Here is a 225,742-nt window from a genome sequence, read left to right on the forward strand (position 1 = left end):
TTCTTCTCACCAGTATTCAAATCAACAACAGGAATCAAATTAAACAACGATCCAATAAGTCAACCAATCTATATCCTTGACCATCAGATTTCTCCAAGGCTGAGCCTAAACTCCACCAACAAGACACCAAGGAACCAGAGAGCTGGAAGAAAAAGCAAAGAAGTTCAGGAACACATCAAGATTATCGGGAACACAGATCCACGACCACGAGACAAGGGGGAACATTTAGGAAAGATATATCACCACTCATCCTCCCGCCATCTTCGGAAATCTTAAACATCAACAACTTGAAGAATCATCCCTTCGATCACCATCAACAAACAAACAACACATCTTATCCCTGTGAACCAACCGCGGCGCTGGAGTTACACACACATCATCAACATATAATACAACCATCCACCTCTCATCATCTTCGCTATCCACCACCATTCACAATGCAACACGATTCAACCATGCACTCCAACGACGGCTTCAAGGTCTTCCTCAACAAGGTGATCCGCCGCAACAGGAAGGAGGTCAAGCAGCGCGGCTCCGAGATCTCTGCTCCCTTCAACTTCCAAAAATGCAACCTCGACCTCGCCGGCATCAGCGCAGATGAGTAAGTCTACAGTCCTAAACTACACTTTAACAGCAAACAATATACTAACATGTCTTCCTCAGAATTGCCATGCTCAAGGAACAAGCAGTCGCGAGCCGCATCGGCATCGCCGACTTCGACTCCGACTTCCCTGCCCGCCCTCTCTTCTCCATTCAGCCCGTCCTGTCCAGCGCCTCCATCTCCACCGTCGGCAGCTCCTACCGATAGATGGTTACAGTCCTCACACGAGTACATCTCAACTTTCAACCTCTCATTTGTCGAACAACATCACTATCAATTACTACTACAACATCACTACACCACACTACTACCACCACTACACCCTAATGAGAGCTGGACCTAATGGAGCTGCAACCGGAACCACCCAGGCTGGTGCGGAGGAAGATCTTTTGAGCGACTTTTTTTTTCTTGTCTTTTGAAAACTAGCGACTGCATGGTACTACGATACCTGGGATGAACATTCTTAGCAAGCGATGGCGTTTTATGGATGGGAATACTCATGGCGATGACATGACTGTCATACGCACATTGGAGAGAGTGAGAGCTGCTTTTATTTTGAAAAGAACGATACCACTAGGTACGCGAGGGAGGCCATATGCCGAGGGATGAGAAACTAGGAGAGAGGAAGAAGATGTCGAGACTGAAGTCCGACCCTGAGAACAAATAAAAACCAATCATATCAATCAAACAAACATGCTTCCTTGTCATACTCTGTGATGCTATGGCGATCAAGTACTCTCCTTCATCCTTACTTCAGTCTCTTGACGCTACTTTTTGCCAAATGCTGGAATACTGTGAGGTTGACTCCGCTCGGTTTGATTTATTCTTGAGCAATAGGTTTGTAACATTGCTCACCCTTTACACATATCTGTATGCGTGATTTTCTTCAAATAGAGTACGAGATTAATATCGATTACCACCGCCTTCTTGCCCTTCCATTGTCCTCCCCAGGACTCTTTCGTTTCATATAGCCATGATTTCCCCAAACTTTTGCCGCATGGAAAATGATATCAATATGCCTACGCAGTGTCGTTGCAAGGGAGGCATTCAGCCTGGAAGGAGACTTATGGTAAGTTGCTATGAAGATTGCCAGCAGGGTCACGAGAGGGTGTACGGGTACAGAGGCCCGACATCATATGGCATCTTTTGAGCGCAGTAGTTGTGGAGTATGATAGATGTTCGAGCTTTGCCATTGTCTTCCAAAAAGCCGAAATCATCCTCTTCACTTAGTTGGAACCCCTGAGGCTGCCATTTTCCCCGAGTTGGATCAAGATAGGCTGGATGTCATTCATCCTTCATCCTCATCACCACGGCCATCCACCCAGTACGGACTTTTTAAAACAACTTATGGTACATTGGCATTCTTCACCGTACCCTCGTCGTGTGGGAAGAAGTCATGTCGCCACCAAACTATCCGAATACTGGGTTCATCAATGTTTCAGCATGCAGATCCCACTTCTTGAAAATTTCCCCTACGCTTCATCTTTCCTTCCCAACTTGTGAGGGCTGTGTGTCCTTCGTCTTCGTGATGCCACTACCATCCTCATGAACGTCTACGTCAGCCTATTTGGTCCGAAAACGCCTATGGACTACAAGAGTGAACGATGAGGACCTCGGTAATTCCCTGGCTGAAAGCCACCTTTCTTCTCCTTTCTACCTTACACAGAATTGCAAACTTGAACAAGAAGATCAAGACTTTACGCTATAACTTCACCTTTTGTTTCGGAAACTCTTGTGGGCTGAACTCTTGTGGGCTGAACTCTTGTGGGCTGAATTCTCGCGGGCTATGAGGGTGGATCATGGGGATCTCGATAACCCTGTGAATCAAAGCGGATTAGTCGTTCTTCTGCCTTACCTCTTACGCTGAACAACATTCTTGACCAAAGATAGTAACTCTGCTGGCGCAAGAAAGTGGTAGGATAGTATGAGAATGTTACCTTTCTCTATCCGCTGCAGTCAAGTGGCTTCGGTGGTCCGAATATAGAGGGTGATCCGGGGAAACAACACCTACGATATGTAGTGGTTGTTCCTTTCCGGCTTCGCAGGCGCGAGAGATCGAGTTTGACGAGGTTTGGCTTTCAAGGGAGATTCTCGGACACGGTATAGAATTCGACTGCACAATACGATATATACATACTACAACACAATTACATGAGTATCTGCACTATTGCACTGAGGTTATGTTAGACAGAGCCTCAAAGTTGGTATCAGTCTTGCGATTGTCGATAATCTCAAGTCCCCCTATGGACCCGTGACATTGATCTGGAGATAAACATCGTAGGGGAAGGAGCTCGTTTCCTTGCCAGTATCTCGAGTGTTCACAAACAGCTGGCGGCAGGCACGAGAGCCCCACTGGCAAACGTGATACCAACAGGATTTCGGATGTCACCGATCATGGTACAACAGCATAGTTATACGGCGTCATTTACGAAATGCTGGGGACCTATTACTCGCATAACCTGAACAGATCATCGGTTCAATATATCCCATGTTTGGGAGAACATAATCATGATATGTCTACGTTTAACTCACCCTACCAAGGTAGCAATCACCGAGATAATGTACTTGTACGCGTCATGCAGGCTAACATCCCAAGATTTATACCAAATGCTTTATGCTGGCGAATGACAGGAGCTTCGAGATTGTGGCATGGAGTCATGTACTTGAACGAATTGGCCGTATCAAAGGGGTGGAAATAGATTTATAGGACAGACTTGCAACTTCGTTTTCCAAACCAGCGAGGGCAATCACTACTCTGCAGATACGCCATGAGATATGCATTTTCAGGTTCCGTTGGTCACCTGTCAGTAACCTAGGGGTGCTGCGTATGTTGTTCAATGCAGCAGGCTCAGCCTTGCATCATCCCTGATGCCTCGTGCAACAGCCACGCGTAGTCCGAGATGATCGGATTTCCATCTCGGAGCCACCTTTCGTAAATCCACAGTGGACCTGTGACGAGCAGACATGTGCAAGCAAACTGCAAACGAATCGCGATTCCAAGTCGGCATGTTGCGTATGTAATGATGCGCCATGCGTCTTCCCTGATGCTAGCTTCTGCACGGCACCCGCTCGCACGTTGTGAACTTGCACGGCTGCGCCCCACGTGGGAAAAAGTGTGAAGCCAGACATGTCACCTTGTCAAGACTGGGCTGGAGTCCGCTGGACTGGGTACGGGCGTCGATCCTCCACAGCCCACACCGAAGTCCCGAGCCGACACATCTCGGTGACAGGCGGAGGCGAAATCCCCGGACGGGCGCAGGTTGCAGCGCATTAGGGGCGGGTGATGAATAAGCCGCAATTCCCCGGTCGAACCGTGGTGACGGCATCAGACGCGACCAGGGCAATGACGGGAACAGGATCATCGGCCGGATAGGTAGTGGCACTACTGTATTTCTAACCCGTCGGCGGCGGTCGGCAAACAGAGAGCATATGCTTGCTGCATTATGATGGAGGCACGGGGATAAGTTTCATTCAGTCCGTGGCGGCGGAGGTAAGCCGGCTCAACCAGAAGCCCGTTCCTCCGAGTCTGACGTCCCTATGTTCGCGAGCCTTCGGAGCCTAAAGGGTTCAAACGGCGGCGAGTAGGTAGGTACCTGCGCCTTGCAGCGCACATCATCCATGGTCATCCATGTCTGGCGGGGGAGCTTGTGCCTGACCGAGATCCTGTTTTAGGATCTGTGAGACTGTGGCTCTGCGCCGTGCCGCAGAATCGATGGCGGCTCTTTTTCGTGGAGGAATGGCCTCGTGATGTGAAAGATTGTGAGGCGCCCCTACGAGTCGCGGAAAATTCAGGTGCTTGGCCACGTTTAACAGGGTGTCTGCCATTGGCCTGTGAAATGCTGCCGGTTGTACGGAGTACAAGCGTGCCTCTCTAATTGCGGAGGAGGGGTTCCAGGGACATGTCGATTCTTCAATATTGTCTCGACGCGTCGCGTTTGTTAGGGTACGACTTTGACAACAGTCTGCGGCCTGCCATAGTAACGACAGGGAATCTGAGAAGCTTCACACCGCCAGGCCAGTTTGACTTTTGGCCCAATATGGCTCCCGCTGCCAGTTGACGAGACAATTGGCAATGAAGATCTCATCGCCATCTCCGGGCCGTGTTCGAGATTCAGAGAAATGCGGTAAGTGACCCTTGAAGCAAAGGGTCCACGGGGACTTGGAGGGGCAGATTACATTGTCAGTTTGGGCGCGCCGCCATTCGTCCGCGGAGGCAAGGGATGGACGAAGGACAGGCCCCAAGGGCATGGGATAGAAAACTATGTATCCGTAGCAGGCCGGGTCTCAGACAGCCCAGGAAAAGGAGTCAAACCAAGGGTTATGAGAGGAGAATTTGGGAATGCGAAAAAAGGATCGGAATATGATGCTGGCGTTTTGTTGTTTCTTCTTTTGCCCGTGTTGCTGGCGGAGGCGATCCATAGCTTGGTATTAACCCTCACTTCACCTGAAGTCAACGGTTGTGGCTTGGGAAGCATTGTTGGCAATGTCTGATCGTAGGTAGGTAGCAGGTCGAAGATGCGTGAAATCCAGAAGTTGAAGCTGGTTCAGCTCTGCCAATCTTTCCAGTGACAGATACCTTGAGCCACGATCATCGAAATAGGAGACGGTGGGAGCTGAGCAAAGGGTCCGCCTCAGCTATCATGGCCCCTGGATTTGGTGTTGAAAAATTTGCGTACGAGGATGGACGTTTTGGTGGTGAATCACCAATGGGGACGACTAGCAGACGCTACCGGCGGGGAAGTACCGGAGCAGGGGAGCGAACTGGAGGCAAGTGTGGACGGCGCAGAGTTGTGCAGCCACTTGCCAGCCAGTATGGAGGCACTTCGTACCTCTGTGGGCGAAACACAGCAATGGGTGGGAACGGAATGGAATGGGCGGGGCTGGAGGCAGCTTCCCGACAGGACGGAACTGAGCACTTGGTCCTTCCTTGACCTTGGGTGAGTGGCTCCCGAGTGGAGACAGAAAGGACTCCCCGACCATCCCGCGCCTTCCGGCTTCTCCCAGCATTGCACCGGCTCTGATTGGTCACGGCCCGGGTACCGTCTATTCGCGTCCACGACCTTCCAAATTGGCTCTGCCAGGGGAGGAGCAGGTATCCCGTACCTTCTATCCGTTCAACCTCACGTCGATTGGACAGCCCCGGGGAAACATTGGAGATAGACCACATGCATTTCTGTCAAAAAGTTCGAAAATGTCTCCAGCCTTGAAGCGGCCCCACGCAATCCAGTACACTGGTGCCGGTTTCTTCTCGCAGAAGGGGGGCTATTTGGGTGGAAGACATCAAAGAGTCATCGGCCTGATTTGGCAATCGCCTGGACTCGTGAGCCCTGGGAGGCCCCCTGTGCTACGTACCTACGCAATTCCTAAGGTACCCCTGGGACGCAGCCCCAAATTTCCCCGTGTTTTTGGTGGTCGTGTGCGTTCAGGCGTTCCAAGGCGTTGTCAAGTTGACGTTCCAGCGCAGCTTTTAGTCCGCTTCTTAGCACCAATATAGCTGGGCCTCTTTGATGCGCAGCGATGATCAGTCAATCTTGCGTCCTCAGGCGGCAGGTCAGAGTCGTCATCTCGCTGCGGGAACCATTTTGGAAAGCCGAGGGAGGTGAGGGGCTCAAAGTGAACTTGTGACCGAACGGGCTTTTCAAACTTGCGACAAGTATCTTTTTACGCCTTCAACACCTCCAGGAGTCCAGTATCCGTACCTATGACACGCATAGTCGGCCCCGGGGGCATATACTTGACGTATCCGTCCCGTCTCCGACTTCATCTCATCCCGTATTCCAAAGCTACACGCCGTCGTCACCTGTCAGCTTCCAAGGCACAGTTCAATGGGAGGAAGAGGGCAGATCTCGGGAGGAGTTGGACATTGAGGCCACCTAGTGTCTGCCTTTCTGACCATCCCCCTTTCTCAGTCTTTTTCACGGTATCGTAGCTAGATCTTCTGGATGGATGTACTGTCAGTGTCAGGGCCCATTCCAATATGAACCAGCATTGCTTTTTCAATGCTTGGTCTGTAAACCCAACAAGCGTGAACAAGGGAGTGAGCCACAGCAAAACGAGGCTAGAGACAGTGGCCAGCCACTCAGAGGTCGCAAACAGTTCGGGGTTTGCTGCCTGAGTCAGTAATATCAAGAAGTAGCCACAATGTATCCACCCATGGAAAATGGCAGCAACAAGTCATCGAAAGAACATTGGAGCCTTGGGAGCTGGAACTTGGAAGGAGCTGCTCGCCCGGACGGCCACAACGGCCTTAGTAATTAAAGTTCCCGAATCCACCCTTGGCCGTCGCGTACCCGCACCTCTCCCGTCAGCGCGCAACATGACTGGACGAGGTCGGCACAGTCCATGCGCCAGCTCCGAATCCACGCGAACAAGTTCCCCAGTCTTTTGCGCATATTCTTGTGGTGGTATTTTTTTCCAACTTCTCTCGAGTATGTCTCTCCCCCAGGCTTCTCAGTGCGCGCAAGTGCGAGTGAGACTCTACACTACTCCGTATGCGAAGTCCCTCGCCTTCGCCTTGCTTCCTTTCCCCTGGCCAGCGGCCTGCCACTCGCCCTTGTCTAGCGTGCCCGTAGCTGGCCCCCCTTCTGTTCCATTCTCCATTCCTTCCAGAGTCTGAAAGAGACAGCCGTGACGGGCCAAGGAGGGATTCGAGAGCCGTGGCCGGTGGACGATCCGTAGTAGCTTCAGCTGAGGTAGCAGAGGCATCAAAGTACCTACCAGAATCACAGCTGCGGCATTCACACTGTAAACCGTAGAAAAGTGACTTCCTTTCCATCGGCTGTAGTACGCCTCATCGACTCCGTCCGATCTCAAACGCGCTCCCGTTCTCTCCCATTTTCCATTCCCACTCCCACCTCCCTACAGATCGGTATACCCTGCACTTCTTTTTTTTTTTTCCCTTGCGGCCACCATAGACATTTGGTACGGAGCACGCAGTAGTGGATGGCAGTATCCGTACGGGTAGTCACCAAATCTATCGGCGCCTCAGACTAATACTTCTACCTCAGGCCCCCTCCCCGTCATCGTCTTGTTTCCCTCCTACTTCTTGCTTTTCAATACCCAATACAATAACCCTTCTTTAATCAGATCGCGCGTTTATTTGGCGGCTACAGTGCTGTCAAATGAACCTGCAACGGACTCTTCATATTTCCCTATGTAAGTTGTCACCACTCAATAACCCCCGGCGACTGTCTAAGCCGCCTGTGCCGTTATCCCCGTTCGCCCGGCGTTTTTTTTTTATCAGGCTGTGGCGAAACAACCAACAACCCCAAATGCGTAGCTTCCTCCAAGAAACGGAGGAGGGAAAAAAACATGTGTCATCTGAACACGCGGAAAGCACAGCGCAAATCTTGTCGATCACCGTTTATGCAGCAACAACTCCAAAGGAAACCACAAATTGACTGACGATCCTGCCATACAGAATTCCCCCCTCCGCCGCGTCTTCTAAATGCCCACCATCTACTCCTCCCTCTACCAGAACTTCATCCGTCAAGGATTCGCAAAGTCATTCACCCACGGTTACGCCCAGTCCGTCGTAGCTGCCACACATCCCATCCTCAACACACAAAACCGACCTTCATTTGCGCGCCGAAACACCAACCGCTTTGGTCGTCTTCAGTCTCTCCAGCTTCAGTCCGCTTTCCACACCGCTGAGCGGACAAGTGCTGGCCTCCCCCAGCATCACCACGAGAAGCTCGACGAGAAGCTTAAGCATGGAAGCTTAGACGCCTACTTCGAGGCGCTGCAGGAGCAGCAGGCCTCCGAAGAAGATATCGACAAGGAATGGACCCAGTTCCAGTTTCAGCGCCAGATTGAGTGGAAGCCTTCACCAGCTTCCATTCTCGTTGGCGAGTCAAAGGCCCACGATGCCGAGGAGCTCGCCGCCACTCAAGATGGAGAAGCCTCGCCAATTCCGTTAGAAGCACAGGCCGCCCTGGCGCAGATTGACGCAGCACTCGAGAAAGAAATCGAATTCAGGAGTCGCATGGAAGCTTTGGAAGAGGCCTCTGAGCACTCTATCCGATCTGCGTCCCACAATGGCTCCGCCGCTCGCTCATACCAGTCCCCAGCAATCGACAGATCGCGGACTCCCGTCAGCGTAGCCCGAACTGCCACTCCTCCTTTCGACCCTCAATCTCAGGTGTACGCCGACCACCTTCACAAGCTCTCTGAGGATGGCCGCTACGCTGAGATTCCGGCCGTATTCGAGGCCATGCTCGTCGCCGGCGTGCAGCCTATCGCGAGCGCCTACAACGCTCTGTTGGTTGCCGCCATTCACTTGCCCACTGCCAAGAACGAGATGGTTACTAAGGCTCTGGATGTCTACGCCGACATGCTCCGCCGCAAGATCGTGCCGGACAGCGATACCTACAACATTCTTGTTGGTCTCCTTGCCGCCCGATCCCTCGAGGTTGCCTCTTTGAAGAAGACTCTTCACGACAAATTGGTGCGTTTCGGTGGCATGGATGAGCCCGGCAAGTTTATGTTCGCTTCCCACGAGCTTGAGCATGCCATTCTTTCCGAGGATGACAGGCTCGATCTTGCCATGGACATGTTTGAGAAGTCTGTCCTCACCCAGAGGGCGTCCTACTCTGCTGAGTCATACCACCAGCTCATCTCTGCTTGTGCTCAAGCTGGGCGTGTTACTGACATGCTCCGCCTCTACGAGCACATGGAGTTGAACCGTGTCACCCCCTTCGCCGCCATGTTCCCCAGCATGATCACCGCCTTCGCGACGTCCGGCGACCTTGTCAGCGCTGTGGAGTGCTACAACGAGTACAAAGACCTTGCAGTTGCTAACGACAACGGCGAGCCTACCCTTAACGACAGGTTGGACGCCGAAGTGTACGCTTCTGTCATCCACGCCTACATCATCTCCGACAAGGTTGACGGTGCGATGAAGTTCTACGAGAAGATCATCACGGAGTATGGCGTCCGCGCCGGCGATATCAAGGATGCGATTGTCAGCTCTGGCATGGTCAAGGCTTTCACTGACCGCGGCATTTTCAACGAGGCCCTCCGCTGGGCCCAGGTTGTCGAGGCTGAGGTCAGAGCTGACCCCATGAGCAGCCTTGCCACTCGCGCTGCGGACCACGGTGACAAGCACACCGCCGTCGCTGCTTTCGCCAACCTGCCTATCAACTTCCACCAGATTGCTACCCCTGCCATGGCACTTCTTGCTTTGAGCGTTCGTCAGGGCGATGTTGCTTCCGCAGCTCGCTACTGGCATGTTCTCTGTGCTCCTGAGACCCCGGTTACCCCGGCGCTCATCGAGCCCACTGCAATGTACGCCATTGCGATGATTGGATCTGGCCAAGTTGCTGAGGGTCTGGCCGAGTCCGAGCTCATGTTCCAGCGCATTCGTGCTGCCAACCCTGAGTCTGCTGACGAAATTGAGGAGGGAGTTGACTTCGTTCACCAGTTCATGAGCAGCCGTGGCATCACCGATCCTCGCGAGCTGTCTTCTCAGAACCTCTCCGCCTCTCCCTTCACCACATCGGCCACCGTCTCGAGCTTTGAGGATTCTTTTGACCCCTACGCGCACAACACCGACTTCAAGGGCTCTTCGTTGATATCTGATGAACTCGAGGGTTCTCACGGCCGCAAGGGCCCCAGACTCCACGACGCTCTTGGTCGCTTCCGCAACATGCGTCGTGCTGGCCGTCACCCTCGCTACATCACCTACGCCAAGTTGATCTCTGCTGCTTCTCGCGAGGGCAAGATGGAGCTTTGCAACGACATTCTCGCGATGGCCCGCACTGATGTTCCCCTGCTGCCCCAGTATGCTGTTGTTCGTTACGGCTGGTCTAGCATCCTGGATGCTATGGTTGGCGCCTGCCTCACCATTGGTCACCGCCAGATCGCCGAGCAGTACCACCAGGAGCTGCTTGCTATGGGTGCCGCCCCCTCCGCTAACACCTTCGGCCTGTACATCACCACCCTCAAGGAATCCGCCAAGACCTTCGACGAGGCTTCCGAGGCTGTCAAAATCTTCCACCGTGCCAAGGCCGAGGGTGTCGAGCCCAGCTCTTTTCTCTACAATGCTTTGATTGGCAAGTTGGGCAAGGCTCGCCGCATCGACGACTGCCTGTTCTACTTCGCCGAGATGCGCGCTCTGGGAATCAAGCCTACCTCGGTCACCTACGGTACCATTGTTAACGCTCTCTGCCGCGTCAGCGACGAGAAGTTTGCGGAGGAGTTGTTCGATGAGATGGAGGCAATGCCCAACTACAAGGCTCGCCCTGCTCCCTACAACAGCATGATGCAGTTCTTCCTGACTACCAAGCGCGACAAGGCGAAGGTTCTTGCCTACTACGATCGCATGATGGCCAAGGGAATCGCCCCCACTGCTCACACCTATAAGCTTCTTGTCGACACCCACGCCACCCTCGAGCCTGTTGACATGGCTGCTGCCGAGAAGGTCCTCGAGGCCATCCGCACGTCCGGTCAGAAGCCCGAGGCCGTCCACTTCGCTGCGCTCATCCATGCCCGTGGCTGCAACCTCCACGACATGGAGGGCGCCCGCAAGGTCTTCGACTCTGTCATGGCCGACCGGGCTGTCACCGCCAACGCTAGCCTCTTCCAAGCATTGTTTGAGGCCATGGTTGCAAACCACAAGGTTGTCGACACTGAGGCCATCCTTGGTCAGATGCGCCGACGAGGTGTTGAGATGACTCCTTACATCGCCAACACGCTGATCCACGGCTGGGCCGCTGAGAAGCAGATCGAGAAAGCTCAAGCCATCTACGACTCTGTCGGCCATGAGAAGCGTGAGCCCAGCACATACGAGGCTATGACTCGTGCTTACCTCGCCGTCGAGGAGCGCGAGAAGGCCAAGGGCGTAGTTGGAGAGATGCTCTGCCGTGGCTACCCCAGTGCTGTTGTCAACAAGGTGCTGGAGCTTCTTGGCGGTGGCGGTGGTGAGGAAGCTGTTGCACACAACTAAGCTCACTCCAACACCTGTCTTGTCTACGTTGATCGTCAAATCATCGAATCACGCATTGAGCAGCTGCTCTGCGTTTTCCCTCGATGAACACATTTCCTTTGTAACTGCCCTCATCTACCGCGTTGCTTGATACCCCGTTGTGTTTTGAAAGTAGGTGGACTGAGGGTGCCTGGCCAGGATCGGCGGCCAGTCTGGTTTGCGGCAGTGCGCCGAAAGCATTTCATATCGTCACATGGCTTTGGAATTTGGAGTTTGAACCGGAAGTCGAATTCATACCCCCACAATCGGGATACTGGGTCGGTACGGCGTTTGTCGGAAGCAAAAGGGTCACGGCGACTGAGCACCCGTTCAGGGGCTTTTTATCGGAAAGCGAGCGATGACGGCCAACGGCCCAAATTATAGACACAACCCCACTCAAGCATAGTATAAAAAAGAGGGCGCCGGATAGAAGCGCAACGCAGCATAGAGGATCATGAATGGACGGAAAGGGTACTGGGGGTCGGTTTACGACGACATGTCATGAGGGCATGTGATCCTGCTGTATGTATATTACCGGCAGCATCCAACAAAATAAGATTTGTCGACTGTTCAAACAATTGGCCCGCAGTGTGAAGATGATGGCGATGCTTTGCTGTCGGTGTGTAATGTTCAATAGGTTTGGATAATGAAGATGTGCTGAAGCACATTTAACTTGTCCTCTATAATCTGATCAGTATGCAGACTTGAGTTCAATCCAAGTGTCTGACCGCTGGAACCGGGATTCTGGTTGTCGTTCAGAGTGTACCAGCTTTGGCGATGGTTTAAGGCTCCTGATTGAATTGGACCAGAGATTTACACAGTGCATTATCGATGAATCAGCTCCCTCGCACGTGCCCCTAGCACTGTGCGCTCGTTCCTCCCACGATGCGATTTCGCATCGTAAACTTTCAACTACTTAGCTGCCCTCACCTCCATCACGCCTGCGTCATCACACAACCCACCCCTCACTGGGCCTCATCCTACAGCTGTACCGCATATTCAAGCGCGCTGAAATTCCAGCCATCGCAAGCTGCGTAACGGCTGTATTTCAATTGGCGATTTTCAAAGGCCGTAGATATCTGCTATCGACCTGCAATCTGAGGTACAGATCTCACATACCCCTCACACAAACCGGACCCAACCCCGAAAAGACATACACACCACTAGATACCTAACCCAAGACCACGTTTCCCGAAGAAAAGAAAAATGACGGCTTCCACGACGACGGCCGTCTCGGCGCCCGGCAAGGTCCTCCTGGCGGGCGGCTACCTGGTGCTGGACCGGGCCTACACGGGCCTCGTCTTTGGGCTCAGCGCGCGTATCAATGTCGTGGCCGCCGAGATCCACACCATTCCGGGCGTGCACCTGACCGAGATCGTCGTCGAGAGCCCGCAGTTTGTCGACGCCGTCTGGCGGTACGGGTTCCATCTCGCGCCTGAGGATGGCGGGATTACGGTTACGCAGCTGCAGGTGTAAGTTGCTTTTGCTTCCCCTCGGTTCCCTCGGATCTTTCGGTGTTTTTTTTTTTTTTTTTGGTGGTTTTTGTGTAGTTTGTTCGTCATGAGCTTGGGGCGGGGTGTGTTGAGGGGAACTCTATGTCTCAAAAGTTCTTCAAGAGTTTCGGTGCGGGGCTTTGGTGGGATGTGGTTGATAAGGGGCGGGCTTTTGAGATATTCACGCGGCGGATGAGTGTTGGGTCGTGTTGAGATTTCGCTGTGCTCTTGCTATGCTTTTGCTATGCCATGCCCTCTCATATGTGCCTGACAATGTTTCCGCTGATGATCAACATCATCATCACATTTCGCAAGCATACCCACCCCAGATCTCATATTGCCTCACTCACTCTCACTCTCACTCTCACTCACCTCACCTCATCACTAACCTCCTCCCAGCGGCTCCAAAATCAGCCCAAACACATTCGTCGAGACGACCCTAAGCTACGCCCTCACCTACATTGCCCGCATCAACAAGCAGCGCCCAAGCCACGCCCTCACCTCAACCCGCCTCATCATCCTCGCCGACAACGACTACTACTCCCTGCCCTCCTCATCCAACGACCCGGATTCCGCCGTCTCCGGCACCGCCATCCCGGCAGCGAAGAAGGGAACCCGCTTCGCGCGGTACCCCCACACCATCGGCGAAGCGCACAAGACAGGCCTCGGCTCCTCCGCCGCGCTCGTCACCTCCCTGACGGCCGCGCTCCTGACGCATCACCTCCCCACGTCGCTCTTTGATATCAACTCCGAGGCGGGGAAGCACACGCTCCACAACCTCGCGCAGGCGGCGCACTGCGCCGCCCAAGGAAAGGTCGGGTCCGGCTTCGATGTCGCGGCCGCGGTGTTTGGAAGCTGTCGGTACCGCCGCTTCTCGCCCTCTCTGCTCTCTGATCTCGGGGCGGCGGGCAGCCCCGGGTTTTCGGAGGCGCTGGTGAGGAAGGTGGATGAGTTGCTCGCGTGGGATGTCGAGGTCGACAAGGCTGGGACGGGGTTGCCTGCGGGCGTGTGTCTTCGCATGTGTGATGTCGATTGCGGTAGTCAGACGGTGAGTATGGTGAAGAAGGTGCTCGAGTGGAGGAAGGCCGACGCGGAGGGGAGCAAGGCGCTGTGGGGTGAGTTGCAGGGCAAGAACGAGGCTCTTGCTTCGGCGCTGAAGAACGGGGAGACCGAGAAAGTCGGCGGCGCGGTTGCGGATGTGAGGAGTCTGATTCGGGCTATGGGGGAGGGGAGCGGTGTTCCCATTGAGCCCGAGTCGCAGACGGAGCTGCTTGACGCGCTCAGTGGTGTCGAGGGCGTGTTGGGCGGCGTCGTGCCTGGCGCGGGCGGGTTTGATGCGGTGGCTTTGATCATGAGGGATGACGAGGCTACGCAGAAGAGGGTTGAGGCGTTCTTAGAGGGGTGGGGGAGGGAGAAGGGGGCGAGGGTGCGGTTGTTGGGTGTTAAGGGGGAGATGGAGGGTGCGAGGCGGGAGGAGTTGAGTACGTATGCTGGGTGGTTGGCTTGAGAGGTGCGGTTGATGCTTATCGACTGACAAATGAGAAAACAAAAAAGCGAGCAATTTGGCGCATGAAAATATAGGAAAGAGTATGATATCAGCTAGCGTATACGAATGTTCGAGAGGAGGTGTTCAGTACATTCAAACCTTCAGTCACGATTCGGTGACGCCAGTCAACACTTACTTGCAAGCAACGATGGGCTTCAGAGGTTACGCCACAGAAAGGCTACGTGCATTGGAACCTCTCTGCCGCAAAGTGACACGACAGACTTAGGCTTCTTGAGGATCAGACTTGGAAGCTCACCTCTCACGATGCCTGGATGTGTGAGGTCGGCGCGGAAGACAAGGGCTCTCTCTCCGGAACTGTCGCCGAGGGCCTGGGCTCACGCGAAGCGCTACTCAAGACAAAACACTTCTCGAAATCACCAATCAAATGCGGCGGACATAGCTCAGTTGGGAGAGCGTCAGACTGAAGTTAACTTCAATCACTTAATCTGAAGGTCGTGTGTTCAATCCACACTGGCCGCAATATCTTTTGCATCTGGCATCAATTATTTCCGTACGAGTTTGGAATGAGTTTTCTTTTGCAAGATTGTCCATTTGCCATCGTGTTTGATGGGTTTCATCGTTGTTCTTGTTCGAAATGGGCCAAATGTAAAGATTTTCATGACTTGTTGGCTCATGAGCAGCTCCGAAAATATTTGTCACACTGTACACGCACAGTCATCTGGATTCTTCTTCTTCTCACACAACTCCTACTCTCTAAAGTCGATTGTGTCTACATCTGCGGCATGCATGGATGCGACACTGAGCGCACTCATAGATGAATTCTCCCAGGAAGTCGTGACACTCCTCGCACCGGAACCCTCCGCGGCGGCTCCTCCAGGTGGGATGAACACACTGATGATTCTCCACGAGATTATGCGCCTCCCTTTCGACCCGTTGCGCTCTCGCCGCAGCATCCAGATGCAGGGCGTCAGCCCGCCGGTCCACGATTTCGTTGGCGCGGGCGACGAGCCGCTCCTCGTTCCATTGCGCACAGGTACACGTCTTCCACCTTTCTCCACAGAGGTAGCAGAATTGTGCTCCGCAAGGACAAGCTTTTTGAGGGCAATGATTATCAGCTCGTGTTCAACGTCCACGTCCCTGAGATAGGGAGATAGGGGGCGGGGGAGAGGGAGGGGGGAAACAGGAGAAAAGATTCACTCACTCATGTGATTACATCCGTGATCGAGCTCCACGACCCGTCGACACCCAAAGCAGCGTTGCCACCCGTTGGCGGCAGCGACCTCGAGAAGCGCCTGCGTCTGCGTGTCCTGCGTGCAATCCTGCTCGCCGTGCCCGGCGCCCTTGCACATCAGGCAGGTCTCATGCTGGCACGCCGGACACGTGCCGATATCCCCCCGCGTAAACTCCTTTGGTATGAAGCGGGAGCAGGTCGGCCGGTGGCAGTACGTCCGATCGGGCGTCAAGAGCTCGAGCTCCTTTGCGCGGAAGCTGCCGATCAGTTGGGAGGGGAGGAAGGCCCTGATGTTGTTGTCGTCGATGGGGATGGGTTGTCTGCAGCACCGCGGCGGGAAGAGAGACTCGTCTGTGAGGGAGAGTTGGAAGAGGGTTCGGAGGCAGTCGCGGCAGTAGTTGTGGTTGCATGGGAGGTGGGCGACTGTGGTGGAGGGGTAGGTGTTTGTGCAGCTATCGCATGTTAACTTGGTGGGATTGGCTGCTGGTAGGTTGGTTTGGAGTCTGGAGGCTGCCCATGATGATGATTCTGGGGGGCTTAAGGTGTCCTCATCATCATCGTGGACCTCCTCTTCGCCGTTGGCAGAGACGAAGAGTGCCTTGAGTTTTCGCAACATCTCATCTTCCTTGCTTTTGGCATTGTTCGACCGGACATGAGCTGCAGGCACATCTTCATCGAGTCCCCCCCCGTTGCTGAGCCGAATGGCCGCTGCCCTATCTCGAGCAGCTTGGTCTTCCTGCCTGGCGAGGTTGGTGATGAGGCGGGCGTCGGTTTGGTTTGCTTTGGCAATACTCTTGCACATGCGCCTGTCCGCCGCGAGTAGGGCATGAGCCTCGATCTCCGACTTGTAGGTTTCGATGGCTATATCATGATCGGTGGCCTCGTCCGCGTGGCATTTGCCCTTGTTGCTCTGCCTGATGCTCTCGAGGTCCTCCAAGTGCATTTGGAGGACCAGCCGGAGCGTCTCGTCATCGACATCATATAATAACATTGCGAAACGTATGGAGAGAACGAGGAAGGCAAGAATCAGGTTCGTTGTCGTCGACGATACACCATCCGCCAAGATGAGGCTCAGAGTAAGCGGTGTGCAGATTCCGGCAAGAGCCTTTCTCCACGAGACCAGCAGCAGATGGACGCCCAGCCAAGATCCGCCAATTGGTCAGAGAAGTGCACTTTTGCCTGAGGAACATTAGCGGAATTACAACATCTGGGGGAGGGGGTGTTACTGGGTGGTAACCGCTGAGAACGCGAAATGCTGTCCTCGAATCTGTTGGGCTGCACATTTGTTTTTTTTTGGTTTCAATTGTGCATGCTGGCGTAGACGGCCTCCGGCATGAGAGTCGAGATCCAGATGTGCTATTGGACACTCACCTCCTATGCAAAGCCAGGTCTCACAATTGACTTCCTTTGGGTATGCCAGGGCTCCTAGGAAGTTTGCTGATCATTGCAGAAGCGTTGCATCAGATGACGATACCTCGCGTGCCTTGTTGAAGTTGTGCCGCTACGTCTCCCATGTTTTGAGAGGTTTACCTCTGTACTTGAGGGTGCGCTTCATTTTGGAAGATGATCCATAGAATGAGGCTGAGAGACGTAAGAATCCCCTTGATGTCAGGTGGGCATCTTACCCTCGGACTTTCGGGACTGCGGCAAATCGAGATGCATCATCTCCTGAATCAGCCGCGAAGTCAGCCGAAGGGCATGAGTCCATTGACTTCCAGAAACCGAGAAGGTGAAGAATGGCCTGTGTTGCGTGCCTGGAATCCTGGAAGAAGGAGTTGCTTAGCTCTTGCCCCGGCTATAGACAATACCTAGTAGACTTCATGGAGGGAGGTGGCAATTGTTTCCATTCACTCTTAGGTCCGCGACGGCTAAATCTGAAGTGCTGTTGTGCCATAGACACTCAATACAATGCATGTATATTGGCCACCAGCGCGATACAACTCCGTCAAATTTCCCACACGAGTAGCAATGACTTCGGTGGTCCATCCTCTCGATGGCCAGTTGGTGTCTCGCTGTATCAAGCGTATGCCTCCGTTTCCTGGCGTTAGGTGCAAGCCGAAGCTTCGCATCTTTCATTTCAGAATAGCATTTCCGTTTATAGCTGGTCAACCTCAACGGCAAGAAAAACAGGTAGGAATATACACGGGCAGAAGACGGGTGAGGCTTGGAGGACCTCCAAATTGAGATTCTGTGGTGGAACAGTGGCTTGGTTCGGCGAAGAGGTCTTGTATGAGCATCGCTTCGTTCGCCAAAACCATTGGTGGCAGTATAGAAAATTTTGGGTGAGCAGAAGTTTGAGGGACCCGAGATAGTAGCTGGCGAATGCTGATAAAGGTATGCCGAGGGCGTCAACTTCCATGTCCCTCCTCAAAACTCCAAGTTCACCACGCAAGCTGGCGAGGTACTCTGGCGAAGTACCTGCTGCGCAGCATATTACATAGCGTAAGGTAGTCGGAGCCTCCTCAGCGGTGGACTGTGCACCCTTGCAGGATGGAGTGTGGGGCTTATCTAAACACCGAAAGCGATAAGACTTTGCTTGCCTGAAAATTTCCACCAAGTCTCGGCAACCCAGCGCCTCAGTTTTGCGACCAACGGCAAAATCTCATCGACAAAATGGCGGACGATGGCATGATTCTCAATTTTGACATGGGCAGCGGCCCTGTCAAGCCCCATGTCAAGATTCAGGGTGGTCGCTGGCGCGACAGGAATAAGGCCAACCGGATTGCGAATAAAGGCACTGAAAAAGAGGCTTCATCAACAGCAAAAGACGATGCCCCGCTACCGCAAAGATACACGCCTGGATCCAAGAAACCCCAGAGGTCAGACCGCCCTGGCGACGACGACGACTCTTTTGAGCGCCCGGCAAAGCGAGCGCGGCCAGAGCATCCTCATGCGACGGCTTACCGGACTGGAAAAATGCCGCCCGGCAGCATCGCGAACAAGCTGAGAGACGGCCAAATCTCATCGAAGCTTTTCTCTTACAACCCCACGCCAAAGACTGTCTTCGATGAACCCGGTGCTGAGAAGGTTGAGGAGAAGGTCGCTGAGCCTTCAAACGCGCCGCTTTCCGATGAAGCTGCCAGCTTCCACGCCCTCGGTATCTCAAGACGACTGGCGTTGACGCTCTCCGGCAAGATCCAGCTCAAGGCACCGACAGCTATTCAAGCCAAGGTCCTTCCTCAACTCATCAAGGAAGACAGCGATGCCTTTGTGCAGGCGCAAACAGGTTCCGGAAAGACCTTGGCGTATCTGCTGCCCATCATCCAGCGGATTCTGTCGGTTGAGGGCCAGATCAAGAGAGACTCGGGCTTGTTCGCCATTGTCATGGCGCCTACCCGTGAACTTTGTAGGCAGATCGAGCTCGTGCTCGCAAAGGTGCTCCCGCCGTACCTGGTCAGCACAACGGTCATTGGTGGTGAGAGCAAACACTCTGAGAAGAGCCGCCTGCGGAAAGGTGTCAACATCCTCATCGCAACCCCCGGTCGTTTGAGCGATCACCTCGAGCACACCAAGACTCTCGACGTCGGCACCGTGAGGTGGCTGGTTCTCGATGAAGGCGATCGTTTGATGGAGATGGGTTTCGAGGCGGAACTGCGCACCATTGTCGGCAGGATCCGCGAAAATCCCTTGGCAGACAAGACAGCTAACGGCGTGTCGCTCGCCAACCTTCCACAGCGTCGCGTGACCGTTCTTTGCTCGGCCACTATGAAGATGAACGTTCAGAAGCTTGGCGAGATCAGTCTGGAGGATGCGGTTCACATTACCACATCAGGAGAAGAGCATGTCGAAGGAGAAGAGATCAAGTTCGAGGCTCCGGCGCAACTGAAGCAGAACTACTTGATTGTGCCAGCCAAGCTGCGGCTCGTGACGCTCATAGCACTTCTGAAGTCCACATTTTCAAGGAAGGGGTCGGTGATGAAAGCCATCGTCTTCTTTTCCTGCGCCGACTCAGTCGATTATCACTTCGATCTCCTCCGTCAACCGCCGAAGAAGGAAGAGAGCTCAACTGATAACGCAACGTCTGCAACCGCAAATACCGTTGGGTCTTCGGCGTACATCACATCGGCGGCGAACACAAATATTGTCCTCCACAAACTGCACGGCTCCCTCCCTCAACCAGTCCGTACGGCTACGCTGGCGTCTTACAGTAAATGCACAGACCCGACAGTCCTACTCACTACCGATATTGCCTCCCGTGGTCTCGATGTGCCCTCCGTCGAGCTCGTAGTCGAATACGACCCCGCCTTCAGCGCAGACGACCACGTCCATCGTATCGGTCGTACAGCGCGTGCCGGTAAGCCCGGTAAGGCGGTCCTCTTCCTCATGCCTGGCTGTGAAGAAGGCTACATCGACCTCCTCAAATCCAAGAACGCTTCACCTCCCAAGCCTGAACTCTACGACACTATCTTGCACAAGGGCTTCACGACAGGCATGGAGTTCCCCGTTGAGACGGATACCAAGCCCCAGCCCGCGACCGACAGGGGCTTCAGCAACCGCGCCGAGAACTTGCAGCTTCACCTTGAGCAGCGGCTTCTCCTCGAATCGGCAACGAAACTCCTGGACGAGGCTCGTAAGGCCTTCCGGTCGCACGTCAGGGCGTACGCGACCCACATCAAGGACGAGCGCGTCTACTTTGACATCAACGAGCTGCACCTGGGTCACTTGGCAAAGGCGTACGGCCTGCGTGAGGCGCCTTCAGGCATCGGACGTGGCGGCCACGACAGCAAGAAGGCGGTTATGAAGCAGAAGAACGCCGGCAAGAGAAGAGGAGACAGCAGGCCCTCGGGTGGCAACGCGATGGAGGATATCGATACTGGTGCCGAGCCAAGTGAGATGGAGAGGAAGATGAAGATGAAGATGAGGGCTGTGATGAATGCGGCCAGTGAATTCAACCTGGGTTGAAGGATATAAGTTGGTGATGCGTGTATTTTGTTTGGGCTGGGTTACGGATGATAGATAAAATGGGGCATGCTCATAGCGTTTAAAATACTCATATCCCGGATCGGGTACTTTTCTTTTCTATCAAGATATCTTTTTTGCGATGTATTTCGTTCGGTTGATGATGAGTTTCTCTTGATGCTTTGACAGTTATGCAGAATGCGGGGCGTGCATTAGGAGATAGTTATGCAGTCTTTGCATAATTTGCGGTGCAGCGCACATGCACATCCGCCCAGTCTCACCTGGAAGGCGCGACGAGCTTCATCAACCACAGCGAGCTGATTGGACTGCTCATTACAGGCAGTCGTGAACGAACATCTCATTCAATCTCAACTAACTTTAATAACATCGGCTTGAAACCTCACGATAATGAGAGTTTCTCGTCTACAGCCTCATCGCCTCGGACCTTTCACACACTATCTAAGCCATGACGCGACGACTCCCCTGGGACCGTAATGCACTGGAACGGACGGCAACCCAGAAGAAACAGACTGCAACGACACCTCGCAGAACCGCGACACCGAATCGGGCTGTGTCTCGAGCAACAACTGCTGCTGCGTCGCCGCTGGATCACTCGAATCATAAACCAGCCCGCTCAAATGGTTTCCTTGAAGGTATGAGTCGCGCCTGGTCACATTATTTCCTTCGTTGACTTGGGACTCTCATAGGCAGAAGCCCTTCGACTTCACCACCGCCAGAACCTCTCACAGAAACGTACTTATCCCAATTCCCACACTGAGACGTACGCAGCGCTCAAAAAATGCACAGGTTCATGATAGACGGTCTCGAAAACGACGACAAGTATCGCATGGTCGAGGACGAGCTCGTCACAATCGCAGGCCACTTCACAGCACACCTCCACGCGGCAGAATACCAGCGCCTCAAAGCCCAAACACGCACCCAAAATGCAGAAACCATCAAGACCATTTCCCGCCCCGTCGTCGGCTCCCTCACCGAGCTCGCGCGCAAACGCCAGGAGGAGCTGCTCCGTAAGAAGAAGCAGCGCGAGGCGCTGCGCCGCGCAAAGAGGGACGCCGGCCGGGCCGACGAGGACACTGGGGACGAGACTAGCGTGCCGTGGAGGGGCACGTCGCTGCAGGGGCTCATGCACAGTCCCAAAAAGAAGGAGGTGCCGCTGATGGCGCTGACGAGGCCGGATTCAGGGGTTAGGACATCGGCTTCGGGGCTGTTTGGGGGCGTGGTGAGGTCTTCTCAGAGTAAAAGGCCGGCGGCGCCGGCGAAGAGGAGTACGCCGGTGGATGAGGCGACGACGGAAGATGAGAGTGATGACCTTGGAGGACCTGTCAAAGCTCCGGTCAGGAGGGACGTCGAACACAAAAGACTGGCTTATCCATCAGAAACTATTGCAAAGGCCCAAAGCCGACCAAGCATTCAGCAACGAACGACGCATTCAAGCAGCGCGCGATTACCCGAGGCGAGAGCGTCCTCAAATGGCCGAGGGCCCTTGGGAACAGTGGCTCCGAAACCGGTGTCATCCGTAAGAGTGGCTACAAACACACCACCTACGAACGATGCAGACGAAGACGAAGACGATGACGACGATGATCTATTTACTAGATTCAAGAACCGGAGAGCCAACTCGAGGCCTCAACGGCGAGCTCCCGTCAAGAAGGAAAAGTCAGACTCAAAGGAAACCGGAGACATCATTCCCTCGTTCATATGAACATCTTGTGCAAGGGAACTCAGTCAGCTACTCTGAACAATGAGTCCTTGTATAATCTTTGAGAACCGTCTCTCCAAAATCATGGGCTTGGCACCGCAGTGAGCACATGCTTTTGAGCCTTCTTCTCGACCTTCCACGGTGATCTACCATGCTCGACCGGAGTCCTAGTCTCGGCACAGTTGGAATAACCAAGTGGAAGAGTATGTATACAAGTCCCGTGAGTTCTTTATTCACTTTTCCTGAGAAGATGTCGGAATTTGCTTTGTATCTGAGCCTGTAGGATCGAGAGGTTACCGTGGGATCATTATGGTGCTCTCCATCAAGGTGGCTCTCTCTCTTAAACTTGCGACTGACGTTGGATCTAGTGTCTCCCGCCTACCCTACCAACCCTATCAACCGTGTAGCACCTTTCTCCGACGCACCTATTGACAGATACATCCCTGTTGAAAGACGATGCGACCCTGGGACCCTTTCATTCTCCTAGACCATCCACATCCACTTCATCAACAAACTTCTGGCCCTCCAAAACCAGACTTCGCACCCCCAGCATCCTTCTGAGATACGACAGGAAACGTCCCAACCCCCGAGTATGGCTTCGACGATGGAAGAGGAGATTTACCTCGCCATGCAACATGTCTTCTCCAAAAAGCACGCCGAGATCCGTCACCCAAAACCCATCCAACGCAGAATTCACGCTTGCTTGGGCCCAGCGATCAAAGCCCTTGACTTGAAATATACTCGGCCAGTCGTCGTCAGTACGTGCCAGAAACTCCTGGAGGAGAAGATCTTCGAAACCAAATGGAAGGCCGAGCAGCGGTTTCCTCAGTTATTCCAACAACTCCCGGCTTCAGCACAAGTAGTAGCTACACCAGCGAATGCGCCAGAGACGCCGGAAGCTACGAGACAGGAGATAGATTGGAAGGAGGAGATCGTGGCGCTCATTTCTGAGAGAAAGGCGGAAAGGACGTCTCGGCCGCAAGCCGCTATTGTAGTTCCAGGACGAGATGCTGAAGAAAGTATGGCAGTTCCGGGATCTTACACTAGTCAGGCTACAGCGGACGTGGGCGACGCGGCAAGCAACACGACCAGCAGCGACACCGCCATCGCCGAGTCAACGCCAACAGAAACAGCGCGACAGCCACCTATAGAGACCACAGCTTTCCCCGTGCTTTCCACCGCCTTCCTATCATACGAAGCCCAGCACGCTCTCTTCGCAAAGATCCAAAGCCTTCTAGAGAAAGCCTGCTTCGACTACGCGAAGCAGGCGCACCCCAAGATCCTGGAAGCAGGACAATGGGAGTCGCCCGAGCGCGTCGAACTTCAGAAATGGATGTGGATCTTCAAAAACGAGGTATTTGATACATTCCAAGCTGAAACGGTGCCCCCGCCGCATACAGACTGGCACGCCTTCTTCAAATCGATCAAGCAGATTCGGCACAAGGCCGTGCATCGCGAGGTTCTTTGCGCCGCGGATGTGAAGGCGTACCTCGCTGACGCGGAGAGCCTTGCGAAGGTGCTGCGGCAGGACGAGTGCCTGGCTAAGCTGGGCCTGCTGAGGGAGGAAATGGAGATGGTGCTTGCGATCTCGGAGCGGAAGAAAGACGGGCTGACGGTCAAGTATCAGGCCAAGTTTGATGAGATTGGGGTGCGGAGAAAGGAGCTGGACGAGAGTGAGAGACGGACGAGGGAGGAGATGGTCAGAGAGCACCGGATGATGCAGAGTGACCTCGGCTTTGGATTCAAGCTTGCGGTCTCGGAGATGAAGGAGACGGTGGTTCCAGGGAAGGGAGGTGAAGTGGGAGGGGATAAAGAAAAAGGCGCGGGCCCCTGGAGACTTATAGACGGCTTCTGGAAACTGGTTTCTGGCTGGTGATTTAGACACCTTGCGTCTGACACGGCGAAGTGCATTCAAACACTTGGCTAACTAGGCCCTTCAGATGATATATAATCATAGCCGCCGTGGGTAGTTGACGGGTAGTTTCTAAGTCGCAACGCTATGATGTGGTCCAGTCCCAATGTCTAACGGAAACACCATACCCAGAGGTATCAATTATCAAGATCAAGAGAGAGCATGGATTTGTTTCAAGTCGACTCCCGCCATCTGTGGCTTATTCGCTGCTGTATACCATCCCAACGACGAGCAATGATGTCGCTCTTTACCGAATCCGGAGATAGTCGTGAAGCTACGAGTCCGCAGTCCAAAATTGATCGAGCCGGAAGCCGTGCTGGAATCGATTCTGCCCATGGGAGCGGCCATCGCCATGCCGACCGGCATGAAGGTCCTCGTCATCCCTTTGAAGTCTCTTCAGCATCAGACCTTGTCAAAACTGCGCGAGCTCGGAGTGACAGCATCGATCTAGGACTCGATCTTGTTCCCGAAGCAATCGGTGACGCCCAGCGTCATGATCGTGTCGCCGGAGCACCTGACCGGATCCGAATGGACGTCGTCTCTCTGCGAGCCCTGCCACACTGGACGACGCTGTTTTACTGGCCATCCCAGTAAACCTATGTGTCACGGCCCCTTTCATATGGCCGATACCCCCGCTTGAGAGGTGCTCGAGTGAATTCACCAAATTCCGAAATCTTCACCTTTAGTGGCCTCTAGAAGACATACTACGCATATCACCGTGGGCTCGCTGGCCAAAAATGGACTCATCACGGAAGAGACGGAACGGGAGATAACGTCGTCCGTAAGGAGACATCGAAGAGCAGGCATCAAAGTGGAAGATCACCGAAATCCTTCATTAAAAGCGTTGCGTTTGCTACAGCTTACTATCTCTACCGTACCAGATCAGCAATGGTGATGTTCGTCCTCGGACTCCTCCACAGTCGCGATGGCTCTTTCAGCCACAGCGGTACGGGCGGGAAGCACGCGAGCGGTCAGCTTCTTGATCAGGTTGGTTCCGTCGAGGGCCAAGGCGGACAGCACATGAGCAGTGGTCTGTCCATGAGAGTTAGCAACGAAGTTGTATAACAAATCTCGTGAAGAAACTTGAATCACTTGCCTTTGCATTGACCGTCAGTTGGTCCAGATCCGGATTGTTGATATCGTCGCACGGCTGATGATAGCAGGGATCCTGCGCAGAGCCCGTTCCCGTGTGAAGACCACCTATGGGCTTGCCCAAGACCTGCCAGAAGGAGGCATAGTCACTGCCGTTGGTGAACCTCGCGGCAGTCACATTGATACCCTTGGCGACAAAGTCGGCGGTGAAGAGCTCCTGGATGACGTCGGAGCCAGGCGGGGCCGGGACGCCGTAAGACGCGCCGTCGCCGTCGAAGACGCCGTAGTATCCCTTGGCGACCATGTCGAAGTTGAGGTAGGCCAGGATGTTATCGCGCTCTTGCGTGGCGAGGTTGTTGACGTAGTAACGGGAACCAATGAGGCCCTTTTCTTCGGCGCCCCACCACGCGAAGCGGATTTTGTTGTTGGTGGTGTATTTCGTGAGGGCTAGGAAGAGCTCGAGGAGGAGTGAGGTTCCGGAACCTGATATTTGTAAGTATTTGAAAGTTTGTGAGCGTCAGTGAGTTTCGTGAGAAACAAGGTCTCTTACCGTTGTCGTTGATACCTGGACCCCATGCAACGCTGTCCAGATGGGCGCCGAGCTAGAAACTCGTCAGAAGTCTGAACGACACCATCCAGTGCGGGCTTGACTTACGACAATGACGTTGTTCTCATCACCGCCCTCCGTTTCAGCAAATACGTTTTGCGTCACGCGGCTATCGACAACCTCAGCCTCCCAAAAGAAAGCGTTCAGCACCTCCCCAGCCGCCAACCGAGCCTGGAGCGGATTGCCAATGTGCTGGTTGACGAAGCCCGTAGGGATATACGTCCCATCATCAGCCGGACCAAGGTTCCCAGCCGTCAGATTCAGCGCGATATCATTGACAACAATCACGGCACTCGCACCCGCCGCAGCAGCGGGCTTCATCACACCAGCGTGGAACCCATCCCGGTACCCAGGACACACCGACTCCGTCACAATCACAATCTTGCCGCTGACGTCGAGGTTCGCGTACGAAGCGGCCTCGCAGGCGGCGGTGCCCTCCGGGCCCGCGACGAGCTGCGCGGTGATGCCCTCGGCGGGGGTGTCGGGGGACCCGTAGAGGCCGTAGATGGTCGACTTCTCGCCGTTGATGGTGAGGTTGGCGCGGAGCTCGGTGTTGTAGGTGGCGGAGAAGTCCTGTTTCCAGACCTTGGCGCCGGCGGCGCTGGAGATGCGGTTGAAGATGTAGTCGACGGACGCGGCGTAGCCTGGGAGGCCGAAGGCGCGGTTACCGCCGTTTGCTGTTGCGATGTCGCTCAGTTGGACCAGGTTGGCTTGGAGGCTGTGATCATGTTAGGAACGAGTTTTGTGTGAAAGAGGGGAATATTGAGCATAGAGGCATACTTCTCCTTAGTGATCTGCTCTTGGAAGCTGGCCGAGTCGACGAGAGGCTTCGTAGTCTGCCTGTCCTGGACTGCGGCGTTGACGCCAAGAGTCGCCCAGGATGTGAGTACGGTTGTCGTAGCCAAGAACTTCATCGTGGCGGCTGGCGGGTTGTTCCTCCTGTCTTATCAAGATGACGACAAAGACCGAGAAGCAAGACACCACAACTCAGACTAAAGTCGCGGGACGAACCGCACCTTAAGTCATCGTCGTGGCGCCGCCACCGTCTCGCTCTCGTGTTGTGCGATGCTGCTTGAATGGCATGATGGCGCACCTCTGCGGGTACCCCTGAAGCGGTCGAGATGGAGGATGAGGAAGGTCGTAATGGGGAACCGGGCACTCTAAACCCAATCTTTATCGCATCCCGAGGAATTCATCCACAACTCTTCAATGCCAAGATGTTGTTTGCGACCATGTAATCAGCGAATCTCGTAAATGCAGTGTGGGCATTGGGATTCATTCAAAGCACACGTTGGACGATATATGAATTGATGCAGTCGTATTATCGTTCTCAATGATGCGATTTCAGCTTACCTTTGCCAAGCTATCGGTCTGTGCCATTCTGCCTTGCAACGGGATCGACAGTGTAACGTCCCGGCAATGCAAGGCAATGCAACGCTTGATTTCACGTCTGGATAATGGGCAGTTGGGCACAGCAATTGGGCTGGCGCGAATATGACTTGAAGATCTCAGAGCGACTCGAAGAGTGCATCGTGAAGTGAATAGAGGTATAAATTATCATAGCAGCACTTAGAACCTCAAAGTCAAAGTCTGTTGCAAGGATCAAAGTCGACTGTCTCCGAAAAGAGGCGTCTTTCGTAACTGGAGAACCTCGTGTGCAGCATTGTCATCCCACTCGGCATCCCTTTGCTGCGAGACAATGCTCCGAGGCTTGACGATTGTGGCAGTCGCAGCTGAATTTCAAATCAACTCAGTTGCCCAGGGCCTTGGATTGCAACCCATCTGAGCTCAAAATGTCAACGTGGCATTGATTGAGATGAACATGAGCGACTCAACATTGACCCAAAGTTGAACAAAAAGGAAACTTCTGCTCACCGAATAGCGGCGGTTCCACGAGCTTAAGTGCCGCGCCGGGATTCCCGTTGCCCTGAATGCGGGCTCCGAGCTTCGTTGATCCATGTTCACCGCGAGACAAACCAGCCACACTCAATCCGACACTTCCGCCAGTCTATTTTGGTCACCGTCAACTCAAGAGCCTCCAACACACAGCGCATTGCGCCAATGTCAATGGTCATCCAGTGCCAGCTCTTGGTCGTGGTTGTTCCTTGTAAGCCATCACCTAAAAACAACCACTTCAGCGAGTCATTCCATGAACCACTCTCTGTGATTCTGAAAGGGTCAACGGTTCGATCTCATGATTGTTTTCGTCTTTGTCGCTTCGTCGCGGCCGGAGCCCGACAATACCCACTTGCCGGGCGATCAGGAGGACTTCTCAGCTGCTCGTCTCGTCTTTCAGAACCTGCAAGGCCTTGTTTGACAGCGCTAAGTTCCAACACAGAGGAGAACATGACGTTGCTATGGCAGATAGACCGGGGCTGCGACAGTTGGGATCCCTGGACCTTGGTGGATCAGGGCTTATCGTTGACTCGTATTTGCCCGTAACGGACGGCCTCCGGAATGCCACCCACCGGCTCGCCGGCTCTGGGGCATCTCATCAATCTCCAGCCTTAACCGCAAGGGGTGGGAGTCCATTGCGACAGACGGACTTGTTAAAAACAGCTTGGTAGCCGATGTCGCGTGCGTTCAATTCGCCTATTGACATTTGCTTCTCCTCGCTATTCTCTCACCAAAAACGAAACGGCCCGCCGCAGGCCCATAGATCAAGCTCACGATGGTCTCATCCCTCTCGGCGGCTCTCGCCCTCCTCTCCGCTACGCTGCCATTGACCTCGGGTACCGCGATCGTCACCCCGCGCCAGGCCACAGGCGACGCAAATTGCCAGAGCGTGCACATCTTCCTCGCGCGCGGGAACAACGAGCCCTACCCCGGACGCCAGGGCAAGCTCGTCACCGCCATCTGCGACGGGCTCGACAGCTGCGACTACGAGGACATTCAGTTCTACAACCCACTCGAGGCGCCTTACTGCCAGTCCATCGAAGAAGGCGCCGCCAATGGCACCGCGCAGATCACGGCGTACAACAAGCGCTGCCCGGACGCGAAGCTCGTTGTGAGCGGATATTCCCAGGGCGGCCATGTTGTTGGTGACGTTTTGGGTGGTGGAGGTGGCACGTTCTTCCAGGGTTGTCAGCAGAAGGCGAATGCTGGGCTAGATGCCACCAAGGCCCCCGGCAACAAACGTAAGTTTGCATGTGTCGCAACTTGTGAGGACGGGGAGTTGCTAATACCGGGCCCTTTCACAGTCGCTGCTGTGCTCATCTTTGGCGATACAAGACATACGGCCAGCCAACCGTACAACTATCTCTCGGGAGCTCCGGACAACGGACTCTTCCCACGGCCGGAGAACCAGCTTGCGGGCATGCGGGCCTTTTCCAGCGTGATGCGCTCGTACTGTGTTGAATCCGATCCGATCTGCGCCGGCGGAGACACCGCGGCCAACCACCTCAATTACTTTGATGTCTACTCCAGCGACGCGGGTAAATGGGTGCAGGAGATGGTTGGCAAGACAGACACGACGACGTCCTCATCGTCCTCAAAGACCAGTACGACGTCGATCTCGTCAGGACCAGCGAGCTCGAGCTCACCGGCGAGCGCGACGCCTACTGCAGCATCATCGGCTGTAGGAGGATCAACCACGGCAGCCCCGACATCTGCTGATGCTGCATCTGCGTCCTCTCCTACTCCGACATCCCAGAACGCGGCTGGAGCTCTGACATGGAATGTGGCATCACTCGGCGTCACTGTCCTTGCCTTGCTGGTGGTTGCCGGCCCTATTTAATCACCACGACGATTGGTGCATTGTCTTTTCAAGCGAGCCATTTTCAGGAAGAGGAAGCATTTACGCGATTACATGAATACATGATCCAGGCATACGCAAATTAGATTCAACATACCTCCAGTACATAATACCTCAAGCAGTTGGGTTGAGACATAATGTAAATATATAGAAGGCATACATGCTAATGTTGCTATTGAAAGCTGAGAGTCTCGATTGCTTAGTGACAATATTCTTTTCTTTGGTGATACAACTTTGAATACGAGTTTGACGCGTCTATCTATGCTTTGATTGAAGCAGTGAACTCAACAATGCCACCTATGAACAACCGTCAGCCAGATTCTGATCTGTATGCTCAACCACAAGCGAGACCAGTAGCTGCAATAGCATCACATCGACTGATCGATAAAGTCACACCAACCTATCGCATTTCAGGCGTTGCATCCACTTCAAATCCCGCAAATTACAAGCAAGCGAGCAATTTATTTCCCGGAACTGAACATGAGGTTATTCTTGGATGGAATGGTTTGAGTTTCGTAAAAATAAAATAAACAGCAGGCCGGTATCCCTCATTATGCAGTTGCCTGTGTTTGGCGTCCATCTGCGGGGGTTTCTTGCAACTTCAGGCAGAAGCACTGCGCCCTTGCTATTGGGCTGACAGATGGGCGCCCTTCCCGTTACACGAATTGCCCGCCCAATATCTTCGACTTGTCACGACAAACGCCCTTCAAACCACATCACAAATGCGGTATTTTTTGTAGGAGGCCCTTTCTCCTGCTTTTCGATAAAAACTCCAATTGTTCCATCCGGCAATACTCACTCGTCTTCATCATCAACATTCCGACATCGAACCACTTCTAGCTTTGCATTCACAACCCCGCATACATTCAGACATGGCCGAGATCAACGACCTCATCTCCGTAACTTTCCGCGTTGCAACCAAGGACGACGCTCCTCAAGTCGCACAGCTCGTAGAGGCCGCATTCCGCGCCGAAGACAGCCGAGCAGATTGGACGGCCGACATGGAACTCGGCAGATCGTTCCGCTACTCAGCCGATGAGGCTCTCGCCACCATCAACAACCCGGATGCAGTAGTCCTCATGGGCTTTGACTTCCACGGCGTCCTCGCGACCTCGGTCCAAGTTGTTTTCAAGCGCGAAGCCCAAATGGCCCGAATTGCCATGCTTTCCGTGAATCCCCAGCTGCAGCGCAGCGGTGTCGGGCGTCAAACTCTTGACTCTGCCCAGGCCTACGCTTGGAAGCATTACGACATAAAGAAGTTTGGGTTGAATGCCCTTTCATCTCGCGAAAAGTTGCTCGCTTGGTATGAGCGCTGTGGATATCGAAGGACAGGAGAAACTTCGCCGTTCCCTATTGATCGGTTCCCTCGCCTAGATCTTCCGAAAGATTTGTGCTTCATTGAGCTAGAGAAGGATGCCACGCCTGTTGTGGTTTGATCAAGGCTCCCCAAGGAAGTTACAGAAATGAACTCAAAGTAGTATTGTTTTGGGATACCTGCAGTCGAAGGGCCTCTATCGTAGAGACTCCTCAGGATCTAGACGTACCAGCAACGACGGACTTGAGAATGTTAGGTCAGCACAGCTTTGAGGTATTTCTAAGATCTCGCTAACGTCTTAAAGATCTTTCTTTATCAATCCTCGAGATGCATTTCAAGTACAAAAAACGCCATTACATCCTCAACTTTTATTCTTATGACTATCGCATCCAGCCCTACCACTCTTACCGGATGCTTCTTTTGTTACTTTCTCCAATGGAAACATCTTTGGAAGCCTACATAGGAAAATCTCAATAAGGCTGCTTATGATGGTAAGGGCTTGCTTATATGTTGATCGGCACGAGCAGTCAGGTGGTCAAAGAGCTTCTTTTGATGCAAAACGGGCGCGGGGTTTCTCTTCCATGTCAGTCATTTCTGGGGACCAAAACATTTCCATTGATTACATTTAGATTCAATTCGCTCAGAGAGTAGTATCTTCAGACGTAGCCACTTACGCTCGCAATCTGAAATACTTACCTAGACAACGAAGTCCAACGTGCTGCATGCTTGAATTGGTGAGGTGAAAACCTCAATTTGAAGGGAGAACATGTTATTCTTTTATTGAGTAGAGCTTTTAAAAAGCACAGAGTGGCGAGTCTCTCTCCCAACACTACCTACACTCGTTTAAGAGCACTTAAAGTTCTTGACTCGCAGCTGGCTAACACCAGGGCCGACGCTCTCAATGTTGCACAACGCATCTTTGTGACCCTCCAAGACAAAGTCCAATGTCCTCCGTAAGAGCTCAATCTCAATCTTGGCCAACACATCGTCGTCTATGGTGCCCAAAACCTGCTTGATGAGATCGGAATACTCTATGGGCAAAGCCTTGACGGCCGGAAGTTGCGGAGCGTCAAAGAAAGACATGTGGGTTGTCCCGTCGACGATCAACATCAAGGACGGGCCGCGCAGATTAGCCCAAGTCTCATTCCAGCCGGAAATGTAGTCAAACGTCGTCGGTGTGCCGACCAGCACCAGGGGCTTATGGATTCCCTCGGCCAGGACTGGTCCGAGCATCTGACCGTCGAAGTTGAGGCCGCCGAGGATGCGGTCATCGACATAGAGGGATGAGGCTACCGTAGCGCCTCCGAAGGAATGACCGGCGATGAAGATCTTCTCTGGGTTGATGGAAGCCTGAGTCCCAGCGAGGAGCGGTGTAGCTACCGAAGGGTCCAGAAGCTGGTCGATTATGAAAGAGACATCTTTCTGACGACTCTGTGGGATAGCGATGTTTAGTATCTTCGATTCGACATGGCTAGGTTCTGCAAAAGTAGACTCACTTCAAGCAGGCTCTTAACGTAAGCCGTGTCGCTATTCGTCGCGTTCTCCGCAAATCTGATAACTCCATCAGGGAACTCAACGATCGCGGCATCGTACGTATGGTCCAGAGTGACGACGATGTACCCATAAGTAGCAAGAGACCGCGCCAGCACACCATGCGCAAGTCTTGAGCTAGCTCGTCCGTGTGAGAAGAGAACGAGAGGGTACTCTTCATTTTTCTCGGCCCCGGCGCAAGAAGTATCGATGTTGCAGAACTCAAGCTCCATCCCGGAAAAGATGGTGTCCGGTAGTCCAAACAGGGTCGCGGCCCCTTGGCTGAGGGCGACTGCTGTGGTAGGCGGCACATAGGGAACGGTTTCGATGGAACATTTCGCTTCCTTCTTCAGGGGAACGTGGACGGAGACCATAACTCTGCGCTTCTCAGGTTGGTCTTGAGGGGCGTGAGGGTCCCATCGTGTTGCGTCTTCGAACGCTTTCACCCGCAAGGCAACGAGATATGGGCCGGGAGGGCCTGGGATGACGACTGCTGAGGCCATTAAAGTGAATGAAGAAATGATGAAGAACAACATGCCTGTGTTCCCGGTGGAGATTTTACAAGTACATGATGCTCAAATATACTTACGACCGTCTAGATATACGCTGAATCCTGTCTATGCAGTGACTCCCAGGTCATCTGAACCGCAGATGGAATGATGACATCGGCGTTTGGGATAGTGCACATGACCAGTGAAGTCTTTCTTCTATGCTGACTGTATGATGATCTTCATGAGGGGTTGAACCAAAGTCCATCCCACATATGCAGCTGCCCGGCATGGAGACTTTCTCCGGACAGGCTGTGTCGTGTCCGAAAACCAATCGACCCCGTTCCGTCTATCGCCCACTGTCGCCGGAATCTTCCGCAGGGTGAGTGAGATCAAGGCACAGTCGTTCCTTATTGAGCCTTGGCTTTGTCGCGGACGGATTACGCCCGAGGCTTACATGTACTCTTGTTTCGACGGCACAGCAGCATCGTCTATGAGTCAAGCCGGTAAGTTGAACGAGTAATTAAGGAATCGGAATTAAGCTGATTGGCTAACATCATGTGTCCTTATGTTAACGAAACCTTGCAGTGTACATGAACTTATGTCATCGACTACCTCAAGAAGGCTTCCACTTTTGCTCGAGTATCTATGCTATTTCAATTAATCTCACCTACCTTATCTTGAGTAGACACACCTATACAGAACATTGGCGCACTGGTCTTCCAATACCTAAGTACCAGCAATATAAATGGATGTGGAAAAAGCGCATTGAGGGCAGTTCTATGCTTCCGATTGGCATTGGAAGTAAGCTAGGACGAACTAATGGGACGAACGATGCATGTTCTAGCTGAATCAGCCAATACCAGATGAACTTGACGACGAGATCGTTGGCTCTGCAAGCGGTATGCTCCCTTTTCGAGACCAGAAACTACGTTAATCATTAGTGAACATATGTCATTAGGCTGGTTTTTGATGATAGCGCATCAAAATGTCATTTAGGCGAGATGCCGATATACGATATGCATTCGAACCAGTCAGATGCATTCGCACTAAGAACCGTGTACCCATATTAAGAACCGTATGTTTTATCGCCATTCTCGCAATTATAAAAACTAAGGAAGACCAAGACGTTCACTTAGTGCTAACGAATGGCTAAAGCAAGACTTAGCAGTAGAGGCTGACATTCACTCACGTATTCCACTCACCGCCTCATCCACGTATTCCACCTGTCATCTTGTATTATTCCTGCCGTCTTGTATTCTGTCTTCCGTCTTGTATTCTGTCTTCCGTTTTGTCCTCTGTCTGTCGGTGTATATTCTACCTACCGCCTTTCTGCGTATTGTTGCTAGTTCCGGGTTTCAAACGTAGCCTCGACCAAGAGGGCGGAGAATTCCGTGGAACTGGGTGAGCAGGACCGGAAAACGCCAACTACTAGATAGCGAACGCTTAATGGAATGGGAAAGGAATAGAAGGAACCGGGCTGTTGGTTAAATCAACCGCAGGCTAGCAAATCCAACCTACATCACATCCACTTATGTTCTTTCTCGTTTGAGCTTTGGCATTGCGCCGATTCTAGTGAAAGTCCATATGACACCGCAACTGACAAAACTTGAATTTACTCTCTACCTATCAGGGCCATAAACGTAGTGCGTCTCGTCTCATGAATTTGTTCTCCACTGTGGACCTTTACACCACTCATCTCGAGACTCTCGAGACTCTTGGGAATACCCTGGTACCCCTATCTTGGAAACCTGGAAGCACTAGAGTAAACACCCTACCCCTCCCCGAATACTTGGAACTCGTCAGAGTACTTTGGTGTATTCAGCCCAGTCTTTACCGTTTCTACAGTTTGCGTCTTTGCACCAGAAGAGATGCTTGGTTGTGTCATCCGAGTCCGGCCTGTAAGACTCAGGATCCAGCAACTTGGCTAACGGACTAGTAACAGACGAAGGCTTCTCATCAGTCACCATGATGAGATCTGAAGAAAAGCGGGATAGAAATATCCAGCGACCAACTCTTCCCCATAGGTACGAACTCGGGCATATCCTACAGCGAACTTCGTGTTCGCTATGTGGCAGGAGCTCCGCACTACTCTCTCGACCTCCCGCTCTTCTCCAGTCTCGAGTCCCCCATCGGGCCTCGTTGCAGGCAACGAGACGCCCAATCCGGCTGTTTCCGCCTAGATAGCCGCAGTGACGGGGGTCGAGAGCCCTGAGTAGTTGAGAGGTGATTCCGTGTCGGCACAAGTGAGAGCAAAGGACATTGCCGTACTTGGTTTGAAATTCCTTCAGCTTCTGCGTAATGAAGCCCACGGTGATGGCTTCGTTTTCGACTATCCTAAATAACGGCAACTCCCACGTGATCATCACTCTGCATAGCCAATCAAAGATCCTTGGTAATGCGTAGAGTGCTATTGTCGGAGGCAGAGAGATCCACCGAGAAGCAGCCCCTTTGTGATGCAGGGTGGTGGTGTCTTGGAAGTCTATGCCTTCACACTCGCGGCAACCTTTGGCCGCAAGGAATACATTGTAGTTATATCTGATTTGATAGGCTTCATCTGAATCGGCTTGCTTCGAACGTGTCTTATCCCAGACCCAAGAGAAACGGCACCGTAAGATGAGAACAAAGCCATTTGAACCCGTCGTGCGCGATACACTGACGAACATCTCGGCTCTTCTTGCGCTATTCGGCAGAGAACACCAAGTGCCTGTAGGGCACTTCACAGCGAGAACAATGCATTTCATCCTGCTTAGTGTATTGGTAATATTTATGACGATAGGTGGCACGCGAAAGTCTCCTTGTCAGACCCTGGGAGCAAAAAGCGTGCTGTCTGGCTCGCAAGACGGTGGCTGCTTTCACGAAATTACCTGTCCTGCGTGCCCGGGAAGTGGCTTCTGAACGCCAGAACTTCTCGACTTCTTTTCCCTGATAAATATGCCAAAAGGTAAATGATGCTTGGCGTACCATGTAAAGATCGACTGGCTCAAGACCATCCATTATGGGTAGCAGCAGCTCATCAGGCAGCCGGATGATTGGGCTTTGACGACAGTTTCTGTCAAAGTTGACCTCCCAATAAGGACGTTCGTGTGATAGTATGAGGTTCTTCCGCTTGTGGCGTCGATGTCGCTTCAGAACCTATCAATTCTGAGCTTCGGGCTCAGAGCATGTCGAATCGGGTTTGCCACCGCCCTTCTATTCACCTACTTCTACTTCGGAGGGCTCAGAAGCCTCCCCAATTCTTCCTCCCAACTAGCTAGTTGTGCTACTGACTTTAGAGGTAGCCAGCTCTTCTTAATTTTGTTCTTAAATAAGCCCGCGAAGTTAATCACTCAACTAACTGCGTCGAAAATAAGAGTTAAGACGGGAACGGACCCCATATCCATAGCTTCCTTCGGCTTCTTAAGGTGTATTTTCCGCTGAATAAACAAAGACCAAAGAAGAGGGATGATAACAACGATAATAAGAAAGGCAAAATTTTGACATAATGATCAGAGTAGCAATGGGAATCTGGAACTTTTGAGCTGCGTTTTATTTCTACGTCGTTACGTACCTGCCTATGTCCCTCTTTGCGTAAGCACCAAGCTCCTATGAGGACCGTGGTATTGAATCCAATGCCCGCAGGCGCTGCACTCGTAATCAACTCAACTTTGAGTCTCAAGTTGAACTAGTTGAGAGAAACGATTTGATAGTTGTTTGTCTGAGTTGTCCAGTTAATTAGTTGATCGGGTTGAGTTGCCCAAGGTGGAACGGAACGCTCATGTCCCCAGTCATTCTGTGTCTGCGCCAGAAGGCCAGAGCTTACTGCGACTCCCTCTCCATCAGCATCGAGATTCGAGACGATACAAGCAACAACAAGCTAGGTTTGACTGAAGTCCAGGTAGGTTTCGGCTCCAAATCTTACTTTCCGATATTAGCTTCACCCGAGCTGCGAGCCATCGGCTCCGAATGATCTGGTTTGCGTCAAGGCTCCAGCTCTGCAGTCGGCGTCGACACATGCAAGCCCTCGACGATGAAGAAATTGCCTCTTTGACTCACATGCATGCTGAAGAATTATTAATACAACGGCGCCGACATCGCTCACATTCGCAGGGGTCCATTGCACCAAATTTCGTCGTCAATCTGGAAACCCATCGTGAATTCCAATTGAGAACCTTGGCGACTCTCACTATCAGCCTGGGAAGTTAGTCACATGCTGTGGAGCTGGAGAATTCGAGAATCGCTCTTTTATTTCAAATCAAGTCGATGAGATCAACCATTGACGAAAACCGGGGCCGACACGTGTGAGATGGGGCCCGCCCACCGGCGGTGGGAATGAAGACACTGGAAACAGAAACGGGTCTGGCAGACGGGCCGGGGGTGGGAACTTGGGAAGAGAGTGGATGGGCGACGAGAAACTGGGTCGGTGATGTTTCGCTCGAATCCCGGAATTGCCAAGAGTGTGGGGGAAAGGTTGTAGCTCGGGGGCAGTATTGGCTGACGATGGTCTCAATGGCAATGAGAGTTTGAGGTCGCATGTCACCCGAGTCCAATGTCCTACGTAGCGAATGCTAGAATGGGCGTTTTCTTCTGATCGGCGAACATAGACCTGACCCTGGACCATGGAAGGCGTCGTAAGAAAAGATATCTTCATATTGATATCGGGGAACGGCGACCAATGGAGGGTTGTGGGTGTGTTACTGGGATATCGTTACCCTGGACACAAAGCCTTGGCCTTGTGCTCTGTGTGCACTACACACCATCAAAGTGATTATCAAGAAGGTCCGAAAACCGGCGATTTTAGCCATGATCGTCACCCCAACAACCCGACGCGGTTTCCTTTGAGGTGCTGTCCGGCGGCTTGGTCTACTTCCTCTTCCACTTAGCGTTGATATTCACAGTGCGTGCGAGTGCCCAGCCAATGGTCTCGACTTTTCCGCGACTTTTCGCGGTGGGAGGCAGCGGTCGCAAAGTGGGGTGGGTGTGACGTCGTGGACTTTATAAGAAGCTCCTCCCCTGGCCGTTTTGCCTGCAGTTGGGTAAATATAGCTGTGGTAGTTACGTACCGAGGTCCGTATTCTGTATAAGGTACCTTATGTAAGGTAAGGTAAAGTGAGGTGATTTAATAGGGTAGGCGCGTACATGCACGTACCGCGTAGCATCAGTGGAGGGGAACGGGAAGGAAGGAGCTTCGGAAGAGCAGCAAAAACAGCTGAGGAAAAGGCGATTTGCGGGGTTGTCTCAGCCAACCAGGAGACGTCCAATTCAATTCTCCTCACGGAAGCCGTGAAGGACAACTGCAGTCTATGGGAAAGAACAGACAACAGACGCAATGGGAGTTCCTTCCTGAACCACACAGCCCCGCTTGGTCGCATAAATGGGGGATAAATGGAGCAAAACGGGGTAAAGCGATGGAGCACAGCCGGGTCGGAGCGAACGGAACACAACAGCGAACATTCAATTCCGCTGGGTTCCGATGTCACTGTCTAACGCACCTTACCCCAATGTTCCATGTAGTTGTGGTAAGGTATTGTATGGAGCAGTACCCCGTACCACACATTTCGCATGGCGGCATGGCTATCCGCTGCTTATCACCTCTGTTTCAATTGGACGCAAGGGTCCTCACCTCACATTCCCGCGCTCCATACTGCGTACACCTTGACCTGCAGCTACAGACAGTCCAAACTCTGCCACATCCCATCTCTGTTCTCTTACATGCTCTTTGGCAGTACTGAACACCTACTGCCTCTTCCCCGGCTCGGAGAGCAAGCGGCAGCTGTCGAATGGGTCGATGGATCCTCCCCGCACGGCATATTGAATCGGCCCAAGCTACTGTTCCATGCTGGTCACGCAAGCTCACGGTATTGTTGCATCTTTTACAGACTGTGAGGCTAACGCACCAATGTGGCAATCTCTCCGACCTTTGCTAGGGGCCGCCGACAAACATTTGGATGTCCGCGTCATAGCTACATGAGCCTGCTTTACCCGTTCCCTAACACCGCGATAACTTCCCTCGGCCCCTCACAGCGTCCAACTGGCCCGCGCCCCCTCGAGCACATCTCGAATCTCCGAGCCGGTATCGCGCTGCAAAGCCTAGATTTCTACGTGACCAAACTGGCGGGGGCAATGAGACAACGAGACAACGACTAGCCGTTCGTCGGGCGTTCTCGAACAACCAAAGACCAAAAGACCCTTGAGAAAACATGGCCGTCGCCTCCCATCATTTGTCATTCCGCCCCGAGCTACCCTGAACGCCTTCCGCCCAAATCTCAAGAACCCCCACCCACACCAACATGACTACGGCATAGTTCCTGCTGTCACACGTTAGTGCAGCATTAATAGGAAAGAGATGAAAGTGCACAGTGGTTCTTACTATGTACTCGGCCCTTGACCACCCACCCCTCAACCGCCAACAAGATTCGGCCCATTGGTCATGCAATGAGTGAGGGGGAGGGGGGCCATGGCATAAAACGCGGGGTCGCCTCCTTCCACTTGCCGAGGATTCCTGGGAGCGAACTCTTTTCTTTTTTGCCTTCTCTCCTTCTACACAATCCGACGATTGACGGTTCAAAAGAAACATCAATCCACCTTCTACCAGGCAACACATCGAAACACATACCAAAGAAACAATACACATAATCAGACACCATGGCCGAGGAAAAGTGTCCCTTCATTCGGACCATGAACACGGGAGGTGGCGGCACCAAGAACCGCGACTGGTGGCCCGATTCCCTCAAGCTCAACATCCTTCGTCAGCACACTCCTGTCACCAACCCGTTAGGTGGTGACTTTGACTACGTCTCTGCCTTCAAGACCCTTGACTACGATGGCGTCAAGAAGGACCTGACAGCTCTGATGACCGATTCTCAGGATTGGTGGCCCGCCGACTTTGGCCACTACGGAGGTCTCTTCATCCGTATGGCATGGCACAGCGCCGGCACCTACCGTGTCCACGACGGTCGCGGCGGTGGTGGTGAGGTAAGTTGCTCCGGCAAACCCAACGGATCTCTCTTAGCAGACGAGATGCTAATGGTCGCTCCTCACAGGGTCAGCAACGTTTCGCCCCTCTCAACAGTTGGCCCGACAATGTCAGTCTTGACAAGGCCCGCCGCCTGTTGTGGCCCATCAAGCAAAAGTACGGTAACAAGATCTCTTGGGCTGATCTCATGATATTGGCCGGAAACGTTGCTCTCGAGTCAATGGGCTTCCAGACCGCTGGATTCTCTGGCGGACGTCCCGACACCTGGGAGGCTGATGAGTCCGTTTACTGGGGTGGCGAAACCACATGGCTCGGCAACGACGTCCGTTACTCCCACGGTCACGAAGGCAAGTCCGAGCAGGGCGTCCTCGATGGCTCCCAGGACACCAAGAGCAAGTCAGACATTCACACCCGCGATTTGGAGTCACCACTTGGTGCTGCCCACATGGGTCTCATTTACGTGAACCCTGAGGGCCCCGATGGTAACCCCGACCCGGTTGCTGCTGCCAGAGACATTCGCGTCACCTTTGGACGCATGGCTATGAACGACGAGGAGACGGTTGCTCTCATCGCTGGTGGTCATACTTTCGGCAAGACCCACGGCGCTGCTCCCGACAGCAACGTTGGTGCCGAGCCCGAGGCCTCCGGTCTCGAGGCCCAGGGTTTTGGCTGGGCCAACAAGCACGGTACTGGCAAGGGTGCCGACACCATCACCAGTGGTCTAGAGGTCACCTGGACTGCAACTCCCACCAAGTGGAGCAACAAGTACTTCGAGTACCTGTTCAAGTTCGACTGGGAGCTTACCAAGAGTCCCGCTGGTGCCAATCAGTGGGTGGCCAAGAATGCCGAGCCCATTATTCCCCATGCCTTCGATTCCAGCAAGAAGCAGCTTCCCACTATGTTGACGACCGACTTGTCGCTCCGCTTTGACCCCGAGTACGAGAAGATTTCGAGACGCTTCCTCGAGAACCCGGATCAATTCGCCGATGCATTCGCCAAGGCTTGGTTCAAGCTCACTCACCGTGACATGGGCCCGCGCTCCCGCTACGTCGGACCTGAGGTTCCCTCTGAGGACTTCATCTGGCAAGACCCTATTCCCGCTCCTAGCTCGCCCCTCGTCAGCGAGCAGGACGTTGCAGCTCTCAAGAAGGAGGTCCTCGCCACTGGCATCGATGCATCTAAGCTCATCTCCACTGCCTGGGCTTCAGCCTCTACCTTCCGTGGAAGTGACAAGCGCGGTGGTGCCAACGGTGCCCGTATTCGCTTGGCACCTCAGAAGGACTGGGAGGTCAACAACCCCAAGCAGCTCGCCGAGGTCCTCAAGGTTCTTGAGGGTGTGCAGCAAAAGTTCAACGGTTCGGGCAAGAAGATCTCGCTAGCTGACCTTATCGTCCTCGCCGGTGCTGCTGGTGTCGAGAAGGCAGCCAAGAATGCGGGCGTCGATATCAACGTGCCCTTCACACCTGGTCGTGGCGATGCCACCCAGGAGCAGACCGATGTTGAGTCTGTCGACTACCTTCAGCCCTATGCTGATGGCTTCCGCAACTACGGCAAGTCAGGCAACCGTGCGAAGACCGAGCACTATCTTGTTGACAAGGCACACCTCCTTACGCTCACCGCACCTGAGCTCACCGTTCTCGTTGGTGGCCTGCGTGTGTTGAACACGAACTTTGATGGCTCATCAACTGGTGTCTTCACCAATCGCCCTGGTGCCTTGACCAACGACTTCTTCGTCAACTTACTCGACATGGGCAACGAGTGGAAGGCCACCAACAACCAGGATGTCTACGAGGGCTTCGACCGCAAGTCAGGCTCCAAGAAGTACACCGCCAGCCGTGTCGACCTTGTCTTTGGCTCCCACGCTGAGCTCCGCGCTGTTGCGGAGATTTACGCCCAGGCTGATGCCGGACAGAAGTTCGTCAAGGACTTCGTGACTGTTTGGGACAAGGTCATGAACCTGGACCGCTTTGATCTCAAGAAGCAGTCCGGTAGCGTGCCGAGCCGTCTTTAGATGACTAGAATGAAATCACTAAAAAAGCAATGTCAATTACGAGGAAATGAGACCGTCTCTAGCCTTCGTGCTTTGAGATAGCCTAGTGTAGTCTAGTACCTGCAGATAGGAACATGTATTTACGTTTGACGATCACCAACTTCCTTTTCCACGCCCATATTTACAGTGATGATCGAGCCGTATTGTGCATCGCATACAATGTGGTTGACCGCTAAGAAAATCGATAACTCCTTGATGGACAAATTAGTATAGTGTGCTCTCGTACCACACGAGGCGTTCCAAGTCCAGTACGTATTCCATGCCTCTTCCTCTACCAGAGATTAAATTCGGAAGTTTGGAAGGCCATTTTTCACACTTTTACCACCTCGATGGCTCTTTTGAGCTCTCAAATTGCGCCTGTTACACCATACTTTCACGTGACGCCCCAGCTGACCATCTTGAGCGCTTTCCCACTTATTCAGGTAACGGAATAAGTATGGATAGTTGGTACGAAACTGCGAACTCTTCTGGATCATCGCACCGCCCATCTATTCCTTTGGAGAATCCCTTCCTTTTTGGATCAACAAAACACTCTACAAGAAAAAGTTGAAGGTTAAAAGCCGCGTCCATGGAGTCCGCTCTCCATTGTACAGCAAAATGTAAATCAGCCGCGTCATCTTGTAAGTCGGTGTGCTCCGAGCCGACATACTCAGAGCCAGAGTCGACATCCTCGAAGGCCATTTCAATGGCTCTTTTGTACTCTCATGTACCACCAGGGCAACCTGATAGAATGACTACCTTTCAATGCAGAATCTACGACGTCGAATGAGGTATGTCGAACCTATAGCATGAACCTACTATCGTCAACCTGTTTGGGTGACGGAAAAAGTGAATGGAAGTTCTTCTAACGACCAGCACCTCAAGCCAAGCGAATCTTCAAAGCCAAGACTGTCAAGATATACCACATGAGCGATCACAGCAGACAATTCATCAATTCAAGTGGATCTGGCGTCTGTCGATATGTGAGATCGATTCCAAACCCGTGCGCACGGTTGGTCTTTACGAGCTCTTTGCTCTTCCTCAATTAAGGTTTGGAGAGACAAGTTCACAAAGTCCTCCTGACGAATTACAGCTGGTATAGGTAAGTCTACGCAAATTTTCGTCTGTAATACAAGATTGAGGCTCCCAGTGTAAGATACCACCACAGGTGTGTTCCACTCATGCAGTTCTAATCTTTGCTGTGGTAGATTGGAAGACCCAAGAAAATGTCTACAGTGTTTCAGCCATAGAGCCGTTTTGCTCTTCGCAGCTACATTTGTTTCCGAATATCAGGCTATGAAACTTTGCACTTGTCTGTTGCCAAAGCGCATAGTCTCACTCAACTTCTCCTAACACCATCTTGTACAAGAGGCTTCATCGTCGAAAAGGCATATCTCGCAATCTTCCACTCCCCATCTTCCTTCTTCATGATGAAAAGCTCCTGGTTCGCGTGCTCCTCCGAAGCCTGCGTCGCCAACATCGTCTTAGTTCCCTCGGCCGTTGTCCTCGCGAACGCCCAGTCCGGAGACATGACGACAATCTCTTCTATTGAAAACGTGATGACGAGCTGAACCGATGAGAAGATGCGCGTGTAGGATTCGCGAAGTGACGCCGTGCCTACGGCAGCTGTGAAGTGAGGCGGCATGATGACGCCGTTGGACGTGTAGAGATTGACGACATCCTCGACGTTGCGGCTCTTGAGAGCTGCCCCGTACGCGTGGAGAACTGAAGTGATGGCTTCGGCTTCAGGGGAAGACACTTCGTGGGGTGTTAGAATAGGCTTGAAGTAGTAAAGACAGCTTATTTGATCACCTACTAATTCCGAGTAAATTGTGAGTGATTAACAGAATGTCCTCAATAATCAATATGTTTTACTGGTTTCTTTTGTATTGAGCCTTTGTAATGATATTCATGCCACTTATATATCGTTTCTGAAGTGTAAGTGGAGGAGCTTATCTCGGTCGTAAGTGGGAGTCTGATGGCAAGAGTGGGGGTGGACCACGATATGCCATTTCGCGACGTGAAGATATCATCCTTCATTCCGGCTACACTAAACAACGTTTGTGTTACCAAAATATTTGACTCATCGATCATCCAACCTCTGAGATGTGGGTATCGGCAGACTTTGCAACCTGCTCGGGCCTGCAAGTTTTAGCCGTTTATGGGTTTGAACGGCGAGATACATCACATTCTCAACTTACCAATTTAAACGTTGCGTAGAACGATAGGCCTTTGAGGATCATGAAGTGAGTCCGTAGTAGTAGCAAAACGAGAAATGGAACCCCTGATCGTAGTCTGAATATACCTAGGACAAGAAGCAGCCAAGATATTCTTCTAGTCTAACGGTGACATGATGGTGGTAGGAGTCTGTTTAATATCTAATTCAGCCCCTGATTCCTCAGGCGTCGTAGACTACTTCAAGCTAACAATACTGAATTGAATCAAGGTCAAAATGACGAGATAGCACGAGATGACTGATATCCCTGACAGCATCCTGGAAGATCTCTCTATCGTCTCTGACTTTCCCTTATGTTACCCTTTTAAAAATTTCGACAGTAGAGCTTGAATATCTTTGAACGAGCGTCTTATTTCTTTGGTCTTTGTCATAAAAGTGAATAAAAAAACTTTGTCCTGACGCTATTAATCCGCGCTCAATGGGATACCCCAGATCTAATCTGCAAGCTCATTGCTTCTTCGGCTGCCCATTATTGTAGTAAACACACGAAGACCTCAACCGCCTTCAAATTGAATTGATGTACCCCAACTCAATGAAGCCTCCCTTCATTCGAGTCTGATGGCTGATTGACTTCCTGCGCTTTGGTGCAAGTGTCTCTGCTTGCCCCCTATCAAACCTTGCCCTAAGTGCTCGATGGTATTCATGTAGCTGCCGACAATACGGTATTGTTGTGATTCCCTTAAAATCTGACATTTCACTCTCCAAATCATCCCTGTCGGAAAACTCCAGTCTTCGCTCAGAGACTGGGAAAGTAGCTACCGGCCACGTCTGAGCACCTGTAAGCTGGGTGTTGTCACCAGTGGCTTGTAAGCTCTCTAGTCTTGAGAATAGGTAGGATTGAAGATCTTCCAAGAAACCCGCGATTCTCAAAATGAATCACATTCCTGAAAACGACTTCTCATGACGTGAGCCCCGGCACGGCAGACCCGAAGTCCTCCTTGTCCTGGCGGCTGGCCTGAAGTGAAGTGACTGATGCTCGATTCATTGACGCCCGCTTGCAGCTTGTGTTACAGAGAAAACCAGTCTCTTAGATAAAATAGACCAGAGAACGAAGGCTATATGAGCAGGTCTAGACCATCGCTTAGCGCAATCACCGACAGGATGGGAGGGAATAATCAATTCCGAGGCTCTGGTCGCCGGGTAGATTCAACGGCTTTGATATTGAATTCTGGGGCTGAGTGGGTGGCACAAGCTCCCCCCGACAAGAGACCGGGGTGTGAAAAGGGCGGGGCGCTCGGGCTTCGCTGAAAAGCGAGACCCTTGACTCCCATGACTCCTCCTCCTCCTTACAGTGCCAAGTTTGCTTTTGAAGACTTGAATAAATCCTTGACTGTGTAATGTTTTGTTGTATTAGTTCGTAGATCTGCTGAACTCAAATCTCCCATGGCGAACCGACTTAACAACCATTCTTTGATTATGGTACCGGCGTCAGCGGGTGGCTTTTATCTATTCGCTTTGTAGGATGTACTACTAGTAGGGCTGGGCGAGCTAGCAGTGCCGCATCTGTAAGGGAGCAAGCCACTCGATACTGGCGATCGGGGAATAATGCTGCGATCGCTCTATGGCGTCTTTCCCACTCAGACGCTTGAAGACTTGGCCTGCCACACTCCGAGCCCTAGCCTACCGTGCCTACGTCGGCCCCCAGAGCCCCGGAATGGATTTGTGCGACTTCACGCAAGACAATACGGGAGGGCGAGCCAGCGATTGGGCAACACTGCCAGAAGCTGGTATGATGGGCTGCTGGGAACTAAAGTCCACTACTACGGAAGAAACCCTGTCTTTGCCCTGCCAGTCTAGCGAAATGTCCCGCGATCCTTCAAGCCAACATTGATATGATCCAATTGTGCGGTCTTGAATGCGAAGTACGAGCCGAACCAATGCCTACTTGTATGTCACTCGTGCCTCCTCCCACCGGCAAATATAGTTAACCCAGCATCAGGGTCTGGGCCCACACTCTTCAGCCCGATCTGATCTTCTTTTCACGCTTCATACCTATACTAGGAACGGGTAACCAACGAATCCAGAGCGTTTGCACCTGGCTGTTCTATCGTCTATAGCAGCACTCAGCAAGTGCGATGAAACAAGATGGCGGCTGAGCTTTACTTTGAGCAATGCTGGGCTATTCTGAGCACTATCGGCATCTCGAACGTTTTCCTGGGCTTCATCGTCATCAGCATCACGAAATTCTCAAGCATCGCGCTGGTCCCGATCATCACGAGCATGGCCTGTGCCATCGCGAATGGGCTATGTTTCCGAATATTCTACACGGATAGTTCACCATTGGACAGGGCGCTCGCGTCCGCGTTCGCCGATACTTTCTGGCTGGTACAACATCCGCCTGACCCCTGACCGCGAGTTCCATGATTAACACCCAGTCCAGGTCCAAGAAGCCGGCATATCATTCTACTCGTACGCCATGTTGACTCACATGTTGACGGGCCGCAGTCGGACAATTTACCTGACGGCCTTCTGGATTCTGTTTGCCGGCATCACCGGCCTTCGCGGCACGATCTTGATAGCTCGAGTCGTGGGCATTTACGACGAAACCAACAACACTGCCTCGAAGGTTGTCGACTTTGCTCACGTCGGATATTTTGTGCTCCTGGCGCTTCTGGAATGTCTGAGCGCCTTCTACTTACTCCGGAAATTCGCGTCGACGAAGAAGAGGTCGTTGAGGGCTGCGCTGAACATTAGCTTGTGGGGTCACTTGATGCGCAGCACGGAGATACGAGTGTCTTCTCTGGCATTGATCGGGGTGTCGAGGTCCATCACCTACACTTTCCACCCGTCGCTACTGAACACGCCTACCACGACTCCCAGACAGATCGACCGATTTGTGTACACCTTGGAATGCATCTTTCCTGTCATTCTTTAGTGAGTCTTGCTATCGTTTCGCAAATGGGGTCTATTTCATTGGCTTACCTTTACATGGCAGTTTCGATCTGTTAGCTTGCAAAATCCAGTCCGAGAGTCATGGAGCAATAAACAGCTCTAACATACGGCACGTGGAAACACCAAACATCTTGAGAGATTCTGTTACTGGCGAGCTCAGCAGTACAATCTCGCCGTCGTCAGAAAAGCCTCTTGAGAGTTGCAGAGAAAGTAGAAGATAGGGTTAACGTTCGAAGCTATGTGGCTTGAGAAGTTTGACTGAAAATTTGTTACTGGACTGCTGCAGGTGATAACCGCACCTTGCATGAGTTGCATTCGTGGTCTTACTTATTCTGGCAGGCTCCTAGCCGTATCTCAAATCACACCTTGCTGGACTGCATGTTCCCCGGGCACAGCTCCCGAAGCCACCTCGGGTTGACGTAGTCTAGCTAAGACAGCGTAACTTGAGTGGGCCTATTGCCGAACCCCTCTTGCAAAACCTCTGCATAGGTGCGGTGAGTTAATGAACTATCATACTCTGCATCATAGTTACGATATGTCCCCACTCGAAGTTCCATTACAATCGGCATCTATACCAGGTATTTGACGCAAGGAGGCCCCCCATTTCTCGATCGGTGACCGAGCCTCACGGGTATACTTCCCGAACTCCGAGAAGCAGAACATCATCCTGGCTCTGCCCTGTAGAGCTCCTGATTAGAAGGTAGCGTTGACTATCAATGCTATGTGGCATTGAGCCCCACAAGAGTCTAGTGCAACGAGTTTATTGAAGTTGAACCCGATAGGTCCGCCGCTCTGCTGACAACTCAGACTGGACTTTTAGTGTAGGTGTCAGAGATTCTTCACATAACACAGCCGCAAGACGCGACGTTGAAAATGTGGATCACTAATACGGGTAGATGAAACAAGGTTTTGTTTGATCGTTTCACTGATAGGGTGCCTCTAAGTCTAATAAAGCGGAACTGCAGATCGGCTAGAATAGGGGTACCACAAAACCAAAGTGAACATGTTCGAATTGTGCCCCCACGTGCCTCTGACTCTTCGACTACTCTAGAATACGAAAGCTCAGGAGACAAGCTTCATTCAGTCTCCACAACCAATGTAGATGCAACTCTTGCTGCAATGCTGCCGCATCCCTTGACGACATGGATCTATGCGCGGAAAACAGATACTACGCAGTAAACAGCACCAAACCGCTGACACGTGTTATCGTGGCGCCTCGAGCAATCGTAGTTGGTATTCCCTGTCTAAAGCCTACAGCCTATGAGAGACTTGATGCCTTGTTGAGGATACTACTACGTAAGAAGCTGTTGCACTTCCGGTGGGCCGCGATGTTGTATACTTGACAAAGAAATTGGGCACTGCTGCATGTAAAGATCCGCTCATAACCGCTCATCTGTGAGCGTTGCGTAAAGATTTACCCTCTCACCCTTGACCAAATTCTCCTCATGTTTTGTGTTCGAGTTTGCGGGAATCTCAAGGCGGCCGAAGCCTGACAAGGGTCTACTGATTGTGGTGGGGACAATCACTCAGTTGCCGGCTGAGAGCGGTTTGAGAATAGACGATGTACTGTAATTATCAATGAACTTTTCAAATTGTGATTACCCTGTAACACTAGAAAATTTACTGCCAAAATCTAACCCCTCGTTCCTGAACGATAGTCTTTGGGGAGGCAGAGCTGTAGTTTGATAGAGGCCGCCTTGTCTATGATTCCAAATTTCCCAAAGTGACACAAGAAAAGAAATTGAGGCCAGCCCGGCCGTGTGACAACACTTCATTTTATGTCCCACTGGTTTGCCTGTCGTGATCCGTCTTCTCTATTGCGACTTTCCGGTCAATATCTATCACGAGATTAGGTTAGCAGGAAAGATACTAGTCGATGAGGGAAAGCGTTCATACCCCTCCCGAGCCCATGCTGTTCCGGTTCTTCCGCTTGCGCCAGAATATCAACCCAGCCATTGCTAGAATAGATGCAGCCGCTGTTTTGAAACGGGTCAGTTTATGACAACATTACAAGGTTCCACATTGTTGTCTCTCTTACCGATGCCCCCGAGTACCCCAAGGACGGCAACACCAGATCCACTGGTGAAGGAAACGCCTTGCGTTGAGCCGATGGCTGATGGTTGAGGTTGAGGTTGGGGCTTGCTTCCACTGTCGCCGTTCAGGTCATTTGACGGTAGAGGGACAGATGGTGCAGTCACTGTGATCGTCTGGGGCGCAGCGGTGACAAATACTGTGTTTGTAGGGCTTGGGATGACTGAGATTTGAGGTTTCGTTGTTGTGATGAACACTGTAGTTTTTGATATCGACACGCTTGGGCGAAGAGTTGGTGACTTTGGGGGTGCGCTAGAGATTGGCGTTGAAGGAGGAGTAACAGCCCTTGGTGGTGCGCTCGATGAGGGTAATACCGCAGGCTGAGTGGTCGTTGGGATCTGGGGAAGCGTATCCGCTGGACCATTGGATGGAAGAGGAACATGAGTAGATGTTGTGGTGGTTCGCTCAGGAGCTGGGAGCATAGGAATTTCAGAGCCTATGAGAGGTCTGTTCGGAGTCAGAGGTCCTGGCGACTTCACGGCTCGCTCTTGATGTTGTTCTGGATCTTGGACTTGATGTTGGTCTTGAGGAATGTCGAGCCGAAGTTTGGGAGGAGGACCTCTCCTACGGTTCATCGAAAGGCCAACCATGTTGTTCCAATTAGCTGTAAGTCTGTGTGGTTGATCACTGTGAAGAGAATGTTAGTTTTTGGGTGTTCAGTCATTTTAGACCAGAGCGGGAGAGGCGTTTGACTTACACGGATGAACTGTCAATCCCAGAGCGATGGGTTCGGTGGACCCCGTGGGATACCTATCCAAGATTCTGAGGCTGGCGTGCCATGTTTCTGAGACGAGACGACTGGACTTCTCTTGAAAGGACTTGGCAGCGGTAAAGTAGCCGGTCTATCAGTTGCTTAGTTGAATCCACGTGGTGGACCGATCAAAGGAGGGCTTGAGCGTCGTGAGGGGACTGTGGCAGATCTTGGAGGCATATGTGGGAGAGTGGGATCCGGAGGGGGTCGCCTGTCGTAGATATCGGCCTGTTGTCGTTGTCATTGACATATCGTGCCCAAGCTGTCGCAGGGATTGTCTATTCTTGGCATGGATTGTCTTTGCTTTCTCTCCATTTTCTCTACCTCTTTCCATCTTCGTCTGAGACTTCCCTGCGCGGGTGCGGACGTGTATACTTCAAAATCTGCCGCCGCAAAACCTATCAGCCCGGCAGGCGTTTTAGGCTCGGCGCTACATCCTGGAACAAGTTTCACGCTTACTGGACAACGGACCAGTAACATCCCGTAGCGAGCGCGGGTTTGCGTATAACACAACTGGTTCAGAGGGCATTGGGTCCAGAGTCAGCTCTAATCTTTTGCGGCCCCTTCGCCCCGGGACGTGGCCTAGCCGCAAATCACCCTTGGTCGATCAATAACTCTCGAGGCTCGATAAACCTTGTGCCAGTTCACTGAACTTATTTTTGGCAGTATCTGCGGGCTGTGTGGGATGATGTGTCTTGACGTGACGTCGGCAACTGGTTGCCGTTGAACCCCAGGGCGGTCACGGCCCCATCTTCCTGAAGTCGAGGAATTCTGCTGCAAGAGCCGGTGTTAGTCTGAAAATGAACTCCGCAAATTGTCTTGGCCTCAGATAGTGTTACTCTGAGAGTGAACTGTGCTTGGTTTGTGGATAATCGGGTCTCCCGAGGAGAGAGAGGATCAGTCAAATATCATCAACAGTGGTTCCTCTTGAAAATCGTCGTATCTTTCTTCAGACCAAAAAGAGAACGACAAGACCTTCATTTCGACATCTCAGTCGAAGGCGCTCAAGCAACATCGCCAAACTCCTCACAGCCATGGAACGCCCTAGCAGTGAGACCTTGGAGTCTCGAGCCGCGAGACCCAGCATAGCCAGAAGGATCTCTGCCACAGCCATGGGCGGCTTGCACCTTCTCACTAGCGACACTGAACTCTCTCAAGACCGAGACCACGACGAGTACATTTCGCCAACGAGGACGTCCGTCAGAGACCGCTCGAGATCTCTCAGCAGGAGTCTCAGCGTTGCCAGCTCGCGCAGCAGCAACTCGTCCATCTTCTTCGGCCGGCCGAACTCACTGCCTTCCATCACGGAGAGCGAGAATGATCCCCACGGCACTGAGTTCCGTGACCCGTTTGCGGATCAAAACTCAATAGAAGGGAATTCTGCTCCGCGTGAAGCTCAGAACCCGTTCGACGACAACAGCAGTGGCGATGAAGGAACTGCCGTACAGGAGCTGGAGCCAGAACCGCCTTACCACGTCTTCACGAAGAAGCAGAAATGGGTTGTTATCGTCATCATCGGAGCCGCCGGATTGTTCTCTGGTCTTTCTTCCAACATCTATTTCCCAGCTCTCGATACGATCGCACGGGTAAGTCCTGTTCATTCAGCCGGAATCCTCGGAAATTCTCTAATTCACGAAATCTCATAGGATCTCAATGTCAGCTCGCAGATGGTTTCTCTGACCATCACGTCGTACTTGATCATTCAAGGCATCTCCCCGCTAATTTGGGGCTCGATCTCGGATGCTCTGGGCAGAAGGCCAATCTACATCGCCTCGTTCGCCGTGTACATCATTGCCAACATCGGACTGAGCTTCTCTCCCAATTTCACAGTTCTTCTGCTCTTCAGGGGCTTGCAAGCCGCCGGAAGTGCCTCAACCGTGAGCATTGGTAAGTTACATACGGGAAAATACAACCCTTTGTTTTCTCCCTTGAACCTCTAAATTTAGCCAAGAAAAAGTCGTCGTAATTCCTTTTGCTGACCTGTGCAACAGGAAACGGCGTGATCCAGGATATTTCTCCCCCGGCTGAACGGGGAGCATTTATTAGTTTCTACCAGGCGAGTAAGTCACTATGGGCCCTATCGCTGTTTCACACGCATTACGGTGTTTTGCTCGGTGACTCGGTTTTATCTCCTGGTGAGCTCGGAGCTAACACCTCGTAGTCCGAAACTTCAGCATAGCAGTCGGGCCTGTGCTCGGCGGCCTGCTCGCCAACTTCCTCGGGTTCCGGTCCATCTTTGTCTTTCTCCTTATTCTTTCTTCTATAGTCACCTTGGTGATTGTGTTTTGGCTGCCTGAAACCATGCGGAGCATTGCCGGGAACGGCTCGCTTCGTTTGGGTGGCATTTACAAGCCGATCATATGGTACCTTGGCAAGGAGCCAGAGTACCTCGAAGACCCGGATGAACCCATTCCGCGGAAGAAGGTGACATTGATGACCTTTGTGGAACCGTTGCGGCTGTTGATTCAGAAGGACATTTTGATCAACTTGGTGTTTGGTGGCGTGGTCTATACCATATGGACTATGGTCACGTCGAGCACCACCATCCTGTTCAAGGAGCTGTTCGGACTTAGTGACTTACAAACGGGCCTCGCATTTCTACCTAATGGTAAGTAACCTTCCCACCTTCACCTTCTTTCTCCCTTATCAAGAAGGAGACTCGCTTACATGTAGGACAGGACTTGGAACCATTGTTGGATCCGCAATCGTGGGCAAGCTAATGACAAAAGACTATCTCGAGATGGAAGAAGAGTACAAGACATCTCATAACATAGCAGGAACAGAAAAGCTCTCAGGGAAGAACATGCCCGCTAAGTTCCCCATAGAGCGCGCCCGCCTTCGTCGTCTCCCCTGGATCGTCCTCATCTTCGTCGCTTCCACAGGCGGCTACGGCCTCTCCCTCAACTTCCCCTCCATCACTTCGCGATCAGGCTGGATCGCAGTCCCACTCGTCCTCCAGTTCTTCATCGCTGCGACCAGCAACGCCGTCTTTGCCCTCAATCAGACCCTCGTCACCGACCTGTGTCCTGGAAAGGGTGCTAGTGCCACCGCGATTAATAACTTGGTCAGGTGCGGTCTGGGAGCTATTGGCGTCGCGTTGGTAGACAACTTTGTTGCCACCACGGGGCCTGGCGCCGCGTTCTTGGGCTTGGCCCTCGTCACGGTTGCTGTTGGGCCGTTGGCGGTGATACACTGGTACTGGGGACAGACTTGGAGGGCGGCGAGGATGAGGGAGAAGACGTCGAACAACGAGAAGGCATGAGGCCACAAAGTCTCTGCGTTGCATTAGTCGTCACACCTTGTGGCTTGGTGAGGCCGCGTCTGTGACGCCTACCGGTCGATGCATTATCATAAGTCTGTAGCGTTGAGCGTGCATGATTTGGTGATTCTGCGAAAGGAAGTTGAACATCATATTTTGGGCAAAACAAAAAGCAGGATAGAACTCCATAGATTTACATTCAATAGCAGTGCTAGAGGCGGCATCAAGAGTCCACCTAGTTTCACACTTGCACAACTAGAAAATTTCTCGCTTCGTCCCCTTTCTCTTCTCTTCAACACAAGGATAAATTCGACCCTCTTTGGTGTACAACAGGGAACGTGAGTGCCGAGTCTTGGCGGAAACGAGGTGTTTGACACATGGGTCCGGGGAGAAATCGTGTAAAACCATTGGTTCATGGGCCTCCTCTCCCACACACGATGAGCAGCACACAACCTGACACCCAATTCATGCTGCCAAGCAGTCTGTCGGCTTTCGAGCCATTTCGCTTTCGGGAAAGAAACCTGACAGTTCATACATCTGGGTCGATCGTATGCTGAGGTTTGAGAACGAATTCAAGCTATACTTGGAAGAAGTCTCCCCATTCTCGGGTATGAGCCCTTGGCTAGTGCATCTATCCCGAGATTTTGGCTGGCACAAATTTCCCGAACATGATTCGGCATCCCGATGTCGCATACCCGAGCGGGGTTCATCTTATCTATAGTCCACGAAGAACACACAACATTGACAGAAGCGGTCAGATCGGACCTGGTCCCGCGGCAAAGTTCGCCAGTATTTAATCCATCAATTGATTAGAAAGGTATGCGCATGTTCCTATCTCCTCTTGTTCATCGATGAAAGACTCACCAGCAAGACGTGAAGCATCTTTAGACTGTGTACTCCGCAATCGAGCAATCATGGTGGAACTCCAACAAAACGGGGAGGCAGCTCAGCCTGCGGCGAACATCGAGCAGCAATTGAACACATACGTCGAACAGTATGTCGCAGAGAACCAGGGCTCGCTGCAAGTCAACAAGACAGCCTCAGGGTCGCTACCTGGGGGTACAACTAGATCCGTGCTGCATTACCTGCCTTTCCCATTGGCTTTCTCCGGAGGCCACGACTGTCACCTGATATCCGTGGACGGCGCCGAGTACCTCGACTTCGTGTCCGAATATTGCGCCGGTATGTTCGGCCACTCTCACCCAGACATCATCGCTGCGATCAACAGCGTTACCAAGTCGGGATTCACTCTGGGCGGGCCGAGTCCCAAGGAGGGCGAATTGGCTGCCCTATTGGTTGAGAGATTCCAGAGCGTCGATGCCATCAGGTTTTGCAATTCGGGAACTGAAGCGAACACCATGGCGATTGGTACGGCGTTGCATTTCATTGGAAGAAAGAAGGTAGGCTGTAACAGTTCCTCGAGCCCGAGATCTTTCGCTAAATCATGCCCCACGCTCAGGTCTTGGTGTTTGAAGATGGTTATCACGGTGGCACATTAGCTTTCACGCCCAACAACCCGCTGATTCTTCCCCACGATTTCGCGTACGGCCGGTACAACGACATTGAGTACACCCGATCGCAAATCACCGACGATATCGGCATCATCATTGTGGAACCAATGCAAGGCGCAGCAGGAATGCTTGAGGGGTCAAAAGAGTTCCTCCAGTTCCTCCGCGACGAAGCCACGCGCATCGGCGCCATCCTCATCTTTGACGAGGTCATCACCTCGCGACTCAACTACGGCGGCTTGCAAGACATCTACGGCATCACGCCGGACATGACCACCATCGGCAAGCACTTCGGCGGCGGCTTCTCGTTTGGCGCGTTTGGTGGGCGCAAGGACATCATGGACCTGTACGACCCACAGGGACCGCGGAGTCTCTTCCATTCGGGAACATGGAACAACAACGTCTTCTCCATGACGGCGGGTGTCGCTGCCACCAAGCTTTTGTCGAGAACGGCGCTTGAGAGGAACAATGAGCTGGGGAACAAGCTTCGCGACGAGCTGCGTGAAGTGTTCGGCTCCAAGGATGCGTCCATTGTCACGCTGACTGGCTATGGGAGTGCGATTGGCTTGCACTTCCAGGGTCCTTCGGCAGGCAAGTTGCAGGATCTCTTCTTCTTTTACCTTCTCAGCAAGAGGATATACGTCGGACGTCGTGGATTCCTTGCGCTGAACCTTACTCATGGGGAAGAGCATATCAACAAGGTTCTGGATGCGGTCAAGGACTTCTGCGCAGAAATGTTGTGAGAGATCTTTGTAAGCTTCAGCCTTTGATCTCGGCCTAGATCAAAGGCAAATTAGCGTCGACATGCTGCTAGCTCATAGACAATGTCAAAATAAATGCTGTCGATCTCACCCTCTCCCTCACTCGGCTGCCGCAATTTCCACATATCGTCGTCCGCTTGGGTCATTCTTTTCAAGCCAGAGGTTATGGCCTAGGCTTTAACTAACCGCCGATATCCTCTCCAATATCCTTTCTTGGCATCACCAACCTCCTCGTCATGATACTTAGAAAGGAAGGTTGATAGCGCAGCATTGGCTTTTGCTTGGCAACCCAAGGGTAACGTGGTATCAACTGCAATTCCAACCTTTATCCGCTTCGGACCCAGCATCCAAATGCCCCCTTGACCCCTGTTTATCGGCGCAGATCAGCCTATCGCGCGGGGTAAACAACACCAACACCGGCACGGTGGTTTGAGCGACCGTGCTCTTTATTAAAGCCTCCCTACGCAAACCGGTCGGCCAGTCTCACCTCATCCTACTTGCGCCATCGTCACTCATTCTGGCAAATAGCCGCCAAGCTCATGCTATCGAGCCATTGAGCCCCTCTCATCTTCCCCTTGGACCTTCATTCACTAATCCGGCATCGTCTCCGGAAGCCGCCCACAATGCCGGACCTCCGCCCCCGCACCCTCGCCCCACTCCTCCTCTCCCTTCTCACCGGGCACCGCGTCCTCGGTCAAGCATCGCCGGGGTTTCCCATGGTCATCAACACCTGGGGCGGCCCCTTCACAGCAGCCACAGACGCCGCCTACCAGGCACTCGTCAAGCCGGGCACCTCGGCCCTCGACGCCGTCGAGATCGGCTGCGCGACCTGTGAGGCGAACCAATGCGACGGCAGCGTCGGCTTCGGCGGCTCCCCCGGCGAGAACTGCGAGACCACCCTCGACGCCATGATCATGGACGGCGTTACCATGAAGTCCGGCTCCGTTGCCGCCCTGCGCCGCGTCAAGAACGCCATTGGCGTCGCTCGCCACGTGCTCGAGTATACCTCGCACACCATGCTGGCCGGAGACCTCGCGACGGAATTCGCCATCGAGAACGGCTTCGTCGCCGAGAGCTTGACTACCGAGGCCTCGGCGGAGCGGTGCGCCGCCTGGCGGGCCGGGAACTGCCAGTCGAATTACAGGCAGAACGTCACGCCGGATCCCAAGGCCGCGTGCGGGCCGTACGCGCCCGTGGAGCTCGACTCCAGCTCTTCTGGCTACTTTGACCTCATTGCGCCGAATTCAGCGCAGGCGTCACACGACACCATATCCATGATGGCTCTGGATGCGAATGGGATCATGGCGGCTGGTACCTCTACCAATGGAGCTTCCTTCAAGGTACCCGGACGCGTTGGCGACGGCCCGATCACAGGTTCCGGTTCTTACGTTGACGGTGATGTCGGAGCATGCGGCGCGACTGGCGACGGTGACATCATGATGCGTTTCTTGCCCTGTTATCAGGCTGTGGAGAGCATGCGAAGAGGAATGAGCCCCCAGGAGGCGGCGAGAGATGCCGTAGTTCGCATGGTCAAGAAGTATCCGGCTGTGTCGAGCGGTATTGTTGTTGTCAACAATAAGGGTGAACACGGCGGTGCTGGGTCTGGGTGGACTTTTACGTACGCCTTCAGAGGTGGTAAGATGAACGCTACTGAAGTTGTGACTGTGCCGCCCGTTGTTGTCACCCGATCTTTGCGCGTCGAGTCAGAATTGAGGTAGAAAACGCTTGGGTCTACTCCATATGAGAGTTGTTGATGAATAGATCTTATTTCATCGTACCCCCGGACAGACTGAGACTCGACTTCACAACGAATGACTAAGTTTCCTTCAACACAAGATCTAGGCTCTCTGCGCTACATGGGTCAGATGCGGCTATGCACCACGCGAGACTGGTCGAATGAGGTTCAACTCCAAAAGACGTCAAAGCAAGGTTGTCTATCACCATTGTGGGGTTGCAGCACACCATTGACATGCCTGGCTTTCGCCAGCTAACTTGCAGGATGACCAGCCAATCCAAACATTTGAGTACCTGGTCGATAAAACTCTCTACCGATATCGCAAAATCCTATCCTCTTGGCAGTTCAATTGTTCTCTCTTCCCACATCTCGACGATACCACGAGTCCACTTTTGGCCGCATCGGCGGGATTCACTGCGACCATCCATTGAAGTGCTGAGCTTGACGCTGCTCCTCAGGAGCTCGGTAAGAATTGCGCAATGGCGGGCAACTTCCGAGTGGGATTCAGCTTGAACGAGGGCTCACGAATCGTTATTTATCAACTCGCTATCCGTCGCCGAGCGAGTATGTCTCGAACTATTTCCAACTCTCAATCGTTCTCATCTTAGAGGTCTCTGGTCGATTGCCTCAAAGACTCTGCGACGATGGCATCTGCTCTGAAAGAGTCGGTCCCAAGAGATAAGTGGTGGGAGTGGAGATGGTTCTCGCCAGATGATACGAAGGAGGAGAGGCGTCTCATCACGAAGATTGACCTCCTCTTGGTACCTTACTCGGTCCTCGGTACGCTCTATCCTTCTCGCGTAGTCTCCCGGCTATCGGGCTAACGTTCAGCTCGAAAGGCTACTGGGTCAAATATGTCGATCAATCCAATTTGAACAATGCCTACGTCGCCGGTATGAAGGAGGATCTCGGGTTCTACGGAAACGAGCTTGTTCAGCTCCAAACGCTGTTCACTCTTGGATCAGTCTTGGGCCAGATCCCTTTCCTGTATGGATAATGCTCCCCGGATCTGCTGTTATACACTAACAGGAAACCAGTTTCATCATGACCTATGTCCCAATCCAATATCTCATCCCAATGTGCGACGTTCTGTGGGGGGTATTCACGCTTCTACAGTATCGCGTCCACTCTTACGCTGAACTGGCCGCTTACAGATTTATGGTCGGATGGTTCGAGGCCGCATTCTTCCCAGCAATGCATTACGTGTTTGGTACGCACTGAAGACTTGAATGATGTTCGGGCTCATCGCTGACTCTGAGAAAGGCTCATGGTATCGAGGCCACGAAATTGCTCGTCGCGGCGGTATCTTCTATACCGGTCTTGCTGCCGGCACATTGACAGCCGGTCTTATCCAGGCCGGCGCATCAAGCTCGCTTGAAGGAGTTCACGGTACGAACAATCACCGCCAAAACTCACTCTCATGATCCCCTCAATCGCTAACGGGAGAAAAATACCACAGGCATGGAAGGCTGGCGATGGATGTACATCATCTGTGCGCTTATCACCATCCCCGTCGGTATTTTCGGCTTCTTCGTAATCCCCGGTACCATAGACCAGCCCAACAGGTGGTGCGTCAACGACAAGGACATCGAGACCGCCCGCGAACGCCTCGAGAAACACGGCCACGTCTTGCACGGCAAGATGAAGTTTGGCCACATCAAGCGCACCCTGCTCGGCTTCCGCTTCTGGCTCGTCATCACGACTGACGTCCTCTTTTGGAACGCAGGCATCCACAAGAACACGGGCTCCTACCTGCTCTGGATCAAGAGTCTTGGGCGGTATAGCGCCGCACGCATCAATGAGCTGGGCACGATCTCTCCCGCGCTGGGAATCGCCTACACCCTCATCGCCTGCTTCGCTTCGGACATGTTCCTTGGTCCGGCCTGGTCGATCACGATTTGTTCGGTCCTCAACGCCATCGGTCTCATCTTCCTGACGATATGGACTGTTCCCGAGGGCGGTCTCTGGTTCGGATTCGCGACCATGTATTGGTCCAACGCTCTTTCTTCTGTGTTCCATGGATGGGTCAACAACCTGCTGCGAGACAGCCCCGAGGAACGGAGCTTCACTTTGGTTCTTATTAACTTGCTGTCGCAAAGCTCGACGGCATGGACGCCCTTGCTCACATTCCCGACAGTGGAGTCGCCGAGGTACAGGAAAGGCTTCTCGTTCTGTCTGGGATGCGCGATCGCGTTGATTGTGTTCACCTGGATCATGCACTACTATTTGAAAAGGGACAAGAAGCACGACACTGGGTCCACTGACGAGGAGACAAGCACCCGGTCCGAAGTTGGCGTGGCATCTTCAGTAGAATTGAAAGGAAAGAGCGACATGGACGCTAGGGAAGACGATCCGGCTGCTGTAAGGGTTAACGAGGAGACGGGCGATGACAAGATCACATCGATTTGACAACTATCTCATCATATTTGTCATACGGTATACGAACTTGGCCATCAATGTTATAGTTCTTTGGAAAACATGTATGTACTGAAATGAAAGCTAAGCTATGTACAGTCGCATCTTGGGCCTACTACATGCTACATGCCCCAGAGCGATAATGAATAAAAAAGAAACTTTGATCCTGCACCTTTCCTGGATCCTATCTCATCTTGACCTTGGATGACAGAAAGACAGCCAATCTCGATCGCCATCCCATGAGCACTTAGTAAACAGGGACCTTGAAGGCAGGGAAGGTGTAAGTCCAGCTGTCAATCGACTTAGCATCGTTGACGCAGTCAAAGTCGGAGCTGTTGCCGCGCCAGACGGGACGGGTAGGCCACTGGCAAAGCATCTGGGTCTCGCCAGCGTTGACGTTGGTGGACGAGGTGACGGTGGCGTTGAGGCGGCTGGGCTTGTTGCCGTTCTCCACCCAGTCGATCATGATGTTCATGTTGTTCTGGGGGTAAGGGCCGGGCTGGAGGCTGTTGGTGCCGCAGTGGCCGGCGCCGGGGACCAGGTAGAACTGGTACCAGTCCTCGAGGGACTTGATGGCCTCCTCATCCTTGGCATCGGGGTACATGACGGAGCGGACGGACTGCCAGTAGTGAACGGAGGAGGCAGCGGGGATGCTGGAGTCGGACTCGCCGTGGTAGTGGAGGAGCTTGCCGCCCGAGGACTGGAAGGGGGTCAGGTCGGGGAGGGTGGTCTGGAGGCTGTCGAGGTAGCGGATCATGCCGGTGTTCATCCACTCGACGAGAGTGTCGTAGGTGATGTTGTTCATGTCGGAGAGGTTGTCGAGGTCGAGGAGCTGGACGAACTTGGTGACGTATTCGCCGCCGGTGGAGGGGATGCTGAGCTCCCAGGTGTCGGTCTCGTTGTTGTAAACTGTAGCGGCGTCGCCAGGCTCGGAGCCGATTTGCCAGGACAGGTAGGCGCGCTGGCCCTGAGAGTTGAAGACACCATCGTAGATGGCCTGAGCGACGGCGACGGCCTGCTCGGTGACAGTGCCGTTCTGCTCGGGCTGGTAGCTGGTGGTGCTGCCCTGGGCCTGTCTCTTGTTGAAGCCAAAGCCGAGAGAGCTGCTGGTCTTTGCGGCGCAGTAGTAAGACTCGCCGATGGTGGACTTCAGGTCGAACTGGAGCTTGCAGAGGTCAGTACGGGAGATGACTCCGTCGACACGGCCGTCGAGGCCGTCGCAGGCGGCAATGGTAGAGTTAACAATCTTGGCCAGCTCGCAAGGGGGCGGGTAGTAGTCCTGGGTATGCTCGACGGCAGACGAGTAGACGTGGAGAACCTGCTGCTGGGCGAAGCGGAAGGCCGGGGCACCGGCGATGACACCGTCGTACTCCTCACCCCAGCGCTGGACCTGGCTCATACCCTCGCGGCCACCGTCAGAGCAGCCCTCGTAGTAGGTGTAGACCTTGTCGTCGGTGCCCATGCTGTAGAATCCCTTGGTGATGGCCTTGCCGACCTGGGTCATCTCGCCCAGGGCCTGGTACCCGAACATGTGGGTAGCATCCCAGTTGATGGAGCCGTTTCCGTAAAGGACGACCTCATCGTAGCTGTTGTTGAAGGCGTCGTAGCCGGCATCGGTGGCACCTCCGGCAGCGCCGTAAGAGATACCGCCAGTGGAGTCGGAGGAGAGGGAGAAACCGCCACCGCCAGCAACGTAGAAGCGGTTCTTGAAGACGTCGGGGCTCGGGAAGGCGTACTTGAGGTTGACGGTGTCGCCCTTGCCCGTGTGGGTATAGGCCACGGTGACGTTGCAGTATGTGAGAGGGGTGCTGCTGCCGCCCATCATACCACCGCCGCTGGTGGCATTGTAGACCGGGCTGGCAGTGACCGAAGAGGGGACCAGGTCGATGCCGAGAAGAGTGCCGTTGGAAGGCAGAGCGTTCTGCACATTCTCGACAGTACACACATCTGCCAGGGAAGATGTGCTGGCTCTGACCGCCAAAGCGCGGAGAGCCGCCTTGGAGTACTTAGACATATTAGAAGAATGTGAAGTTCAAGTCGGTGTGGAGGAAAGACAAGTGAGTGAATGGGAGAAGAGAGAGCGAATGATGGCGGTGATGCCTTCTAAAATCATCAACAACATCGTGCCCGGGCAGACATCTTTATAACAAGCTTGAAAACTGATCCCGATGCTGCGGTTCCCGAGTCCTCGGCGACGGCGTTGCCATAGTAGACGCGGCTCCACACGTGGTCCGTCTGTACGCCTCATAGCGCCGGGGCGCAGTGTACAGACGTGCGAGCCGTATTCTCGCATCGACCCCAGTTCGACCGTGGAGACCTACTTCTACAGGTTCAGTTTACGTCAGTTACTGCTAGCGTGAATGGAAGAGATGATGGTAGGGCTGATGGTCCGGACGAAACCTTGTTCGGGTGGGGATCCAACTCCCGACGCTTGGAGGGTTGTTTGCTGGTTCGTCCAATGATCCTTGGTACCCTGACCACCGGTATGCCGCGTCACACTGGTCCTGGACAATCTTTGAATGCAGTGTAGTCTGATTTGTGACGCGTCTTTCTACAAGACGTGGATGGAAACGTGTTGCGGCGTTGAGTCTAATTCGAATGCGGCTTGACGATTCACGAAAGACATTGAGCTCCCGGCCTGGCATCCGACTTCGAGAACGTGTCAATCAGAACAGTGTCTCAGTACCACGCCACTTTCTCGTTGGAGTTCTCGCTTTCAGTATGATTGAATCAAAATAGGGGAAGAATCTGCCACCCAGAACTCATTAGTGAAATCTATGGGCATTTCATAAGGGGTGCATTGGGAGCAGTGCAAGACACCCTCAGTGGCATGAGTGAACCCCAGGCTAAGATTCAGCACCGCCTGAACGTTTCTAGTCAATGTCATCCCAGCAAAGAGCATAAACATGTCTATGAAGGTCCCACAGCTCTATGCCCCCTGAACAAAGTTGATAAAAAAAGATCTAAAGTCCGCCGGGGAAAAAGTGACCACAAGCCACAGTAGTACACTTTCTTCGGTACAACCCCACAAAGCTTTTGGGTTTCTTGGAAAGGGGGCTAGGCAAAACCCACGAATGCTAGCTAAAATCTGCTCAGTGTGCTGAGCACACAGCCAACTCCCGTCACGGGACCGATTCGGCCAACGGGTTGTGGGTAGTGATGATGAATTTGTCTCTCCATCCAACGGCCGAGTGTAATTTCTTTCTCCAGCTTTCTTCACATTCTAGCCACTTCTTTCTTTTGGTGGCGGATGTTGCCGTGGGAGTAAAGAACGGGAGCACCGTTCTAGCGCTGTCTCTCGGAGGCCGTTGTGGGGGCGCCTCCAATCTACGGCCGGGATTTGAGCCGATGGTTCTAGTGGGGCTAACCCGAGCTAGGTTCGGCCAATCACGAATTTCAGCGGACCAGCTTCTTTGCTTGATCTGGCTGAGGAATACTAATCTGGCCGTCATTTACAGCCTACGAAACAGGCGAGTACTGCCCCGAATTAAGGTATAGGGCAAGGGAGATATGAAAAGGGAGGCCACTGGCCTATCAAAAGGCAAGACTGAGAACAACAGGTGGGCATGTGAGCTAGTTTACGCTTGACCTTTGCGCGGAATTTTTATCCTTTAATCTACCAGAAGAAGTAGTTCAAGACTAATCACTATTGTTCTGGAGTCTTTACATCCCACATCCCGATGCCATCGACTGAAGCTATCATTTGCTAAATGAAGAGCAAAGTATCGTGGCTGGAGCCGTTGGGAACCAGGAGATCTCGTCGTAGATCACACAACGCTCCTCCTACTACGACTTCAGCACAAGATGAATATCATACCTAGGTCTATATAGATAGGATAGAACTTAGGGAGGATCTAACGACTTGCCAACGAATGTTGCACTTATCAACAGGTCCATATCAGCAAATCCAGTCGAATTCCTCGAGAAATTTCACAAAGTAGGTCGCGAGTACACTCTGAGATTCTTTGATACTAAGACTGCCGATAAACTCGAATGACATATTGTAGAACCCTCATCCGAAAAGGCTTCTCGAGAACCCAATCATTGACCAACTCGGCCAATCCTTCACCGACAATATACGCGATAAAATCATGGTCGGCCTAGAAATTGTGCCCATCGTACCCGGTACCGTAGGATTCAGGAATGTGGTTGGTAATCTCCGGGTAGGGAGTGACCACGTCAGAATACTTCGGAACCTCCAATGGTCTGCTGGCATTGATGGTTACCTCGTTGGATACAACACAGATGAGGAGATTTTGAGTCTCTTCGGGTGATTTAGGCTCTCCAGTGGGAAGTGTAATCTTCCATCGGATGTTGGCCTTGAGGTAGTCGATCACATGGTCAGGTGTGAGACCGTCAACTTGTCCTGCCAAATAGCGCTCTACCAGAGCAATTGTCAGAGGGATTTGACCGGTGATTCTCTGGTTCTCTTCCTGGCCCTTCTTGCAGTTCGCGCAAGGAGTTTCTTCGTCCTGGCCAAAGGTGGCGAATGATCCAACGTGGGTGTGATCCTTCACGTACAGAAGTGGAGGGATATCTTCCGAGGGGTCGCCGAGGAAGACGTTGACAATGTAATTACCGTGCAGCTCAGCTTTGTCGGCCCTGATGTTAACAAGCCACTCGAGATATTTATCGTTGGCTGCCAAGATACGAAGATCACGACCCTGTGGAAGCTGAGGATTATCATCGGGAGAGGACTTCAGGTGGGTCTTCGCGCGGTCTCGAAGCACATTCAAAGTGTCGACGTCCGCTGGGTTGCTTCGCAAGATGTTGGCGAAGGAGGCCCGCTTCAAGTAGATTCGATCCACCTCATTGATGATAGCCTCCCTGGAGTTAAAGACGCTCCGAGTCTCTGGGTAGATGTAACCAAAATCTTTGGTGTTTTCCGTTCCGTTCGAAGTCCAAAACTCCTGCTTGCCATTTGCACCTATCGAGCGAGCGAATGGAGGTAAGGCGGTATCAGTGTCCTCATCCGATTTTTCTGGCCGGACTATGGTCGGAAAAACTGACTTCTGCGGCGTGACCCATTTTCCAGGGTTGCATACTTGCCAAATGGCGAATAGTCGATCGATGTTGGTGTGGTGAAGCCAGAATATGGGGTCAAAGGCAGCGAAAGCTGGGCTGCCCATGTACCCTCCTCCAATGTATCCGTGAACGGCATTGTGAACATCCTCAATGCTACCCCAATTGTTGAACGGATTATCATCAGAACCGAACTCGCCGTTGTTTGACACGGCTCCAAAGTCCGTGTACGCCTGGAGAAGGAACAGGACTCTCTCAGACACGTTCATACCCTTGATGCCGATGTCCTGTCTGGTGAATATGCGGATAGCTTCCGCTTTGGCTTTGGGATCGTCGATGTTACCAAACATTCGCAGCGTTTTCACATTTTTCTAGGAGAGTAAGCTAAAGCTTGGGGAGGTGATGCGTGGATCTTACTCGAAGGATTCGGACATAGTCGGGGTCATTCTTATCTCTCTGAGCTTTGGAGTATGCCCCAAATTCGTATGAACTTAGGGGATTGATCTCCTCGGGGTATTTATCAGGGTCTCCTTGCTGACTCTTAGGTCTCACCACGGTGTGTCTAGTTGCAGAGAGAGCTTCGTCTGGAAACAGTGGAAGTTCAGGTCGAGCCCAATCCCAGTACGGCATTCGGAATGATTTGGCGGCCTTGGCGTACTTCGTCTCTCCATCCTTTCCAAACTCTTTGGCAATGAAGTCAACGTGTTTGTAAAGCTCGGTCTGGAGTCTGAGTCTTAGCTTCGGCGATAGGTGTCACAATCTTCAGCTGTGCATGTTCTTACCTCAAAGAGAGCGAGATAGACACGATGCCACGTGAGGAACAAGATTGAACTGTGCGTACAGTATCCTCCATACCCTCGCTTGGGATCGAAGTTCTCTCCGACAAGGTTCCAATCTTGGTTTGGCCACTTCAGGGCAGGTCTCCCATGGATGCCTGGCGAGATGTGAACTCGAGCTCGAAAGTTCGGATCAATAGAAAGTGCTCACATACCAGCTATCTGGAAGTAGGAAAGCGGCTGATCCTCGGCGACGTTTTTGAACCGCTCAAGCCCCAAGAGGAACAGGGTGAATTGATCCGGTTGATGTTTGGCCATGTCACGCAACTCCAGTCGAACGGGCGGTTCCTCTTGAGATTGTAAGCATTCTAGATTACCAAGACTGGGTTAGAGGAAGGCGCACTTCCTTCGAAGCCATCTTGGATGCCTTTGATAATTACAGGGCCTTTGGTTCCGTCGGAAGACATGTTGTAAGATGGAGCAGATGCTTCAATAATGTAAGTAGATGAGGTGGATGTTTGTATGAAGGTTGAAAAGACAGGGAAATCGTGATGATCTGAACAGCTTGAGGACTGGATGCTTGGAAGGACTGGGAGAAGTGAACACAACCAGCTTTTATGTCAAAATTTGGATGATACTAACTTCATGATTCCTTTCCAAGTGGCAACTATGAGTACCTCAATAGTGTACGTTGGCAGATGTGGGATGCCGTTGATACTGGCTTCCAGCACGCCTCAGCCGTCTCTGTCTCACATTCGCCATCTCGGGTAGGCCCGTCGCGTGCATGATCAGCCTCCAGCCAGCCACTTTACTCCAGCTCTGGCTTTCATCACATCTCAACTCAAACATTGCCATGTGAAAGATCAAATCAGAGTGTCGAGGCTGAGCGGTGTGCCAAAGATGCATCATACTGCGTTCGAGGACTCGGCATGAGGAGTGGAAAGGCAATCATTCTGGAGACTGAGGGGGCTTGCTGCGCCTTCGAATACTTCAAGTCGCTTCATCTGTGCGAGATTCTTCATACTAGGTTGCGAAAGGTTTTGAAAGACATTCAGGAGTGGCTGGTTCGAATAACAGCGTCTGTTCCTCTAAAAGGAACGAGTTGATGGTGATAGAACATGCGGGGAAAGTATAAAAACAAGCAGTAATATGTGCAAAATAGTGACTGAGATGAATGCCTGAAGTAGACGCTCAGGCTTCGTATCCTCATACCTCATCACAGTCGCTGGTGAGAGCTTCAGCTCCAAGCTAGTCTCTTGGTCTCAGCCTCACTACACATCACACACCAAGACTCGAGACACATTTCCATCTTGGTGGAGCATAGCATTTGCCAAGCAGTACTGCATACTTGGACTTTGGCCCCTGTTCCAGACCATGAGCTGCTACGCGTTCATGGATGCGGCCGCAGGTCCATCGCGATATGTGATGTGTGATCGCCAGCAAGCCACAAGCAGCCACGGTTGATTCCTCCTACTTCAAGCCACATGCAATTCCGTCAAGCCCAAAGATCAGTCTGAGGCGGTGAACAGCAGGGTACTTGCAATGTAAGTCCTTATTGAAAATTCATCTTGTGAAGGCCTTCAGTTCAAAGCTAGTGAGAATCTTCGGAGGTAAGTATAATTGACTCTGCAAGGCTTCGGATGAGGTTCCTTAGTAAAACAGTCACAGTACGTAAAACTACCTTATTACAAACTCATGATGGTACGAGTAGATAAATCTGAGTCTGAGTGGCAAGTTGTCTGCGAGGCACGAGTGGATTCTGCTACTCCACATGCCGAAACTTGGCGGCGATAGGGAGGCGACATGCAGAGATTGCCATCACGTATTTCCCTCTAATGAAACTGATTCTCGACACAGGTACGACTATCAGAAGAAACAGACTGGGGTCAGGCCATTCAAGTACTCAGCTGCATGGAGGCGATGCCGTAGGCCCCCATCCCGTAAGGTAATCGACGGTGCTATCTCTCGAGTTCAGCCAAGCCTGAACACCACCTACGTCCATCACACTCGGCTATGACGATGGCCCCAACCTCCAGTCGACATCAGAATGCCCCTAAACATGATCTACTGAGGATGGATGGCATAGGTCTTAGATCAAAGAGTTACGACCCTTGACCCAGCCTGAGGAGGTCAAGCCGTATTCTTCGCCTTGGTACTCTCAACCTCTGCACTCTAAGCGGTACACCTCTTCCATCCAGCTTCAGAATCCAACACACCTCAGATGACCCGGCCTAGCCCATCTCAGCCCTCAGACCTCTACCATGGCAATGCCACGACAAGACGACCAGTGGTCCACTCAGCCACTACCTCAACCAACCAAAGCTATCTCTCATCGCCGGCGGGAATATGGTCCTACACAGATTCCAGGGCACAAGAAAACCCCTCATGACAGTCCGTCTTGCGCGAGATGACGGAAGGTTGCCCCTTCTCCTGGAAACTTCCTCACCATAATGCGACAGATCACCGTCCTACACATGATCCTCTACTTACTGGGTGAATCCATCCTACGACTAGACGGCCCTCGAGGAGTGTCTCGCCAGCCCCGAGCGCGTCGGAGAGGCTAAGAGTTGGCGGATGTAAGCGTTCCTAGAGCCCTGCTGCGCGAGAACCGCTTCATCGAGCCCAAATCAATCGTGAACGGTGAAATAATGGTGTTGCTGTAGACCTCAGGTATGAGCGAGCCGGTGAAAACGTCTATCGAAGGTCTATGTTGGTCATGACTGATCGCGCTGCCAAAGCAGCATGAAGTCTAGTACTCTGGATGAGCGGGTCATTCAGTGGTAAAGCTTCATTAAAACGGCATTCACTAATGAACAGGGACCTGACGGAAACAATTTTTTGTCATGAAAAGAAGAAACAACGTCCATCTCAGGCCGACTTCGCCCTCGAGACATCATTCCTATCATTCTTTTTTGTTCGTGCTAATTCTCATCTATCTACACATGACTCTTTCAATCTTTCCTTTCGCATCTCTTCATGCTCATGCCGCTTACGACATATCCTGCATCAGCATCCCCCGCCATTTCTTCATGATTCCCGACCCCCGAACATTGGGATCCAATACGTACACGACATTCCACCTAGCATTCATTACAGCAAAAAGCATTTCCTCAGCTCTCATCTCATTTCGTCTCGTTAGGACGCAAAAAACGCAAAAACCCATGTGATATCTCTGAAGAACAAAAAACATTTAATGAATCCCCAAACTTACCTCCTTGCAACTTTTTTCGCAATAGGAGATGAAGGAGAATGCAAGCAAAACGTCGACCAATAAAACGCCTCAAAAAAGCTGCAAGTCAACTCGTGACAGTCGTCAAGGAATAGCAGAAGGAAGGCCATCGCTGTGTCTATGAAGCAAAAGCAAGAGTGCAAGAAGCAAGCGCCAACAATCGGCACCGATGGTGATTGAGTGAGGATCAACGCTTGAACACACTGCTGAGCTTGCTTCCGCCGACGCTGCTTCCAACACTACTCGACACGCTGCTCATCTTCTCGCTGACCTTTTCGCCGAATCCGCCCATCCACTTGGGCACCTTGAGACTCATGCGCACCTGGCCGTCGACAATCATGCTGATGACGTTGAGAACAGCAAACGTGGTAGAGCCGATGGCGCGGAAGAGAGCCAGAATCGCCACAGACCAGAGAATGAAGGCAAGGTAGTAGTTTTCACCAATGCCGCGTTCGCTATACGCCTCAGACACGGCCATGGCGAGAATGGCGTTGCAGATAAGCCACGAGAGCACCATGTAGGTACGCACGCTCTTATAGTAGTCTTCCTGCAGCTGCGCCTCGGAGATGGGCGAGGGGGGAACCTCGACGCGATCACGGAGGTTGCGAAGCGCCTCGTCGTAGCCAGAATCGATATCAAGCTGCTCGGATGGCATTTCAAGCTCGACACTGTTGCCCTTTCCAATAGCGCCACCCAGATCAGTCTTCATAACGTTGTCTCCCTTGGTACCCCAGGTAACGTCGTGCGTGTTGCAGAAGGCGTATACTTGCAGAGTGCAGATGTACGCAGGCAGAAGCATGAAGTACTGAGCCGCACTAGTGAACAAGTGCCAGGGATCCAGGTACAAGAAGGACATGACGAAGTACAAGCCGATAGTCGAGAGAATCGAGACAATGAAGTTGGTAAAGACGTTTTCGCCCATGTGAATCTCCGGATTGTCCTTCTCCTTTAGCTGACGGATGACGATGTAGAAGGTGGCAAATGTCGTGTAGATCATGATGATACAATACACGACGATACTGAAGAGGTACAGTTTCTTTGCTCCTTGCGGTCGATTACCGAGCGATAGGATGAATTGCGCACATATGAGCAAGACACAAGTGTATCGTAGGACCGTGAAGATGTATTGACCAATGCTGTGACCGAAGGGATCTACCAGGGGATCGCCTAGACCGCCTGCGACGAAGTAGAAGGTCAGGTAGAAGTTTGCCAGGGAGAAGTAGGTGAAGATGAGCTGCAGGAACTGGTAGATAAATTCAATGTGAAGGAGGATCTTGCGAGTGATGGTGTGATCAGTGTACCAAATCTGCTTGAAGTGAACGAGAGAGTACACAGCAGCGAAGAAGGCACCATTCAGCCAACGACGTCTCTGCGAGATGAACTCAGGAACAGTATCTGTAGACTATGTCAGTAATTGTAAGCTATGATGAGAGCAGATCTCTTACCTGGCACATCGGTTTCACCGTGACATCCCTTCACGTATTTCAAAACCCAGCTTTCACCACGCTTGGCGACAAGCTCCCAGCAGAGGATACGATCCTCGGCGAGGTACATGTTTGCCGTGAACACGTCTGCATGCTGACCGTGCAGCGTCTCTCCCTTGAAGTACTGACTGAGAGGACCATGGCCCGTCTCGTCGTTCTGCAGAGCGTGGTATCGGTAGGCACTGAGTGCACCGGGCAAGACGGTAATGTACCCGAAGATGGATTCAAGAGGCTTGTCGAGAATGTTGGACATCTTGTACTCAAAGTTCTGAGAAGCGACAAGGGGGTTCAGGAGGTTCACTCCAAACTTGCCCTTCATGGCCTTGATCTCTCCGCAAGCACCGGCAACGTTGGAGTCGTTGTCAAAAGCCTTCCAGAGGTGGTACAAAGATGTACCGCCGGGTCTGGTACCAACATCGAGCAAGATGCACACGTTGGGGTTCAGAGCCTTGCCGAAAGCATTGAAGAACCAACGGTGTGAGTTGAGCTTCCTCTGGTTCTTCTCCTTCAGACAGAAGATCAACTGGCAGGGCACGATACCCTTTTCGGCACCCTTGAACTTGAGATCGGAATCGAGCGAGACTTGTGTTGTGTACTCGTAGACGTGGGCCTGCACTGCCTTCTGGTTGACGTAGTTCTTGGCGATGCCGTGCTGGTAGACACCCATTGCCGCCAATGCGTCGAGCGTGCGAGGATGGATCTTTTCTCTGCCGTCGGACACAATGCAGACAACAATCTTTTGCCAACCATTATCACCCCATGTGCGCGATTTAGAACGAGCGCAGAAGTGAGAGATGTTCTTCATGACGGCGTACATGGTTCTCGTGAAGCCAAACTCGTCCTCGTTGTACATGGTGACACAGATGAACAATTCCGTTTCGCGAGCAGTTTTGCCAATTGACTGGCGAAGCTTGTATCCGCGTTCGACAAAGTCATCGGGGTCGCAGGTGACGGCTGTATATCTCATGTGGGTGAACTCGACCTCGTCGCGGCGAGGCAAGAAACTGTAAAGAATCGTAGGAATTTTGCACTCCAAGACCAGCTCTCCGTTGATAAGCTGGACCTCCTTTCTCGACATCTGCGGTGCGCGAACACCTCGGCGCTCTTGCATTCCATCCGGAGCCGGGCCGTAATGCTCTACTTTCTCATTGATGTCGGTCTCTGCATCTTCCTCGCTCAGCGTAACCTGGTCGTGGGACATGTACGATTCTCTCATCGGCTGGCTCTCACTGATGTCGGTCTCGGGTCCGAATACGTCGTCGTTATCGTGGAGAGGGATCGATACTGTGGCGTCATCGGCAAAAGCGGCAGAGTTACGGTTCGCACCAGTCGAGAACAACGGCGCAGGCGGAAGCGGTCGTCGGGGGCTACCACCATATCTTGAAGACGGAGTTCCCGGTCTGGGGCTGCCATTGAGGTCTGATGGCTCATAAATGCCCGAGGCCGGAGGTCTTGTAAAGTCCGACGAGAGGCGGGAAGGGCTATATGTCCTTGTTGGTGAATGACGTCCTGATTGGTACTCGTACGGGTAGTCGTCCTGATACTCCTGCTCGTAGGTGCGCTCGTACTCGCGGGCGTAATCGCGGCCTTGGAAGGGAACGTAGGTTGAGTCGGGCGGCGGCATGCTCGGGGGGTCTCGAATGGACGCGGAGCGGTCGGACAAGATGGACGACGCATAGGATCGTCTGCTGGATCGGGGCCTGTTGGTTTCCTCATGTGAGCTTGTGCTTGCGTTATTGGTAGAATCATCTGACAATGGAGGAACGGGACAAATGGAGGACTGGTGTAGTTGACTCTTCCGCAGCGAAGGGCCCTCTGGTATGGTGGGGAGACTGTCCCGAATTTGCGACTCTCTGATGGAGTTGGGCCTGGTCCTTTTCTGCAACTTTACAGTAGAAGACCGCACCGGTATTCGAGAGGTACGCTGAGCGTCTGCAAAGTCGACAACGCCCACGCCACTTAAGCGCGGTGTGTATACGGGTGCTGGGGACAAGGGTGAAGTTGGATTTCCTTCCTCCTGCTGCCTCAATGCGTCGAGGTGGTCCGGCGTAGAGATCACCGGGCCTGCAGCGTCCGACTTCTTCCTGCGCAGCGATAGAGGGCGTGGGAAGAGGCTGGGCGACGACTCGGGTGTCTTGTGAACCTGTCGAAGACGAGGAATGGAAGAAGCGGAAACAGGAGTAGTAGCAGCAGTAGAAAAAGGAGCACAATGAAAAGGTCGCGATGCGCTCTTGGCGCCGCTGACTGGTGTCGAAGCCGAAGTCGACTGCTGGGGCGCGGTGGGAGTTACGTACGGTGCTCTGTCCATGATGGGCTCCTCGACTGAAGTCAGTAATCGAATGGCGGCGGGATTGTTGGAGCGTCCCGTGGGAGTGTCGTCGTCGCGGTCGTCGTAGGGTGGGAGGCTGTAGTCGGGCGGTCGCGAGGGGGTATTTGGGTCCATGATGAGATGTTGTTTGCGCCGCCGGTTACCGGGACGAAACGGTTAGAGGAATGCTGTACTGGATTGTTGTTCAAGGGCCGGGTCTCGTAAGGGTGTTCTTTGTTTGCAACGGGCCGGCGCCACGATGGGATTGTGTGGGCGAGGGATTGACGTAGCTCAGGTCGGCCTCGTGGCGTCAATTCGGGTCCTTGAGTGTCTCGACGACTGGAATGAGGGTCCAAGACGTAGGTGTGAGGGTGTAAGTGTCGAAACTCGACAAAGGGTAGCGCCGTTGGAAATTCTCAATGGGAATCCCAAACGGCAAGGTTGGTGATGGTGGTAGTGGTTATGCTAAAGACTAGCTTTTTGGTAAAGTGGGATGGATCTCGAGAGATGATATGAGAGGGAGCAATGTGCGAGAGAGCAGTAGCAGCAAGGGAGGTAAAGCATCTGGGCAAAGCTGCGGGAAGGAGGGTCAAGTGTTGGGGAGGCTGGGGGGAGTCAGAAAAAAACGTGGATGGGCAATCACTCTGCGCCTGTAACCTGCGCCATTCTCTTTCTCACCTCTCGGGTACGCAGCACCTTAGCGTCTCTTTCGCTCCCAGCGCATCCGCGAGTGTGTTGAGGGGCAACAGGGCGGATCGGAGACTTGGATCGCGTTGACGGGGCAACGGGACACGACTGCAGGGGATTCGTGTGGTGTCCCGCCTGCGAAAAGCGGGCCGGCGAGGTACAGCGCAGGGGGGCTGAGCCTGTTCGTGGGACCTCGTAGCGGTTAGCACCTTCTTAGCGCCCCCGGGGCCCGCTGGCCGTTCCTGAACCTGTCGCCCAAAATGGATTGATTACCTCACCTTAGGTAAGGTACAAAGTACCGTGGGTCGTCACTCACCTGCACATGGACCTCATCACTCCGCCAAATCTGTCAACTCTTGCACCCATGGCCACAGCACGATCTTTGCGCCAAACGGTAATGGCAATGTAGCAAGGTAGCTTTGACAGGCCCACGGTGGAGGAGGGCTTGGATGATTTGCTTTTGGTATTCAACGTCTATCTTTTCCACATGCGGCTCTTTCTACGGATACACTTTGGTACCCAACGTCTGAGATATCTATCCCACATGGATGATGTGCAGCTCACCTCTGGGGTAAACAATCACCTACCTACTTCTATATCCACCAAAAGTCTATTCGCTTCTCTTGCCCTCGTTCTCTCAGTCCTGTTGTCCTTTGGGACCAACTTGTTCTCCTTCATGTGAACTGCCACGAAAAAACATTGGGTCCAGAGGTATCACACACCCCAAAGAGCCCTCCACCGCTTCTCATCCGTCCTCAAAGGCCCATCAAACCGCCCAAACCGCGCCGGCAACCCTTCGTTGGCCTCGGGCAAACAAATCCACTCTCGCACACAATCCGGCACTTCCTCCTTGATGTGACTGATACAGATCAACGCTTGCCTCTCACTCAACCCCCTGACCCGCACTTGGCCTGCCTTGGCTACCTCACTGTCCACGATGCGCTCCCCGCTATACGTCTTCTCTTCTCCTTTAGCGAGGAAGAGCATACACTTGTCTCTGACAGCATCGTCCATTCCGCTAAATGCCTCGTCGAGCACCACCACGTCGGCATTCTTGATCACAGCGCGCAGGAGCAACGCGATGCGCTGGGCGCTGAAGGAGAGACCGCCAAAGAGGTAGTTATCCGACCAAGAGACGTCACCTCCGTCATCCGTGACAGAAGACGATGGAGCCTTTTGATATCCCGGGTTCAACTCCGGCGTGAACCACCGCAACGTCGCCTCAACCTTTCCCCGTGCCTCATCATCCAATACAGGAATACCCTTGAACGTATCCGCCCAGGCATTCTCCAACACCTGTCGAACAGTCAAGCCGCGGGGCATGTGCTGGTGCACCTCGGGACTCGAGTGCCCTATCCGTGACTGTATATCCCAGAACGTGACAGGCCGCTGCCCAGACCCGGGCTCGGGTAGCCTGCTCCGGCCAAACAGCTTGATGGGGAGGGAGTATGTCTGCGGGTGATCGGAGCACAAGAGAGACACAACGGTCGTCTTGCCAGACCCGTTCGGCCCAAAGACGCCCCATCGCTCCCCTCGCCGGACAGTCCAGATCAGCCCGTCCTTGGGCCCGGACGGCGTCTCCTGAGACCAGTTGCCCAGCGCGATCTTGTTCCCGTACCGCACCTGACACCCGTCCATCTCAATCAGCGGTTCACCCACAGCCGTCTCCCCAGCAGTCGAGGACGACGCCTCAGCAGCAGAAGAAGAAGCAGACTCGACAGCATGCGAATCCTTCTCTCCAGCCGAGAAGAGCCCATCCCCCTCCACCCCCCTCGCAGTCAAAACCTTTCCCATCTCCACAAGCGAATGCACAGGCAACCTCTCATCCTCCTTCAACCCACCCTTCCACACGCCCCTCACATACGTCCTCAACCCCTCCAACACCTCCTCCTTAGGCCCCATCGACCCAACCTGACAGTCCCCACGCAAATACAACAAATGCGTAATCCAGTCGGGCAACGCATCCTGCGGCCGAGCACTCAGCACCAGCCTCGGACTCGCCCGCTCCGCAATCCCCTCCAACACGGGACTCAACCCGGCCACGGTCGGGGGATCAAGCCCCATGAACGGCTCATCCAGCAGCAGCACCTCCGGCGTGGCCAACAGCGCCCTCGCGATGCGCGCGCGCCGTCCTTGGCCGTTACTCAGGAACGCGACGGGGAGATCCAGCAGCGGCTCCAGCCTCAGGTCCTTCACGACCCTCTCCACGAGCTCCGGCGGCATTAGGTTCTCCTCCCCCGGTAAGGTATCGAGCGGATTCAGCTCCGTGTTGCCGAGCAAGTAATCCCGCAGCGAGAAATCCGTATTCTCCCTCCTCGACTCGTACCGCGCGGCGAGGTACGCACTGGTAGTATGCCCGCCGCCCAACCCGCCGTCACCGTCGAAGCCGACATATTGTATCGCCCTATTGGCACTCCGCAGGCGTGGCGAGACGGCCTCGGTGGAAAGGTACGGGTACGTTCGCGCCGTGGGCGGGATCGCGAGGTGCTGGCCGCGGAGGACCTGCAGCAGCGTCGTCTTGCCCGAGAGCGAGGGGCCGACGATGCACCAGTGGTTCTTGTTCTTGTCGGCGGCGGTGGCGGAGGACAGCTCGAGGTTCAGGTCTGTGAAGAGGGGCGGGTTCGGGTGCGTGGTGTGCGTGTTAGGGTGGCGCCGGTAAAAGGAGCCGTTGGCGATCCTTAGGATCGGGGGAGAACGATTCGGTATCCTCATTGTGATTGTACGAGTGTGTATGTGTGCCTGCTTCAATGGGAGAGATTGAGCGAATCACTGTCTGAGCGAGTGGAATCAACGCCAATTGACCACCGTTACCCTTAATATCGCGTCGTTGGGATAGTCGTGGGATGACTTTCACATTGTGACTCTTCCTTCTCCTCGAAAAACGAAAAATCCGGGGCAGCTTTCCCCGGACTTTTGGGTACAAGTACGTAAAACCAGCTGCGATCTCGGTGTCGAAGCTCGGCCGTCATCGCCCCACCCGTAATGTGGATCCGTGTCCGGGGAGCGGAAAGAAAATACCGACAGGGATCAGGTACGCTAAGGATTGAGGTTACCGCGTCTGCATTTCAGCCTGGAAGTCACGTGCAATCCATCTCGCTGAGGTAATGGCGGGACCGACTGGCACGACTGGGTAGCAGCAGCCAGCAGGCACGCCGGAGAGCTCCAGGCACATCAACGCAGCGCAAGCTCCCATAATCGTCACCCAGCCCGTTCAGCTCCATCTCAATCAACACGATCCCCCAAACGAAACCTCTCCTCCCAACAACCACAGTCCACCCCGAAGAACCTTCAAGATGTCGGTATGTCGTCTCCCACCTCCAATCCACCTTCCCTCCGTCACGGAACCCCCTCCCAAACTAACATCGTCCCCCTCCAGATGCGAATCGTCCCCGCCGCAAACCAACCCACAACCTTCGCCGCAGGCGCCAACGCCCCCTCGGCACCGGGCGTCCACGACACCCTCCGCGCCGGCGTAGGCCAGTCCGCCTACGACGCCAAAGAAAACGTCGCCGCCTCCGCCCACCCTCTCGAGTCCCGCCTTAAGAACTGGGAGGCCACCCAGGAAGGCATGCGCATGGAGACGCTCCGCCGCACCTTTGGCCTCGCCGAACCCATCCGCCGCCAGATGGAGCTCAAGATTACGCAAAACGGCGAGTGGCGGCCCCTCGCCCTCGGCGGACAAAAGGCCTCCGTCCACGAGGAGATCCTCCGCGGCAAGGACTCCAGCGTCACGTGGGAGGACGTCTACTCCGGCGAGGAGAGCGTGGGCATCGTTGGTATGCACGACGAGATGGAGAGGAAGCTCAAGATTTGAGAGTGATAGAGAGAAAGCTTGAGAGATATGACGGGGTTGGAATGACCGAGAGCGGACCTGGGCTCCTGGATCAGAGGGATGCGACAGGAGGACCAGGGTTGGAATTGTATTACTACGATATGCGTCATGACCTCAGGACGGCGCGGCAAAGGAAATGTCAAGGCCATAGAAGGAATTCACCGAAGCGTCCAGGTTCAACGGAAAGATGGAATAGAATGCGTTCTACTATCCTATGGACAACACCCATAGACGGGGCGTGGAGAAGAATCAACCAGAACAAATACACAAAGCTATGATACGCCGTTGTACTCCGAATGTCCCCTTATTGTCTTCGCTCTTTGTAATACGCTCGATGGATGTCGGGGTGGCCTCCATGGAGAGAGACACGCGAGACATGAGAAAAGATAAAAGACCCATCGCAACACCGTTACCGAAGGCCTCACCAGGCCGACTAGCCCATCCGTTCTGGGCACTTCTGGAATTGCATGCATTGTCGAAACCATGACCCCGGCTAGGCCCCTGCCTCTTTGTATCGTGTACCGTACTATGCAGAGCACTCAAGCCAGATTGACCCAATGGAGTCTTTTCTCGCCTGCTCTTCTTCCATGCATGTCATTCTCCCCACTAGAAAGGAATGGCTCTTGTTCGGCGGGGGCGAGATGTTAAAGGAAAGGAGTGATGATCGCAGAAGAAAAGGGCCCAGATCTTGGGACCGCTCGATCATAAGATAACACAGCATCCACCGCCACCTTCTCGGTTGCGGCCGCCGCCAGAGGTTGACTTATTGCCTCCCTTAGGTTCTTCTTCCTCAACGATATCGGCTGGCCGGACGGTCATGTGTACAACGTTGGCTGCCTCAGCACTGAAGTGGTATTCTGGAACAAGGTTAGATGAATCAAGGGAAACGTAGATATCAGGGAAAACCTACGTTTCAATTGGTCCTTATCGTCCAGCAGCTTTCCGAAATGAATCAAACGTATACTGCTGGGGCTCGCAGGCTTGGCATCCCATTCTTCACGCCACTCCCTGAGGATGAGTTCCTTCAAGGTATAAACACTGATGGTGAAGGGGTCCTTCTTTCCGGCCTCGGTCAATCCAGGAACATTGACGTTTCTCTTTGTCAAGTACTTTTCGTCCAATTTGTAAGGGTGTCTTGCACCAGTAGTGAGCAACAGGGTGATGTTGCAGACTGGGCCATCTGCTGGAGAGTTGGTGACGGGCTGGACGTCATCGACAGAGGGACCGATGGCCATGGAGTCATCCTGAGTCTTGGTCGCTGGCGACGAAAGCGAGTCCTTCTCCTTTCCTTTGGTTGACGGCTCGATTGAATCGTCGGCATCGCCCACGGCCGACGTGCTGGCTTCAGGCTGTGTTGATGCCGCATCGCCGGGTGTCTTGCTTGATGAAGTAGTCTTCGGCCTCGTTGTGTCTGCTGCGGCGGCGTCGGCTTCCGTCGACGAGGATTGAGGGAGGGTCTTCATTGGAATGGTATCCTTTGGCGCCGCCGAAGAGTCCTTGGGTGATTGGCCGACGGTCGTGTTGGCGTCGGCGGGTTTGGTATCGGCCATTGCGGATCACAGGCAAGAGCAACGGCAGCGTCGAGCCTCGAGGAGCGCGGGCTCGTGGTGATTGAGATTGGAACCGAATCGGATACAGTGGCTCAATGCATGCGGCAGTCTGCGAAAAAGTTGAGGATATTTCGACGAGTGGGATCTCAGTGTTTCGCGGAAGAGAATCGGGGGGATGAATTGCAGTCTTCGGGTGAGACGGTCAGACGCAGAGGCACAGCGACGCAGAGACGCCAGTCGGGATGGTACCAGTTGGCGTGGGTAGCAAGGCCGGTGTTGTGGCAGTTGCCAGGATTTGGGGGGGTCGTTCAGGATGTTGGACGGGAACGCTGAAGGCGGAAGCGGGTGGTAAAGGCGGGTGATCAGTGCATCCAAAGCGTGGGCGTTCGACCAGTCCAAGTTCAAGCCCAACCAGCGAGGTGGGAAAAAGGAAGGATAAAATGGAGACCCGGGGCCGAGAGTTGGAGAAGGAGACGTGGGAGAGAGGACCTGACGGGAATGTCGAATGGGGAGATGGCTTGGCGGAACTTGGAAGGCGTGGCTCGTGGGCCGTGGGCCGTGGGCGTTGTCTCTCTTTTCCACCTGCACTCCAGTCTCCAGTCTCCAGTCTCCAGTTTCCAGTGCTGGGCTCGGCTGGGCAGGCTGGGGACGCTGCTTTGCTGAGGCCGGGCGAGTGGACTGGCTGACTGACTATACTACCACACTACCTAGTAATCCAGACTAGGCAAGGTAGGTAGGTTGAGTGGACGGGCTGGGCTGGATGGCTCGGCAATGATTCCGTTCCAACTTCCAAGTTGTGCTGGAGGCGAAAGAGTCGCGGAATTTGCCAGGTACGTGTGCGAACAGATCTTCTCTGTCGTCGGTAGGGAAGATCATGTGAGTTTGCTGCTGGTAGATGATTGTATCCGTTCCCGAGTATCGGTAAGGTATGGTTACCTAAGGAAGGTCGGTCGGTAGGGGAGAGCGGTGCTTCGCTGCCGAAGCGGCGTTTGGTCGTCTCGTGTCTCGATGGTTACCCTCACGCTCTTCCAGGCAGGAATGTACCTCTAGGAACAGTACGTGAGTACCTACCTTACGGTAAGGTAATCGAGGTGGGCACGTATGTAGACAAGACTAGACAGGGTGGTGCTATGACGATGTACCCGGCAATCACGTCGTCTCCCGTCGAATTTCCGAGCGGTCGGTATTAGTCGAGTTGTGCGGGCTGTTTCGTCTATCAGGCCCTCCTTGACAAAGCTGCTACGGCGGAGGCGGCGGCGATGGCGATAGACACGGCGGCGGCGGATATCGGCAGCAAAGGGCGAAGCCGATCAAGGGTCGAGGATGTTGTGGAGGGTGTCACAAGCTTGCTCTCTTTTATCTTCTTCTTGGTCACCAAGTTCCAGCTGCTGTCCTGGTCGTCATCCTTGATGTTTGATGTTGCTTCTCGGTCGTGGGTTAGCTGCTTAGAAAAACAGAGAGTAGGACCGATCCGAAGTACCTATTTCAAATCGAGACTGGCTGGCGAGCAGAATCAACAATCGGGCATTCGAGATGTTGGCCGGAGTTGCAACCGCCGCGACTGAATAGTTTGTGGGAACGGGGTGGTTGCTGTAGTTTCCCTCGGTGTTCCTCAGTTAAGGTACTCTCGCGGCCCTATGCCTCTTGTTGCAAGTTTGACTGATTCCTTCTTTCTCATTCCCTGACAACGATACTTGTCGCGAAGTACAGTCCGTCTAGTGGAAAGCAATGCGAGTACCTGAGATTGTCGGGAAGGCGCACCTCAGACTTAAAGAGAAGGGGCAACCATGACGTTGGAAGAGGAAAGAACCACTTTCTCCAGGTCTTCCTTCCCGTCTCCTTTCCCAATCTGGAGTCCCTCAAGTTCCTCAATTCCAGTGTTTCCCCAATGCTTCCTCCTCCATTCATCTATTTTGCACTTGCACCATTATTCGCCATCTCATCGCATGCTCCTCGAAATCAAAGTATCCGAGTGCGCACCAATTGATAAAACATCGATTCATACAAATACCATTCCGAGTATCTTCACGCCTGCTGGACTCGGCCAAGGCTAGTGCATTCGCTAACTTGACCGCGGCCTCCACGGGTGCCCTCCCCCGCCGTCACCGCTCCAGAAGACAGGACGCTATTATTTCGCAATGTGACACATTCCCAACCGCACGCACCGTTCGCATTCCTTCCGTCTCCAGATCTGGGCGTCTCGCGGGGGAAACGGGAACGGGAGCGAGGGAATGGAAAGGATCAAATGGCACACGCGCCGTAACAGAGCAGAGGAAACGCACCCAGACGCTGCCTGTCAAATTTCCAACCGTCAGTGCCATTGCCACTAATCTAGACCAACCAACTAATTACCTACAACCATCTTTCAGTTCGCCTGCAGTCAGCCGCATCATCAGTCGGTCGAGGCTGTGTCAGTTCCGATACGTACCCACCGATGGTGCCCTCACCGGTTCAGTTCCCCTTCCTCGCAGGGACAGGCTAGTCTGCGGTCCCCGCCACGGCGCCCCTTCTCTGGGCATCTGAAATCCCCTCATTTTCCTCAACTCAAGCGCGATATAGAAAGATAGACGTGCAATGTTTCAGCAGCACCCCATACGCGTGTGGGAAACAGATTCGTCTAGGGGTACGGCAGGCAACAAAAAACAAAAAGCGGCTGGATTGGTTACGACCTCGCAGCATTACAAGACGTACGGTTGGCTTCGTCACCGCTTTGTGTTTTTCGCACTCTCAGCCTCCCAGGACCATCAGATTAGTGTGTGAGGGTGTTATGTTGATGTTTCTGAAGATGGGATAAGACTGTCAGGAACCCGAAACTCTCCTCAGGCTTATTTCGCCTGTCGCCCCATGGCCTTATTTGACACCAATGCAACACGCAGGCACGAGGGAAACCAATGTAGTGCACGAACATACTCAAAACCCAAAGAGTCTACAGGGGAAGCATTCGAAGGCTAGCGACGCAGAGCACGAGCTTTCCATGCTTTGGCCTGTTGTCTTTCAAGCCGGTGCTCTGCAACGTCCAGACGAAGTGCGAGATCCTCGTTACAGATCTGCTAGGGCGAGGAGAACCACCTATGCCAGGTTCACATGTTCACTGGGCGGGACACAGGCCCTGGGCAGATCTGATGGCCGTAACACGGGTAGAAGAGTAATCGTTTACTCATAGGACTGCCGCATCCAGACTCCCCAAGCTTTTCGGACCAGATCGTGTGTGTTGTCGTCGGGCGCCCAGATCCATCCACGGCTCCAGCGGAAAAGATGCCCGGGGTTCCCAACCAATCCCTTTGAGGATGGGGGACTGTCGACAATGGCCAGCCATGGCCCACCGAGAGTAGTCCGAGTCTCCTGCTCCTTTGGGTTACTGTTGACGTCTTCTTAACACCATTGTCCAGATCCTTCATCGGGGGAACCGGGAACGGTGTAGTGCCCCAGTGCACGAGTTACGATTGAAGCGAATGTTTCTCGTTCTGACTCTCGTACCGACGACTTGGAAAATAGAAAATGCGAAGAAGACGACGTGGAAAAAGCAATATCTGAAATCCATCATTGGTGGGCGACACAATCTTCGAACCGGGATCCACGATCTCTGTCCGGACAGAAATCGCGGGGTGACGGGAGAAACAATGGAGACTCCACTCGCTTGCGCCGGTCCGTCCAAAATCCAGACACCAACATACAGCCCCAATGGACCGGCATTGCGCCCAAGTCTTAGTTGACCTGCCCGACTTGTCGACCATATCGTCGCAAACAACAGCAGAAGCTGATACCAAGTTACCGACCTTGCCGACTTTGCCTTACCTAAGGTACTGACGGGAATCAAGACCACGGCACCAATCCAAAGCCGGAGCCGGACTTGTGTGCTCCGCCACGCTCTGAGGGTCCTGATGACTGCTCTCCTTTCACATTTACGAAAAGAACTACAGCTTGCCTGCATTTCTGTAGGTAGTACGGTCCAGTAGCCTATCCCATCGGCCCCTTAGAACTGTAGATTCCTCCTAAAACTCAAGGTTCCGGCCGGACCCCTTAGACCTCCCGTCGAGGCCCGCCGCTAAACAAACATCTGTCGTGCGCCCGCATTGCACGACTTGGTCTCGTCTTTGTCTGAACTCTCCAATGGCTTTTTAAGACAAATACTCATCACATCTCAAGCCTGTAGGTTCTGGCATCTGCTCGCGCATGCATCGAAGAAGGTATGAAATAGGGGAGATGACGAAAGAAGAATCTATTTTCTCCGCAGCTTCTTCTTTGGATTCCATGTTGTGTCCTTTCCTACTCTATAGGTTGAGGGAACGCCAACCTAGTTATATTAACCTAGAGATACACGAACATGCTAGTATACTCAGTCAGGTATGCTGGAGGTTGCTCTCCATCCTCGGGCACACGGAGATAAGTACGGCCAATGACTTCCTCGAATTTGCTACTTGTCAACTTTTCCCTCACACTGCCATTACTAAAATACCGAGGATATCCTTTCGTTTCGTAGCCTACAGTCCAACAAAAATCCTACTCCTCCTCCAACACACATCCCATTGAGCTCGTCGTCGCATGTGTCTTCTCACAGTACCAGCAAATCACCATTGCTCCCCTGCGCTGGTTGCACCACCTGCTGCGGAGCGTGCTGATTCACCACATACCCCGTCTCGTAACCCCCAGTCTCACCAAACACGTCTCCCTGGTCGATCCTCATGGCCGCCATCTGCTGCGGTCCGATACTGTTAAAGTACGCGTCCGCGTCGTTGACCGCCTGCGCCATTTCGCCGTTGGCCGCCGCCGGGTCGTTGGCGATGTGCTGGCCGTGCATGTTATAATCCTGGGCCTGTCCGCCCATGCCGAGCATGCTCAAGCTCTTCTGGTTTTCGATGGACGTCGGGAGGAGGTGCTTCTGCAGCGCCGGCGAGTCCGTCAGCTTCTTGGGCCGCGCTGAGCGGAAGACGGTCTGCACCGGCTTCAGGTACACCGTAGCGAGCGTGCCGACGTTGAGGCACATCTCTTCGAGTGTGGCCGGGTCGAGGCGCTCGGATTCGGCCGTGATGGGCGGCTTCTCGCCCATGACGATCTGCTTGGCTGCGGCCATGTCTGTCGACAGGAGTCGCCAGTACATGTACGCTCTGTCGCGAAGATCCGGGTTATCCGTCTCTTCCGTCGCCCACTTGAGGACGCGAGGCACCAGCTCTTGACCCTTGGTTGGTCTCTGGATAAAGAGCTTGACGGTCGCCGTGAGCAGTGCCAGTTGCACTTCTACCGGCTCCTCGGCGAACGAGTACAAAAAGTCTTCCAGGAGTGCCTCGCTGTTCTCTATTCTGTCCGCGTACTGTCCAATGACCCAAACCATTGCAGCCTTTGCTTCCGGCTCGTCGAGAGAGTCGAGGTGCTCGCAGAGAGTGCCGATGATGGACTCGTACTGGTTCGGATACTTGCGGAAGATGTTTCTAATAACGACCGTGGCCTCCTGTACAATATACGTGATCTTGGTCGCAACCAGTTCGAGGAGCAGGTTGATACACTGCCGCGCTGCCGGCTCGATCTTGATAGCCAGTTTGCCTATCGCTCGCACTGCCTTGCGAACGAAGTGAACGTCGATTTCCGTCGCGTACTCTCTAAGTTCGGTGAGGACCTCATCGATGTTGTTTTCGTTGGCGAGCATGAAGATGAGCTCGAGCTTCGTGACCTTGACGTAGATGGGGTCGTTGTACTTGCAGAAGAAGACGCGAATGTCGTTGCGCAAGACTTCAGGTCGACGCTGCAAGATCAAGAGAGCGTTTCGTAGAGCGAGGTACTGTACTTCTGGGCCCTTGGCAAGGAGCGTCACCAGGGGAGGAGATAGCTTTTTGCACAGGATTGCGATCTGTCTCTGGTCCGAGATGTAGTTCATGAGATACAGAACGACACGGATGCAGGTGAGCACGACGGCTGAGTTTGAATGTGAAAGACGCGGCGATATGCGCTCGGCAAGAAGCAAAGCTTCCCCTGACTCCTGAGGCACATATGACATGAGTGCCTCGAGGATATATGTTTGACCCCATCTGCCATGATTGTCAGCAACAGCCTTTGCAAAGCGATTGATAGTACCCACTCTGAGCAGTCGGGAAGGATAGCCACCATCTTGGAGGCATTGCTGTAGTCGATGGTAAGTTTGATGGCGTCACTACGCTCCCAAATGTCCATCAACGATGCTAGCGCACTGGCCACTACGGTAGGGTTGTCATCTCTGAGAAGCGTGTTGAGCCTGTCGATTAGATCTGAACCCTCGATCATGCGCCTATCGTGGTCATATAGCTTTGCGACGCAGAAGGCGGCCGTCTTCCTCACGTATGGATCCGCGTCCTTCAACATGTGCTTGACCAAAGGAACAGTCGCCTCGACGAATTCCCGGACATGTATGTAAGACATCGTTCGCAGGGCCAACGCTCTGACCAGCGGATTGTGATCTTCCATATCCTGGGGCGACGTTAATCAACTGACTTCTCAGGAAGTCAAGGGGCCGCGCTCACCTGCTCCAGGACAGGAATAGCCTGGACGGCAATTTCTGGTCGCATCCTTGCGTAATTGACCAGGAACAAGAAGCACCTAAATGGTTCGTCAACACCTGAATATTCCGTGGGGAGCTATCGGGAGGTAGTACATCTTCTTGATCTCGAGACTCTGGATATGCATGCAGCCGATGATGTCGGGGAATAGCGCGACCATATCATTGTTGCTCATGGTCATGTTGGCGACGATCTTCTTCAGCGCAATCTTCTTGCTCGCATAGTTCTTGTCCTTCTTGCCGCCGCTGTTGAGTTCCAGCCGCAATTCTGCGACTTTGCCCTTGGAGGTTATTAGTTTATTGACGTAAGTCGGCGGGGGCACGTAGGCCATAAACATGGCGGGCGACACATAGGACGACAGCATCCAAGGTAGAAAACGTGAGGTGAGGTGAAGACGATTGCGCCAGCAACATATGATGAGAGGGGAAGCTGAAGCTCGAGACCGGAAGGCACAGCAAGGCTGGTGGTATTGGGGACGGCGGGGCAGACAGTAGTAGGAATAACTCCCAGATAACAAGCTCAGCTTGTCTCAGACAAATATCGAAGGATTTTGGTACAGAATTCGCGAAGGACGTTGTCCAACGGCAAGACATGTATGCGCAACGAAATTAGGAGAGACAAGAACGAATTCTTACCCTGGCAAACAACTTGGAGTCTCCTCCACCCTGTGCGCTCGACATGATGGCGGCTTTCTCCTGGTATCAGACACAGCGGTCGGTGTGGTGGCGCGTAGTGCGATTCTCAGGCAGGATCCCTCCGTACGGGTGTCCCGACAAGCTCTCTGCCGGTTCTCGATCGCGTCGTGGTGGGCGATAACACCCTAGGACCCCTCACGCCCAGCTGCGCGATGTATGTCGACTTTGGCTTCCCTGTACTAGGGCCAAGCCACTCGATCGGAACGGGGTCGCAAAAGTTGGCGGGAAGACGCAGTGCTTCCTTGACTTGTCTTGGATAGTGGGAGGGGTGCAGAGGCAGAAGGGATGTCACATGCGTCGTTGGTGCCGGGGGGTTGCGGCCAATCGAAGAGGCCTCTGCTTGATCAACGTGTCGTTGAGCTGAAATGCCGGACAACCTTCTTTTTGTCTCTACACCAGCTGCTGTGGCCGATGTCTATCGTGGGCGATTTGGGAGGATTCGCTTTGCTCGGTGCGACGGTACGGGGTGCGGTCGGCTATCGTTTGTTTCTCGCGGGCAATCCGGGGATGCGATTTCCAGTTGTTTAAGGGGAAGTTCAACGTTGGATTCCCAAAGCTCCCGCCGTTCCGCAGTGGAGTGCGACAGGTCCGAAACTGGGCCTTATCGGTCAGCCGATAAAGAATAAGCGCAGCCGCTGTCAATGGAACTGCGTGGGGTGCGCGTCGGATTGTGTTTCCAGGGTTTAGCCGGCCCTTTTTGTGGAGAACTGCTTCCCAACGACAGCCCGTCATCGCGGGAACTGTTTGGCAGCTTTCGTCTCAACACCTGCATTCGAATCCTTTAAGCTTCCGACCGCGCGCTCGACTAACGAAGCTCGACATACATACTCCGATCATGGCTTTGGTCAATGGCGATATCCCGCGATGGGTGGCAGACCTACAGTCTCCCCCTGCTGCTAAGTCCAAGGTCCCCGGCATCTCCGATCCCCCAGGCTACCCGTCGCAGACCTCGTCCGGCTCCAAGGTAAGCTCACAGCGGCCCGCCTCAAGCAATCATCGGAAGCTAAGTTGTGTCTGTAGAAGCAGAAGGACCAGAAGGCTATCCAGCCGCGCAAGCAACAGACACCCGAGGAGATGGATACTCTGAAAGTCAAGAAGGCGTGGGAGGTGGCGCTCGCCCCCGTCAAGAACCTGCCAATGACGGCAATCATGATGTATATGTCCGGCAACTCGCTCCAGATCTTCAGCATCATGATGGTCTTCATGGCTTTCAAAAATCCTCTGATGGGTCTCACCGCGGTGAACCAGGCATTCGAGAGGTTCGAGTCAGAAACAAACAAGGCCAAGATGCTGCAGGTCAAGCTGGCATACGTCGCTATGCAATTCGTGGCCCTAGCGCTGGCGGTTTGGAAGGTTAACTCGATGGGATTGCTGCCGTATGTATTCATTCACAGGTTTGGTCACAATGGCATTGCTAACGCGGGAGTAGGACAACGAGGTCAGATTGGTTGGCTTGGGAAGCTCGAAGAGAGGCTTTGGAGTCCTCGGTCCCCGCTTTATAGACGACAAAATGATATCCAGTACCACATTACCGCAAACCAATTTTCTGTCCCTATCCTCGTTTATGCATCATTGTACACTGCCATACCAGACCATGCTACTGCTAGTCGCAGGCTCATATACCCAGACGCTGTCGTTTTCTCCACCGGTCGGTATTTCATCAGAGTTTCGAGCAGGCATTTCGACTTCGCCTATTGCATTGTAAGGCTGATCAGCCATATCGTCATAGTACCAACGCTGCGATGGGTCATGTACAGATGAATCGAACGTCATGCTGAAAGAATCCAGCCTAGCCTGCTGGGCTTCCTTTCCCCTAGGCCATGGACGATCTACAGCAACCATATTCGTTCGGTTCTTTCTCTTTTTGAACGAAAGACAATTCGATTGATGTGGATCATTTACGATGCTCGTTTCTGGTCTAGAGACGCCATGCCTCTTGGCCTGGTGATGGGCTGGGTTGGGATATTCTTGGGCCACCTGGGTCTGCTGCTTCATCGATGCCGATCCTCCTTTGGAGGTGGGCTTATTCGACTTGGTCTAGACAAAACTCAGCTTCTGACCGAGGCACTACTGAATGGACTAACTCACTTGCTGGTGCATTGTAGTGACGGGAATCGTTTGTTGATCTTGGTATGAAATAGAGTGTTTGATCTGCGGTCTTGATTCTCTTCTCAGGACCGTCAACGGCGCCTATGGTCCTTATACCACATCGGGCAGCGGCGCATGCTCATACAGGAAGTACGGACTCTGATGCCAAGTCGCTAACCTATTCGCCTCCTAGTGTTGGCCAGCGACACAAACAACTTTGTCAGTCAGCCTGAGCTGGTAGTTCCGCTCGTAGAGTCTACATCTCTCTTGGAGCTTGTCATCGTATCCAAGCGCCCTAGCCGAACAGAGAGATCTCTGTATAATCTACGTGGTACGCAACTCACGGCAATTCTCCCATCCCACGGCAGTACGTGTACTCGGTACTCCATACGATACTCTGTACGATGTTATGGCCAGGAATTACCTCAAAAGAGGGGTTTCCGAGACCACGCCTACAAAGAAGTCGAGGCTATGGAACGAAAGGGATGCTGTAAGCATGAACTCTGAGCTCGGAGTTTGCTCCTATCTCAACCCGAAGCTGGGCCCGATGGTCTTGCTTCCACAACAGCCACGACATACCAGACCGTTAGCGATGCCGGATGCGGTCCGGCAACGCAGCTATTCCAACGTTCAAGACCTAGCAGCCCATCGAAGTCTAGAGTCAAGCGAAACAGCGAGCCACTTAGCGGCTCTTAAAGCTTCTGAGACATGGCTAACAGCCTCCAAGGGATGGATGACATAGTAGCAGCGTATGCGTGTTTCTCTATCTTATTGGGCGAGCGCATGCACAAGACAGTGAGACAAAACAAACTTACGCTTACCTGAGCTAGGTCGACTCTATTTTGCTGTTATGTCTTGACCGCGTTTGCCTGACCCTGGCGAGGGTGGTTCGCAAAGAAAACACAAGTCTGGTCCAAGCTTGTGAGCCTCTATCGATAGCAGATGATCCCCCAGGTTCAACTTTGAGTTATTCCTGGATATCACGTTTTCAAAAACATCTAGAGTGTCGATCATTCTCTGACATGGCTGGATCATGTGGCACCGGCAGTCGGTGATAATTATAGAAAACCACAATTCCAGGAGAGACGAACTTGAACCCGCTCCTGGACCTGAAACTAAAACTGAGATGTTTTCATATCATTACCCAACGCCCAAAAGGCCAGTCTCTTTTACAATGGCCGAAAGGCTGTATCCAACTTCAAACCAAATCATGACGCCTCTTCCCTCATCCGCCTCGCATTCCTCCACACGGGACCCTTCCTCGCTATCAAAAACATCATCGGGCTCAAGACAGCACACAAGGCAGCCAGGAACGTAAACGCCCACCCCCTCCCCATCCCACGAATCATGTACTCAATCACCGCCGTCCCAACAGCGCCCATGGCGCACCGCACCAGGTTATTCGCCGCCGTCGCCGTCGCAGGCGCGTTCGGGAAAAGGTCCACAATGAGCGTATTCATGACGCTAAACGACCCCGTAATCGTGAGCCCGATTACACCCTGCAGCACCAACGGTGCCGCGACGCCGCCGACCTCGTAATGCAGCACCCACCCGTAAGCCGTCAGCGCCGCGAGCCCGACGGCGACGGCCGGGTAAACGGGCTGCAGGCGGGCCCTTTCGATGGGGAATTTCAGGAGGTCGTCGCCCCGGCGGCGGTCGATTGCGAAGCCGATTTGGGAGGCGATTCGGCGGTAGTTCCAGTCGAGGACGTAGCCCTGGCCGAGGCTGGCGACGACGCAGCCCGCGCCGTAGGGGAGGTAGCAGAGGCCGAGCTCGAGGTCGTTGAAGTGGTAGATTTCGCGGAAGAGGGTGCCGAGGGTGGCAGCTACACAGATGAAGGCTACGTAGAGGAGGCTGTTGTAGGCGAGAACGAGGGCCATTTCTTTTTCGAAAATGATTTTGACGGAGCGGATTGGGTTCGGGAAGCGGAGTTTGCGGTGAGGGTGTGCTGGTATGGATTCGGTCTGAGAAAGAGCGCCGGTGTCCTGGTGTCTACGGTTACGGCGGCGGCGGCGGATGAGGTCGAATAGGGGCCGGTTCCACGACTGAGCCGGGACGGAGCCGTTGCCCACGACGCCGCGACAGGTCTCCGGGACGAAGAGGGCGTACGGGACAAGCCAAAGGCTGATGAGCACGACGCAAAACCAAAAGATGGACGCCCAGCCGAAATACTGTGTCAAGACGCCCCCCAAGACGGGACCGATGGTGGGGCCGATATTGATGCCCGCGCCGACAATGCCCATATACTTGCCCCGCTCCGAGCTGACCGAGATATCAGCCACCATGGCGAACCCCAGCGCAATGGCGCCGCTGCTCCCGCCGCTCTGCAGCATGCGGAGGACGAGGAGGGCGGCGTAGTCGCGCTGCAGGGCGAGTCCGACGCAGGCGACGAGGTAGATGCTAAAGGCGACGAGAAAGGCCGGGCGGCGGCCGGCCATGTCGCCGAAATCGCCAAAGAGCGTCGGGGAGATAGCCTGGAGGATCATGTAGGAGGTGACGGTGAGGTTGACGAGGGCGACAGAGACGTGGAGGTCGTCTGCAATGGGGGCCAGGACCGGGTAGTAGATGTTTGCGGACATGGGCGGAACGAAGCAGGCGACGGAGGCCATGAAGGCTACCCAGCGCTTTGTGGAGGGAGAGAAGACGCTGTAGGCTGGGCCGCTGGGCTGGCGGGTGAGATTTTCGGGGTCGTCTTGATCGTGGACCGGGTTGGGGTCTTCGGTCGAGGAGACTTCATTATGTGATTTCTCGTTGGCGAGTTCTGGGTCGCTTGGTGACGAGGCCTGGATGATGGACGGACTCGGAAGTGTTGTGTCTAGGCCTGTTTGATTCCTTTCCAAGTCCATTTGGCCTATGTGGTTCAACTCATCTTGTCCCATACTTATCAAGAAGGCATCTCCGTATCAAGCAAAGATACAGAGAGATGACAAGGCGGGAGAAGAACGGAGATCGAAGCTTGGCTGCCGTTGCCGTCTCCAGACACTTACTTGACAGTGCTTCACGATACTCTTTTGTGATATAGCAAAGACTATATATTGAAGTAATATTAAACCGGAAAAGATTAGCAAGTAAACTTCACAAGAATGGATGATCTTGCTGGCCTATGTAGATTTTGCAGGTAGTCCATATCCATAAGCGGGACCATCTTGCCGCCCTGCCGCATACCTACCCAGCTTTACAACAATGATGTTATTTCCGCTACCAGATCGGCCTCCACCACTCGGCCTCTGACCGACCGCGATTAACATACAGCTTTTATGATTCGCCCGGACCGGGCCATACCTCCACAAAAGCCCGCCCATTTTGGGCAGCTGGTGCCGTCCAGCATTGACCGAGGCGGCTTCTGGGACGTGTCTATCGGTGCGGTATCGGGCGAGATGATCGCAGCCAAAAAAGAATCCGTTGGTGTTCCTTGACAAATGGCACTAAGAGATTCATCATTGCGCCTTTAGTTAGGTGGTGGAGGGCAATAGCTAGAGACGCTTGACTCTAGCATGAATTGGGTTCACTCCGAGATCGGACAGCCTCACTTCAAATGTCCAGCCCTTTTCTAGAATCCCGTTCTCGAATATGGTCCTTTTTTCAACGAGGATGTCGAAAGTGGTTGATGGACGTCACAATTGGCGTCTTTTGCAAGCTTCGGTCTCGTTGTTGTGGAGGGGTTGGCTCGTGCGCCCTGCCGACGCCCTTGCCGACCTGCCGATGCAGCCCCGAACTCTGACTGTTAATCCGCTTAGCTAATCCGTCCAAAAAACAGCCACACCAGCCCCCAGTCCGAGGGGACAAATGTGGCTAGTGAGACCTGAGAACCCAAGCCACGTCATTGGAGAACAGCTTTCCAGATCTCCAGCTGGCAGCGAGGATGTGACCACAGGATTGAACGACGTGATGTTACGGATTCCGGTGCTCCTCAACACCACGTAATTGCTTCCAGATTGAAACGTTCCCTTCTCCCAGCCGCACGGCAAAGTGCGATAGGTCCCCCAAAATGGACATTACACCAGCATTCAACGACCTCCTGCGGAAGCGCAATGCGCCCACCGTCACCGAAAAGAAGCTCAGTCTCGAAGCAATTGACGGCTTCCTCAAGGAGGCTTACAGAATAGTCAGTCTCTACCAAACCACCTCTCTGTTTCTGAGAACTGTATGCCTCTGACACCTTGACATCCAGAACTCCCACATTACAAACCTCCACAACGAACTCAAAGATGTCCGACAAGCCTACCTTTCAACAGCGCAACCGCGCAAAACACACATCCACGCCGCCGCCGCCACCCAACAACGTCACCTAACAGACCGCGACCGCGAAGAAGTGGATGCAAACGCAAAGCAAATGCTCCGCGAGCTCAACGCGAGCATCACAGCCCTCAACGAAGCAGAGCTCCTCCGCCGCGAAACCGAAACGGCCGTCATCCGCAAAAAGTACGCCAGCAGGCTCGGTGCCCTCGGCGCCTGGGCTGCAGCGAGTGACAATGACAGCGGCAGCAGTAAGGGCAAGACGGCAGAGCACGCGGCGGCCGAGGCCCGTGCCAGGACGATTGAGCAGCACCGCGACGAGGTGATTCAGAGTCTGAGGTTGGGACTGCAGCGGTGCGGGAGGACGCAGCAGGATATGATGGAGGTGAGGCTCACGAGGGAGATGGAGAAGAATAGGAGTGTTTTGGCGAAGGCGGGCGGCGGCGGGGCGATGCCTGAGCTGGGCGGGTTTTATGAGTCCATGGCGAAGACTGCTGCGACCAGCAAGGGGGCGACGGGCAAGGCTGGTTTGCCGCCCGGGGATGAGGGTGCGTCGTCGTCGTATGACCCGCGAGAGGGTCTCACGGATGAGCAGGTTCAGATGTTTGAGAAAGGAAACCAGGATATGCTTCAGCATTACAACAGCACGCTGGACAAAGTCAGGTATGTTTTCGATGGCTCGGCATTTTTTCACTACAAGTCGCCCAGAGGTTCCTTCGGAATACATCGCTAACCACTTGGTGCCTATGAATAGGACGGCGGAGAAATCGCTACTCGAGATTGCAGAGCTGCAGACGTTACTGGTGGGCAACTTGGCGACGCAGTCTGCGCATATTGAGCAACTCGTGGCGGACTCGGAAAACATTACGGCGGACGTGGGCGGTGGTAACAAGCAGCTGAAGAAGGCGACGCAGCGACCGAGCGCGGCGAGGTATACTTTTTTCGCGTCGGCAGGGTTGTGTACGTTTTTGATTCTTTGGGACTTGATTATCTAGTTGTGAGGCCGGAAGCATTGGGTTGAATAGAAGCTTGGCTGGGAGTTTGCCCAGTTTGGCGATACAATACCATGAGAACCATTGTCTTGGCTGTACTACGCACCACATATCGTGGTCTGCCAAATTTCACCTCTGATTTTCAGTCTTGTAGAGTTGTGCACTTTTGACTTATTGAGGTAGCATTTCGAGTAGGCATTCCATGGCTTGAATCACAGGCTGATATTGCTATGGTGGGAGGTTGGGCTGACAGACATGTGAAAGTTTATAGATAGCAGCGTCACATGCCGGGTCGTCAAAAAGCCTGGACCAAGTGCAGGTGACCTTTTAGTTGCAAGCCATGTAAATCCAGCGAACGAGAAAATGAGAGGACTGATGCCTTGGTCTTCGGGCGCTAGGAGCATTTGATAATCTGATCTGCCTTGCCTACATTATCTAGCACCTTACGCAAGCAAACTACAGGTTCGCTTTATCACAGTGAAGAAGCGTTGTCGCGGTGTGTTCTCCGGGACGGCTTGTACGGAGCTGGGATGCCGGGGGAGCTTCGGCGAGTGTCTGGGCAAGCTTGCGGCAGGCGAGCTTCTGATTGGCGCTGCTAACGATATTGAACATGCGAAACGGTTCTCGGTACCTGCGGTGTTTTGGAAGGGGGGAAGCGTTGCAATACCGAGGAGTGGTCTCATCTTTGCGGTTATACTGGAAGTTGCCGAGCTCTAAATTTGTGCTGTCCGTAAAACCCTCGTAGTGTAGGTATTGATCCCAAGTCAAGGCGTGAATCTCCAAATAGGTGGTGTAAGATGAAGGAAGATGAATGTGCGTCTGTTAAGCTGCAGTCCGTTATACAGACAAGATGAGATGATCTCGTTACTTTGGTCTGAAGTGGCTCGGCAATGCACTCCATCCGATATCAACGGTTCAGAAGGAATCCAAGAAGATAAACCGGGATGAACTTCAATCTGTACTACGGAGTACACTACGAGACTAAGCAAACGTCGAGTCGCGATGACAATCTGGCAGCAAATGGGAGAGTTTGGAGAGTCATGGGGTTGAGCCCGAGACCTCGGCCCGCCCTCCACGGGTGACCTCACAAGCGCAATTGGGAAAGGTTGGGGCAAATGGGGAAGCAGCGGGGAGCCGACAGCTAGAGGATAAGAAGAAGGCGCGCTCCTTCCCCCGCCGATGCACAAGACACTGAAGGGAAGGTACTGCCACTGCTGCTGCTGCCAAACCTGGAAACAACGAAACGAAATCCCCGACCATTGCCCGACACTTCGCCGATTTCTTCACTTTCGGTATCTTTTCTCTTTGCCTCATCATCCCGGGAACTTGCAAGACATCGCATCCAATTGCCCAGCTGCCCAGAAAAACACAGAATCAATCTATTTCTGCAGACAAATCCGCCTATCCGCACCCGATTCGAGCAAGGCGTTACGAAATACCTTCCTCGACCTGACTATCCTGCCCGCACCTGGTGGATCCCATTTGATACAACTTTGCCCCAAAACCCAACCTTGGACGTGTCACAGTGGTACTTTTTCTCCGTCACCAGGTTCCATTCAAACTCGATTGTTTGCTGTTTCTCGAGTTTCTTCTGCCACCTTTTCAGGCCTCAGACAGCCAGAATTTCCGAACCACAAAAACTACGCCCTCCGATCGTCCGAGCCAAAACATCACTATCTTAGCCCTTTCATCCAGGATTCCACTACTCCTCCGTACCCAACCAACCCCCCGTATCCAAGCCGTTGCTCTGCCGTACAGTGTAGCCTGCGCCCTGCATCTGTACATACCTACCTAGTGTCTGTATTCTGCAGCCCGCCCGTCCGCTGCAACCACATCAACCTTTCTGTACGTTTCTGCAACTCCCGGAGCGCCGCGCTGTGAGGACGAGACACCCGGCCAGACCCAAGCGTTGCTGTACGGAGAACGGTGCCTTAGTTAACACGTCCAGGTCTTTCCGGGATAGCTTAGCTCCCGCGCCAACCAAGCCCCCCGTCTTTCATCCCCCAGGTAAGCAGTTGCAGCCCGTTTGTCCCTCACCTCAGCAACATGTCATCTTGCGGCTTGCCCTGTTCCTTGACGTCCTAGACGTTTCCCGCCCTAGCTGGAAGTCCCCCCCGTCTATGGAGGCGCATGTCCGCTTCCCCCCTTCCCCTTCCCCGTCCAACCTCAGAGCGTCGGGTGACACGGTGACCCCTCCGGGAGCCCGGGCAGAAGGGGCACCTCTCACCCCAAGGTCCCATGGAAGGTCCCAAAACACCCCGACCACACCGGTGACCCAGCTCCCATTCTCACTGCCCACCTGGGTCAGGTACGGAGTACTTGGGTCACCTCAGAGACTCAGACGCCTGGACAAACGGTTGGCGCCTGTAATCGCAAAGCTTCCCATTCGCCCGTCTAAATCGTACCACTATTTGATGCCATAATAATAACCACCCCCAGACAGACCCTTCCTCCCCCCCCGCCTCTGACTCGTTCCCCCTTCTCACGAAAGCTCCGACGCTGAAAATGCCCGGTGATTCCTCCTCTTCTTCATCAGCTTCGGCCTCTTCCTCTTCTTCCTCTTCTCCCCAGAACAACTCTACTCTTTCGAGAATACGCAACATCGCATCACACATCATGGCGCCCGTTTCAACCACAAACTTCCCTGCCAGCACGGTGCCGCAAGCTCCTGAGGATCCCCTCTTTGGCTTGATGGCCGCCTACAGGGCAGACCAGAGCAAGGACAAGGTCGATTTGGTGGGGTGAACCCTTGATTCATCAAGCAGCAGCAGCAGCTAGCTGTCTTGATGCTGTTCTGAGCTCTTTTGCTAACCAGACCAGGGAATTGGAGCTTACCGCGATGACAATGCGAAGCCTTGGGTTCTCCCCGTCGTCAAGAAGGTGCGTCGTCATTCTCTTCTTTTGATTTCCCCCCTTCACCTTGTTGTGTGAATGCCCTCCGGAGACGGACCCTGCTTGCGGCCCCTCCGGCTCCAGCAAGGCAAAGCCCGGCTGCGTCACGCATCGGCGGCACAACAGCTGATGTGCAGCATCATCCTATTTTTGATGAGCTTTCCCCTCATCGCATCCCACTTCCTCCACTTTTGGCCTGCCCCTTACAAGTTACCCACCCCCGCTAACCCCGCCATGATGCAACTTTACAGGCCGACGAGATCCTCCGCAACGATCCCGAACTCAACCACGAATATGCTCCCATCGCCGGTATCCCCCAGTTCACCGGCAAGGCCAACGAGCTGATGCTCGGCGCCGACTCGCCCGCCATCCGTGAGAAGCGCACCTCCTCCGTCCAGACGATTTCCGGCACCGGTGCCGTCCATCTCGGCGCACTCTTCCTTGCAAAGTTCTACAAGGGCAACCGCACAGTCTACATCTCCAACCCAACATGGGCCAACCACAACCAGATCTTTGGCAATGTCGGCTTGCCTATTGCCCAGTACCCCTACTTCTCCAAGGAGACAAAGGGCCTTGACTTTGAGGGCCTTAAGTCTACCCTGTCTTCCGCTCCCGAGCGCTCAATCATCCTTCTTCACGCATGCGCCCACAACCCCACCGGTGTTGACCCGACACAAGAGCAGTGGAAGGAGATTGCTGCCCTGATGCGCCAGAAGAACCACTTCCCCTTCTTCGACTGCGCTTACCAGGGATTCGCCTCCGGCAACCTTGCCCAGGATGCCTGGGCTGTGCGTTACTTCATCGAGCAGGGCTTCGAGCTCCTCATCGCCCAGAGTTTCGCAAAGAACTTTGGCCTCTACGGCGAGCGCGCTGGATGCTTCCACTTCGTCACCGCTCCGGCCTCCGACGCCGCCGAGACCACAAAACGTATCGCCTCCCAGCTCGCCATCCTCCAGCGCTCCGAGATCTCAAACCCTCCCTTATACGGGGCCCGCGTCGCAGCCACCGTGCTCAACGACCCCGCGCTCTTCGCCGAGTGGGAGGACAACCTGCGCACCATGTCCGGCCGCATCATCGAGATGCGCAAGGTCCTGCGCGCCAAGCTCGAGGAGCTCGGCACCCCCGGCACCTGGAACCACATCACCGACCAGATCGGCATGTTCAGCTTCACCGGCCTGTCAGAGACGCAGGTGCTGAAGCTGCGCGAGGACGCCCACGTGTACATGACCAAGAACGGCCGCATCAGCATGGCTGGTCTCAACACGAGGAATGTCGAGTATTTTGCCAAGGCGGTCGACAAGGTTGTTCGTGAGACGAAATGAGATTGCGATTTCTTATGACGTTGTGTATGAATGTAAATGGGTATACACGGGGACCGGATATGTCCCCACGCAATGGTGTGGCCAAACCGCTGGCAGGAAGTGGAAAGAGGGAAAGAAAAAAATCCTTAGAATTCCTAGCACTGGAGTAATGACCATCACCTCTTGTTCATGATGCATATTGCTAGACTCTATGGCTTGCTTGATGAATTGTGTGATCCGTGAGACTACTGTCAATGTCTACATCAACCTATCCGCCACTACAACTGAGAACTGGTCAGTATGTTGAGGGCTACCAACCTGAGGCTGAGTACCGATACCTGTCGATCGGAACTAAGTCATCCGGAACGTCCATGGCTTCCCTGTCTTAGATCTATTCAAGACCAACTTGGGGATGAAGGAAATATCAGAAGGTAAGGTGAGACGAGGTGAAGCAGAGCTCTTTTCCTTTCTCACCCTGCTCCTCCTTCCTCATCTTCTCTGCTTGCCCTTTCATCCTCCTTATCTCTCAGTCTCCAATCTATCTTTCATTATGATCGTCTATCTCTCATGAATCCGTTGTCTCTTGTCTCTCGTTCTAGATCATCTCTATCTCTAATTTTATTTTACCTCTATCTTATATTCTCCATTATCCCCATCATTGAACTTCCTTCATGCCTTGTCATTTCTTTCCGATCACCCCTGTCTTTGAATTTCCATCATTCATGGCACTGGGTTTCCATCATCTCTATCTTCGAGTTTCCATTATCTATATCACTGGGTTATGTTTTCATCATCTCCGTCGTTCAGTCTATCGTTTATGCTACTGAACTTCCATCATCTCTGAGAATGATGACCCTCTCCATCGCTCTAACGCATCCAGGGGACTTTTTAAGATGTTGACAAAGCACGGCGCCACAAACTCCGACTCGAATAGTAGTAGCGATGACCCTAACCTTGACCATGAGCACCCCCGCCAGAAGTCTTGCTATAACAAGGAGGACGACGATAGTAGTGAAAATGGTGGCGAAGATAGTAAGACTGGTGAGTCTGGAGAGTCTGGTGGAGAAGATGGTGAGACTGGTGAGGGTGGAGACGTAATGGATGTCGATGAGGCAGTTGGCGACGGTGACGATGCTGGTAAACAGAACAAGCCTGCCCTGTCATCCATTCTCTATCATCTTTGTCATTCATTTCCAGCCTCTCATTCTCTCCCTTCTAACCCCTCTTTCTCTCTTAACCTTTTCTATCTCTCTTTTATCCTCCCTCCCTCCCCTAGTCGTAACCACTCACGAATACGAAGACGCAAGCCAGTATTAGCTAGACCCTAGTCTTAACCCACGCCGTTACCCAAAGGTTCATTGGACCTGCATCGGGACTCAACATCCAAAGGCCGCTATCGACATCAGTAGGCTGGGTTTGATTTGTTCAATTAGAGAGAGGCGGGCGCCGCGCTGCGGTAGAACCAAACGTCTCGATCGAAGCTCTCGTCGCAGCTATTGTGGATCGTGAAGATGGGGTCTGTGGAGGACCGCTTTATATACGCTAATAGTACTCGAAGTTCCAACACCAGCACTCACTCTTCGAAAGTCACTATCGATATCAATAGCTTGGATTTGACATCTTCAGCAAGTGGCGGGTGGGCGCCGCACTGCTGTAGAGCCAAGTATCTTGATCGAAATTCTCGTCATGGCTACGGTCCGTGGATCATCGCTTTATTGACGATAGTGCTTGAGATGCTATGGACCAGCGCCACACTCGATATTTCGGAGATCACTATCAATCTCCGTGGCCTGAGTTTAACATCTTTAAGAAGAGGTTATCGGGCGCCGGTGCCGCTGAGGAGTGGAACGTCCCAACAAAGCCTCTCGTCGCAGCCATTATGGTTGTAAAGACAGGGTTCGTGGAGTATTGCTTTATAGGTACTTCAAAAGAGGCCGTGAGAGTGGGGTACAGGCTTCACTTTGACATTCTCTTGAGTTTGAGGTATTTCGATTCCGTGTTGTAAAGAACGAGGTTTGTGGGAGGTTGCCTTGCGGTCCTTGACCATGGTCGTCGTCGACATCATCATTATCATCATCATCGTCGTCGTCGTCAGTCGTTGTGGTGTTAACAGACGCCTAGGAGGCAAAACACCCCTCACTACCATAGCATGTTGAAGGTTCCGGCACGAACGTCCGCTCCAAACAGCTTGCTTTCCCTAGCAATTAAGCTTATCCCAAGCCCGCCGGTATCAAGCAGGTCGGGTTCTCAGTCCATGCCTTCCTTCTGCAATTCTCATCGGATATCGAAATCGTTCGGATGGGAGGGCGCTCGAGCCGGGAGTACTCGGGTTGACGTAAAGAATCATGTATCTGACTGGATCTTCTGCCTCCTCTTTTCCCACTTTGAAGCTTTCACATAGCCAAGCCAGATATCCAAGCAACAAGCAGAAAAAACGAAGACCAAGATCCCTTCGGAGTTCAAGAGATCAAAAAAAGCAGAAGCTGGGAGAGGGACGAAATTCAGGGACGACGTCCCGATTATCTAGTCCTAATCCCTCGTGGCAATCGGCCCTTCTTTCTGGGCTTCACGGTTAACAGGCGTACCCCACCACCCTTATCCCCCCGGTCTCCCGCGATGCCGGTAGAGGGATTGGGGGCAGGGGCAGGGTGTGGTCTTTTGTTTTACCGCTTTGCCCTGCTGCTGCTAGGAATTCAAAAACCCATTGTGGAAGTGTTTGTGAGTTGTTTTGTGGGGAGATGGGGTATGTCGAGGACCTTTGTTTGTCCTTTATTCGGTTTGGACGGAGGACTTCTTGTCCGCGTCGTGTCCCGTCTGGCTTCCTACCAGGGGCTCATTGCTGGATGCAAAGGATGGAAAAGACTTAATACAATATAGCCTGCTAAGTCTCCTGTGGTCGGGCGTACACTAAAAACGTGATAACACCAGTCATATCCTGGGATCTCGAGCTCATTCAGGATGGTTGACAGCATCCGGCTTTAATCCAATGAACTGCCGTTGACGGTTCCCCGCAAAGCCTCACCCTTCCTCCGGGTCAAGATCGACGTCGTGGCTCAAGGGTAATTCCTAGGGCACGGGGGAATTGGAGAAGAGGTTGTCACCCCGCCGCATCCTCTCTAGTATTTGATATTTACCCGGCTAGGTCGACCATGGAATCTTGCACCCTCGCGTTCCAATAGCTTCGACACTCCGATTCGCCGCTGACACGCGGGTTCCGTTTCCAAGTCCGAGGAGGCCAGTCGGTACTCGTTATGGATTAGAATGGTACTGTAATATGTAGAGTGGGGGGTATTGCATGACTCCCAAGCTGTCAACCGCAACGTTGGGATGAACATGAACAATGGGGTCGGACCCGTTGCAATGACAAGTGAGGACAGTATGTGGTGGGCAAAATCTTGAATACACAAGGCGTAGGAACTTCGCCAATTGCATTGAAATAAATGAACACACAGACGAACGCTTGCCCGGCCGGCGGGAGAGGTAAGCACGGCTTCCAACCCCAAGAACATGTGGTGACACGACAGGTCGATTCCGCTTATGCAGTAATGTTCTTTTCGTCCGCATCCTACACAGCTCGCCTTGAATAGACGAGCTGTGCCGCGTTACTGCGCTGAAAATCCTCTCGGCATCAGTCATGAGCACCTGCAGTGTGGTTGGAGTTAGCCGACCTTCATCGGGACGGTTGAACTGCGCAGTAAAAGCATTGGATACACCATGTTTCGACGGAACCCTCTCACTCCAAAGACACATACTTCTAGGAAGGCGTTCATGGCTCATAGCATCCGTAGACTTATCGTCGTAGATTCCAAGAGATTGAATTGCCTAGACTCTCCACTCCTCGGACTTCCGTCATGACCTCGGCACAGGATACGAAATCTCGCTTCTGGCCATCCCGAATGACCGAATACGGTAACGACGCCAACCTCCCCTCCACCCCCATCCTCTGATAAAGTCACCGCCAAGCCAAGCACCTCGAGAAAACGAACCTGATGCTGATCCTGTTCGTTCGTTTTCCGTAAGCAACAGGCGAAAAACTAACCAATAAACAGCCTTCTTGGCTCCTGGCCTTTCCCCAAACCATCCAAGTTGTTCTAGCGGAGATGCGGAGTTGGACTCCCACAATCCCTCCAAACACCCCATGCCCATAAATCAAGCAGCGAACCATCTGACCAACAGCCCATGGGGAAAAGCAAAGACCATGTGGGGGAGTGGAAGCTTTCCCCGCATATCGTTGAGTGGTTGTTGCTCCATTGTTTGAGATGAACGTGGTTTCCTCACTGGATGGATAAATGCAAACAGCATTCTCAATTCAACCCCAACCCCGACCTCCTGGGCACTTCTTGGCGAGAAGCATGGCCCCCGGCTCTTTATGAGCGTGTCTCCGACGCAACAGTCATCTCATTCGGACCTTCTGCCACCTGGGATCCTGGCCGGCGCCGCTTCCCTCTCCCGCTGTCCCGCCTTAGCTCTTCCTCTGGTTCTCCCTCTGCCGGAAACTGCCCATGTGTTGATAGGGTCAGACGTATTCAAACATGGGGTAAAACATCCACGGCGGTGTGTAGGTATATAAAATACCCGGGTGGACCTCGTCGGAAGTGAGAGGCGAGAGAGTCTACGGATACACTAGAGAAGCGTTGGAGTTGTGCGCCCTCGAATAAACACACACCCTTGAACGCCCAGCGACAAGGAGTCGGTAACATATACTTCCGTCTACTGGATAGAGAACTACTTATTCCTTATCCCATCCTCATCAACTGTCACCGTTTAGACCTTTTGACGCGTCGCTGAGACTCTCTTGACCGATCTACCGTCTTCTTCCGCAAGCCGCAGTTCATTCCTCACAATGGTCCAGATCAAGCGTGCTCAGGAGACCGGGGCGGCGGACCCAATCCTGACCCGCATTTCAGAGGAGGACAAGGTGCCGTGGTACCAGAAGCCGAACCTGCGATACCTCTACCTGATGCTCTTCCCAACGTGCATGGGTATCGAGTTGACGTCGGGTTTCGATTCGCAAATGATCAATGCGTTGCAGATTGTGCCATCATGGAAAGAGTGTAAGTTGGTCCAGTAAATACGCTGAGGAACTCAAATTGACAAGATTTGATAGACTTTGGAGATCCACAGGGCAGTTTGAAGGGTATCATCGCCGCTGCGTACTCCCTCGGCGCCATTCTGTCTCTTCCCTTTATCCCCATCGTGAACGACAGGTTTGGACGAAGATGGTCCATCTTTGGCGGCAGCTTGGTCATGGTTGTTGGAGCCCTCATCCAGGGTTTCTCTCAACATGGTATGTTTGGCCGTCTCATCGCCCGCCCTGTACTCGAATGAAGACTAACTTTGAGAAGTTGGCATGTACATCGTTGCCCGCATGATTCTCGGCTTTGGTATCCCGACCTGTATCGTCTCCGGCTCTTCTCTCATTGGTGAATTGAGTTATCCCAAGGAACGTCCTGTTCTGACCTCTCTGTAAGTATTCAAGTCTTTGTGGGACGGAGTGAGTAGACTGATGGATTTCCAGCTTCAACGTCGCGTACTTCGTTGGTCAAATTGTGGCCGCTGGTATCTGCTTCGGCACCAACAACATCGCAAGCAACTGGGCGTGGAGAATCCCCTCTCTCCTTCAGATTTGCCCTTCTCTCTTGCAAATCACCTTTGTCTTGTAAGTGGTCTCCCAAAGGAACATATAACCGCGTGCTTCTTCAATAAATCTGACCTATCATGCTTCCAGCTTCCTTCCAGAGAGTCCCCGATGGCTCATCACTAGAGACCGTAGCGAAGAAGCACATGACATCCTCATCAAGTACCATGCCGAGGGCGACCGCGATTCCGAGTTCGTCAAGGCCGAGATGGCGCAGATGAAGACCGTCATCACCCTAGAGATGGAAGCTTCCAAGCAGTCGTGGATGGACCTTCTCAACACGGCGGGTATGCGCCGCCGTGCTCTCATTTCTTCCATGCTTGGTCTATTTACCCAGTGGTCCGGCAACACACTCATCTCGTAAGTATTTCGATGCTGTTCGTGAATCTTCATTTGAGCAATGGCTAACATGGGGTGTGTAGATACTACTTGGGTGACCTGCTCCAGATGATCGGCTTGACCGACTCCACCGTCAAGCAAAAGATCAACCTCGGCATCGCCGGCTGGTCCCTCGTCTGCGGCTTCACCGTAGCCATGCTCGTGCGAACCTTCCGCCGTCGCGTCATGTACCTAGCTTGCACAGTCTCACTGGTATGTCTCTTCCCACACTTCATCTCAATCTCCCACTCGCTCACAATCTCCTCAGCTCCTCTGCTACATCAGCTGGACAATCTCAATGGAACGCGCCGTCCACGCCCTCGATAACGACTACAAGAACCAGTCCGCCTCCGTCGCGACAATCTTCTTCATCTTCATGTACTCGCCCTGCTACAACATCGGCTACAACGCCCTAACGTACACTTACCTCGTCGAGCTGTGGCCCTACGCCCTGCGATCGCGCGGTATCTCGCTTTTCCAGCTCTTTGGCAGGCTGGCCGGCTTCTTCACGACCTTCGTCAACCCCATTGGCATCAAGGAGGCGTCGTGGAGATATCTCATCAGCTACTGCGTCTGGCTTGCCTTCGAGGTCGTGTTTGTGTACTTTATGTTCCCCGAGACTGCGGGACGTACGCTTGAGGAGTTGGCTTTCTGTAAGTTTCTCGATGGCCCCGCTTGGTGCGTAATCTTGTTGCAAAGATGGCTGACAAGTGTGCTTTATCAGTGTTTGAGGACAAAGCTCTTGCCGATCAGGCTGTTGGTGCTGTTGAGAAGGTTATCCATCACGATGACATGGATACTATTGGTGAGGTCAAGAGCGGAGGCGGCAATACTGAAGTGGTTGAGAATGTTGGAGCCAAATCAAAGGTCTGAGCTGGTTTAGGACCAGTGAAATTTTAGTGAAGCCTTCATGTTGGAAGTTACGAAGCGCAATGATAATTACGTGCAGCTTTCCATGCATTTAACACAACTGCACTTTACTTCAATAAACCACCTCACGCTGTGTCTTCCATAGAATTCACATGTGATGACATGAAACCGCGCAGGCAAACACGAATGTGTTCTAGCACGACTCGTCTGGCATGAGCGGAACTGTTAGCCAATTCATTCGACTGAATGCGGCGTGTGTCAGCCTGCGTCAAAGCCTATCACTCATACAGAAGTACTCACCATCTGACTGGCTACAGGCGACCGCTTGTTGGTATGCTGTCACCCTCTCATCAAAAGCTCAGCCTCAATGGTCTGCCTTGTCAGGCTTCGCATTTATCGCTCACTCGACCCTACACATATTCATCGCTTCTTTCCATCAGAGTCGGCTCCTCCATGCGATCTACGAGAATTACAGATCGCGCCCGAATCGAGCTTCGCCTTTCCATTCCAGCGATTAATTATGAATAGACTTCACGCATTGCGGGCCATGTCCCCACGTGGAAAATCCCCAGAAGCCACCGGGCGTAAGAGCAACCGAGATCCAAGTACCGACAACGCCATACACTTTTGGCTTTTGGAAGCAGAGAAGCTACAACCAGAACAGCGAGATATGCTTCTGAGGAGTTCACGAACTGAAAGTTACGATGACTATGTCGTAGAGCTGTCACGCGCCGTAGCCAGCTCTGTGGATTCAAGCAAAGTTTCCAGATTAGCCGAGAAAATGAGACCTATCCACGTTCTGGTCAAGTCTCTGCATCCCCTGATAGAAGGTGCAGGCCAGGTCAGCCCGATGCCTACATCTCTGATACTTGGTGGAATCACTTTCATCGTATCTTTCACCAACAGGGTGGAAGAATACCACAACAAGCTGGTTGAAATGCTCGAGTGGATGGGCGACGAGATTGACATCATCAATAAGTACAGGGAAGAAGATCTGACGGGAAGCGATCCTGACATTAAAGCTTGTGAGATTATGCTTGCTACTGATATCCTCAAAACCTGCATCAAAGTCGTCAGAACCTTTTACGATGAACGTGGCAGAGAGAAAAATGGGTTCATCATGGCGATGAAGGCACAATGTCAGGACTTTGCTTCGAAATTTGGAGACATCAATGATCAATTCAAATTGCATCTGGGTGCTCTGGAGAAGCGCAGAAGAATTGTCAACGCTCGACATATCAAATCTCTTACCGCTGGGGTCGGTAACATCGAAAGAGTACTCGGCGGAAAGTTTCAAGAGTCCCTGGAAGCACTTCCTCTACGCGAAAAAGAAGCCAGGAATAAAGAAAATAGTGAGAAGCCAGGATCAGGAGATTGACAGAGTCATGATAGTTTCTAACTTCCTTTTCTAGACGAAAGTCGCCGAAGATTCCTCGCCTGGCTTCCCCACGTCAACTTCGGGGATATCCACGAGAATCATTTTGAGAGGCGAGTGCCTACATCTGGCGACTGGCTTCTCCGCAATGAGAAGTACCGACTCTGGAAGGACAGCGTCAACTCGGACCTGCTCTGGATACACGGCAAACCAGGTTCTGGGAAATCGCACTTGGCAGCCCGAGTGATCAGCGAGTTGGCTTCGCCAGTGACGACACAAGCGACGTCCTCCATGGCGTACGCTTACTGCACCTCTAACCAGACAAAGACCAGACTGACGTACAACAATCTGCTGGGCACAATCTTGGGACAGCTGTATGAGCAGCTACCTGCCTCAGAAGGCATTCCAACTTTGACGAGACAAGCCGACGCTGGAAGCAAGGAAGAACTCTCTAGAAGCGAACTAAAAGAAGGCATCAAACTTGTTCTCAACCGCCTGCGCTTCACATTTCTCGTTGTAGACGGCTTGGATGAGTGTAGCCGCTTTGAAGATCGCCAATTTGCCGACTTTTGCAACTTTCTTGCCAGCCTAGCCGACTCAAAAGACTCGGGAGTGTGCACTAAGATACTCATCTTTAGCCGCCCAGACTACACTGCCATCAGATCCGCTGTTGCCCACTTTCCCACCATTCGTATCGACATGGGAGCGAATGACGAGGACATCAAGGCCTATATTTCATTCAAAGTTGAGGAGATCAACAGTGATCCATCGCCCGATGAACGAGAAGGCTTTGAAGATATCAAAAAGATCATGTTCAACAAAGCTAGCGGGCTTTTTCTGTGGGTTCATTTCAAGTCAAGGCACTTCAGAGAAATTGGAAGCGTTGAGGATATTTTGGAAACCCTCGGGGACAAAACGGAAGGACTTGATGAGCTCTATGGCGAAGAGCTTAAAAAGATTCTCGACCACCGTTCAAGCCACGTAAGAGATCGTGCTCTCAGGGCTCTACTTTGGGTCAAAAACGCATACCGTCCTTTGTCGAAGCTCGAATTATTGGAGGCACTTTCCGTTAAACCCGGAAGAAAAGATATAAAGCAACGTGGGCGACTATCGAGCGATCTCGCATTAGCAACAGAATGTGCGGATCTCATCACCGAGGTCAACGGATTCTATCAACTCCGACATGCCTCTCTGGAGGATTTCCTCTCATCTCAACTACCAAGTCTTCTGACGTATGGCCCTCTCCAGTCGCAAGCGAACGAGATTCTGGCGGAAGTTTGCCTCACTTACATCAACTTTGAGAACTTTGAAAACGTCCAAGTACTCTCTGCAGAACATGTTTCTCGGCTTTCTCGACAATATCCGTTGCTCGAATATGCCGTCTCATCTTGGGGCGATCACTTTCACGAAGCCAAAGGGCACGGTGTTCCTCATCTAAATCACCTTGTATCAAAATTTCTCGACAGCAGAAATAAGCTAAGGCTAGCGATCCAGATCCTTGAGTTCCAAGACTTTATAGTTGGATCATGGTCCCCAAGGAATCCAACGCCTCTCCACATCATCGCTATTTTCGATCTTCGGGAAGTTGCGGACATGATGTCCGACCTTCACCTACTCTTAAATAGCGTGGATGATTTTGGCCATCTGCCAATTGAGTACTCGGTGCTTCATGGGTGGAAAGATATGACGAAATGGTTGTTGAGAAAACACCGCGAAGCATTGGAGGCCATTGGCAGCTACACTTTCAGTCAGCCATTTCTCGAATCGTGCGGTGCTTGGATGCTACACAGCGCTTCGGAAGAGGATTGGGAAGACGTGATCATCGATCTAGTCGCAATGGGATTCGATAAAGACTCCTCAAACATATCTGGAGAGACCCCCTTACACGCAGCAGCCGTAGCTGGCTCGAGCCGAGCCCTAGACTGTCTTTTGAAACTTGGTGCTCTGCCTGACGTAGCTGACGTTGATGGCAAAACACCTCTCATAATGGCAGCCATGCATATGAACCCCGAACTTGCGGCCTCTTTGCTACAGCACAAAGTGGACGTCAATCACCAAGGAAGAAACAATGAGACCGCGCTCCATTTTGCGGTGCAAAATGATCAAGTCGAACTGGTCAAAGCCCTTCTCGATGCTGGCGCAAATGTGAATGCGCAATGCTCTACAGAGAGAGGGTTTCACGGTCAGACTCCACTACATTATGCCGCAGAAGGAAATCTAGAAGAGATTATGAGTGTTCTGATCAGTCGAGGAGCGAGCATGGACCAAGGAACAGAGTGTGGTGACACTCCACTATTGGTGGCATGTTACTGCAACAACGCTCGAGCTTTTGATACCTTGCTCAAGCATGGCGTTGACATACATGCGCGCAACTTGCAAGACGAGTCGAGCTGCCTTCACGTTGCTTCCATGTTTGGCTCACTAGAGGTTATGGAGTTGATTCTCACTTCTACTGCTGGCCAAACTCTGATTGACTGTATTGACATCGATGGGAACACGCCGCTGTACTGCGCACTACGCAAAAGCCAGTCAGCAGCTGCAAAGCTTTTAATCGACCAAGGCGCCCGTACCGATCTTTGCAATTCAATGCAAGACACGCCGTTGCATATTGCTATCGAAACGGGGTGCTCAGATGTTGCAGAATTACTCCTCACCACACACAATATGGACCTGAACCAACCAGGGCACCAGGGAAGAACAGCATGGTATTATGTCGCTTTTCATGGTCGAACCGAGCTTCTGTCTTCAATTGCAACAGTTTCTGGTGTGCATATGAAAGATGCCAATGGTAGCACACCGTTGCACAGTGCAGCCTTGAACAACCAGGGGTGTTTTATATCCGAGTTGCTCAGGTTGTTTCCTGACACGAATATCAATGCGCAAGACAGCGATGGCTTGACACCGTTGCATATTGCTGCTACACATGGGTCGAAGGATTCCATCGAATTGATTGTCAAAGCTGACCCCTCTTCTTTACATCTCAAGGACAAGAGAGGAAGACTTCCACTACATTTAGCAGCTTTGCATGGCCATTCGCATTGTTTGGAGCGACTCATCACGCCAAAGTCTATAGAGCATCGTGATCTAAATGGATCCTCAGCTCTATGGATCGCCTGTATCTTTGGGCATCAGAATGTGGTCGAATACCTTGTGCGCATGGGTGCCGATGCGAACAAAGTAGACGATCGTTTTGGAGAGCCCCCAATTCTAGTTGCGTTGCTAGAAAAGCACGTGAGCATAGTCGAACATCTCCTGGACCATGGTGCTCACACCAACATTGTAAGCAAGCGAGGGATTACACTTGTTCAAGCAGCAGTTTTGGCAGGCGATCAGACTTTGCTCCAGCGACTACTTGAACTCGAGTATGGAAATCCCAAATGTAAAAAATCGGCCACACCTACAGATCCATTGAGCTCATCAAGAGCTCTCGAATCAGTGTTGACAAGCGATAGCCTGACAACAAGATCTTTGGATATCTCTTCGGACACCTCTTCGATGGTGACGAAGCCCTCAAGTCAACTCGGGATTGCCCTACAGACTCTTGATTGGCAATCTTTCTATGATTTAGATTCCAGCCATTCTGCCAACGGACAACTTTATGACAATGTGTACTGTGCGGCCATCAATGGCTTGGGGAGTCTGCTCGAACCTCTACGCAGGTATAATTTCTTTCTTACAGGAACATCTTTGAGAAATTTTGACCCGTTGACGGAGGCTGCTCGCCGCGGGTTCCCGGGTTTCATTGCAGCAGCGAAGCTTCTGGGCATGGGTTTGCGTCCTCAATCCGGATTCTTGGCCTTGCGGATGCAGCAAGATGCCCTTCTTGTTGCCTCCATACACCGAAACGTACAGACCGCCAAAGAACTTCTCATGAGCGGTGCGGACCCAACGCTAAAAGACTGCTTCGGCCTACGGGCTTTGGATTACGCAACGCAGAACAGAGCACTTTTAGAGGCATTTAGAGAGCATGCTTCCGGTCAAGCACCATTAGACGCAAGCTCCGTGTCAAATGCTATAAGAAAGTCCATCGTAGACTTTGCTGGTGCTGTCAAGTCGCTTCAAATTTCAGGAAAGGAGAATCAATCACAAGTCTGCCTCGAGTTGTCAGCTCTTGCAGCAGGTCTACAACTACTACACTCTTCAAGCAGCATCGAACAAGCACGGATCTGTAGAATGGCTTTAAGACACGAAAGCGGGGATGCTGAGTTTCTCTGCGACATTTGTAGTCATCGCGTTCCCACACTATCCTATCAATGCACAATTTGCGCCGACGTTGACTTGTGCCCAAGTTGTTACTCAGGGTACTGCGCCTCCACTCCACACACAATACCGGAATTTTTCTTCTCGTTGAAGACGTTGGACGCCAAAGTTGAGCCAGTCTTTGGGGTCATGGAAATGTTCCTCACCCGGCATATTGAACTTCTTCCAGAATGCCTCGGACTCCTTGGGCCACTTGCCGAACGGTGGATCGATGTCAGACTGGCAGAGTACGCCGACTGGGAATCGTCCGCCATGAGCAACAAGGGCTCACTACAGAAAACATCGGCTTGGGAACTGCTGTGCTTTCTTGACAAAACAAGGAGATATGACTGGATTCACACTGGAAAAGGTGAAGAACAACCGGTGCAGAACATGGACTACACTGCGTATATGCGACGCAAGATCCGCAGCATCTTTGTGTCGTTCAACCCGCGGATGGAGCCGCACATCTTGGAGTGCGATGGACACCAGTACCTTTGCCTCGTCCCTTTTAAGGATCTGAGTCCGACAGACCGAGCTTGTTTCAGCTCAGAAGGAGTCTTACACACAACGTTTCTTCAAAACTTGATCGAGGAGTACACTACTCCCCCGAGCTGTGAAGAAAAGGCTTCTATATCGGCCAGGTTCTCGGATATGGAGGCTTGGCCTTGTAGGCAAGAACCAGGAGATCCTCACGACGACACTATCGAAACAGCTACGGCCACTGAAGACACATGGTCCATGAAACTGAAAGTCCTTGAGTTTACTCGGAGGACTATAACGAGCGACGTAGTCTCAGGTTTTAAGCCAAAAACTACAGAACAAACGGTTCAAGGATGTAGAGATTATGGCGATATTACCATTTCACATGAGATCTCTTGGCGACTCGCCCATGCGATGCTCGGGATGCCGTTTACTAACACTTTGGCAGAACTTTTGCATACATGTGGTGTTGGTTTCACAGAGCAGGTTGAGGATCGAGAGTTTGTCTCAAGTTTGACAACCTCGGATGCGATAGCTGGAATTCTTCGTATCTCTCAATTGAATTTGTAGGCTTCAAAAAGCCATAACAATACACGTAGAAAGGATGAATGTTCCTCTTTTAGAAAACCGCAAAATACTTGGCCGGCCGCAATGTAACCGCCCGCATCTCATATCTCGAAATCTGGATTTGGCAATCAGTAAGCCCACTATCTCTCAACATTTCGCAATCGAACATAGTTCTTGATCGGTTTGTGCGTGACAACATCCCTCCCTTCGTATCCAGATATGGCCTCTGGACACATGAGTATTTCAAAGTTCCACACAATCAAACTGACGAAGATTCGCAGCTCCACGTACGCAAGCCTTCTACCAAAGCAACTTCGTCTGCCTTGGCCAAAGGCAATTTGAGGTCCAGCTGTGGAGTCAAACTCCAATTGACTACCATTGTCTGTTAATGCGCCGCCGAATTGTTCCTTGTTCGTGTTTTGATCATTGTTTGGCGGGCTTCCGGAAGTGAGCCACCGCTCAGGCTTGAAGTTAGCGATGTCCGCGGGATCCCATTCTGATACCCTCCCTTTGTTCTTCACCGCGATTCGACACGTTTCGTTTCGCCTCATCTCATCGATAGCATACGCTGGCTTACGGAGACTTGCGCCCTGTGTGAGACAAAAGATCTGAGTGCCTTTTGGGATGGGATGACCCAGCAGAACGGTATCGCAAAGAGCTTCTCGCTCAACCAGGGGCGCAGTGCCGGCGCAACGAAGAATCTCCTCCATCGTGGCGTCAAGGTAGGAAACTTTGATTTGCATGATTTCCTCTACTGAAGGTGTCCTTGCTTCTCTTGATGCTTCTTGGTATCGTGACTCCATGCAGGTGCGAAGTTTCGACTGAGCCGTCGGGTGGTCTGCTAGCAACTTGAGGCCCCATAGTATGGTCGTGCTGGTTGTATCGTGGCCTCCAGTAAGGATTCCGAATAACTAGTTATCAAGATTAGCGCTATTTGTAGAGATCCCTAAATGTGTATATCTACCTCGTCTCTCATTGTAGGCGAAAGGAAGTCGGGCACCCTCCCGTCATCTTGAGCTATCTTTCTTTCTCTTTGCACCATCAGGTCCACTGCCGACCGCATCCATGTGTCGTTGTTGCTGTTTGCCAGCTGCCTAGACGTCGCCTTATTGAGTTCTCCAACAATGAACTCGTTCTTGAGCCTCATGGTTCGGCTGACCGGTGGGAGCTTTTCTATGATCTTCCACTTGAGGACGGGCCAGGGTGAGCCATGTAAACGTTCAATGGCGATAGTGACATCAAGGATGGTCGATAGGACCTCGTCGCATTCCACAGTAGGAAACTCAATCGGATCGTCAATGGTTCCGGACGCCCGCAGTTCGTTCAATCTTTTGCCATCGAGACCTTGAATAAGATCTGCTACAGGTTTTGTAGCGTTGTGTGGGAAGTCGCCACCAAACGAAAAGGCTGTAACGGCATCCAAAGCTGCGTAGAAGATATCTTCGGACACGTCAAATGGTCTACCGTCAGCTATGCGCGTCTTGTGTCGCCAAAGATCGATCAGATTCGTCACGTTCGAGTAGATGGCTGGTGCCGCGACGTCTTGTAGAAAGGGGGGCGACATGAGATCCTGCAATAGTCGTCGATGCGCTTTCCACTCGTCCCCGAGTTCCAGAGTAATTTGGTGGTTCGGCGTAGGACCTTTGAAAATGTTCTTGATGATTCGTCCGCGATCGAATTCCTTCCGCCGCATGCAGAGATCCTGCATCTCGCGGAAGTCACTCAGTATCACCACGGGTGGCGACATGGGACGAAGGAAGATCTGGCATACTGGCGAGTCGTGCTGGTCCGCCTGACGTTGCAACCAAGTAGCCAGGTCGCCCGTCTTCAAAACCTCGCTGGCGAGCTCTGGTAGGTCACCGAGGATTCGGCCGAGGGCTTTTGGGTTATACGGGATGCCGGGGATAGGCTTCGGCAGGGCTTTCCGATAGAGTCTGTACAAGAGGTAAACGGAAAGTATGCCCGTGAACAGTAGGAAACCATAGGCTTTGCGTGGAGAGATCGTCTCCCTCTTGAGATGAGCCGTGTCAGATGAAGTTACGAAAGGCATTGTGGCTATGGTTCTTCCAGAAGAATGGCTGCACGAACGCCAAAGTGCCAAACCGGCGTGGGAAGAACCGACAGTTTATACGTGACGTCGCGAAAGTCAATTTATCACAGATGGTGATGCCCAAAGAGGCACGCTGTAGTCATTCGGGTTTGAGGGCTCGAACTCCTTATGCAGACTCCCGAAGGAACGCAATTTGTCGGGTCTGGGAGTTACCGCAAACGGCATTCGCTGTGGTGATGGAAAGTTGGTAACTAGAAGCGGTTCCCCACGTGCCATGGAAGCTTCCCACCATTGTGCTACGACGTGGATTCCTAACAAGGTAACTAGCTCATTGCGAGCAGTCTTAGCCGTCAGCTCTATGGGGTGACACTCAGACCACCACCACCACCACTTAACTACTGGAAGTTGAGGGCAATCGACGAATCTGTAGCAACGATGCTTTATGAGCCTCGAGAGTACGGCCACCATAAGCCACGTTACACATGTGCAGCGACAAGAATACGCAAGACAGAGATCGATAACGACTAAATGGCAGGTCGTCTGCATAAGGTTTAGCTATAGTTGGTCCCGATGACCATATGTACTTTGGCCTGATGAATGAGTGAGGCAATAATTATATTGGCGATTATGAATATTGTATGTAAGATGATGTTTAGAATCGTTGCTTGAAAAGGTTGAGCTGTTCAAATGCTAAAATGCCAAGCATGCGGTGAGTGATTGATCTGCTTGTAAGTGCACGTTCACCCCAGAGTTCCACGTACAATCTGGCACCTGAATGCAGGTCAGTTGACGGATGCACATCAGCGACCGAGGGAGTGGCAAGAGTCAATTCCAGGATGGAATAGGTCATCATGGCTTGTTCACAAATCTCCCAAATGGTGTCAGTCAGTATCGGCAACGCAGAATTCGTGTGATCACTTGAGAGGAGACTTCCGGGGATGCAGAGGGGCGAACTGAAGAACTCGGATGAGCATCATCATCAGGTCGAATGATTGGAAAGCAACGGCACTCCAGTAGTATATGGAGCATATTCGGGTCCGATTGGGCATCGCAGCGCTGTTGTTTCTAGCAAGTTCATCCACCCGCGAAAACGAAGTTCAATTCCTCACTCTCGCAACACTTGCCGGAAAGGAGTCGGACAGAAATAGTGATCTATGTCTTTACCAATAGAGTGAGATGTGCTCGACAAAACTGGTAACTGGCGATTTAAGAACCCGAAGAAACTCTGTTCGGTAGAGTTTCGGTGGCGGCGGTGACCACAGGAGCCGAGGGGTTCACCGAGACCGCCGAAAACATGTTCACAAAGGCCTCTCGTCTCTGATAAGCTTTCGCCTTGGAGGTTGCTCCGATAGGTGACCCCCATGTCACTGTCAGAGTTCATTCATGAATCAGTAGGTCGGCTCCGATAAGTCATCATCCGGCCGGTTGTGTCGCCCAAGATTCAAAGTCTGAAGGTTATCAAGTATCGTAAGACTTACATCCATAATTGCAGGGATGCGTATAGTAGAAAAACAGCAATCTTGAGGAATGCGCCGACTCGATCAGATATTCTGGGAGTCTGGAGTTTCCGTCAAGCAGCTCACGGGGCCGAATCACCGTAGCGGCCTAGTCAACCAGTCACTGGATCCGCTACCAATCCAAACACTCCTAATCTACTCATCTTGTCAACCTTTTTCTATATTAAATACGACTGCTAAGCTCTGGAGGAAGACATTCAATGTAACGGGTTACAATCTCGAACTCTTGAGCATGATTGCCAAACGAGTAAGCAGATATCCTAAACATTGCCCACCTGTCAAAAGCTTCAGAGTCATAGGCATACTCTAGAGGTCTCCTCACTGTTACCTAAATGATAGACAAATAACCAGCGCAATCCAATATTTCGCAACTCTTTAATTGAAACCAATACAATTAAGCCGACCGGTTTAGTGCCCAACATCTCCGTGGCCCCCTCCTATCCACATTTGGGCATGATCCACATAGCACTCTGTCCCACTATGAGCATTACTTAGTCCGATATGGTGTAGTGGTCAAGTTGATGCCCTCTCATTCATGATTAGCAATTTGAGAGGATAGGCATAGCCCCGAATTCGATTGTCGGTTTCGGAAACGTGAACATGCGTATTGCGCGGTTTCGCTTTAGATCAGCATTTTGTTCAGAGCTAGCAATCCAGTCTCGTGCACCTTTTGCAAATAGGGACTCGCAATACCCTATTCATTCTTTATCTCTAATCTATTTTCGAGTACTTTTCAAAGCTAATAGAGAGGAGATATCTGGTATTTTAGAAAACGATATCACGATCCTGCCTTCTATAAGACGTAGTCTATTTGGAGTGAATAACTTTAAATATCACTTTCTCCGCCCTTTAATTAATATAAATTAAGCCATCTCCGGCAAAGATTCTCACAAGTTCCCATCAGTTCATCATATATTTCCTCTATACTCATTCACAAGTCTAAAACTCATAATTCCGGCTTTTCCTAAACCTTTACTGGGTTTTGCGCCACCAAGATTGGAACAGATGGCCAGTGCTTATGGCTGTTCCATGTCCTGTACGGTCCACACCTCTAGGCTGCCGGACCGCTGCCTAGCGCGTCCCTGCTTTGCACCCTTGTCAAGCCAGATGAGGATTAGAGGCAAAACCAGCGTACGGAGTCCTACTTCCATCCAAAGAACCAATTCTCTAGACACTCTTCCGACCTCGACGAATCTTGACTTTCGCGATACCTACGCAACTCAAGGAAATACCCAATGAGATCCTCAATATGATCATCGGGCAACTATTCCGACTGAAAAGTCCCAGGGACCCCGCGAATATTCGTGAAGTTCGCAAGCACCTTCTCCCCGCTCGCCTCGTTTGCCGACGATGGAATTCTATTGCGACTGAACACCTGTATCAACCCCTGGAGCTAGCACACACCGGAACCGTCAACGGCGACGAGACTGGGTTTGAAGGCTGGAACAAGACTCTCGATATCGAAGCCGCCAGGAATGCTGCTGAACGCGTCATCATCCAGAGCTGCTCCGAGAAATCAAGGCAATTTGGGGACTGGGAAAACTGGAAGAATGGAGAGTATGATGCTTTCACATCAGCCATTAAACGGATCAAACAGTTGCCAAACATCAGAGCTATCGAACTGCACTTCAGCGAGAAATGCAAAGGCCGGTGGTCCAATCTTCACAACCCGTGGAACGACGTTGAGCCTAGCGAGACCCGACTAGACACACTCAAGGCAGTTTTCGAGGCCATTCGGGAACGTGCAGTTCAGCCTAATACCGAAGTCAGCACAATTCAGTCCTTGACGATTCGTAACCTCCAAAACATCCCGCATCAAGAATTCGTCAACTCTGGTCTTTTCAAAGACGTCGCCAAGGACATCGATCGTCTTCACCTGTTGATTACAGATGAGTATAATGAACACGGCCCAGACCGCGACATATTCATGGAAGAGCGCCTGGAGTTTGAGAGCCATCTGCAGCGACAGTTTCTTCCTTGCTTCGCGGCCAATCTCACCGCTCTGACCTTGAACTTCCACGAGTGTTGGGGCACCATGCCGGGATACTTCGACGGGGCAGGCCTAGTGTTCCCTCGCCTAAAGACGCTGAATCTGGGAAACTTTGTCATCAGCAACAACCGTCATTTTGACTGGGTTCTCTCACAGAAATCGCTTGAAACTTTGCGTCTGGACAGCTGTCATATTGTTTCTCACATTCAGGTTGACACCGAGGAAACCAAGGAGTGGGATCTTCACAGGGAAGATTGGCAGCGTCTGTCCAAAGGCTCGTACGGCATATTTTATGACAATGCCGAACTCTACAGGTTCGATGGCACGTGGGAGTCTACTTTCGATAAGATCCGGAACAACCTTCCCCACCTCAAGGACTTTCGCTTTGATAGGCAGTCTTACAGACTTCACTTTCTCCATCCTACGAGGATCGGCACCGTGCTGCACCCGAGTCGATACATCAACTTCGACGCAGGAACCGGTCCTAGTCCATGGTTGACTTCAGATAGTGAGACTGGTGAGATGTACTTTGGAGATTACGAGTGTTCTATAAACCGTTCCGAAGAAACAAAGCAGGGCGACGCCAGAGCGTTCAGAGATCTTCTCAGTGCCTGCCATGAGAGGCATGAGTAGTGTAAGGTAGAAGTGACGGTGGGGCGATACCTACCTTACATCGTGCTGAATTTAGAGCAGACAACAGATGCAACAAATTGGAAGGATCACATGAAGACTTAAAACTTTCCACAGCGTACCTAGATTGATCTGGGTTACAAGGCTCTAAGTGCTGTCCTTTTCGATCCAAATACACGCTGTTACATATGCAGAAACAAAATTTGCAACATGAATTGCATGCTTGTCACAAACACCACCATCTAGCTTAGCTGTACCAAACAACATTGGCCGGTCCCGATGCCAATGCCAGGTGCGCGACAGCTGCCGCAGTCGTGGATGAGCCAGTAGCGTCGATCTTCCATACTTCTAGGAAGTTAGAGCCGCTGTCCGTAATGGCAAAGTAGTCCTCGCTGAACTTGGCGGGGGAGACGGCATTGGCGGAGCCACCGCTGTTCGTGGTGGGAGTGAGGAACAGCTGCTCGGTAATGGCACCAGTGGTGCTGTCGAGAGAAAAAGCGGAAACGTAGCCCGGAACTCCAACGGTGCGGGAGCGGGTGGCAGCAATGAGGTACTTGGGTGCAGTAGCGCTGGCGTTGCTGCTGGGAATGGAGAACATGACTTCGTCGGCCCAGTAGGACGACGTGTTGGTGTATCCTGAAGAAATGTTACTTATTGGCTCCAGCAATACTTTTTCGTTAGCACATACCTGAGGGCAGGAGAGAGTAGGTGGTGTTGGTGAAAGTCAGCTTGCCGGTAGTCGTGTCGCGCTTGTAAGACGCGATGGAATTGGCCTCCTCATAGACGACATAGACCCAGTTGCCATTGGGGTGCACAGTCAAGTGTCTGGGGTTGGATCCCTCGGCTGCGGCAAGGTACTGAACTTCTGTAACCTCTCCAGTAGTGTTGTCATAGGAGTGTGCCCAGACGGCGTTGCCCATGTCATCGGCGGAGTAGATGAAATCGTTGTTAGGGCTCATCCATGTTCCGTGGACACCTCCGGCGCTGTCATATGTGACATTCGCAGTGGCCTCCTGAAGCACACCAGCGTCATCGACGGTGATGGCCAGGCTTGAGCAGCCACCTCCATAGGGAGTCCCGAAAACAGTGTAGGGAGAGGCAGAGGAAGACGTGATGTAGTTGGCGTTGCTACCTATTCACTGTAAGCAACATGCTAATCTCAAGACATTCCACTTCGGGGGTGCTCACAGTCTGAAGACAAGCTGACGTTGCTGCTGTATGTCAAGCTGAGGTCGTCTGTGATGGCATAGCTCTGAAAGTAGCCAGTCGTACCGACATACAGGTTCTTCAGGCGGGACTATCGTCAAATCGTCAGCATCCGGCCTGGTTGTCGCATTCTCAGGCATTCTTACATCGATGTGAATCCACTTGGAGCCCGAGCTCGCGTCTGTGCTGATATTGTTCTTCAAAGTGAGCGACTCTGTCTGGTCATCGAATTCGACACCGACAATAGTGCTGCCAGAAAAGAAGCCCGAGAAGAAGTAATGACTGTCGGCTAGAGCCGGAGCAGCGGCTGCCGCGAACGAAAGTAATTGGAACGAGCGCATGTTGTTGGGCTTTGGCAGATCTGCAGATGGGATGAACAGGCATGGAAAGGCAACTACAGACGAGACTGGTACTTGGCATATTTAAACGTCAATTTGTAGAAACGCCTTTACAGCTAAGATGACGACTCCCGAAGGCCTCTATCCCGCCGGCGGGAGACTGTCCACATCACGAAGATGCTAAGCCCCATATCAGGGGGCCGTTGCGCGGCTCGATAAAGTATACCAAGCTTTTTGTCATGGGGGACGTATGCCCAGGGGTTAGCAAATACCGCTATGGAGTATGGAGAACAGCAGCCAGTGGCGGTGGAGAAACAACATGGAGTTATGGACAAAGGGTTGACGTTTGGAGCGGTAAAGAAGGCCTCGCGTTCTCTGCAAATGCCAAGAATAGTTTCAGAGTGTGGCTCAATACCAGAGCTGACGAAATTCAAGGGGCCGGTCCTACCGTCCTATGAGCGACTACGCCTATGTTCTGACAGGCGCACGCGTAATCCCGAAAAGTCGGCCAAGCCGTATTCAGTAAAAGTCGGGTCGGGATCTCCATTTTTGATGGGGGAGAAATTCGTCCCGCGGCTAGGCAATGCTTGTTTCAATCTAAGTGCCGCTGGTGGACGAGTCCGGGCTCAATGTTTTCCCTAATTTGTTAGAGTTCATCCTGTGTACTGCCCACATCCCGTGCCACGGCTCTGGTAATAATTGTCCGGCGGGATCCACGGAGCTGACCCCTACAGAAAGCCAGAAGTGCCGACTTTAGATCATCTCCAGAGAACCTGCTAGCTACTCATTCAGGATGTATTCGAACCGATCTAAAGATTGGAAGGGCATTTATGCCGCCTCGTCTCCTGTGATAGTCAAACTCATCTTGAGTAAAAACCTTTTGTCTATTAAATAAGGTCTAAGTGCGACGTGCGGACATTCAGGATATCAACCAAGCCTTTACTTCAGCGTCCCGGCTCTCCTCTTAGTAAAATTACATGTCAATCCCGTATTGATAACAGGCACTTGGCAGCTCAATTTTATTATTCCGATCCCGTTGGAAAGAACTCAAGATCGGCGCACTTCGTTCAGCTCATCCTCTACAGGCTAAATACTGACTCTTTAGTTTCCAGGCCGCCTGGATGAGGAATCCAGGAAATCTTCAGGTGAACAAACGACTAGAATGCTATCATTTCTTTCGGTTTGACTGCAATTCCCAACCGAAAGATTTGAAAAGTCATAATCGAATGTCGGTTCAATAGCTAGCTCGACCATCCACGCTGATGCCTTCGAAAACCTTGAACGAACCAGGCTCTACCGGCTTCAGTAACCATTGATTCAAGGCCACCTGGAATCAACGCGCAAAAAGTGGAATACCCCCGCGGATTGAACGTGACAATCGATATGATACCTCAAAACTTGACATTTTCCCACGTCTCAGGTTAGCAAAGATCGCTACCAAAAGCCTTGCTTGATATAAGTCCCGTAGGATCGGACAGCCTCATTATGTTGGTCGAGGCACACCAACTCTCAATTGTGCATAGCGATTCGTCGAATCAATAAAATGAGCATGCGCGTTGCAATATTTCGGCTAGCAACATGCTGCATAATCATGGATCAAGCAGCAATATTGCATGCAATAAGGTCCATCCGGAGTGAAAGTGCACTTTTGTCAGCCTGGTTTTGGTTTACCCCTGTTATGCAGTGAGCCCGATCCGCCATGCCGCTCGCCATCATCATTGGATTTCTTCTTCTTAAAGTCCAAGATCTGGGTATCCCCAATCCGTTTGATGGCCATGAGCTTCTTGCTAAGCCTTGAACATTTGATAGAGCAATGGAGGAGTGCATGTTCAAAAAGCACTTGGCGAAATGTCGCCATGTCACTGAAGCAACGACTTATCTCACGCTCTACAACTACACAGCAAGTCATTGTACCCATTGATTCGCTTTCTTGCAACAATATCCTGACCGTTCTGGCTTGACTTAGGATCCATCTTTGAACGCGTTAAAAGAAGGAGATTTGACTCTTGACAACTTCAATGACTTTATATACGAGCAGGTGAGACTTTTAACCCCCTTTAATTCTCTGACTACACTTACCAGCCATCATTTTGCTACAAAAAGATTCCTTAGCACTAAGACTATCGAAGGGCGAGTTCCATCCACCGGTCGTAGAAGAAGAAAGCAAACTTTCGAGCAAGCTTCGTTTAATGTCAGGACAGACTTCGAATGGTGAATGCCACAGTGACTGACATTTCGAGATAGCATTCAGAAAGATGCCAAGGATTTGGAAACATTCACACCGCTGAAGATTCCACTGCCACCAGCACATTATCAGCAAATGCTCAAATGCCTACGGCTCCCACTGCACGCCGTCGAATTGACCACCTTTCTTGGGCCTCTCTTCTGGTACAGATATGTTCTTCTTGAAGACGATGATCCTCACCTTCGTAAGCTTTCACCACCTGATACTCATAGCCTCAAAGCTCTGGACTCACTTCGTATTTAGAGATGGTCTTTGGAAAGCATGATAGCCGTAAGAAGACCGGAACCCGCGGCTGGGAACTGATTCTATCATATTCTTTCAAGCGACGCGAGACCACAGGCTTCGTCAAATGGACACCTACCGCCGATATCGTTGAGTGCTTGTCAAATTTGCGAGATTGTGTTCTTGACATATGCCATCCACTTCTCATCCCCAGCATCATCATGTCTGATCTCGTAGCGACATCTGACGAAGTGAAACAACGAGAAGCCCGAACTAGCATTCGACAACTAGAAAAAGCAATCAGTGTCAATGACGATACAACAGGCTTTTACTACTCAAAGGACGGCACCATCGACTTACGCACAGTCGCAAGTGATCTCACAGAACACCACAGAAGAATTCTTCATAGACCACCCAAACTTTACTCCAAGGTCATCGATGCTTTGGAAGCTGCCACAGATTGCTTCTGGGCACATATTGACCCTACTGATAAGACCAAAGCGTTGGATCGGCTCCATGCGACTTTGAAGGACCGTTTTCATTGCCACAGAGTACGACTCGTCGGGTTGGAGAAATACGTTTCCATATCCGTGGAACGCTTGAATATCCAAAGAAGCATGGTCAGAGATATACCTACTCATTATGTACTTTTAGCTAGTAAGGGTCGCGAAACGTTTACTAACGAGAAGTAACTTAGGTTTCTTTCATTACGGCCGAAATTGCACAGAAGGATGCGAAATTGAACCTCAAGATAGCAGGAGATCAGAGAAAGATAGCTCATGCTAGCAAGAGCGATAGTCAGGCAATGAAGGCCCTTTCTCTTCTCGGTGCTGCTTTTCTGCCTGGCACATTCATCGCCTCCATTTTCAGCATGTCATTTTTCGACTTCCAGACTCGTTAGTATCAGCGCCCTTTTAATTGTTTCCGTATTGTTCAAGACTGAGACTTTCATATGATAGAAGCTCATGTTTCGTCCAAGATTTGGATTTACTTCGCGTTTATGGTCCCGTTGACCACGGCAGTCCTTCTTGGTTGGCTCTTCTGGGATCATAAGCGAAGAAGATTGCAACACTTGACAAGGTCATCTTCCAATAACAGCGGCTCTGACACAGAGAAGGCAATCATGTTTGAAATATCCAAGAGAGCGTGAACAGACTCGGCAGTTGTGTTCACTAGCTTCTAAAGGTCGTTATTTTGTTTGCAGGCTGCGAGAAACCTACCCCAGTCCAAAACCATTTGGGAATTTCCGTATCTTTTCGGTCGCATTTGTCCGATTTCTCCAATACAGTCACTCAGAATTTCAAGCTCACAGGTAGTTCACTCTGCGCCTCTCTTTGCGACTGAACATAAACTTCAAGGTCATCATCAATCGAGACCCGGAGCCGAGAGTGGGGCTGGCGGGTGACTTCGGGCCCATACTGAAGTCGGAGCCGAGAAGGCCGGCTGGACTTTGCAAGTAATGAATGGGGTCTTGCGCTGTACATGCCAGCTCGTGCTGCCTCTTCTGGCTGTAGGCATTGAACATTCGTTCACATCGGGACATGCCATAACAGTGGAGACTCGGCGTAGTAGCATAGGGATGTTGCATGACTGGGACGCGCAGCAGTGGCGACGATAATGAAGCAACAGAAGGAATACCTTATTTCATCAAGGTTCCCCGTTACCTGCGAACAGATACGTCGTATCGAATCGAGCTAGTCGCCGAAGCATAAATAGGAATATGGGGGGTTCAGTTACAGAGAAGGAGCTGAGAGTATTGGGATAATCTGCCCATTGTCGGTGGGCTTGTAGGCTTGTTCGATCTTGGCGATGAAGACAGCAGTCTAGCACAGCCACGATGATTGTTGGTATCTCTATTACAGGGTAATTGGTTCGAACCGTGGGTTGACGAAGAGATCAATTGAACTATATGAATTTCTGCGTAGGTGTAAAAAGGAGGTTCCAACCGTAGGTTGGGCAGGCCGCGATAATCGGAAGTAGGGGCCGTAATTGGCCCCTGCCCGGTCGGCCGTACGCCGAGGTCGAATTGGACTTCCAATCCGACAATGATTTCATAACCGCGTATGCTGTCCGAGAGACGAGAGAGATTCGGGCAACCCGATGTAGGGGTAGCGGAATTTTATCTCAATACCTTCAAGTTTCCACAAGGAGTTGTTCTGGCAAGAATCTTTCCTGTTTACCTACAGCGGTTATGAAAGACGGCTGCAAGGATCTATGCGGTCGTCCAATTGGGAGGCCATTCTATGCTCGATTCACCTTGTATTAGGACAAGTGGGCCGTTGCCAAATGCAATACCGAGCGAACTACCGCGCTGATATGTTGGACTAAGCTTGGGTTGGCATATGCTTAAATTCGGAGGTGGGTACGGCCTCGGTCCGTTCTCAACCTCGATGGCACCATCACTATCAGTGGACAAACGATAGAATCACAACTTTGGGCGTGTATCATTCGTCAACAAGAACAGCTACTGCTGCCGCGTCATGCCCATACAGACGTTGCTATGCTCTGCAGATCATGAGCCTCAAGTTGAGTTCCGAACCTCCGAGGACAAGAGCCGAATAGACCGAGGTTTGTTCGTTATTTAATCCAAATACTGCCTGGCTTGAGGGCTGAAAATGCAGTTCAATCACCATTGTCAGTTCCTTGACCTCGAGAAAACGTCTAAACTTGGACACTATGTCGCTTAGCTTTCTCAACAGCACCATGCGCGCTGCCGTCATGACGGGGCCGTATCAAGTTCATATTGATCAGTTCCCAGTGCCACGCATCATCAATACGACTGGCGCAGTAGTTCGGTTCACAACTTCGGCGCTTTGTGGTTCAGACCTGCAGCGTTATCATGGGTTTATAGGAGGGGAGCCACCGTGTGCGCTGCGCCACGAAGCTAGTATGAACCTACTTCTCGAGCAAGAGTATGTCCTACTCAGCCACATGAAAGCTAACAGTTATACAGTGGGATATATTGAGTTCATTGGTAGTGGTGCATCATATTTAGAGGTGGGGCAATATGTCATCATTCCAGATAATGGCGCTACTGGACACATCGATATGGGAGTTGTGACTGGACCTCGCATGGGCCTAGCCTTCGGAGGTCTAAACGGAGGTCTCCAAGGTTTTAACTCAGATTCTCCTCAAAAGTTTTGATTCTTCGTTACTAATGATGCTTGACCAGCTCCTTACGCCCGAGTACCTTTCGCCGACATGGCTCTTATCCCCGTCCCCTTGACCGCCGAGACCACCAACACCAGCATCGAACAAGACTCCCTGACCGTTTCCGATGTCTTCTCCATCGGATGGATTGCTGTCACTAGATCCGGCTTTGAGCCCGGCGACACTGTTGCTGTATTTGGCGCTGGTCGCGTGGGCCTGCTTGCTGCGTACTCCGCCATACTTCGCGGGGCATCTCGGGTGTACAGTGCAGACCATGTCCCCATGAGACATGAGAAGGCCGCATCCATCGGAGCCGTGCCCATCAACTTCATGGACAGTGATCCTGTACAGCAGATTCTCGCATACGAGCCCGGTGGTGTCATCCGAGCCGCCGACGCCGTCGGTATGGAAGCCATCACTGCCAACGGTACAATGCAGCAAAACATCGTGCTGAATCAGATGGTCGAACTCGTCGCTTCAGGGGGCGAAATTGGCCAGATTGGAATCTACCTGGCCCAACCAAACACTGGTTTGGCTCCGAATGCAGAGAGAATCATGCCGGAAGTCTCGTTTCCCTCGCCCAGTTCTTTTCGAAGGGTATCAGATACGAAGGTGGTATGGCAGATCCCGAGACTGTTGCTGGGGAGCTCGTCAACTTGATTTCCAGAGGTATTTCGTGGCTAGCGCATCTATCGACATTGAGGAAGTACCTACGTACTATGAGCGATTGAGCAATCAACAGGAGCTCAAGGTATTCATCAAGTTCCCTTGAATAATGAACTCGATGACCGACTAGCCTGTTTAAATCGGCTGAGTGCATCTGCAGAATATCCAAGCACCCTTTCTGGTACTTGGAGTCACGGGTTGTATCCATCCTCGCGACATGTAGACTCAAAGAGTTTACTTGCGAGGAGTCGACGGGCTTTGCGGAAGCCCAAATTTCAAGAGCACGGTATATCTGACTAGACTTGGCTCTCACTAAATTTCAACTCCTTGTACATATTACGTAGTTGGAATAACTTGAGGCTGGCTGCCTGTTCTCATCAAGACTTGTCCATGACCAGATCCAAAATCGTAAGATTTGGCCCAGTCCATCTCTTCCCTTTGATGAACCATAGACCTACTGCAACCAGCAGGACGAAGACCATGACTGGTCCGCAATAATTCATGTTCTCTGCAGTTACAGGAATCGTCGAAGGGAAAGGTAGGAATACAATGACATAAAGGGTGTAGATCAAGGCAAACGAGTTGATATAAAGACCGAACCGACCAAGGTTCCACTCTCCTAGTTCAACACCTCCTTTGGATGAGAAGCGAGCGTACAACATGCTGCTGATTGCGATCGCATAGCTGAGGTAGAGAGCCATGGATGAGAGGGAAGTGATAGCGCCGAAAGCAACGTAACTCGAACTTCCAATGTTGAGAAGACAAAGAGCACAAACAATGAACACCGTGACGATAATGGCGCGAATCGGTACGCGGTGCTTTGGGTGGACGTATGCCAGATAAGCAGGCATGCCTCCGTCCCTGGACCAGGCCCAAGTGAGACGGGATACCGATGCGATGTTGGCCAAGTTGACGCTAAACGAGACGACGAAGAGGCCGGTGATCATGGCCGTCGTGGCGCCCTTGGAGCCGGTAATGCTGAGAAGAATGGTGAGAATTGGACTAGCCGAGTTGAGGGCGTCGTCGATTGAGCCCATTGAGACGAGAATGACGCAGACCATGATGAATCCAAGGCATCCGTTCATAAAGATGGACCAGAACATAGCACGAGGTACCGCAGACTTGGCCTTTCGGGTTTCCTCGCTCATGTGAATGGCACTGTCGAAACCTGGACAGATTGTTAGCCAAAACGTTGGATTATCTTTGGATGATTGGCTCATACCGGTGAAACTCCAAACACAAGTCAACATGCCGAGATTCCAAGCAATGAAGTTATCCGTCCATCCAGACGCAATGTTGGTTTCCAAGAAGAAGCTACTCGAGTGTCGAGTCCCCATCACGGCCAAAACCACGACAAAGACGACGAACAAGCAGACATGAAGAACTCCAGCCACAAGCTCAACCCACGGGATCACTCTAAAGCAGTACGTGTTCATCAAACCCTGAATAACGCACATAGCGATGACGAGCACCGAGGTGTGCCAACCTCCCGGCACATAGTTGGGGTGATTCAGCTCAATCATAGACTCCAGGAGAATGATGGTGACGTTCGCAATGCCAGCAAGGAGCGACACATAACCAAACCACGTCGACCATCCCTGGATCCAGGTAGCGAAGCGCTTGACGCGTGCGGGGGCGAGGTGGAACGTCCAGTGGTACTGGGCACCGGCGACAGGTTGGATTGAGGCCATCTCGCCCAACGAAGCGGCTTGTGCGATGGCTCCGCAAAACACTATGACGAAGCTGAAGATGAATGTTTGAGGACCGCCGTTGTAGAGTGCAAAGTACATGTTTCTTGGGATGGAGTCAGACCAAGCACGGCCATGAATCTTTAGAGCGGATCGACAGTATACTTACGTGCACATGCCTTCCCATAAGGCCATGTAGGTCAACGAAAATGCGAAGAGCTGGGAGAAGGAGAACACTCTCCGCGTCCGTGTCTGGTTGTAGACTTCGGATCCATGTTTTGACTCGTTTGCGTCAATCTGACTGGCGTTTTTGGCGGCGGGCTGCAGCTCGATTGCTTCTGCGGGAGCCATGACGAGATGCTCGAGAGACCAATTGAGGCAGTAATAGAAGGGAAGTCAACAACAAGAAAGCGTTCTGAGTTTTCTTGATGTAAAAATGAGGATGAATGATATGCTTTCGATCCGCGGCACATGTAAAAGTCTCTTCAAGGAGTCGAGTTGGGGAAGATTAAAAGAGCCGGGCAGCACCTCCACAGCCTTGGTCAAATGCTGCACCATATGCACATAAATATCAGCAGGTGTAGCCACAGACGAGAGAGATGTGAGACAATGACCCCAGTAGCCGCAGTAAGCTTGCAGATGGATGGGCGACTCTGAACCTAGGGAATGATTGGCGAAGGGAGTATCCGGATCATCTCCTTTGATGCAGCTACGGCTGGCGGTTGGAAATCAGTACCAACGAGGATTTAATCAAAAATTCGGACTAGGTTCCGCTGAATATGCATGTTGAAGCAAACACTGCTTCCTCGATGGGAACTATTACCGACCAACAGGTGGCCTCCGCGGTGGGTTCGAGCCGGGGTTCCTGCATGCCGGGAGGGGTTCGACCACACGGACTCTACCCGTACCGTTCCCGGAGCTACTTGGCATCACCGGACCCTCCAAACTTTGCAGTTGGATCGATCACATATGGTCTCTGCCGGTCAGATTCCGTTGTGGTCATCACTTCGTTAGGCGTGGGCTGAAGAATACCCGGGTACCAGGGTTACGCTGCTTTGCGCCCATGTATTCGTCACTTCTCCGTGCGATCTCCCAGCGCGACTCAGGGTGAGGGAATCGATATCCAAGGTACCTGCAAATATTCTGACTCCGATCCTAGGTGAATCTGGTCCGGATGTCTGAGCTCCTCTGCAGAGAATGTAATCCGACTCATTGATCGATCTCACAACGATGGTCTGGATGCTTGCATGTGGCTGGGGTTTAGGGACTGCTGTCTTCTGAGAGGCATGTGTCCGAGCCAATGAACCAGTGAACACTAATTGGGCATAATCAAGTTGGAGAGCAAACTTTGCCAGGTTACGCGCGGAAGCTTACTACTTTACGTGCCATTTCAAAAAGTACGCACTAGAGTCTGGATACGGACACATGAAGTGTGATGTTTCCAACAGTCCCAACGAAGCCTGCCATGTTGATCTTAAGGACCAGACTCAAGATGAGTTCAATTTAACTGCTCGACATCTTATTTGGTCTTTTGACTCCACATCATATGTACCACGAAACTTCTCGTCACATCAGATGTTGGCCCACAGGCAAACTTCGCTTCCATCCTTGCAACACGTAACAGAACCACAGTGGAATTTTCACCACGCGTACACAGAGAGGGTTTCTTGAGAACCCGACAGAAGGACTCGAACTATGTAATAATCTCAAAGATTTGGTAGGCAGTCTGTCACCCTTCTTACGCACGAAAGAGAAGGCTCCGTCATGTGGGACTCCCAGGCACATGTATTACCTATACTTAGCAAGTGTACATGTATGATTAACTCATTGAAGACACGACGGAGTTCACACACTAGCATGCTTGAGCCGAGCAACCCTACTTTAGATTCTGTGTTGGTTGATTTGCTCGATACATGGCACGGAGCTGCTGTGTAGATCTTCGCAAACTACTCCGGATTCTGACCAGAACGCCGGGCTGTTGGATCGATGATGAATTGCCCACACAATTACCATGGGCCTGTCCTGCCCCCCCTCCCCCCTTCGTAGCTCAAGGTGCTTATTGATTACAAAGTTCAAACACTCTGCAACCCCATCAAGGAAACAGTAAAACCACGAGGAGGAGGCTCAACTAAATCCTTTTAGCGAAGATCATGTCAATGGACCAGCCGAGTATGGCAGTCGACATTCAACCAGATCCCCCATTCTACGCATTGACGGAAGACGATCAAGCTGCGCTAGTCGTTGTTGCCTCGCTCATCTTCCTCGTTTACGCCATCGTCGGAATATCTTTGAAGCTTATCATTCGTCTCAACATCACCTCTTTGAAGAGCCACGATGTAATACTATTAGTCGCGACCGGATTACTTCTCTCACAGACAGTCTGCATCATCATTGCTTGCAACCACGGACTAGGCCATCATCAAGATATAGTAGAGCCTCATGATCTCGAGGCATTTCACAAGGTATGCAGTCATATAGCAAGAGCAGGAGTAGAGACGAAATTGACCAAAAGTCATAGTTCTTCTACGCTTCCTCCATACTCGCGATTGCGATTGTCGCTAGCACGAAGATTTCGCTATGCCTCCTCATTCACTCCATCAATAATCACGGACGACTGAATCTTGCAAACAAAGTACTCTTCGGTGCCATCGTTGCTTGGGGCATCTCTGGAATAACGATGACGGCCTTTCAATGCTCCCTACCGCAGCCGTGGCTTGCCACTGCTAGTAAGAAGTGCCCAGGCCGAGAGGGTATTTTCCTCTACAACGGCGTGATGGACATCTTTACGGATGTTTGTCTATGTCTGCTTCCCGTCGCTATGATGTGGAAAGTGCAGACTGCGTTGAAGAGAAAGGCAATGGTTGTTGCCCTTTTCACCACGCGCATCATGTAAGTTGCTCCGATATTTCAATTCAGCGATGTATCAGTTGACAAATCTTTCGCACAGCATTCCTATAATCACGATTCCGAGACTGATTCACACACATATCATGGTAACAGACTACACTGACACGACATGGAACGCTGTACATCACATCATATGGTTACAAGTCTCACTAGGCATGTCAATCCTCACAGCATGCATCCCAAGTCTGAAGGGAGTCATCGACAGCCTCCTCGGGTCCACCTCCGTGGCCGCCATTCAGGCACCTTACCATTTGTCCTCGTCAGGCAAAGACGGCGGTAGGCTTCAACCAACGACTTGGCCGATCGGCAGCGGGTCCAACACGAGACCGGGGTCTCATCTGGCGAGCGGCGCAGGAGATTCGAGGATCGCGAGGGCTGGTTTGGCTAGAGTACCCGAGTGGTCGATCGGATGCAAGGTTCACGGTTATGCAGAGAACGTAGCTTCCGGTCGCAGCGAGAGTGTGAGGAAATTGACTGAAGATGGAGAATTTGGGGCGTCTTCTGATGAGAGGCGGAGATCGAGCTCACAAGAGGGGTCCATGAAGTCTGCTGAGGCTGACTTGCGATTGTAAATTGAGATCATCTGATTTATTTGCATAAGTTACAAGAACTATGTTAATTGAGCTCTTGGGGGAAATCATCTCGGTTTCGAATCACAGCTCTGTGTATTCGGATAGTCTTCGGAGAGAAAAAGCATTTGTGACTCATCTCACTAGATTTGGAGATAGAATCAGCCATGAGTGGGCTTGGCAAGACAAAATCTCACAACTCTCTGGTCCTGCCTGTACAAATCCAATCAGATGAGTCAAATATGACCTGCAAGACGCTGAAGATCTGCGACAAATCGTTCTGATTCATTCGCGTACACGAGCACGGGAACTTTGATGCGAGCGAGTGGGCGAATGAGATCTCACACCAGTAACCCGAGGTGGCGCGATCCTACATACTATGTAGTGCTGTGGGTTCGGGGATCCGGAGTAGTGGAGATGTATCCACCAGATTGATCCGCTTAGAGTACGTACAGTATCCGGAGTCGACGGGAATCGGAATGCATTGCCGGCGTGAAAACTTTCTCTTCTTGTTGCAGTCGCACGGACAGTTGTGTAAGCTGGCAGGGCTGTGTTCCTGGCCATTTCCATCCCTTATTAACTCTCGCATTCGCGGTGCAGAACGGCCCGATCCCAATACGCGTTTGACACCACCCAATCCAGACGGAGAAAGTAAAGGAAAAAGAAGACAAAGGCAGACAACCATCCTGGAAGAACACACAGACTCCCTCTGATGCACCTCAGCTTTGGGCTAATCAAAGCAAACCTTACGGGAACCTAAAATCCTCAGCTGGGCCCCTGGCTGCTACCTTGAAGACTTAATTGAAAACCCAACACCTGCCACCTCACCTTTTTTCCGCCCTACCCTTCCCGTGTCATCTCACACCCTCGTTCGGCGACCGAAAGTAGAGCCGTCCCCCCCGCCATGGACCCCCGCGACCGAGACGACCGCACCGGCGAGACCACGCCGCTGCTGTCGGATCAGCCGCATCACAAGCCGGACATTGAACCGGCGGGTAGCGGTGGTTGGCTGTCGGAAGCATGGCTCCTCTGTCGATACTCATTACCGCTCATCGCCACCTATCTGCTACAATACTCGTTCACCGTCATCACAACATTCGTGGCTGGCCACCTCAGCGCCGATGACCTCGCCGCCGCTAGCATTGGTCTGACGACCATGAACATCATCGGCCTAGCTATCTACGAGGGCATGGCTACCGCCCTGGATACCCTCTGCGCCCAGGCCCACGGCTCTGGTCGCCTTACCGCCGTTGGCCTACATGTCCAACGCATGCTCATTCTCATGGCCCTCGCTACCGTCCCCATTGGGCTCTTCTGGGTCTTTTCGCCATCGGTTCTCTCCCTTTTCGTCAAGCAGCACCACTTGGCCGTCAAGGCCGGCACGTTCCTCCGTGTCAGTTTGATCGGCATGCCCGGCTACGCCGCCTTCGAAGCCCTCAAGAGGTTCCTCCAGGCCCAGGGCGATTTCAAGAGCGCCATGGTCGTCCTCATTATCTGCGCCCCCATCAACGCCCTTCTCAGTTGGCTGTTCGCTTTCAAGCTGAACATGGGCCTGGAAGGCGCTGCCCTGGGCCAGGCTCTGGCCAATGACCTGCGTCCCATCCTTCTGCTCATCTACATCGTCGTCTGGGGCCAGTGGTCGCACCAGTGCTGGGGTGGATTCTCTCGCAAGGCCTTCACTGAGTGGAGCGTGCCGGTGCGACTCTCCATCGCCGGATCGGCTGTCAACCTGGGCGAGTGGGCTGCCTTTGAAATCTTGACGCTCAGCACATCCTACCTGAGCACCGAGCATCTTGCCGCACAAACTATCTTGACGACCATCTCCGTCGTCATGTGGCACATCCCCTTCTCCATCTCGGTTGCCATCAGCACCCGCATCGGTCACTTGATCGGCGGCGGGCTCGTAGCGACCGCTCGGCGAGCCACAACCGTATACGCCATCGTCTTTACCGTCGTCGGTATCCTGGACGCCATTCTAATCTTCCTATTCCGCCACCAGCTCGCCCTTGTATTCTCTGAGGACGCCGAGGTCCAAAGGCTCACGTCCGACTCCATGCTTGCGGTTGCGGCTTTCCAGCTCATCGACTCCATCATCAGCGGATGCAACGGCGTGCTGCGGGGTCTCGGCCGGCAGGCGGTCGCGGCTTTTGTCGTATTTGCCGTGAACTATCTGGCTGCAGTACCGCTCGCGGTCTGGCTCGAGCTGGGATCACCAGGCCTAGAGCTGGATGGTGCCTGGATAGGCCTTGGTGGCGGCATGGTTGTCATCGCCATTATCGAGTGCATTTACATGAAGGTGATCCGATGGCAAGACTGTGTCGAAAGTGTGAGAGATAGAGAAGGCATGTAATGGATTCATTCCAATTCAACAAAAAGCGGACTAGCATAAAAATACCATAGACAAGTTGATTAGACTTTATTATTCTCACGATACCTCGGCCCCCCAACTGTAAGGAAACTTCATCTTGACCGCACCGCTATCCCTAGTTCCCTCTTGAGTGCGCCGCTAAAGAACACTATTTCGGTGACGTATGCAGCATGACAGCATTTGACATATGGTGGTGTTGAGACGGAGTCGCGTAAAAGAGAGACCACCTGGCAGGGGCCACCTCAGCCCCTTTTCAGTGGGTCTTTGCCTTATGTCAGCGAGACTCCATTAGAACAGTGCGATGCACAGTCTTCGCATCCAACCGTCGGCATGTTGAATGGACGACTTGCACCTTCACGTCTGCAACTATCTACACCCTGAAAGCACAACCTCAAACAGCAACCTGCCGGCTTGCCCTATTCCGACAACAAAGTTATCCAGGACTTCTAATCAATATCGAAGTCTTTTGACCACTGCCGCCGTTCAAGGCTGCCCAGCCAATCTCGCATCGCCACTAAATGGCGGTCCGTCGACGTTGAGAATAAGTACACGATGCCCGGCACCGGGGTCCAAGCCCATCCCGATGCTGCCCAGGAGCGGCCGCCTTGTACGGTCTGCTGCGATCTCGACAAGGCGCATATGCCTGGATCTGTCGACTCCAGGGATTTTTCCCGCGATCTTGGGAGCATTATTAAGGCCGGTAAGAAGGGATGCCAAATATGTTACGCCATCAAAGTTGCTATCTTTTGGGCCAATAATGTCAACGTTCCCAAGAAGAGGCTGATGCTTGATGATTCATACGCCGTCATTCACCTGTACGAGGCTATCTCTATCCAATCATTTGTCAAATATCGGAACTCCGCGAACAATGTCATTCTCGTGAAGGGCATAGTCGACTTGTTCACGAAACCAGGTGAGAAAGTGATGAACCTTGAGGGGGCTTTCAGGATGGATATTGACACATTCACAGGCAAGCCGCTGCCGTGGAAGTCTATCGGAGTCTCTAATGAGGTTCCTCTCAAACTACACTCTAAGCATCGGCAGAAGACGATCCGTGGATGGGTCGATGAATGCAATGCAACACACAAGACATGTGGCACGAGGATGTATCCGTCTGAGCCCGGTCTTGCTCCTCGGCGGTTTCTGGATCTTGGAAAAAGCCCGCGGAACGGTATCAAACTGGTCGACTCTTGTTCAGTCTCCGGGCCCTACATCACCGTCGTCCATGGCTACACCGGCCCGTTACCGGCTCCTTCATCGTTGACAACCTCGGAAAACTTCGACCAGCGCCAAAAGTCTTTGCAGTGGTGGCAAATACCTGTGGCCCTGCAAGAGACCATGACGGTCGCTAGCGAATTGGGTATCCAGTATGCTTGGGTCCAAGATTTCTGCGTCATTCAAGACATCGAGGAAGACGTAAACTGGCACTTGGCTCGAGAGGATATCATCTTCGGACGGTCATACCTCACTATCGCCTTGACAAGCGTTAAAGATCTCAGGCTGAGCAATTTCGGCCCCGAGCGACAGAACAGCATAGCCGGCGTCGAAAACGCGGGTAGATCCGTTGCCATTCAAGTCAGTAAATTTGGCCGCACACACTACATTTATGCTCGGCAGAGTATGCATTGGTATCACGTGGCATTCGCCAACAAGACCTTGTTGCGGCCCATGGATGATGACGAAGAATCAAATGTCTTTGAAGAACACCATGGACTCTTCCAGCATGCCCCTGCTTTCCAGCGCCTTTTGCTGTCTCGCAGGGTGCTTTATCTGCACAAGTCAGAGCTTGTGTGGGACTGCCTTGAACGGCCCAGATGCGAGTGCGATGACCCAATGTACTTTGGACAAGGACAAAATGTTGTACAGAACATCCTGAAGAAACCCACCTGGATCTCGCGCGGGGCCGTCGGGCCTCCCGACTATGTGCTCAACCTTTACAAAGCCCTAACGCCGGCCGACCCCGAAGAGAAGCTGGCAGTTGTCGCCGGCCTCTTTCGACACATCCTTCGTCTCAATGGAAGATCCCACTTCGCCGGGATCGCAGTAGACACACCTGAAGAGCTGTCGCTTGACCTTCTATGGACCACCCTGCCGCCTGAGAGGGCGCAACCGAACCAGCTCGACCAAGATTCCCCATCTATCCCAGACGCATATCGACATCACACCAGTCGCATCCCGTCATGGTCCTGGGCATCCATGGTTCTGAGCAAGGGAACTACATTTGGAGGAGCCTCACAGCTATCGCCAGGCTACACATTCGACTCTTTCGATCGCAGTATGTCATTCGGCTCAGTGGGAATGTTCTACGACGAGTTGCCCGGATCCGACGATAGTCTGCTAGCCACCAACTACCGCATAAAAGCCAAAGCGGCGATTCGACCGATCACTGCCGTGCCACCGATGGGCAGAAGACCCCTAATTCCACATCTGTTTAGCTGTTACGACGGTGATCCCTTGGATCGCAATTCTCACATGATCTTCCGGTTTCTGCCGGATTGCGCGAGGCTTCGCGGTTCGTTCCAAGCCAGTGATGGGTTCAAATGTTACATTATGCTGCTAGGCGTCGCGACGCCAGTTGGGCATGACCGGGAGGGACCAATCAACCAGTCTTGTACCTGTGCACATACTGAATACCACATGCAAGTTGGCTTGGTCCTGCGAGAATCGCTGCGGAATGAGGGTGCATTCGAGCGGATTGGGACGTTTGCAGTATCGGAGAGTCGCGGCATGTTCTTGGGAGTCGTGCCGCGTGACTTGACCCTAGTCTGATGCAGAATGGATGGCTTTTTTTTTTAGCTGCTGGGGGGACTTTTTGTTATGCCAAGGTCGGCATAGATCAATCCCAATCTCCAAAGAATGACAAGACAACCTCGATGATTGTTTCCTTCATGGAAAGAAAGTAGGACGACTTCTAAAAATGCTAGATACGCTGGTAGTCGAAGGTCGTCGGAAGTGGGGCACAGCCCGGCCATACTCTGACATGTCCGGCTCTCTGATGCAAGTGATAGGAAGCACGCAACAATGCAAACATTGATAGGCGTCTAAATCCTTTTAACTTATCTCAAGTGCTGATGATTGACGTTTCCGTTATGCCTTTGAGCACTTGACACTAGGCACACAGTTACAATTCGATGCACATGCAGAGCCTGACCAAGCCCCTCTCCATCCATCTGCTAGTAGCTGCCAGTACCTACTGCCAACTGCCGGACAGTCACAAAACCAAAAGGGAGGACACTGCAAGCGAGAGGTGAAGTATCTCAAAATGCAAAAGAAGAGACGCGATCGGTGGGACTCGAACCCACAGCCTTCCGATGATCTTTTACTCGTAAAAGTCGGACGCTCTGACCAAATTGAGCTACGAAAGCAACCGCTGTTGGATGACGATTCCCGCTCAGATTGGGGCTTAGGTATTGTTTGCTGTAGACTGGTGGAGCAGCCCCTCCAATGGGTCCATGTCCGTCCCGGTCAAGTCCGTCAGCCGAGAAGCCGGTGTCTTTGTTCGTTCTACTGTTGACTCATCTTTCCAGGTGACACCAGAGTTTGGGTGTGAGTAATTTCGTTGCTATTGTTGTTATTATCAATGACTCTATGAGACGTCAGCATAGTTTTTGTCAACCAATCTCGTTGCTCGGAACACGGCGAAAGTGGCAAGTTGTTAGCCCGATTGTTTGTGGGCTGGAAATCCTCCCTTGCAGAAGCTTGCAGAAGATTAGCATCCATGAATCCAACTACGAGCCACAGACACCAGCAATAACCACTTGGATCGATAGCTCAGTGGTAGAGCGAGAGATTGCAGTTCCTCAGCTGTAACTATCTCTAGGCCCCGCGTTCGAATCGCGGTCGGTCCTTGGATTCCCTTTTGACATTTGCTGCAGATTGACGGTGAGCAGAAGTGAGAGAGTTTGCTACGTTTTTGTTGTGTGTGTCTCCGCAAAGGGATGGGACTCGCTTCGCGTGCATTTTGGGGTTGTCCACTTAGAGTTGAGCTAGGAGGGTCCACCGATTATGTAAATGACTCGGTCGGACCTCCCGACTAGAATTACTTCGTAGAGCGGGGATGAATGAGGCGGAATCAGTCTTCATAATTGTACTTCAATGCAAGTATGTAATGAGATGTATGCAGGTTCATGAGAAAGAGAGTATTTGTGTGATCGGCGGATTTGTCAATATCAAAGAGGCACCATGAGAGCGGCACCCGCCATTACCGCAACTCCCCAAACAGCCATCATAACGCCATTAACTATAGACGAACCGGCGGCCTTAGAAGAAACTCCAGAACTGGGCGTCTCAGTCGGGCCCGTAGACGAACTCTCTCCAGTACCAGCAGCCGAGGTCTGAACTGCAGCCCCAGAAAGACCCTTATTCACAAGCGTGATCCCAGGCGTGATCAACGCGCCAACGTAACTCGTGCTGTCCTTTGCCTCAATAGTCACTGTGTTCGGTTGCAACGAAACAACCGAGCCCTTGATCGATATGGAGCTGCCTGTAACGACTCTCCCGTGGAAAGTGAACGTGCGGTCTACCACTTCCACATCGTTTACATTGTACAACTTGCAACCTGTAGACGCAGTGTAAACCTCTCTGGCGGTCGAAGAGTAGCAGTTCCCATATAGTCCCGCGGTATACCCACTAAGAAAAAGAAGAACACATCATCAGACCTTTCCCAGCTTTCGAGAAGGAGAACTAACTTCAAAAGGGTGCTGAGCTTACCTCGGACAACACGCGATCACAGTCTCCGAAGGCTCCATCGCAGACATGAACAAATCCGCCTTCAACTCAAACGTGGGGTTAATCTCCGACGCAATAGACGTGGTCGTCCCGGCGTCGAAGGTCAGCGTCGGGTCGGCAAAGACGCCGCTCAATGAATGCGACGATGTCTCATCGCGGATACCGTAGCCTGCGGTGACCCATCCGGAGGGACACTGGCTGCCCGGGGAATAATGGAAGAGGAACCGCTCAGTAGAGGTCCGGCGTGAGTGGTATTCTGAGTTCATGGCATCGCCGGAGGGGATGCAGTCGTCGTATGGGTCGCGGTCGACTTCGCAGGTTTGTTGCCAGTATGCCACGCCCGGATCGAATTTGCGAGCTAGCGCCGGGGTTGGGGTTGAGGTTGCGCATGATGCCGGGGCTGTCCATATTGTCGTTAGAGGTCCTAGGTTGAGGAGGGCTGTCCCGGAAAGAGTAGGCGTCGGCATGGTGAAGGTGAGTGGGAACTGGATGTGTGACAAAGATCCTGAATTGGGACTGTCATGGTGCAAAAGTTGAGGGAATCGCGGAATTTTGGGTGGTTTTCATGTTGTTGCCTGGATAAGAATCTAACCTGATGGTTGATATTAGCTCCGGCGCAGCCCAATCATCACGCAATATTACTCTAGGTTATAATATCCTTGAGAAAATGGACAATTTTGATTGCTGGAATTTGCCGATGCAACCGCAATCTAGGACAATGATACCTGGATCTCACGCCAAAGGGACTTTGGTAAGTGCCATTTGACCTCGGTCACACGAAGGATCAACATAAAGCGAATTTAAGCTTAAAAGTTTGACAAATGTCTAATATTGAATAGCAGCATCAACTCGGACCAAAGTTCCATCACTCACTTGGTGGCAAGTGAAGCTCAATCGCTACAACCGATCTCAATACCCTTGGCAAACAGCTTGCCTCCAACAGGAATGAATCCAGCAAGAGCACCAGCAATGCTCCCAACCCAACCGCATCCACCGCTCTCCGAGTTGGCAGTAGCAGAAAACTCAATAATCAAGTCATCAGGCTGCAGCTGACCGTCAATGTACGCCGTCACCCGCAGCGACGACGGCACCTTGTGGCCCCAAGTATGGTTCATGCACTGCGCCAACCCGGGCGAGTTCTCCCTGCGGCACGCGTACTGACAATTTCTCGAACTCTGGGGACCACACGCCGCGTCGGGCGTGTACCCAACGCTTTCCATCCACGTCAGTCCCCGGCAGCCGTTGAAGACCTCGTATCCGTAAGGGTCCGAGACTCTGCTGAGAACCTCCCACATGGACTGGACGAGGCCGTCGCGCATCTCGTTGCCCTCGAGGCCTGGCGTCTTCCCCCAGGCTCCGTTCATCTTGACTCGCACCGTCACGTCCGGGTCGTAGTCGTCGGCGTGCGTGCACTCGTTGGTCTGGGCGCCGGCGGAGCGGTCCGTCATGATGGCTCTGGTGTTGCCGGTCTCTCCGTAGATGGTTTGCCACGTTACGGCGAAGAGGTCGAGGTTGCCGACGTCGATCATCCTGTCGCTGAATCGCACTTCCATCTGGACCGCTGCCGAGGCCTGGCTGGCCAGAGTGGCGAGGAGGAGTGTACCGATCGTCTTCATCTTGGTTCTTACACTGGCTTCCAGGGCATGATGTCAGCTTTAACGTCCTAGTAAATCAATATTGTTGTGTTTAGGGCTTACAGAAAACTGCAGTAAAGAGATTAGAGAATATTCCGATCACAGGACTCTAGCGATGGCTTCCACAGATGTCTGAGGGTAGCCTGCATTCGAATTTGAGCCAAAGGATGGGCTTCAAGCCCCTGTTATACTTATGCTCACATCAATTCATCGAGTGGCTCCATCCATCTCACGATAATCCGAAACCTGCCTAGTTATTGAACTCAATCTGCCATGCTCCAGATATCATACTCGAAAAAGGGAATGCAGTGTGATGGCCTGAGAGGCAAATACCCATAACCTCCATAAGTCTTCCATCTACAAGCGCCTCCTCGGAAGCTGATTGGAAGCAATTTAAGCGTGCCCGACAAAAGTGCTCCTGAATTTCTCGTTACCAACTTTGAAGCTACCTAAAAAGGTGCCCCGGTTGCTCAGCCGGTCACAGCATGGGAATTGCGCACCTTGAGGAATAAGGATTTTACGGCACATGCATGCCACGTTTCTGACATGTCAAATCCCATCGGCTTAAGATACCAGGAATGAAAGGACCCTCTCCACGTTGGAACCAGGGGCGTAGCTGGGGAGCATCCCATAAAGGAAGCCTGGAGTTGCATTGACGTACAAAATTGGGAAGTCTTCCCCATTTAAACCACTATTTACGGTCCAAATGGCAGGAGGCTCAATCCAAAAGTTCCCCCTGACAGGTTGGCCAAGAATATCGAGGGCATGCGCGTTTCAGTTGTTCAAATCAGCACCCTCCAGATCAGGCATCTCGAGTCATGAAAAGAAGCAGGTGGTGAGCAGGTTTGCTAAGAGCTTCTTCGTTGTTTCTTTTGCACAGCACTACTGCAGTACGATGGATACTCAAACGACATAGAGTTCATATTCACAATTGCTCGCTGAAAACTGCGAGCATTTCCTAAGGTCAAAGTCTTATACACAAAGTTCATCGTGACAAGGCAAGCAAAAACTGGCGTTCCAACGTATGGCGAGACTGCAGACTTATTGCTCCTCCTCCAACGAGTTCTCGTTGTCGTGATATCCAGGAGCAGACCCTTATCAAAATGGCAATCTTCAACCGTCACACGGACCTCCGGCCGCATTTCCAGAAATGTGCTGCCCACCACATGCAACTGTGGGCACCTCGTCCCATATCTCACCTAATATTTACGCTTATCCGCTTAGATCCGTTCCTGAAGTGGTCTTATAAGGAGCCGGACCCAGTCTCCATCGTGGCATTCCGATCCCAAGTCCTCGCCCACTCGGGAACTCGGTCTTGGTATGCCCAACTACCCGCAAGGGTTGAGGGGCTGCGAGTCATTCAGAGCTCCATAGGGCTGACTCGTGTAACAACGGCGGCGAGATCCGATGCGATGTTGGTTTGAGTGGAAGGTGATTATACTCCATGGGTTCCTCTCCGAGTTAGTCGACATGTACCTATGTTGCTGTGTCCAAGCAAGTGTGCAGCACAGTATCTATTTCGTATGTCAGTACTTCTTTTATCAGTTTCCTTTGGCCCTACTAAAGCAAAGGCAACTCCGACTGCTACTGCTATTATAAGTGGTCTTTCTTCTAGTCTTCCACATACGCTCTGAAGAGAAGCGCGCGGTGATTCCAGTGCTAGTGGTTCTTAGAAAGGGGTCACTCGTGTGTAAGCCGGTCCCATTATCCATCGCCCGCTTGCTACGATAAAATAAAGGAAGCTTGGTCTTGAAAGGGCCAATGTCTCAACGGCGGGGCTTGATCGAAGGCCGAAGTCATTTGCCTCATGAGTGACGAGCAAAACAGACCCTTTCTAAGGGCTAGCTCACTCTGCAACCTTAGTAGGGCGCCAAGTCATTGTATTTTTATTGGGGGTATTCGGGATGATCCATGATGAACCGCCTCCCTCAAACCAGTAGATTTACGCATAGAGACTCTTATGTCTTCGAGTGATACATCTCCATCAAGAACCCTAGGAAAGATACCAGCTCGATGATTCTAGATACTTCATGATTCTAAACATCCTGACTTTCTGTCAATGAGAGCGTTTAATCGACCACCAATCACCAAAACTTGGGGATTAGGCATGTAGCAATGACTTACATGATCTTTCTCTATCCATGTTTCACTGTCGTCTCTCTGTATTCATTGCATTCCGAATTACCGCCTTGGCTCAGATATTCGTAGAAAACGTTGGCAGATGAAAGCAGCGTGAACTTTATGCTCTCGCGTGGCTTGGGTAGGCGCACTTTATTGGCGATTTGACTTTTAGTATGTAACGGCGAGGAGTCATCAATTAAGGAGGCATCTTTCTCCGGAACGTGTACCTTTCTGATGTTGCGGTCGTTCCCATGGTTCAATGTTCTTTCCTTCTGTGTATATGTTCAATTCCGAGGAAGGAAAGAACAATAAGACAGCAGCCTGTGATCTTGAATACATCAAAGCCACGACGAAACAAGAATCAGTCAGACAACTTTAAAATATGTCTCCAGCAAAGAAGAAGCCCGGCAAAAAACAGCCATCCCCCGATCCTCCCGATAGCGATGACTCTAGTCTACCCGTCTTCTTCCACATGCCGCAAGAGAAGTGGCCATGGCACCAATTCTGTCAATGGTATCCCTCCGTCTTCACCGTCTCGAAACAAGAGATTTCCGCCCTTTGCGGCCGCGAAGTTGACCCCGCCGACCCGTACGGAAGCATCACCGTCACCTGCGCGGAACAGTTCATGATGTACTGCAAGGCAGCCTACTTCGGCGACACGCAGCGACAGGCGCGTATCATGCAGGAGAAGGACCCCAAGGAGCAGAAGAAGCTCGGCAAAGGCACCGTGGGCTTCAACGACGCGAGGTGGGATGAGGTCAAGAGCAAGGTCGTGGAAGTGGGCAGCATTGCCAAGTTTGGGCAGAATCCGCACCTCAAGGCGATTTTGATGTCCACAGGGGAGAGGTTGTTGGTCGAGGCATCGAGGACTGACCGCATATGGGGCATCGGGTTCAAGGCGGATGAGGCTATGGTGAACCAGGCGAATTGGGGCGAGAATCGTTTGGGCAAAGCGCTAATGGAGGCGAGGAGGATCCTGAGAGAAGAAGAAGCTCAAGAGAGAATGGGAACGAAATCAAATAGCGAGGAAGATGTGGAAGAAGGAGAAAAGACTGGGGGTATTGCTCACGCCCAATACCTGCCCTGACAACATTGGCAAAGTCTATACACAACTATATCTGGTTCCAAGCAAACAGCTCTATACTTGAGCTCCGTTCGACTCCGCAAATCCGCTGTCAACCTTGGCTAGCATTCTCCTTGCATACACCCTCTTCGCCCACTTATAGGCCTCGACACCAGCCATAAAGATGAAAACATCGACAAACACAATCGCCCACTCCCAGCTGATTCCATGATGCATAAACACCACATGATCCAACACGGGTATGTACAGCGTCGGAAACACAACAAAAAAGACAACTGTCACAGACAAAAAGAGAAACTTGTTACCCCACAGATGCTGGCCCCAAGCCTTGAAACCCGCTGGCATGTAGAAGAGAGACCGGCGTGAATCAATAAGCTCCCATGCGAAGAGGAGGAAGATCCAGGTCATGGTCGTATAGCTCGTGGCACGAGCGCGGAATACGGGCTCGCAGGCTGTAGAGTAGGCGTTGTTGCACTCGATACCGAGGTTGCCGCCGTTGAAGCCGAATACAACCAGGGTGAAGGCTCCGAGGACGCAGCCTGCCATAATGAGTCCATAGACCACCATGTCGAGGATGAATTCGTGCGTGAAGACGCCGTATTTGAGCTGGGATATCATCGTCAGTATTCAGTTTACTACTTCCACCAACACATCAGAGTAGGACGCTCACATTTTGTGGCGGTCGTTTAAGAATGTCTGGCACCGCCTTCTCAAATCCAAGTCCAGTCTCACAGAAAGCACCCGTACCAAGTAACATCCACAGAATCTCCACAGGCGACAACAGAAAGACCGACGTATCAGTCTCGTCCTTGAACGCCAACCCCGTAAGCAGCGCAATCACAAATCCAATGTTTGCCGCCAGGACGTGGAGGATAAACTTTTGGATATTGTCAAAGATCCGGCGGCCTTCTTCGATGGCGTTCAGAATGGATGCAAAGTTATCATCCGTCAAGACGATGTCGGAAGACTCTTTCGCCACGTCCGATCCGGAGCCCATGGCGATGCCAATATCGGCCCGCTTCAGACTCGGGCTGTCGTTGACTCCATCGCCAGTCATGGCTACGTACCGACCGCGGCGGTGAAGCGCTTCAATCATTCTCACTTTGGTACTCGGTGCGCATCGCGCCACCACTAGAGGCAACTGCGGCAGGTCATCGATCTGGGCGTCAGTCAGGGCGTCAAAATCGTGTGCGGGCATGACCATCGCCTCGGCAACGTCGGCAGCGAGGAGCCGGAGCTTTTCGGGCGGCGGCAGGATGCCAACCTCTGTGGCGATGGCTCGGGCGGTCTGGGGGTGGTCGCCGGTGAGCATGTGGACGACGATGCCAGCTCCTTGGCACATCTCAACACTAGGCCGGGACTCGGGACGAGGAGGATCGTAGATACCGATGAGGCCGCGGAAGGTGAGATCAGTCTCGAAGTTGTTGCGATTTGGGGCTTTGCCGTCTGCAAATTGGGCTTCCGAAAGGTCACTGCTAAGAGTTCGATGTGCGAGCGCGAGAACACGTAGACCTTGGCCGGCCAGCACCTCCATGTTGGATATGATGTCTTCTCTGTAGCGGTCGGTCAGAGTGCGGGTATCGTCACCGTACGCGATAGTGCTGCAAGAGCTTAAGACGCGCTCGACAGCGCCCTGTAGGGTCATATTAGTCTATTATAGATATACGTTGATTGATGTGTGCAGCTTAGGCTCACCTTTGTGAAGATATGCATCTCTTCCGAGGCCACATCCTTGAAGATGACAGACATCTTTTTGACATCCGAGTCAAAGGGAAACTCTGCAATTTCTTTCCAAGAAGCTTCTGAGCCTTGGGACAGCTGCAATCTGTTCCAGCCAAACCGGGACGCAAACACCTCAATAGCAATCTCAGTGGGTGCTCCGCTAGCTGTCCACTCCCCAGACCTGGCGGGATCGTCTACGACCTGCTTCAACGTTGCCAGATTTGCAAGCGACGCCACATTCAAGAACCATTGCAGAGCAGGCTTCGTCGCAGGCTCGTGGTGCGTATCAATTGGCTCGGCCCGTAGATCGTGCTCTTTCTCGGAGACGGAGCCGATGTCCTCTGGTTGGCCAGCCGCAAAGTGGACTTCACCAGCAAAAGGATTGTATACGTCGTTCGTGGTGTGGACAGAGTACGTGCCGCAGCCCGGAAGCCATGCCTTTCGGACTACCATACGTCCTTGGGTAATCGTACCGGTCTTGTCTGAGCAGATATCTGAGATGTACGGTGGTTAGAGATTAAACGATGACGAGGCAAGATAGTCTCCGCCGAGGTCAATAGGAGATGGATCACTTACTGCTAACTCCTCCAAGCGCTTCCAGACTGGACAGATTCCGAACAATGACGTGTCTCTCAAGCATCTTCTTGGTGCCAGCAGCCATGGTGACAGTCAGGACCAGTAACAAAGAAACAGGAATCGTCCCAATCGCGGTAGTGACTGCGTAGATAATCACATCCTTGCGAGAATCAAACTTGTTGACGCCAAGAACAACGATGGCGCAGACAATAGCAAACAGAAACAGCCACAGAAATAACTGAGAGAGCTTCCTTTGCAATGGCGTGCCGATGGTAAGTCCCAGGAACTCACCGATCCACGATTTGGTAGCCGTGTATCCAGCGGCAAAGTACGCAAAGATCGAAGCGCTCCCATCCTCGTTGCGCTTCACCCGGGACTTATCTCCCGAGCCGCCGTTCAATGCACCAGCAATGAGACCAATCTCGGTAAACATGCCAGTAGCAAACACGACGCCGCGCCCGCGACCCTTCGTGATGACCGTGGAGCTGTACACCACATTAAGTCGATCCCCAGGGCCCATATCTTCGTCAAACACCGAGTTGGGCATCTTGGAGACAGGTGCGGACTCTCCCGTAAGTAACGCTTCGTCCGCCTCCAGGTTGACTGCCTCAATGAGTCTGATATCCGCCGGCACCGAGTCACCCGTGTTCAAGTCGATGATGTCTCCAGGTACTACGTCGGCCGTCTGTATCTCGATCGTCTTGCCGTCCCGTACAACCTTACATGTCGGCTTGCCGAGGTTCTTTAGCGAGTTGATTGTCTTCTCGGCTTGGAGGGTCTGGAAGAAGCCGATGAAGATGTTCAGGACGATGATGCCGCCTAGAATGCCGCCTTCGATCCAGGCTTGGATGCCGAAACTTGCGCCGAGTGCTAGTAGGAGGACCTATTTCAAGTTTTGATGGTTACCTCGTGTTGTTTTGCATTTCCACGAGCCAGACAAGCGAGGTTCTGGCTATTGTAGACTCGAGAGACAACTTACCAGAGTCATGGCGTTGAAAATCTGCTCGAGAAAGATTTTCAAAGGCTGAACGCCCTTTTGTTGACGAAGCTCATTGCGCCCCAATTCGGCCAACCGACGGATGGCATCGTCGGGGTCTAACCCTTGGGTTGCGTCGACATGGAGTTCTTCGAGAACCTGAGCAGCCTCCAAAGAGTGAGGTGGTCGAGAGAGAGGCTTGTTGGATTGTCCTGAGGCATGCTCCTGGAAGGAGTCTGCCGTCTTTTCGGTTGCTTTCATAGCTCAAGATCTGCTCAAGTTGCAAGTCTGCAATCAACTTTAAAGTCTGATGGGAAGGGAGCAATGCAACTCCGACTTTGGCTGTACGCCGTGATATTTGTAAAGCGGTATCTTTTCGACATCTTGGCCTCGACGCAAAATTCCTCGCTCTACTGGAAACTACGAAAGTCCAAATGCATCATAACGTTCACTCTGCTGGTCCCGAAAAGGCAACCAAGACTCAACGGCAACGACGTAGAGAGTTGAGGGCCCATTCTCTGCTTTTCTCATTCGTTGGTAGACTTTACTGGTGCTACCCAGCTGATGGAACCTGCGAGATGAGTCCGAATGTCCGGTTGCCATTACGTGGGCTGTACGTAACAAAATCCCAAGTCATTGGCTTGTTTCTAGACAGTATGAGAGAGTATAGAGTCAGTTGACTCGATTGTAGAAGGTTTGGCGAAAGACAAGCTGTCTTGACTGGGGCTAGAAAGATTACAAAGATGTTGCTGAAGTAGTCCGGGAGAAAGCCATTTTGCGTTCCATCATAGTGGACGGGAGCGACCCGGCAAGTGCATGTACGGCATGTAATTGACTTGCCTAATCGGGCAATCAACGTTTGAGCGCGGCTGACTCATGTGGGGAGCCTTCCCGCGCACGCAATGAGAATAAAGGTCTTGGGAGTCGATGATCTCCGGGTTGTGGGACATGAACGTGAGGCCTTCTTTTGTGAGGCCCGTGGAGGCGGGGAGACGCTAGGCGAAAAGAAGCAGCCAAGACGCAACCCAAGGCTTGTTTCCGCTTGATTCATGTTTGCTCCGAGATACTGAAGTCAGCAACACTATCCAGATCAAAGATCGTTAGCCTAAGCGACGGAAACAGCGTAACTTGCAGGCTTGCTACAGCACATCCCACAACATCGACTGAGAGTTTCCAGATTCTACCACGAATGATCGAACTAGCATGCCAATGATCAACTCTGCTTAGGAATCCAGTATACGTCCCGGTTTTCGTATTCCGCATCATCCCTGACCAGAACTTTATAGCTGTGTTTTACCAATCTCAAGGAGAAACACCATCAAACCCAGCGAAGACCCCCTTCACTTCAGCAACTTGAAGACGATGATGGATCACACCCCCATCAACCGCCTCATGAGCGGCGTAAACCTCCCCTCCCCATCCATAAGCTGCGCCGCAGGACTCACAAAGTCATCAGCGTAGTGTGCCATACACCCAAACCACCCATACTCGTCGATCCACTCCTTCTCGTCCATCCACCCGCTCAGTTCCTCCGTAAACGCCTCCACCTCGCCCGGGTCCCGACTGATAGACGCAATCTCCGACACGTTGAGCGGCAGCCCGTACCGCTCGTACATGGACGTCAAGTACCTCTTTGCATGCTCAACATCGCCGCTGTAATAGTGCACCCCAAGGAAATCTGGCCCCATTTTCTTCTTCTTCTTTTTCTCGTCCTCGTAGACAATCGCCATAAACTCCGCAAGCCACGCCTCGCCCCCGGGATCGCTAGCACACGCCGGCCCAACAAGCTTCTTGCCCCTCTTCTCCCGCAACTCGGGCACGACTTTGTCCAGCCACCAGGCCGCGGCGTCCGCCGGCGAGATGCCCTGCCGCTCCGGTTCGTTGAGGTAGTGGACCATCTCGGCGTCGGAGTCGCGGATCCAGTCCCACTCTTCCGTGTCCAGCTGCGCGCGCGTGCGGATCATGGGCCGGAAGGGGAGCCGGCCCTTGAGTTCGGGCGGGTACCATGCGTTCCAGTTGTGGACGGATTTGAAAGGGGTGACTGTAAGCGGCGCTCTTGCTTCTCTTGCTGCTGCTATGGGCTTATTGGCAGGGTCTGATGGTGATGTGGTTGTGAAGAGTTGATCGATTGCGTCTGGGCGGTCGCGGGTGTTGGTGTAGTCCCATAGGAGGCAGCGTTTTGAAGATTTGGGGGTTGCCATTTTGGGCAATTAATTATGCTGAATAGACTGACTACTGATCTAGGTATTGTGTTCTCTTGAGAAATGATTGATTTCTGAAAGAAAAATCTCGTGGAAATGAGGACTAGTGCTTGGCAATTTGTTGTTGATAATTGGCAGTCATCACCCGGAAGTGCAGTGCCGCTGCCTTACGTCACGGCCTCCCAAAACAAGTTCGCGGCCACCGGCTCCGATTTGGCAGAGACTCCGCCACGGCAACTTCGTCCACCTTACGCGTCCCCCAGAGGCTACTGACACCGGGGACATGGGTCATCAGTTATATCCAATGTTTTGGTCCATTGATATGATGACAAGAATTCTTCAGTAGCCTGGACGAGCACGGAAAATACCGCACAAGTTTTGAACAAAACGCTTTTCTCTTCCTTGATATATTTTGACAAATGGTGTAGACCCCAACACGAAACCGGACGCCCACTACTTTCTGTTGCGCTGCGGTCTCGCGTTCTTCTCCATGCGCTTCTGCTTCTCCCATCTCGCCTTCCTGATGTCCTCGACACCCTTGATCTCCTTGCGACTGCCCGCGCCGTCCTTGTACTGGCCGATGCGCTTCTCCTTGGCCTCGGCGATCCTCTTCTTCCGCACCTCGTAGTCGTCCCGGAACTTGTCGGCCTGCTTCGGCGCCTTCTCCTGCTTGTGCTTGTACTGCCGACCGGACGGCAGGTCCGGCAGGTTGCCCTTCTCCATGCCGCCCACCTGGATGCGCCCCAGCCGGTTGGCCTTGCGCCAGCGGTCGAACCGCCCGCTCTGGAAGCTGGCCGCGATCTTGACGCCGCTCTCGCCGCGCACGAACTTGGACCCCTTGGAGCCGTCCTCGTCGTTGGCCCGCGCCACGTACTTGTTCTGCTTCTTGTCCCAGCGCATGCCCGCCGCCCGCGTCGGCTCGCCGAAGCCCTTGGCCGTCTCGTCGTTTGTGAGGTCCATTTGCACGTCGCGCGCCGCCTGCACGAAACTCGACGTCTGCGCGCCGGACGTGACGCCGTAGCCGCGCTCCTCGGCTGCGTTGATCGTTCTCGGGGTGTAGGACATGAAAACGTCCGAGTCGCGCCAGGAATCCGGCTTCTTCTTCTTCTCCTTCTCGCCTGTGTTGGTGATTGTAACCTCGAGGCCGTCGTTGTCGTCGGAATCGTCAGAGTTGTAGGCTTCTGCGGCGCCGTCGTCCACTTCCCCATCGAGTCCGTCATTTGAGTCGTCCTCGGCACCGTTCAGACCATCCATGTCGTCGTCTGAGTCTAGCTCCTCCTTCTTGTTGCCGCGGTGTGGTGTGATGCGTTTCCTCAGCTGCTTCATGACTTCGACTGCCTCACTGCTCGACCCCTTGCCTCCCTTTCCAATCTCGAAAATGGTCTCAGCAGGCCTGAAGCCACTGATCTTGGCCATCATGTCGTTGCGGGCTTGTTCCACAGCGCTGGCGTCTTTACCAAACAGAGGATGAAGTTCGTGCCATCCCTTTGTACCCACAAGCTCTCTGGCTCGTTTTGCGCTCTGGCTTGAAGCGGAATGCCTAGTCTTCAGGTACAGCTTCTCAGCTTTTGTCGAAACTCTACGCAGCGCCTCCAAGTCGCCCTCCTCTTTCAGAATCTTGTCCATCCACTCCATGTTGATCTCGATTCTGTCTCTCTTCAAACCACCCACAACGACGTCTTCGGCGTACGATGGGTTTTCGGTCTCGTGGCCTGCAACCAGCCTGCGGCCAAGGAACAGCTGGAGATCCAGCAGATAAGGTGTGTCCAGTTCGCGCACGATACTGTATGCCCAACCTCTTTGACCGGCACGGGCCGTACGTCCGACACGATGGACAAAGACCTTGGGTTGCGGAGGGAAATCGTAGTTGATGACGTTTGCGAGAACGGGGATATCGATACCTCTGGCGGCGACATCCGTCACCACCAAAATGTTTGCTCTGCCGTTTCGGAAGTTCTCGGTGTTGATGCGACGCGCTTCTTGGTCCAGTGAACCGTAGACGTGAGAGACTGCGTAACCGGCCTTTGTGAGAAGCTGCGCCAGATATTCAACGTGATGCTTTGTTGCTGCGAAAATAATAGTCGAGTGTTCCGTGGGTTTGCCGGTGCCGCCACCCTCACGCTTTCGCTTCTTTGATGGTGCAACATCCAGGGGAACGCCGTCTGGTGTGCCTTGTGGCATCTTGATGAGGTCGTTGAGAATATGCAACAGGGAAGCCTCCTTTTCGGCTCCCTTGACAGAGAAGAAGGCACTCTCGAGATCAGGGGAAACCTTGGTCTCGGCGTCCAATCTCACCAGGCTAGGGTCTTGCAGACCGGCCCGCGCAAACTCAACCAAGGATGCTGGCAGTGTGGCGGAGAACAGTAGACTCTGTCTCGACAACGGAAGGGCGTGGAGAATCTCGGTAAGCTGGGCAGCGAAACCCATTTCGAAAAGACGATCGGCCTCGTCGAAGACGACGTACTTGATGGACGACAGGTCCAGACCCATTTCGACCTTGAGATGGAGGAAACGACCGGGGGTGGCGATGACGATATCCGGGTTCGACGACATCATGCTGAACTGGTCTTCCATGCTGTCACCACCAACGAGTAGGATGCACTTCAGGTCGGTCCCCTTGCTGAACTCCTTGACGACCTTGAGCGTCTGGAGCGCAAGTTCACGAGAGGGCGACATGATGAGCGCGCGCGTGCCGACCTTGGCGCTGTGCGCGCGCAGGCGCTCAATCATGGGAATCACGAAAGCCGCAGTCTTTCCGGAACCGGTTCTCGCCATGCCCACGACATCCTTGCGGTCCAAGATCAGAGGGATCGTCTTTCGCTGAATCGGCGTGGGGACGGAGAATCCCTTCTTCGTAATCGCGCGCAGGAGACCGGCGTTCAGACCTGCATGCCACAAAGATTAGTATCTCCAGCAAAAGAAGCAAGATCTTGTAGAAAGGGTTCGGCGACTTACCCATGGCTTGGAAACCACCACCTCTCTTTACCGACTTTCCCTTGATGTTGGACGACTTGCGGAACGAAGCAGCCTGCTTCAGCGCAATGAAAGCTTCGTCGCCATCCTCATCCTCCTGCCCCTCTTCGTGGCCGTTCAGGATCCCGTCCATGTCAAAGTCAATGTCTCCCACATCCTGACCCGCGTCGCTGCCATTGTCGAACAAGTGATCGGCGATGTCGACCTCTCCGTCGGAGGGAGTGGGAGATGCGGCGCGACGAGGCATCTTGGAGCTCTTTGTGGTTTTTCTGGCGAGGCCCCGGATTTTGCGGTCGTAGGTTTGGGCCCGTCGAAAAAGTTGATTTTCCCAAGGCGCGGGTTTTGCGAAACGGCAGAGCATCCAAGAGCTGGGCGGCGTCTTTTCGAAAATTTGGGCTTGGGCGGGACGAGAAATTTCTTATCGGATGGTCTTATCTTAGCGTCGTGGGGCAAGCGTTCGTCGGCAAGGGTCTTTAGCGGGTCCAAGTGGCTGTCACTGAGCCTCGTCTCGTGCTCACCAACCGCGCGCGACTGTCAACCTTCAACTTCCTTACATCTACAGTTCTCCTTGCCAGTCTACCGAGGTACAGCTGTCAATTTCGAATCTTTCTCAACAGACACTCGGTCATCACCATGGCCAGCGAAGACGTCAAAGAAGAGAAGGACGCTCTCGACGCGCTCGAGATCGAGGCAAAGGAGTTCGACAAGGTAATGCGACCGCCAGACAAACCACGGTGCACACCTTCCAAAGCCAAACGCTGACAATTTTCCCCTTTTCCCCGTTCTACAGGATGCAGAAATCGACAGAATCCTGAAAGCCTTCAGGCTAGACGCCTACGCCGTCCTCGACCTACAACCAGGCGTCCCCGAATCCGACATCAAAATCTGCTACCGCAAAAAGTCCCTCCTCATCCACCCGGACAAGACCAAGAACCCGCTAGCGCCCGACGCCTTTGACCGCCTGAAAAAAGCCCAGACGGAGCTCATGGACGAGAAGCACCGCGAGCGCCTCGACGAGGCCATTGCCGACGCCCGCATGCTCCTCATCCGCGAGAACAAGTGGACCGTCGACAGCCCCGAGCTCAAGACGGACGACTTTGCGAAAAAGTGGCGCAACAAGGCGCGCGAGGTGCTCATCGACAACGAGCACCGCCGGCGGCGGCAGATGAAGGCGCAGATGCAGGAGGAGGGCCGCGAGCAGAAGAAGGAGGAGGAGGAGATTGAGCAGCGGAAGCGAAAGAGGCAGCACGACCAGGACTGGGAGGCGACGCGGGACCAGCGCATCAGCAGCTGGCGGGATTTCCAAAAGGGAAAGTCGGGCGACGGGAAGAAGAAGAAGAAGATGAAGCCTATTGGTTGAAGTCTGGCATCACCACGAAAGGGGAAGGGGTTTGGGCCCTACTATGGGTTTGCATTGGTTTCTGATTACAGGCGGAAAGGGGGCTGGTGTTTTAAGGGGATCTTTCTTCACTACAGTTCGACAGGTCTCGACTACGGATTTTCGGGCACAAAGCATGTGTACAGCATGGTTTTATCAGCAAATCAGTGAGTTTGTTGTTTGTTGACCACCGCGGTTATGTCCCTAACCATTTCAGAAGTGCAATGCTCGTGTCTCCTCCCCCAAAAGTTCCCCTTATCCCCTCTCGGGGGTCATTTTTGTCTACTAGGTAAGCACCTTTCCCTCCCGTTCGTTGTATCGTGGCTATGATTTGCTTCATGATTTCAAAAACATGTACTTTTGACACATCCGCTTGAAAGCTTCGTGATATGTTAAGATCCCAGGAGTTGTCCGCCCTGCTCCTTCGAGATTCCGGTACCCAACCTCCGGATTCTCCCTCATGCCTTGTCCTTCTTCTTGTACTGAATGAACCGTCCCAGGTTCAACACAGCCTCCTCAGTACGCGTGCGCAGCTCAGGAAGAGTTCTCTTATCAATCGTTTTGACCAAAGCCTTGACCTTGGGCTGAACCGTCTCGAAGTGCTGGATAAAGTTGTCCTTCCAGAACACCTCCTTGTCGCACGGCATGTCCTCGTCTCCGTAAATGTCAAACAACTGGTTCAGGGCCTCGACGGCGTCGGCCGCCGGGGTCTCTGGCAGGGCAGTCACCACCGTGATCAGGAACACGCCAATCTCCCTGTTGAGCGCAAGGGGCGCCGGGTCCCGCGCCAGCTGGCCCAGGACGCCGATGCACTTTACGCCGAGACCCTGGAAGGGGTCTTCGGGCTCCTCGTCCTTTGCCTTGTCTCCGTTGGCCGCCGTCTCGGCCGCCTGTTTTGAGGGCAGGTTCTTGGTCGCGTGGTACAGCGCCATGAACTTTGTGTGCTCGTCGCCGCCGAGGGGTAGGCGGCGGGGCAGGCTGCGGGACACGGCCCACGCGAGGCTGGTGACCTTTGTGGCGAGCTCGACGTCGGCGGTGTTGGCGGCCAGGATCGGGGCGATGACTTGGCCCCAGACGGCCTTGCCGGACGGGGCCCAGGCCTTGAGGATACCGGCGTTGTGGTCGTCGGAGAAGTCAAAGACGGAGATGGACCAGGCGATGTTGCTGAGGGCGGCCAGGGCGTGGGCTTGTACCCGGACGTCGTCGCCCTCTGCTTGTGATGATGACGGGATCGCGAGGGTGATGAGCTGCGGGATGGCCTGCTGGACCAGCTCGCGCAGGGTGGGCAGGTCGTCCATGGTCGCCTCCTCGTCGACGTCATCATCGGCGCCGGTGACGAGGTCCATGTCGGCCTGCATCTCGTCTTCGTCCATGGAGTCGTCATCGTTGTCTTCGTCGTCACCCTCGCCAATGTCTTCGTCGCCAGAGCCGTTGTCCTCCTTGGCGTCCTCGTCCATTGCAGTGTCGTCGTCTTCGATTCCGTTCCATTCCTCCTTCTTGGCCTTCTTGCTGTCGCCTCCCTGGAGGGACTGCTGCAGCGTGGTTCCAACGTCGGCCAGGATCTCCAGGGCAAGCTGAAGAACCTCGGTCGGGTTGGACCATTGGCTCCTGGGTGGCAAATCAGTTTCCGGCGTGGTGTTCTTGAGTGCCGATGACAGAGTCGGGATGAGTGAGGCGTCAGATAGGTCCTTGGGGCCCGGCGTGCTGTCGAACCAATGCAAGGTGGTGAAAATGTTGTGCAGAATACCGCAAGCCAGAACGCCCTTTGCGCCAGCGACCTCTTGCAGCTTAGTCAACGCCGTGAGCGGCTTGGGGCTCTCGTCGGCGACGACATCCTGCGCCAGACGCTGGTTGTCTTCGGAAAGAGTCAGGAGGGCAGAGAGAGCGTCGAGGCAGATGCTTGACGGTGTGTCGGAATGAGCGATGACGGTGAAGAGCAAGTGCTTGATACCCTCGATGCCCACAATGGCTTCGAGAACCTCATCCTGGGCCTCGGCGAGAGCGGACAAAAGGCCAATGACGGACTCGGTGATGGTCCAGGTGACCTTTGTCTCGCCCTTGCTCAGAGATGAGCCCTTGGCAAGGTTTTGGAGAACCTGAGTTTGTCATGTTAGCGCACGGTAGATACTCACACGCACTCACATACACGGGTTCTTGTTAGTGAGTTTGAAATAAGTGACAACTTGACTTACAGTCTGAGAAGCAAAACCAATGGCGCTCAACACATCTTGACGGTACAGGTGAATGCAAAAGTCGGCCTCCTCCTCCTCGGCGAGAACCCTCAAAATGTCCCAACCGGCGGCGCGGCTGTCGAGGCTGGCATCGGTGAGGGTCTCGTTCAGGACGATGTGGACAATCTGCTCACGCAACAGCAGCTTCCGGCACTTTTCGTTGGAGACGAGGTTGGAGACGGCCTCGGCGGCGGCGGTGCGCGACTTGGGGTCGGCGCTCTGCAGGTCCTTGATGACGGGCAGGATGGACTTTTCCCTGAGGGCGGCGAGCTCGGGGTCGGAGGGGGGCTTGACGGTTTTGGCGATGGGGTCCTTGCGATGGCTTGGGCCGCCTCTGTTTCGTCTTGACTTTCCCATTTTGTATGAGTATGATTGGGTGTATGTGTGAGATCTTATGTAGTGTGTTGTGGATGTGAAGAGAGTGAGGATGAGATATTGTGAATTTTGGAGATGGCTTCTTATTCGGGGTTTGGACCAATGTTCGTGACCGACCCTATCAAAAAAGTTCCCAATGCTTCACTTCCCGAAAAAATAGAGTGACGAACAGAAAAAAAATTCAAAAAAAGGTGTTGCTATGGGCAGCCACAGTGTGGCTCGTGTTCCCGCCCGGCATCCCGTACCACCGATCTCCATTCGCCAATCACCAGTCGTCTCACCAATTGGTCCCATCCATCGACCAGATCTATCAGTACGTACTCCATTTTCTCACGTTGACTGTGGAACACAACGTGGAATAACGGCCCATGGGATAAAGAGTACAGCAGGGATGGCATATTTAGTGTGCTACACATAGGCAGACGCGGGCAGATACATGGCTCGGATGCCCGATCGAGGGAGAGAGTCCAGGCTTGTTTTCCGGGCCGGAAAGTTCAAGCTTCAGTGTTCAAGGGACGGGATACCTACCTGGGCTGACGGGAGCCTGTAAGGTACCTTTCCCCGCCTACCGCGTAGGGGCGCCACGCTAAGGTCAGGAACAGTACATTGCGTTCCCCAACCTTGTGAGACATCGGGAGAGACAGGTTCAATTGACGTTGAACACCTCTTAGCTGTCAAGTTAGGCATTTGGCAGTCGCGTTTGATGGAACTCAACCCAGGTATGTAGCATACGTACTGCCGCAAGTACGTACTTAGAATGATGGATGACATTGCTGTCACCGTGTCACACGCCCATTCCTTGCTTGGGACACCACCAGACGGACGCCGAGCCGGACACTTTAAACACCTTTTTTTCAACGGTCCCCTTAACGGACCTCACTTAATGCCACTTTTGCTTTTTTACCTTTGTGTCTCTCCCTCGATCCCTCTTCGTGCAGCTGTCATTATCGGCACTATGTACGTACAGATACGAATACTCCGTAGTCTGTACAGTCTTCGGATCCCCGCTGGCTCTCGCTCGGTCTCTCTCGCACACGCACACGTACGACCGTGACCACCACCTCTCAAATCCTCGGGTCCACGTCAACCTTGACCTATCACGGTTCACTAGGTAGCATACCATCCAAAGCAAAAAGCAAGAGCAAGAGCAAAAGCTTCGAGATCGTCCGTCCACCCCCACCACGCGCATCTTCCTCCGGGCCACGTCCGGACCAGCTCCACAGATCCACCACCCAGTACCCACCAAAGCTCGCGTCTGTGACATTGCACCACGCTGCACAGCCCAGCTGGAGCAGACAACCCTGGGATCTCAAATCTCTCGTCAAGGTCTGGCCCATCTAGGTGATCAATTGCCGGCAACGTTCCAACAGGGGAGGAAAACGAAGGGGAACCGCATGGGAAAGGGGGACCACTTGTTGTTTCCCACACTTGCGCCGACTTTCTTACCTTTCGTGTACGGAGTACGAACGACTACCTTGCGCATCGCATCTCACGGCATCTCTCATCCCATCCCGGCCAGTTCCCATCTGATCCCGTCCCGCTGGCCCGCTTCAGCAACTGCGTCTGTTTCAACTGCTGTGCTGTCCTGTACGCTCGCTGCTGCTCAGCTTTAGCCTCGACCTTACTCGCCCTCCTCCTACTCCTGCGTCAGTTATCCTTCAACTTTGCATCTGGAGCTTTCCAACGGATAACGCAGCCCAGCCAGCTTCTCTACCACCTCGACGGGAAGATGTGAGACGCCCAACCCTCGGATCACCGCTCCCCCCTCCCTTGCAACTTTCAGTCCTTTTTTCGGTGAACGTGTACCATCCACGCACGCTTCGTCTTACCTTCGCTTCCACTTCTCCCTTGCCCTTCTTACTCTCTCTCTTCCCCTCTTCTTCCTTTAAACTGTCCTCAGGCCCATCGCTGCTGCACCTCTCCGTCCCTCCCAGATAGAGAAGCATGCCGGATCCATGGCGCCAATTACGCTCCTTCGTTTTCCTCAGCGATGAAGAGATGGGGAAGAAGGACGACGACCATCACCGCCCTGGCGGCAGCGCCATCAAGAACCCCATGCTGCTTCGAAACAGGAACCCCCAATGGCAGCCCGCCGCCAAGATGCCCTCCCGCCGCCTCTTCCGACGCATCGCCTACCTCCTCGTCATTGCCGCCGGCCTCTGGTACCTCTTGAGCGACCTCTCCCTCGGTTTCGGCCAACGGCCCCCGAACTACATCTACCCGTACCCCGAAGACGCTTCTCCGTCCCGCGATCCCTCCTCACGAAAGCCCGGCCGACTAGCTCAAGGTCAACCCATCCCGCCAGCCACGGAACACGACTACAATGGCCCCGTCAAGTTCCACCGGCTCGCCAACTCGCTGCACGCCATTGCTGCTACCAAGGGCAGCCAGCCCATCAACCAAAATGTCCTCTTCGCCGCCTCCAACTTGCGCAGCATATCGAGCTTGCTACCGTTCGCATGTAAGATGGGCACTGAGCTGAGAAGCTACGTACACTTTGCCGTCATGAGCAGGAGCGACATCAACCTCGACGAGCTGAAGAAGATCAACGGCGTGGACGATACCTGCTACATCATCTGGCACGATGCCCGAGCCGACTTCTCCCCCCTCTCGACCGACGCTCGACTCGAACAATCCGCGGTCCGCGCGCTGCGACACATAAGCACATACATGCATCCTCAAGCTATCCTCATTGACGGTTCCGACGACGAATACGTCCCCTTCACGAAAGGAATGCGCGACGAGACGGGCAGGCTCAAGACCCCGCTGATTGAGCTTCCCGCTGGTGCCTGGACACATCTTTCATGGTTGTCGAAGCTTGACAGCGCTTCCCTAGCTGCGTGGAACCAGGTCAGCGTCGACATCCTGATCCAGGCCCCGGCGAGCGGGTCAGGCAGCCTGTTGCGGCTGCTCAAGTCTCTCAATGACGCCGATTTCACTGCCTTCTCGATCCCTCACCTCACCATTGAGCTACCGCAAGACATTGAACCTGCGACGGCCAAGTTCCTCGAGACGTTCCGCTGGCCGCCGCCACACGTGCATAACCCCGGGCGCGTGCAGATGCTCTCCCTAAGGCATAGAATCCCGAGACAGCGCATGACGGAGGAGGAGAGCTCCATACGATTCCTTGAGTCTTTCTGGCCAACAACGCCAAAGTACTCTCATATTCTAGTTCTTTCGCCGCAGGCGGAGCTTGCGCCTGGTTTCTTCCATTGTAGGCATAATCCATGTCACAAGAACTAGAACATCTGACTAACGATTACCAGACCTGAAGTATACGGTGTTGGAGTACCGCTACTCTCGCCTGACCACCCTCCAGAAATGGGACCAACGTTTGCTCGGCATCAGCATGACCACGCCTTCCATGTACCTGAACGGCAAGAAGGACTTCATCGAGCCGACGGCAGAAGGCGCAAGCGATCTGGAACCCGGAACTTCCTACCTGTGGCAAGCTCCCAACAGCAACGCCGTTCTCTTCTTCGGTGACAGGTGGATCGAGCTGCACGGCCTCGTATCGCAAGTCGACGCGCTGCAACACGCGCGGGGTGCCGAGCCGTCGCCGGCGCTGATTGCCGAAAAGCAGGTCAGCAAGATGTACCCCTCCTGGCTGGAACATATGCTGCGCCTGTCCCGGCTCAGGGGCTACTTCACGCTGTACCCCAGCGCGGAGACGGCAGCCACGATCGCGACAGTGCACCAGGAGCTCTACCAGGCTCCCGAGGAATACGAGAAAGAAAGTGGGGAGGGTAAGAGGACGGCGAGTCTCTCGGAATCGAGGTTTGGCTCGGGGTCCCTGGTCCAGACGATGGACACGCTGCCGAATAATGGTAGTCTCAAGCCCGCCAATGATCTTCCACTGCTCGGCTGGGAGGGCGAGGGAACGAACCTAAGGCACATCTATCAAATGGCGATAGAGTACATGTTCACATGGCGCGAGCAAGTCGGTGGCTGCAGCAAAGAAGAGTCTCAGCGGGATCACGTGGATGGGTCCGCGAGGGATCTATTTTGCACACCAGATGGTAAACTCAAGGCTTAATGGAGAATGAAGTGAGTGCGGAGCAAATCCCAAGGAGGGACAGCCTGCCGGTCAAGATGATTAAGAGAATCTTGTGCCAAGTGTATACTATATAGACCCTTTTTATATACCCACGGGATGGATGGAACACCAGCATGGACTGACACGGCGCGACGAAGACAAAGGCACAAAAAGGTGGGATACAAATAAGCGAAATGAGATTTTTTTGTTTGCAGCATATTCACTTCAAGACTGGTCCTGCGACGAAAGCTGCTGCTGCTGCTTCTGCGTTAGTTGATGAGTTCTTCTGTCCCTCTTGAGAGTTTGCTGAAATCTTTGTAATGACGAGTAAGACGACGCATGTTCCTACGATGCTGAGAGCCACCACGGCAAGGACCTAGGGTATTCGAGTCAACATGAGGGCAATTTCCAAGAGTCTTCATAAACATGAGGCAGGGGTCGGTGAGGTGAGAAGACTTACGAGCTGCGTCCTCCATCCGGTTTGCACGATGGCCGCTTTGCGACTATACTTGTTGACGGTTTCTTACATGCATCCACATCAGCCACTCTGCGCTTTTGGGGGGGAGCTTGCACCGTAGGGGAGGAAAGACTCACTTATGTAGTTACCGATCCCGAGACACAGACACGCGACGGCCAGGACCCAAAAGATGATGCCGAGGGGTTTGGCCATGCGCAGCTCGAGCTGGCTGGGTTCGGACTTCAGGTGGAAGGAGAGGACGATGGCGACGGCGACGATGGACATGTAGACTGAGAGGCGGAGGTAGCTTAGGAATGCTGTGATGTTGTGAGTGAGTGAGTGATGAGCGATGAGTGATGGGTGATGAGATTGAGGGGTGTGATATGGCATCTTGACATACTCCTCTCATTCGCGCAGTGGTCGCGCGCATCGCTCGTTTCGTTTTGGAAGAGGAGGGGGCCGAAGATGGGCCAGGCGAGGAATGTTGATTTTCCTGCGTGGCCTGAGCCGCTGTGAAGGGTGATGAGTTGTCAGTTTGAGACGGATTTAATTACAGACGATGAAGCCTTGAGCAAGATCAAGAGTCGAGTGAGTATCATACTTACCCAAGGTCTCCGACGTCAATTGGTCTCAAGAGCTCTGAGGGCCGGAGGGGCGCGCAGCAATGGAAGGTGAGGTCCTCGTCATCCATGTCTGGTCGCGAAGCCATGGCTGAAATGCAGTATGCTCGATTGTGTCGAATGATCAAATGTGAATTGAAGACTCTGAGTGTGAACATGAGGTTGAGTGACGGGAACTTGGAAGTCTGGGCACGGCAGGTTTGGAAATGGCAAGCGGATTTGATCACAAGCGCCATGTATGGTGTTATTTGAGCACTGTATGGTTTCTACCAGACTAAGGCGTTAAGCCAAGGATTTGGCGCCGGCGCGGACACTGTACGGCAACGGCGATCGGCGATCGGGCTCCACCTCGGCTCACCCGACTTACACTCTAGCCGATCTTGCCGGCGTTTTATGGGACATCTCCTGGTCTTTGTCATGAGTGAAGCATCACGGTAAAGGCCAAACAATATCTAAATGTCTCATAAAAAAGATGCCTCTTCTTCACATTGGACTCCAGAATCTCCCAATCAATGTTGGAGAAGTTTGAGTTTTCTTCGCTCCGCACAAAGACTTCATCGGGTCGTCCACCCAGGCGCAATATGATATCCAGACCTGGACTGCCGCCAGCACCGTTGCAAGTATACCGAATATGGCTGCCACAATGAAGGCGGCTAGAGCGCACTTGTACATGTGCCGAGGGGATTTTCTCCGTTCTGCGTAGCGCTCCCACCTAGTTGTCGGGGTTGGATCGTCGACCTCCTTCAGCAAACGGGCCAGCCGTGGGGCCCAGTGCGGATATTGCATGTACAGCTCCTGAAGGTCATCGGGGGTCTTATTCTCAGCTGATATTTCCAGCATGGTATGGCCTGGCTCTAGCAGACCTGGGTCAAGATCTTCCTTCTGCACCCATTTTTCGAGTATTCTTCGGGATTGTCCGTCACCGGAAGGTGGAAACAGGAGGTCAAGGGTCCTCAGCGTTTCTTGGAGGAGTGTTGGGTCAAGACAGCCACTGTCATATCACTTGTTAAGTTTCAAGTCACCCAAAAAAAGTTCCGAGGGGTCAGGGCTTACATGGATACAGCTTCTGGCAAAGACTGGCTTAAATCTTCCCGATCCGTCTTCAAAACCTCTAGGCTACGTTCGAGAAATGCGCGATGGTGGAAGACCAACAACGTCTTGAAACCTTCCCCTATAATCAAAGATAGGTGATCCGACAACACGTCGGTTGCTTTGAGAAAAACTCTGGCGTTCTTGGATAGGATATAAGCGCTGGAGTTCTCCATGTTGATGGGCTGTTCCGGTGTTCCTCCAGCAAAAGCCTGCGAGTAAACACGTCTGAGAAAATCCGGCAGTATCTCTTCATCATTCCATTCATGAATCCAATAACTTCCCAGTACAGCCCCTCCTGGTTGGCACGCTGTCATGAACATGAGCCGCACAACGCAATCGAGCACCGATCCAATGCTCTCCTGGTCGGCTTGAGAGAGAATCGCCCCTTTTGTAGCCAGAGGGTCTGCTTTGAGCTGCATAAACGCTCTCTGGAGTTTAATTCCATTGCAATGAGCTTTGCAAAACGAGATGTGGTCTGCGTGATATTTCGAAAGTTTGGCACTTCGTAAGTGGTACGTCAATGAGGCATTGTCTCCAATGTTATTTGCCTGTAGTAAACTCGAAGGACGCGCCATTGCGCATTCTCTTCCGACACAGAGAAAATGAGCTGGCAAAGAATTCTCTGATTCAAGCCCGACGATCGTGTGGGTGGTTCTCCATTATGAATCCCATGGCAAGGCTGTGTTGGTGAGAAAACTGACGGGGATTCTCAGCATTAGTACGTTGGCGGAGGAGTTACCGATGTAACATTGGTGCACGACCTAACGCACCCACCGGCTCGTCTTTCCAATTACACCTGAGGCAACTCAACAGAAAAAGCAACTCTGATTTGGGCGTGCCAAGTGGTCGAATCAGCCTGCCTTAGTCGGTAAGTCAGCCTCACCTGGACGGGAAGGGTACCCTAATACACCCACCCAACACGGGCCCCCATTCTTCTTCTCTTCTTTTACTATCACAATAGCGGTATCCTCGTCAGGGCCCGTAGGCTAAAGTATCAGCCAGTCTGACCGTAATAAAGAGCAATTCTTCGAGTCATTCCTAGCCCTCCGATAATTACTCAATGTCCCTCTATTGTTCATATGAGAATCAACTGGCGCCTTTCAGAGGGTATTGAATTCATACTATCGCCCGAAGTGTCCTGGACGACACATGGGATAAGTATGTCAAGGCTCATCACGACTAGCTTTGGCATTAATAGGCAGGGAATCGATGCCGCCGACGCTATCTTTTGCGATTTCTTAGAGACGTTCGACATCCTCAAATCTAGATCCGACTCAGTCCTGCCTGCTTACGCGTGTGGAGAGGGCGCGAAGACCCTCGAAGATGGACATGGAGAGCGTCTAACAATCGACACCGTGTGCCTCCCAGAAAGCCGCGAGCTACTGTCTTGCAATGAGGGAAATAGCCAGGTCGAACTGCAAGATTCTCGAAGGAATGGGGAAATTACCGAACAGGCGAAAATTGAAACTATTGTCAACGTCGTTATGCCGAGCGAGCCCTCGGACTTGCAGAATCAACTGGCTGAGCAATACCAACTTCCCGCCCCAGGGAGTCGTAACGACGAGCCCCAGGCGACCGACACCAGGAAGTTGAGAGACACTGCGGGGCATGATACATTCGATGGGCTCACTAGAGTCATTGTAGAGCCACAGAGTTTTCGATCTTTGAGCCTCAAGACCGCCTGGGCAAATTCTAATGTCACATTCACCGATGAGGAACGAAAAGTCTTGAACGTGTTTCGACTAAGACTCAGAAACCACAACACCGCATTCCATGCCAAATTCGGACGCCAATTTCCAGTCATCCTACTGTCTCTGGTTTCTATAGAGCCCAGTTGGTGGCAACAGCTTCGCATACTTTCGCTATCTAAACCCGCCTCCAATACCTACATCTGCATCTCTGGCCTTGAGCAATCCGAAGACATTCGAGCATTCGACCGTTTAATGTCCCAGCCAGGCTACAAACATCTCTACAGTCCCTTGAAGCTGTGTTACGAGAACATGAAAATTACTCGCCCAGCTGTGCCTGGATCGTATGACATTGATCCCTCGTTCACAGGAACTCTGTGCGGCAGTTTGGTCACCTTCAAGGATTCGGATGGCTCCCCAAGAACATCGACCATAGGCGGTCTGGTTGAGCTTGACGGTCAGACATTTGGGTTAACAACAAGTCACCGTCCGCAAGACGAAAGCATCGCGAACAGCGAAAAGGATGTCCCGTCTTTGGCTGACCTCATTACGGAATTTGCGAATGAGGAACCTGAAGACGATGAATTGTTACAGCCCGGAACGCCTGAATCGTTGAAAATGTCATCTAAGCATCTTCGAGCAGACGAAACTCTCGATTCTCCCAATATTGGGCCTACGTTTGTACAAGGCCCACGCCTTGGATCCCTACTATCTCTAAACTCGGATGAAATCTGGAATGATTGGAGCCTCATTTCCGTTGCACCAGGATGCCGCCTACCGAACACTGTACCTGGCTCTGATCACTATTTACAAATCACAGACCCTAGCAGCCTAGACGCAGCAAGCTTTCCTGATGGAAATTCTTGGCCTGTCATAATCATCTCAGGCATGAGCGGCGTTGTGTATGGTGTGCTGTCCTCGAATCCCTCATACATACTTGCTGGTCCAGACAACTCGTATGAATCTTGGACCATAAAGCTCAGGGAAGGCGGTGTGTACTCTTTCTTCACGCTGATGGTTCCAGGCATAAAAGTTCATCTGACAGACTGCTAGATCTCCAAGCCGGTGATTCCGGTTCTTGGGTTATACGAGAGAGCGACAGCAGCCTCTTGGGCATGGTGATAGCACGCTCCATTGGCTCAGCCTACATGATCTCCTGGGGGAACATCCAATACAGCATTGGGAAAAAAAGAGGTCTGGCGACCGATAGAGTTGCTTTACCGGTGTTCCCAAGCGATGGCGGTGCCTCCCGTTCCCACTATCATGCACAGTCATTCTCAGGCAGCACCAAGAATCGGCCACCGCAACAATATCACCACAATTATCCAGACACCGTTTTGAATAACGTCACGAGAATATTATTCATTTGGAAATGGCCATTAATTCACGTTCTCCTGGGAAAAGACTCAGGGACGTTACCGTCCTTCGAGAGGGGCCCGGCTGTATTCGTGGGGTACCGATTGAAACTCTTGACAAACAGCAAACACCCCGGCGCAGAGTCCCAAAGCCAGGATTTCAAGTCGAAACTGCGTTCTTACACCGAAAATGCTCGAAAGTCATTCGACTTTGTTGTGAATACGTTTCTTCGTTTCATCACACAAATTTTTGCTATCATGATGTCAATTTGGCCTCCCTACATTGTTATAGTTTTTGGCCTCTTCCTCACCTCCACGCCACTGCTTCGGGCAATTGCTCCTGGAGAAGTGAATGTGCTATACAGAGTCACGACGATATGCTGTGGCACGATCTTACTCTGTCTTCAAGTCCTTAGAGTGATCGGAAGATATCATAGCCTCCATAACAGGGAAGTTGACAGCATCTTAGAGACCTGCGCTACTCTCTTAACCCTGACGGCTGTCATGTTGGTCTTGACTTATGAGGATAGTACTCTCCTCGGCGGAGAGATATTAGAGAACGCTTGTAAGCATTTCGCAAGGTTCTATGCCTCGTTCGAACTAACATGGCGAAGCTCAGGTCTCTCTTCATGTTGCGCCGAACGCTCACGAAACAATTGCCGCAATACTATGGAGGTCCACCAAATTTTACTACCTTGAGATCAGGCGGAACGATTTCCTTGTTCACCTTGGATCCTTGGGAATCTTCCTCGTCTTCAGCACAGTCGTTGTAAAGCTTCTTTACATAGAACTTGCTCGACAACGCAGACTTCGAGCGCCCATAGAGAAGGATACAACCAGCTTCCCATAGCGTTCGCGACGTCCAGGATCGTGATGCTGCACGATTGTGCCATTTCATCGTGGCTGAACCCAAACATCCAATCATCCACCCCTAACACCTCTCGAAAACGCGATACAAGCCCTTTAGATCAGCAACCTCCAACACAGCAGCCTTCATCAACGACGTAGTCGCAACCAGCCTCGCCTTGAAGGCAGGGAAGAACACATGCTCAATCGCGGAACGCACATTTCTCCGCCGCCCCGCAAGCTGATCATCGACCTTGGCCTCCCCCTCATTCTCGTCAGCCTCTCCGCCAACCGTCGGCGGCAACTGCTCAGGCACATAGAAGGACGCCAGCTCTTTCAAAAAGGAATCAAAGCACAGCTTCTCATCCTCCCAGTTGACGCAGGGTCCGAGACGCAGCAGGAAACGAGGCAACTTGACCATGGCGGGCGTGTAGCCCTTGATCAGGAGGGGGATGGTGAGCAGCTCGCCCGCAGGGGAGACTTCGAGGGAGAAGTACTCGGTAAGCATCTCACGCCGCTCAATGAGCTGGGCTGCTACCTTCTCGACAACGTCCTCAATCTCAAAGTTCTCCTCGGGAGACTCGATGTTCGCCTTCTCTACCTCAGCGCCGATGCGGAGGATCTCTCGCAGGTCTAGAGGCGGCGTGAAGCGGATGGTGCCAAAGTTGCCAAAATCCGTCAGCCCGACTTGATAGCAGTACTCGTAACAGGTCCGACCGTAGTCAATAAGATACATCTTGACACCGCCCTGAATAGCGGCCAATCGACGGCGTTCGTCGACGACGCCGACAAATGTGTGATTCGCAAAGATTTCTGTGAGGTCGTTGTGCATGTCTTCCCTTACCTCGGCCCGGAGCTCCTTGACGCTAGTAAGCCTCATTGGCGCGAAGGGCCTATCGACCGTTTCGTACTGGATACGCTCCGAGGCAGACAAGGCATTTTCGTCAGCCGCCCCGGCTGCGGCCGCAGCAAGCCCGGGGGATGCCTTGGAGGGCGTAGCAGCTGTGGCTGAGGGCAGCATGCTGGTGATTTTCCGCAAGCTCGTATCGGTACGGACGAGGTTGTTAGAGTTCCTCCGTGGTCTTTTCGAGCCTGGGGTTTCTCTTGCCGGCGTCGCTGGGGTTCCCTCGCTCTCGGCCTGAGGGGATATCTCCATCATCTGGCCCCCCGGGAGCAAGCTCTGTGTCATGAATGTGCGACTTGTGTCCACCTCTGCCAGCTTAGAGCGTATGTGCTCGCATATTGACTGGATGACGTCATCTTCGTTCAGGAAATGCACTTCTTGCTTCGTGGGATGGACGTTGACGTCGACTCGGGCAGGGTCGATCTCGAGGCTGAGGTAGATGAATGGCCGACCGCCCTTGGGTAAGAATGAGGCGTACAGCTGCTCAAGTGCCTTTCTTATGGTGGTTGACTCTACACAACGGTGATTGATGAATAGGAGAAAGGTAGTCTTTTTTATGTTGTAGTTGGCGTTCGTAGCCCATCCAGTAGCCTTGAAGCCCCAACGGTCTTCTGAGGTTGAGAACTGCATTAACTCGTTGGCGACACTTGAGCCGTATATCTGCCGTATTCGGTCGATTTCGCTTGCTGTGGCTTGGATGGATACACTGGTACCCGATTCGCCGTGCTTCTTGCAGGAGAAGCCCACTCCCTTACAATGGATGGCGTAACGTCCAACAATGTCAATGATCTTATTGTACTCCTCAGCAGGCGACCTAAATGCTCTTCGACGTGTCGGTATGTTATAGAACATGTCTTCGACGCTGATCTGCGTACCCTGGCGGCCAGCAGTGGGCTTGGGCTCAGCCGACTGACCGGGCTTTGCAGGAGCCAGCTTCCCATCGAGGTATGTGGCACGCCATGCGCAATTCGAGTCTTTGGTCTTGGTAGTCACGGAAAGATGGGCGATGTGACTGATACTTGCTAGGGCTTCGCCTCTGAAGCCATACGTGGCAATGGAGGTGAGGTCCTCGAAGGCGGTGATCTTAGAAGTCGTATGACGCTCACAGAGAATCTCCATGTCTTCTCTCTTGAGCAGAGTCAGAACGGATAGGTAGATCCACGAAGAGGACGCATGTCATGTCATACCTGAATACCGCATCCATTGTCGGTGATTTGCAGGAGTTTGAGGCCACCCTCCTTGACCAGTACCTCGAGAGCGGTGGCACCTGCGTCAACGGAGTTCTCGATCAATTCTTTCAGGGCATTGACAGGGGCAACAATGATCTCTCCGGCGGCGATTTTATTGACTACATTCTGATCGAGGGCCTGCATACGCCTGTCAGAAGTGTAGCACGCCGAGTAAGCGGCAAATGCAACTCACGCGAATTCGACGAGGCCCTTGAGAGTCTTCCAGGTCATCCTCCGCCTTCCGCTTCGTGCCAGCAGAAGGAGCGGAATCGACTTCCATGGGGTCAGCCATGGCCGTCTGAGGTTCGAGAAGGCTCAATGTTGCTAGTAGCTGTTGCGGGGCAGTGTAACACCAGTAAGGCGAGGCAGGAAGGCAGCTCAATAGCGGTACATGCCCACCAACAGCTTCATTCAGCTGGCTTGGGAAACAGTGTGAATGTACGAATTCGCAAGGTTGTCGAGTGGAGAGGAGAAAATGCCTGCTGCCAGCGAGGATGGAGTCGCGACTACCGGGCTCACGGGTTCCCAGAGTTTGGCGCGTCTTCACGTGAGCAGCTGTTTAGTCAGCCAAAACCACTTTATGGAAGGTGCTTGCCTTGGAACCACGAACCTTCCTCGGGCACCTCAGCTACCTCGGTACGTACCAAAGTAGCCGTTCTTACCCATCGCATCCCACAACCTACCTAAGGTAAGGTACCTTAAGGAGCCCACACCCATCTGCGCATCACTTCAACAACCTATCGACCTCCCACCCGGGTTGCTGCAACAATACACATCCTTGACAATGCCTCTAGCCCCTAATACAATTTACGGTTGCAGTCCTCGAGTCCATGTCGTCTTCACCGTTATCTGACCAATTTGCACCTGTCACAATTCTGCACAACACAGCACTCGGATCGACATTTCTGACGCTGGCACGAAACCCATCCAGATGTGATGACGCCAGAGTACCATCGAATTCGCGAGACCGAGACACTGAAAGACCATTTCTGATCGATCTTCGAAGTCGTGCTTTAGTTTCCAAAGATTCCGGGCTCCGATCCGGGGCGTATCCGTCAACCCTGCGAGCATAGATCCCCAGTGATCAAACCAGGGACTGTCGATGTAGTCCATCGATCAGATTCACCGAGAACAGCGTTGACATTTCTGGTGTGGAGGCTGTGGCGGTGTTCGACACCGAAAGTCTCCAATGTTCAAGAGAATGCCACCTACCAAGCTCAGCCATCAGGCACAAACAAATCGCGGTGGTATCCATTCTACTTGGCCGAAAACGCCTTGGACGTCTGTCAACAAATCTGCCTCGCAGAAGCTTCGCAGAACCCCATGAAGAAGTTCATTCCTCGAAGGGTGACTCAGACAGCGGCACACTCCGAGACATGCCCTGACCTCGGCCTAACATAAACGCCTTTGTTGTTTGCTGGAGATATTTCCAATGGGATAGGGAAGAACAGACAGTTGCAATCTCTTGCACGTTCATTCAAAGCTGCGGATACCGAAAGTTTGGCCTCATCATCATGAAATTTGGCGAGGCACCCCAAACCACGGCTTCTCGCATGAAGTTGACAAAGGGGCTTCTCGCGCACAAGCCGGCAACATTTACACCATTTACAACCGGCCGGCACATGGTCGTCGTTTGAGAACCGTGCACTTTTTCAGAAACTGACCAAAATATAACGACAAGCATCCGAACTGCCCGCACCAGCGTCGGCCGCCAGGCCATCTTTGCAAAGATTGCTGTCCCCTCTTTTTGGACCATTGTCAGTCTAACACTAACCAACTCCACGTACTCCGTACACTCCCAGCGGCGCCTGCCATGTGCAAAGACGAGCCAGCAGAAAGCACCACAGGTGACGGCGTGGCCTCGACACGCGCCCATCTCTCGAGTGCGAGGTAAGTTGGCCCTCCCCCTGGTCCTTACCAGGCCCACCGCTGCCACTACGTGCATGGTTGTAGTGTCACGTCTGACAGCGGGTCCAGCGGATGGAGCTCCAGACTACCTTCACCAGATCCTATCATTTCGGACCCAACCATGACACCCGGCCGGCGTATCCCCCGAAGTCCTCTTGCTCCTCTGTCCCACGCCGAGAGCTTGATGGACATGCAAATTCCTCAACCGTCGGGGCCACTTCAGGTCGGCAGGAAACGGGACATTGATGAGGTTTTCGACGACAGCACGCCACCTTCGCCCGATAAGCTGCAACGCGAGCTCGATCAGCAGCATGATGAGGCCAAAGAGGAGGCCATGAACACCAGTCGCAACTTGACAACGAGTACACTCATGCCCCTTGACACTCATGAGCCAGACAGCAAGCGGCGCAAGACACTCGCCTACCGAGTCAAGCCTCCTACTCGCAGTGACAGTTCGCACTACGGGCATGGCTCCGAGCATGGCCACGCGGATGACAGCGGCCGCCAAAACACGGTCGAACGACAAGTCAGCCGCAAATCAAACTCTCCAAAAAACGGTTGAGAAGCGGGCGTTTGTTGCCGCCACCATTGAAGCATCAGCCTGTCCCATGATGCCATCCATGCAGGAACAGGACGGCCTACCGCCCAACGTCCACCGGCAACGCAGCATCGCCCCTCTTCTTATCAGAGTCTAGTATCCGTAGGGCCTCTCGGTAGACCCAGGACCCCAGCTCCTCGCGTGGTTCGGATACTTGACGGTCGTCCTACAGTATCCTACGGAATGCTTTTCGTCCTCAGCAGCGGCAACAAACCCCGATTACAGAGGCTCACTAGCAACACGGCAGTGGAGAGAAACCCTCCTCATCTCTTGATCTCGACAGCGAGCATTGCGAAGACGTCTGGCAGCTGTCGACCGGTGTTGATAGTGCGACTAGCTTTCCCACGTTGTGGTTTAGCGGCCGGCACTGCCACTATCCGGCGCCCCTCCCTCATTTCCTCCCCCCAACTCCTCCAAGCAAACGTGCGCCCATAGGACCTGGCTGCCATGCGAGGCCCGTTTCGAAACAACCTTAACCGTATGCGCCTTTCCCGTTTGCGCTGCAAACGACAACTGCTCAGGGTGCCCAAGAGTCCATTTCAGGAACCTTCGCCTCCCCCTCGCGACCCTTTCGCGGTCTAGCGCGCTGGGGACGTCAAGAACGTAGAGGGCCGAATCCAGTGAGAATCATGAAGATCCTTCGGCAGCGCCTCTTTTGTTTCAGGTCGACGCTCTCAAGATGGTTTCCTTTTCGCATCGGAATTTGCTTCTTCTCCTCGTCCACATCCTTTCGCCGTTCTTTTCAAACTCTGAAGAGTCACTCGAGCGGCACAGTTCAACGCCTCGTGTTTGCACTTGACGGCGTCTTCTCCCTTCCCGGAATAGCAAATAGACAATTACAAACCCCTGCCGCGTCTTGCCGCTTTCAGCTGTTCGCATCCACTACAGTTCCCAATATGTCCATCAGCGTTTCAACTTTGGGTGGTGGTCTCCGTCGCTTGGACGAATGCGAACATGTGGTGGTGTCCTCTCCCGCCGGTAACCCAAAGGTCTCAATTCTCAACCATTAGGAATACTGCCTCGTTTCTTTTCGCCAGCAAAGCACACCAATTCAAAAGCTTCTCGCATCCCTCAATCTCCTTGGATCCCGTTGATCAGCTGAATGGTCAAGGGTGCTGTCCGTGGTTTTCAATATTGGACAGGTATACCCACCCAAAGATGCACAATGACCGAATGAAAAACTCTTTTGGGCCACCAACAATCTGCCCGGCTCCGTCTCGGAGATTTTTCTCAACCGTAACGAGCAACCTCCAGTGCATCCCCCTGCACCTCTTCATCCCATTCCCCTGGCTGGTGCCTCGGTGGTTGGATCCACTACAGGCCTGTTTTGTTTCGTTTCGTTTCCTCGCTCGTTTCCCTGTCCCTCCTTTCGGTTGGGCCTCTGGGGTAAAATAAAGGGACGCACGAACGACTTTTGACTACGCAGGAAGAAAGACAAAAAGAGAGAGATCCCCGGAGGGGGGGGGGGGCCGGGACAGAAGACGACGGTCAACTCAAGATCCCCCTGAGCATCGCATCCTTTTTCTCTCACCTCATCTCTCGAGTCCCGCTCAGTCTGTTACTCTCTTACTTTGTTGGGGGATGCTGCCCACATTACGGCACACGGCCAAAGAAAAGATCTGCGGGAACGTTGGCGATGAAGAAACGGACATACATGTCCATCATCTGACGGCATAAAGGCAGCTCGCACTCTAGATCGAGTAGGCCAACGCTGCCACAGAAGCACAAAACCAAACACAAACCTCGAGCCAACGCCGAAGAAAGAAAAAGGACATGCAGCACAAGGAGAGACACAGAGATGTCAGAGACTATGACTCGAGCCAATGGCAACACCAATCCATCCCGAACGTCCAAACAAGAACCATGGACCTCCCGAGGAAAACTCCCGATAATCCCTCCCCCCTCCACCATCCTTCTCTTCTTCCCTCCCAGTCTCCCACTCTCTTTCATCCTTGGCCCCATCTCATATCGCACACTCTCGCTTCTCATCACCTAAGACCATGGATTATATGCAATGGTTCATCGGCAAGAGAGGGGAAAATGGGACCCAAAACCAGACCGAGCGATTATCATTCATCCTCAACCAATGCTTCAAGCGGGCGGCAGCACCAATCCAATACCAGGGCCGGACTATACCTTCCAATGCGGATGCAACTAGGAGCCACGCGAAATGACACACACTTCCGCCTGCACCACTTGCATTGGACACAAGAGACGCAAGAAAGCAACGCAACGCAACGCACGCAGATGGGTTCATTAGGAAGCACGCATCCGCATACGCATCCGCATCCGCCGGTCGTGGGCGCCTGAATGGGCACAGACGAGCTCTTGCAAAAGTCGCAGATTTGACTTGCGCCGCAGTGGACTGCAGAGAAGGGAGGGCAAGGCAGGGGTGGCCAAAGGGGAAAACGAAACGTTGGATGGGGGGCTCAAGTGAGTGACCAATCCTTTTCCATTGCAGTCTTATGAACCAAGGTGGTTTAAATTATCTACGGGCCTGTTGTTGTAGTGGCAGCCGAACCTCGTTCTTTGCTCTGGCCTCTATTTTCTCCAGTTCTCTCTTTTACAACAACCGCCTCTCTCTTTCTTTCTTGTCCACCCCCCTTTCCCTTCCTACTCCTCTTTCCTCTTTTCACCTTCAGCCGGGATCTAGCAATGTTTCGCTCTCCCGAGCATCTCGTTCCTATGTCACCTTACCGGTGCACGCTACGCCTCCACCACACTCCCGCAACATGAAGCATGGAACACCCCTCCATCAATGCTCCATGGCCATGGCTACGATAAATAGGTCCACGGGTCGACCTGCCAAAATTGCGGCAGATGCTCTCCCGCACTGACCCCTTCCCGATGGTCTCCGCAATTCCCGGACCTGAGTAATGGGGCAACTCTCCTGTCAAAAGTCTGCGGCCTCGCCCTTCCCCCGCTCGTTTGCCCATATTCTTCTTCAAGTAATAGAAGCAAACAAAGAGTCGTCTTGCCACGTCTTGAGTTGTTCGTCGAAGTATCGTTGGCTTCAGCCTGTTGTCGGCATCGGACTTTTCGAAACTCTGGATTCGGTACTCATCATCATCCTAGACGCCATCGTCACCACGTCGGATATAACCCACCATCACAAGAGTCCGAGTTAGACGACGACGACAAAAACAACGCTGGGGCACTTCAGCAGCAAGGCAACGTGAACGGAGCAACGCGGTAGTTGGCAAGGAATCGCCGGGTGGGCCTTCTTTTCTTTAAGGGATATAACAAGAAAACGGTATCTGGGGACCCAGACAGCAACAAAGACACGCATATGACCGCCCCATGGCTCTTCTCATTCCGCCGCCAATCTCTTTGGAGACGACGGGCCATATTCCTACACTCTCCAACATCATTCAGCATTGGATTGGATGCAACAACATACGCAACCTGCCCAGCCCAGGGAATCGAAGCCAAAGAGAAAAACGCCCAAACGGATGCCAAAATGCCCCAATTGGAAGCAGGAGGAAAACAGTATGTGCAGGGGGTGGAGCAAAAAGCAAGAAAAAAGTTGGTGGTTATACAAGTGGTATCTCGTGATGGCTCGTGGCCACCGGAAAAACAACAACGATGGACCCGAAGGCGGACATGGAAACGAAGGGAACTCGATACAAATACAAGAGGCGAACGACGCGGAGACCGCCCACCTCAACACACGGTCAAAAATGTCAACGGACCAGGGATTCGGTCTCGAATGCAGCCCCTATCGTTACTGGGCAGGAGACGTACACCGAGCCGGGTGAAGGGAATTATTATCGACCACAACCGCTAGGGCGGCAGGAAGTCATTACTCATTGCGGACGTCGTTGCTGCGGGTCCGGCTTCTCGAGAAGGCCACCAATATCGACCCGTCCGGATCGTTCGTCCCTTTGCCAGGAAGATGACTCTGGTTGGGGAGGTTGATGGGGGCCAGCTCGGATCGGAGGCAACTGGAAAGATGGCTGCGGCGGCCGAGTGGTCGGCGGCAGCTCACTGCGAGGGATCTGGTATGACGAGGGTCCGCTGGCGTACTCGGGACGGCTGGGTGAGGCCGCATATGACGGCATGCCAGGACTGACACCGGGGCTTAGACCAGAAGCCATGTGCAGAGGTTGGCCAGGGGATGGGCGCGGCGCGAGTGCGCCTTCTCCGAATCGAAGTCTCGGCTGCTCGAACGTGGCGGAGACGGGAGTGTGCTGCGCGTATGCCTGCTGTTGAGGCGGATAAGGATACGGCACCTCGCGTGCATGCGGAGATGGCGAGGGGTACGGATACCGCGGTGCGGCATTGATGAGGAGGACGATGAAGTAAATCGATTCACGTTTGGCCAAACCCAGGCGCACGGAATACGACCTCGGCTGTCCATCGCTCGCCGCGAAAACGAAGAAGTCTTGACGATCGAGCTGGAACCGCGAAATCTCATCGGCCTCGAATCGCAAAGAGTCGAAAACGCGCTCTTGCTCCTGCCTGCCGAAGATGGGAGGTAGGTAGACGGGGTCCTTTCTTGTTCGCTCCTCTTGTATCTGCCGTTGGTGGCTCTGAAGCTTCTCGCGCTCAGTGGGCGCCACAATGTCGAAGAGAGAGCGGCCTCTGACGTTAGGAATTCCGACGGCATCAGAAAAAGCCGGCGAAGCACGCGCAATTTCCAGCTCTGTCGTCAAGAAGATGACTGGCTCGGGCGCCCCAGACGCGAGAGACGGGGGCTGGCCGTACAGGTTCGCGTCGCCCATGGGAGCTCTGTCCAGATACCGAGGCGCAATGGGTTCGCTTGGTTGAGACTTTAGAACGCGATAGGAGTGACTGCCTCGGATGGGGTCATCGTACCCTGAGATGGGAGTGCCAGCTGAGTAGTGGCTCAGCGGCGGTCTCCTTGCTGCCGCGGCGGCGGCTGCGGCATCCTGAGGATGCTGATATGTCGAGGGGCCATAGCGGGCTTCTCGGTCGTCTCTCAGCCGCGGGCGGCCACGCTTCTTGTGTTGCACATCAACGCAGGCGTCTTCCTTGCCGTTGCTTGTGCATCTCGAACAGGGCCGCTGAGCTATTTGTCGCAAGCGCACGTCAGCGAAACTGTCATCCGGTTGTGGTGTTCTCTCTCCACACGCTAAAGAGCAAAAAGAAAAGACGCAAGCGCACGATCCAAAGCTGTTGCAAGTGCAAAAGCCGCACCTCCACAACCATCCACCACAAGTCAAGCAAAAAAGCTTACATGACGTCTTCCAACGGGCACTTGCTCGTCAGTCGCGTGGCTTAGACGTTTGGTTGCTTTTCCCACCCCATCCGCTCACCAGCTGCCATGCGTCGCATCCGACACGTCAATGACACGCTAGTTCTGTCCACTTGGATCATCCCGCGACCAGACCAGACGGAGCAGCGATCGACCAGCCAAGTCCACCCAGAAAAAAGCTCTCGCGCAAGGGAAAATCGCCTCCGCTTTCTGTTTCAGAAATGGCACAATCGATAGCAACCACACCCGGTCCAACGGCACGCGATTGGCGAGTTCACCGCATCCCTAACCGTAATCAAGATTCGAGGGTCGCTCCCGGGGGTGCCGGCTGTTACCCGCCAATCTTCCCAAAATGCCGGGCCGACATTCCGGGGCGAACGGGTCCAGGAACCAGACGGCGCAAGAACCGGTAGTGGTTCGCCGATTGTATGGTTGTGAGAATGAGAGACGCTGGAGGAGCTGAGATGGCCGGCGCGGAAGTCCGGCCAAGAAAGACCAATGCTCTCTCTGCTGGGGTTGACGCCAGTCCAGTTGGGCCACACGGACACCCGCAAGTAAGACTTGGTTGACAGCCTTTGACGGCATGCGCCATCCCATTCAACGCAACCATCTCAACTCTCCGTCCGAGTTTCTGCGAATGATCCTCCCAGGCGGGATCGTCTTCCCCTCAGCACCGGTCTCAGGTCCAGGGGTTGATCCCTGCGCTGCTTCGAGTGTCGCACGCACGTACGCCTTGCTAGGTTAATGCCGCGTCCAGATTCACTCTCGGAGCCCTCTTGACCGGTCATGATGTCAAGTATTGTTCCCCCCAAAGATTTGGAGCCGCATGCGCCCGGAGGCTGCAGTGCTGGTTCCTTGCAGTCCGCGGGAGTTTCCTCTTTTGGTCGATCCCCCAGTCGGAAAGGACAATGCAAAAATGACAACCTAAAGAAAGCAAACGCAAAAGGAGAGAAAAAAAAAACCAAAAATCAAAAATAGGCTGGCTAGCAAGCCAGTTCGTACGTACCGTCGCATCTAGACTAAATGTCAGCGTCACCGTATCGAGATACCACTTCCGCCCGTTTCACTTGGAGTATCTGCGGGGAGATTGGTAACCTACCGAAGATGGGCTCGTTTACATGGCACACAGGCTGATGCCACATGGCCCTTTGTCTTTCTTTGCGTCTTGGGAGACGTATAGGGACCGCTGTCCTGGGATGTCTGCGACATGGTTGTCGCGTAGCCATGCTGATGAGGTCCTGTTGGCTGTGGCGGCGGTGGCCCAGACATTTGCATGTAGGGCGGAGGAGGCCGCTGCTGCATGACTTGGCTTGCCAGATGTGCGTATCCTGAAGGCGTAGTCCGCAGGTGGTCGTCGGGTCGAGGGTATGAGTAAGGCATCCTGTCTTGCGGATCGGCGTGATATGATCGAGGCTGAGGTGGCGGCAAGGAATGCGGCGGAGGCGGAGGTCCTCGGTAGTCGCCTTGCGGTATCGTCGTTGGCGGCAGTCCTCCCCGGTAGGCATTTTGCGGACTGGTGGACGGATAGCTGCCATGCAGTTGCCCTCGGTCACCAGCCTCTGGATTTGGCTTGGGCGGGAGAGGAGGAGACCCTGACATGGGCGGGGAAGGATATGCTCTGGGTCGAGCAGGAGTCTCGGACTCTGCTCTTGTTGGCGTTGCCCAGGTCAGGTCGAGGGCGAATCGCGCCAGATCGGAAATGCCTCGGCGCTGGCCGAACGAGGTAGACGACGTATCGCAATCGCTACTTATGGCTTGCATGGATGTTGTGATGCAGCTTCAACAGGCACTCGGGTCGAGAGCTTCCCACGCCTTCTTTTAGACGACGCCTCGTTTCCCAGAATGTTGCGAAAGGCCGGAACTATTGCGTAGACGCTGCCGGTGCGTTGTATGCTGTTGACGATATCCGTGTCGCTCTTTTGCGTGCGCCGGGCCCAAATTAAATCACCCTTCTTTTTTCAAGGGATGTTGTACTCTGTGGCTCCTTTCGAATGATGCCTTTTCCTCTTGATCGAATCAGTTGAATTCCTCCTCTTGTCCACTCAGTCTCGAAACACCGGTTCCGATGGGGAGAAGAAAGCTCTTTCGTGGTTTCTGCAGAAATACTCGATATGGCGAATAGCAAAAGTCTGAACCAGCGGGTATTTCAAAGACAGTGCAAGCTCGCGAGCGGTCTTTAGTCACTCAACCGGGCGTTCGTGCTAGGTGTGAGAGTCGCAAGAGAAGACCGATTCAGCTATGCTAGGAAAGCAGGCCAGGAATGAGAATATGCAGCGCCCGATGCTGTAAGACGATGAGGCTGCTGTAGCAGGAAGCCCGCACAATGATCCTCCAAGCTCCAATGAAGCTCCTTGCGGCGTTGCTGGCGGGTCGTCGAGCGCGATGCTGATGCGGGCAGTTGCAGGAGGTACCACGACAGAACCTCAGGCACGGGATGCGGAGATGGATGGCTGGATACCTGCGTACCAGCGACCTGTCTTTGGGTACGGATGTATAAGTGATGGAATAAGAGAAAAAGAGAAGGGCGGAAGTAGAGAAAAGGGAGGAAGACGATGTAGATCTAGTCTACCCCTAGCCTCTTTTTGTCTCTCCGATTCTCTCTCCTCTCGGCGGCCGGAATAAAGCAGCGTTATTTCTCGAGGGCTGGATACGTTGGAGAGAAGGACCCATAGGCTTTTTTTTTTTTGGGAGCAGTCGATCGGTGGCTCCCGGTCGGTTTTTGTGTGACTGGAGGCAGGCTTGCTAGACCTACGAGGGGAGGGGGCAATTGAGATGAAGCTAGGGTGTGGTTCAGGGTTGATCTGGTCGAGGGAAAGGTAGGCCAGGGAACACCCTGGTCGACGTCTTTAGAGTGGCTGCTAATCAAGGGTAGAGGGCTATGCCATCACGATCCCCTGTTCAACGACAATTCTCCGCGCGTCTGTGTGTGAGAGGTGTGTGTGAGTGTGTGCAGGTTGGGATGAGGTAAGGTACGATGCTTTCTGCGACGTATGCGTCTTGAGTGTGAGAGAACGTGAGGGGGGGCGTGTAGGAGAAAAAGGACAGAGTGAGAGAGTCTGAGGGAGTGAGTATGTGTGTGTGTGAAAGAGAGAGATAGATAGAGAGGGAAGAAAAATCATAGACTGGCAGCATTGCCAGCCGTGGGCAGCAAAAACAGAGAACCAGTAACTTGAAGCAGTCAGTACGGTGGCCAGGGAGGAGATGATAATATTGGTTGACGGTAGCGATGGCGATAGTAGCGCTGGGTCTGAGGGTTCCCGCATGAGATTAAACCAGGCACGTATGAAGCCACAACGTAATAAGACAGTGGGGGAGACAAGAGTCAGTTGGGTCACAGTCCAGTGAAAGGTGAGTGAAGGAAGAGACGCGGACACGGGACGGGGCCGCGGGCGTGGCCAAGGCCAGAGAAAGCTAGCGAGACTATCCGCAGAGAGCGAAAGACAGAGAGGGACCGGAGAAATAAGATGCAATAATAATTTACGGTGGAAATCAAAAGGGCTTCATTGCGTCTGCAGGCTCTCCCTCACTGTGTCTCTTCCCGACCGCAGTATTCACTTTTGCAACTTTAGCAGTGAGGGCCAGTATGCAGCGTGCAAAGTACCAAATTTGATTGGGGATGCGAAGGAGGGATGGTTCAGGTGAGAGTGGACAGGGAGGGGTGGACGTTGTCTCGAATGTCGGGGCCGGTAGCAGATGGCAGATGGCAGGATGGGTATTACAATGTAGCCGGGAGCCAGGAAGGAGGAAAAGAAGACTGACTGGTGGATGCGGATGGGGGATGGATGGGATGGGACGAATTTCGTACAAGGATAAGATGGGATGGATGGGTGGAGGGTACGGATACCTAGGCGAGGATGTATGTACAAACTTCGTAGATGGAGGGGGGGGGGGGGAGGAGACAGACCAACACCCGGGGGGTAACTCTCCAAGTCAAGGTATATGTACGGATACACTAGAAAGGGCAGAGACCAAGCCAGGATGAAGACAGGCAGCGGGAGAGAGTGGAGGAACTGTAAGATTGACTTGATATCGATGGTATTGAAGAGAGCGAGCTTGGAGGGGTGTGGAAGCGGCAGAGAGTGGGGAAAGAGAGCATTGAATCTGCGAAAGAAAAGAAGCAAGCAATGAGCCAGGAGAGTAAGTATGCGTACGGATAGAATACACAGTAAGATAGGTAATGCAGACGTTGAAAAGGATGATCGATCTTCCTGTGCTAATTGACTTTGATCTCTCGAGTACCTTGCAGATGGAAGAAGTGTAGCTTACCCAGGCACGCACGCCAGGACAAAGAACATGGACAACATGTTAACAACCCATGTGGCCGTGGTATGCTGTGGCTCTCATTCGGAGATGTAGGTAAGCCAGGACGAGACGAGACCGTTCGAGCCAGGTATATCGGAGTACGTACTGACGGAACGCATGGCAACGCTCGAGCCACCGTTGTAATCGCTGCACATAGGTTTGCGGCGGTGGCTGCTGATGCTCGTGGTTATGATGCCGGTGGTGATGGTGGTGGTGTCGGTAGCCCAGGGTCCAGGGGGTAAGGTAGCGGTAGGTAGGTAGGCACGTAAGTAGGGGGGAGGGGAGACAGATGAGCGGACGTGGGTGCGTGGAACTGGGTGAGGGATATGGGGGGAAGAAGAGGAAAAGACACAACGAGGAACGAGCTAGGGGTGGGAGGGTGTGAATGCAGCAATGTAGACGGGGTCGAAAGAAGGTTATGGGATATGTGGAGAGGCGAGCGGAGGGATCGACCTGCGAGCGCAACAGAGAGATGAGATGACGGGTCTGAGATGGTGGTATTGAATGGGAAAAGACGTACGCGTAGCCACGCACGACGAGATAGCCGTGGCACAACAAACCATGATAGGGGATATACGTAAGAGTTCTGGTGCTCATCAGATGTTGCAACTTGCGAGGCCGCTGGGGGAGGAGACTGGAGTTGACTGGAAAGAGAGGAAGTATCCGTATCCGTAACCACGCCTTGAATGGCGAGGTAAGGGAACCTGCCATCCCATCCTCGTCAGCTACACTACAATGCTACTACCCTTGGGTACCTTACCATTGGCATGGGGCAAGGACCACGGTATCCGTACGTGAGGTGCCGCCCTCGGAGACCGCTGCAGGGCAAGGTATGTCGGACGACGGGTAAGAAGGCAACTCACTGTGGTATCCGAACGGAGTACCAAGTAATAGCGTACGAATATTGGTAGGTAGGTGAAGGAAGGCAAGGATACCGAACATGCTGATGCTTGAGGGATGGGATGCGGCTATGGCAGCGTGGCAGCGGAAGGAGAAAAGGTGACAGGGCGCCTTCTGGTCCCCCATCCATCCATCCATCCACGTTCGTTCTCTCCGAGCTTGGCTTGTCCTGGTCCCATTTCCTTTGTGAGTCGTTCCTGTGGCCCTGTGGTCCTGTGGTCCTGTACGTAGTATGGTTCTGCCATGCCCTGTCCTGTGCTGTGCCGTCCGATGTATTATCCGTCCGCGTCCGAGCCCTGGCCTGTCATCATCCTTGAGCGGCTCGAGGCACGTCCGTCCTCCTGCGCGTCTGTCTCGGATGGTCCTCTGAAGTGTCGATACGATGAGAGACATGATTAAGGTATCCGTGGACTGGGCAGGGAGGATGTCTTACAGTCTTAGCGGCCACTAGGTGGCACCTCTCTAAAGACACACGGCACGTTGCGCCCTAGCGCTGCGCCAGCGAAACGGAGACGGATGTATGTAGTCATGTACTACGCACCTAGACTGTGGGTGCGGATGCGGATGCGGGTGTCGATACCTAACTAAAGCACGGGTAGCTCAACGAGCACATCAATACCTACGTTAGCTAGGCCGAGGCCTGTCCTCGATCTGGACGAGCTCTGATGTCCTGGCGAGATACTAAGTTGTCACTGCACACAAGCTCAGCTAGGTCGGCATCAGTGTAGGATCTGTGCCTCGCCTCATTTCGGGCTCTCCACACAGCAAAGCCCATGAATCCACGGTGCACTGTGGCGTAGATGCAGTGTCGTCAGTCTCCGGCGGATATTTGATCGGTGCTCGTGCAATTTTGCCGTAACCCATGGCTTCGTAGGTTCGCCAAAATATCCAACTCGGTATTCTTACGGATACAGATCCCGTTGCATTCGTGTTGCTCAGCCGGTCAGAAAAGCAAAGGCATCAGCAACGATTTCGTAGGGACGTTGTCTAGGAATCTCGGGGCTCGAGTGAAGTAATCGCCACGTCCAATTCTCTCTTTCAGCCGCCTTCCATGGGTGGCCCTTCTTCAGCGCGGCCGTTCTCCAAATGAAACTCTACCTGCCCCAGGGTACCCATTCTGTGGCTGACGGCCAGGCCGGCCGGGCAGGGCGAGCTGACTTTGACGGGGGCAGAAGGCTGAGATGGGGATGCAACTGGAGAATGAGAATGAGATGGAGCTAGAAGCCACTTCGTGATACCTAGCGACCTAGCTTATAGGCAAGCCGGGTTGAAGGGTCTTGGAAGTCGAGGGTCAACGCTGCTAGTGGAAGGGTGGGCAAGACGTTGTTGGCATGGACCAGGTGTGCTCGTAGACGGGCGGCTGTGAGTGAGTAACCCTGAAGAGCCAGCTGTCACCGTTACTCTCCACCAACCATCCACCTTGGGCTTGGGCTCCTAGCTCCTAGCTCCTAGTTCTTAGCTCGCCGATTGACGTGCGGCCGTGAGTAGTGCGCGCGCGCGCGCGAGAGAGAGAGGACTTGTGTGGCTGTGGTTGTGGTCATGACCGTGGCCGTGGCCAGAAGCAGGGTCGTGCGCAGGTGAGAAGGAAATGACTTGTGGACGACAGTCTGCAGACAACCAGGATCGGGCGGCATGGTTGGATAGATCCGGCCACGATCCATCGAAAAAGAAAGCTGGGCCATTTGGTGACGGTTGAGGGTTGACCGCGGAATCCACGTCTTAATAACATAAGTTACCCATTCGTACTGAGCAACAAGTAGGGTAGCTAGACAATCTTGAGCCAACTGTTCGTCTCATTCTTGTTAGAGGGCAGATGCGCCAGGTATTTGCACCGTCGATATGCTTCCAGTTCGATGGTTAGAGAAAGGTGCCAGGTGTGGTCAAGATCGAAAAGGACCTCCGAGAATTTGTGTTCTCAACAATGAGTGTTGTCTCGCGAGTTGCATTAGGTTGGCAAACGCGGAATTGTTCCCAGCATTGCATCTTAGGACTCAGGCGTATCTATTCGTGAAATCTTTCTGTTCACTACATTAATCTCCATCATCTACACCAGAGCCTGTGGAGGAGGGAGAAGTGGTCACTCACCGGCTGGGGGTGACGAAGCTCAACCGAAGCAAAATTGCTGTGCAGCGGAGAAGACCAGACGTCACCTGCTGGATGCTGCCCTGCAGGGACAGGGAGGCACAATGTAGACATGACTTGCTCCAGGGGCGACTGAAGTATTTCCAGAGAAGTTTCGACTACTTTGTCGGCATGGTTATTGAGTGCGGGTCGCATCAGGTCATCTCCAGTTTCCGTCCGAACTTGGTAGCAGGGATGTCAGTGAGCAGGTACGCAGACACATCAGGCCCAGGAACAGTCGAACAGGACCAATGGGCCAGAAACAGAATCAAACTCAGACTGCGGCATGGCTCCATCCCGTACAGACATCTGACAGACAGAGATCCTGGATCCGCATCCGTAGGTAGACTGATCAACTCGGTCGACCGTCCACCAAGCATGAAGTTTGAACACATACTCTCTCTCATTCTCCCCTGCTTATCCGCCGTTGACGTCGCCGAAACCCACCAGCAGCAAGCAGCACCGGGACCATGAACTCAGTCTGCAAGAGAGGCGGTAAGCCGATGGAAACCAACCATTTGTCGGTGGTAACTGGTGCCCGTTTTGTCTCTCTCGGAGCTTGAGGCTGTTGCTCCCACCGTGCCGTATTGCATACCTACCCAGCGGCCCTGTCCTGTCCTCCAATACGACTGATTGATTTGGGAGCCGCTGTACTGGTATAATACCCACAACAACCTGCTTCTTCTGCCGGTTGTTCCCCCTAGGTTTGACGAGGTCGAGGTACCCGTACGCTGCCAACACGGGCACTAGCCGTTTTGCATGCGTTACCGGTCCGAACAAGGTCATGCCTTTCAAGTCTGTTGCTGGCCCTCTGCTCGTCCATTCATCCACATAGTCGTGTGCGCTCTTCGCTTCGGAAAGGAAATCATTCTGATGGGTGCCAGGTGCGATATATCAACTGGGCCAAGGTCGCAACGGTGAACTACCAGGCCTGTCCTGGTATGTGCGCTGCCCACCCGGTTCTCGCCAAAGACACCCTCGCCGCCACCGCCTCCCCTACTCCTCAAAAGTCAACAGTCTGGCACCCTACCCTGCCTTAGTACGGCACCGGGGCTGGGGGCTTGGAGTTCACTAAGGCAGGTCGCCCGAGATGGAAGCCTCCGAAAGAACAACTCGACGTGATGATCCCCCCGCTGCCCAACCCAATAATCGTAAACCGTGGTCATCAACTTGGCATCGAACACTCCATGTTGCCTCGCAGTCGCTGGACGGGTGATGGTCTTCGTTAGTCTTTGCTCGCCACGTGAGAAAGACGTGTTTGATACTCCGTACGCAGTAAGTATTGTGAGTAAGTCGCCAGATTGGTACATGGGCCACGGACCAATCGAGTCGTGAACTTCATCGGCGTCGCTTTTTGGTCACCTACCTCTTGCATCACATCCGCAGAGAAGACCTGCCTAATAGATCCATCGTCTGCATCTCGTCCGACATGCATCGTGATTACAGAGGTACACAGCAGACCATGAAAAATGTCACTTCGGTATGCCTTTGTCAAGATGGCAATGAAGCACGCAGAGAGAAGGGGGAGTTCGCGGTATCCCTGTGTGGCTCTGATACCACTCAATACTAGCAACGTGATGCTAGATGTCGGATATGCGATTCCAATCTCCAGTCCATAGTAGCGTGGCCAAGTCGATACCGTGGCCCTGGCCTGGTGCCAATGCCACTTGCCATTGAACTTGGTTGTTTTCACCCAGGAATCGTGCAGCGCCCCACGCTATGCGGGATGAGCCCAATTCGGTTTGGCAATTTTTTTTTGCATGGGAAAGGCAAAGCCCAGAGGCGGTGCTAAAGCCGTAGCAAAAGGGCCGGTCAATGTCGAGACCACACCATCAGGAAACAGTGCATCGTCAAAGCTGCTCTACTGCCGCCGCCGCGTTCGCGCTATCCTGCATCATTGGCACTCGCGGTAGCCCAAGTTATTGCTCCCGGAGTCATGTTCAACGAGAGCGGGCGAGCTGACCGTACCGCACATAAGGTAGCGTCAGTTCATTCGTAGCGTGAACGGCCCCAGCTATGTCTGAGTATGGGTGTGTGTGTGTGTGTGTGTGTGTGTGTGTGTGTTTCTGTCAACGTCAAGCCAGTGCCGCTAACCAGGGAATCGACGTGTTAGTTCTTCGATTTCTTCTGGGCCCGGCAACCCCCCTCTAAAAAGGAATGGTAAATTGCCCGCAAATGCTCATGTCGGTCTAAGTGGATGTGGCTGTCGTCCCTCATACATCTCGTCCCCATCTCCCCTCTCTCGCAGGGCCAGGGCAACCTGCGAAGTTCAGGTGGCCTTGCCACGAATCTTCTCGTGCCTTTTCTTTGCCTTGCGCCCTGTCTTGCGGCCTGCCATGTTCTGGAACCTGCCCACTTGCCCGACGCGGCTCGCCCTTCGCCTCAAGGCCGCCTCGCTGATTGGCAGCCGCCGACAGAGAGCAATGGGAATCGATTCCAGCAGGCGGTCTGGCCTTGTTTGCTAGTCGTGAATGTCCTGCCACTCCTGCCTGCCTCGGTGCAGCTTTCGGCTATGCGCGGAGACCAGATGACTTCGCCTCTCCACATGGCAATCCAAGTTTTGGCCTGTGACCTGGCCACTCAGTCTCTCGAGGGCTTGATAGCCGATGGTCGAGGTTGCCGGATCCGTGCTCAACGGCCAGATGCCAAAGACTAGGCAGTCGAAAGTGCCGGCATCGCGGAAGCATTGCGATGGGGACTGTCCGTCTAAGGTTTCTTGTCCGCATAGCACCCGAGCTGCAAAATTCCAGCACAACAACTCTGAAGCGAGTTGGGGAGTTGCTCGCAAGGGTGTGGGAGCTGAGTACCGATTTCCACTACTCATGCAGAAAAACCTCAACACCACTTGGGGGCGAGACGAAGCGTCCATGCATCGGTCGTATGCAGGTTGTTCGCGTCATGCTTCCTCATGTCCTCCCGTTCGCCCAATCCTCTTGGCAACCATTGGATCAATGGGCCCCGTACGACGTATCTTTTCCAACCATCTGCGTGGGTGCCCAGGAATCGATGAAGTCAGGCATCTGTGAGCCCAGCGAGCCGTCAGATCAGTAGCCTTCTCAGAGACGTGCGACACGATTGCCCCGTCGATACTTTCGCTGAGCAGCTGTTGTTAGTGTCCTTCGAATTTTGGCCTACCTGGGGGTTGTCGCGAAAAAATTCCACCAACGAGATGCGAGCCTGGTTCTCGCGCAAGGCCCAACCCTCGGCCTGTTTCGGACGTGTTGATGTTAAAGTTCCCTCCCGAATAGGGACCCTGGCACATGGGTGCTAGAAAGAATGACCGTTGAGATTCGTACGGGGTAGGCAACACTTGATAATTCACAGCTTGCTGGCTTTGATTGCGGCATACCTCTCTGAGACCGTAGTCCGAGAAGAACCTTGATTCGTGCCGCTAGCAAGTCTTCCTGCCATCGTTACTCTACACCGGCGCATTGCATACTGTAGGGCTCGGTCAGTGACGGTATGATCAACTTAACTGCCGTCCCTGGTCCAACTCTGGGAAACCTTGTGGACATCGTTCCGGCTGTGTGAGGGATCGGTCTATGTCTTCCATGCCACGCAGAATGGCTTATTCGGGTTCGTATAGTGTGCATCTATCTCCCCTTTTCCCGGCCGTTCATCTGAAGGTGTCTAATTGCTTCTCTCATTGCCATTGTGGTTGTCGCCATCGTCATAACCTTGCCTTGGTATATATTCGTAATACACGAGCCCTCAGTATCGGCAAAGTGTATCTGTACTGAACAATTAGAAACCCGTTCTTCGGTGAGACGAAGTCCATGCAGTTGAACAAGATTGGCTTCATTCGAGGAACGAAGGTCGGCCAGGAATCCATGCGGCTCGGCTTTTTTGCCTGCTTCTACGCACACGCAGAACACCGGCAGCCAGGCCAATATGGAGCCGGTGAGGTCACTCACTATTAGGTTGCATCTTGTTAGTGGACGACTGAGCCACACTGAAAGGTGTGTCAAGTCGATATGGAGTCATTTGCTCACCCAGAAGGTGCCCGTAACTGATTCGGGATATTTACTCTCACCACCGTGGTTCTTTGGGATGCTAGAATATAGACGAGCCTCGTTCTCCTCTTCCTTCTCATCCATAGACGAGATGTCCTAGCACAGGGAATTTGGACGTCTGGATCCGGCCTTGGTGCTCACCGAGCTTCACTTGGGGCAAGGTAGGAATGCCGATCTGTAGGGCTCTCGGCTGGCATCTGCGTCCCATTGTCAACGCAGGCGCTAGGTTGGCCCTGGTCGGTCGGCTGCCGCACACGCCGCAGGTGGTCTATTCCATCCTGACCCCGGTCCGTATGCCTCCCTGGGTTTACGTAGTAAGGTCCCCTTCTTCGTCTGATGGTCCAGTCGGAAGCCCTGGTCATGCCAAGCCGCGCCTGGATCATCGAGGTCGGTCGCTTATAGCTCGAAGTCGATGGCCGGGAAACTATCCGTACCTTTGAGGCGGCACCAGCCGGAATCCGGAAGCACAAAGGTATTGATTCCACGGGCCGGCAAGCTTACTACAGACAGCTATCCGTACGAACAGCCCGTTAGTAGTGGTGTAGAAACACCAACATATATTGAGCTCGGTGTTCAGAGGTACTGAATGGTGCCGCTCTACCTTGAGATGCTTCGGACTTGCGAGCGACGATCCAAGTTCCCGTGACGTGTGTTTGATCATCTGCATCCCCTTCGTTCTCTTTCGACTGAAGGTCCAGAGCTGTTCCTGGAAATCAACCTGTATCCGCAGCTCTGCTCAGTCGCACAGTTTAGTGGATGTCATGTAGAAACTAGCGCCAGCGGAGTCGGTCCAGTTTTATCCATGTTACAGACGCTCCAGGAGGTCGGTTATGACGATGGATGCGGCTTCCAGCGTTGTAGCCTCTACTCGTGCGCGCTGTGACTCCCGACAGATTGACGCTTCCATATCAACAGGGGATCGAACTTTGAACTTCTGACCATTGGGGCATTTTGAGGAACGGCGTCCTGGCTCTTTTTGAGACTGACCCGCTTTCGAGGGCGACTCGCGGTTGTGTCATGTTTGAGCCGAGGTGTGTCTCAGCAAGTATCCCGCGACACTGGACGGCTGCCACAGCGAAGATCCAATGCTTACTGTCAATGCGACCGGGACCTTATTTCGGTGGCCTAGTCCCTAAGTCGTCTGAACTCCAGACGTTGGGAAGCTTTTCCAGAGCCACGGGATTCAATTTCCAGTTTGTACCGGGGAATAACCCTTGCCAGACTCTGGGTGTTCTTCCTCCACGCGTTCCGTGCTCTCCGTGGTTCTTCGCTCACAGCGGTAAATACCCATCGATCGTGGGTTGGCTTTTCACATTAACGGCTGGCCCGCGGTAGGCACACTGTCGTGACGGGATAGATGTGGGCAGCCATGTTGGGCGCCGAGCCTGTATTGTAGTCTTTTAGCACGTGGCATGTCATGGCAGTTGTCGCCACTGGCCAGCGAATCGAAGGTGGTGCAGGCCGAACGGTGAGCTGTGGATATCTTGCCCGTCGTGCGTGGCAGCGTGCTACAGTACCGTACGGGAAAGGCGGTGGCTCCTACACAGTAGGTAGTGAAAGCAGTTTCAATGGGTATCAGTGGGTTCCTGTTCCACTCGGATTCTGGCGACTAGGCCAGGGCTGCCAAGGCACACCCCTCCGCCATGGACCGGACATGGTGGAGGTCGGACGGAGACAAGGGTAGGGATTTGGCAAGCCCAGGTAGGTCAGGCCAGTCCCTGGCTTGTCCGTTAAGCAGCGGGCGGGTTGTCCAGGACTCCAGACGTGGTTCGTTGCGACGTTGTTGAAGAAGAAGCTGCAGAAAACCCCGGGTGGCCAGCAGACCGTCTGCCATGGCTCGAGTTGCTTGATTAAATTGGGTTAATATAACTCAGGGGATAGCCGACTTTGCGAGTCTGCATTGGGGTGGTGAACTGCAGGTGTTGGTCTCAATCATGCTCGCGAGGATGAGGGACTGAGTCAAAATCCCGACGGCGATGAAGAGGCAGAGTCTGGTCGGGCGGGTACGATGCGATGCGGTGCGGGAACAGAAACGCAAAGAAGTCAGATGCTCCGAAGCCGAGAAGGTATCCTCCCTGGATGCTTGATTTTGCTTCCGCTCCGGAGAGTTTTCCCCCCCCCCCCCCTTCTTCGTGTTTTGACTCTTTGTTTTTTTTTTCCCTTCCTCTATTCCGAGCAGCCCATGTCGCAGTACGACATGCATCGAGGGCTCAGTTGAAGCACAAGGCCGGAAGTGCCGCCAGTGCCCACAGCGGTCCGGGACCAGGCTGATAATTTATCGATAATGGAGACGATGTGCGGCGACGGCCGAAGACTTTTAAAATGCTGGAGAGTCGAAACAGATTATGACAAGGAGCTGTACCGAAGGTTGGCCAAAGAACGGCCTGGTCACAATGCGATCCCTCACTCTGATTGTACTTTGTGTGTGCATTATGGGTCGGACACGGACGGGAAGACCGAATTTGAACCGACAAACTAGGAGGAAAAGGACGATCGTAGGCTCGCCGTGGCGATTGTGCCTAGCAAGCTGTAGAATTCTCATGTGCAGACAAGTCTAGACGAAAGGCCACTTGCAAGATATGGCGATCGCTCTGTTGTTCCAAGGAACCCATGGAGAGAGGAAGGGGAACGATGCAGGCGGGTCTGGCGATGGACTATCGATATTCCTCGTACGGGTACGGTACGGTCTTGGAGGCTGAATATAGAAGTGGGCGTGTAAGAGTGAGTGGGCTGGCGGTTGATAACTTTTGACGATTTGATGATGTTGGGCCCAGTTTGCTTCGGTGAGAGTGGCGGGGTTGCTAACACACATGGATCCGACCCGAGGAACGCCATGTACGAGGTTGGAAGACGGTAGACCCAAGCAGCAAGCTAGATTTCAATGGAGAATGTCGGTAGGCAATGGGAGATGAGAAATGACATGGGACGGCGATGGCGATGGCAATGACAGGCCACAGGATGATGGCAGAGTGATGATGGATCAGGCCAAAAAAGGGCTGGACGATGGGTGCTGGTGAGCCTTCAGCAGCCAGGTAGCTTAGGTACGATGCAATGTTGGCTAGAACATCCGAATGGAGAAGGAGCACATATTGAGCCGTGTTGCCGCGCCTGCCTCACCTGAGGACGCCCACCTTCCCGTGATGCCCTGTCATTGACTTGCTCAAATCTGGATGGAAGGTACAGGTTCCTACCTTCCTGCTTACCTACCTATCTACCTACCTACGTGCCTGCCTGCCTTGACCAACGGGACTGGTGAGGCTCGGAAGGAGCACCCAGGAGGTAAGATGACCACCTCACTTTCATATGTGAGACGGAAGATTAGGTAAGACAAGGAAGGTACCTGGGAATCTGGCTTCCAATTGTCTGTGTGCCTGGGTAAGGTAGGCACTTTCCCATGTCTTAGCTTCCCGTCGGTTTGGTGGATGAGCGCGGGGCTGCTCGGGTGCGGCAAGTCAACCTAGAAGGCACCTCCCCCAGTGCCGTAACGGCTCTCCTGCCAGACTGCTTGACTGCGTGACTGCCACCTTAGGTAGTCTTGACAGTCGGTGGTCTCTCGACTTGGAGAAGGTACGGGGTAGGTAGATACCCAAGGTACTCCGTACCTGAAGTGCCTTATCTAAGATCATGGAAGTCTCCAAGGTACGGCATCCGGAACATTCCATGGTCTTTCGCGTGCTCACAGCTCGACTGCCGCATACCTTGTTCCCACCCACCATCGACATCGACGACGAGAATTCGGCCAGAAACGCATTTCCCATGACCAGGACTAGGCCGGTTTACACTTCAGTCGGTACGGAGTACGGATACTAGTCAGCTAATTACCTCGCCGATGAACCCTACCAAGACCTCAACACCTGACAAGAGAAAAAAAAGAAAATAGAAGAACAACTCGGAACAATAAAAAATGGCCAGGTTCTCCCATTCGGACGTCGGACAATCCCAATCCAACTTAATGAAATGCTCCGAGAGAAACACCCCAGACCCGGTTTGATGCTGGCCATCTCGGACACAATTTGCGCTCCGACTGGGGTTCTGGGGCAAAGCCGCAAAACATCAGGGAAAAAACTCCCCGGTGCATCTTTTCCGACACCTTGCTCATCCCTCGCTGACTGTCAAGCTTACTCAGGCTCTTTCATCAGGCCGTTCTGCACTCCGTTCAGACAGATACCAGCCACACATCGTCACTTTTTGTCGTCACACCCAAGCCAGCTCAACCATGCTCCCAACCACCATCACCACCACCGTAGACACCATCGACACCGGCCATTGCGGCCGCACGCCAACATTCACCTACCTCAAAGACTCGAAGCTACTTTGCCAAGCCATGCTTTCGTAGCAGCCAGCAATGCAGCATTCGTCATGGACTTTCCGTCCCCTCTCCCGATGTCACTTGCCATCAAAAATAGCTTCCTCGCCGTATGGATACAGAGTACGAGTACCTACTAGGGACTACGGTCCACGGATGCAGATGCAAGCACCTCCCCGGCACTCTCACTCTGCCCGAACGAGCCCTACCGGGAACCTTGGGGTGCATTCATCTCGTCCAATTTCCAGTCGCTGCCGACAACGAGCTCTGAATCGTGCGCCAACGGCCACGACCCCCAACTTTCTCCACCTCACCTGAATTCCTAACAAACCTCACCACTCGGCCGAGTACTGAATTATCTGCACGACGGGGGGTCGTCAGCCTGGCTCGCTGCTCACATCCTGCAATCAATTAAACACCGCTGCCGCCTTTGCCTGCCTTGCCCTGCACCTGTCGACTCCTCACAGGAAACCTATCTTTCTACCACGCTCCAGCCTCCAATCACTTTGTCATTCTACTCCCTACCCACGGTACGGAGTAGTATGGGTTACAAAGTGCCCAGGCAAACAGGGTTATCCGAGTCCGATAGTCCGATTGACCTTGGTCACCATCAAGACGAGCATCATGAGGTACTCCGTACCCATGGCCAAGCTCTACCTTTTGGCTCGATCATTTTGTACGGCGACGACTACGCGTACGTCCACCTCAACAACGCTCACGCCCCCAGGTCCGACCTAACCCTTGCATGGGCAAGGACGAAGCCCCAGGTCTAGGTCTCGGCCCAGGCTCAAAGATTCCTGGCCCTGCCAATACAACGGGTCCCCTGTCAAACTTGTCATCCCATCTTTTTTCTCCGGTACTCGATTTCCCCGACCCGCGGCACAACAAGTCGCAGCCTCTAACCGTCGTCGCCAAGCCCCATGTCGGGCTCGCCCTCTAGAATCTGCCCTGGATCATTTCCCCACCGCTCTCGCAGTCCGAAGCCTCGCCACAACGCCCTGTGCGCAAAGGACCTCGAATAGTAGCCCTGATATCCTGATCTTAGCTATCATGGCCGAGAGTACCCCTCCATTCGTCAGCTCGTCAGTTGACTGAATACCTTGCGGGGTATGCCTTGTTCCGGTAGAAGAGCTTCGTCACGGATCGAGAAGGAACCCCTCGCGATGTCTTGCAGCGTCTGTACGACTCTGTTACGAATACGGCTACATCTCGCTGACGTTGCACTTTTGGCATTTCCGGAAAACGCACTAACGTCCTGTCCACCAATACCAGAATTCATCTTCGTCAGTTGCCTAGGGATGCAAAGGCACTGAACGGCTGTCTGAGAACTGGCAGAAACAGCGATTGGGGAGGACGATGGGTCGGATTCGAGGCGGCAGTCAAACCCACCAGGCGGGCTGGCCAGTCTCGAGGCATCCAACCCATAAACTATTCAGACGAACCGGTCGCCTTTATTCATGCAATATCCCCTCCGATCTGACCTACCCTATTACCCCACCTAGAGAATAGCGCTGGGTGAAACATTACAAGCGCCCACGGACTCCAGACCAAGCCTGTCAAGGCTTTCTTGTCAATGTCTCTTTACACTCCACGAAGACTCGGGCTGCTACAAAGCATCAAGTAGTACCTACCGTCTCTCTCTTGGGTGTCCAAAAGGCGTGGAGGTGGTTCCTGCGACGACTGAAGTTGACGGTGTTCAAGGCAAGCGGCAACTTGAGTCGCAAACTTCAAGCCAACTTGATGCAACTGAGCCGAAATGGTAACACCGCTAGCGGTTCTGCTGTCTTGCAGATACCGTCTTTCAGGTTGACCGCCATTCACCCGAGTCAAGCAAATGACAAGGGCTGTCGCCTTGTCAGGTATTTGTTCTCCATCGCGACCTGCGTTGTTTTTTCCCGCTCTTGTTTTGTCCACTTGCCTGCCCTAGGGTAGGTACCCGTACGGATACCGCCCAGTTGAAACTTACTTCTTTGACCCATTGCAATACTGCTCAAACCTCACAGGAAGCAGTGTACCGGAGTGGGTAGGGCCAATGCATGATAGAGGCGCGACGTTCACACGGGGGATATCTTCTACTTGCCACGGACCTCTTTGTGATCCCTCGCAGCTAAGAGTTCATCCATACCTGTGCACGCGATCAGGGCAAGCGTCATATGAGCAAGATTCATGCGCAGCCTTGATGCAACCAGCCGGAGAATTTCTCGCGTCCCAGGAGCCGTCTGAACCTGGACAGCGATGAAATACCTGGCCATCCTATTATTCTGATCAGACGTTCCTAGCGCCACGGTTCTAGGGCGATTCGATTTTGGAAGCCGGACTACGGAGTACCAGCAGCAATGGGCTGCTGTACATGATCCGTATCCGTACTGCGTACAAAAGGAGTCTGGGATATAGTCGACAATGGAACCTTCAAGGACTTGGTGGCGGTCGCTGTAACAGTGTCTGTTACGGTCTCGCTCATAAAAGGCTCAATAACAGGGTCCATGCAGCGACCCTGAGGTTGTTGTATGACGGATACAGAAGCCAATACGACGGCACTTGCGGGCGACGCTGCCGAAAAGGGCCTTCGCCTAATCAGCTACCAGTACCGGCCAGCTGGGAATAGCGACAGGTTCACACACGCTACGGTCCTGCTTGCCTGCCGTATCATGATGCAGATCGCCCGAAGGTGCCCCGCCGCCCCATTGCGAGCACCGAAGACGAGATGCACTAGTTCTGACGGAGGCGCCAATGCCAGTTGCGAAATCACTAGGTATTATCCTTCCTGACGATACGGGACTCGGGAGACGTCAAGAGCGCTAGTTATTACCTACCAACACTGTGATTGGAGAATCGCAGTCCTTCAGGTATTGATTCTTACCCACTGGCAGGTGTGCCTACTAGGGAATACATGGGGTGAGCCTCATTTAGGTTTGTGGTGACATCCTTGTCATCTTGGTTGGCTGAGAAGATGGGACGAATTTAAAATTGAGCAACAAGGGACTGCGAAGAGGGGCCTGGGGAGGTTGGTACCGAATGGCCCCGTGTCGCTACAGTATACAGGGAGGTTTGAGCCGATCTTCATGCTTGCTGTCCTGCAGCGGAATCCTCAAACCCGGGCCCCTATATCTGATCTCACCCTGGTGATAATACCCAGAACTGTCTGCAGGAGGCGGTCAACTGACTTCTCATGGAACGCACGTCACATGATGGCTCACGGTCGAGATGGGTGAGCTACAGTGTACTTCGAAAAAAGATGTAGGCCGAGTCTTTCGGCCTGCGCGCAGGTGGCTGCAGTGCGATGCTTCCTGAAGCTCCCAAGAACACGATATCCCTGATGTCAAGCTAGATATTGCTTCAAGCTTGCGGGCTCAGAGGTCGTGCTGTGCGTTGGGAAGGGGCCCCACGTCGTCATGGGTGCTCGGAGAGACCGTTAATTGCCTGCACTAAGGCCTATCCACGACGAACTCTCCGAAAACTTCAGATTGATGGACTCGTGGGGTTCGGGCCAAAAGCGCGCTTATCAGACGCCAAAGCACCTCATCAGTGTCATTTGATGTTGCATTGAGAGCGGTTGCGCCGAAATCCCAGGACTGCGGCCTGCCACCAACATCCGTATCAACAAAGTTTGCTACGGATAGGCCGCCTTTTTGAGACAAGCAAAATGATAAGTCCTGCATCGACCGAGCGAAAGACGAGGAATATCCATTTCGTCAATAACGATGGGCAGAGCGCAATGCCATGCTGGGGTCCGGACAGAAACATGACGCACATCCGACTTCACCAGCGTCTAGACTTGGCCAGGAAGCCTTTGCTTCGTAGACCACTCTTTTTCTTTCATGGTCGTACACTGTCCATACCCGGCCACGAACGGTTCATCATTCAAATGCAGTTCCTATACGTACGAACGGGCCAGCATGACCATGGCTCGAATGCCACTGGCAAACTTGCCAGAGTTCTCTCTCTCTCACTCTCAAACTCTCTGTCAAACTCTGGACTGTTCGGTCCGTGATTATCATCCCGCGCGCGCATGGGCGGTGGGGATGTTACGAATGCCTGCGACGGCTCCACCGTCCTGACATGCGCATCTGAATTCTGATGACCTGGCTGGCTACAATTGCGCCCGGCCAAGGGACCAGCGGGAAGGAAAATATCGAGTCCTGCCAGACAGACATCAGACGAACCTTTAAACCCTTGTCTGACGCCGCAGATTCACCCGAGCCGCGTTGGATGTGCTTGCAGACGATACTTACTCGGTGCCCCCCCCCCCCCCGCCCTCCGGCTCTCAAGAGTACCTGTACATACAACTGACAATAGTGCCCGCCCGCTGCAAGGGAAGCTCTCAAGTTCTCTCTGCATTTACAACCCGGCTGGTTGGCATTGGCGCCCTGCTCCCATGCTTACCCCTCTTCAGGTTCATCCCATTCCCTGGCAGAACAAAATGACGCGACCCATTCGGTCGAGCGATCCCCTCATGATCGTTCGCAAGGTTACCACATCGGACCAAAATGGGGTAGTGGGCGGATTGCCAAAGGATCTTGCGCTGCCACGGATATACGAAGAATCGTGGGTCTCGCGGCTGCACGGCAGTCGGAAACCCAGCTGCCAACATCTTGAAGCACCATCTGTCGCGAAGACGATTTCCCCTACCGGGCGGTCAATGCGACGTAGACAAGCTATCGAGACCAACTCACCACGCAAGACGTATTCACAGTAGTTTCTCTGAGACGAATGGACAGTCGAAGGCGTCCGGAACGACCCTGATCATTTCCTTTGAATCCTCGCAATTGCAGCGGCTTCGAGTCGGTCTGCGCTGAATTACGCCTTAGTTTGCAAGGGTCTTGGAAACCGGAGATGCTGAGTGGAAGCCGGCTGGGCTCCGCGTTGATCTCATTGGCAAACCCTGTCGGCGAACCGCATCGGACAAGATCTCAACTGAGCAATGATTTTGACGATTCGAGGCATTTTGGCAACGTGGCCACGGTGGCTAGATACATCAGGTCATATTCATCAAGCATTGCTTGATACCCAACCGTGCCAACCAACGGCCTGTCCATCGAACCCCCCCCCCCCCCCAGGACCGGTAACCTGAGAGGCAATCGCCGTCCAGCCTCGGGGCACCGATGCCCGGCTTCCACGTCATCGCATCGGTCCCTGCCGACGAGGCTGAGGGTCTGCACAATAATCGGACACACTGACCGTAACTTGGTTCCAAATGATCTCTGAAAATCATGGCCCAGGGCAATATCAGAGTTGGACAAAGAAGCGAAGTTAGGAAAGAGGTTCGATACCAAGAAGCAACCTTTTAATTTCTCATTTCCACATGGCTCCGGTACTTTGATATAGCTGCCCCAAGATCTGCCGCCATCGTTCTTGTTAGTGTCCGGGCAGACGCGCAATGGCAGATGGCAGCGGACCTAGAGGCTAGAGCCAAAGAACGGCAGTCCCTTGATCAGTAGAGTTGGGCTAGCCAGCTCGACTGGTCGTCAAAATTGCACACTTCAGCCACAGCGACAGACTTCCTAGGTACTAGCCCGAGCGGGTGGCGGAGGCCATGGCAGAACTATTGAGCCGCCCGGCTGGTATATCGATAATAAACCCGGATGCTCGAGCTAGTCTTGATACCTCGTTATTCTAAAAGTCCCGAGAGAGATCAAGAACCGCCTTGATGATGATGATGATGATGATGGGGGTTCTAGCGCGCGCGATCCGAGCTAGATCATTCATTTCCCGGATTCCGTAGTCTTCGGAGAATAAAGAGCCGTCGAAAGGGAGGGATAATTATTTTGTCATGAAAAAAATCCCGACTGCAACGGCGCGAGGCTGCTCCCGGCCGTCGTCACCCGGACCCGTTGATTATCTTCAATAGTTCCGGACCTAGCGATGCGAACCCAGCTCGGGTGCACGCCTGGCGCCTGCTGGTACGGGGCCTCGCCTCACGGCTTGAAGTGTAATGCACATACCCAATGCGCAACTCCTTGAGGTTCTGCGATGACGGCTGAGCTTATTTCATGCCTTTCATTGACCTAGTCGAGCGCAAGACGTGGTTTTAGCACCTTTGGCATGCTCAAGAGTCTGTCTGTGCTAATACGAGCTTCCCATTTCCCCGCTAACAAACACCATGCAGGTTTCGGTCAAAGATGGCATGATGATGGTCTCGAAGCATGAAGAACATTGAGATGGAGCCTCTTCAGCCTACTCTCCAACTGGTTTCATCTTCACGCCCTCTCTATCGAGGAAGTTACCATCTCGGAGACTTTGTCCTCATCTCCATCTTTCTCTCACGAGCCTCTCCGCTCGACTTACACTATCGTCAAGCCACCTCCGCGCGACGGCGTGGCCAGCATGGCAATACAACGGGCAGGATTCTACCCATGGAAAAGGAACGGGACATGGCGTGCGAAGGGGGGAAACCCAACCCCCAAGGAGAAAAGTAAAAAAATTCTCCGTAGCACATTGTCCCCCAGAGTTCCCACGCCCCTTTTTCTTTCCATTTTTTTTTCCTCTTTCTCTTCTCCGTGTAACAGAGAAGGATAGCACCATCCTGCGGAACAAGGAGATTTCGCTAATCGAGTCCCAGTAGATTCTCCGTTATGTCGTGGCACACGAGCGGAGGGGATCAGACGGTGTAGAATAGAGGGGGAGGGGGGTGTACGCCATGTAAGTCGTTGTGTACAGAGCGCTCGTAGTTGTCAAGTTGACGGCGTAACGGAACGGGCGCTGTGATGAATACTACCCAGCACTGGCCGGGCGATTTCCTCCCCTTGCTCTGCGTTAGCTTTTTGTTCGTGGCAGCTGGAACTTGTTCTGTGTCGGGGCTTACACGGATCAGGCACCGGTGGTGGTGGTGATGGTGTTCGGCATTGCCTGCCACCAGGTCCTTCGAGGGCGTGGTGTATGGTGCCTGGCCCAGGGAGGCCTCATTCGTAGTGTAGAACAAACATATCGACATTGTCATGTCAAAATGAAGAAAGTGAAAGGTCCTAGCAGTTATGTTTTCGTCTTATCACGGTCTTGGTCAGAGGCCGCACGCTGAAGCTCCCCTCTACTATGTGTAAATCCACCCTGTTCACTTTCTACATTCTTTTGCGAAGCTTCACTGTAGTTCGGCGGCAGACTGGCAACCGAAGCCAGAGCCGAAGCAGAGGAGGGTGTCAAATTAAAATGTTGCGAATTTCTGTGGAAGAACCCAAGGGACGACGAGAGAACGAGATGTACCATCATTATTCATCTATTCAACTCGCCCCCTTCCGTTGGTCTGTCAACCTCCCGACGAAGAGTATCTTGAGCTCCCAACACCTGCGGGTAGCCCCGTCTTGTTTCGCGGTCGGTAAAGGGATGTGGAGGCTAAGCCCCCCGTCTTACCAACGATCTGGGAACGAATTCAAACGCAGACGGGGAGGCGGGATGGCAATCCCCATCCTCCTCCGTTAGTGAACACCTGCATTGCCCCCGAGTTGAAGCGAGAAGGAGTGAAGAAGGGGAGGAGGAAATCTTATCCTTCACGAAGATTATATACATCCGTACATATGATACGCCAATGTGAACCGTTTCTTCAAAGAGTTTCGCAGTCTCATTGACTTGAGGAAGCTGAACAGAGTTCAATAATATTTTGATTTTCGCAAGGCTACAAAACCTCCACCTGATCATCAAATACAATGGAGGGCCCCTTCTTTGGGTTCCTCATCATAGGCATACGCCATAGAGAAACACCTTCCGATAGCCCACGCTATGGTCCCCCGCCGCATACCGCCAGAAATCATGCAAGAACGTGAACATCAGACCCGTATGTACTTTCAGTCGTCTGCCTCATTTCCAAATTCTTGGTTCTTATCCAAACCTGAAGAGACAATTCAATGTTTACACATTCCGCAGCATAGCTAAAGCGAGCGAGCACTATATCCGGGACATGTCCCAAGGTGGTGTCGTCGATGCTGCAGACTCTGGAGAGCGAACAAGAGATCATCTTTGCCCGAGGCACATGTTCCTACTTCCTAGGTAGGGAAACTAGCACTTGGTAGGCTAGTAACCCATCATCAAACACACATGTACACCGTCACGAAACATCGTGGCAGAGCAAAAGGAGTCACTCCAACATTTGCATACGGTTTCGCGGCGCTAGCCAACTACGACGTGACGCGCGGTTATCAGAACTCGAGTCTCTGAAAGCGAATGCCATTGAAGAACCTATCAAATGATCCAAGAAGAAACATGTACACGTAGCATTCTCCTTTTGCAACACGCATTATGAACAAAGACAATACACGTCGCGGCGAGACGGGACAAGTGAAATGTCTTGGACGCCCGTCTCGCGACGCCCCGAGACACCTATAAAAACGCCGAAACGAAACCGAATGGCCATACTACCCAGTGTGTGATGTGTGCAATGCCGCTTCCCTTCCCCTTCGTTACATACAGTCTCAGTCGTGGCAGGGGAGGTCGGCTCGGTTGAGAAATAACCGTAGTGGTGATGATGTTGAGTGATACAAAACAAGTGAGTGTTCGCGGCGTGCATGGTCTTGAGGGAGCATCACATACACCTCCACCCCTTATTTTGCCAATCTACAATCGGCTCTCGATGGGAGGGTATGGCTCCGCGCCAGGCCACTGGGAATCAGGCCAGACGAGTCGGATAGCCTCCCAGACATGACTGGAGTAGGACAAGAAGGTCAGTCACACGGCACATTGTGAAGAACGGTTCCAGGACCAGGGATCATAGCGGCAGGCAAAGGGATCACCGCGTCGGGAGCACGGCGCCAATGGGGAACGGGGTAGTTGGTGAGAGGGTGATACGACTTCAGGAAGCGAGAGAGACACAGAAATGCAAGACACTTTGGGGAGGGGGTGGGAGAAGACTTACTTGACGTGGAGGATCTCCAAGCCATCCTTGACCTCCTGGGGGAGATCTTTCACATCCTTGCGATTCTGCGCGGGGAGTAGCACCGTCTTGACACCAGCTCGGAGTGCGCCAATGAGCTTCTCCTTGATGCCCCCGACGGCAGTCACACGGCCGCGCAAGGATATCTCGCCCTGTAGTACAGAATGTTGTGTCAGTGTACCGGTTTTCCGATGGTCGTCCACTTTGTCACTCGGGAAAGACATACCGTCATGGCCATTGTAGGAGGTACAGGCTTGCCGGAGAATAGAGAAATGAGAGCAATGGCCTGCGCCATACCGCTGCTGGGACCGTCCTTGGGGATCGAGCCCGAAGGGCAATGGACATGGATGCTCCGCTCCTTCATGATGTTGGCGGCCGGTTCCGACGTCAGACCCAGCTCGTACGCGTGCGCCTTGACCCAGGACAGAGCGACCTCAACACTCTCCTTCAACACGTCTCCCAGCTTACCGGTAAGCTGCAAGCTGCCATTTCCAGGCATGTCGGCAACCTCAATAAACAGGATGCTACCGTTGCCGCCCGAACTGTACGCCACCAGGCCCGTGACGATGCCGGGCTTGCTTGTTTTCTCGGCAATTTCCTCCTCAAACTTTTCGATGCCCAAGATTTCTTCGATGTCGTCGACTGTGAGTTGTGACTTGTAAGTCCCGAGTTGTCCTCCGTCCTTGGCTTCGGCGAACTCGACAGCCTTAGCACGACAGACAGAGCCAATCTCGCGCTCCAGGTTACGAACTCCTGATTCACGGGTGTAAGACTCGATGATCTTGGACACGACTTCCTTGTCAAAGTTGACCTGGTCGTCCGAAAGTCCGTTGACCCGGATTTGCTTGGGCACGAGGTGCTGCATGGCAATGTGGCGTTTCTCGAGCGTTGTGTATCCCGGCAGATAGATTGTTTCCATTCTGTCAAGGAGGGGGGCTGGGATGGTATCTAGGCTGTTGGCCGTGGCGATGAACAACACCTTGCTCAAGTCGATGGGCAGACCGACGTAGTGGTCAGTGAATGAGTTGTTCTGCTCGGGATCCAAGACCTCGAGCATAGCTGCAGACGGGTCGCCGTGAACATTGGACATGCCCAACTTGTCAATTTCATCGAGAAGGAAGACGGGGTTTGCCACGCCGACCTTTCGGAGCCCCTGAACAATCAGACCAGGCATGGCCGCCACGTACGTCCGGCGGTGACCACGAATCTCAGCTTCGTCTCTGACACCGCCAAGCGAGATTCGATGGAACTTCCTGCCCAGCGCCATGGCGACAGATCTTGCCAAACTTGTTTTGCCAACACCAGGAGGGCCGGCCAAGAGCATGATAGGCGACCGGTCCACCATCCGCTTTGATCGCAGAACCTCGATCTTGGTGTTTGCCAACTTCGCGCGCTCCTCCAACTCGGCGTTGGCTTCCTCCGTTTTCGCTTTCTCGGCGTCCTCTTCCTTCTCCTTCTCAGATTCGGCTGGAGGAGCCGCTTCCGCCTCTGCCTGCTTGATCTGCTCCTCAACATCATCATTGATGGACTGCTTGAGTCTCAGCACGGCCAGGTACTCGACCAAACGCTTCTTGACCTTATCCAGGCCGTAATGGTCCTCATCCAACTGCTTGCGAGCTCTCGCGAGTGTGTCGGGTCCCAGTCTGTCATCCGTGGTTGCAGTCCAGGGAATCTCGGAGAGCACATCCAGCCAAGTGCGAGTGACCTGGTATTCTTGATTACCGGGCATCATCTTCTTCAGTCTCCTCAACTCCCTTTGGGCCATCTTGGCGGGTTCGGGCGGGAGCTGAGCCTTGTCCAGCTTCTTCTTGAGTTCTTCCAGCTCGTTGGGCTCCTGGTCGTCGTCTTGGTTGGGACCCATGACGCCGTTGGGGCCTGGAGGAAACATGGTGTTGGGTGGCAGCGGAGCGCCGTTGGGGCCGACACGACGTGATGTCTTATCGTTGATCTTGTCGAGAAACTGCACGGGTACGCTGGTGAAGGTGGTGATTTTGAAGTTGTTCTTGATCCCGCTGACCTGTCGGTCAAGGAGCTCAATGACTTTAGCAAGGCGAACCTTGACGTCGAGGGCAGCCAAAACTTCGAGTTTCTCCTCGTATGAAGCCTCAACGATGTTGGCCATGAAGTCGGCTAGTTGACCAGCGTCTTTCAGCTCCTTCTTGTTGATGAACATTTCAAGTCTCCTCGTCAACAGAGGAGACAGACCGCCGGGACTGTCTGGGCTTCTGGGGAGGAGTGCGGATATGCGAAGGATCGTTACGAGTTCTCGGGATCGAAGTTTAAGGAGGGAGAAGAGTTCTTGCATCTGGGCATCCGTCGTCACTGCGCAAATTGTTAGCGATCATCTACGGTTTATTATGACTTGGGCAGACAGAGGGGCAGGCGAACCTTCATCGTGGAAGTACTTGACCTTGGCCTCAAAGTGCGGCCTCTCTTGCGTGACCTTCTCAACCCGCACTCTTGCAACGCCTTCCACCCGCAGGGCGAACTCGGCAGTCCCCCTTCCTTCGATGCCTGTGATGCGGGCGGCTACGCCATAGTTGTAGAGATCGGACTTGCGAGCGGTGCCGGGGTCAACCTCCTTGATGAGGGACTCGTCCATCTGGTCGGCATCCTGGATGAGAAGCTGGCCATTGGGGCCGACGAAGGGGGAAGAGACGGGGACGCAGGCGATGGGGACGGAGTCGATGCGCTCGTTCGGGGCCGCAGAGGCGGCGCGGGTGTAAACGTTCGCGAGAAGGGCGGGGATGTCGGGACGGGCGGCGGTGACGGGAATGCGCTGTGCGACGCCCGGCAGGAGGATGGTGCCGCGGGCGAGGGGGATGACGGGGAGGGTTTTCGTTTGAGATCGCGCCATGTGGGAGTCAGTTGTTGGTGATGTCGTGTGATGTACAAGTTGGTTGTTGATTTACGTGCACCTTGCCTGGCAACGGTGACGATAGCAATGGGGAGGGTATATCGGATAGCGAGATGGGTGCTCTGAATGACAAGTTCGAGGTATGGGAATACGGTGGAAGTCGAAAGAAATGCTACTTCAATGGCGTGGCTCTGACGGGTGGGATGTTGTCACAATGGAGATGAAAGACTGGAAAGGCAAAAGGGGAATTTGGGTTTGGAGGTGCTGGGATGGTTGATGTCAGAAGCAACGCCCGGCGCCAACGTTGGACGTTCGCCCACCCCCCAAGTCCCGAGAAAGAGGAGGAGGAGCTCCCTGGTCGCGGCACTCCAGGCGTCGGGTCACATCCTCCAGGCGGTCCAGCTCCAGTGATCCAGTCGCTGTTGAAGGCGTTGTGGGGGGCCTGGTAGTGTGGGACTCTCCGCAATCGCCGTCAGCCGAGGCTAATCGGAGCAGTGACAACCGCCACATCGGTCAGTCACCCTGGAGAGAACCTCATGGAACCTCACTTGGCCTCATCTAGAATTCATGTGATTCGTATTCTGATTGTGCACTAGAGTCATCGGTCAACAAGGTCGGAGAGTCACTAGAATTTTCGAATTGTTTCCCAATACAAAATAAGTTGGAGGTAAGAGACATGTGCTGGGTAAGGAAGATTGTTTAGCAGACATCATGACATGTCGATACCTTGGATTCATACCTCAGAATTAAGGATCTGTAATCAGTGCACCGTTGGCACTCGAGCCACTGCATCCATTCTTACAGAATCTCAGTAATACATTGGTTCCCAGGACTCAATCTTTTCTGATTGCTCACTAATAACGCCTAGGTGAAGTGAGACATTCACTCACTCACTCACCGTCACCGTCACCGTATAAACTTACCTATCTCGACTGAAGACCACAGCTGATATCAGTCGGCTCCCGATAACCGGTGCCATTGAGCACAGACCATTTTATGTAGCTTATGTCATCTTGGACCTCAGAGCCCCCCACCCTCAGCTTTCATCCAGTTATGGTCCCAACGCGGGGCACCAGCATTCCACAGCGGGCAGCGGGTGGCACTTTGCACGTCGTGCACATCAATTAAACCCCCAGTCGCGTCGCCAGGCAAAAAGACGCGTTCCCGTTCAAAACCACCCGACCTACCACCACCACACATCCCACCACAACCACCATCCCGTCGTCCTCTCACCCCCAAAAACACAGTCCCCGTCAACCCTAACATATCCACGACAACACATAGACCTTTTCTCAGAGATACCACATACACAATGAGTACATCAGCTCCACTCCCCTAAACCTCGAAAGCTCCACAACTAACCACTCACCCTACCTACACAGCTTCCTACGGCGGCTTCACAAAAACCTCCTACGGCGCAGGCGGCGGCGACGACGCAGGCGGCTTCGTCTACGGCGGCTCCCAAGGCGGCGCCGGCGGTGGCTCCCAGGGCGGCGGCGCAAAAGCCTACAGCGAAGAATCCCTCCGCCCCGTCACAATCAAGCAGGTCATCGACGCCGAAGAAGCCTACCCGGGCGCCGACTTCAAAATCGACGGCGCCACCGTCACCCAGGTCACCTTTGTCGCCCAGATCCGCCAGATCTCGCCCCAGCCCACAAACATCACCCTCAAGCTCGACGACGGCACGGGGCTCATCGAGGTGAAGAAGTGGGTCGACACGGATAAAAAGGACGACGCCGACGAGAAGCTCGAGCTCGAGGGCCACGTCCGCGTCTGGGGCCGCCTCAAGTCGTTCAACGGCAAACGCCACGTCGGCGCGCACTTTATCCGCCCCGTCACCGACTTCAACGAGGTCAACTACCACCTCCTCGAGGCCACCTACGTTCACCTCTACTTCACAAAGGGACCCCTCAACGCCGACGGCAGCGGTCCCGCGGCGAACGGCGGTGCGGGAGGAGGTGAAGATGGCATGTTCGTTGACGGTGGAGATGGATACGGTGCCGGTGGTGCGGCGGCGGCGGGCGGCGGCAACCCCGCGCAGGCTTCCAAGCTTAGAGGTGTCTCGGCGAACGCGCAAAAGATGTTCAACTTTATCAACAATGCCCCCGGCGGCAACGAGGGCGTGCACCTGAACCAGATTTCGAGCGGTGCGGGATTGGCCATGCGGGCCACGATAGACGCGGCGGATGAGCTGCTCTCCCAGGGTCTGATTTACACCACCATTGACGACGAGACTTGGGCTATCCTCGACTATTAGATTTGGAAGCCAAGAAGTGTGCGGAGACAAGAATGGATGCGGATCGAAAAAGCATCAGGGAAATGGCAGAATCGCCAAGTAGGGAGGACAAGTCCCCTGGGCAGAGGGGAAAAATCTCAATGGTGGCTTCACCGGGAGTGTTGAGTCACGCATGGTGTCAGCAACCCGGTCGGTATGCTTTCACGAGTGAGGCCTTGAAAAGGGACGAGGGACCAGCGGAAAGACCGCAAACCATTGATATGATTGAAATGAGTGAATCGGTCAGTATTCTAATGAAGGGCTAGAGCTAGTCGGTAGATACAAGCAAACTAAAAGGACGAAATCCAAAAACATTCGTAAAAATCGACAAAGACATCATTCCATCGCCGCTGCAGTAGGGACAGTGAGTTTCAAACGCATAAGCGTCGGTGTTGAACCAGACGCGCCCATTCAGGTCAATGTTAAAAAGTCGAGCTGTGGTCAGTATGAGACACAGGTGGCAAGCATTGCGCACAAGGACCGCAGCCATGAATGAAGGGATCGTCAACACAAAAAAGGCAGGTAACACTACACCACCTCCGGACACGCAGAAACAAAACGCACAGCACACACATCACATCACCAGTTTCCAGGTCGAAAGGAAGGATGGAGGATGCTCACAACTTCAACACCCTCCGCCATTCAGACCCTGGCCGTCTCCTTCATCGCGGCATTGATCTGCAGCTTGATGTTGCTCGAGACTACGGTCGGGTACGTCTGACCTCCCCCGCTCTTGTGCGCGCGTGGTTCGCGGACCATGATGAACAGGCTGACGGGTGTGTCCCCACGCGTCATCCGGATCTCGCGCTTAAACTCGAAACCATACTTGAGATAGTACTCGTTGTTGGACAGAGAGCTGGACTCAAGGTAGACGGCACGATTTTCCGCGTCGGCCTGTTTCAAGAGTTAGTCAGGGCACAGCCAAGATACAATGCTGTTACAAGGCTGAATGTTGTTTGCCAGATGCAACAGTTGTGGAAAGAATCCAGATGGCGATCCTTCAACGTACCCTCTCAATCATGTCGTTGAGCAGCTTCTTCGCATACCCCTTGCCCCGGGCGTTGGGCTTGGTCCCTAGGTAGACCAGGTAGTAGCAATCATTGTCCCGCTCGCCCATGACCTCCAGCTTAGTGTCATGCAGCAGAGGCAGTAGCTCGTTGTAGTATCGACGTCTAGCTTCCACAGATAGCTGGAAATAGAGCCGCCACAACCCGCTGCGGAGGATAGTCAACCATCCATCAGTGTCCTTTCCAGGAGGCATCCTATCATGATCCGTCTGATGTTAGTCCAATATTGCTTTTTGATAGGGAAAGCCTCTGAGCGGGACAGGGTCGTCATGAGATGCCATGCCTCCATGAGCAAAGCAGGAAAAGACTGAGACACAAAACTCACCACAGCGCAACGGCATCGTAGTCTGAGCCAATGGTGGTGACAATACCGTTAAGAGAGTGGGCGGCTGCGATGTACGTCATGATGTCGACGTGCAGCTTCCACTTCGACTCGGCCGATAGGTTCGCCATATCGTCGGCATCAAGGAGATACTGGCTAAGATCATCAGCAGCAAAGGCGTGGGCCAGCGAAAGGCCGGCCTCCTTGCACTCCGACATGCCAATGACACGCACGGTATCCTCCCATTTCGGGGGCACGAGAGAACGTTTGAGCTCGACAAGGGTGACGCTTTTGCTTACGGGCTCCATGACGGGCTTCAATTTTCGACAGGAGAGCCTGTCTTGTTCACGAATCTGTTTGGTTTTCTTGTCAGCGCTATTACGGGCCTCTCTATCTCACTCTGGCGGTGGGACACTCCGGAGTGAGCTTGAACCCGACGTACTTAAATTCTGTATACTATCACCCGTATGGTCTCTCGAGAGTTGTGTTCTCGAGACGGGCATAAACCTGGATGGATGGCGAAGGCAATTGAGGCTTGTACGAAGGTCAACCGACATCAATAATGATTTTTTTGACGGGTTACGTCCTTTAGCTAGGTAGGCTTGTTGAAGTTCGATGTTTGAGGGATGGGGTCGTCAGCAAGACGCGGGAGACAGCAGTGTCTTCACAACACGCGATATGCGATAAATGGGCAAAGAGATTTGGTGGGTGGGTGTTGTCAGGCAAATTGTCAAATGACGTTGATTGAAGGAGTATCGTGTTGAGAGTTTGAGAGTATGTGAATGGATGTTGGTATTGAATGTTGGTCGAGACTAGTGAGTAGCAGTCTAGCAACAAAGCACAGCTCGCGGCTGTGATCGTGTCCAGAGATCTGCCCCCCTATTCTTGGGGCCTTCGAGACGAGGAACTCTCGATGCAGAAAGGACTTTGATCCTTATCCTTGTCTTGGTAGGAAGCCAAACAGTGTTGTTGGTGAGAGCCTATCCAAAGCGTATTACGATAAGATGAGGAGAGGAGAGGAGCGGAAGGGGGACCAGGTGAGGAGCGGAGAGGAGCTGGGGGGTTATGTAGCTTGGGGAGTGTCACTAGATACACTAGGGGTAGGCTGGCAGAAGTCTGAGAGATAGTGAGTGCGAGGGATAGGGATAGTGGGAGTGAGACCACGAGCTGGGATGATGGGGGAAGTGGAGGTTGTGGAGAGAGTCGAGGAACTCCTGCGCGGGATGGTCTCCAGATAGCTGAGAAACCTTGAGACTGTAGCGATTGTGGGATGTAGGACGTTGAGGGTAGGTACGGAAAGATAGGCACAGGGCATTGGATCAACACGCGCCTGTGAGACTGCGGTGGCGGTAGTTGATAGGTACTCTACATTGCTTGTTGATTCCGACAAGGGCGAGGAGCTGAACACGGCGAGAACTATGGATCGACCATCAATGATGCCCGCACGGCATAGAGCAGAGGGGGGAGCCAGTCGTGCCATGCTGCTTGCACCGACAGTATGCGGGCAAAGTTACCTTTGCACCTTTGATACCCGGCTTGGCTTGCCTCAACACTAGCCAGAACCATGCTGATGGGATTCAAACTATCAGGATATGCCGTAATAGTAGGTGGCACGAGGACAGCGGCGTAAACGTTGATGAGGGGGAGGGCGGGCTGGGGTGACCTGGGCTGCAGCTTTCAAGCAACAGACCAGGCCGTTGACCGTGGAGATTTGGGCATGTGTTCGTGTACCGCATCAGGACTGGCGGTGGCCATCCCGACCTGGTGTGTACGGGTATGCAGGTCTAGCCAACGCCGCTCGCCTCCACCTAGTGCAGAGGATGATCTTGTAGAAGCGGCCTGATTAATAACAGTGTGGTTGAATGGTTGAGGAGCATCGGCGGATGCCGCAGAGCAAGGCATCCTCACTGGAGCATGTCTCGGTGACGAGAGATGGAGATGGAGGAAGACAGCCGGTGTGCGGGGAAAGGCAGGCTGGCGAGACCCTGTCGTTGGGTCAGGTATCCTAGAGATCGTCAGTTGGGAGTGGCCTGTGGCCTGTATCTTTGGATCAACCGTCACATAACTCCCAAAGCCGACCAATCGCAGCGGCTGTACATGCCAATAACGGCATAGTACGTTGTGGCACTTCCTGGGACCAATGCGTCCCACTGATCCCTATCAGCTCCGTCAGGGTCCACGGCGTTCCCGGGTTCGGTGTCCGGATGTACCGCACACAGTGGCGGGTTCCGTGTCCCGCGGCCGCTCCAGCTTGGGCTTCAGCCCGGGAAAAAGGATTCATTGGGAGGGTGGGAATCAGCTCCCATTCCCAGGCTTGACCCAACAAACACCTGCGTGGGATGAGTTGCAGTGAGTGTCAGGCGGATAGGCTTGGCGTCTTGGAGGCTCTGCTGGTTTGCATTGTGTGGGCAAAGGCGAGGAATGTTGCCGAGATAAGAGGTGCAGATGCAGTGACGAGTAATGAGATAAGCCAGCTGGACTACCGCGCCATCCTTCGCGCGTGGGGTGCATATGCAGTGCTCTGCCAAGTATGAGGAGTGATGTGAGTATCGTTGAACCGTTGGTTGGGCACTGCTGCATCGTATTACTCGGCGCTCATCGTTGGTAGATCGATTGTGTGTCTTGCTCTCGGGAATCTCGTGCTGCCAGGCTGGCCTTCGTTTACGCCGTTTGTGGTTTTTGAATGATGGAGAACAGGATTTCTCCAACCTCTGCTCCGAGTTAGCTGTGAAGAACGAAGTTGAAAGCGAATGGCATGTATACATTCGAAACCCCAGAAGAGCTTCTGGGGGTGAGACCAACCCCTTCTAGACGGCCTTTGAGGGCATTTTCAAAAAGTAGAGCGGAAGCCTTGTAGAATTGAGTTGTCCATTGAACAGCAACGTCGTTGCTGAAGTATGTTAAACGAGATGGAATGAGATGGAACTTGTCAGTCCAGAACAGCGGGTTGATGTCACTCATATTACATCATCGTGCTTGCCTGGCCCAGCATCGAGGCAAGATGCGAGTGAATGGAAGGTGCAACTCATCACCTGGGCAAGTCCGAGGACATGTACAGGTCACATGTCGCGCTCGTGACGTACCTACCTTTGCGTTGTTTTGGTAATTAACGTTGTTTCTGACAACAAGATACCTGGACACCTAAGGTCAAAACATAATTCCTTTGAGGCACGCCAACCGGTTCATGTTGTTTTACTTACAGTATGTCACTCGATGAAGAATCCTTATTGGGCGTTCTCAGCAACCTAGATGACGACAGTTAAGCTTTGTGATGTACAACGTATCGAGATAGCTCTCTTTTAATCTCTGGTAAACATGAGACTTGGATCTAGATGTTGCTGCCATGACAGGTACAGGTGGAGGCTCCTGATTCAAACTGGGCGGAAACATATTCAATTCCATCGATTGACGTACATGTATCTGTCTGTGATCATACATATATGCTAATTGTGTATTTGCACAGACAAGTGCGCTTTCACTTGTTGACAACGGCAATGTCTTCACTGAGGTCTATTTCAGGGTTGTCAATACTATCGCCCACCTTTCCAGTCTGTCCACGATAAGCCCCAATCGCTCAGTATGATATTATAATGTTTACTTATACTTGTCAAACTTCAAATCAGCGATGGCGAAGCTCACCCGACCAGTGTCTAGCCTCTGTACCAAGACCCCAAACATGACATTGCGTTGCTTGGCCCTGTAGCTATGACAACTACGATAATAACGTCCAAAGAGGAAGCTCCTGCCTCCTTACAAGCGAGTAGCACGTCTAACATGTGCGTCCAGGGCCACTGGCGGACGTTCTGTTAATACCCGGAAGCACAACTCAGACAATAATCACCTGGCGTAAGAGGCGTAAGGTAAGTGGGCATCCAAGACAGGAACCATGGACTTATCAAGTGTTCTCGTCTTGAGAATCGGGCTACTTGGAACATCCTGGCCCTTGTATACCGTAGCTGTTCCTCTTATTTGATCTCAGGTCATTAAGATTATCCGAGAGGTTTGGAAGACAAAGGAAACCGTTCGAGTAGGCCAAGAAAGTAGCTCACCGCTCTGGAATGGGTCGATTCCATCGCGACTGACTCCCTGCATACGAAACATCTGGTGACAAGCCAGAGCAGATCATCCATGCTCCTCATTTTCCGGATTCCTCCGGATTATGAGCAAAGACCATCAAAATCCATCAGTAGAAACGTGATGTGGGTCCTGTACTCGCGGCATTGATAAGAGTAATTGGGAAGTCCCGCGGTGAGGGTCTTCTTCAAGCTTTTCGAGTATCCAGCGATACGGAAGTCTGAATTGCAATTGATTCCCAAATCCCCAACTACAGTATAATGCTAATCTTCAGACGTATCAACCTGCTCTGCTATCTCGCAGATATTAAAGCACTGCGGGAGCTTTTCCCCATTCTCATGGAGCACAAACCGAGGATGAACGAAACTAAAGCTGCCCCATAATCATCCACAACGGCCTCATTCAGCAACTCCAACGTATAAATAGCGTACTACGCTCCCGTTGTAGGGAAAAGCTCCTCCGGCATCCATAATTGAGCATCAAATTAGAATCTAGAAAGCCCCTCTTAGTAAGGTAGCCTCCCTCCAGCTGCATACTCAAAACAAACAGCCATCCCGAGACAAGACTCCCTAAGCCCAGAGGACTCCGCGTTGCTCCTAACGACTCCCCTACCACCGGTCTTGGTGTTCCACGAGAAGGGACGAAGTAGAAATCTCCGCCAGCCCGTTCTCATCAACAAGCATAACTTGAAATCCCCTCCGCCATCATCGATCACCAGGCCACATTTTCCATTAGAACAAAGTTTTTCAATTCAACGTGGCCAGCAGCCAACGCCCCAAGTCGTATTCATATGATGAAAAAGGGGGGATATCTAGGATTACGAAAATTCGGAAAATAAAGAAGGGCAGGGAACACTTCAACAGTGTCTGTTTTGTTTTTTACCGCCACATGCAAGAGATAGGGAGAGGGAGACAGAGAAGAAAAACTGCAACGACGAGACAAAACTCCACGTCTAATGCTCTCTCATGACGGACCATTGGGGTCCTTCCACGTTGCCAGGTCTCTTTGCCATCAGAAAATCAGTCATCCGTTCTCATTTACATGCGACGAATCTCCTGCTCGTTGGTGTACTTCTCCAGCCCAGAGTCGAGGCTCTCCCACCACTGGAACAGCATCGAGTTGCAAATGAGCTTGAACCAGGGGGTGAACTTGAGCTGGGGGTTCTCAAACAGCTTCTTGAGCTCGTCGGCGCTGACGTACTGCGTCGCGCGGACCTCGTTCTCGTTGGGCTTGAGGTCGACCTTGGCCTTGATGAAGAGAATGTAGTCAACTGTGACCGAATTAGCAAAGGTTATACATTGTCTTCTTTACCCAAACTTCCTAAGAGAAAGGGAATGGGAAAGAAGGGCAAAACATACTCTCGTGCTCTCCCCACTTGCCGTCGCTGGGCGCCTTGTAATGAATCCTCGTCAAGAAGTGGAAGTCATCAAAGGGCACCTGCTTCGGGTCGATACCGAGCTCGTGCTCCAGCTTCCTCTGCGCGGCGCGCTTGACGCCCGCGACCGAATCCTCGAGGTTCGCGCCCGTCTCGCCGGGGATCCCCAGCGGGTGGGAGCAGCACGTGTTGGTCCACATGTCGGGGAAGGTGATCTTTTCTGTGGCGCGCTGCTGCAGGAGCAGGCGGTTGGTTTCCGGATCGAAGAGGAAGACGGAGAAGGCGCGGTGGAGGAGGCCCTTGTCGATGTTGGTCATGAGATGGCCTGTTGTTTTGGGGAGTTCAGTGTCAGTTGACTGTGTTGTCTTGTAGTTCCCCCTTCTATTGCTTCCTCTCGCGCGCTCTCGTTCTGTCCTTGTCACAAGGTGGCAGCGCTTGGCTAGTCACCGCAACAACCAACTCGAGGGAGAGGGTTTATACACAACGCGGAACCGGCAGACGGCCCAGGAGGACAGGAGAAACTACTCACAGGCCTTCTTGCTCGCATTGCCAATAGGCTTGTCGTCCTCGTCCAACACAATGCACACCTCGTCCATGAGCCGAATCTGCTCGGCATCGTGACCGGAAAGGGCCTCGGTGCTCGTGTCGATGTCGGGGAACAGGCGCAGAATCGACTCGGCCGTAATGCCCTCGCTGGCCGTCGTCGTGGTCGTCGTGGTAGTAGACATCTTTATTTTTTCGTGTTTGCCCGTGGAAGAGGAAGTCTTGTTGTGTACCCCGTCTATTGTCGCGTGTTGTGTCAGCTTTCCAATTTCGAAACTTTTTTTTTCTGTACAGCTAGCTATAGCTACAAAGATAGCTTTTGCGCATGCGCACAAAGGGGCGGGAGGTAGAGAGGCTTACTGCTCTTCTTATAAAGTTGCACAAAGACCGATAGGCAATTATGTGAGAGAGCAAAAGAGTAGCTTTGTTCGGAACTTCCCCCGTCCGAAGTTGCGAATGTGCGAGAGTGGAAAAGATAGAGGTTGCGCAAGAACGAGAAATTGGTACCAATGTAGCGATTCGCAGAAAAGGAGGGGTCTCCCCTTCTGACCTTCTTCTTCCCCTTCCCCCTCCAATCCTCCCAGGCGGGAAACTGTTCGAAAATGATCAGTGCCCCTCACACCCCTGCACCCGCCATTCGTTCCCCCGGTGGCAGAGTGAGCAGGCGGGCCACCTGAAATCAGTTCCAATTCGCACTCACAGAGCTGACTATTGATGTTTGTCACTGGTTTTCGCCGTGGCCCCAATTTGCCAATCTCCCGCATCCCTGTCTTGTTGGCTTAGCTTGCCTTTTTGGAGGTGTGGTTCTCTGCGCTGCCCAGGCCGCAGGACGGTCCCTGAGTTGGAGAGAGCTTCCGCACTGGCACCATAACTCAAAAGTTTCACTTGGAGGCCCGGAAACTTTAACGGAGAGAAACGGGCTTCTAATTCCACCTTTCAGGACTTCTTGGAGGGGAAGGATTTATCAGCCTCATTGTCGAACGGGGGATTATCCAGGTACATCTCTGCTCTAGTTGGACCTGATGCGTTTTCGTACCGCTAGAAAGAACTCGTTGGGAAGTTTCCAGCTTAGACTCTTGCAAGCCGCTTCTCTGCCTTGCCTTACGTGGTTCTGACAGGTCGCGAACCACCACGGACGTCCGTCAGTATCTGAGCGGACACTTCCCACAGACGTCACAGGATCACACGCCATGCTACCAAAGGTTATGGAACGAAAGGATGCACCAGCTTACCTGACTTGGTCTCATCGAGCGAGGGCAACGCAGACACTTTGACATTGGCATTGCAACGGCCGAGCCCGCATTCGTATCATCTGTGCACCATTCTTCTCTTCTTCTCCCGCTTCCGTCAATTACTTCCAAAGTTATGCTGTGCTTTGCGATGCTCGCTCGCTTGCTAGCTAAACATGACCAAGCCAGAAATTCAAGACCTACTAGATGTGAATCAGGATATATCTGATATATCCAGACGTACATCTTCGACAGTCAATCATTAAACCACCAATTTGTAGCCAAACAATTATCATGACCCCGCTGACCGATTCCGGGGTATACGTAAAAAAGTCGTGACCAAACTCTTGGCCAAGGACGTTTCACTCGGCCTGGTTTCTCGACTCCGCCTCTTTGGCCGCCTTGTGCCAGTCCGTGAAGTATACAAACGAATACTCGATAATAGCGACCCTATGACAAGATACATAAGTTAGCCAAATTTCTCTCATACGCACTTTGCACGTCTCTCATCCCATGCCCGGAGAATCGAGAAATCTGAGGAAAGAGATGGAGTAGAAAACCAAATAAGAACGGGGCACTTACAAGGCAAGTCCGATCGTGACGCCCAGCCACAAACCCTTGAGCTTCCAATCAAGACCAAACGCGGTCCCAAAGGAGATTGGCATCGCAATGAGGTAGTACACCGTCAAGTTCGCATAGCCACCGATGGAAGGGCGGCCAATGCCACGCAGCAAACCGTGTGCTCCCGCGGATAGGCCGTCAAAGACCTGCATCAACGCACACAGCGGAAGCACGTTGGCCACAATGGCAATGACCTCTTCATCATTGGTAAACAGTCTTGGCAGGTGGAATCTCAAGCTGCCAAAGAGAATGACGTTGAACACGCCCACAATCAGAGCTGCTGCGAATGCCTGTCGAATCAGTCAGAATATGATTTTTGAAACTAGGTTTTCCTGGAGCGTGTGATGGAGGGGGGGAGCTAATGAACTTACCACTCCGCCGGTAATCTTTGCCGCATCCACCAACCCGGCACCAATGAGGTTAGCGATTCGGGTGGACGCCGCGATGCTGACGGGGAATGGGATCTGGTAGGTAATAGCACACAGCGTGACGACGACACTCTGGGCCGCCAGGTATTCCGGACCGAACTGGCTCGAGAACAGAGTCAGGATCTCAAAAGCCATGTACTCGGCCTCAATCATAATCATGCCGGGCAAAGCCAAGCGAAGCATCGGGCCCCAATTTGACAGAGCTCGTTTGCTGAAACCGCCCCAGCACTGGTATCCGTCGATGAAGCGCACGTAAAGGAACAACAGCAGCGGAAGCAGATTTTGGGTGCAAACAACCGCAGCAGGAGCTCCGATGAAACCCCATCCCAACCTCCAGACAAACAGCCAGTTCAACAGGATGTTGATGGGCGCAGCGACTAAAAGGACCCAAGTGGTGGCCTGAAACAGACCCTGCGCCTGCACAAACCGCTTCCCACCCTCGAAGAAGACGAAGGCCGGTCCGCTCAGGATCAGCATGCGCAGATACTGGCCAGCCAGCCGCGCAGACTCAGGTTCCGGGATGACGAGCCGCAGCACCGACTCACTGAAGAACCACAACACGGCCAGCGGGACAAAGCACATGAGCAAGAAATATGTCATGCGCTGAAATTGCAGTCCGACGAGATGGCGGTGTCCGGATCCGTACGCCTGCGCACAGAGAGTATCGAGACTCGTCGCGAGACCCTGGAAGGGCGCGTAGACGGTGATAGTCGCTGTCATGGTTGCCAAGCTCACGGCGCCAAGTTCAATCTTTCCAATGTGTCCTACGGCGAAGATGGAAACAACATTGACCGAGTACTGCAGCATAAAGGTAACAATGAGCGGACTGGCATACTGAATGATGGTCTTGGCTTCGCGCTGCCAAGTAGTGCGAAGTTGGCCCGTCGAGACTGCCGCTTCCCACTGCTCATTGAGAGTCCCATGGCCATCAACATCTGGCGCTGGAGCTCCGGACAATAGAGGGGTTGATTCGGAGGGCCGACGAACGATGGCCTGGGGTGCCTCTTCATCGTGAGGCTCGAGTGGAACCTTTGTGCTGAAGAGACGTCTGTAGGCGCGGCGATAGAATGGCTCGTTTTCCTCTCGGGCATGTTTGGGAGGCAAAAGATGATTATCACGCAACAGACTCAGCTCGGCATCGCGCGACTGCTTCTTTTCGACTCTAGTGAGGACTGGTGGTTCTTCGGCGGCGTATATCGGTTGCGGGTTCATAACGGGGCGGGAGGTGCCGAATGCGACACCGCTCGGGCGGCGGTAGAAGAGAGGGCCCTCGGCGGACACGTCCTCGTCGTCGGAGCCGATGGCATCCTCATTCTCGTCGACGTATTCGTCTTCTGAGCATTCTGCCAAATCTCTTGCCAGGAGCTCTTGTGCGGGCGGGGTTCCCGTCATGAAAGACGAGCTGAGCTGGGCGACAAAGTCGCGGCTCGAAGAAGCCGCCTTGATGGGAATGCTGCGGTCGTCCCCCATGACGCAGTTGTCGCTGACCGAATTTCAAGTGTAGGTGTAGAGATGCGGAGGTCAGTAACACCTTGTTCTCCGCCGTACTATAACGTCGTCCTCTCGCCTTTGCTCTCAATGCGAGTTGCGCAATCCGCTAGGTAACCCCAACCAATAATCTGCACGTGTCTTGGTGCTTCGAACGGGGAATCTCAGGTAAGACGACGTCGCGCAGTCGGATGCGACGAAGGATTACTCAGGCCGGTGTCGGTGTGCAATGGTTTGCTTTGGCGTGCCTCCGAAACTCCAACGTCCGATTTGCGCTTCTCCAAAAGAGATATTGGACAAGCGAGGGCCAATCTAGTCTGTTACGCGGGAACGGATGCCAATGTTCGGATGGTCGTCTCGTACGATTCGGCTTACTTTCTCCCTGGTCGTAGGTTGTTTTTGAAGAGAAAAAAGAAAGAGCTTGCAAATAGGAGAAAGCTCGGCGAGAAGAGAGTAGGCAGAAGAGGCGGAAGAGGAGGAGAGCATGAACGTGGGCGGTGGAGGGGTGACGAGGAAGTTATTAGTTTAAGGCATAGATAGGAAGTCGGAAGAGTCACCCGCGCCCTTTGCTGAGGACCTGGACTGGAGCTGGCTGGGTGGGCTGCGCGCACTTCCCGAGGCGAAAGCTGGGGAATGAGACCATCTTGGGCTACGGAGTACGGTGCCACTGCCAGGGAACGCGTACGAAGTAACGAAGTACGGATAGCGCATCCATGGAAAACAAGCATGGATGGAAAAGACAGACGGGAGAGAGATAGAGGAATTCCCAGTCCACAGTCAGCCAGTCTCGCTCTTGCTTTCCAGGGTCTCCCCGTTGTTGCCCGCGAAGCGCGAAGCGGCTAGATTCGCCTGGATATCCACCCAGTAATTGCGCGATCCACTGCCTCGCATAGCAGTGGCGCCCTTTGCACTTGTATCCGTACTACGTACTTTCCCAAAGGTAACTAAATGAAATCCGAAGGCAGGGACTCCGCAAGGTAGACTTAGCTTCACTTGCCTTGCAGCTCTGACATTTTCTCTCCCGTTGTCATTTGCCATCCATCTCACTAGGCAAGTACCTAGCAGCCGCACCAATATGGCACGAGGTAAGGTAGGTGCAACTTACAAGTCGTGCCTTCCTAGAGCTTTCTTTCATCCCACCAGGGCACGTTGTAAGCGAACCGCTGCTTGCCAATCGCCTGACTCATCCGGCCAATGACACACCAGGGAATCTACATCCCGTAGCATCTTGCCTTTTCAAAGCTTGGCATCCCGCATCCTTCTTGCCATCTCTTTGCAGATCTAACCAACTTTTTATGTTTTTGGCAGTTTACCCGCCGTTTGGAACCTTTCCAGCGGGTGGGAGCTACTTCCAAGTCTGTCCCTTAGTTCTGTCATCGACACTCAGTACCTATACTCCGTACTTACCCGTATCCAATGTATTTACATCCCGGAGCTGATAAGAAAAGACGAGACAGAGACGAGCCCAAATGCGACGCATCCCGCCGAACCCAGCAAAGGGGCCCGTCGGCCGCCTCCCCGGGCTCCGCCGTCGTGACCGGGACCCCGGAATCTTATCCATCAACAATAACATCCGACCAACGGACCCCAAACAATCAACACACGCAATCCCATCGTGTAACATTCCGCCGCATCCTCCCACTCATACTCAAAGAATCACAGGGCAGGCTCGCAATCTTCAATATTCTCTTTTCGCGTGCTATTAGTGGTAACTGCCACCCTTGAACTTCCCATCAGTATATCCACCTGTGCTCCGTAGTGTTATGGCTTTGGTTCACGACATCCCCAGCCCAGAACATCCGTTTTCTCTGCCCGGCCCATTCCCATCCCCTCCACTTCCACCATCCATCCCCCAGCCTCCACCAGCGCTAACAGTTTTGCCCCTCCTCTCTCTCCATCTCCCCTCCGAAGTTCCGCCAGACTGCCAGTCTTTTCGCATAAGTATCAGACAGGGTTACAGCGCGGCAACGCGGTCAGCTCAACTCAGCCTGGTTTAGCCTTTTGTACCCATCCCCTATCTATCCCATCCCGTCCACTTCCCCGTTGTGCCCGTATCGCTTTACAGGCAATATCCCACCATGCAACCGTTGTGACGTCCATTACGTACAAGCAAGACCTTTCTTTCGTCCATGGTGTAAAGTAAAGACATATCCCCCATGCGCATGCGCATCTGGATGCACATTTGTCTTTAATTGCCAACATCTATCCGTAAGAGGGTAGCGGTGGCCTCTTTGGGCTGGGCCAGAAATGGATTACTTGATGTGATAATCTCATCGCATCTCGGATCGGGTTGAAATCCCAATCTCAGATCTCCCCCGGGAAACGAAGGCTATTGGTTCGCACCGGCAAAAATTGCTGCATGAGGCAAGCGGAGTCGTTGTGTCAGCATCTGCGAATACACACCTTCGTCTGACCGAGATCAGATTCAAACCGACGCCGCAGCCCACTTGCTAGCAGACATCATTTCATACTAGGTAGCTAGCAGGCCGTTGCTCTTGTCGTTGGTGATGTGCCTGGTCACTGTGTTTGCTCTGTTGGTAGTTATGCGTATAATAACCAGGTTAGCTTATGAAAGTCCTCCAAGAACTTGGCGTATTACGAGGGCTGGAGGTTGACCGTGATGAAGAAACGGTAACCCTTAATCAGTAGGAGTGTCCACTGATGCTATGTGTATATACTATATAGAATAACGAGAATCGCCTGAGCAATCAGTAACGGTAGAACATTAATCGAATAATACCTTTTATGGCGAGCCCCCAAACCTAGCCATAATACTGTAAGAGTGTTCAGCTATGCGAACGTCTCCGAGCTCATGGAGAAAGTCCTTGGTAGTCGACTGGAAAATGCCACACTTCCTTTGCCACGTTCATTTGCGTATCAGGCTCAAAGATGATAGCCGGCATGCTGCCCATCGCATCGTCGGGCTTCGGCCTGACCTGGTTGTGCAAATCGAAACCGTACAAGGCTGCGGCTCGCATATTTGCGTTCGGTTAACCGGGGATCTCAAAAGATTTATATGCATTCAAGAACATTGTCACTTTTCGAATATGTGTAAACGTTAAAACGCCTCTTCATTGCAGCTGATCCGTCTATTGATGTGGGATCTCATCTGTCTGATGACATTTCGAATGCCACTCACAGACGTAAGATTACTATACAGTGTATCGTGTCCCAGTTCCATGCCTGAACCTACGATCCCAGGTCCCCCCGAACACCCTGAAATCATCTATTTCTCCTCTACCCAGTCGGGGTTCTGCAAATAGTTAGCAACGCACGCCTTCACTTTAATGACGAATCCTCAAACGTACCTTCTTGAGGATCACCAATCCCTCTAGTGTGCTGTTCAAGCTGATGTACTGCTCATCCTCAAGCTCCGCACGCTCGCCGTACGCCAAAACAACCGGCGTGCTCTGTGTTTGCCAGCCGGTGATAGTCTTGGGCCGACCCGCCTGGCCGACAACATCAACCGCCTGACCAACGCGGACGTTGACCTTCAACGGCTTCAGGTCCTCGTCCAACGTCACCAAGAAACGGGGGTGCATAGCCGTCACCAGGAAGTAGAGCAGGTAGTGTGAGTTAGATGTGATGAACGACTTGGCATCGATCATGGCGACCAGCACGGCGAGCAGACCACCCGTAGACACGCGCGAAAGAACGTTGCGGTCAGTGTGGAAGGGGTTGACCGACATGGTACCCTTGCCCATGTGCAAAAGACCTTGAGCAATGCGCACCATGAAGAGAGACTCCTGGTCGCGGTGGTAGAAGCTGGCCAGCTGTCTAAGAAGCTGGGCAAGTCTGGCGTTGTTCGTACCCGCACCCAGGAGACCCATGGCGAAGATGGCATTGATAGCAACGTCGTTGTCGTTGTCGTGGGAGTATCTGGAGAGCGTGTCGTAGACCTTCATCTGGGGGTTGCTGGGGCTGATCAGACCCATGGCCAGAGGAACTGCTCTCCTGATGTTGGGCTCGCCGTAGTGCATCAGATGGCCGAATTGCCGAAGAACCATCTCCTGGCCCACATCTTCGCCCATGGCAACGAGTGCGATACCGATTACTGCGTATGACTGGAGGAGCTCGTCACCCTTCTTCTCGTCTGAATCCTCAATATGCTCGTTGCAAATGTGGAGCAACTCCTGGATCTTCAGGACAGCACCGGTGCCTGCCCAAGCACAGATCTCAGCCAGCACGGCCGTCGGCTTCGCCATCGGGTGGTCAACAGCCTTGAGGGTCTCAAGGATGACGTCGACTTCTTCCTGACGGCCAAAGAAGAGCAAGCCAAGACCAAGTGCCAGGAAACGAGTCCACTTGTCTGTAAGCTGGCTCTTGCGTTCATCGTCCAGCAGAGTTGTGACGATAGCCTCACTGATTTCGGGGTTGGAGGAACCAACAAAGATCAGACCACAGGCCAGGGCAGCCATGGCGGAAATTTGCATATCCTGGGAAGAATCAGTGATGATGGGCAGGAGGAGCTCCAAGGTAAAGTCGTTGTTTGAGCCGGCGTAGGAGAGACCCAGGCCCATGATGCTGGCGGTTCGGACAAGAGGGTTCTTGTGGTGCAGCTTGTCCTCGTCACCCAACAAAGCCAAAGCGGGCTCAGAGTCAACACGCGCTCCGGAGTTCATGATACCAATGGCAAGCATCGAGCCAGCCAAGATCTCGGGCTCCGCGGCATAGGTGTACTTGTCGATCTTGTCCAAACCAGCCTCAACGTCCCATAGCAACAGAGTACCCAGAGAGGCCACAGTCGACATCATGCCGTCGCCTTTAGTCTTCCATACCCAGCTTTCCTTGTCCTGCTCAACCAGCATCATCTTGTCGTTACCGAAGCCGGCGTTTACAAAGGCGTTGACAAAAGCGGCTGCCAGGTTGTGGCGAGCTGAATCAAGGTTGGTCATGCCAGCAACACGGCTGCTCTCAAGGTGGCTCTTGTAGATGTCTTCTGTAGTCTTGGGGTCCAGAATGTTGAGCTCCTTACCCAGGGACTTGAAGTGGTCGGACAGCTTAAGATTCGACAGGCACTCCACGACAGCCTGGGAGTCCGCGTCCTCTGCGGGAAGATCCAGGACAATACGTTGCCGCGCGATGAGAAAAGCGAGCTGCTTCTTCAATGCGGGATCTTCGGCCTTCTCAAAATCGGCCTTGATGAGTTCGACGTCGTTAAGGCGAATGGCAAGGGTCATTGCCAGGGCGTACTCCTTGTATGTGAGGTAGATGTCGTGGGCGGTCTTGAGGAAGAGCTCGTTGTCGGGGTAAGTCAGCAAGTTGACCATGCTGACCATGTAAAGGCAGACGCGGCCGTATGTGTCCTTGTCGAGGTGGTTGGGGATCTGATCGATGATCTCGAGCTCGCTCATCAAGTCCACAGCATCTGCCTCGGCGTTGCTCTGCAAGAAGAGCGGAATGAGAATCAAGGCAAGGTCGACCAGATCCTTTGTCGGCTCGTCGGCGTTTATCCTCTTTCCGTACACCTCGCCAATCTCCAGAGCCAAATGCCGGGTGTACTCGTGGCCCCATGATCCAATGTCGGATGACGGTGCAAGTAGGCGGTACTTGAGAGTGTCTTGTCGGTCCTCGTCGGAATACGTCATACCAATCACTGACAAAACATCTGCAAGTGACGTCTTGTTCTCTCCCGTCGGCCAATCCTCGAATAGTTTTGTCATCGTCTCGTAGTGTGGTCTCAGGAACTTCAGCGGTTTGGGCACAGCCGTCATTGATGAGGTTGACGTCTTGATGAAGTTCTTCATGGCCTCGAGGGCCGGCTTGTAGAGAGAGGCATCGGATTCCTAGAGCCAACGTTAGCATTTTGCACACGATGCTAGCATTTCAATCACGCAACGCACCGTGAGGCGCTCGACGAGCATATCCAGCTCATTCTTCAGCTGTTGGTCCTCTTCGCTGAGCTCCTCCGCAGCTACGAACAGTTAGCCCCTCATCAATATCGCAAGACAACCCGTATCGCTCACAATCGATAATCTTCTCGTCGTCCTTCTTGCCATTAACCTGGGCTTTCTCCTTCTTGCTCTCCTCCACGGCCTTTCCCTTGCCCTTGTCGGCAGCGGTAGGCTTCTCGCTGTCCTGCGCCATCTTGACGTGTGTTTGTGGACTCTGTATAGGTGGGGTAGGTCCTCGGGAGTTTGGTCAAGAATCGGCGCGTACGTCTGTGCAATTCGTCAAGGAGTGGACGTCGGATCGATGGTGTGCGGTTGAGAGAAGGATAGAGTGGTGGATGGTTGTGATTCGTGAGGGAGATGGAAGGTGATGGTAGCTTTGTAAAGCTAAGCAACAAGTCGAAGCTCCCCGGTTGCGTACGAGCCTGGCCTGCCTGCCGCACAGACACACCTGGGCTTGGAGTGTTCAGCCTGCCACGTGACCGCCGGAGTCGATGACCCCATCCCGGCTTATCTTATCATATCTTGTTCACCTTATCGATAGCGCACATCCAAACCCCGGCTGCTTTTTTTCCAATGGAGGGGTTCTTGGGCACCGAATTCAGTACCTTGAGATCTGGGGGAAGAATTTCAACTCCAGACCAATTTTTCCAAATACGTATTGTTGCGATCGCACAACTTCCTAGATGCATTTAGATACCAAGGCACTGCGGCACTTGGCCGCTGAGGACTGGAAGGTCCTCGCAGCAGTTCGTTCCCTCACCCTACCCCTCCATAACCCCTCCAGGCAGCCCACTTACAGGATCTACAGGTTGAACAAGGCACCAAGAACCACGAGCTGGTCCCGACGTCACTGATCGAGAAATTATCGCGCCTCCGTGGTGGCGCAAGCGGAGTTCACCGCTGCATCTCCAATCTCGCCAAGGTTGGCCTCATCGCCAAGGTCAAGGAAGCCAAGTATGATGGATACCGCCTCACCTACGGCGGTCTCGACTATCTCGCGATGCACCAATACTCGACGCGCAAGGAAGTCTACAGCGTTGGCAGCAGAGTCGGAGTCGGCAAGGAGAGCGACATTGTCATGGTTGCCGACGACAGAGGCGTGCAGTGCATTCTCAAGATCCACAGACTCGGTCGTATCTCTTTCCGGACAGTCAAATCGAACCGAGACTACCTCAAGAACAAGCAGTCAGGATCCTGGATGTATCTTTCCAGGCTCGCCGCAATGAAGGAGTTTGCTTTCATGAAGGCACTGAAAGATGAAGGATTCCCGGTGCCCGAACCTATCGCTCAGAACCGACACACCATTGTTATGTCCTTCATCGATTCGTTCCCTCTCCGCCAAATATCCAACGTCCCAGACCCTGCGCTGCTCTATTCTGAGCTGATTGATCTGCTTCTCCGCTTGGCTAAGCATGGACTTATCCACGGCGACTACAACGAGTTCAATATCCTCATCAAGGAAGAAGTATCCGTCACAACAACAGAAGAAGGGGATGAGGAGACCGTCAAGTTGGTACCCATCGTCATCGACTTCCCCCAAATGGTGTCGATGGATCATGAGAACGCAGAAATGTACTTTGACAGAGATGTCAACTGCATCAAGCGCTTTTTCGAAAAGAGGTTCAAGTTCACCCCTACGACACCAGGACCGTTCTACAAGGACGCAAAGAAGTTGGTTGGCAAGGGCGGTGCCACAAGAATTGATGCGACCTTGACGGCATCTGGCTTCACAAAGAAGATGGCCAAAGATCTGGAGAAGGCCATTCAGGAACAGGCCTCTTCCAAGAACGAGGAGGGCGAGTTCGTGGGCGAAGACGACGACGAAGAGTACGGCTCCGAGGAAGACGACGAAGAGGAGGAAGACTCAGGCGATGAGGCGCCAGACGCGGAGAATGCAAGCGTCCCAGCGGCAAATGGAGATGGAAAAGAAGTGCAGACAGGTGGAAGAGCAGAGGATGAAGTTGATACCCAAAAATTCTCAAAGTTGACGGTGGCCGACGAGGCCTGAGCCGTTGATGAATCGAATAATAAGCACTTTACTACTTCCAGAAATCCTTCTGTCGCTTGGTGATACACAATCATTTACTGCGAGCATGGATCTTCTGTGATTGGAAATTTCATGTTATAATTCCCGACTTCATGATTCTGTGGCCAAAAAAAAAGCGGTACGCCGTCCCGATTTTGATCTGCCTCCCAAAAACTAAGGTACAAGAACTAATAGCTGGCGCCTTTCATACAGAACGCATCAAGAGTATGAGCTACCTCAGAGCATAATATGTTCCCTGATCAAAACCATACTGCCATGTGTGCTGAAACGCAGAAACTCCGAAATCTGCGGAACAAGACGAGGAATGATGCACCCGGAAAATACGCTGACGCTCCTATTCCATCACAACGCAAATTCACTTCTTCTCCTTCTTGCAAATCGGGGACGACTGGGTGCTGACAATGATGGGCGTGGCCGAGTCGGCGTGGATAGTCACGCCTTCGTCGCTGTCGTTGGACGAGATCTCGGCAACGGTAGTCTCCGCGGGTGATCTGAACAAGCAGGTTAGTCAAGAAGAATGCTCCAATGGCGAGAATGGTCACCGTACTGGGTATTTCCCTGAACAGTGCCCGCCTGGTAGTCATCAGACTTGACCCCCTTGCCCATCCGATCGAGACCGCCAGTCATGGAACGAGGGGCGTAGCTGTTGAGTTTGGTTAGCGGCTGAAATCACAGATGACCTGAGTGACGAGTGCTCACCTGTTCGGTGTGGAATGCAGAGCACGTTTCCAGGCCGGCTGATTGTACATATTGGGCTGGATGCCAACCAAGGGAGTACCGTAGGCGCCGATGTTGTACTCGTTGGTACGGAACTGGCGGCGCTCAGCAGTGACCCGCTTGAGTTCCTTTTGACCAGCAGTGTCGGCATAGCGAATGTTCATCACCATGCCCTCCTCGCCGATGGGGATGCCGTTGAACTGCTTAATGACGGCATCGCAAACATCGCGGGATTCAAAACTGGATCAATTAGAATACGGCATTCATGAGTGTTCGGAAGCCGCTTACCGAGCGAAGCCAACACCACGGCTGTTGCCCATGCTGTCACGCAGGATCTTGGACGACATGATGTGGTAACCTCTGAAGATATCGCCGAGGTCCTGGAGGTGTCAGTATTGAGCAAATCAACATCACAGAATATGTCAAGTGCAAACTCACATTCTCCGTCAGGCTCTTGGGGAGGTTGGAGATGTAGAGGTTGGTTGAACCCTCATCGCCCTCGGCCTTGAGGCGAGAGTTGAAAGATTCCTGCAAAACAGGTCAGACAATGGGGGCTGAACAGTGGGTAGTTGCAGATCAGAACATACACGAGCAAAGCCGACCTCGTATCCGAGACGATGGAAGCCCCGGATACACATCTCCGAGTCGCGGACGTCGAAGAACTTGGCAAAGCCAAACCTGCTTGATCATCAGCGAAGAGTAAAGAAAAGGGAACTCGAACCAATATACCCTTTGCAAGCACCAGTAGACGTGTCAATGATGGCTTTGGATGTCTCCACCTCGCCAAAGCGGGAGGCGAAGCGGTACAAGAGCTCATCATCAGTAGTCGGATGAAGACCGCGAATGTAAACATTGCGGTTGCCCGGGATCCTATTCTCTAAACTCTGATCCAGGGTCTTCATCTGGGTGGCAGGGGTGAAAACGGCAGGAACGGCCTTGGGGACGGGAGGGTCCTGCTTGAGGATCTCTTCCAAGTTGCGGTCGACCGGGATCGTGATGACGCCGTGCTTGGCAGCAGGTTCAACGAAAATGTTGCCGCCAACAAGCTGCTGGGGAGAAGGCGTGGTGTAGGTTGAACAATCAAGGGCAGCAACGCGGGGGCCCTTATCATTCTTGCCGGCACCGCTGTAGAAAGGAGTCGTAGGAGCAGATTCGGTGGTGGTGTAAGAACCACCACTGTGACGACGATTCTCAAGACCTGGCACGTCGTTGCGACCGCGGTTGGTGCGGTCCTGGAGAGCCGAGTTGCCACTCACAGCGCGACCGGGGGTGAAAGGCATCATGGGGTAGGGAACGTAGGGACTGAATTGTCCAGGCGCAGCCAAGTAGCCACTCGGTCCGTACGGACCCTGAGAGAGGTGGTCCATACCCAGAGCAGAAGGCAGATGAGGAGCCAGAATGTAGTCCTGGGGAATCATGTACGGATGGCCGGTCGCCATTTGTCCCATACCGCCAACGTTGTGGGACATGCCGTTACCCAAGGTCATGTTTTGGAATTGACCGATGGCACCATTCAAGGCGTCAACGCTGCCCATCATGTTGGGCATCTGGTTCTCAGGGAACTGGCTGGCGTGATTGCCGGGCCCAGCATAGGCGACGGAGTGCTTGGGATCCATGGTGTGAGTCTGATAAGACATAGTCAAGTCCGAAGTCTTGAACATCAGTCAGAAGGGTGCCAAAAGCTTTCGCCCGCGTCAAGAAGTCGCAAGGCACTGGGGCGAGTGCCATGATGGGAAACGGACGCGAAGTCCGCGTTTGGGAAGGACGCAATATCGTACTTACAGGAACGATGTCAATGGGTTCCAAGGGTTGAAAAGAAGAGTTGGATCGGGATTACTGCGAATCGGGACTGTGTGCTGGTCAGCGAATGAAGTTTGCGTAAGGAATGAATTGTGATGAA

The 225,742-nt window shown here is 53.0% G+C and overlaps 80 protein-coding genes across 80 annotated transcripts; 37 read left to right on the forward strand and 43 right to left on the reverse strand.

Moving 5' to 3' along the window:
- Positions 1-437: 437 nt before the first annotated feature.
- CCOS01_09785 (uncharacterized protein) lies at positions 438-808 on the forward strand (the record flags this gene model as incomplete). The annotated part of the gene is made up of 2 exons (XM_060457942.1): positions 438-601; positions 664-808. 2 exons carry the CDS (start codon positions 438-440, stop codon positions 806-808), a joined length of 309 nt encoding a protein of 102 aa, XP_060311107.1.
- Positions 809-5,792: 4,984 nt separating this feature from the next.
- On the forward strand, positions 5,793-6,095 carry CCOS01_09786 (uncharacterized protein; the record flags this gene model as incomplete). Its single annotated transcript, XM_060457943.1, has 1 exon — positions 5,793-6,095. One exon carries the CDS (start codon positions 5,793-5,795, stop codon positions 6,093-6,095), a length of 303 nt encoding a protein of 100 aa, XP_060311108.1.
- Positions 6,096-6,397: 302 nt separating this feature from the next.
- Positions 6,398-6,721, reverse strand: CCOS01_09787 (uncharacterized protein; the record flags this gene model as incomplete). Its single annotated transcript, XM_060457944.1, has 1 exon — positions 6,398-6,721. A coding segment is annotated over one exon (324 nt), but the record flags the coding sequence as incomplete, so codon positions are not given.
- A 1,327-nt stretch (positions 6,722-8,048) lies between these two features.
- On the forward strand, positions 8,049-11,546 carry CCOS01_09788 (pentatricopeptide repeat domain-containing protein; the record flags this gene model as incomplete). Its single annotated transcript, XM_060457945.1, has 1 exon — positions 8,049-11,546. One exon carries the CDS (start codon positions 8,049-8,051, stop codon positions 11,544-11,546), a length of 3,498 nt encoding a protein of 1,165 aa, XP_060311110.1.
- Positions 11,547-12,770: 1,224 nt separating this feature from the next.
- On the forward strand, positions 12,771-14,564 carry CCOS01_09789 (phosphomevalonate kinase; the record flags this gene model as incomplete). Its single annotated transcript, XM_060457946.1, has 2 exons — positions 12,771-13,036; positions 13,457-14,564. The coding sequence occupies 2 exons, from the start codon at positions 12,771-12,773 to the stop codon at positions 14,562-14,564; spliced, it is 1,374 nt and encodes a 457-aa protein (XP_060311111.1).
- A 746-nt stretch (positions 14,565-15,310) lies between these two features.
- Positions 15,311-16,786, reverse strand: CCOS01_09790 (IBR finger domain-containing protein; the record flags this gene model as incomplete). The annotated part of the gene is made up of 2 exons (XM_060457947.1): positions 15,311-15,701; positions 15,762-16,786. 2 exons carry the CDS (start codon positions 16,784-16,786, stop codon positions 15,311-15,313), a joined length of 1,416 nt encoding a protein of 471 aa, XP_060311112.1.
- A 1,622-nt stretch (positions 16,787-18,408) lies between these two features.
- On the forward strand, positions 18,409-20,697 carry CCOS01_09791 (DEAD/DEAH box helicase; the record flags this gene model as incomplete). The annotated part of the gene is made up of 1 exon (XM_060457948.1): positions 18,409-20,697. One exon carries the CDS (start codon positions 18,409-18,411, stop codon positions 20,695-20,697), a length of 2,289 nt encoding a protein of 762 aa, XP_060311113.1.
- Positions 20,698-21,493: 796 nt separating this feature from the next.
- On the forward strand, positions 21,494-22,417 carry CCOS01_09792 (uncharacterized protein; the record flags this gene model as incomplete). Its single annotated transcript, XM_060457949.1, has 1 exon — positions 21,494-22,417. One exon carries the CDS (start codon positions 21,494-21,496, stop codon positions 22,415-22,417), a length of 924 nt encoding a protein of 307 aa, XP_060311114.1.
- Positions 22,418-23,006: 589 nt separating this feature from the next.
- On the forward strand, positions 23,007-24,290 carry CCOS01_09793 (ubiquinol-cytochrome-c reductase cytochrome c1; the record flags this gene model as incomplete). The annotated part of the gene is made up of 1 exon (XM_060457950.1): positions 23,007-24,290. The coding sequence occupies one exon, from the start codon at positions 23,007-23,009 to the stop codon at positions 24,288-24,290; it is 1,284 nt and encodes a 427-aa protein (XP_060311115.1).
- A 270-nt stretch (positions 24,291-24,560) lies between these two features.
- CCOS01_09794 (uncharacterized protein) lies at positions 24,561-24,920 on the forward strand (the record flags this gene model as incomplete). Its single annotated transcript, XM_060457951.1, has 1 exon — positions 24,561-24,920. One exon carries the CDS (start codon positions 24,561-24,563, stop codon positions 24,918-24,920), a length of 360 nt encoding a protein of 119 aa, XP_060311116.1.
- Positions 24,921-25,208: 288 nt separating this feature from the next.
- On the reverse strand, positions 25,209-26,939 carry CCOS01_09795 (peptidase family M28; the record flags this gene model as incomplete). The annotated part of the gene is made up of 5 exons (XM_060457952.1): positions 25,209-25,358; positions 25,435-25,901; positions 25,969-26,020; positions 26,074-26,743; positions 26,806-26,939. 5 exons carry the CDS (start codon positions 26,937-26,939, stop codon positions 25,209-25,211), a joined length of 1,473 nt encoding a protein of 490 aa, XP_060311117.1.
- Positions 26,940-28,696: 1,757 nt separating this feature from the next.
- On the forward strand, positions 28,697-29,761 carry CCOS01_09796 (cutinase; the record flags this gene model as incomplete). The annotated part of the gene is made up of 2 exons (XM_060457953.1): positions 28,697-29,162; positions 29,226-29,761. 2 exons carry the CDS (start codon positions 28,697-28,699, stop codon positions 29,759-29,761), a joined length of 1,002 nt encoding a protein of 333 aa, XP_060311118.1.
- Positions 29,762-30,651: 890 nt separating this feature from the next.
- CCOS01_09797 (acetyltransferase) lies at positions 30,652-31,215 on the forward strand (the record flags this gene model as incomplete). Its single annotated transcript, XM_060457954.1, has 1 exon — positions 30,652-31,215. The coding sequence occupies one exon, from the start codon at positions 30,652-30,654 to the stop codon at positions 31,213-31,215; it is 564 nt and encodes a 187-aa protein (XP_060311119.1).
- Positions 31,216-31,937: 722 nt separating this feature from the next.
- CCOS01_09798 (tat pathway signal sequence) lies at positions 31,938-33,127 on the reverse strand (the record flags this gene model as incomplete). The annotated part of the gene is made up of 2 exons (XM_060457955.1): positions 31,938-32,525; positions 32,591-33,127. The coding sequence occupies 2 exons, from the start codon at positions 33,125-33,127 to the stop codon at positions 31,938-31,940; spliced, it is 1,125 nt and encodes a 374-aa protein (XP_060311120.1).
- A 973-nt stretch (positions 33,128-34,100) lies between these two features.
- CCOS01_09799 (uncharacterized protein) lies at positions 34,101-34,480 on the forward strand (the record flags this gene model as incomplete). Its single annotated transcript, XM_060457956.1, has 2 exons — positions 34,101-34,190; positions 34,271-34,480. The coding sequence occupies 2 exons, from the start codon at positions 34,101-34,103 to the stop codon at positions 34,478-34,480; spliced, it is 300 nt and encodes a 99-aa protein (XP_060311121.1).
- Positions 34,481-35,794: 1,314 nt separating this feature from the next.
- On the reverse strand, positions 35,795-36,109 carry CCOS01_09800 (uncharacterized protein; the record flags this gene model as incomplete). Its single annotated transcript, XM_060457957.1, has 1 exon — positions 35,795-36,109. One exon carries the CDS (start codon positions 36,107-36,109, stop codon positions 35,795-35,797), a length of 315 nt encoding a protein of 104 aa, XP_060311122.1.
- A 3,627-nt stretch (positions 36,110-39,736) lies between these two features.
- On the forward strand, positions 39,737-42,078 carry CCOS01_09801 (catalase-peroxidase; the record flags this gene model as incomplete). Its single annotated transcript, XM_060457958.1, has 2 exons — positions 39,737-40,066; positions 40,135-42,078. 2 exons carry the CDS (start codon positions 39,737-39,739, stop codon positions 42,076-42,078), a joined length of 2,274 nt encoding a protein of 757 aa, XP_060311123.1.
- Positions 42,079-43,435: 1,357 nt separating this feature from the next.
- Positions 43,436-44,108, reverse strand: CCOS01_09802 (uncharacterized protein; the record flags this gene model as incomplete). Its single annotated transcript, XM_060457959.1, has 2 exons — positions 43,436-43,854; positions 44,096-44,108. 2 exons carry the CDS (start codon positions 44,106-44,108, stop codon positions 43,436-43,438), a joined length of 432 nt encoding a protein of 143 aa, XP_060311124.1.
- A 2,309-nt stretch (positions 44,109-46,417) lies between these two features.
- Positions 46,418-47,207, forward strand: CCOS01_09803 (uncharacterized protein; the record flags this gene model as incomplete). The annotated part of the gene is made up of 2 exons (XM_060457960.1): positions 46,418-46,657; positions 46,713-47,207. 2 exons carry the CDS (start codon positions 46,418-46,420, stop codon positions 47,205-47,207), a joined length of 735 nt encoding a protein of 244 aa, XP_060311125.1.
- Positions 47,208-49,038: 1,831 nt separating this feature from the next.
- Positions 49,039-49,905, reverse strand: CCOS01_09804 (uncharacterized protein; the record flags this gene model as incomplete). The annotated part of the gene is made up of 3 exons (XM_060457961.1): positions 49,039-49,062; positions 49,121-49,200; positions 49,263-49,905. The coding sequence occupies 3 exons, from the start codon at positions 49,903-49,905 to the stop codon at positions 49,039-49,041; spliced, it is 747 nt and encodes a 248-aa protein (XP_060311126.1).
- Positions 49,906-51,100: 1,195 nt separating this feature from the next.
- CCOS01_09805 (major facilitator superfamily transporter) lies at positions 51,101-53,328 on the forward strand (the record flags this gene model as incomplete). Its single annotated transcript, XM_060457962.1, has 5 exons — positions 51,101-51,652; positions 51,713-51,953; positions 52,058-52,126; positions 52,228-52,674; positions 52,745-53,328. 5 exons carry the CDS (start codon positions 51,101-51,103, stop codon positions 53,326-53,328), a joined length of 1,893 nt encoding a protein of 630 aa, XP_060311127.1.
- A 911-nt stretch (positions 53,329-54,239) lies between these two features.
- On the forward strand, positions 54,240-55,576 carry CCOS01_09806 (aminotransferase class-III; the record flags this gene model as incomplete). The annotated part of the gene is made up of 2 exons (XM_060457963.1): positions 54,240-54,725; positions 54,785-55,576. 2 exons carry the CDS (start codon positions 54,240-54,242, stop codon positions 55,574-55,576), a joined length of 1,278 nt encoding a protein of 425 aa, XP_060311128.1.
- A 641-nt stretch (positions 55,577-56,217) lies between these two features.
- Positions 56,218-57,312, forward strand: CCOS01_09807 (asparaginase; the record flags this gene model as incomplete). Its single annotated transcript, XM_060457964.1, has 1 exon — positions 56,218-57,312. One exon carries the CDS (start codon positions 56,218-56,220, stop codon positions 57,310-57,312), a length of 1,095 nt encoding a protein of 364 aa, XP_060311129.1.
- A 661-nt stretch (positions 57,313-57,973) lies between these two features.
- Positions 57,974-59,738, forward strand: CCOS01_09808 (major facilitator superfamily transporter; the record flags this gene model as incomplete). The annotated part of the gene is made up of 5 exons (XM_060457965.1): positions 57,974-58,109; positions 58,169-58,316; positions 58,367-58,539; positions 58,593-58,718; positions 58,789-59,738. The coding sequence occupies 5 exons, from the start codon at positions 57,974-57,976 to the stop codon at positions 59,736-59,738; spliced, it is 1,533 nt and encodes a 510-aa protein (XP_060311130.1).
- Positions 59,739-59,991: 253 nt separating this feature from the next.
- Positions 59,992-61,758, reverse strand: CCOS01_09809 (tannase; the record flags this gene model as incomplete). Its single annotated transcript, XM_060457966.1, has 1 exon — positions 59,992-61,758. The coding sequence occupies one exon, from the start codon at positions 61,756-61,758 to the stop codon at positions 59,992-59,994; it is 1,767 nt and encodes a 588-aa protein (XP_060311131.1).
- A 2,086-nt stretch (positions 61,759-63,844) lies between these two features.
- CCOS01_09810 (uncharacterized protein) lies at positions 63,845-66,009 on the reverse strand (the record flags this gene model as incomplete). Its single annotated transcript, XM_060457967.1, has 5 exons — positions 63,845-65,137; positions 65,184-65,486; positions 65,549-65,700; positions 65,758-65,892; positions 65,946-66,009. The coding sequence occupies 5 exons, from the start codon at positions 66,007-66,009 to the stop codon at positions 63,845-63,847; spliced, it is 1,947 nt and encodes a 648-aa protein (XP_060311132.1).
- A 2,949-nt stretch (positions 66,010-68,958) lies between these two features.
- On the reverse strand, positions 68,959-72,698 carry CCOS01_09811 (chitin synthase; the record flags this gene model as incomplete). The annotated part of the gene is made up of 2 exons (XM_060457968.1): positions 68,959-70,166; positions 70,217-72,698. 2 exons carry the CDS (start codon positions 72,696-72,698, stop codon positions 68,959-68,961), a joined length of 3,690 nt encoding a protein of 1,229 aa, XP_060311133.1.
- A 1,266-nt stretch (positions 72,699-73,964) lies between these two features.
- On the reverse strand, positions 73,965-75,962 carry CCOS01_09812 (ABC transporter; the record flags this gene model as incomplete). The annotated part of the gene is made up of 1 exon (XM_060457969.1): positions 73,965-75,962. One exon carries the CDS (start codon positions 75,960-75,962, stop codon positions 73,965-73,967), a length of 1,998 nt encoding a protein of 665 aa, XP_060311134.1.
- A 581-nt stretch (positions 75,963-76,543) lies between these two features.
- On the forward strand, positions 76,544-77,064 carry CCOS01_09813 (proteasome maturation factor UMP1; the record flags this gene model as incomplete). Its single annotated transcript, XM_060457970.1, has 2 exons — positions 76,544-76,549; positions 76,627-77,064. 2 exons carry the CDS (start codon positions 76,544-76,546, stop codon positions 77,062-77,064), a joined length of 444 nt encoding a protein of 147 aa, XP_060311135.1.
- A 720-nt stretch (positions 77,065-77,784) lies between these two features.
- On the reverse strand, positions 77,785-78,632 carry CCOS01_09814 (uncharacterized protein; the record flags this gene model as incomplete). The annotated part of the gene is made up of 2 exons (XM_060457971.1): positions 77,785-77,939; positions 77,993-78,632. 2 exons carry the CDS (start codon positions 78,630-78,632, stop codon positions 77,785-77,787), a joined length of 795 nt encoding a protein of 264 aa, XP_060311136.1.
- A 3,540-nt stretch (positions 78,633-82,172) lies between these two features.
- Positions 82,173-82,325, reverse strand: CCOS01_09815 (uncharacterized protein; the record flags this gene model as incomplete). The annotated part of the gene is made up of 1 exon (XM_060457972.1): positions 82,173-82,325. One exon carries the CDS (start codon positions 82,323-82,325, stop codon positions 82,173-82,175), a length of 153 nt encoding a protein of 50 aa, XP_060311137.1.
- An 859-nt stretch (positions 82,326-83,184) lies between these two features.
- On the reverse strand, positions 83,185-85,493 carry CCOS01_09816 (uncharacterized protein; the record flags this gene model as incomplete). Its single annotated transcript, XM_060457973.1, has 4 exons — positions 83,185-84,652; positions 84,703-85,067; positions 85,121-85,196; positions 85,252-85,493. 4 exons carry the CDS (start codon positions 85,491-85,493, stop codon positions 83,185-83,187), a joined length of 2,151 nt encoding a protein of 716 aa, XP_060311138.1.
- A 1,193-nt stretch (positions 85,494-86,686) lies between these two features.
- Positions 86,687-87,353, forward strand: CCOS01_09817 (uncharacterized protein; the record flags this gene model as incomplete). Its single annotated transcript, XM_060457974.1, has 3 exons — positions 86,687-86,815; positions 86,872-87,227; positions 87,281-87,353. 3 exons carry the CDS (start codon positions 86,687-86,689, stop codon positions 87,351-87,353), a joined length of 558 nt encoding a protein of 185 aa, XP_060311139.1.
- Positions 87,354-87,420: 67 nt separating this feature from the next.
- CCOS01_09818 (uncharacterized protein) lies at positions 87,421-87,846 on the reverse strand (the record flags this gene model as incomplete). Its single annotated transcript, XM_060457975.1, has 1 exon — positions 87,421-87,846. One exon carries the CDS (start codon positions 87,844-87,846, stop codon positions 87,421-87,423), a length of 426 nt encoding a protein of 141 aa, XP_060311140.1.
- Positions 87,847-89,147: 1,301 nt separating this feature from the next.
- Positions 89,148-90,785, reverse strand: CCOS01_09819 (major facilitator superfamily transporter; the record flags this gene model as incomplete). Its single annotated transcript, XM_060457976.1, has 1 exon — positions 89,148-90,785. The coding sequence occupies one exon, from the start codon at positions 90,783-90,785 to the stop codon at positions 89,148-89,150; it is 1,638 nt and encodes a 545-aa protein (XP_060311141.1).
- A 1,142-nt stretch (positions 90,786-91,927) lies between these two features.
- On the forward strand, positions 91,928-93,170 carry CCOS01_09820 (SNARE-complex protein Syntaxin-18; the record flags this gene model as incomplete). Its single annotated transcript, XM_060457977.1, has 3 exons — positions 91,928-92,044; positions 92,111-92,838; positions 92,930-93,170. The coding sequence occupies 3 exons, from the start codon at positions 91,928-91,930 to the stop codon at positions 93,168-93,170; spliced, it is 1,086 nt and encodes a 361-aa protein (XP_060311142.1).
- A 1,176-nt stretch (positions 93,171-94,346) lies between these two features.
- On the forward strand, positions 94,347-95,048 carry CCOS01_09821 (uncharacterized protein; the record flags this gene model as incomplete). Its single annotated transcript, XM_060457978.1, has 1 exon — positions 94,347-95,048. The coding sequence occupies one exon, from the start codon at positions 94,347-94,349 to the stop codon at positions 95,046-95,048; it is 702 nt and encodes a 233-aa protein (XP_060311143.1).
- Positions 95,049-95,672: 624 nt separating this feature from the next.
- Positions 95,673-97,381, forward strand: CCOS01_09822 (aminotransferase class I and II; the record flags this gene model as incomplete). Its single annotated transcript, XM_060457979.1, has 3 exons — positions 95,673-95,903; positions 95,988-96,047; positions 96,311-97,381. The coding sequence occupies 3 exons, from the start codon at positions 95,673-95,675 to the stop codon at positions 97,379-97,381; spliced, it is 1,362 nt and encodes a 453-aa protein (XP_060311144.1).
- A 4,822-nt stretch (positions 97,382-102,203) lies between these two features.
- CCOS01_09823 (uncharacterized protein) lies at positions 102,204-104,249 on the forward strand (the record flags this gene model as incomplete). Its single annotated transcript, XM_060457980.1, has 8 exons — positions 102,204-102,414; positions 102,468-102,647; positions 102,706-102,826; positions 102,879-103,019; positions 103,089-103,358; positions 103,421-103,589; positions 103,645-104,029; positions 104,101-104,249. 8 exons carry the CDS (start codon positions 102,204-102,206, stop codon positions 104,247-104,249), a joined length of 1,626 nt encoding a protein of 541 aa, XP_060311145.1.
- A 778-nt stretch (positions 104,250-105,027) lies between these two features.
- Positions 105,028-109,166, forward strand: CCOS01_09824 (uncharacterized protein; the record flags this gene model as incomplete). The annotated part of the gene is made up of 3 exons (XM_060457981.1): positions 105,028-105,598; positions 105,659-108,900; positions 109,074-109,166. The coding sequence occupies 3 exons, from the start codon at positions 105,028-105,030 to the stop codon at positions 109,164-109,166; spliced, it is 3,906 nt and encodes a 1,301-aa protein (XP_060311146.1).
- Positions 109,167-111,050: 1,884 nt separating this feature from the next.
- CCOS01_09825 (cytochrome P450) lies at positions 111,051-112,960 on the reverse strand (the record flags this gene model as incomplete). Its single annotated transcript, XM_060457982.1, has 2 exons — positions 111,051-111,821; positions 111,875-112,960. The coding sequence occupies 2 exons, from the start codon at positions 112,958-112,960 to the stop codon at positions 111,051-111,053; spliced, it is 1,857 nt and encodes a 618-aa protein (XP_060311147.1).
- A 2,766-nt stretch (positions 112,961-115,726) lies between these two features.
- Positions 115,727-117,100, forward strand: CCOS01_09826 (uncharacterized protein; the record flags this gene model as incomplete). The annotated part of the gene is made up of 1 exon (XM_060457983.1): positions 115,727-117,100. The coding sequence occupies one exon, from the start codon at positions 115,727-115,729 to the stop codon at positions 117,098-117,100; it is 1,374 nt and encodes a 457-aa protein (XP_060311148.1).
- A 244-nt stretch (positions 117,101-117,344) lies between these two features.
- CCOS01_09827 (uncharacterized protein) lies at positions 117,345-118,644 on the reverse strand (the record flags this gene model as incomplete). The annotated part of the gene is made up of 4 exons (XM_060457984.1): positions 117,345-117,733; positions 117,786-118,229; positions 118,286-118,394; positions 118,450-118,644. The coding sequence occupies 4 exons, from the start codon at positions 118,642-118,644 to the stop codon at positions 117,345-117,347; spliced, it is 1,137 nt and encodes a 378-aa protein (XP_060311149.1).
- Positions 118,645-120,454: 1,810 nt separating this feature from the next.
- On the forward strand, positions 120,455-122,258 carry CCOS01_09828 (uncharacterized protein; the record flags this gene model as incomplete). Its single annotated transcript, XM_060457985.1, has 6 exons — positions 120,455-120,551; positions 120,724-120,832; positions 120,886-121,070; positions 121,130-121,728; positions 121,806-122,004; positions 122,068-122,258. 6 exons carry the CDS (start codon positions 120,455-120,457, stop codon positions 122,256-122,258), a joined length of 1,380 nt encoding a protein of 459 aa, XP_060311150.1.
- Positions 122,259-123,784: 1,526 nt separating this feature from the next.
- Positions 123,785-124,918, forward strand: CCOS01_09829 (alcohol dehydrogenase GroES-like domain-containing protein; the record flags this gene model as incomplete). Its single annotated transcript, XM_060457986.1, has 2 exons — positions 123,785-124,220; positions 124,281-124,918. 2 exons carry the CDS (start codon positions 123,785-123,787, stop codon positions 124,916-124,918), a joined length of 1,074 nt encoding a protein of 357 aa, XP_060311151.1.
- A 383-nt stretch (positions 124,919-125,301) lies between these two features.
- On the reverse strand, positions 125,302-126,963 carry CCOS01_09830 (uncharacterized protein; the record flags this gene model as incomplete). The annotated part of the gene is made up of 3 exons (XM_060457987.1): positions 125,302-126,092; positions 126,147-126,718; positions 126,782-126,963. The coding sequence occupies 3 exons, from the start codon at positions 126,961-126,963 to the stop codon at positions 125,302-125,304; spliced, it is 1,545 nt and encodes a 514-aa protein (XP_060311152.1).
- Positions 126,964-128,762: 1,799 nt separating this feature from the next.
- Positions 128,763-130,091, forward strand: CCOS01_09831 (uncharacterized protein; the record flags this gene model as incomplete). The annotated part of the gene is made up of 3 exons (XM_060457988.1): positions 128,763-129,074; positions 129,131-129,501; positions 129,560-130,091. The coding sequence occupies 3 exons, from the start codon at positions 128,763-128,765 to the stop codon at positions 130,089-130,091; spliced, it is 1,215 nt and encodes a 404-aa protein (XP_060311153.1).
- Positions 130,092-130,992: 901 nt separating this feature from the next.
- Positions 130,993-132,438, forward strand: CCOS01_09832 (MATE efflux family protein; the record flags this gene model as incomplete). The annotated part of the gene is made up of 1 exon (XM_060457989.1): positions 130,993-132,438. The coding sequence occupies one exon, from the start codon at positions 130,993-130,995 to the stop codon at positions 132,436-132,438; it is 1,446 nt and encodes a 481-aa protein (XP_060311154.1).
- A 570-nt stretch (positions 132,439-133,008) lies between these two features.
- CCOS01_09833 (uncharacterized protein) lies at positions 133,009-135,225 on the forward strand (the record flags this gene model as incomplete). Its single annotated transcript, XM_060457990.1, has 2 exons — positions 133,009-133,369; positions 133,427-135,225. The coding sequence occupies 2 exons, from the start codon at positions 133,009-133,011 to the stop codon at positions 135,223-135,225; spliced, it is 2,160 nt and encodes a 719-aa protein (XP_060311155.1).
- A 1,400-nt stretch (positions 135,226-136,625) lies between these two features.
- Positions 136,626-137,651, reverse strand: CCOS01_09834 (uncharacterized protein; the record flags this gene model as incomplete). Its single annotated transcript, XM_060457991.1, has 2 exons — positions 136,626-137,085; positions 137,167-137,651. The coding sequence occupies 2 exons, from the start codon at positions 137,649-137,651 to the stop codon at positions 136,626-136,628; spliced, it is 945 nt and encodes a 314-aa protein (XP_060311156.1).
- A 423-nt stretch (positions 137,652-138,074) lies between these two features.
- On the reverse strand, positions 138,075-138,800 carry CCOS01_09835 (uncharacterized protein; the record flags this gene model as incomplete). The annotated part of the gene is made up of 1 exon (XM_060457992.1): positions 138,075-138,800. One exon carries the CDS (start codon positions 138,798-138,800, stop codon positions 138,075-138,077), a length of 726 nt encoding a protein of 241 aa, XP_060311157.1.
- A 2,521-nt stretch (positions 138,801-141,321) lies between these two features.
- CCOS01_09836 (uncharacterized protein) lies at positions 141,322-142,026 on the forward strand (the record flags this gene model as incomplete). Its single annotated transcript, XM_060457993.1, has 1 exon — positions 141,322-142,026. The coding sequence occupies one exon, from the start codon at positions 141,322-141,324 to the stop codon at positions 142,024-142,026; it is 705 nt and encodes a 234-aa protein (XP_060311158.1).
- A 51-nt stretch (positions 142,027-142,077) lies between these two features.
- On the reverse strand, positions 142,078-145,558 carry CCOS01_09837 (potassium/sodium efflux P-type ATPase; the record flags this gene model as incomplete). The annotated part of the gene is made up of 5 exons (XM_060457994.1): positions 142,078-142,629; positions 142,694-143,656; positions 143,719-144,239; positions 144,322-145,204; positions 145,301-145,558. 5 exons carry the CDS (start codon positions 145,556-145,558, stop codon positions 142,078-142,080), a joined length of 3,177 nt encoding a protein of 1,058 aa, XP_060311159.1.
- Positions 145,559-146,667: 1,109 nt separating this feature from the next.
- On the reverse strand, positions 146,668-147,498 carry CCOS01_09838 (uncharacterized protein; the record flags this gene model as incomplete). Its single annotated transcript, XM_060457995.1, has 1 exon — positions 146,668-147,498. The coding sequence occupies one exon, from the start codon at positions 147,496-147,498 to the stop codon at positions 146,668-146,670; it is 831 nt and encodes a 276-aa protein (XP_060311160.1).
- A 453-nt stretch (positions 147,499-147,951) lies between these two features.
- On the reverse strand, positions 147,952-150,718 carry CCOS01_09839 (DEAD/DEAH box helicase; the record flags this gene model as incomplete). Its single annotated transcript, XM_060457996.1, has 2 exons — positions 147,952-150,383; positions 150,454-150,718. 2 exons carry the CDS (start codon positions 150,716-150,718, stop codon positions 147,952-147,954), a joined length of 2,697 nt encoding a protein of 898 aa, XP_060311161.1.
- Positions 150,719-151,104: 386 nt separating this feature from the next.
- Positions 151,105-151,831, forward strand: CCOS01_09840 (DnaJ domain-containing protein; the record flags this gene model as incomplete). The annotated part of the gene is made up of 2 exons (XM_060457997.1): positions 151,105-151,179; positions 151,262-151,831. The coding sequence occupies 2 exons, from the start codon at positions 151,105-151,107 to the stop codon at positions 151,829-151,831; spliced, it is 645 nt and encodes a 214-aa protein (XP_060311162.1).
- Positions 151,832-152,307: 476 nt separating this feature from the next.
- CCOS01_09841 (uncharacterized protein) lies at positions 152,308-154,437 on the reverse strand (the record flags this gene model as incomplete). The annotated part of the gene is made up of 2 exons (XM_060457998.1): positions 152,308-153,945; positions 154,042-154,437. 2 exons carry the CDS (start codon positions 154,435-154,437, stop codon positions 152,308-152,310), a joined length of 2,034 nt encoding a protein of 677 aa, XP_060311163.1.
- A 1,962-nt stretch (positions 154,438-156,399) lies between these two features.
- CCOS01_09842 (uncharacterized protein) lies at positions 156,400-158,491 on the forward strand (the record flags this gene model as incomplete). The annotated part of the gene is made up of 2 exons (XM_060457999.1): positions 156,400-157,669; positions 157,722-158,491. The coding sequence occupies 2 exons, from the start codon at positions 156,400-156,402 to the stop codon at positions 158,489-158,491; spliced, it is 2,040 nt and encodes a 679-aa protein (XP_060311164.1).
- A 220-nt stretch (positions 158,492-158,711) lies between these two features.
- Positions 158,712-160,833, reverse strand: CCOS01_09843 (uncharacterized protein; the record flags this gene model as incomplete). The annotated part of the gene is made up of 7 exons (XM_060458000.1): positions 158,712-158,867; positions 158,952-159,013; positions 159,086-159,265; positions 159,349-159,458; positions 159,554-159,712; positions 160,116-160,559; positions 160,622-160,833. 7 exons carry the CDS (start codon positions 160,831-160,833, stop codon positions 158,712-158,714), a joined length of 1,323 nt encoding a protein of 440 aa, XP_060311165.1.
- Positions 160,834-161,820: 987 nt separating this feature from the next.
- CCOS01_09844 (uncharacterized protein) lies at positions 161,821-163,470 on the forward strand (the record flags this gene model as incomplete). Its single annotated transcript, XM_060458001.1, has 2 exons — positions 161,821-163,029; positions 163,402-163,470. 2 exons carry the CDS (start codon positions 161,821-161,823, stop codon positions 163,468-163,470), a joined length of 1,278 nt encoding a protein of 425 aa, XP_060311166.1.
- Positions 163,471-164,634: 1,164 nt separating this feature from the next.
- Positions 164,635-167,223, reverse strand: CCOS01_09845 (DNA mismatch repair protein MutL; the record flags this gene model as incomplete). The annotated part of the gene is made up of 3 exons (XM_060458002.1): positions 164,635-166,581; positions 166,641-166,820; positions 166,876-167,223. Coding segments are annotated over 3 exons (2,475 nt in total), but the record flags the coding sequence as incomplete, so codon positions are not given.
- Positions 167,224-168,159: 936 nt separating this feature from the next.
- On the reverse strand, positions 168,160-168,306 carry CCOS01_09846 (uncharacterized protein; the record flags this gene model as incomplete). Its single annotated transcript, XM_060458003.1, has 1 exon — positions 168,160-168,306. One exon carries the CDS (start codon positions 168,304-168,306, stop codon positions 168,160-168,162), a length of 147 nt encoding a protein of 48 aa, XP_060311168.1.
- Positions 168,307-168,495: 189 nt separating this feature from the next.
- CCOS01_09847 (uncharacterized protein) lies at positions 168,496-169,152 on the forward strand (the record flags this gene model as incomplete). The annotated part of the gene is made up of 2 exons (XM_060458004.1): positions 168,496-168,572; positions 168,636-169,152. 2 exons carry the CDS (start codon positions 168,496-168,498, stop codon positions 169,150-169,152), a joined length of 594 nt encoding a protein of 197 aa, XP_060311169.1.
- A 2,041-nt stretch (positions 169,153-171,193) lies between these two features.
- On the reverse strand, positions 171,194-171,445 carry CCOS01_09848 (uncharacterized protein; the record flags this gene model as incomplete). The annotated part of the gene is made up of 1 exon (XM_060458005.1): positions 171,194-171,445. One exon carries the CDS (start codon positions 171,443-171,445, stop codon positions 171,194-171,196), a length of 252 nt encoding a protein of 83 aa, XP_060311170.1.
- A 1,549-nt stretch (positions 171,446-172,994) lies between these two features.
- Positions 172,995-176,167, reverse strand: CCOS01_09849 (uncharacterized protein; the record flags this gene model as incomplete). Its single annotated transcript, XM_060458006.1, has 3 exons — positions 172,995-174,220; positions 175,413-175,420; positions 175,506-176,167. The coding sequence occupies 3 exons, from the start codon at positions 176,165-176,167 to the stop codon at positions 172,995-172,997; spliced, it is 1,896 nt and encodes a 631-aa protein (XP_060311171.1).
- Positions 176,168-178,358: 2,191 nt separating this feature from the next.
- On the reverse strand, positions 178,359-178,502 carry CCOS01_09850 (uncharacterized protein; the record flags this gene model as incomplete). Its single annotated transcript, XM_060458007.1, has 1 exon — positions 178,359-178,502. One exon carries the CDS (start codon positions 178,500-178,502, stop codon positions 178,359-178,361), a length of 144 nt encoding a protein of 47 aa, XP_060311172.1.
- Positions 178,503-178,711: 209 nt separating this feature from the next.
- On the reverse strand, positions 178,712-179,738 carry CCOS01_09851 (uncharacterized protein; the record flags this gene model as incomplete). The annotated part of the gene is made up of 3 exons (XM_060458008.1): positions 178,712-179,161; positions 179,469-179,526; positions 179,572-179,738. 3 exons carry the CDS (start codon positions 179,736-179,738, stop codon positions 178,712-178,714), a joined length of 675 nt encoding a protein of 224 aa, XP_060311173.1.
- Positions 179,739-180,316: 578 nt separating this feature from the next.
- On the reverse strand, positions 180,317-180,472 carry CCOS01_09852 (uncharacterized protein; the record flags this gene model as incomplete). The annotated part of the gene is made up of 1 exon (XM_060458009.1): positions 180,317-180,472. One exon carries the CDS (start codon positions 180,470-180,472, stop codon positions 180,317-180,319), a length of 156 nt encoding a protein of 51 aa, XP_060311174.1.
- A 584-nt stretch (positions 180,473-181,056) lies between these two features.
- Positions 181,057-181,290, reverse strand: CCOS01_09853 (uncharacterized protein; the record flags this gene model as incomplete). The annotated part of the gene is made up of 1 exon (XM_060458010.1): positions 181,057-181,290. One exon carries the CDS (start codon positions 181,288-181,290, stop codon positions 181,057-181,059), a length of 234 nt encoding a protein of 77 aa, XP_060311175.1.
- A 2,708-nt stretch (positions 181,291-183,998) lies between these two features.
- On the reverse strand, positions 183,999-184,553 carry CCOS01_09854 (uncharacterized protein; the record flags this gene model as incomplete). Its single annotated transcript, XM_060458011.1, has 2 exons — positions 183,999-184,190; positions 184,275-184,553. 2 exons carry the CDS (start codon positions 184,551-184,553, stop codon positions 183,999-184,001), a joined length of 471 nt encoding a protein of 156 aa, XP_060311176.1.
- Positions 184,554-191,332: 6,779 nt separating this feature from the next.
- Positions 191,333-191,968, reverse strand: CCOS01_09855 (uncharacterized protein; the record flags this gene model as incomplete). The annotated part of the gene is made up of 2 exons (XM_060458012.1): positions 191,333-191,476; positions 191,663-191,968. Coding segments are annotated over 2 exons (450 nt in total), but the record flags the coding sequence as incomplete, so codon positions are not given.
- Positions 191,969-198,589: 6,621 nt separating this feature from the next.
- Positions 198,590-201,762, reverse strand: CCOS01_09856 (lon protease 2; the record flags this gene model as incomplete). The annotated part of the gene is made up of 4 exons (XM_060458013.1): positions 198,590-198,677; positions 198,888-199,057; positions 199,132-201,227; positions 201,294-201,762. 4 exons carry the CDS (start codon positions 201,760-201,762, stop codon positions 198,590-198,592), a joined length of 2,823 nt encoding a protein of 940 aa, XP_060311178.1.
- A 1,312-nt stretch (positions 201,763-203,074) lies between these two features.
- CCOS01_09857 (uncharacterized protein) lies at positions 203,075-204,019 on the forward strand (the record flags this gene model as incomplete). The annotated part of the gene is made up of 2 exons (XM_060458014.1): positions 203,075-203,078; positions 203,145-204,019. The coding sequence occupies 2 exons, from the start codon at positions 203,075-203,077 to the stop codon at positions 204,017-204,019; spliced, it is 879 nt and encodes a 292-aa protein (XP_060311179.1).
- Positions 204,020-204,679: 660 nt separating this feature from the next.
- CCOS01_09858 (acetyltransferase) lies at positions 204,680-205,734 on the reverse strand (the record flags this gene model as incomplete). Its single annotated transcript, XM_060458015.1, has 3 exons — positions 204,680-204,931; positions 205,047-205,299; positions 205,430-205,734. 3 exons carry the CDS (start codon positions 205,732-205,734, stop codon positions 204,680-204,682), a joined length of 810 nt encoding a protein of 269 aa, XP_060311180.1.
- A 1,987-nt stretch (positions 205,735-207,721) lies between these two features.
- On the reverse strand, positions 207,722-208,006 carry CCOS01_09859 (uncharacterized protein; the record flags this gene model as incomplete). The annotated part of the gene is made up of 1 exon (XM_060458016.1): positions 207,722-208,006. The coding sequence occupies one exon, from the start codon at positions 208,004-208,006 to the stop codon at positions 207,722-207,724; it is 285 nt and encodes a 94-aa protein (XP_060311181.1).
- Positions 208,007-210,537: 2,531 nt separating this feature from the next.
- CCOS01_09860 (isopentenyl-diphosphate delta-isomerase) lies at positions 210,538-211,603 on the reverse strand (the record flags this gene model as incomplete). Its single annotated transcript, XM_060458017.1, has 3 exons — positions 210,538-210,770; positions 210,859-211,200; positions 211,405-211,603. The coding sequence occupies 3 exons, from the start codon at positions 211,601-211,603 to the stop codon at positions 210,538-210,540; spliced, it is 774 nt and encodes a 257-aa protein (XP_060311182.1).
- A 1,406-nt stretch (positions 211,604-213,009) lies between these two features.
- On the reverse strand, positions 213,010-215,166 carry CCOS01_09861 (MATE efflux family protein; the record flags this gene model as incomplete). The annotated part of the gene is made up of 3 exons (XM_060458018.1): positions 213,010-213,097; positions 213,230-213,558; positions 213,640-215,166. The coding sequence occupies 3 exons, from the start codon at positions 215,164-215,166 to the stop codon at positions 213,010-213,012; spliced, it is 1,944 nt and encodes a 647-aa protein (XP_060311183.1).
- A 3,244-nt stretch (positions 215,167-218,410) lies between these two features.
- On the reverse strand, positions 218,411-221,271 carry CCOS01_09862 (proteasome/cyclosome; the record flags this gene model as incomplete). Its single annotated transcript, XM_060458019.1, has 4 exons — positions 218,411-218,437; positions 218,493-220,970; positions 221,028-221,098; positions 221,151-221,271. 4 exons carry the CDS (start codon positions 221,269-221,271, stop codon positions 218,411-218,413), a joined length of 2,697 nt encoding a protein of 898 aa, XP_060311184.1.
- A 490-nt stretch (positions 221,272-221,761) lies between these two features.
- On the forward strand, positions 221,762-223,086 carry CCOS01_09863 (RIO1 family protein; the record flags this gene model as incomplete). Its single annotated transcript, XM_060458020.1, has 2 exons — positions 221,762-221,824; positions 221,887-223,086. 2 exons carry the CDS (start codon positions 221,762-221,764, stop codon positions 223,084-223,086), a joined length of 1,263 nt encoding a protein of 420 aa, XP_060311185.1.
- Positions 223,087-223,480: 394 nt separating this feature from the next.
- Positions 223,481-225,458, reverse strand: CCOS01_09864 (RNA recognition domain-containing protein; the record flags this gene model as incomplete). Its single annotated transcript, XM_060458021.1, has 7 exons — positions 223,481-223,616; positions 223,673-223,768; positions 223,825-224,082; positions 224,131-224,222; positions 224,281-224,370; positions 224,430-224,520; positions 224,572-225,458. The coding sequence occupies 7 exons, from the start codon at positions 225,456-225,458 to the stop codon at positions 223,481-223,483; spliced, it is 1,650 nt and encodes a 549-aa protein (XP_060311186.1).
- Positions 225,459-225,742: the final 284 nt, after the last annotated feature.

Source organism: Colletotrichum costaricense (genome assembly GCF_030867565.1).
Source record: "Colletotrichum costaricense strain IMI 309622 chromosome Unknown Scaffold_10.1, whole genome shotgun sequence".
NCBI classification, from domain to species: domain Eukaryota; kingdom Fungi; phylum Ascomycota; class Sordariomycetes; order Glomerellales; family Glomerellaceae; genus Colletotrichum; species Colletotrichum costaricense.